Here is a 288,358-nt window from a genome sequence, read left to right on the forward strand (position 1 = left end):
CGACAGATACATCACATTTATTAGCCAGTAGGCATGTGCAACTTTGGCAAAAGATTAAAGTAATGTCAAAAAAGTAAACAGTAAACACTAAAAGCCTCATATCTTCTAAAAATGTAATTATACATCATTTGTTTCTAAATTAAATTATACAAATATTATAATTAAACCAGTTTTTCCCTTTTTTCATTTAAGAATTATGTTTACGTTCAAAAACAGCCAGATTGGTTGTAAAATTCAGAAGAAGAAAAAATAATCTGAGTCATACGTAGTGCTATACTGCCCTCTTGTGTTCAATATCAGTTAGGCCTATTGTGTATATTCCCACCGGTTAATCAACGTGTGACTCCGCTGGGACTCGGGAACTTTTAAATCGCTTACTTAAAACTGAAAGTCAAAATACAGATATCCGCACAAGACATTAATGGTGTGGAGTAGAGCAAGCATTTTAAATAAATTCCTATTAAGTAGGATTGAACTAAACAGAATGAACGTTCACTCTGTTCTGCTGGTTCCTCGCTGTTGGCGTGCACAGTTATGAATGCTTGTGCAGCCATGAGTTTTAGTTTAATTTTAAAATTAGCGCAATTTCGGGATTTGTATTATTTGAATTTATTTTTAAAAAACACAATGCTGAGTTTTATTGTAACACTGTTTAATCACGCCCACGGTTATATTTTGTATATTATATATAATTATAATGTATTTCTGTATAAAATAATACTACAATAAAAAACACATTTGTGACCGACCTGATCCAGCAAAATTAGTCACAGTGACCCAAATTTAAAAATTGAGATTTTGATATTAATGGAAAGAGGACACTGTAAGCTTTCAAATGATACCTTGGTCATACCTTGAATGGTTGTAAAGATATACAGATTTGAATTCTGGTCGTCTGCCCTTTTTTTCCAATTGAAAACCTAAGAAAATCGCTTTTAAAGTTTTTTTGCCCGTTTTTTTTTTTTTTTTTTTTTATCTTTCAAAATCCATAGCATTTTAAGGGATAAACTATTTATTTTATATAGCTTAATTTGACCAAATAGATTAACATATATAAATGCAATTTAATGAGGCTGAAACTCAACTTATTTTTAATTTTTTTGAAATAAATAATTAAAAAGTCACTTTTACAAAAATGTTCTAAAATCAGAAAGATTGAAGAGGAGTCAGAGAGAAATTCAGTTTTCATACGGATTAGCCCACATAAGCAGAGAGCAGTCTGTTTTCTTTCATTTTGAATGGTTGTGTTTAAAAGTAGACATTTCAATATATATGTCTGTGAGGATACCTTATACGCTGACTTTCGGTTCATGAGACAAGCTTCAGTTCACGTGCCGCGCGTCTCCGCGTCGTGATTAGGCCTAGCCTATTGTCTGCAATTTATTTCTTATTATTAAATCCTAGTAATTGGTTGATGAAACATTGATTTAAATTAAGATAATTATTTTAAAACGAAATTTACTTTAAAGAAAGGCTTTGTGCTTGCATGTTTAAGCTATGTGAAAGTTTTAGTGCTGCTTCCAGAGAACGGTCACGTTCGGATTGTTTTTCCTCATAAATGCGAACACGGAAAACAAAATAAAGATTTTATGTTCTGGAGAGAGTCAACCCTTCTTCATCCGGTGAGTATTACTTTTGGTTTGTGCAGTGTGGTTCACATAGGCTAATTTATTAAAATATTTAATTATCTGGGAATTGGATCTCCTCCATAATGCTGAAATTGCCCAATTTAAAAAAAATTTAGTAATAATTTAAGTTTTGTGGTGTAAGTCTACGTATTTTATAATGTTAACTTCAAATAATACTAATAGTAATTTAAAGATGTTGTAGCTAGCATTGGGTCTGGACGTGAAGGATAACTTCGGGAGTTGAAGGGACGTGTCGGTGTCGTGATTCTGTCTTCTCACACCGCGACACAGGTTCGTGGATCTGAGTGTCGCGATCATTACAGCCTTACATAGGCTATATTCTTCTTGCAGATAAATATACTCACGCAGTTTAGGTTAGAAGCCTCCAGTGAGTTCAACGTTTCAGGGGATACCCGGGAAATGCTCAGAGGTGACGAGGGGAGTTGAGAAGAGCAATGTTTATTTCAGCGAATTTAAAGCTTTGACAACTTTAATCGTTATTTAAATACCTTTACTCAATTATCTCGACTAGGAAACCCTGTGAGATTATTTTTGAATGTCTGTTCTTTGAAATTAGCAAAAAAAAAATATATATATATATATATTTTTTTTTTTTGTTATTTCATGGTTTTTCCACATAATCGGCCCATATCTTAAAATGGAAGGTTGCAACTTCCGACTCATTTCGCCAGAGCGGGTCACATTTGATTTTTATTTTTTAAACAATGTAATGTGTAACCTAAAAATAAACAGATTATTTGATAAATGGTATATTTAAATCTGCATATTGTAGCCTAATATCTGCAGGGCAGCCTAGTCTTAATAAATGTATGCTTCATTTTTCATTAGTAAATTTGATCAATAAATTCAATAATTTAGAATAATAAGACACTATAGGGCTGTTACCCTAGGTAAGGCTGATCAAATTAAATCGGTTACACAATAATGTTACGAGATTGGTTTAACAGGAGTCAATTAAAAATCGCTGTAAAGAACGATACTTTTAAACATAACCCTAAATCACCATAAGGTGTCGCCAGATGACCGTCTTAATGAACGAGTCATGGATTCAAAATGCTGAATCATTCAGTAATGAGAAAACACATTGCTTTGAGATGCGCGATGGGTCGCTGTGATCTTTGTTTAACTATTTTCTCTGCTGAAACAGAAAAAAGTCAATATTGCATCTAAAAAGTCAATATTGCATCTAAAATGTAAGTGACTTGACTTGTGTGTGTGACTATGTTTGTTGTAGTGATAAGAGTTGCACCCTTGTTAAAGTTTAAGGCCTTGTGTTTTTGGATATATATCTTTCTTTCTTTTTTTTTTTCTTTTTTTACAAAATATGCATATAACCCATATATTTTAGATTTATTATTTGCTTTAAATTAAATTAAGATTGTATTTTTGGTAATTGAACCTGAATGAATTTAAAAATGAATGTGCTATATTTCAGATCATCTATTTGTTTTTCTTAAAATTTGAACTAACTTTATTCTCAGCTGAATTATAAATATTTTATTTCTGTATGAATTAAAAACACATTTGATTTTTCTTTTTTAATCAATGTAGAATGTGTAACTGAAATATAAACAGATTAGGGCTCTGTTCGAGGACAAGTAACTAAAACCAATGCGACATGATGAATGTTTGTTTCCCAAACCATCTCAGAGTAACAGCTTACTTTTCTTTCTTACTATATTCTTTCTTACTGTAAACTGTGCTGTAGAGCTTGCATCAGTCAAAGCAGGGTTACATTTTGCATGTCGTGCACAATAAACCTAAAGGCACCAGGGTGGCGGTGCCACCGGCTTCATATATATATATATACAGTATATATATATATATATATATATATATAGAGCTGTGATCCGCGATGAAGGGCCAAAGCCAGTGGCATGGCCACCCTGGTGCTTTAAGGTAACTAAGGAACCGGGGTTGCGGTGCCACCGGCTTGGGCCCTTCATCGCTGCTCGCAGCTATATTTTTTTTTCTTTTTTCTTTTTTCTGCAAAGTAAGCGCCATTTTCGGGGCCGCAACATGCTCAAAAACTCACCAAATTTGGCACGCATGTCAGGACTGGTGAACATTTTTTGTATTTTGTGGGTTTCACGGATGGGCGAGGCAAAATGGCTCGCTAGCGCCACCTAGAAAATTGAAAAAAATTAGCCCCTCGTCCATGTTCAACCTACATGCACGAAATTTGGTGGGGATGTGTATCATTTCAAGACTCACAAAAAAGCCTCAAGAAGCCATACCCTAAACTCAACAGGAAGTCCGCCATTTTGAATTTGGCGACCGATTTGGGACGATTTACACACTCCGCACTTTAACGAACTCCTCCTAGGGATTTAGTCGGATCAACTTCAAATTTCTGCTGTACCTTCTACAGGCATTGACGATGTAAAGTTGTGCTCTCTGTGCATTTTTATCGATGGGCATGTCCGTGGCGTCGATGATTTGCCATGAAACAGGAAGTTGTAGTAACTTGGCTGTAAATGCCCAGATCTGCATGAAATTTTACACATTTGACAAGAGTCCCGCCCTGAACAAATCTACATGCCGACATTCACCCTCAGTCATAGCGCCACCTAGTGGCAACAGGAAGTGACCTTTAACGAAGCAGCCCCCGCCGCACCTTTGACCGACATGTACGAAATTTCTGTGGTACATCTACCATGTCCACATGCACAGAAAAGTCTCTTGGAGCGATGCCCTAAACTCGACAGGAAGTCAGCCATTTCTATTATTACCACAATTTTTGGATGATTTACTCATTACGTACTTTAACGAACTCCTCCTAGGGATTTAGTCGGACCGACTTCACATTTCTGCTGTGCCTTCTAAAGGCATTGACCATGTAAAGTTGTGCTCTCTGTGCATTTTTATCGATGGGCATGTCCGTGGCGTCGATGATTTGCCATGAAACAGGAAGTTGTAGTAACTTGGCTGTAAATGCCCAGATCCGCATGAAATTTGACACATTTGACATGAGTCCCACCCTGAACAAATCCACATGCCGACATTCACCCACAGTCATAGCGCCACCTGCTGGCAACATGAAGTGACCTTTAACGAAGCAGCCCCCGCCGCATGTTTGACCGGCATGTACGAAATTTCGGTGGTACATCTACCATGTCCAGACGCACAGAAAAGTCTCCTGGAGCAATGCCTTAAACCCAACAGGATATCGGCCATTTCTAATTTTACCGCCATTTTTGGATGATTTACTCATTACGTACTTTAACAAACTCCTCCTAGGGATTTAGTCAGATCGACTTCACATTTCTGCTGTGCCTTCTAAAGGCATTGATGATGTAAAGTTGTGCTCTCTGTGCATTTTCATCGATGGGCGTGTCCGTGGTGTCGATGATTTGCCATGAAACAGGAAGTTGTAGTAACTTGGCTGTAAATGCCCAGATCTGCATGAAATTTAACACATTTGACAAGAGTCCCTCCTTGAACAAATCTACATGCCGACATTCACCCTCAGTCATAGCGCCACCTGCTGGCAACAGGAAGTGACCTTTAATGAAGCAGCATAGCAAATTCACAGCCGCACCGGCTGAGCTGCAAAATATGCAACGCGGCCGCCTCACACCCCGATGCGCTACAGGTGCGAGGGCCCGCCCAACGCTGCTTGCAGCTTTAATTATAATTATTATTATTATTTTGCTACCTTTTGGGCACTTTTGGGGCCCTTAACGTGCTCGAAAACTCTTGAAACTTTGCACACGGGTCAGAACCCGCGGCCATCAGAGCCGGGCTGAAGCTGGTACCCGGGCGTGGCAGGGGGGCTCGTCAGCGCCCCCTGGAACGGGGTCCAAACACTCGGTCCATAACTCAAACACGCTTGCATGTAATAATATGAAACTCGGTACACATGTTGATCTCATCGTTTCATCTATACCTCGCGCTCTTACTTTTTACCCCAGCCCAACAGGAAGTCGGCTATTGAGGTTTGTTTGTAAAACGCTCGCAATGGTATTTGAAATACTCCTCCTAGAGCTTTGATCCACATTCGACGAAACTCGGTCAGCGTGAAGTCAAGACATTGAGGATGAAAGTTTGCGAGGGGATTTTTGATATCTCGAACGGTTTGTCCGTGGCGAGGAAACGAAATCATGGCGAGAAACGTGAAACAGGAAGTGTGTTATAACTTCAGCATACATTAACTGATCTTGATGAAACTTCAGCAGTGTGCTCGCTGTAAGAGGACGATCACATGGATGTGACTATTGTGAGTAAAAGTTATAGCGCCACCAACTGGCAGCAGGAAGTGTGTCACTTTCAAAATGCTTTGAAATCACCCTTTTATTTTTACCCGATTTGCTTCAAACTTCATCTGTATAATGTAAACATACGGCAGATGTAGACCTGTGAATGGATTCTTGATATCTTTGATACTGTTGCCGTGGCAACGCATCAAACTTTACCCTTCTTTTAGGATGCTTTTAGGATGCTTTTGAGACCCTTAGCATGCTTCAAATTGCATGAAACTCGACAGACACATAACATTTATTAGCCAGTAGACATGTGCAAAGTTGCAGAAACGGGCGTGGTGAGGGCTCAGTAGCGCCACCTTTTGACAAAAGTGGGGTGGTTAGTTTTAACTAGAGTTACAAAAATTGGTATGTATATTGTACTCCTCGAGCCGGACAACTTTCTAATTGACACTTATTAGCTAGGACCCACAGAAAGTCAGATATTTTTGTTTGAATATGGCCACTCTGAGCCTACATGTCTCTGTGTCTCTGTGTCTTTGGCTGGCTGGCTGGCTGTCTGTGTGTGTGTGTGTGTGTGTGTGTGTGTGTGTGTGCAGGGGGAGGGGGCTTAACCATTTCACTGCTGTGTGTATGACCTGCATAAAGAAAATACATTTCTCAAGCCTGGTATTTTTTAATTAAGTTTTTATTTTTATTTTTTATAAGTAAAGGCATATAACCAGTTTAATTGTAGTGAATTGACAATAGTTTTATATAATTAGTTTATTAATCAGATTAACTTGGTCAATAAACTTGGTCTGAAAATTTGGTCCATAAATCAAACACACTTGCATGTAATAATATGAAACTTGGTACACATATAGATCTCATCGTTTCATATATACTTCACACTCTTACTTTTTACCCCAGCCCAACAGGAAGTTGGCTATTTAGGGTTGTGTTTAAAACACATGCAATGGAATTTAAATTATTGCTCCTAGAGCACTGAACCAAATTCGCCGAAACTCGATCAGCGTGAAGTCAAGACATTAAGGATGAAAAAGTGCCACGGGATTTTTGATATCTCGAACGGTTTGGCCGTGGCGAGGAAACGAAATTATGGCGAGAAACATGAAACAGGATGTGTGTTATAACTTCAGCATACATTAACTGATCTTGATGAAACTTCAGCAGTGTTTTCGCTGTAAGAGACCGATCACATGGATGTGACTATTGTGAGTCAAAGTTATAGCGCCACCAACTGGCAGCAGGAAGTGTGTCACTTTCAAAATGCTTTGAAATCACTCTCTTATTTTTAACCGATTTGCTTCAAACTTAATCTGTATAATGTAAATACACGGCAGATGTAGACCTGTGAATGAATTTTTGATATCTTTGATACTGTTGCCGTGGCAAAGAAACAAACTTTAACATTCTTTTTTGATGCTTTTGGGACTCTTAGCATGCTTGAAATTGCTTGAAACTCAACAGATACATCACATTTATTAGCCAGTAGACATGTGCAACTATGGCAAAAGATTAAAGTAATGTCAAAAAAGTAAACACTAAAAGCCTCATATCTTCTAAAAATGTAATTATACATCATTTGTTTCTAAATTAAATTATACAAATATTATAACTTCCCCAATTTTTCCTTTTTTTCATTTAAGAATTATGTTTACGTTCAAAAACAGCCAGAATTGTTGTAAAATTCAGAAAAAAATAATAATCTGAGTCATACGTAGTGCTATACTGCCCTCTTGTGTTCAATATCAGGTAGGCCTATTGTGTATTCCCACCGGTTAATCAACGTGTGACTCCGCTGGGACTTGGGAGCTTTTAAATCGCTTACTTAAAACCGAAAGTCAAAATACGGATGTCCGCACAAGACATTAATGGTGTGGAGTAGAGCGAGCATTTTAAATAAATTCCTATTAAGTAGGATTGAACTACACAGAAAGAATGTTCACTCTGTTCTGCTGGTTCCTCGCTGGTGGATCATATGATTACTTTGTCATAATCTATGACAAAAATGCTATTATAAACTATATTAATAATAGATAATACACATTGCTCTTATTTTTAAAAAATACATTCATGAAAAACAAGATAACAAAAATCATAAAAAGATATAGCCATGGCTGCTATAAATGTTTGAAATGCATAGGACAGATGTTTAATGACGCAGCAACATATAATTGAAAGGCAATTAATAATCTGTCATTACGTCACTGCATTATGATATTACGGCTCTAATACGGTGCAGCACAAAGCACTTATGTGCATCCCGAGCGGAGAATGATGTGCTTGAAGCCACATGAAGTTACAGCGCATTGAGTCCGTATTGAAAAGTTCAAAGCACAAAGGAAATACATATTTATGAACAGTGTATTATACATTATCTATCTATGCAATAGTTTATTGAGCCTTTTCTTTTAAAGGTTTTAAATTTCAGTTACTGTGTGCGTGAAGAACAATTATAGTGCTCTGACTCTAGTGTTGTGATCTAACCGACAGCGTCTGACACCCGGTAGAAAGTAACACGATTAAGTTACAGCAATAAAGTCCAGCAAGAAAAAGTTTCTTCATTCGAAAATATAGACCTTTAGACCTTTATCTTAAAGACCCAGTATAATAGGATTAACATTGAATCATCTTGAAGATCGTTTCATCATTGACTGTAACCGAATGCGACGTGCTGTTTGAATGCTGAATGGAGAATGACTGACAGGCGCAGAGAGGGAAAAGTTTACGTGTTCTTGAATTTAATGACTTAAATATTAATTTCTATATCACATAATAGCTTCAGAACACTTATAATACAGTACACAAAAACTTAATGGTACTTTAGAAAGTTTTTGTGCCTTTGTGCCTTACATAGAATAGTATATGCACAATATAGAATTTGAATCAGCCTCGTCAAAGATGGCAGTGTCAGAGCCGATACCGATCCTGAGTATCTAACCGGCACACTTCTTTTCAACAGTCAAATTGAAATTGCTTGAAACTCAACAGATACATCACATTTATTAGCCAGTAGACGTGCAAAGTTTCAGAAACGGGCATGGTGCAAGGACTAAATAGCGCCACCTTTTGACAAAAGTGGGGTTGTTAGTTTTATCTACAGTTACAAAAATCGGTATATACATTTTACTCCTCAAGCCGGACAACTTTCTATACATAGTCATTAGCTCGGACCAAGAGGAAGTCCGATATTTTGGTTTGAATATGGTGAGCCTCTCTCTGAGCCTACGTCCCTGTATGGCAAGCCCGTTTAACATTTAAAAGCTAAGTTTGCCTATCCGGAATTAACATTGTAGATATCAACAACGTCTTTCTGTCTAGTCGTAATTACATTTTGGATAGTTTGTATTATCATTTAAGATATCTGTAACATAATTTTGACTAGTCGAAATGACAGAGTATGGCAAGCCGTTTTAACATTTAATCATGAAAGGGCCAAAGCCTTCGGCACCGCCACCCGGGTGCCTTTAGGTAACTAAAGGAACCGGGGTTGCGGTGCCACCGGCTTGGGCCCGCCATCGCTGCTCGCAGCTATATTTATGGATTGTCTCCGCAAGTCTGCCGGAAGTTAAGTTTGGGCCAGATTAATGCACATGCGCAGTACCGTTTGTTTATGTTGTCACTGCTGAAAGCGTCTATATCTATTTTAAATGTATTGTTAAACAGGGAGAGCTTTACCATTAATTGAGCTGTGTGCATGTATTTTAGACACTTTCTTGTTCCGTCCATTGCAAACCATGTCCATGTTATGAGCCGAGCCTTTTTATTTACTTCAACTGCTTAGTGCTCTGGTATTATCAATGGTGTGCCCCATTTCAGTTGCCATAGTTAAATACGAGCAGAATACTCACTTACATTCACTGAAAAATTGAAACGTTAGCGCTACTGATTCAAACACGAGCGCCAGTGATTGAATGTCAATGCACGGTTTGAAGCCCCGCCCCCCAGCCGAACTGGAGGTTTTGATTGGTTTTGCAACCGAGTCAGACCTGTCTGTTATTGGCTGAAGTCTTCAGACCTGTCTGTTATTGGCTGAAGCGCAGGGCTCCACTGCAGTGGTTTTGTCAAGTGTCTGTCAAATGTCAGCTTGCGCTGTTGCTCCGTCGGCACCATAGACTGTAAAAAAATAAGTCGCCACCTTTGTCAAAGTACTTTGTACTTTTTATGAAATATAAATGTAGAGAAGTTGAATACTTTATTTTTATTTTACTCAAGTAAGAGTAAAAGTACCACAATTTAATTATACTCAAGAAAGTAGAAAAAATGAAAAAATCTACTCAAGTACTGTAACGAAAGTATTTGTAATTAGTTACTTTCCACCACTGGAAAGCTGTCTATTTTCCCATCATTCTTTTATTTTTACTGGATTCCATTCACACGCGCACACACACAAAGTTTTTTTTTTTTTACGGAAAGCTCCTTGATCGAAATTGAAGCCATGCAGTGGCTCAAACGGTGGCAGAGACAGAGCCCTCAACACCAGTTCTAAATCCCACGGCGGCACGGAAGGCAGCCGTGACGGACATAATCTCCTAGCTCCCCTGAGAAAACTGATCACCAACGTGTGTTTACCGATCGACTCGCATTCGATCGGGTGGTGAAACACAGCAATAGCAGCCACATACACCTTCAGAGTGGACGGAAAACTCCCATTATCAATCCTGTGCTGAAGGAAGTATAGAATTTCCCATGGGGAGTCCACTAGTAATTCCATCATGTCCGCGAACCAGGGCTGATTTGGCCAATTCGGGGCTACGAGAATCACAGACGCTTTCTCCTCCCTGATTTTGAATAACACTGTAAGCAGAATCTTCAGCGGAGGGAACGAGTAAAGCCTGGCTCTCCGCCAGCACGAAGTCAAGGCGTCGGTCTTCCGTCCCAAGGGGGGACGAGACAGCGAAAACAACGCCTGGCAGTGCATGTTCTCGCACGAGGCGAACAGATCGCTCCCAGATCATCTGCACCGATCCCGGGTGAAGCCTCCACTCTCCCTGAGGAATTCCCTTCCTCGAAAGTATTTCTGCTCCGCGATTCAAAACACAGTGAATATGCGCTGCTCTCACGGATAGAAAGTGCCGGTCTGCCCACAGCAGGAGACTTGCTGCTCGAATAGGGGTCTGGAGCACACGCCTCCCTGGCAAATTATGTATGAGACCACCGACATGTTGTCGGTCCGAATCAGTAAATGCTGACGCTCTAACTGTGACCAGAAGGCTTTGAGGGCTAAGGATACCACCTTCAATTCCAAGCGGTTTATATGCCAATTCTGCTGCGACTCCGTCCACAAGCCTGAGGCAGTCGCACCCCTTGGACACCGCTCCCCAGCCTGAGGTTGATGTATCCGTCAAGACTGCGGTGCGATTCGCCACAGTACCTATCGGGACCCCTGAACTGAATTACGTTTTTTCAGGGTTTTTCCACGGCACCAAAGCGCGAAAGCAGCTGTGAGTGACCGTGATGCACCTGAGGCCGGATGACCACGCGCCCTGAGGGACTTGGAGCATCAACCAGATTTGAAGCAGGTGCACATGCAGCAGACCCAAATGACACACCGGGGAGGCTGCCAATCAGCCAGATAATTTAGGATGCGCATTCCGCTTTGCCTGAGGGAGGAAAGCACCGCGTCCACACACTTCGAAAAGGTGCGGGGGGCAAGAGCCAATCCAAACGGGAGTACTGAGTACTGATAAGCAGTGCCCTTGTACGCAAACCTCAGAAAGCGCCACAGCTATCTGGATATGAAAGTACGCGTCCTTTAAATCCACAGAAGCGAACCAATCCCCAGTACGAACTTGTGCCAGAATTTGTGCCGAACTTGTTCAGTTGTGATTTATGACAGCACTGAGTGCGTCCGACTCTGGCTCAATGCCAGCCAACGCGCGAGAGCACGTTTGAATTTAGCAGGAAGAAAAAGCTCTATTTGTGAAGGGATACATGCTTTTATTGAAGAACAAACAACATTCACACATATGCGATCATCGCTCAACTGAACATGAGGGACACGATGCATAAAAACACGGCGCTTGGAGACCGGTCCTCCTTCGTGCTCTCTCTTCCTCTTGACTGCTCCGTCAGGAAGACGGCTTTGACCTTCCCTCGGCGCGGGCTCCTTCTCTGGCCCTGGCTCTTTCTCCCGGGTCCCGGCCACTGTCTGCCCCAGGAAGCATGAGCATCCGGGTCTGTACGAGGCGCTGCTGATTATCTCACTGAGCTCTGGGGCTGCCGAGAAGCTGATGACCAGTGCGGACACTGTTGATCACGTGGCTCATAGCTTTAGCGCGTTTCTGGATCTCCGAGAAACGCTCCCTGAAAGCCTCCGCTGTGTTCCCTAAGAGACCGGCTGAGATGATGGGAGCATTAAAGGGACACTTCACCCATTTGCATTGCAGTCATATTTTTGAATGGTCATGGTTTATTCCCTTATCTTCCCCTGAGATGGGAGAAATAAGGATTTAAGTGTTTTTTCTTCCTGCTTATTATGACGTAAATTTTGTCATTTTGCATCATAATAAGCAGGAAGTCACATTTCATTAGAAAGTGTAGAAACTACAAACTTAGCTCCTCATTATTCAAGGGTTCACCCATTCACCCTACAGGCCTATTACAGATCAGTGGGTGGGTCTTCACTTACAGATACTGAATCAATATCAGCCATCTTGTTTGGAAGCTAAGCTAACTAGTGCTGTGGAGATAGTAAGTATGAAAATGATGGAAGAAACTAAACATGATTTTGAAGAAGAGGATTTTGAAATTCTGCTGCTCGCATCCAATGTTCGTGGCTGTCTTTACAAGATAGTATAATGAAGAGTAGCTGAGGCTGATGGAGGAACCGGAGGCGGCTGCCTGTCACGGTCGAGGAGCCCGGACTGGCTGGGTGTGGCTTGCGGAGCTGTGTAATGCGGTGCATTGTGGGAGTTGTTGTATACAAATGCGCCCCTCGGTTAATTTCTGTCTTTTCTCTGTCAAGAAGGCACCAAATTCAAAAATTATTTTACATTTCGACTACATATATGACTTACTTTCAATTAAGATTAATGTTGAAATGGGTGAAATGCTCCTTTAACTGATTACATTGTTTGATTCAATTTAGTTTTATGAATTATTTTTGTACTCTGGTCAAAAATGTCAATGCACTTTTACTTTTGTGATGTTGATGTACAAATATAACTGGCCTGATCTGTTACCACACATAGGTGGAAGACTCTCACCAAAACACTTTCTATTTTCAGACGTCAGGAGAATAACGTAATGCTTGGTATTTTAATGTTTTATGGTATAACAAAAAAAATGGCAAGAGCTTTTTTCCACATGTAAGCGGTGAGACTGACAGACTATGAAGTCTTACAGAAATGCCAGAACTGAAGTGCAGAATGCCCATGAATCTTTATATAGATTTACATTATGGCCAGTTCAGTTGTGATTGCATTGCTTTTGGATGTAAACTAAATGTTTAGCCTCGATTTTTGTTTTCTTTGTGTGTGTGTGTGTGTGTGTGTGTGTGTGTGTGTGTGTGTGTGTGTGTGTGTGTGTGTGTGTGTGTGTGTGTGTGTGTGTGTGGAATCCAGTAAAAAAGAATGATGAGAAAATAGACAGCTTTTCAAATCTGCATTGTCACTCACTGATGCTCTGCAAGTTCCTGAAAATCACATGACTGAAAGAAGAAATGAAACTGAAAGGAAAAATGAAACAAAGTGGAAAGTCTTCAAAATACTGCTATTGTTAATTTACGTAAATAGCTAGTATTATTGCCAAGAAATTAATCCTTAAATCCTATAATAAGGTCTTTGTTATGTTCTTCTAATGTAATCTCTCTTTTTTTTAAAACTAAGATCGCACCACCCTCCCCTCTGTCCTTTGGTACAGTCCTAAGAGATAAAAGAGAGAGGGGCTCCGTCCTCCTCATACCCTTCAGACATCAGAGAAACATTTCAAATTCAGGGTAAGTATCTTTTCAGATGTAGTACTGTATTATATTAATGTCTGTTTGTGATATTCTGTGTTTGGATATTCTGTAACAATCAGCGGAGAAATGGCAGTGTGTGATTTGGGAAAAGAATTAAAGTAACCCTATGTAGTTTTTCAACCTTCATAATATATTTCCAAGACTCTTGTGATGGTACATTGACTTAAAGGAGTCATAACCTGCAATTTTCACTTTTTCACTTTGCCTAACGATTATACATTGGCCGGGAAGCCGACATTCAAAAGTGAAGCGTTTGTTTACCCCAGGGTTCGTAAACCAGCCCACGTGCACGCGCACTCAAATACGAGATTTTAATTTCTCCCCCGACTTGACGTCAAGACGGGGCAGGATATACCATATATGGACACCGCAGACATATGCTGCAGGAAACCCGTGCCGCGCTCTCCCCCTCATATTTAGTTAAGAAAGATGCAGAAATGCAGTGCACACGTGAGTTGCTCTGTGGTTGACTGCCAGAATCAACATTTAAATGTGTTTTCTCTACCAAAAACGGACCAAACTACCAGGGACCAGTGGATGAAATTCATTTTTAATGACGCTGTTCCAACAACCCTATCAACTGGCTCAACGTTAGGTGTCTGCGCTAAACATTTTACACAGGAATCCTTTACAACGTTCATTTTAGGGTTGTCACCTTCAGTGAGGCAAAATAAGGGACACCCATACACGAGATAAATAAATAATTAAATGAAATAAAAAATAAAAAATGTGTCAAGGGTATCTGGATAGGCATGATATTAATGGTGCGTTCTATTATTCATCCGTCTCGGAGATCCGAATCGGATGACAGACGTTGCCTAGCAACACGCCCCCTTTCCTCGGATTTCTCCTCTCGGACGTCGGACAACCGTGAGGACACCGAGCAAGAATTCCGTTTCGGAATTCAAGATGGCTGCGCCCTGTGACTTGTAAGAATGAATTGTTTTCATTGTTTTTGAACCGCTTTGGTATTTTAAATGACGGTTATAATCACTCGTATTACTGCGTCCCCTGTAGGTATGGGAATCGGTTGTTGTGAGTGCAGTTCCTGACGTTGCTAGCGTTGCTAACAGAAGATTAACATGAAAAACATTAATAAAGTGAACATTTTCAAGTTCAAATGGCTGCGTTTTAGTGTAGTCATAATATTTTTTTTTTTTATGTAAGTGCCTGGTACTCGGCCAGTGCTACCATTATAACAGCTTTCCGGGTGGCGTCCATTTTTTTCTCCGACTCGGACGCGCAAAACGAATAGAACGCTTGAAGTGTGGGCGTGACATCAAATCCGAGGTCTGAGTCGGTTTGTTGGCTATAATAGAACGCACCATTAATAGCTGTAATAAACTACTGTTGCTAACAAATTTATTCCGGTCCAGGTTTCTATTTATTCATTGATTTTTCTTCTTCTGACGTTACTCTGGTATAACGTTAGTGCTGCATATTATGACCATAGACAGTATGATTATGTTCTAAACGCTTGGCTTTTATTTTGATAGGCCATATTTACTATTACTTCCGGGTCACGTGACCAACCTGTCCATGTTTAATTTTTTTTTTTTTTTTTTTTTTATTGAACACACTTATTTACAAAAAAAGCAATTTACAAAATCTCTCGTTGGGAGACTCATGTGCATAACATAAACAGTTACATTGAACAAAATTCAATAAACAAAATAAAAACAAATAAACCTAAAATTAAATCAATTAAGCAAAGGCATTTCAGTCCATAAGGCATGTCAAAGTTATTCACAAATAAATATATTATCCTCAGTCTTCATATAATCATAAAATAAGGTTACATGGAAGCTTTACAAATTATAATGACAAATATTTTGAGACATCTTCACATAGAGAGTAAATTTTATCACTGGAGTCTTTCAGAAGTTTCAAAGAAACAAAGTATTCCCTCAGTTCAATTTTAAACACTATTATGGATGGATTTTTATTTTGCCATTTGCATTTATGAATATGGTATTTACCCATAATTGTTATAATGTTGTAAATTCTAAAGAGTTCCTTCGGAAGGTTTTCGTTACCAAAAAGAATTTGCTCTAACTTCAATTGTAAAATTCTCTCCATTTTTATTTCTAGCCAATTCATGACATCTTGCTAGAATTTCCTTATCACTGGACAAGAGAAGAATAAATGTTCAATAGTTTCATCTTCCTGGGAGCAGAACACACATGCCTCCAACCAAATCTCTTTTTCAGCATTGCTGCTGCTGGATAATATCCATTTATAATTTTGAATTGCATTTCTTTTATTTTAGGAGGTATAGGCCATTTCATGAACTTGATGTATTTATTTGTTATTTTGTCATCATAGTGCCTTATTTTTATATTTTGGTCAAAATCATGAAATAGTCTACATTTTAATATTTTGCTAATACAATTATTGTTACAGTTTTTGCTGTTTATGGGAATTTGGTTTAGTTGCAATTTAGGCAAATTTACTTGACCTTTGGAATAATGTAAATAATTTCGTATCATATTTAATAAGGCTGTTGGTATTGCTTTACATACCTTGTTATAATCCCTTACTAAACTTTGTATATCAAATTTTGTTTTAAAATGCGTAAAACTAAGAAAGTTTCCTTGTTCATCTAATATATCAGTGATGAAGATGATCCCCTTTTCAAACCAATTTCTAAAAAAAAGTGTTTTTCTACTAATTGTTATCACTCTGTTGTTCCACAAAGTGGAACCATGTGGTGTAAAATTATGAGTAAATACCATCTTCCAGTAATAAAGAACTTGCTTATGATAATCGGACGTTTTACTGGCAATTTGGATGTCTCAAAATCGCACTTTAAAAGGAACTCTAAGCCTTCCACTTTATCAAAAATATTTTTGGGGATATGATACCATAGAGAATCAGGTTTATCTAGAAAGGCTTTAACCCAGTTAAGTCTAAAAACTCCAACCATAGATTCAAAATCAATTGTTTTTAACCCTCCTTTATTATAGTCCTTTACAAGTTGTGATTTTTTGATGTAGTGCGTTTTATTACGCCAGATGAATTGGCAAATTATAGAGTTTGCTTTTATGTTTTGTGAACTAATATAAAGAGAATAGCTTGGATAAATTAATTTAGAAACCCCTTCTGATTTTGACAATAGGTTACGTCCTAAAATGGTTAAGTCTCTTGTTAACCAATAATTTAAGTTTCTTTTTATTTCTTCAAATTTCTCTGTGATATTTTTGGATTCTCTTATTGCCAAGTTTTTAGATAGATGAATGCCCAAGTATTTCACATCATTCTTAACTGGAATCATCTCCAAGGTTTTCTCAGTGCAATTATATAAAGGTAATATTTCACATTTCTTTAGATTAAGGCAAAGACCTGATGCTCTGGAAAAAACAGAAATCACATTTAAAGCCTTCTGAAGAATTGATTTGTCCTTTAGAAATATCACTGTATCATCAGCAAATTGACTCATTTTCAATTCGGTGTCACAAACTTTTATCCCTTCAAGGTCTTTATTATTTATTACAAAATAGGCCAATAGCTGAGTACAGAGAATGAATAATTTTGGTGAAATTGGGCACCCTTGTCTTATTCCACAAGAGACATTGATTCTTGGAGTGATGTCTGATTTAAGTGAAATATAGCTGTATATTTGGTCATAAAACATTCTGATTACCTTACAAAAGTTTTTACCAAACCCAAAAAGTTTAAGCGATTCCAGTAAAAAGTCATGTTCTATAGAATCAAAAGCCTTGAAAAAATCAATAAACAATATTAGGCTATCAGTGCTAATAAGGCTCTGGTAATCTATCATGTCCAAAATCAGTCTCACATTGTTATGAATATGTCTACCTTTAATGAAAGCTGACTGAAATTCGTCTATTAGCTTGTTCAAGACATTTTTTACTCTGTTAGCATGTACCAAAGCTAGTAATTTATAATCATTACAAAGTAAAGTTATAGGTCTCCAATTATCTAATAATAATAAGTCTTTATTTGGTTTGGGTAACAAGGTTATCAAACCAGTTTTCATTGTTGGGGATAACTGACCATTTTTTATGCAATCGAGGTAAAATAAGTTTTTAATATCTGACCAAAAAGTCTTAAAAAATTCTATAGATAAACCATCAATGCCCGGTGATTTACCGTTTTTCATTTGTTTTAAAGCTGTTTCGATTTCTGTTAAGGTTACATCTCTTTCTAGTAAAAATTTGTCTTCCTCTGTTAGATTAGTTACATTTTCACTTACACTTTTCATAAAGGCATCACAATCGTCTCTCTGAATTTTTTTCTTATATAAGTTGCTTTAGAACTGACATACTTCCTCTGTTATTTTATTTGTGTCTTGAATGATATTTCCATTTTGGTTCAGTTTAGTTATACAATTTTTTGTCTGTCTCTGTTTTTCAAGGCTATAAAAATATGATGAATTTTTTTTCCCCTGCTCAATCCATTTGGCTTTTGATCTTACAAAGGCGCCTTTTGCCTTCTCTAGGTATATAACATCTAATTGGTTCTGGAACGTGTGTAACTCTTGTGTCTCTTCTACAGTTAAGTTAGGTTTTCCACATAATAAACTTATCTTTTCAACCATTTCCTTTTGTTTACGTTTACGGTTGTCAGCTATTTTCTTTCCAGTTTAAATAGCGTGTTGCTTTTTTTTTTAATTTAAACCACTCCCATTTACTTATATCTGACGAATCCATGTCATTAATCTCTTGACATATTATTCTGATTTGACTACAGAATTCTTCATTCAGCAACAAGGTATTGTCATGATTCTGTCCAGAGTTCTCTAGTTCTGAGACAGGATCATGACAGATCCATGTTTGTGTACAACACATGGTCCTTGTTCTGGGCCATGTGCTTGTGTGTCTCGTTACTGAACCCCGCCCCCTTGTTTCCTCATTGTCATGATTGTCTAGTTAGTGTCACCTGTTCCCTATTTAATCTCCTTGTGTTTGCTGTCTCGTGTCGGTTCATTGTGATCCTTATACCTCTGTGGTTTTTTGAGAGCTTGTATTATCTGTGAGTATCCTGTTTCAGAGTATTGTCTAGTTGTTATTAGTCTAGTTTATTAGGGGTTCAAGCACGAAGTGCTGAAACCCTATTGTAATTGTATTGATTTTTATTATTATTATTATTATTATTCTCCCCTAAAACGCATCGTGCAGCCCAAACCGTAAGTGCTGGAGCTCTGAAACTTTGTCAGATGGTAGTACAAAAATCGAGGAGAGGTTATCAAATTATGAGCCCGATTGGCCCATAGGTGGCGCTATAGCGACCAATTGCGCGAAACGGCTCATAACTCCTAGACCGTAAGTCGTACACTCAAGTGTCTTATATCATTGGAAAGCTGGTCACCTGACGAAAAAAACGTATATCTCCGATTTCATTTCCGGTATGGAAATTTTTCCGCCATTTTGAATTTTGTCGAAAAACTACTTTTGCGAACTAGTCCCTGGTTTTTTGCCCGATCGGAACCAAACCAGTGCAGAAATGTTCTCTGGAGTCTGAAGATCAATAATTATCAAAAAAATGTTGAAATTTCTATTTCCGGTCGCTAGGGGAAGCAAAATAAACGTTGTGGGAGGAGCCTATTTTACTAAATTGGCTATAACTCAAGAAGTAAATGAGATATCTTCACCAAACTCGGTACACATGTGTACGAGTTCAATTTGAGGTGACAGTAAAAAAATAGCGACGATTGAACACTAGGTGGCGCTATAACATGAAAAAAACATAAAAAGGGCTATGACCACATGACCGTTAGTCCGATTGACTTGAAAATTGGTATGCAGTGTCTTGGACCAAGGCCCCATGTATATCTATGAGGACATTGGCGTATGTAAAAAAACATGGCCGCCATCGGCCAATGAAGTTTGAGCACCTGTGAGACAAGGTTAACGGAGGCCCATCGGAACGAAACTCGATGGGCATGTTCGACTCATGGCCCTAGAGGTCTGTAAGAATTTTGAAAAAAATCGGCCACTAGTTGGCGCTAACGAGTTTTATGGCTCTGTTATCACGTGGTGTTGCACACACCCCCACAATATGTATATCAATTGATAGATCTCCTCATGCTGAACAACTTTGCCTCAAGAACCATTGCTGTCAATCAAATCGTTCGTTAAAAATTCACGAATATGTTAAAAACGTACTTTTGCGAACTAGTCCCTGGTTTTTTGCCCGATCGGAACCAGACCAGTCTGGGACAATTCTTTGGACTCTCTAGATCAATAATTATCAAAAAAAGTTGAACTTTGTCATTTGTTTTGCTATAACAGGGTCATTTAAAAAAGGGGGCATGACAAAATGCACCCAAAAGCCTGAAAAATCCTAAAGGAAAAGTCAGAACTTCACAAAAATTGATGAGCATATGTGTCATAACGTATTCAACAAGCATGCAAAGTTTCATGGAGATCGGACTATAGGTGGCGCTATAATTGTTAAAAATATTAAAAACAATGTATACCCTATAGTAAATTGCCATTATTAAAACTTAAAACTTAATGTCTTTTGATGCTTTTGTGCTTAAAGGCCTTCAAGGCCTAAACTGCTTGAACCCCGCTAAATGCTGCTTGCAGCTTTAATTAGGGGTTCAAGCACGAAGTGCTGAAACCCTATTGTAATTGTATTGATTTTTATTATTATTATTATTATTATTATTCTGCCGTAAAACGCATCGTGCAGACCAAACCGTAAGTGCTGCAGCTCTGAAACTTTGTCAGATGGTAGTACAAAAATCGAGGAGAGGTTATCAAATTATGAGCCCGATTGGCCCATAGGTGGCGCTATAGCGACCAATTGCGCGAAACCACTCATATCTCCTAGACCGTAAGTCGTACACTCAAGTGTCTTATATCGTTGGAAAGCTGGTCACCTGACGAAAAAAACGTATATCTCCGATTTCATTTCCGTCATGATAGATTTTCCGCCATTTTGAATTTAGTCGAAAAACTACTTTTGCAAACTAGTCCCTGGATTGTTGCCCGATCGGAACCAAACCAGTGCAGAAATGTTCTCTGGAGTCTGAAGATCAATAATTATCAAAAAAATGTTGAAATTTCTCGTTCCGGTCGCTAGGGGAAGCAAAATAAACGTTGCGGGAGGAGCCTATTTTACTAAAATGGCTATAGCTCGAGAAGTAAATGAGATATCTTCACCAAACTCGGTACACATGTGTAAGAGTTCAATTTGAGGTGACAGTAAAAAAATCGCGACGATTGAACACTAGGTGGCGCTATAAAATGAAAAAAACAGATAAACACCTGACCGTCAGTCCGATTGACTTGAAAATTGGTATGCAGTGTCTTGGTCCAAGGCCTCATGTAAGTCTATAAGGACATTGGTGTATCTCAAAAATCATGGCCGCCATCGGCCAATGAAGTTTGAGCATCTATGAAACAAGGTTAACGAAGGCCGATCGGAACGAAACTCGTTGGGAATGTTCGACTCATGGCCCTAGAGGTCTGTAAAAATTTTGAAAGAAATCGGCCACTAGTTGGCGCTAACGAGTTTTATGGCTCTGTAATCACGTGGTGTTGCGCATATCCCCACAAAATGCATATCATTTGATAGATCTCCTCATGATGAACAACTTTGCCTCAAGAACCATTGCTGTCAATCAAATCGTTCGTTAAATATTCACAAATATGTCAAAAACCTACTTTTGCAAACTAGTCCCTGGTTTTTTGCTCGATCAGAACCAGACCAGTCTAGGATAATTCTCTGGACTCTCTAGATCAATAATTATCAAAAAAAAGTTGAACTTCGTCTTTTGTTTTGCTATAACAGGGTCATTTACAAAAAGAGACATGACAAAATGCACCCAAAAGCCTATAAATCCTAAAGGAAAAGTCAGAACTTCACAAAAATTGATGAGCACATGTGTCATAGCTTATTCAACAAGCATGCAAAGTTTCATGGAGATCGGACTATAGGTGGCGCTATAATTGTTAAAAATGTTAAAAACAATATATACCCTATGGTAAATTGCCATTATTGAAACTTAAAACTTAATGTCTTTTGATGCTTTTGTGCTTAAAGGCCTTCAAGGCCTAAGCTGCTTGAACCCCGCTAAATGCTGCTTGCAGCTTTAATTATTATTATTATTCTCCCCTAAAACGCATCGTGCAGCCCAAACCGTAAGTGCTGGAGCTCTGAAACTTTGTCAGATGGTAGTACAAAAATCGAGGAGAGGTTATCAAATTATGAGCCCGATTGGCCCATAGGTGGCGCTATAGCGACCAATTGCGCGAAACGGCTCATAACTCCTAGACCGTAAGTCGTACACTCAAGTGTCTTATATCATTGGAAAGCTGGTCACCTGACGAAAAAAACGTATATCTCCGATTTCATTTCCGGTATGGAAATTTTTCCGCCATTTTGAATTTTGTCGAAAAACTACTTTTGCGAACTAGTCCCTGGTTTTTTGCCCGATCGGAACCAAACCAGTGCAGAAATGTTCTCTGGAGTCTGAAGATCAATAATTATCAAAAAAATGTTGAAATTTCTATTTCCGGTCGCTAGGGGAAGCAAAATAAACGTTGTGGGAGGAGCCTATTTTACTAAATTGGCTATAACTCAAGAAGTAAATGAGATATCTTCACCAAACTCGGTACACATGTGTACGAGTTCAATTTGAGGTGACAGTAAAAAAATAGCGACGATTGAACACTAGGTGGCGCTATAACATGAAAAAAACATAAAAAGGGCTATGACCACATGACCGTTAGTCCGATTGACTTGAAAATTGGTATGCAGTGTCTTGGACCAAGGCCCCATGTATATCTATGAGGACATTGGCGTATGTAAAAAAACATGGCCGCCATCGGCCAATGAAGTTTGAGCACCTGTGAGACAAGGTTAACGGAGGCCCATCGGAACGAAACTCGATGGGCATGTTCGACTCATGGCCCTAGAGGTCTGTAAGAATTTTTAAAAAAATCGGCCACTAGTTGGCGCTAACGAGTTTTATGGCTCTGTTATCACGTGGTGTTGCACACACCCCCACAATATGTATATCAATTGATAGATCTCCTCATGCTGAACAACTTTGCCTCAAGAACCATTGCTGTCAATCAAATCGTTCGTTAAAAATTCACGAATATGTTAAAAACGTACTTTTGCGAACTAGTCCCTGGTTTTTTGCCCGATCGGAACCAGACCAGTCTGGGACAATTCTTTGGACTCTCTAGATCAATAATTATCAAAAAAAAAGTTGAACTTTGTCATTTGTTTTGCTATAACAGGGTCATTTAAAAAAGGGGGCATGACAAAATGCACCCAAAAGCCTGAAAAATCCTAAAGGAAAAGTCAGAACTTCACAAAAATTGATGAGCATATGTGTCATAACGTATTCAACAAGCATGCAAAGTTTCATGGAGATCGGACTATAGGTGGCGCTATAATTGTTAAAAATATTAAAAACAATGTATACCCTATAGTAAATTGCCATTATTAAAACTTAAAACTTAATGTCTTTTGATGCTTTTGTGCTTAAAGGCCTTAAAGGCCTAAACTGCTTGAACCCCGCTAAATGCTGCTTGCAGCTTTAATTATTATTATTATTATTCTCCCCTAAAACGCATCGTGCAGCCCAAACCGTAAGTGCTAGAGCTCTGAAACTTTGTCAGATGGTAGTACAAAAATCGAGGAGAGGTTATCAAATTATGAGCCCGATTGGCCCATAGGTGGCGCTATAGCGACCAATTGCGTGAAACGGCTCATAACTCCTAGACCGTAAGTCGTACACTCAAGTGTCTTATATCATTGGAAAGCTGGTCACCTGACGAAAAAAACGTATATCTCCGATTTCATTTCCGGTATGGAAATTTTTCCGCCATTTTGAATTTTGTCGAAAAACTACTTTTGCGAACTAGTCCCTGGTTTTTTGCCCGATCGGAACCAAACCAGTGCAGAAATGTTCTCTGGAGTCTGAAGATCAATAATTATCAAAAAAATGTTGAAATTTCTATTTCCGGTCGCTAGGGGGAGCAAAATAAACGTTCTGGGAGGAGCCTATTTGACTAAATTGGCTATAACTCAAGAAGTAAATGAGATATCTTCACCAAACTCGGTACACATGTGTACGAGTTCAATTTGAGGTCACAGTAAAAAAATAGCGACGATTGAACACTAGGTGGCGCTATAACATGAAAAAAACATAAAAAGGGCTATGACCACATGACCGTTAGTCCGATTGACTTGAAAATTGGTATGCAGTGTCTTGGACCAAGGCCCCATGTATATCTATGAGGACATTGGCGTATGTAAAAAAACATGGCCGCCATCGGCCAATGAAGTTTGAGCATCTATTAAACAAGGTTAACGAAGGCCGATCGGAACGAAACTCATTGGGCATGTTTGACTCATGGCCCTAGAGGTCTGTAAGAATTTTGAAAGAAATCGGCCACTAGTTGGCGCTAACGAGTTTAATGGCTCTGTTATCACGTGGTGTTGCACACCCCCCCACAATATGTATATCAATTGATAGATCTCCTCATGCTGAACAACTTTGCCTCAAGAACCATTGCTGTCAATCAAATTGTTCGTTAAATATTCACGAATATGTTAAAAACGTACTTTTGCAAACTAGTCCCTGGTTTTTTGCCCGATCGGAACCAGACCAGTCTAGGATAATTCTTTGGACTCTCTAAATCAATAATTATCAAAAAAAAGTTGAACTTTGTCATTTGTTTTGCTATAACAGGGTCATTTATAAAAGGGGGCATGACAAAATGCACCCAAAAGCCTATAAATCCTAAAGGAAAAGTCAGAACTTCACAAAAATTGATGAGCACATGTGTCATAACTTATTCAACAAGCATGCAAAGTTTCATGGAGATCGGACTATAGGTGGCGCTATAACTGTTAAAGATGTTAAAAACAATGTATTCCCTATGGTAAATTGCCATTATTGAAACTTAAACCTTAATGTCTTTTGATGCTTTTGTGCTTAAAGGCCTTAACGGCCTAAACTGCTTGAACCCCGCTAAATGCTGCTTGCAGCTTTAATTTTCCTTGTGTCCTGTTTATGTTTTGCCCCCTCGTGGGTTTTTGTTTTCCCTGTTTGTAAATAAATTATTTGTTACATCCTGTTTGCGCTTGGGTTCATCTGTACCGTTACGTGACAGAATGAACCGACCATACCAGAACCCAGCAAACAGTACTCCACCGTGTCTTGATCAACAATCGGACTCTATGGTAGAATGGTGGCAGGAGACAATCGCTGATAGTAGGAGGGGCAAACTTCCGTTCCCTCCCCAGGGTGAGTGGTCCCTGAGAGAGTATGCCCGGGTCGTGGACGAGAGGAGGGTCTTCTTGCCTGATGCCCTACTAAAACGCTACCTCATCGCGGGCCTAAATGAGCCACCTTTTCTGGCTGAACGGGAGAAACTGGTTCGTCATCCATTCCAGGAGATGATTACCTGTTTGGCACAGAAGGAGTCACAGACATCGATCAGACCCTCAACACCTGGTATACCCATGATCCCGGAGGGTGACGTTCTCACTGTGGCCACGTTGGTGAACCAGACTCGTCCCAGTGCGACTTCAGAAGCATCCTCCACAGCTACAAGTCTTCAAGGTAAACGAGAGAGACGGTGGTTGTGGGAGTCGGCTTCAGAGTCATCCACAGAGACTAGAGTTCCTCCAGTGGTTCCCTCTAAATCTTTCCTACCGGTCTCAAGTCCGGTTTTGGCTTCTGCTCCGCGGCCGAGGAGAAAGAGAAGGAGAGGAACTTTCTGTTCTCCGTCCCTGTCTTCACTTGAGTCCACGAGAACTCTCGAACCTGCTGCAGAGACCACAGATCCACAATCAGCACGGGTGAGAGTGATTCCTGTGGCTGCTGCAGAGAGAATTCGGTTGTTAAGTCGTGACGTAATCACGCTCTGATAATACTGTTTCCGGGTCCAAATGCTGGGTCCAATCTGCTTACCGCTTTTGCCCGAGTTTTAACATGCCGCAGTGCTGTGTCCCATGTTGTTTAAATAGATCGGAGTTAAAAAAAACAAGTGACATTCAACTGTCATTCTACCGCTTTCCCTGTGACGAGAAAGAAAAGAGAAAATGGCTGCAGTTGATAAGGTAAGTTACAATTCTTTCCTTTATCCCTAACACCCACTGGCGCTGAAGCGAAGCCAGTCCTTTAAGAAAAGGGCTTAGTCTAACGTTATGGGTTTGTAACGTTAATTAGATATGGACGAGCGGAGCGCTTGGACCCGGAAGAGGCTAAACGACACGCGTGACGTCAGACTTAACAACCGAATTATTCCGGATCCTGAAGCAGTGGAGATGGTTTTTGAGTCTGTTGCTGCTAACGATGTCTCTGAGTCCAACATGACATCATGACTTTTGCGTAAACATATACGCCACTTTCGAGTCAGGTGGCGTGTTATCTCCACGCATTTTGTGCTATCCGCGTGTATCCGTGTGTATACGTATATTTCTACGCCATTAACGTCCGTGTCATTCCGCGTGTCTGAACACGCAGTCAAATCTCCAGTCATAAATGCCATTAACCCCAGTGACGGTTAAGTTTAGGGATGGGGTTGAGGTAAGTCATATCTTTTTTTTTTACCTAGGATGGTAAGGGAACAGTCATAAATGCCATTAACCCCAGTGACGGTTAGGTTTTGGGACGGGGTTGAGGTAAGTCATATATTTATATAACGTTAAGTCAACGGCGTTCATAAACACGCTGAAAGGCGATTATGCGTCTTGATAGCACGCCAAAAATGGAAATACGAATTGGCGTGTCATACACACGCTACTTCATGAGATCAGTCTGCTGAGTCAGTTTCAGAGAGGGCGGCAGCTGACACAGCTGCAAAAGCACTCCTCCGGGCGGTTTCAGCAACCCAGGACATGCCGTTTGCAGTTGTGGCCAAGACTTTATCCAATTACATGTCAAGTCTTGTAAAGATTCTGGAGATTCCTGTCAGACCCGTTTCATCCTCAAGTCCTGCATCCACAGCGGAGGAGAGTGCGGGTTTCAAGTCGGTTGCAGAGAGAGCGGTTTCCATGGCTGCTACAGAGAACTCTGTTTCTGAGTCAATGATGGAGTGTGCGGGTTCCGAATCATCTGTTTCAGAGGATTTCGAATCTGTAGATGAGACTCTGGGTCCTGTTCCAGTCTCACCGACCGCCGCAGTGCCTCTTGTTCCTGATTACTTACCACCAGTCACACCTCTTGTCTTCATTCCATTGCCGGCTGCAGCAGTCCCCTCTGTCGCCCAGCCTATGTGTGTTTCCCCGTTCTCCCCTGTTAAGGTTCAACCCCGGACTGTGTCGACCAGTTCCCCACCCAAACCCACCCGGGTTCCTCATCGGAGGTATAAATCCCGTAAACCCAAGACCAACGTCCCACCCACCCACCCACCCTGTACAATCCCCTGTGAACCTCATTGTGCCTCCGCCTTCCCTTCCTTGTTTATTGTTCCTAATTTTTCACCCTGATCCTGTCATTCGGTTTTCATGTATGCCTTTGTTATTTTTGGCTATGTTGTGTTGGTTCATGTCTATGTCTCAGTCTGTCTCAAGTTTGGTGTACTCTTGAAGCGTCTGGTAGCCGCTTTTTAAGGGAGGGGTTCTGTCATGATTCTGTCCAGTTCTCTAGTTCTGAGACAGGATCATGACAGATCCATGTTTGTGTACAACACATGGTCCTTCTTCTGGGCCATGTGCTTGTGTGTCTCGTTACTGAAACCCACCCCCTTGTTTCCTCATTGTCATGATTGTCTAGTTAGTGTCAACTGTTCCCTATTTAATCTCCTTGTGTTTCCTGTCTCGTGTCGGTTCATTGTGATCCTTATACCTCTGTGGTTTTTTGAGAGCTTGTATTATCTGTGAGTATCCTGTTTCAGAGTATTGTCTAGTTGTTATTAGTCTAGTTTATTTTCCTTGTGTCCTGTTTATGTTTTGCCCCCTCGTGGGTTTTTGTTTTCCCTGTTTGTAAATAAATTATTTGTTACATCCTGTTTGCGCTTGGGTTCATCTGTACCGTTACTTGACAGGTATTGTTAAATTTCCAAATGTTGTTTGATTTTTGTTTTTGTTTGACTATTGAGAGTGACAACCTAATAAGACAATGGTCTGTGAGAGGAGATGATTGAATATCACATTTTGGTCCAAGAATAGTAATATTTGGAGACACAAGCCAATAATCTAACCTTGAGCATAGGTTAGCATCTGCTGGGCTGATCCATGTAAATTGCATTGTTTTAGGGTGTGTCATTCTCCAGTAATCTACCAAGTTATTGGATAAACAAAATTTGTTCAACAAATCATTATAATCTGGTTGTATCCCCTTGGGAGGTTTCCTATCAAGCCAGGAGTTAGGTGCTATGTTAAAATCACCTCCTATTATTATGCTATCCGTGCCATAATTTGCACTCCATTCCCTGATAGCTTGAGTTAACTTTAACATCATATTCCTATTGAGAGATCTGTTATTGTACCCATAAACATTAATCAAAATCATTTTAAAATCAAATACTTCCACCACAACCATTAGCCAGTGACCTGCTTCATCACTTTTATAATCAATAATTTTCCCTATAAACCTAAAAAATAAAATCATCACTCCTGCAGAATGAGAAGTTCCATACAAAATATTGTCTCCCCATTGTTGCTTCCAGAATTTTTCATCGTCCTTGTTAGAATGTGTCTCTTGTAACAAAATAAGGTTGGCTTTGACTTCCTTACAAAATAAAAAAGGCCTTACGCTTAATGTTATTCTTTAAACCTCGAACATTTAAAGAACTAAAAACAATAGACATACGAATGAAACAAAATACACGCTCTTAAGTGCGCTTTCAACAAAATAGAATTTAAGGCAGGAATGAACAATGCGTCACAGAATTAAACTTTGACATTAACAGTAACAGTCCCCTTAATCATCAAACTTTCTGAATCAAGGTGATGACACTACATATCCTGTGAAAGGTACCTCCACTCTTTTTCCGTCTATAATAGCGTACCCTTCCTTCAAGTAAGCTTTCTTCCCATTGCGTCTGGCCTCCTGTACCATCGGATACAGCTTTGCCTGGGCTTCACGATCTTCTTTTGACCAGTCCTGTCTGAATTGTATGTGCAGCTCCTGGCAGACTCTGGCTTCTCTCGACCTCCTCCAGATCTCGTCCCTCGTCGTCCGCATGCCAAACTGCATGATGATCGGTCGCGGTCTCATGTTGAAGGCGGGATCATCTTTCTTTCCCAAACGATGGACAGTATCAACATTATCTCGTATTTTTTCCACCGACATCGGAATCACTCTTGTGAGAAAACCGACCACCCTTTCCCTTGTATCCTCGTTGTCCTTCTCCGGTAACCCAATCAATTTGAGATTCCATCGTCTTCCGTATCGCTCGATTTCCCGGCATCTTTCCTTCAGCTCCTTATTCTCTTTTGTCAGCCTGTCCGCTTGCACTTTGAGTTGAATTATCTCATTTTTATTTTCTGTCACCTCTTTTTCATTATTTTGGATGCGCTGATCAAAGTTTTCAAACTTTCTTTCGAACGCATCCAGTCTTTCCTCAAATCTTTGTGACAGATTGTGAATTGCATCGTATATGCTTTCCATGCTTACTTCTTTTGATTCATCTCTCCTCTTCAGTTTCTTTGGATTTGGACTCTTTAACGGAGTGTGGTCGCTCTGAGGTTTTGCCATCTGCACCTCTTCTTCAACAAACTCGTCAAAACATGCCTCACGTATCCCTTCCATACTGTAGTCATGTTCATTGAGGTTAGCTTGGTCCTGGGTATTAGCCATTTTTCCCCGAGTGTATTATTTAGTGCTTCTTTTCAGAAAAGTGTCTCACAATATTCACTTAAGAATGATGTTTACCTCATAATGACTTAAGGGGTGACTGTTGATCTAAATTAACTGCTCTGGATGTCAAAATCACTTTTTCTGTCAGACCCCGCAACTTGTACAACTGCTCACTCCGCCATCTTGCTCCTCCCCCGCCCTGTCCATGTTTTAATGTAGCTCTTCAAACGGGAAAATGGAAAAAGGAATTTCAAAAAAACAAAATCGGACGGTTATTTGATTTTGTTTTTTTGTTTTTTCGTTTTTGGATTCAGAACCAAAAACGGGAAAACGTCTCCTTTTTTATGGTTTCTTTGTTTTTGGTTTGAAATGAAAAACGAAAAAAGGGTGGTTTCTCATTATTTTGTTTTTTGTTTCAAACGAAAAAACAAACTATCAAAACCCCGTGTACCACGGCTCATTTATTCTTTTTTTCTTTTTTCCAAAAAAATTGAAAAATGAGAATTCGACTTGATTTTTATATTTTTATGTTCAGGGATAGAAAATGGAAAAATGGCTTGAATATTCGATTTCCACATGTGGGCGCGCATGAAACGCCCCTTTCTGCTGATTGGTCAACCAAATATCAATGCTTTCCGTTCTTCCACAAGAAGAACCTCCGCTGCACGGATTCGTAAAGTATTTATTACAAATAAACTCTCTCTAATCTAGGGTGACCAACTGTCCTGTTTTCCCAGGACATGTCCTGTTTTCATATAACAAAAATTTTCTATCCATACAGAGGAGGCATAACCTACTTTAAATGTATTGAAATTAATAAGGTATCTTTGAGTAAACTTCGAGTATCATTTGAGTTGGCCCATGTGTTTGCTGGGCCGAGTGTCCTGGTTTTTTGGTAATCAAAATATGGTCACCCTACTCTAATCCAACAACCGGACTAACACAAATCGCGCTGGGCAGGGCTTAGAAATGGTTTTCTTCTCTATAGTCATGGATTCGACAATACACACTAGAGAAATATTAGCTGATATAAAATATTATGTATATTATCTCGCATCTGCACCCACATGACCCATTAGCCTAAAAGCTGGGTAACCCACTGGACAGCACGCAGACCAGTATCCATTTAAGGACTCGAGTCCAATTTTGAATGACCTCGGACTTGTCACGCACTCGGATGAATTTGTACTCGGACTTGGCACGGAGTCGGACATTTTAGACTCGGAAAAATGTCCGAGTCCAGTCGAGTCCGGGCACTGGAGGACACATTATTCAAAAACGAAAAGAAACTACTTGTGTTGTGTCCGCGTTGAGCATTGTAGCCAATCACAGACATGTATATTAAGCGCATGAACGCAGTGAGCAAATCAGAGGCATTTTAGAGTCAACATGCAGAGAATTCGCTTAAAATGTATGTTCAGAATCAGCACAAGCTTTATCCTTTTGCAAATCCCCTCAAACAAAGTCTAGACGCGATATAAATGAGATATTCATTGATCAGTGCGGATAACTTCAGTGTTTATGACGAGAGTTTTAGGGAGAGTGCAGAACCCGGTAAGTGATGCCTTTAAAGGGAGCGCAATTGACATTCTAAATAATAATTTTGTTTTTCGTGCTTCTAGAGCACCAGTGGTTACGTTCACAATGTAAATCAAAAACAGTCATAAATGCATTTAAATGTGGGAGTGAATCCGCAAAAGTCTAGTCCTGTGAGTCATGAAATTGCGGTTATTGACAGTAAAGGCCAATTTATACTTCTGCGTCGAGGGTACGCCGTAATGTACATTTATAATGTACGTAATGTACCGTTTGAGCATTTATACTTCTGCGTTCAGGTCTTGGTTGCTCTGCAGTACTGCTCCGAAACGCTAGTTGGTGGCGGAGGGTTTTAATGTTCCACTGTGTTTAGATTCCTCACGGCTAGGTTACTACAAGCAATAGCGACTGAAAGACAGCTGATAATGTTGGAGTTGGAGCTTATTGAGGTGAAAAAACAGTTCACTTTAGTGAAATTACTAAAACTGAAAGGCAGAAATGAGAGAAGGCGTCGGAGGAGATATGGTACGTGTGGAAATCATAGATAGTGGTGGAAATGCGTGAGAAGGTACGTGCGGAAATGCATAGGAGGAAATGCGATGCTACCAAGCCGACCAATCACCGATCTTGCGGTCCGCGTCGTCGCGACGTGTAGTTACATTTTTGAAGAGGTGCGCGTCAGGCGACGGCGAAGGGTACGCGGTATGGGACGCGTCTGTGCGTATGCTACGCCGTACCTACTGCGCGCACCCTATGCAGAAGTATAAATTGGCCTTAACCATAGCAACATGAGAACGTGATAAACATAGCAACATTTTGGCCACTAATAACTGTATGATTTTTGTTACATTTACACTTTAGTCATAAGTTTACATAGACCTTTCAGAATCTCCAAAATGTATTTTTTTTTATTAATCCACAAGTTTCCTACGCCCCATGAGGCCTTGCGTCAAAAGTGGGTGCGACTTCCGGTTCGAAGTAAACAAAGCGCGATTTGACATGCTTGACACTCGTTCATTCAACAGCTGACAGTCATTCAAGTTATAGCGATCCAAACTAGCTAACGATGTGGGAACACAACCTCAACGAAATTCAAAAGGGTGAAATAACAGTACCTTTACCCTCCGCAGTAGTTGGTTGGGAGTATTATAATATTATTAATAATCAACACTCATCAAGGCATGGTGACAGACAGTTGTGTGAGCTGTCAAACAATTAAAATAAAAAACACACACTTAGTCATTGTGCTTTTGGAGTTTATTCAAAATTATAAATGAATGTGCTACTTGAATACATTAACTGGCATATTTGGTATTCTGTCACCTCAGGCTTTGATCCTGAGTTTAGGTGTAACATCAGTAGCGAACAGCCAAACACATGCTGATAGAGTTTATAGAATATTAAGAATTTAAACAAATGTACACAGAAAGATTCGTCGTCTTTTGGGAGGTGATGGAAACTACAGTCGTTGGCAGGATCAGAGACGGGCTCTGGCAGGATCACTCTGATTTCGTTTTCGGCTTATGTTCAAAACAATCACGTTTAAGCCACTGAATTAGTTTAGTCCAGTTATACATACAACCGCGAACAGCACATGTTGCCCCTGAGCTCAGTAACGACATCTCTCATAAAGATTTGCGTCTTTAAATAGTAAAATAATTCTCCGAAAAACAGCTAGCCTCTTGGCTAACTAACACACAAAATACCATTGGAATGCTATCTGCCACGTCACCGGAAGTTTCACCCACTTTATTTTTTACAGGAGCGCCCCTCGGAAACTTGTGGATAGGAAGGATCATAAAAACATTGTTTCTATTCAGTACTGCACTGAAAAGGCTTTTTCACATAACAGATGATTAATGGCCTAGTCCACAAGACAAAATACAAGACAAATTACTTGATTTTAATATTGTGTGGTCATTACCTGAATGATCCACAACTGTTTTTTTTTTTTTGTTTTTTTTTTTTTGTAATGGTTGTTCATAAGGAAAAATCCTCCAGCTCCTGCACATTCTTTGCTTTTCCAGCATCTTCTGCATATTTGACTCCTTACTAATGTTAGCAGTGACGGTGAGATCCATCTTTTCGCACTGGTGACAAGTGAGGGACTCATACACAAACATCACAAACCCTGCAAATATTTAGTGATGTTCAAGAAGGAAGCATCCGTTAAGGATGGAACTGGATGTAAATTGGTGTAAATTGTTAAAAAAAATAATTGATTAATTTAGTCCTGCCCTTCAATGGCTAAAAAAGATATTAGCATGTAAAACAAAATAATAAAAATGTAAACATCACCATCATCTTGCTCAAAAATATACCCCTGGCTCTTAATGCATCATGTTGCATTCTTGAGCATTACCTTGCAAATACCTTTTTCTCTTTCCTCCTCAATATATTTTTCACTGTGTGAGAACATGTGGAGTGAGAGCAGAATGGCTTGTGGAACATAGCAACAGTAACTAAGAGGGACAGGTCTTTGTAAAAAGTACTCGGCCGGACTCGACTCGGATGTTAAGGACTCGGACTCAAGTCCGACTCGGCCCTCTTTGGACTCGGACTTGGACTCGGACTCGATTGTTAAGGACTTGGACTCGACTCGGACTCGACTAAGGTGGACTCGGACCCAACTCTACTGCATGCACATGGAGTTTTAGACATGGGAATATGATAGATATGAAAATATATGAAGAGTTCAGATGCAAAAGCCTCTAAATGCCATTTGAAATTTTCTTCTAAAATGACCATTTTTATCAAGCTTGCATATTTAAGTTCAGTAATTTCACTTAAATGACAATTAATAGGTAATCTTCATTGCCATTTAAGTGAAATTACTGAACTTAAATATACAAGCTTGATAAAAATGATCATTTTAGAAAAAAAATTCAAATGGCACTTAGAGGCTTTTGCATCTGAACTCTTCATATAAATTGCATTATTTAGTGTCAATGTCACAGCGCATCTATTTAGGTTGTTATTCTATTCGGGTTTTTTTTTTGTTTGTTTGTTTGTTTTTCATAGCTTATAGCTTTCATAGCTTATTATGTTTACCTTTGCAAGGGCAATTATTCTAATATTTTTTAAATATAGGCTATTTGTCATCTTTTATAAAAAAAATGACAAATTTAATTAGAATAATAAGACAATAAACTGTTACCAATCAAATTAAATTAGTATCTTTTTTTTACAGTCTATGGTATCAACCAAGAAGCTGCATCTGAATTCTGAATGGCATGTAGACCTATTAGCCTAGTAAGCCTACTATTAACTGTTTAATGCTGCTCAGAGGATTAACACAGTAATTACAATTATATAGTATTATGATATTAACTTTTAAAATATAACATTTTGAATAGCCTTTTAAATATGAAATTAATGACAAAAGGAAACAATACTTTATGAGAGTAACACCCCCAGTAGGAGGCAGCACGTAACTTTCTCTAGTCAGTCAGTGAGTCATTCATTCAACCGATTCGTTCAAAACGCTGATTCATTCATGAACCACTTGGCTATATTTGGGACATTGAATCATTGAATCAAGAAAACCCTTTCTAGTCCCTGCTCTCAGCGCGATTTGTGTTAAAGTATCAGTCCAGCAGTGGAGGACTGTTATTCTGTGGAAACTGTTAAAAACTGTAAGAGCTGAAAGTGTTGATATTTGGTTGACCAATCAGTGGAAAGGGGCGTTTCATGCTCGCCCACAGGTGGAAATCGAATATTCAATCCATTTTTCCATTTTCTATCCCTGAACATAAAAATATAAAAATCAAGCCAAATTCTCATTTTTTATTTTTTATTTTTGGAAAAAAAGAAAAAAGAATAAAGGAGCCGTTTTCTAATTTTTCTACTTTCAATATCAATCTAAAAACGAATAAACGCAACCCATAGGACGTCGTGGAAGACGGAGTCCTTCTTGAAGTAGCTGAGATACCGAACACAGAGTCAGTGCTAGGATTCCTTTTCGACGAAGCCTTTTCTCGTCGAGAAAGCGACATCCACTCGACTTTGGGCGGGAAAGGGCCCACCAGCGGCCAGCTGGCGGCGGTGGGCCTCATCCCTGCTGAGGAAAGATCATTGGAAGATCAGCACACCTGTCGTTCCGTGACTGCGGCTTCTGTAGATTCCTTGTAGGGTAGAGCGAGTCAATGAAAATGTGCGTGATACAAACGGCTGCATTCTCCACAGGAAGACTGTTCAAGAAGTCGTGGTGCAGTGTTCGTGTTTAACATTAACGGTGTACGTCCTTATGAGAAAAGTGAGTTTTATTTATCCTTTACTTGTTTAGAATTGATTGGATATGTGAATATCTAGAAATACTTGGTATTTGGGTCATAAATCCACTCGGGAGAAATGACGAGTTATGCAGTGCAGTTGGCAAAGAATGGACGTCACTGTATGCTTATGTTTATGTTGTTTAACTGAGTTAAGTGTTATGCTTGTATTATTCAGGCTATATCATTATATTTACATTATTTGTTCTGTACAGATTAGTAAAGGAATGGTGACTCACGAGTTATTAGTCACCTGGTTGAGCTGGTGTATTGTGCTATAATGTTAAGCTGATAGACTTAATAATGCTCGTTTATACAGTACATGTAACCTTTATTACTGTTTTGTTTATTTTCAACTACACTAATACACTCAAGCCCAAAATGTTAACCTACCATGTCCATTAATATCAGCTGAGAGGCAACTACTACATTCAAATCTGCACCTGTAATTGATGTCTAATGTATGTCTGTGCTGCTGAAGAAAGTTGAGTTAAACGTTTAATCTGATCCATGCCTCCTGTCCTGCGTTTTGACCAACGCTCCAGGGCGAGAACTATAGCCTCCTAAGCACCTGTGGTCCTTTCTCTCAATTATTGGTCCTTCGAGCCGGATCTCAGTGCTTACCTTGGTTAAGGATGGCTACTTCTAAAGAAATGAGTGAAGCCCTTTCAGTATCTGTGCGGCCAAAACGGCATGTCAGACTGCCAACCTATTTGTCAGACTACCAAGTGAACATAACAGGCCACAAAGAACTGACTTCCTCTTATACAGAAGATACTGCAGCACAGACTACATTTAGACTCGGAAAGGAGTATGATGCAGAGAATGATGAAACTGCTAGAATGATGTACTCAGCGGGACCTGCATCGGCCAGATCTGGAAGTCGGTATGAAGCAAGAGATGAGTGGGGATCATTTTATACTGAATTAGAGGACATTCAAGCTCAGTTTAGCCAAGACACGAAGCTCATTCAAAGTTTACGCGATCGAGTGCGCCAGCATGTATTGACCAAATGCCGTGGGACTTTGGAGGAAACCTCAAGTGCAGATACTCACCTATTACTGGAAGACAGCCGAGCCCTTTTTCCTGTAACAAGGCAGCCACTTTCACACCCTGCTCCCTTATCATCACCAGCTTCCTTCTTTGCTTCATCGCAAGTCTCTCCACTCCGATCCCAAGTATCATCGGCGTTCTTGGTTGAATCACATTCAGTTACCCGCTTAACACCACAGAGACCTATACTGACAGTGGAAGGTCCTCAAGAGGATGAGTCATCATGGCCTGAACCGCCACCTCCGGTATGTGATGATGTTCCTTACATAGCTAGAAAAGAGCGTGTATTTCCAGTCACTTATGCTACTTCTGTTAGTTATTCAAACCCAGTGAAACTAGCCCCCGAGAGAGCAGTAGCACAGCCCTACCATGGACGGTATGCTCCAGTCAGTGGAAACTCATTCCATAATCATTCATTCAGGCCTCACAGAGAGGATAACAGGTCAAGCCTCATGCCACACAATACACAGGGTCAGGGCAGTTCATCGTATTATTCCCTCAACTGCCCTCCAACCCATGCTCCATATTTAACGCCTTATTCTGCACCCTGGATGGTCGTTCCTTCGCCACCTCAGCAACAATCTGTGTATGCACCACAATCAGTGAAACAGACTGAACCATGGATTACACACCCAGAAATTCCATACAATCAGCCACAACCCTCACCTTATGAGATTGTTCCCTCATCGCCTCAAGCACAAGAGAAAGTCTATCTCGGCCCTAAGCCACGTATTACCATGTTGATTCATCGAGACCCTGCAGAATTTGCCAGGCTGAAGATGTCATTGGAGAACCTACTGCCATCAGGTGCTACCGAGCTCTTCAAATACCAAATATTGGTTGACCATCTTAAATTAGAGAAAGCCTCCCTTATCGTTGACTCTTACCTGAACTCTACCACTCCATACTCGGACACAATGACAGCCCTAAATGAGAGATTTGGTCAGCCGCATCAGTTAGCACTCAAAAGAATAGCACAGGTCATGGATGCTCCTGACATCAAACGAGGAGATCATGAGGCATTTCAAAGGTTCGCACTGCAGATCAGAGCCCTTGTTGGGATGCTGGAAACCCTTGACGCAGAGGGAGAAGTGGAATTAAAATGTGGCTCCCACGTCGCCAGACTGATGGGTAAACTACCTTCAGAGTTGTGTGCAGACTTCTGCAGACACCTATATTATCAGTCTGATTCAGTGTATACATTACCTGAATTCTCCAAGTGGCTCCAGTATGAAGCATGGTGTCAGGGCCATACCGAACCACCCAACAAACGTAATCATGAGAGCCGGGCAAAGCCAGCCCGCTTCACCAGACCTGCCACTATTCTCCATGGTGCCAAAGCTGCCTCACAGAGGAAGGGACCAACATCAGGACCTAAAGAGTTCACCTCAGGCAAGAAAATAGTTAAAGTGCAACCATATTGTCCATACTGTGAAAGCTCTGAACATTTCTTAAGTCAGTATGCTACTTTCCAGACTTTCTCTCCTGAGCAGATCCATAAGTGGATAATTGATAACAAGAGGTGCATAAAATGTGGTCGGTCTCATGCTGTTACAGACTGCACTCTCAAGAAACCTTGCAGCATTTGCCAGAACAAACACCTACAGATACTGCATGGAGTAAATTCTAAGGCAAGTAAAGAGGGCATACAGTATGCATGTTGAGCTCCGCAGTTGGCACTGCTTATCTAAATCGACCTACGGACTGCAGCCGGGTATTGCTGAAGGTGGTAAAGGTTCGTCTGCAGTATCGTGAACAAGCTCTGGAGACTTATGCTGTACTCGACGATGGTTCGGAGAGGACCATACTCCTCTGCGAGGCAGCAAATAAGCTTGGCCTGCGTGGAATTCCTGAGGAACTGGCATTGAGAACAAAAAGGCAAGTAACCCAAGTACTTCAAGGAGCATCTGTTTCTTTTAGTGTTTCCCCTGCCTCACAGCCAAACCGGAATTACCACATTAGTGGAGCATTCACCCCTCAGAATCTGGGACTGGCTGATCATTCTTACCAACTGACCGTATTGCAAAAAAGATATAAGCACCTCAGAGGTTTGCCACTTGAGCCCTTTGATCAAGTTCACCCTCTTCTTCTCATTGGAGCTGACCAGCCTCATTTGATCACTCCAACAGAACCAGTGATTTATGGACCACCAGGAGGACCGGTCGCTTTACAGACCAGGTTAGGGTGGACACTGCAGGGCCCAGCTAGGGGTCTACCACAGTATCCTAGATCTCAGAACTTTTACCTGACCTCAGTAAACTCTGAAACAGCTGAACTTCTGAGAAATGTGGAGAAGCTGTGGCAGGTGGACACGCTACCATTCAAATCAGAGAAACAGATAACTAGATCCCGAGAGGATAGAGAGGCACTCTCACTTCTGGAAAGTAAGACGATTCGTATTGAGCATAACAAGATTCAGCACTATGCGACCCCTTTGCTACGGAGGATAAATACTACCCCTTTCCATGCAACCAAAGATGCTGCCATGCCAAGCCTCCGAGGTACAGAGAAACGACTTGTGAAAGATGAGGACAAAGCTTCAGCATACATTACAGAAATGAGCAAGCTTCAACTGGCAGGCTCAGTACGTAAGCTGACTGAGGAGGAGGCTGCACAGAGTGAGGAATCGTGGTTCATTCCCCATCATTTGGTACAACATAATGGTAAGAACCGCTTAGTATTCAATTGTTCTTACCAATTCCAGGGTCGCAACCTCAACGAATCTCTCCTTCCTTGGCCTACCCTTGGCCCATCACTCCTGGGGGTCTTGCTTCGTTTTCGAGAGCATGCCATTGCAATAAGCGGGGACATAAAGCAATGTTACACCAGGTCTGCCTTCTGCCTGAGGACAAGTTCCTTCTTCGTTTTGTGTGGCGAAACCTCTGCCGTGATATGCCTCCTGTGGTCTATGAGTGGCAGGTTCTGCCGTTTGGGACCACATGTTCACCACAATTGGAGCACAAAGCGTTCCTGAGGAAGTACTCAGAACAGTTTTAATTGAAGTGGAGGCTATTTTGAATTCCAAACCTTTGGGGTATGTGTCAGCTAACATCGCAGATGTTGACCCAATAACACCAAATCATCTTTTGATGGGGCGGCCCAGTAGTTCATTGCCACAAGTTGTCTACCAGGATTCTGAACGCCTAAGTCGTAGACGGTGGAGACAAAGTCAGATACTGGTGGATCATTTCTGGGCCAAGTTCATAAGCTACTACTTACCAGGTCTTCAGCTGAGGCAAAAATGGCAAAGGACTACTGAGGACCTTACGGAGGGGTGTGTTGTAATGATGGTTGACACCCAATTACCAAGGGCTCTATGGTTAGTAGGCAAAGTGGTAAAGGTGTTTCCAGGCGCTGATGGACATGTGAGAGCAGCTGAGGTAAAAGTCAAGGACAAAAGCTTCACCAGACCTGTGGTAAAGTTAATTCAGCTGCCTGAATTGCCTGCGGAGGATTAACATTCAATTGGAGCACATTTGCATCGCAAATGTGGGGGCGGCTGTTATAAAGGTAGCGCCAAGGCGCCATCTAGTGGCCATTAGCGGATGGGCTGGAAGTGATTGCGCATGAGAAATGCGCGTGATAGAAACGGCTGCATTCTCCACAGGAAGACTGTTCAAGAAGTCACGGTGCAGTGTTCGTGTTTAACATTAATAACGGTGTACGTTCTTATGAGAAAAGTGAGTTTTATTTATCCTTTACTTGTTTAGAATTGATTGGATATGTGAATATCTAGAAATACTCAGGTATTTGTGTCATAAATCCACTCGGGAGAAATGACGAGTTATGCAGTGCAGTTGGCAAAGAATGGACGTAACTGTATGCTTATGTTTATGTTGTTTAACTGAGTTAAGTGTTATGCTTATATTATTCAGGCTATATCATTATATTTACATTATTTGTTCTGTACAGATTAGTTAAGGAATGGTGACTCACGAGTTATTAGTCACCTGGTTGAGCTGGTGTATTGTGCTATAATGTTAAGCTGATAGACTTAATAATGCTTGTTTATACAGTATATATTGCAGAGTAGCACCTCTAGCAACGTTTGAGAATTTACAGTTCTGTAGGCGGATGAATATGGACAGTGATTCCGGTAAGAGAATCAGGCACAGGAGAAGTATATCTTCATCAAACTTCTCTTTAATGATATTCGTCAGGCAGTAAGTGACATCCATATACACTCTCAGGATGGTAAGGAGAGTTATATGATGCAATCATGTTATGTTGTGGTCTGTAGAATATATAAATAAAGGAATACAGTATGAATACAATATGTACACAAATTACCTCACAAGTTATCAATAACTGACTAAATAGTCATCACAAATGAATGCTCAACTGTCAGATAACAAATTAAACATATAATGAGATAAACTACAAATAAACAGCATGATGCAGTATGTAATAATAACGTGACCATGGAATTAGCGCCTCTCCGCGATCGTCATTTGCATATCGCGATCGTCATTTGCTAAACATCCAACATTCACATGAACAGATATAAAGTGTTGACTAAATAATATTAACATATTTACTCACATTTGTTGCATGAACGCACAACATTGAACAATATCAGGGAAAACAGCGATATCAGGCTGGAACTGGCTTTTGCATCAGCCTGCAGGAAGTTGCAACTATGAAAAGAGTCCGTCAGACCACTGCTTGTTTTCCGTTCTGAGACGGACTTTCTGACACAGCCGCCCCCAATGATCAGTCAGGATAATTGTATTCCTTAAGAAAGGCCGTTTGGAGGGTCTGTATCATTATCCTTCATTGGAGGAAGTGGAATCAGCTTCATGACAGGGCGCATGTAGATCTTGCCTTTGACTTGAACTTTGGCTGTTCGAATTCTCCCGTCAGCCCCTGCGCAGGTTTCGGTCACGATACCTACAGGCCATAGCGCTCGTGGGAGTTGATTGTCAATTACGAGTACCACCTGTCCCACTGCCATCTTCTCTTTGCCATCTGATCTCCATTTCTGTCTACCCTGTAGTTCTGGTAAGTAGCAGCGAATGAAAGCAGTCCAGAACTGGTCGGCCAATACCTGACTGTGTCTCCACCTGCGTTTCCCCAAGAGTTCGTCGGAGTCATAAAGAACTTGTGGTAATGAAGCATCATGACGTCCCATGAGTAGTAGGTTAGGAGTCACAGGATCAAGGTCTGCAATGTCCGATGAAACATAGCCAAGGGGCTTGGAATTGAGGATGCCCTCAACTTCCACTAGCAATGTTTGCAGAACAGATTCAGGCACGGATTGTTCACGTAGAATGACTCGTAAGGCAGTCTTAATTGATTTCACCTCTCGCTCCCATGTCCCGCCAAAATGAGGGGCACTTGGTGGGTTATAGCGAAACTGGATCTGCTGTTTAGCTAGTTGTTCCTGCAGCTCAGGAGCCATTCGACGAAAGGCATCCTTTAACTCGTAATCACCTCCTGTAAAATTAGTGCCATTGTCACATAGAATCCCGAAAGGCTTTCCTCTAAGAGCTATAAAGCGTCGTAAAGAAAAGAGGAAGGCGTCAGTATCTAGGTGCTCGAGGAGATCGAGATGTAAACATCTGGTTGTCAAACACTTGTATAGAATTCCCCATCTCTTTTCCTGGCGCCGACCTATCTTTACCTGAAAGGGCCCGAAACAGTCTACGCCAGTGGAGTAAAATGGTGGCTTAAACAGACGCAGCCGTGGAAGGGTGGAAGGTCGGCCATCTGTGGGTTCTGCAGCTTAGCACGCCAAAACTGGCAATCCTGGCAAGAATACTGGTGTTTGCGCACAGCTTCACGGCCTCTAAGCACCCAGTATCTACGACGTAGCTCTGCTAGCACTCGCTCTGCACCTGGATGATGTAGTTGCTGATCTAGGTTTTGGATGAGTAGCTTTGTGACCTGATGATGAGGATCTAGGACGATCGGGTGAATGATATCAGAAGGCAGGGATTCAACCCGACGAAGTCGTCCACCCACTCTGATAAGACCAGTATTTTCGTCATATTCTGGGGCGAGAGAACTCAAGCGGCTGTCTGTCGGGATAGGCTTTCCAGCTTTCAAAGCTCTGAATTCCTCCGGGAATGAATCAACCTGTGACTGTGCTAATAGGAGCTTTTCTGCCTGTGTATACATTGAGGCTTCAAAGACGTTGTTGTTGGCCGCCCCATTACAGGACTCGACAGTAGCTTGGACTAGCTCGCTCCAGGTTCTGAATTGACTGAGGTCTGAAGGCACTGGACTGGGAATGACAGTGACTGCTCCGACAAAGGATGCCTTTTTCATCTCGCTCAGATCAGGTACGGACTCTGTACTGGGTGTCAATGGCCACATATCCTGTGGTTCAGTCAGAAAAGATGGCCCAGATCTCCATTGGTGAGGACCTGCTATTTGGTCTAAGGTAAGACCCCTAGTGATAAGGTCAGCTGGGTTCCGAGCAGAGTCCACATACCTCCATTGGGTGACATCTGTTAAAGTCTGAATCTCTGCTACCCTCGACCCCACAAAGACCTTGTATCGGCAGGATTCCGACTTTAACCAATGCAGCACCGTAGTTGAATCAGCCCAATATATGACTTTGTGTATGGGAATGGTCAGTTCAGCCTGTATCACTTTCGCCATCTGAGCTCCAGAGAGTGCAGCGCACAACTCTAAGCGGGGCATAGATAGACACTTACGAGGAGCCACTCTGGATCGAGCTAGGACGAAGGTAACATGGACCCTTTTACTGTCATCTGTGACACGAAGGTAGGCCACAGAACCATATACCCTCTCCGAAGCGTCACAAAAGACATGGAGCTCCCGAACAGTGGAAGGAGTATCAGCACCACCAGGCACATAAGTTAGAGGGAATTGCAGTCTGGTGATACTAGAAAGCTCTGCAACCCATTTGGACCATATCTCTCGCAGGTGTATGGGTTCGATAGGGTCATCCCAGCTCAGGTTATGTTTACAAAGATCCTGGATAAGAATTTTAGCCCTCGTGGTAAATGGCACTATGAAACCCAAGGGGTCGAATTGGCTTGCCAAAGTCTTGTACAGATTCCTCATAGTGGGCTGAACAGGCTCTACAATGCGGTTCTTATACCCGAGGGTGTCATCGAGGCAATTCCATTGTAGGCCGAGAGTAGGTTCTTGCATGTCAGTGCTAGTCTGAGACAACCAGCACTCACTACTAGCTGATCTGGCTTCCGATGGGAGGTGTTTGAGAACTGATGGTATATTACACGCCCATTGTCTGATCTCGAAGCCTCCCTTTAGCAAAGATTGACGCAACCCATCTATAATGGCCCTAGCCTCACCTTGGTCGGGGGTACTGTGAAGACAGTTGTCAACGTAAAATGAGTTGTCCACAATATCAGCTAAGCCAGCCATTGCATCTTGGTGTTCCTGGGCATGAAGCTGAAGGGCATAAATGGCGCAACATGGACTGCAGGTCGTACCAAAGGGCAATACCTGCCACTCATAGATGCCTGGGTCAGCTTCCCTATCCATGTTCCTCCAGATGAATCGCAGCACCGACTTGTCACAAGGTAACAAACGTACTTGGTGGAACATGCCTTTTATGTCCCCACTCACTGCCACTGCATGTTGTCTGAATCTCAGTATGACGCCCAGCAAAGATGGCCCCAGTGTTGGGCCCGGAAGGAGTTGTTCATTCAAGCTTTGACCATGGTATTGGTAGGAACAGTTGAAGACTATTCGGTCCTTCCCATTATGATGCACCATGTGGTGCGGAATGAACCACGACTCCGTGGACTGGTCTGCCTCCTCTGGTGTTATCTTGGCAATGTAGCCTTCAGATTCAAGCTTTTGAATTTCCGAACAGTAGGTTTGAGCTTGTTCAGGATTCTTGGCCAGTTTTCTCTCAATGTTTCTGAGACTGGGAAGCACAGCCTCTTTGCCTGCATAGAGCAAGGTGATAGGAGTACGCCTCAGTAACGGGGTAGCATATCGCAGGACATTATTCACTTCTACTCTGACCGTAGCAGACTGTAGGAGTTTGTAGGATTGTTGGTCTTGCTTTGATCTTGTGATCAGCTTTTCGTTGTACGGCAAGGTATCAATCTGCCACAAGCGCTCTACATGTTGATGCAACTCGTCACGTGCTGGGGCTGTCATTAGATGCAGGCATTGTTGCTGGCCTTTAGGGGGCTGAATCGGACACATTGGGCCTTGCAGTACCCAACCAAGCTTTGTACATATTGCAACAGGGCCCCCTTCTGCTCCTCTACGCACTGGTTGAATAGGAGTCAGGAGGTGTGGCATATCAGACCCTATGAGGAGTAAGGGTTTCACTTTGTCTACAGACTGCAATGGTAGACCTTTCAGATGGTGATATGCTTTCTGAAGCGCTGCCACTGGGTAATTATGTTCAGCAAGGCTCAAAGCAGAGGCAGTAAAGGCATCACGAATGACATACCTTTCTGTGGGTTTAGTGATGGGAGAAACTTCTAAGGTAACTGTGGACCCTTCAAGTTTGGTATGACCTTGTTGGATTGTCTGGAGAGAGAGAACCTCTGAAGTTCCATTCAACCCAAGCTGCTGAATTACTGGAGGAAGAACAATTGTTCTTTCTGAGCCGTCATCTAGAACAGCATGGGCTTCTATTGTTCGGTCACCACTGTGCAAGAGGACCTTAACAACTTTAAGCATAACCTTCTGTGAGCGGTTAGGTCTGTCGAGATAGATTTGAGTGGATGGCAAACTCACCATTAACACTGCTTTTGAAGTATCTCTGATAGAGTCATGTAGGACAGTCAGGTGCAGTTCTTTGCAGATTTTACAGGGACGCTTGAGATTACAGGAGTCCACTGGATGATTCCGACCACATTTCCAACAACGCTTACCCTCTGTGATCCAGGTAATGATCTGGGTGGTGGTCAACCTCTTGAAGTTATCACAAGAGTTTAGAAAGTGATCTTGGCTGTCGCAGTGAGGACAGTAGGGCTTTAACTTGGAAACAGCTTTTGTCCGAGCAAGCTCAGGGGGCTTAGCAGTTCTCTCGGATGTCAAAAGTACAGGTGTTGGACGCTCTCGATGATATGAAGTGCCTTTACTCTTTACAGGTGACTTTGTGTCAAACTGAAACATAGCAGCAGCCTGACTCGAGATGCGCTTTGCTTGAGACTTTGTTTTTAACCAAGCCGCTAAGTCGGGGAGAGTGTAGGTCCTATCCGTACCAGTTTGAAGGATACCATGGCTTAAACAGTATTCTACAAAGCCATCTCGGTAAGCGGGTGGCATCTTTCCCAGAAGACGATCCACGTGAGAACCACACATTAACTCATATCCGTGCTGCCCCTCCAGCGTCCTCAGCATGCCCACCAGGGATTGCACAGATAAGGCGAATGAATCAAAGGCATTGGTATCACCCATTCTGAGGGGTGGAGTACTCATAATAGCACCTAATTCTGATTGAACAAGCTGCCTAGGCTGGCCATACTTCTCCTGCAAAGCTTGTAAGGCTGCGGTATATGGCTGTGGGTGGTGCATATATGCCTTAGCCAATTGCTGAGCACTAGCAAACTTCAGGTGGCTCAGTAACACTTGGTATTTGTACTGCTCAGTGATGTGAGTATGGTGACTTAATAGATTGTCTAAGGCCAGTTTTAACAAAGCAAAGTCACTTTCTGTACAGCTCTCAAACACTGGTAGTGTGGGCCGAGGAATGCCGTAGGCTGCTGCCATCAGAAGCTCTGTTCCGGGTTGAGGTACATAACCAGTTTGGGGAACAAGTGGATGTGGATAAGATTGAGGGCAGATGGGTGCAGTAGATGAGACTGTCACTCGCCGCTGAGGGGCTTGAAAAGGCTGATTCTGGCTGATAGGTGGGGCTACACGGCTTGGCAAAGGAGTGTGCACGTTTGGAGTTAACGCAGTGGTTGCAACAGGAGGCACTGGCTGTGATATCGAAACACTGACCGTGTGGGGGGTCACAAATTGGCTTGCTGCTGATTTCATGGGGTTGAATTGAGGTAGTGGCATTGATACTGAGCTGAACTGCCTCGGAACAGGTGATATGTCCTCCCCAGATGTGATATGTGGTCCCCCTTGGACTTGAGTGACTACACATGAAGACAATTGCGCTGTGAGAGCTGGAACTTGAGCAGGTATAGTCGATTGTAGTGACAAAATAAGGTAGCCTGGGTGTTGACTGAACTGTGTGTGTGTCCCTTAATGTGCTCTGTACCTCTGTAACCGTCTGTGTGGCTTGCATCATGGAAGAGGAGTGGCAGGAAGATTGTTGAAATACAGGTGAGTGGGCTGGGCTGGCATGATGAAACTGTGATGGTAGCCCAGTTGTGTCTGGTGATGCTTGATGCTCTGGATTAGTCAAACTTGTGTCTTGGCTGAGCAGAGAACTCACCAGCTTGGCCACTTCTAGATCAGCTTCCGCCTTCTTCAGCTTGCGCCGTCGTTCTAACTGGTTAGATAAGGCCTCCTTTGCCATGAGAGCCTCTTCTTGAACACGTTGTGCCTCTTTGGCTTGGGTTTGTAATCTCTGGAACTCTATTTCCGCCAGTGTGTCCTCCTCCATTTGCTGAAGTAGGTCATCATACTGCCGCTGTTTTATTCTCTCCTCCACTATAGCTGCCTGACTACTTGTGAGTGCAGATGTAGCTTGAACACCAGACACAGTGGAATGACTACTGGATCTGGAACGGGAGCTGGCTTTACTATGGGACGTTTTCCTCGACTGGCTCTTACGTTGGCTGTGACAGCGAGAAGAAGCGGTTGGAGGAGGGTCCCCAGAAGGCATGTAGCCAACCTCATAGACACCCAGATGGGAAGGCAGTTTACTCTGTCTCTTAGGTCTCTCCACTGTCTCTGATGCATCGCTAGCTGCTGTGTCCATACTGTTTACTGTTGCCACATCCGGCTCGAAGGACCAATTATTGCAGAGTAGCACCTCTAGCAACGTTTGAGAATTTACAGTTCTGTAGGCGGACGAATATGGACAGTGATTCCGGTAAGAGAATCAGGCACAGGAGAAGTATATCTTCATCAAACTTCTCTTTAATGATATTCGTCAGGCAGTAAGTGACATCCATATACACTCTCAGGATGGTAAGGAGAGTTATATGATGCAATCATGTTATGTTGTGGTCTGTTAGAATATATAAATAAAGGAATACAGTATGAATACAATATGTACACAAATTACCTCACAAGTTATCAATAACTGACTAAATAGTCATCACAAATGAATGCTCAACTGTCAGATAACAAATTAAACATATAATGAGATAAACTACAAATAAACAGCATGACGCAGTATGTAATAATAACGTGACCATGGAATTAGCGCCTCTCCGCGATCGTCATTTGCATATCGCGATCGTCATTTGCTAAACATCCAACATTCACATGAACAGATATAAAGTGTTGACTAAATAATATTAACATATTTACTCACATTTGTTGCATGAACGCACAACATTGAACAATATCAGGGAAAACAGCGATATCAGGCTGGAACTGGCTTTTGCATCAGCCTGCAGGAAGTTGCAACTATGAAAAGAGTCCGTCAGACCACTGCTTGTTTTCCGTTCCGAGACGGACTTTCTGACAGTATATGTAACCTTTATTACTGTTTTGTTTATTTTCAACTACACTAATACACTCAAGCCCAAAATGTTAACCTACCATGTCCATTAATATCAGCTGAGAGGCAACTACTACATTCAAATCTGCACCTGTAATTGATGTCTAATGTATGTCTGTGCTGCTGAAGAAAGTTGAGTAAAACGTTCAATCTGATCCATGCCTCCTGTCGTGCATTTTGACCAACGCTCCAGGGCGAGAACTATAGCCTCCTAAGCACCTGTGGTCCTTTCTCTCAATTAGGGAGTTCCCATATACGTCAGTATGACGTAATGTCGAAGTGACCGCCTTGAAAGGGAACCACTGATCGCGTGAGCAAAGTGCACACGTTTCTCTAAAATCACCCAGCAGGCCATCATCACAAACAGAAAATGCCTATTCTTAAAGTTTTGTGCTGTTTTATGAAGGTAAGAAGCCATATCATGGCTTCGATTTTAGTTAATTGGCAATATATAACGCTAGAGACCTTCATGTTAGTTTATAAATTTTACATTTCATATGCTCGGTAAAAGGCGGATTCGAACTAGGTCCGTGCGTATCAAAAGCTATTTCACGAACTACACGCTCTACGATCTACGCCACCGTAACTGTTCCATGACGGGGCATGTTTGTCCGTTTCGAAGGTCCATGTGTTGTTCACTTTTTAAAAATGGGGCGGGGCTTATTTTTATGGGGGGCAATAAACCTGTCAGTTTGATGGGTTGTGCCGCATATCCTCTCTCTCCTGATTATTATTGAATTGATGATAATTGTCGAACATTTCCCAACAGGGGGGTTGCGTTACGCTAGGCAAGTGCTCAGCTGCTGGCGTGTTGATCAGAAATGAGGCAGTATAAACCCTCTGGTGCACAGGGAAGAAAACAGAAAGCAACAAGATAAAAAGAAAGCCCAGTGAGGTAAGTCTTTTCATCTCAGCCATTAAGGTTTCAAACAAAATAAATGTACTTATTATTTATTTAAATTTAAGATAATTCATTTTAGGGCTTGGCTAATGTACCCAAATTGCATGCACTGTTATTTATAGTTTCCACTTGTTCACCGCAATATATATTACAAAAATACAAAAAATAAATTAGTATAAGTAAAATAATTGGTTTGTTGATGGACATGCACTTGTGAAGGCTGATGGTGATGAATAACAATTGCAACTTCTCAAAATGTACCTCACTGACTGAGTAGTGTGAAACACGTTGTTTTTTTCCCGACGCTCTCTACATGGTAGGCCAGTCACAACAGACTGAGCTGTCTGGCCAATCAGAGCAGAGTAGCTCGTGGAAAGGAGGGATTTAGAGAGATTGATTCATTTGTAGACACACACTGTAACTAAAAGATGTTTGATTTTTTAGTAATGAATATAATGTCAAAATGATTTATGGCCCCCTTGATTAATGGTTTTGACAGTTGTCTGCAGCCGCGGCGCTACCACCCATTTTAGGTCCGGGCCCGCCCATTTTGAGCCAGGCGGGTAACTCCTATTACCGTCTGCAGAGACCTCGCAGGCGTACGGATTTTCATTCTCAGTTCATCCAATAAGCAGCCAGAGGAAAACTTTGAGTGAAAGCTTCTAAACCAATCAGCAGCTTCTACCTCACGTGTGGACTCCTAAGCCTGCCCACAGGCTGCATCGTCACCAGCAAGTGATCCAATGAAATGAATGACGTTGGCGCGCAAGATTTTCAATGAGACAGAAACAGTCGGTAGCTATTAGCTAAAATGAAGCGTAATATGGAAAAGCAAAGCAGCTTGTTTTCATTTAAATTTAGCAATAAAAAAATAAAAACGCTCCGAGGAGCAGGAGGAGGAAACTCCTGCCATTTTTAGTAACGCGGTTACTTCAATGAAGAGTTACCATCCTCTCTGCATCAAGTCCTCCCGTAACAAACTTATAATTTTTTGCTCATGTGAATGTGACACTGTGACAGATCGGATGTGTTTGTGACCATGTAAACAGGAAAAAAAAACGCATGCATTCGGCTATTTCGAGATCGGTTTCAGGCCTCATTCATATGTGGAAATAAATTGGAAATGAATCAGATGTCAATGCATTTAGACCACTTCTCCGCGGTTTAATGACGAGAGCCGACACGCATCTGCAAATGGATTGCCCGACAAAACGCCGTAGAGAAAACGTGAATGTTTGTGGACAAACGTTGACGCATATCAACATATCAAAAAGGTTGGCTTGCTCGTCCTAAAATTTCGGACCCACTGCTCCTCGTTAAAGCCTATATTTAAACACAATATGCTTCCACCAGTCCTGAGATTTCTCTCGCACACAATAACTCAGTCCCTCCAGGATTTCGCGGGCCTTTTTTGTGATTGTTGCGGCCTAAAATGCCTGATGTTGCGGACGCTTTTTTAAAAAGTTGCGATAAAAGTTGCGATGTTCTTTTGCATGTTTTTATAGGTTAAAACGACAAAGATAGATAGATTTTTACTTAAAATGCCCATATTATGCTTTTTGGCTTTTCCCCTTTCCTTTATTGTGTTGTTATATTTTTTTGTGCATGTTATAGGTTTACTAAGAGAGAAAAGTCTAAAGTCCACCCCAAAGGGACTTATTATGTCCCACAGAAAACACTGTTCATCATCTGCATCTGCTCTATTGTAGTCCAGAATTGACTTAAGAGACAAAGTCACACACTTTGTAACACACGAACAAACTAACTAACCATTAGTAACCATAAAAGGCAAAACAAACGATTTAAAGTGTTAAGGCAAAAATTCAATAAACAGACATCACTTCGTAAGAGACACTCTGAGTCAAATTAATAAAAGAAAAGAGAAGTTTATTCTTGCAAGAATAGGCCCAGTCGCTAACACAGATTGGTACACTGTGAAGAGAGTGACGCCCAGAACACAGGCCGGGGTGAAGACTAAATAGCCCTCCCCAAGGTTATTTACTGCAAGCCGAGCCTTCTCTGTAAATTTCCACAAAGCCATAGGATTCGTGATGTCAGGTTAGATTTACTAACCCCCTCCCAATCTAAGATGACCCCTGACCCGGCCGGTCCTCTGGTGCCTAGCTCCAGGGAGAACAAATCACTTCCCCCATCCCATAAGACATTCCTCTGTGGTTACATATAGAAAGTGAACATAATAAGGAAATAATGAGACATAAGATCCAATAATCATATCAATATATGTGAGATTAAAATTTCCACAACAAAAGACACACCAAAACCTAACAAACTAAGCTTCTTTTTTTAAAAAAAAACAAGATCTGCACCTGCAAAAAAGTCAATGTGCAGAACCTCACGGCTCACAAACATTAAGCAGCATTTATGTTGAAAGATGCCAATACTAATAAAGTGCAAAATACAGTTTTAGGAATAGCCACTAAAGTTAAATGGTGGAAAAACCAAATGTTTGATAATGTATTTTAATATAGCTAATATAATATAATATAGCCGCATATCCAATAAAGCTCTTCTCATTTGCTTAATTTTTTTTTGTCAGACAATAGAACGAGTCGGCTAGCTATTTTTTATGTGTAAAATTTTCTGAATTGAGTGAGTTCGGGAACTGGGTGAACTAATGCACTGTGATAGTGAGTAGCCTATTACAAGTGATAAACACAAGAAAAGAAAGGAAAATAAATGGTCAAACTCAAATCTTTAAATATAAAACAAAAGAGAAGCAGATAAGTGATAAGTCCGTGGAAACAACACTGCTCATTCGCGTCTGTCAGCTGCCGTGCTGCTCCTCTACTGCAGCCGTTCACTGAACATGGACGCAGAGAGAGGAGTGACGGCAGGGAGAAAGCAAACCTCGCGCTCGCAGGATTGTGCTGGCAACATTTGGTTACTGAGGTTTGTCCAAAAAGCCACTAGATTTATCTCTAGTTGCTTTTTTTTATATCACTAAATATAGCGACAACTAAGTTGGCAACATTGGCGTTTTCTGTTATTTTTGTAGGTAGCCTAAATGTGAGACGTTGGCAGTCCACATCTGCTGCGTCTTCTGAACAAAAGTGAGTTTGCTGACGTATGACGACGCTTTGCAGGAGACCGCGCTGCGATGATTTGTCAAAGTTGCAGAAAAGTTGCGGTGATTTTTCAAAATTGGAAGGCGAACTGAATTCACGTGGATTTGTTGAAGTTGCGTTAATTGTTGCGATCGCGACATCGCGAAATCCTGGAGGGACTGATAACTGAAGCGCATGCGGCCATGCGCAGGCAGCAATGATAGCACTTTTCGTCGTCCTCCTCCTCAAAATCATGGTAATGTTTGGAGAACTTCGCATAAATTGCAGATTTAGCATCAAGCATGTTTCACGTTCGTCCATCTGTAAAAAAGAGAATTTAACCCTTTAAGCTAGGGTGACCAAACGTCCTGTTTTCCCAGGACATGTCCTGTTTTCACGTCTTGTCGTGGCTGTTTTTTATAAAGTGATGAAAATGTCCTGGTTTTAATTATTTTTCATTGGGCCATTTAAAAAGAAAAACATGAAAAAGAGGAAGAAGAAACCTAGATATATAAACAACTTTTGTTAGTTAGGTTTTTGTTAAGTTTGTGAGAGCTATTTTGGTTCAATTTGGAGGTAGGCTATTTTTTATTTTTATTTATTTATTTATTTATTTCTAATACAGAAGAGACATTATTTCTATCATTATTTTTGAAACCTGTCATAATAAAACATGTTGAGTAGAGTATAACCTCTGAGAAGCCTATCTGAATTTGGTCTTTGGTTATAGATAGTATTTTGTAATGTAACCATTTATATCCGGAGGCATTCCCTATTAAATTATTGAAATTAAGGCATCTTTGAGTAAACTTCGAGTATCATTTGAGTATCTCATTGCCGGGCCGATTGTCCTGGTTTTTGATAATCAAAATATGGTCACCCTTTAAGCAAGCGCGATGTTTTTAGATATGGCTATATGGCAAGTGTAAACACATGACTCGGATAAAGTTGAAAGAACGTGTAAACGGACGGTAAAAAAAAAAAAATCGGATAAATGTAACAAATTAGAATTGGGCATCAAGACCTGCAGAATAATCGAGGCCTTTTTTTCGAATAATAACAATTTAACTTTTTTATTTAATCTAATTATAGGCTATCATTTTTACCACTCTCCACGCCTCCCATGGCATGCTCTGGCTCCCCACTTTGGTTAGATATGTTGTTCATTTAATTATTTCATGTTGATACAGTTCTTCTATCATTCTGAATAAATAAAAAAAAACAGTTAAATAATTTTGTATCGTTTTCCTGCTGTTTTTGTTTAGCAGCTGTGTCAGATTCAGTGCTGCTGTTATTTCATGTCGATAAAGTTCTTCTGTCATTCTAACTTTATAAGAAACAGTTAAATAATTTTGGACAGTTCCCTGCCCGTCGTGCTGGGTAAATAACTGGAGAGAGAAACAGAGACCCTCCAAAGATATAATTCCGTTTCAGTCTTTTTGTGTATTAAACATTCAAAAGAGATAAATCAAGTTATAGGCTTACTGAGTCGCTGTCCACAGTGCCGCAGAAAAGCGCTGAAACGGATATGAAGGGGATTTTTTTTTTTTTTTTTTGCCTTACGGACGGGCCCATCCAGTTTTCTGAAGGCCCACCTACAATCAAAATCCTGGCGCCGCTAGTGGTTGTCTATGACAGGATATGAGCATGGGGAAGGGTTTATGACAGGATATGAGCATGGGGGATGGTTTCATGACCTTTTGGCCCTGCTTGGTCCGGAGTGTACTGTTCACTTGAAGAAGTAAATGAAAAGGAGTGAGCGTACATCGGTTGTACACGTTATTGCAGTGCAATGTGGGATTGAATTAGTGCACTAAATAACATCCACTAAGGTTTCGGACACCAAATGGCTGTCTCCTCAAAAAATGCCCTATTTGAGGGTAAAAAATAATCGTATTTTTAACGTTAAAAGACTAAAAATTCTGCAGTGCAAAACTGTTAATTGGTTAACAGAAAGTTTCCGTACTATATACGGTAAATAACTGTGATATATTTTTTACTGTAAAATACCGCTAAATTTACAATTTTTGAAAGTGAAAAAGAACACCTTGTATAATTTACAGTGAAAAAAACGTACAGTAAATTGACATTCCCACAATTCCCTGCGTCACACTTCTCATTTGATGTATTTTTGTTGAAATAACTATGGTTCCCTTTCGAAGGGAACTCAACAATACGTCGAATGACGCAATGGGGAACGCCTCAGGCGTGACAGGTGTCTGAAATCAAATATCAACTCACAGTAATCAGGTTGACCGGCGACAGCCCGTGCATCATCAGCTTGAATGATGAGCGCGTCAATCTGGATGTATAAGAAGGGCGCCTTGAAACCATGACAACATCTTTTCGTCTTCAGGGACTGTTTGTCTGTGTGATAGTATCAACGATTAAGCGCGCTGAGACGTGGAGAAACACTTTGCGCGAGTGTGCCGACTTGTGTCTAGATATTTGACACCGGAGGATTCACACGATCTGTGCGTGTTCTGCCTGAGAGAAGAGCATTCGCGGGAAGCTCTCGAGGGAGTTTTTTCCGCGAACTGAGAGTTTTCCTTTCAGAACTCTCTGCTCTCGTCTGACCCACTTCTCGAGGGAAGTGGGCGCGGCATCTGAACCCCGCGGTTCCGGTTCCCGCTCGGGCTGAGGCTCAGTGGCGGTTGAGCTCGTGGAGCTTTCAGATGGAGCTGGCAGATTATCGGGAGAGGGGCGTTAACCTCGCGGATGATCTACCAGCTGACGAGGGTGAGTTACAGATTAACGCTGAACATCTAAGAAGAGAGGAAATGAGCGCTCTCTCTCTTTGGTGAATCTGTAACTGTTCTCTTCGGGCAGGGCAGGAGTTGGCTGTAATATGTAATATATATATATATATATAGAAAAGGATGTCAGTTTCGTTGAGACCGAACCATTTCAGCCCTCCTGCCCAGTGTACGCTGAGCTGGTTGACATTATGGGGCGCGCCACAGACAGATTGCAGTTCTGCCCTACAAAGCAAAAAGGCAGTAACTGCAGTTTTGGTAAAGCATTAATTAATACAATTTTCATGACATTCAAGGCATCCTTTGTTATGTGACAAAACATCTTATCTTAAATGCGTGTCGTTTTAGTGAAAAATGGTAGTCGTTTGTACAGTAACTGCAAAAAGCCCTAGCAAAAGTCATTTTTCTCAGTTCTGCACTCTGCGTAGTTACTGCCTTTTTGCTTTGTAGGGCAGAGTTGCAGTGGAGGCGCGTCTGGGAGGAACCCGCTCATGGTATTTTGGATGGCTGGTTCCTCCCCACCCATAAGCCACCAGCCCGGATGAGCCTTCCATTCCTTTCTAGAAAGAAGCCGTCGGTGGCCACGGAGAGACATCTGTGGGAGCTCCCACATACTGTGGTTGCCGGGTTACAGGCCTCACCAGGCCTTCCTGGTTATGAGGTTCCACTGATTGTGGTCGCCAGGTTACAGGCCTCACCAGGCCTTCCTGGTTATGAGCTCCCACATGCTGTGGTCGCTGGGTTACAGGCTTCACCAGGCCTTCCTGGTTATGAGCTCCCACATACTGTGGTCGCCAGGTTACAGGCCTCACCAGGCCTTCCTGGTTATGAGCTCCCACATACTGTGGTCGCCAGGTTGAAGGCCTCACCAGGCCTTCCTGGTTATGAGCTCCCACATGCTGTGGTCGCTGGGTTACAGGCTTCACCAGGCCTTCCTGGTTATGAGCTCCCACATGCTGTGGTCGCTGGGTTACAGGCTTCACCAGGCCTTCCTGGTTATGAGCTCCCACATACTGTGGTCACCAGGAGACGAGCTCTCACATACTGTGGTCGCCAGGTTAAAGGCTTCACCAGGCCTTCCTGGTTATGAGCTCCCACACATTGTGGTCGCCAGGTTGCAGGCCTCACCAGGCCTTCCTGGTTATGAGCTCCCACTTTCTGTGGTCGCCAGGTTACAGGCCTCACCAGGCCTTCCTGGTTATGAGCTCCCACACATTGTGGTCGCTAGGTTACAGGCTTCACCAGGCCTTCCTGGTTATGAGCTCCCACATGCTGTGGTCGCTGGGTTACAGGCTTCACCAGGCCTTCCTGGTTATGAGCTCCCACATACTGTGGTCACCAGGAGACGAGCTCTCACATACTGTGGTCGCCAGGTTAAAGGCTTCACCAGGCCTTCCTGGTTATGAGCTCCCACACATTGTGGTCGCCAGGTTGCAGGCCTCACCAGGCCTTCCTGGTTATGAGCTCCCACTTTCTGTGGTCGCCAGGTTACAGGCCTCACCAGGCCTTCCTGGTTATGAGCTCCCACACATTGTGGTCGCTAGGTTACAGGCCTCACCAGGCCTTCCTGGTTATGAGCTCCCACTTTCTGTGGTCGCCAGGTTACAGGCCTCACCAGGCCTTCCTGGTTATGAGCTCCCACACATTGTGGTCGCTAGGTTACAGGCCTCAAAGGGGCCTTCCTGGTTATGAGTTCCTGGTTATGAGTTCCCACATACTGTGGTAGTCAGTTTACAGGCCTCACCAGCCTTCCTGAATGTGGGCTCCCACATGCTGCGGTAGCCAGACTACAGCCTCACCACCTTTCCTGAGCACTTTGCTCCCACTCTGTGGTCACCAGGCTTCAGGCTTCATTGGCCTTCCTGGTTATGAGTTTTCACATGTCAGGTTGCAGGCTTCACCAGGCCTTCCTGAATGTGAAACCCCCACTTTTCGTAGTCGCTAAGTTGTAGTGGTGAGTCTTCACATGTCAGGCTGCAGGCCTCAGCGGCCTCCTGAATATGAGCTCCCCATGCATTGGGACTATCGGGTGTAGGCCTTGTCAGGCCTTCCTGATTATGGGTTCCCACTTGTTGTGGCTGCCAGGTTACAGGCCTCAAGTTCGGCCTTCCTGAATTCAGAGTGAAGTACACGAACCCATACTTCACCTATGATTGTGGTAAATCACATGACGGGATATCTTGTGTACTTTTTAAAATCCATTTCGTATGGTAAGGGTCACGCGCGGCATGCTTCGGTCCCTTCTTATGTGGGTCAGACCCCGGTCTTCCCTTGGGTCCCACTTTAAGAGGCGTCCTGTCACTTAAGTAGGCTACAGGGACGCCCTTCTCTGGCTAACTTTTGGAAGAAGTAGCCTCCACTTGGTGGAGTAAGCTCCCACAGGTTGTGGTCACCAGGCTGGGTCTCACTGACCTTCCTGAGTATGAGCTCCCACCCAATGTGGTCGCCAGGTTACAGGCCTTAACAGGCCTTCTTGGTCATGAGCTCCCACATATTGTGGTTGCTGGGTTACAGGCCTCACCAGGCCTTCCTGAATTCAGAGTGAAGTACACAAACCCATACTTCACCTATTATTGTGGTAAGTCACCCGACGAGATGTCTTGTGCACTTTTTAAAATCCATTCCTTATGGTGAGGGTCACGCGCGGTATGCTTCTGTCCCTTCTTATGTGGCTCAGACCCCGGTCTTTCCTCGGGTCCCACTTTAAGAGTTCTTAAGAGCTAACTTCTGGAAGTAGCTCCCACTTGGTGTGGTTTTTCAGGTACACCAGGCTGGGTCTCCCTGACCTTCCTGAGTACGAGCTGCCACCGGATGTGGTCGCCAGGTTACAGGCCTTACCAGGCCTTCCTGGTCACGAGCTCCCACACCATGTGGTCGCCAGGTTACAGGCCTCACTAGGCCTTCCTGGTTATGAGCTCCCACATACTGTGGTCGCCAGGTTACAGGCCTTACCAGGCCTTCCTGGCCATGAGCTCCCACACACTGTGGTCGCCAGGTTACAGGCCTCAACAGGCCTTCCTGAGTTCAGAGTGAAGTACACAAACCCATACTTCACCTATTATTGTGGTAAGTCACCCGACGAGATGTCTTGTGCACTTTTTAAAATCCATTTCATTATTGTGGTAAATCACATGATGGGATGTCTTGTGTACTTTCTAAAAATCCATTTCGTATGGTAAGGGTCACGCGCGGTATGCTTCGGTCCCTTCTTATGTGGCTCAGACCCCGGTGTTCCCTTGGGTCCCACTTTAAGAGGTGTCCTGTCACTTAAGTAGGCTACAGGGACACCCTTCTCTGGCTAACTTCTGGAAGAAGTAGCTTCCACTTGGTGGAGTAAGCTCCCACAGGTTGTGGTCACCAGGCTGGGTCTCACTGACCTTCCTGAGTACGAGCTCCCACCCAATGTGGTCGCCAGGTTACAGGCCTTAACAGGCCTTCCTGGTCATGAGCTCCCACACACTGTGGTCGGCAGGTTACAGGCCTTAACAGGCCTTCCTGGTTATGAGCTTCCACATATTGTGGTTGCTGGGTTACAGGCCTCACCAGGCCTTCCTGAATTCAGAGTGAAGTACACAAACCCATACTTCACCTATTATTGTGGTAAGTCACCCGACGAGTTGTCTTGTGCACTTTTTTAAAATCCATTTCTTATGGTGAGGGTCACGCGCGGTATGCTTCGGTCCCTTCTTATGTGGCTCAGACCCCGGTCTTTCCTCGGGTCCCACTTTAAGAGTTCTTAAGAGCTAACTTCTGGAAGTAGCTCCCACTTGGTGTGGTTTTTCAGGTACACCAGGCTGGGTCTGACTGACCTTCCTGAGTACGAGCTCCCACCTGATGTGGTCGCCAGGTTACAGGCCTTACCAGGCCTTCCTGGTCACGAGCTCCCACACTGTGGTCGCCAGGTTACAGGCCTCACTAGACCTTCCTGGTTATGAGCTCCCACATACTGTGGTTGCCAGGTTGCGAGCTCCCACATACTGTGGTCGTCAGGTTTCAGGCCTTACCAGGCCTTCCTGGCCATGAGCTCCCACACACTGTGGTCGACAGGTTACAGGCCTCAACAGGCCTTCCTGAATTCAGAGTGAAGTACACAAACCTATACTTCACCTATTATTGTGATAAGTCACCCGACAAGATGTCTTGTGCACTTTTTAAAATCCATTTCTTATGGTGGGGGTCACGCGCGGTATGCTTCGGTCCCTTCTTATGTGGTTCAGACTCCGGTTCTTCACTTTGGGTCCCACTCTAGATGTGTCTTTGTCGCAAGACATTATGACGGGCACTTCCCTTGTTCGAGCTATCTCCCACAACTGGTGGTTTTAGGTCTCATTAGACCTTTTTCGAAGGTAGCCCCACATTGTGGGTCTGTCAGGTTCTAGCCTCTGGCTTTCCTGAAGGATGAGCTTCCACATGCTGTGGTCGTTGGGTTTCAGGCCGCACAATGTACGGCCTTCCTGACATGAGCCCTCATGTATCGGAGCTCCCCACACATAGGGTCATCAGGTCTTAAGTCTCTTTGACCTTCCTGATTTTGATCCCTCTCTTACTTCCTCAGTGCTCAAAAGCGAGCACTGGGTGGAAACTCGTGGATTGAGTGTACGATTCCTGTTGTTTTGAGGTTGAGTCACACTCTCCGGAGGATCCCGTCTCTGTGATCCGAAACTCGATGGTTTCTGCCAGCTTTGCGGGCCTTCAGTTTTTGGATGCCTTTTCTAGGCAATTTCCAGAGGCTCTGTCTTGGACAGACAGGCTATGGCCAGACTGTGTGTCTTAGTACAGATCACCAGGCCAGCCTGGGGGCATTTCAGGAGGAGTGTTCTCCTGAATAGTGACTGGCTGGGGGTCCCTTTGGCCCCCTAGCCACACTCCCTAGAAGGGACCCCTTCTATTTTGAAGTTGTGGTCCTAAAGCCTTTGAGCTGGCCCTGATTTACCCACGTTATTACGTTCTGGTTCTTCTTGGTTCATTAGCTTTGGCTATGACTGGTAGGGAGTGCTGTCACTGACAGCCCGATGTAACATAGGGTGAGTGGTTTCAGTGTTCCTTGGAATTACTGGTTCTGACAGTTGTCACTGCCTTTTCGGCATGCACTCCCCTCGGCATGGCGGAGTGGGTATTTCGTTCCCCATTGCGTCATTCGACGTATTGTTGAGTTCCCTTCGAAAGGAAACGTCTCAGGTTACGACTGTAACCTATGTTCCCTGAGAACAGGGAACGAGACAATACGTCTCGTTGCCATGCCTCGGGGCCTGCCTGCAACAGTCCCTTCAGACGATAGGATGTTGTCATGGTTTCAAGGCGCCCTTCTTATACATCCAGATTGACGCGCTCATCATTCAAGCTGATGATGCACGGGCTGTCGCCGGTCAACCTGATTACTGTGAGTTGATATTTGATTTCAGACACCTGTCACGCCTGAGGCGTTCCCCATTGCGTCATTCGACGTATTGTCTCGTTCCCTGTTCTCAGGGAACATAGGTTACAGTCGTAACCTGAGACGTTCCTCATAATTTTCTTGTTTTTCTTTTCTAATCAGTTATGTACATTAGGGTTTTATGTTATATTTAATGTTGTTCAATTAATGTTTATTGCATTTTTTTATTTCAGGGCAGTGAAAGACAGAGAAGTGACTTTGTACGGGGATGGGAGAAACCCACCCAAATCAGTGTTGGTTAAACATTATATACATATGTTTCTTGCCACTATTGGGTCAAACAGGTCTGATCCTTCAGTACTACAATTAGGCCTAGCCTTAAAAAAAATTGGGTAATTAGTTTTTTTTTTTATCTTCATGTAAACCACAATGATTTCCCTCATGTGTTAAAGTCCCTGTAAAGTCAAAATTAAGTATGTGTTCTGAGTCTGTCACCACAGAAAAATGTGATATTAGCCACCCAGCCAAATTTGAATGATAAAAAAAGCCGGCAAGAACATAAAATAAGCTATCAAAATCTTGAAAAAATTAGCAGTTATCTCTGTTCTCAAACGCTTGAGGTGTGTCCGCTGGCTGTGCTGAAATCACCCCCACTCGCAGGAAAGCTGTCGACGGTGATAGGTGAAACTGCTCTCGGAATGGGAGGATGAACGCTGAGGCGGAAGATAGTCGTTTCGGCCCCGTTCACCAGCAGCATCAGATTATTAGTGAATGCCAGTTGTCTCTGAGGAAAGTGTATAAAAAAGTTTATAAGAACGTTTATTTTAGGAAATTTAAATAAAGACACCGACCTGTTTTGTACATGATCGCATCCAGGTAGTAGCCTATGCATTTCCTTGTCAAAGTCATAACAAGCTAGTGTAACGGAGGCCAGCTAGTAGTTGCTGTGCGAGTAAACCTCACTCCCCGATCTCAAGGGGGTTCGAGTTCGAGGCCCGCTCGGAGCGGGTCGAGTGGGACCCTGGTGTGAGGGGTTACATTGGTGCCGTGACCCGGATGAGAGTGAGGTTTAGGGGGGTGAGTGTAACGGAGGCCAGCTAGTAGTTGCTGTGCGAGTAAACCTCACTTCCCGACCTCAATAGGCGCTCTAGCGGCAGACGCTAGGGGCTGCAGTCTTTAGCCTCCTTGTTAGCGCGCCCAACTCTCACGCCGGAGACCCGGGTTTGAGGCCCGCTCGGAGCGGGGCGAGTAGGACCCGGGTGTGAGGGGTTACATTGGTGTCGTGACCCGGATGAGAGTGAGGTTTAGGGGGGTGAGTGTAACGGAGGCCAGCTAGTAGTTGCTGTGCGAGTAAACCTCACTCCCCGATCTCAATAGGCGCTCTAGCGACAGACGCTAGAGGCTGCAGTCTTTAGCCTCCTTGCTAGAGTGCCCGACTCTCACGCCGGAGACCCGGGTTCGAGGCCCGCTCGGAGCGGGTCGAGTGGGACCCGGGTGTGAGGGGTTAAGGGGTTACATTGGTGCCGTGACCCGGATGAGAGTGAGGTTTAGGGGGGTGAGTGTAACGGAGGCCAGCTAGTAGTTGCTGTGCGAGTAAACCTCACTTCCCGACCTCAATAGGCGCTCTAGCGACAGACGCTAGGGGCTGCAGTCTTTAGCCTCCCTGTAGTAACTAATAGTACTGACAGTAACTCGCGATTGAGCGGCGAATGCAAATGTACTATTGTTAGGGGAGAGATGATCCCCTGTCTATGGATCAGCCAACGTGCGTCATCAAGTTGGGGCGTGTCCACGAGCTCTTGGGCTCCAGTACGTCATCGAGCCCTGTTTTAGCCCCACCCAAAAAATCTGTAAAATAGCAAGGGTGAAAAACTGTTTAACGGTATTTAACTCCGTATTTCAGTACTTCACAGTTCACAGTCTTTGTAATATGTTTTAGCAATACATTTGTAACGTTTATAATGTGTTTAGATTTTTTTTGTTGAATTACCTTTACAGGGACTTTAATATTTTTCCTTGTTATAATGTATGATTTGCAAAAATAAAAACTGCTGCATCTGTGTTGATGAGAGAATCAAAGCATATGCACGTTATGCACCCGCTACATTATGGCCAAGCATGCGCAACGCACAACGCGCCACTGACATTAGACCGGGTTTTTTCTGGTCAGTGGTACAATTGTTTTCTAGAACTGCAAAATAGCACCAGGGAATGTTTGCGCCGAAACACGCCTCCTTTTTGTGCCGATCCATCCAGGGAGCCCAAGTTCATTTCCTAGTTTACCGACGTGCGTCTTTGGAGGAAAAAAGTCCTTTTTGTGCATTTGCAAAATAGGAATGAGACATGCGTTAGTGTATAAAGTCATTTGTGCCGGACCATGCAAGATAGAGCCCCTAGTGTTAAATGACACTCATAACTTATACAGAGCGTTTCAGACAGAATATCAAAATTAACGCAGAAAATACTAATTTGCTTTACAGTATGTGCAAAAACTGTACCAACAAATATATGTGAACCTCAAGAAACCCAATAAAGTAATATTAAAGCATATTATGGCCCCTTTAATAATGATCAATGTATGTAGTTCATTCAGTGATGTTTATAAAGTGTTGTTTTTTATTTGATTACTTCATTCAGTTTCTGTAATATTTCTAAAGCACTGTTTATTTCATTTGTATCTTTATTCTATTGTATTAATTTGACCTTTTTCTTTTGATTTGCCTATGTTTTCTAATTAAAAAAAAAAATAATAATAATAATTTATGATCTATTTTGACCATGCTGGCCATCCCATATTCCCATTTATCATGTGTGTATACTTCTTATTAATATATGGTGAGCAGGACAAGGGTAGTGAGAGAGCGGCACGAGACCGGTGGAGTGATTACTGATGAGCGACATCTGCACGACGCACCAGTCTTTCGATCTCCACTTTAGCCGCTCCTCCTTTTATGCTTCCACTCATCTGTGAGAGATACGAGACCGGTGCGTCGCACAGGTGTCGCTCATCAGTAATCATGCCACCAGCCTCATGCCGCTCTCTCACGGCCCTCAGCCTCGTCCTGCTTGCCACACATGTGCTGCTTGCTCTCAGTTAGGATTATTTGGTGATTTGTCTGTAAGGACTGAAAATTGAGGACTGATTTGTCTGTAAGGACTTGTCATCCATTACTCACCCTCAAGTTGTTCCAAACCTGTTTGAGTTCCTTTATTTTGTTAAACACAAAAGAAGGTATTTTAAAATGTAACTCGTTTTCTTCTTATTTACAGGGAAGATCATGAAGAGACTCCTGGAAAATTTGGGTTTGGCGGAGTGTTATGGCAAGAAACTCACTCTACACACAGTGCTGCAGATCAACAAGAACAGTGTGACAGATGTGCCTGTCCAGTGCCTTTCAGATCTGCCATGGCTGTTCTTGAAGAGATTGATGTTGCTACAAAGGACAGCGATGAGTGTTAAGTGTTCCTCATCAGATGAGGCAGAAGATTCAGAGTGGGTTGATGATCAGGCTGGTGCTGATTCAGACTATCCTCAGTTAGTAAACCCTTTAGACATTTTGACTGCTGTGTTTCTTTGTTCTGACAGTTTTCTTCAGCAGGAAATGATCATGAAAATGTCCATGTGTCAGTTTGCGATTCCTCTGCTGCTTCCAAACAGTGATAACAATCAAAGCACGCTTTTGCTTTGGGCAATGAGAGATATTGTGAAAAAATACAGACCACACTCCATGTCAGATCCAACTGGATTTGTTGAAGAAAGGGTGGTTCTCTCAGACCTACCGTTAGTGTCTTTTGTGAGACTTGGCAGGGGCAACATTTCCAAATCAGAAATTCTGAATAAAGTGCTCAGCAATTCACAGCAGTACACCAATACCTTTGTGCACTTCAACATGGCTTGTGGAAACATCAAGAAAGAAATATCAAATGGATTGGTTGAGATGGCCTGGTATCTTCCTTGTGGAAATGAAAACATTGATGTCTTTCCTGAGCCAATAGCGATTGCAAACTTAAGAGGTGACATCCAGAACTTTGAAACACAGTTCTCTTTTCTTTGTGAGGCTTCAACTGCTGTGTTTGTGTTCTTTGAATCACAGTTTTTAGATACACAGTTAATTTCAGTGCCCAGTCAGAAACCTACGCCTCAGCTATTTTTTGTGGGGGACTCCAACAACAACAGCATAAAAGCTACTGTCAACAAGCTCAATCTAAAGAAAAGTAATTTCATCTTTAAAGCCAGCCAAAATGATGCAGACTTTGTTCACAAAATTCAGAGCAAATTGCAAGACACAATTAATAACAATAATCACAAAACCTCAGTTGTTCGTTTAGCTGAGATTGCACAAAAACTAGGAATCTTGGTGGACGAGGATGGTAAAGAATGTCAGCGTGCAAAAAAAAGTGCAGATAAAATCACATCAAAAATAGAGGATATAGTGCAGTTCAAGAAGGAGGAACTGCCCTTGCAAGGAGAGATCTTGATGAAACTGGCCAAGTTAGAGAAGGAGGAATGCCGACTGAAGAACATTGATGATAAGAAGATTGATGACTACAAAAATGAACTTCAGATGCAGAAAAAGAAACTCAGAGAAGAGCAATGCAGGAAAGACATATCTGTCACTATGAGCTGCTTCATCAGTGCAATATCAACACCAGAAAGGGCCTACTTCTTAAAATGGTTGAGAATCGCTCTAGAGAATCGATCCCATGAAGTACTGCCTCAACTCAGAGAACAGTACAAACAGAAATGTAAAGATGTTTGTGGAAACAAGGCAGAAATTGCTGAGCTTGATAAAAAGATTTCACACAGTTCTTTAGGAGTGGAGCATTTCATTCGAGAGATGAGCCAGCTTTACGAGGCTGCAGTCTCGCTTCCAGAAGATTCACCTTCCCGAAAACAGCTGGAGCACTTACCTAGACTCTGTGCTGAACTACTATTGGATGGATTTTCACTTGAACTAGTGGATGGAGATTCTTCAAATATCCCTGAAAAATGGCTTTCTGGTGTGTTTTCTGAATTAAACACACTGGTGGAGTCCAAAAACAGGATTAAGGTTGTCACAGTTTTGGGCGTCCAGAGTTCAGGAAAGTCAACGCTGCTGAACACCATGTTTGGAGTTCAGTTTGCAGTAAGCAGTGGAAGGTGCACCAGGGGAGCCTTTATGCAGCTCATTAAAGTAGCAGATGATCGCCAAGCAGTACTCAAATGTGATTATATAGTGATAATTGACACCGAAGGACTGAAATCCCCTGAGCTCGCACAACTGGACAACAGCCATGAACATGACAATGAGCTGGCAACTCTTGTTGTTGGACTGAGTGATGTAACAATTGTCAACATTGCAATGGAGAATTCAACAGAGATGAAAGACATTTTACAGATCATTGTTCATGCCTTTCTCAGGATGAAGGAGATAGGAAAGAAACACACGTGTTTGTTTGTACACCAGAATGTTGCTGATGTCTCAGCTCATGATTCAAACATGAGAGACCGTAAATTTCTGTTGGAACAGCTGGATGAAATGACACAAGCTGCAGCCAAAATGGAGAACAAACTAGAATTCAGCAAATTTACAGATGTAATGAACTATGACACTGAGACGGGTGACCACTACATCCCTGGATTGTGGCATGGAAACCCCCCAATGGCACCAGTGAGTATTGGCTATAGTGAGTCTGTGTATAATCTAAAAAAGCAAATAATGGAAATCTTCAGACGTTACGAGTCCTACAACATCAATGAATTTCTTAAATGGACCAAAGACTTGTGGACTGCTGTGAAATTTGAAAACTTCATCTTCAGTTTCAGGAATAGTCTGGTGGCAGATGCATACATGAAACTGTGCACAGAGTACAACGGATGGGACTGGACACTGAGAAAGCAAATGCACACATGGGCTTTAGAAGCTGAAACCAAGATCTTAAACCATGGAAAATTTGAAAACTCTGAGAAGTGCACCATTGAAGTTGTTCATTGTCACTTACTCCAAGAAGCAGAAATTGAGCTTTCGAAAGGACAAGATGAAATGAATGACAAGATCAAATCATACTATCAACAAAGAGAAGGTCATGTTGAACTAGTGGAAAAATATCGACAAGACTTTATAAACTCTGCCACATCTTTGAAAGTGGAACTTTCAAATTCTGTCACAAGCAAACTGGATGCCGCTGTTTCACGTCGAAATGGAATGATCAAAGTGGAAGTAATCAAAAAGACATACATGGACACAATGGAGAAGAAAGTGCTAAACTTGCTGAAAGACTGTCGTAAGAATGATTCAGACATGTCAGATGATAAGCTGGATGAAGCATTTGAAAAAATGTGGAACGAGACTGTTAGGACACTGGCAGGCACAGGGCTCAAACAACAAGATATCAAGACAAAAGTTCTTCTTCATTTGAGGATGAGTCTTAAATCTAGAGGAAGTTCAATGGCTCAAAGCTTAGACAAAGTGAAAGATTTAAACAGTCATGGCCATGGAGACTTTGTTGTCAAAAATGACGGGTTATTGAGCACCATATTGAAATTTTTCTCTGCTCAGAAGATCAAGAGGGTTCAAGAGATGTCAGACAACCTTATCAGGGATTGTCATGAATTTGTTAAAGAAAAGAGGGAATGTAATGATGATTATGATGACACATACATCAGGAGAATTCTTAACATGATTGATGAGAATCTTAAGGATAATGAAGATCTTAAGCTAAAGGAAGATTTTGAGCTGTCCCTTAAACTGCACATATGTGGCTTTGCAAGTAGAGAATTTCAAGAGATTCACAATCAGTTCATCGAGGAAAACAACCCACAAACAACCTTGGAGAACTTTAAACAAACATACCGCTCTGACTTCATTGACCTTTACCGTGAACAAGACCAGTGTCAGAGGAAAGCTGATGACTTCATGAGTAACTGCCTAAAACCTGCCTTGGAAAGATATATTTCAGAGAACTTGGGCATGAAAATGGCAGACAAGATGGTGACTGGTGAAAACTCAGCAATTTTCGGATCAAGGACAACATTTCAGATTTCAATCTTGAAAAATCTTCTTGATGAATTTAAATTTGAAACATATTTGAATTTCATCTCATCATATAAAAAGTTTGTTAAAGCCTTTATTTTGGATAAAATCAAAAAGCACTTTTCAGTAGAGAACAGAATGTTCACATTGGAGGAGAATATCATCAATGAAGTCATCAGTGAAATTAAACAGGCCATTGAAGAGGCAGGTCAAGACCCAAAGATAAATGGCATCAAGGGATTTATTGAGAACTTTTGTAAAAAACTTGAAAAAAAGTTTGTTTTTCCCAAGGACGCAGTGGACAAAATCAGCACACTGAACAATGCAAATCTAAAAAGATTTGCTGAATGCCTTCAATGTTCTGTAATGGACATGGATAAATCACTGAAAGCGAGTTTCCAAGCAAGAGATTTTCAAAGCAAAATAGATAGTCCTCCAACCAAACCACAGGATGTGCTTTTCAAACGAGTGCATGGCTGTGGGAAACAGTGTCCATTCTGTAAAGCACCATGTGAGGCTGGAGGAGACAAACACACTAAACACTTTGTCTCAATCCACAGACCAGAAGGTCTCGGCCGCTACAGATTTGATGATTCTGAAAAACTAGTGACCGACATCTGCTCTTCTTTAGTGCACAGCAATTTAAGCTTTAATTGCGAAGACACCAAGGATCAGTGGCATCCATATAAAGAATACGGCAAAATCTATCCAGACTGGCAAATCGATCCAGACCCCAGCATAGAGGCCTCAGCATACTGGAAATACGTGATGGCAGAATTCAATGAGCAGTTTGCAGAGAAGTACAATGCAAAGCCTGCAGAAATACCCTGGGTAAAAATCACAAAGGCAGATGCAGAGAAATGCCTAAACATCAGTTAACTACCTCTCTGACCTCTGTTTAAATCAATTTGGTATGATGTTAAGAAAACTCAAAACTCACACCTTAAAATCCAAGTATCCATGACTATTAACTATGACAACAAATGAAGAAAAAAACACCCTGCTGGTTTCAATATTAATCATCGCATATCCTAAATAATGCATGAGTGCCATTATACAAAAAGTTGCTTGCACTTGCTCTTGCCTTGTAATAAGACAACATGAAAAATAATTAAACTTTATTTTTTTTTCAATAAAATAAAGATGTAAACCTTTAGTACTAATTCAAATGTTATAGTATACTCTTAGTGACAAATTATTATTTTACATGCATTAATTATTTTGTTTTGTTGACATTCATGACATCTTAGATTTTCTTTTAAATGTTTGAAAGAAAAATTTTGAGCTTCAAATCTTACTCTTGGATTTTTATTCATGTACTATACGTATAACTGAGCTTATTTCTGAGCTATGTTTGTGATTGTGTATATTATATTGGGTTGTGATTGTGAATTTGATTTTGGTTTGTGATTGTGAATTTGATTTTGGTTTGTGACTGTGAATCTGATTTTGATAAGAGTGGTTGCTCTATGACATAAAGGCATGTCTGTATCAGTGAGGTTACAACACTGCTGACATCTGGATCAGTTTAATTAACATTTGAAGCATTTGCTAATCACATGAAATCAATGTAACCTGAATAAATATTGCTGGCATCAGAGTTGTTTTGTAACTTTTATTGTTAATAATATACTGTCTATCTTGCATCTACAGTTGAACAAAGTCACCACCATTAAACAATCTAAAGATATTGATTTAATATATTAAAAAGCATGGACATATCAAACTTCTATACACATTTATGTCTTTTATTAGGCCATCTACTGGATTCACAGGGAATTTTAAGGTCTTGCATGTATCCTCCAACACCTCCTTCCTATTGGTAGTTCTTTTAAAATAGATGTGGGATAGAGTTGCCTAAAATCCAAATTTGTGTTTCACTGTCTGACAGTTTCTGGGTCTGGGGCTCTCAGCCAGATCCGTCTTGCAGTGCCTGGGTCAGAACTGGGCCTTTTCAATAAATAAGAGTCATTTTACAGGGTGTGGGCAACATTGAGTCCGTTGTCATGTGTTGCGCCAGTTTTGGGCCAGGGGCCCAGCCAGAATTGGGCCAGAATTGAAGCAAGGATGAGGCCCAGAGGTGGGCCGGACAAATTTTGCTATCTTAGAGACGCATTTAATATAATATTAGACTTTTCATGACGGTTATTTTAGTGGTGTGTCTAGCGATCCACAGACTCTTTGAATGTCTTTCAGAACTTTTCAAGCAGTGGCACGGGCCAGATATTATTGCTGGGGGGTCAGTTTTGGCCCACGGGCCGCCTGTTGCCGACCCCTGATTTATACCAACTGACACTGGCATTTTTATGCTCCCTGCATCCTCTGTTCCTTGTGAAAGGATATTTTCCAAGGCTGGAGAGGATTTGTTCAAAAAGAGGAATCGTCTAAACCCCAACACAATTGAAACATTTTTTGTTCTCAATAAAAATATATTGTAAACCTTTCTCCCACCCCAAACTGCAATGTTACAGTTTGCTCCTCTATAGTCCCATAAGTACAACACTGCACTCAAACTAGTAACAGAAAACAATTTATGAATAATTAATGAACTTTGTGTGTGACAGTTGTCTCTGCACAAGTAATGAACCAATAATGAGCAGTGAATTAAGTGGAAGGTCTTATGCTCTCAGTCTCCCTCTGCTGGACAGGCCATTGTGTAACACGTTCATTGTTGCTTCCAACACTATCTCACGACCAATTCGTACGAATTCGACGCATGATTAAAAAGTGTCTAATTCGTACTAATTCGTACGACCTCACTCGCACTAATTCGTACGATTTGTCTAAACCCACGTGATGGTTAGGTTTAGGGGCGGGGTAAGGGGTAGGTCATTCGTATGAATTCATACGAATTGGCCAATTCGTAAAATATGTACGATTTAGCAAAATCGTATTAATTCGTACGAGTGAGGTCGTATGGTTGCAACCGTTACGAATTAGCCACTTTTTAATCCTTCGTCGAATTCGTACGACTTGGTCGTGAGATCAGGTTGTTGCTTGGCATGTTGTGTGTCCTGTGCTGAGAATTCTTAAGGTAAATTATGGTAATTTCTTTCTTAATTTGTAATGTTACTTTTCCAAAATGACACAAACTCAATGATAAATTCATCCGACAGTTGGAACTTGCAGGGCGTAGCCTTCAAAATAAGACATTAATTTCTCCCTTTGGGTATGGACTAATTTCTCCCATCATGGTTTGCTTGCCTTGTTGGTTTACTTACTGCAATCTGATCTTCCCTGTATTGATTGACCGCTTTACATGCGTTTCTCAGGTGTGTTATTCTCACATGTCAACAATAAAGTCCCAATGTGTATTTTTATCCTCATCCAGTGTGTGTTTGATTCTTATAATCACTTACTAACTAATTGTATGAAGCTCAGATTTTTATTGGGATCTTTTTCATCTATTTTCATGGATCTAGAAATTAATTTCTGTGCATTTATTACAAGTCAGTGTCACAATGAAATCAAGCTGGACCATTTTTATTTTCTTATGGAATGTTGTAGTGCTCATTATAAATGACTTATTTGTGCACATTATATTATTATTATTATTAATAAAATATGTCCTTGTAATCTTCAATAAAAAACAATGTCCCCTTCCACTCAATGGCATCTCTTCTCTGATGACTGTGTATTTTGGCACATGGGCTGGACAATGAATGAGGTTGTTTAATAGCCAGACAAATTTCAAGCCCTCCTAGTATACAGTAATAAAGTACTGTATTTAATTAGGAATATTCGTTTCAATTTAATTCATAGTTAATGTTAAAATGCTTTATACAAATAGTGAGTTCATTGTCACTGTAATTAACATAATTATTATTGTTAATTAGCTCATATGTAAAGAGTTATGTTTTTTATGTTTGTAAGGGCGTGGCCAATAACAGGCAGGACAGGTTGTAAACAAAAAAGAAGATTTATTTCTTCTAAATAATAATTACACACAGGGGCAGATCCAATGAAAGTAATTTCCAAAATAAAGTCCATAAAAATCATAGACCTAAGATGGAAGTCAACTGAAACAAACAAAAATTAAACTGGCCTCAAAATAAATAAATCTCCCCTGGTAAACAAAATAAAAACAACTAAGGTCAGCAAACCATGATGTTAACATGGCTGGGCAAAAATCTGACTATCATTCACACATTCCCTCTCCTAAATATACCACTTAACCTCTACCAAGAAAAAAAAGAAAAGGTAAGTATCAAAAATAAATCTTTCCCCAATTAACAACAAATATTTAAAGGGTTAGTTCACCCAAAAATGAAAATTCTGTCAGTATTTACTCACCCTCGTGTTGTTCCAACCCTGTAAGACCTTCGTTCATCTTCGGAACACAAATTAAGATATTTAGGATATTAAAATCGCTCCTGCATACAGTCCATAGGCTTCTTGAGGGACTGGCTCTTGCTGTCCTCGAAAAGTAATTGAAGACATCGTTAAAATAGTCCAAGTGACTACAGGGGCTCAATCTTAAGTTTATCAAACGACGAGCACACTTTTGTGCGCAAAAAAACAACAAAAATAACGACTTTATTTCAACTATTCACTTCCTTCTCCATAAGCCTATAGTCCGTTAACGTAGTGTGATTGCGTAGAGCTACGTCACACGTAGGCTCACTATTGGCCGATGCTGGTCATGTGTGTGTGATGCGTGTGACGTACAATAACAGAAGCTTACGCTATTAAAGGGTTAGTTCACCCAAAAATGAAAATTAAGTCATTAATTACTCACCCCCATGCTGTACCAACCCCGTAAGACCTTCGTTCGTCTTCGGAACACAAATGAAGATATTTTTGATTAAATTTGAGAGCTGTATAACTACCACATTGGCTCCTAAAGGACTGCCTCTTGACGGCCCAGAAAGTCAATGAAGAAAATGTTAAAATATCCCAAGTGACTACCGTGGCTCAACTATATGTTTATCAAGCGACGCGAATACTTTTTGTGCGAAAAAACAAACAAAAATAACGAGTTTATTCGACTATTTCTTTTCTTCCTTGTAGGCCAGAACGAGACTTCCTTAGATTTCCACGACGCATGCGCGAGAATTGCGATCTGAAGTGGTGTAAGCTGGTGTGAGCAGATCGCAAATCTCGCACATGCGTCGTGGAAATCTAAGGAAGTCTCGTTCTGGCCTACAAGGAAGAAAAGAAATAGTCGAATAAACTCGTTATTTTTGTTTGTTTTTTCGCACAAAAAGTATTCGCGTCGCTTGATAAACATATAGATGAGCCACGGTAGTCACTTGGGATATTTAAACATTTCCTTCATTGACTTTCTGGGCCGTCAAGAGGCAGTCCCTTAGGAGCCAATGTGGTAGTTATACAGCTCTCAAATTTAATCAAAAATATCTTTATTTGTGTTCCGAAGACGAACGAAGGTCTTACGGGGTTGGTACAGCATGGGGGTGAGTAATTAATGACTTAATTTTCATTTTTGGGTGAACTAACCCTTTAAACTAGTTAGCTGACTCGCGCAGAGGGAGAAATAAACGAATAGTTGAAATAAAGTCGTTATTTTTGTTGTTTTTTGCGCACAAAAGTGTTCTCGTCGTTTGATAAACTTAAGATTGAGCCCCTGTAGTCACTTGGACTATTTTAACGATGTCTTTTATGACTTTTCGGGGACGGCAAGAGCCAGTCCCTCAAGAAGCCTATGGACTGTATGCAGGAGCGATCTTAATATCTTAAATATCTTAATTTGTGTTCCGAAGATGAACGAAGGTCTTACGGGGTTGGAACAACATGAGGGTGAGTAAATACTGACAGAATTTTCATTTTTGGGTGAACTAACCCTTTAACTAAAAATATACACTATCATAACAAACATAATTTAATCAACTGCTTGAAGCGCAATACAAAACTACTTCAAACAAACAAAATAGAAATTAAACTGGATGAAATAATAAAAAGGAATCCCCCTCCTTATCGGATCAAGATGGTACAGTCCAATTTCCTCTGGAACAGCTCAAAAGTGGAGGCTGAAGCCCCACCTCTTCCTTTTGGTCTTCACATGAAATGCGGCCGCTCACTCCATGGACCAGAGGAATCCAGGGGTGCTTCTCAATATCCCTCCTCGTCTCCTCGCTCCTCCGTCCTCCCTCCTATGACCCGGAAACCGATCGAGCTCAGCCATCTTGAAGGACATCTCAATTCTCTAATTGCACCGTGAGGAGTCGAGGATCGAGGAGATAGGAGGCTTCCTGAGGAGTCATTAGCGAGGATACACAGGTGCATCCTACGCGGAACTGTTATATTGACTAAATTGACTACATCGGTCACAATCATTTTAATTTATACTTTACCTTTGCAGTTTATATAAACCACACATCTCAGATATTTCAACAGTATAGCCTATCTTTATTATTATTTATTATGAATTTATTAAATAACCAAACTTCAACATCATAAGGGCAGATCCTTTTAGCGCTGCTGATGACACTGTTGAGTGACGCTCGAGTGATCAAGTACTCCAATGTATATAAAAAAGCTTTTATTCGATTCCTCTGTCCTCCTTTCCTTTCCTCGCTTCCTTCCCTCGCGTCCTACAGGGGGTGGAGCTGAGACGCAAGGAAAGGAAACGAGGATGCACAAATAAAAAATGAGAAGCACCCCAGGACTCAGGTAAAATCAAACAGTAAAGAGAGAATGCAAGTAGTGTGCACCCTTCCATACGTTCAAACTTTAATAAACTGTTTAACTCATAACCTTGTCCTGTGTTTATTAATAATACTAAGGGATTTTAAATCAAGTAACAAACCATAATAAATTATAAATTATACTTCAGAATAAACAATATAAATCATGATAGAATTAATGTGAGGTGAGCAACGCACCCGTCACACTCTCCCCCACCTCCGGTTCCTCGCCCACATGGCGGGAAAGAAAGTCAGCAGTCAGGTTCTCCCTTCCTGGCCGGTGGAGAATGGTAAATCGATAGGGCTGCAGAGACAAGTACCAACAGGTAATCCTGGCATTAGTGTCCTTCATGTTGTTCAACCATTGGAGTGCTCGGTGGTCAGTCTCTAAAGTGAAGTGCCTGCCCAAGAGATAATATCTTAAAGAGTCCAAGGCCCATTTCACTGCCAAGCATTCCTTCTCAATAGTGGAGTAACGCATTTCCCTAGGAAACAGTTTTCGGCTAATATAAGCCACAGGATGATAGTTTCCCACTTCTCCTTGAAGTAGCACTGCTCCTAGTCCAACTCCTGATGCATCCATCTGTAAAACAAAAGGTTGATCAAACCTAGGACTGTGCAACACTGGACTTTCCTGTAAAGCTCCTTAAATATCCTGGAATGCTCTCTGGGCCTGCTCAGACCACCGAATCTGGTTTGGGCCATTCTTCTTTATCAGGTCTGTTAGGGCAGCAGCTCTAGAAGAAAAATTGGGCACAAATCGGCGATACCACCCAACTAATCCGAGGAAAGACCTCACCTGTTTCTTGGTCTTAGGTAGAGTAAAAGACTTAATAGCTTGCACCTTCCCCACTTGTGGCCAGATGACCCCATTCCCCACGACATACCCAAGGTATTCAATCTCTTTCTTTGCCAGGGCACATTTATCAGGATTGATGGTCAGTCCTGCTTCTTGGATGCGTCTTAAAACCATCTGCAAGTGCTTCAGATGCTCCTCCCACGTTTCACTGAAAATCACGATGTCATCAAGATAGGCTGACATGAAATCAGACAAGCCATGCAAAACCTGGTCCATCAGTCTTTGGAAAGTGGGAGGAGCCCCATGCAGGCCAAAAGGCATAGTCTTAAAATGATGTAGGCCCCAAGGAGTCCGGAAAGCAATCAATTCCTTGGAGCTGGAACTTAAAGGCACTTGCCAGTAACCTTTACATAGATCCACAGTGCTCAAATATTTTGCATTTCCCAGGCGCTCAATCAATTCCTCAATACGAGGCATTGGGTATGAGTCAAATTTTGAAACTGAATTCAAATATCAAAAGTCAATGCAAAATCTTGTAGTTCCATCTTTTTTTGGTACTAAGACCACAGGACTGCACCATTCACTTTTGGAAGGTTCAATCACCCCCAAAGAAATCATCAAGTCCAATTCCTTTTTAAGAGCTGGCAGTAATCTTTCAGGTATACGATAACTCAGTCTCTTTGGAACTGCATCTTCTTTCAAAACGATGTCATGCTCTACCAGCTTTGTTTGACCTGGCTTCGCCTGGAACAATTCAGGATTACACAGAGACTGAAGTTGCTGTTGCTGGAACTCAGGGAGATGATCCACCTTGAGCCCTGCAGAATTCAGACCAGGAAAATACTGCTCTTCCACCTCTTCCTCATCTTCCACAGATCGAATCAGCAGACATTCCTTCCGTGGGGACCATTCTTTCAACAGGTTTACATGCAGAATTCTCTTGGAATGGGCTTGTCCTGGGGTTGATATCTCATAAGTTGTAGGTCCCAGTTTCTGAAGAATTTCAAAAGGCCCTTGCCACTTGGCTAACAACTTACTGGACACCGTGGGCAACATCACCAGCACTTGCTGACCTGGAACAAATGAACGAGTTCTTGCAGACTTATCATACCAGGATTTTTGTTTCTGCTGAGCCTCCGCCATGTGCTCTTGAGCCAAATTTGTCATTCTTTGCAATTTTTCATGCATTGCTACCACAAAGGATGCAACATCTTGTTCTTCCCCCTCTTCCTTCACACCGGCCCAGTTCTCTTTCAACAGTGATAGTGGTCCTCTCACATTATGGCCGTATAACAACTCAAAGGGTGAAAAACCTGTTGAGGCCTGGGGTACTTCACGATATGCAAAGAGCAAATAGGGCTCCATTGATTCCAATTGGAACCAGTCTCATTGATGAATTTACGGAGCACATTTTTGAGGGTTTGGTTAAATCTCTCTACTAACCCGTCAGTTTGAGGATGGAACGGTGTAGTTTTCAAACCTTTTATGCTCAATAACTGGTAGACTTGCTTTAAGAGATTTGAGGTGAAATTGGTCCCACAATCAGTCAGTATCTCTCTAGGAAATCCTACCCGAGAAAACAACTCAATCAAGCAGGTAGCTACTTGCTTAGCTCCAATAGTCCCTAAAGGAAAATCCTCTGGATACTTAGTAGCATAATCACTCACCACTAGCATAAACCTGTGCCCTGCTCTACTTTTTTCTACTGGACCAACTATGTCCATTGCAAGCCGTTCAAATGGGACTCCCATAACTGGAAGAGGCTGAAGGGGCGCTTTAGAGGGGAGTCTATTTGAGGTCAACTGACACTCTGGACAGGTTTTACAGAATTTTACAACATCAGCTCTTAGGCCAGGCCAATAAAAATGTCTCTTAATTCGAGCCAGCGTTTTCTGCCTGCCAAGATGACCTGCCCAGGGAATGGAATGACCCAAAGACAGGACTATATTCTGAACTGCCTTGGGTACCACCATCTGGAAGCCATCGCCCTGTTGTCTATACAGCACCTTCTCTTGCAGAACGAACCTCTCTACTACTCGATCCTCTACAGCGTTCCCACCTTCTTCCTGACTTGTCAAAATAGCTCGTTGATACAGTGGAGACAAAACAGGATCAGTTTGTTGCAATTCCGCCATATTACTGGGAATCTTATACCCAATAAATTCATCCAGCTTACCACCCTGTTCCTGACCCTCCGCGTCTCTATATCTATACTTCTCTTGCCTCCTCTGCCGTCTAGATTTCCTTACTTTAACTGGTCCAGCTTCCAGCTCAGCATCAAAGAATGGAAAACTTTTCAAGGTCTCAGACTCATCCATAGACTGCATGGCCTGAGCTCGGGTCATCACCATACTACAAGCAGAGTTAAAAGGCAAGAGGTTAAACAGCAGAGGAAAATCTTGTCCTAAAATCACAGGATATGGCAATTTCTCTACTACCGCTACTTTCAACAAATAGGGTTGCTCTTGTACCACTACCTGCACTTCCAATGTAGGGTAGATCTGTTCCTCACCATGTACACATCTAATGACAACCTTACCATTATTCGCATTGGCCTGCTTTGGAACCAACTGACTTTCCACTAATGTCTGCATACTACCAGTGTCTATCAATGCCTTCACCTTTTTTCCATTCACTTCTACAGGAACAGTCAGGTTTTGAGGTAAAGTCAACTTTTCTGTTGGCACAGAACATATTTGAGAACTCTTCACCAATAACTTAGGACACATCGGCTTTTTATGCCCTTCCTGTCCACAATAATAACAAATGGGCACCTGACTGGACTGAGGTGGAGGCCTAGAGAACTGAGCATCAGAACCTTTAGACTTCTTACTGCCGGAATTAAATTTACCTTCGCCTCGACCAAATGTTGGCAAACTCTTATTGTCCCTATTTCCCCTTTGAGCTGCACCCCAAACTTGGGAACGAGAGCGAGCAGCTACAAAAACATCAGCCAAGGAAGCAGCTTCAACAGCTGAACTAGGGTTGTGCTCTCTTACCCATACCTGCAATTCTGGTGAAAGCATTCTCGAATACTGCTCTAAAATAATCACCTCCGCTACAGCCTCTACAGTCTTCCCTTTGGGTTGCACCCATTTTTCATAGAGTTCTTTAAGTCGTACATAAAGTTCTTTTGGCGTTTCATCAGGCTCAATCTCTAGTGAGCGGAATCTTTGACGGTAAGTTTCAGGATTAATGGCATACTTGCTTAATATGGCAGATTTGATTTGGTCATAGTCTAACGTCTCCTCAATGTCCATATGGACATAGGCACTTCTAGCCTTACCAGTCAATAAGGGAACTAATTGCAGGGCCCACTCACTTCTTCACCACTTACAGGCCAAAGCAATTCATTCAAAAGTGGTGAGAAAATGTTCAATGTCATCTGCATCATTTAATTTCTGCAACTTTGGTTCAATCATACCAGGCACAGGATTTCGAGCATGGGCCACTGAAGCATTTGACACATTCCCCCGCATCTCAGACGGAAGATCAGGGTTAGTGCGAGCATCCACTTCCTCCCTGAGAAGGTTAAACTGATGCTGCAACATTTTCCAGCGTTGTTCCTGCCGAGCTGCCTCCTGCTCCATTTGAGTCTCCTGTCGTTGTTGAAACTCCATATTTTTACGAAACATCACTGCCAGGTCCTGCAGAGTCAGCTGTCTTGATTCATCATTCATCTGAGGAACTCCTCCAGCTCCCTCTGGCTCCTCCAACTCCTCCACGGGAACTGCTTCATCTCTTTGTTTGAACTGTGCCACTTTCTTTGGAGCCATTTTGCCACTACTTGCACTGTCCTTTACTGGCCAATCCCACCGCTGCCACCATTTGTAAGGGCGTGGCCAAGAACAGGCAGGACAGGTTGTAAACAAGAAAGAAGATTTATTTCTTCTAAATAATAATTACACACAGGGGCAGATCCAATGAAAGTAATTTCCAAAATAAAGTCCATCATAGACCTAAGATGGAAGTCAACTGAAACAAACAAAAATTAAACTGGCCTCAAAATAAATAAATCTCCCCTGGTAAACAAAAATAAAAACAACTAAGGTCAGCAAACCATGATGTTAATATGGCTGGGCAAAAATCTGACTACCATTCACACATTCCCTCTCCTAAATATACCCCTTAACCTCTACCAAGAAAAAAAGAAAAGGTAAGAATCAAAAATAAATCTTTCCCCAATTAACAACAAATATTTAACTAAAAATATACACTATCATAACAAACATAATTTAATCAACTGCTTGAAGCGCAATACAAAACTACTTCAAACAAACAAAATAGAAATTAAACTGGATGAAATAATAAAAAGGAATCCCCCTCCTTATCGGATCAAGATGGTACAGTCCAATTTCCTCTGGAACAGCTCAAAAGTGGAGGCTGAAGCCCCACCTCTTCCTTTTGGTCTTCACATGGAATGCGGCCGCTCACTCAATGGACCAGAGGAATCCAGGACTCAGGTAAAATCAAACAGTAAAGAGAGAATGTAAGTAGTGTGCACCCTTCCATACGTTCAAACTTTAATAAACTGTTTAACTCATAACCTTGTCCTGTGTTTATTAATAATACTAAGGGATTTTAAATCAAGTAACAAACCATAATAAATTATAAATTATACTTCAGAATAAACAATATAAATCATGATAGAATTAATGTGAGGTGAGCAACGCACCCGTCACAATGTTTTAACAACTTATTAACTGTATAGTTCTTAATTTAGGTCACGGAAAATGGCAAAAAGAAAACAATTAAGTGCTTTAAACCAACCTTCATTAGAAATTAATTGCATTAGTGTGCAATGGAGTGTTAATATAAACTGAATAAGTGCTCCTTTATGTGTGTGTATGTATATATATTATATATATATATATATATATATATATATATATATATATATATATATATATACGTGTGTGTGTGTGTGTGTGTGTGTGTGTGTTAATCAACAATTCCTTTACTACGAGCCATGACAATGAATGAAGAACTCACTATTTATATATATGGCCTATCAATTCATTAACAATGTAGAGACTACAATTTATAAACTATGAATTATTAACTTTACAAATAGTTTGTTGACGATTTGTAACTTTATTACTGTACAATTACCAAAACCATTTTATTTCACAATTTGTTCAAACCAGGGATCTTCACTGTAATCATTATGAATATATCATAATATTTATGTCCCTTTGTCCATAATCTGGATCATCATGTCTGATGCAATACCTTAAAGGGAAATCCAGCACGTTTCTGCAGCATTCAGTGTACTATCATTTCTTTACTAGCATTATGTGGATAAAAATGAGACACTTGATCCACCAAAGTTCAGCCGAACCCACTCACGGACACACTGAACAGGGTCTCTCTGTTCAACCCATTTTCACAGAAGGGGACATTCAAATCAATAGATTAAATTTCTTGACAATTATAAAGAACTGCCGTGAGACGGGGTTGCTCTGTTTTACAGGCTTCTCCTCTCATATTCACCTTCAAGAAAAGCTGATATGTGATCATGATACAAATATGTGAATGTGTCGCATTCCATGTCACCATTTGACTTTTCTTGTTTAAAAAAGAACAACATGTACCTCTGGGTTATGCAATAGAAAGGGGGCTGGCCACTAAGAATATATATATATAGCATACATTCTTAAAAAAGATTATTCACTCAGAACTCAGATCTTATTCTGGATAGGAATCTTTACATACAGAGACAACAGCTAGATATTTTCTGTATTCTATTTTTCTTCTTAACCATTTTGCATGAATACAGAAAAATTAATTATCTGCACCCTATAGCAATTAAAAAAATATGTGAAATAGTATTTTATCAGTTCCATGCATACGTTTGAGATAGCCTCCTTCAACTCAAAGAAGAGCGAGAACCGTGAGAAGAGTAAGGAGAAACAGGGGAAATGGAGAGCTCGCACATCCAGGGAAATGGACAATCTCGCACATCCAGACCTCAGCTGGTAAAACGGGAGAGCATTGACAAACGACCAAATTGTAAGTATATAATAAGTTTTAATAGAATACAACAATTTGCATTATGCCGTTTACTTCTAGTTTGATACGATACATGTATTATTTCTTCTCAAAGAAAAAAAAATAATTTATTAGTATTTTATATTGTTGCAAAATATGACAGATACAGAAAATTCTTCCCTTCTCATTTTCACGATCATCATGTACTGATACTGTGTTCTTCACTATATGTGATGATAAAAATGTGACTAAGCATAAATTTATCAAAAATATCTCTTATAACATATAACTATTCTATTGTTCCAGTTTTTTCATGATTCTGGTGGTCCAGAGCAGTGTCATATATATATCAGAGCAGTGATATATCTCAAGATGTCCATGATAAGGTGAGATATTTAGTGTTTAATGATACAGACCACTGGAATCACATGTTCCCATGAATGTTTGTGTTAAACTGTTTTTTTCCTTAGAAAACTACAACTCAGTAAAGAATAAGAGAACGTGACAGCATTGATGTCATAGCTACTCACAGAACTTCCTGGAAAGTTTATAATCTTACTTGCTGATAAACAAGTGTTGCAGTGATTCTAAAATACTTGCAATGCCTTCAAAGTGGCAAAGCCACACAAAATGATTTGTGGATTCCAGCCTTCCCGGCTCCGTACAAGGGAATTCACTGGACAGTTTTTACAGACATTCAGATCCTGCTTTTACAAACTACAGGATTTAGAAACATGTTTCATGAGAAGCCCGTAAATCAGCTGTCTAAAGCTGGGAGGATGATGTTAAAGACGGTAAGACCGCATTGAAACTGTGAAGTCAACTCATCTCCAAACACACACCACTGAAACACAGAAGACTGTGCTGTGAAGATCCTCTGCTGAGCTCTTTTGGACTTTGTGCTGTGAGAATACATGTGATGATTTGTATCTTCTGTTCATGTTGTTTTTCATCATCACATGAACTAGTTTTGGTTCATTTCATTTTCTGAAATAGTTTTGAAGTCTGCTTAAAAATGTATATAAATGTACTTTTAATTTTGTGATAACATTTAAAACTGATTTTGTGATGTTGATTCACAAATATAACTGGTCTGATCTGTTACCACACATAGGTGGAAGACTCTCCACAAACTCCCATTCGAAATGTAAACATAACGGTAACACTTTACAATAATGCCTGAATCATGAGGCAATGAAGAGTTATCCTTAAAGGGGTGGTAAAATGGCATTTTCACAAGATGTAAAATAAATCTCTGATGTCCCCAGTGTGTGTGTGTGTGCGTGCGTGCGTGCGTGCGTGCGTGCGTGCGTGAGTGTGTGTGTGTGTGTGTGTGTGTGTGTGTGTGTGTGTGTGTGTGTGTGTGTGTGTGTGTGTGTGTGTGTGTGTGTGTGTGTGTGTGAGAGAAAAGTTTTAGCACAAAATACCCCACAGATATTTTTATGTAGCATGTTAAAGTTGTCACTTTTTGAGGGTTTGCTTTAAATGCAAATGAGTTGCTGCAGCGGGCGGGGTTTCAAGAACTCGTGTGTGTTAGCAGCTGGCTGCGATTTCCTCATGCACGCACACACACTAAAATGACAGAAACTCTTCTCCCTTTAATGTTAAAACGGAGTCAGTCAAAGATGGACACACTCAAGAAGTGACAACAGGTAGAATCCAACAGGACGACTCTGAGTTGATGAATTTATGTTGTTGATGTGGAGTTATCTTTCTTTTGCATATGACAAGATGGATGTTAAAGTTTGAGCTGACTCACAAAATGTTCTCTTATGCATCAACTTTTCCTCTTCCCAACATGGACTGCGTGTTGCGTGATGTCTCTTACTCTGGAGGAATGTCTTGTAGTCCCTATATACCAGCCATCTGTTGTAATCCTTTTCTTTAAAAGCAAATATCTTCCCTTGCTTTGTGTGTAGCTTTGATAATGTGTTTATGCTCAAACAGCAACATTACACACTAACTAAAGTTAGAAAAGTGAAATCATACTTTACCACCCCTTTTACTATGACATGAGTCATTATGATTCATGCATGAATAACAACTACATGTTTGTACTACTACATGTTTGTAGTTACAGCCTTAACTACATGTTTGTACATGTCTGATAGTTAATGCATTAATTAACATTTAGGGGTAAACTAAATCAATCAGGCTCAGAAGGAATAATTAATTTTAAAATTAATGTAAACAATTTATTGTCAACATCTGCAGCTTCGTCATAAACATTACTGAATGGCACAGGATTAGTTTGACATTATTTTCACTGATCCTCTATATCAAACATAGAAAATACTAAATCCACTAATAATTTTTTTCCTAAAAGGTCTTAATCTGTTTTGTGATATTCTCTTTCCCATCAAACTCAACCTACTGTGACTTACAACAGTTCCCGAGGAATCGGTTCTCCCTACCAAAAAACAGGAAACATGAACTAAGGTCAGACGACCATTTGCTGCATCCAGATTCCAGACACACAACATAGCTCAGTACTGGTTAAGTAGTGGGATGCGTAATTGATTGTAAGTTTATGTTAAATCATGAGCTGAATTCGGTAAGAATAGTTAACAGTGAAATGATTATGATATAAAGTCATGACACAGTAATCCATTAACAAGCCATTACTGGTTGCCAACACAATGCAAGAGTTCAGAAGCTTTAAGTCATTTGAAGCAAATAAACAATTCTGGTACAGCTGGATGCAAGACTTAGAAACCCCCAAACCTGTTACGTTAAAGAGTTCAGTCCGTATGTTTCAGGCCCAATTCATATGTGTCAATAAATCTAATGTGAATCATGTACATGTATTTGCACCTGCCATGCAATGTTAAGTGGATAGATCGGACATTCCCGTCAATGCGAGGCGTACGTCATTAAAAAATTAGTCTTTTTAAAACATCTCGGTGTACAGATATATCTATAACAAATTAATCAACTCTAGTTGAAACCAGAGTACTAATTTAGTTCGTTTGTGTTAAATAAAAAGGCGAACTTTGTGCTTTTGAAATCATTATTTGCTCGCTGTTGCTGCTGTCAGTTAATTGTCAAGCAGTTTCCCTAAATGAAGCTGGCTAGCATTGTTTTACAGTAGTCTCTCCCGATAGAACCCCTTTCATTTCTCTTCTTTCTCCAAATCTTCCAAAGAAACTACAGCGTATCGCTAAAATGTAAAATAATACTAAACTGCACTGTCTCTCTTTCGCTATTTCTGGAATGTTTAGTCGCGCCTCTGTGAAGTTTTGAAGGCGTTGCCCCTGGCAAACAATAGCCATGATGGTCTCCTACCATCATGGCCGACCGGCTCAGATCTCACCCAAATCGGCACGTGACTCCTCACTCTCAATAAGATCCTCCAGCTGGACTGCCCATGATGTCCACCTACTCCCTTTCTCTCCCATGATGAACTATATTGCCCATAATCCATTCCCATACTCTAGGGTTACATTTATCCTAGCTGTCGATCATTAGCTTGTCTAAATTAGCCTTTTTAAGCTGTGCTCTCCATTGCTTTCTCTACATACTGCTGCATTTCTGAGCACATGTTGTAGTTCCCTGTTCCAGTGTTCATGTTCTTGGTCTGTTTTCTTGAATTTTGCCATGTTTTGGATTATATTTGACCATTTACCTGTTTTTGACTACTCTAATGAATTGTCCAAAATAAAGGCTTGCCACTTGGGCAGCATATCAAGTCTTGGAGCAGTGACTCATAACAGAAGACTACGCCAAGTAGATCCAGCAGCCCATCTAGATATATCATGGGCCGAGTTTACTACTTGGCAATTTAAAAGTCAAAATAGGAATACATCTAGCCGTTTTGTGAGTTTTCATATGAGTATGAAATCACACTGACAGACAGGCTACTCTTCATCAGCTTCATCGTTCATGGTTTACTCCTGTCCAAACCTGAACCAGCCATCATGGCTGTGATGGTGGACTTGTTGTTGCCTCTCCTGTCATGGCCATGGAGGCTCTGTAACTTAACAAACAGCAATAACTTTTGCATAGGCCCCTGGTGTCACAGGAATCTTATAATGTGCGAAAACGTACTACAATTTAAAAGAAAACCATGTAAAATATGGTATAACCAACCCACCAATATGATGCCATTATCAAACCAATGTGTTTATAATGTGTTCTTATTGTTCCATAAAACCTATGAGGTAAAAAGTAATGTTTGGAAATCAAGGACAATGATAAAAGGCCTGGCAAATACATTTTTATTTACTGGTATTTATCAACATTCAAATATATATATTTCCAAGGCTTGAGAGAATATGGGAGGCAATACAATTTCAAATTGAATTAGCATAACAATCTGACTAAGCCACTTAACTTGTATTATATGTATTATTTAATGTTTCAATTATGTAAATTCAACTGTTTTCTTTATGAAATGTATTTTGTTTTTTCCATATAAAGTCCAACCATATTTGATAAATCTCTTTTTAAGAATTGGGTGCAGACCCGCAGCAATCCAAAACATTTTTAACATCTCTATTTAGTGATTATGTTCATTAAAAAAAAAAAAATCTTCAAAACCTTCCGATATGTATGCTTACTTTCTGCTTCCTTACAGAATGAAATATATTAGGCTAGATGCATATAGTGTGTACAGTATATAAGAGTTGGATGTGAATTTAGATTGCAGGCTCAACACCAGGGGGCGTTACACTCATACATACTGCACATACAGTACATTGGTGAAGCTCAACAGGAAAGGCAGTGTGTGTGTTGGCAGTTGTTGTGGCCACAGAGCCATTATTCCAAAAAAAAATAAAAAATAAAAAAATAATAATAATAATGTAGTGGGGGGTTTTCTTCTCATATGTCAAAAACAAACTATTTGAGATTATTAAGGCCCTATTTTGTATAACATAGTCCAAATGTTTTTCTATTTTACTGTTGTACTTTTTTAATGGACTTACAATTAATTTTGTGTCCATTGTGTGAAACAAACTAAAAGTAAATCCAAGTCATACAAAGAGACCAAGTCAATTTACAAGTGGTTTATTTTCAAACAGTTCTCAAGTCATTCAAATGTGACCAAGTCAAGTCACATGAACTTTCGATCCTTCTCACTGGAAATTATTTTTATTGTGGGACTTTGCTTAATCCGTGCCTGGGAAACCAGCCCTCCTGGTTCATTTAAGGTCAAGGCATTTCAGGACATTCGTTTAGAGACAAGAACAAATCAAACACAGACTTGTTTCAGGTAATATTTGTAGGTTCTGCAAAAGGCCTTTGAAAGTAGATGGTTCTTTGGGCCACACTCCTGTTCCTGCTGAACTGAGCCAGTATTTTACTACAACTGATATCAGCTCAGAAGGCACCGGAGCTCAGGTCCTGATGAGACACACAACTCTACACAGATTATCATTTGATATTTTTAAAACCATACAGGTGCATGAAAAGACCACCAAGTTAGAAAGCCAACTCATCTTACCTTTTCAGGATAATGATTTCTTGATCACAGTGATTTATTTTAGTTGCATTGTTACACTTTAAATCATGTTCATTTGCATCCTTAGTTAAAGCTGAAGTACGATGTTGAAGAACACTTATCCAAACATTTAGCAAGAACTTCAAGTCAACAATTTGTAGGTTGATTCCCTCAAAAACTGTAAATACTGCAGCAAAACATTGCGTTGTTTGTTTGAGGCTCCTGACCCACCCAGACAACAGCAACAGCTCAACCAATGGGGTTAGTGGGGCGGGGCTATATGTTTTACATTAGTACACAGCAGTGTTTGGGATACCTGTTTGAAAACACTATTATTTTTGCAGCTCTGTTTGGTGACACTATTATAGTGGCACATAAATTACACACTTCACCTTTAAGATAATGACCATCTGCTTTGAATGAGACATTTGCATTCACAATGAAAGCTTCAGCCAACAGTCTTATGGGAGCCGTGTTCTGTTTCAATATTGGCACATTTTAAGCAAGATTTATCATTACCCATGTGTGTTTGATCATAACACATCTATCATCTTCAGCTTAGATATGTTTGTTATTCATTATGTCTGTCTGATGCTAATATATTATACGTTAACATTTAGAAATATGGCCTGAGAAAATTCTGTCAGCAGTTTACACAATATTGTGTTGTAAAATATTCTTTCAATAGTAAGAAAGAAACTTCTTAGGCCTATAAGTCATACTAAAGTGGGTTTAAAAATAAATCTCAAGTCCAGCTAATCGCATTATAAATTGAAACCATAACACATATTAATTTAATTGCAATGCAGTTATGTGTCCAAAAACTACATTCAGTTCAGACTTAAAGGTACAATATGTTTTTTTTCCATTTTAAAAATAGCAAAAATAACTGTATCTATGTTATATATTTCTATTAGATGTGTATTTACATTATCCCAACAGTTTCTACCAACTTTCAAGTCCAGAGAAATTTTAAGTTTTAAGTTTAATTCGAAGACACAGGACGTTTCTTTATTTCCGTTTCATCGCCCGTCTATGGCGTCATATAACCTTTGACTCCTCTATTTTCTCTAACTTTCTGCAGAAACCGGCGAAACCAAACCTTGTAAAACCTTGAAACTTGACAGCCCAGAAAGTCAATGAAGAAAATGTTTAAATATTCCATGTGACTACAGTGGCTCAACTATAAGTTTATCAAGCGACGAGAATACTTTTTGTGCGGAAAAAAACACACAAAAATAACGACTTTATTCGACTTTTCCTTTTCTTCCTTGTAGGCCTGAGACGAGAGTTCAAGAGATTTCCACGACGAATGCGCAAGAAGTTCAGTTCTCATGCATCCGTCGTGGAAATCTCTTGAACTCTCGTCTCAGGTCTACAAGGAAGAAAAGGAAAAGTCGTCCCCTTGGAATTATAAGGTTCTATCTGACATTTTTGTCAAAATTGAGTTATTCACATATTCTTATTCTGTGACAATTTATTTACATTATGTGATGTGTTTTGTACATTTAGGGTCCCTGTTATTTTTATGTTTGAAAGAAACTTGTTCCCCATACACATTTTCCTATATGGAATGTAAAAACTTTGAAGCTCAATATCTCAAAACTGTTCAGAACGCAGATAGAACCTTATAATTCCAAGGGGACGAAGTCGAATAAAGTCGTTATTTTTGTTTGTTTTTTTTTCGCACAAAAAGTATTCTCGTCGCTTGATAAACTTATACTTGAGCCACTGTAGTCACATGGAATATTTAAACATTTTCTTCATTGACTTTCTGGGCCATCAAGTTTCGATCCCTTCGGCAGCCTATGTACTGTAGCAGTGATCCATCTCTCAAATTTAATCAAAAATATCTTTATTTGTGTTCCGAAGACGAACGAAGGTCTTACGGGGTTGGTACAGCATGGGGGTGAGTAATTAATGACTTAATTGTCATTTTTGGGTGAACTAACCCTTTAAAGTATGCTAAAGTGCACTTCTTTTTTACCAGGTTTATATATTACCAGTATGTTAGCACATATACATAGCATAGTTTTAGCATAGTCATAGTCTCATAGGCCAAAAGAAAAAAAAAAAACGTCACTTTCTTAGTTTCTTTTCAGGTGAAGAACTTAGCCACTGTGAACAACAAAACCAAGCGTGCACGTTCACCAATCAGCTAAGCTCTGCACCCGCTCAGAATGACATCACAAATGCAGGTGTTTTGCTTTTTGAGTATAAACCCCCTAAGGAAGTTTCCCTCTTAAACCCCAATAGCAGGAGCACTTTTTTCAAATTTCCTCCATTTTTGTCCATTTCCTCATGAACTGCTGGTAAGGCCATGACAGTGTGGTAATCCCTGGCAATGTGATTTTTCACTACAGTCACAAATCCGCATGCCAGGAACCCACACAGCCACAACAAACCGGTAACCCCCACCATCCCACCCCGAATCCTGCTTCTCCCATGCTTGGCTTAACTCTAGGTATTTCCCTAATTATCCACACTACACCCAGATAAGAAACTTGATGCAATTTTCTCGCTATAAAGCAACAAAAGATAAGGCTTTTGAAATTAACAGTCGACATCACTTATTGCATAGCCTACTGCTGTAAGATTAATTCATGGGTGAGGTGAGAAAGAGATGTAATCTGACACTCATTACATTGCGGCAAAGATTCTTATCTGCAGTAGCTCTTGCAAAAATGTACTTTAAAAGGATGGTGGTAACACCCTCGTGACATGGTATAAATAGATGTATTTACGTGGTATTCTGAGGTACTCCAAAGACAACATGACATCATGACTTTTGCGTAAACATATACGCCACTTTCGAGTCAGGTGGCGTGTCATTTCTACGCATTTTGAGCTATCCGCGTACATGCGTGTATGTCTACGCCATTAACGTCCGCGTCATTCCGCGTGTCTGTACACGCAGTCAAATCTCCAGTCATAAATGCCATTAACCCCAGTGACGGTTAAGTTTAGGGATGAGGTTGAGGTAAGTCATATCTTTTTTTTACCTAGGATGGTAAGGGAACAGTCATAAATGCCATTAACCCCAGTGACGGTTAGGTTTAGGGACGGGGTTGAGGTAAGTCATATATTTATATAACGTTAAGTCAACGGCGTTCATAAACACGCTGAAAGGCGATTATGCGTCTTGATAGCACGGCAAAAATGGAAATACGAATTGGCGTGTCATACACACGCTACTTCATGAGATCAGTCTGTTCAAAGAATATCACCATGGGACATGTCCGAAAAAACATAGCTAATTTGTGGTGTAGCATTTTGAATCACAGACATGAGGGCTGATCAGCTTTCACAGTTTAGTGTTTAACCCCTAATTTGTGTATTGCCAAGTATAGCAAACATGATTACATCATTTTAAGAAATCATTACTCTCATGTGAAATTTTTAAATGCCACTGAAAGAACTATTTTCTATAAAGTCCTTCGTTTGGCTTTTCTGATATTTCGCACATCTCTAAATTAAGTTTGTTGCTTTACACTATGTGGGGGGGTTGGTGCCACAGAACACAAGAGTGAATCAAACAGACTGCATCTAATTCTTTCAAAATAAAGTGCAGTCCAAAAGCCTCACAAACTCCAAAGAAGGACTGTAATCCTGCAGTCTGAATGTTCCTTGCTCGTCTGAAATATTCAGCGATCCCTGCCAGGAGGATAGTCGTGGAGTCTAGGACAGTTGTTAGGCTGCAAAACAAAAGACTATAAGTTAGAACTGAATGTTCAATAATCAAACATAGATATTCAAAACATTGTAGAAAAAAAATACTAATGAATCAACATATTAATTCCTAAAATGTTTAGCTAAAATAGTTTCCCCATGTGTTGATTCCCTTAAGAAATGTAACATTTTAGAAAAGTGCACTGTAAAAGAGAAAGAAACAAGCAGCTTTTCCACAAGCTGAGGTAAATACTAATGTGTTGTAGAAGGTGCACATATTGCATAAAAATATAAGACGTAACATCAAACCCTATTGTGTATCTGATAAGAAGAAAAACACAGAAAGAGTTATTTTAATGGACAAAAAACACACCAAATGTCAAGTGTCATGTAGGAATGAATTTTAGGAATGTCAATTTACAGATTTTTTCTTAAAGGAGAACTCCGGCACAAAATGTACCTTTGGTCTAATAAAACATCGGTACCTCGTCAATCGTTCTCTGAGATTTGTTTTCATAATAATCGAATGTAAAGAGTTTTATCTCTAAAAACTGTTTAGCGTATAACGCTAGTAATGGGGGCATATAATAAGTAAAGAGAAATCACTAGTTTATACCACTAACAAGGCTCAAAATAGCCCCACACTAACATAGTAACATAATGAGGCTCCCTACATACAAAACGAAGCATTGAGAACTTTGTAAGTGTATAGACCGTTTAATAAGAAGATACTTTATAAAGACAGTTCACTTCGTGTATACAGACAGGAGCCATCTTAAAAAATAGTCTCGATAAGTCGATCCCTGAATGTCGTTCATACAGTTCAGATCACTCAGCACAACGTTCGTGGTTTGACTTGTCGTGACTGTTTTCCAAGATGGCTCCTGTCTGACACACGAAGTGAACTACCTTTATAAAGTATCTTCTTATTAAACTGTCTGTACACTTACAAAGTTCTCAATGCTTCATTTTGCATGTAGGGACACTCATTATGTTACTGTGTTAGTAATTTCTTTGTGTTAGTAATTTCTTTCACTAGAAACTAGTGATTTCTTTTTACTTATTCTATGCCCCATATACTAGTGTTATACGCTAAACAGTTTTTAGAGATAAAACTCTTTACATTTGATTATCATGAAAACATATCTCAGAAAACGATTGACTAGGTACCAATGTTTTATTAGACCAAAGGTTCATTTTGTGCCAGAGTTCTCCTTTAAGATTTCTTCTTATTTTTCACAATAAAAACCCTTTAGATTACACGTTGTTAAGTACAGTAAAATTACAGTACTGTCAAATGACATGAAATGCCTTATTAGATCTATTACAGTTTTTTTTTACTGTAATAACCATACTGTTTTATAAACAAAACTAACTCAAGGGATAAGTACCCTAAATCGGAAACATTTTTATCTTCAACCCCATTGCATATTCTTACAATTTTCATATAGCTGTATTAGAGCTGGGGAAAATGTTTATTGCTAAAAAGTGATATATCTCCAAAATTTTGTATAGTATTTATCATATAATAGATCATAAACTATTTTAGTTTGACCTCTTGAGGTGGACAACCAACATTTTCAAAAAAGTTCAACTTTCTGAAACATCTTTTCTCTACTTCTCGTTGCATGTAAGCTCTTTTATTCTTATATGAAAGAAATGGGGTTAGTAGTGTGGGGTTAGTTCCTCTGTGTTGCTGTGAGTACAGTCCAGATTGTCTTTTTGAGGACATGACCTGTGGGCTTTACTAGATAAGAATCTGTAATACTGTAATAATGTCATTATTGTGTCTGGACAGACCCTGATTACAGAGGCTAATCAAACGCTGCTTCCGTTCCACTTCGTGCAGCGTAATGTGGGTGTGGAGGGGCATGAGCGAAGAACGGCCTTCTGTCTTCAGCCAAATTGGGGGGATATTACATTACATGATGTATTGTGCATGCAGTTGTATCCTGCTCTCGCTATCATTATTACTGATTATAGCTTTCTGTATAGTATGTAGATATATTTAGAGGTGACTTCAGGCATATTTATGGGTATTAGATTTCATTCTAGATTAGACATTTATCATGAGGCATGCTCGCAAGTGATTTGATTTGATTTATTAGACAGTACAAAAAATAAATGCATACAGGATGCCATCACCGTGACATTATACATTTATCAGAACTGTCGAGGATAACACAAGAAAGTTACAAACTTATTTCCAGTTTGGTCCTCGTTGTTGTCTGATAAAGATGACCAGGTAAGCTACAGATGACTAAAAAGTACACTGTACACAAACACATCCAAATACATTAAAATAAACACAAATACATACACTAAAAAGAATAGATATTCCAAAATCGACATAAATCTAAATCTAATTAGCATTTAGCAACCATTCACCACATGCTCGATTAAAACAGCTCATTAATGTGACAATGCTACGGTGTTTGTGGGTGGTTGCCAGGGCGTTGCTATGCAGTTACTAAGATGTTGACGCAAGTCAAAAAAGGGTAATAAATCCATCCTTCAATGAGTTTTCCTCACCTGTATACATTTGTCTAAGTAAAAACGTTGAGTCATAGCAAGCAACAGTTGTTTGAGCACCAGTCCAGCTGTGTTGAATTTGTTTTAAAACCGGTTACTTTCTACCTCATATTTTCTTTAGCTGTGCAATGTGATGCAAGGAAATTGCTTGAGTGTGAGATGAGTTATGAGCAATTGCAATACAGACAATTTTTACGGTTGTCAGTCATGAAATTATGAAATTCATGCCTGCCAATGTATTTTTTTATTTATTTTATATTTTGCTTTTATCACAAGTTTCAACAGAAAGTTAAGGATCCTGGGGGAAAATGTTATTGCTCAAATGTTACTCAAGAGACATACAAGAGTTCACAGCAATGGTATCTCAATAATATCTAAACTTGTTTTGTTAAAATAAAATAAAAAACAGAACATACTACAAGATTATAGATATTAAAAGATTCATTGAATTTCGAACTCTCGAAATCTTGCAGACTTTAGTATTTTATAATGTTTGAGCACAGTTTGAGACATTGATGAAATTGTTTTGTGATGGGGTGAACAAAATTATGCTACTTATGACAATAGTTCAACCATTGCTTCAGGAGACTTGCAATATTGTGTCATATGAACTACTTTTCTGATTTTTTTTTTATGTGGTCAATTGTGAACCATTATGTCAAAGTGCAACTCCGGCGCAAAATGAACCTTTGGTCTAATAAAACATCGGTACCTAGTCAATCGTTCTCTGAGATTTGTTTTCATAATAATCGAATGTAAAGAGTTTTATCTCTAACAACTGTTTAGCTTATAATGCTAGTAATGGGGCATTTATTAAGTAAAGGGAAATCGCTAGTTTATACCACTAACAAGGCTCAAAATAGCCCCACACTAACACAGTAACATAATGAGGGTCCATACATGCAAAACGAAGCATTGAGAACTTATACGCGTATACAGGCGGCGCCATCTTTGGAAAACAGTCTCGAAAAGTCAAACCACGAGAGCAGTTCATACAGTTCAGAAGTTCGCTCAACTTCATACAGTTCAGCTCACTCAGCACGTCGCTTGTGGTTCGACTAGTCGAGACTGTTTTCCTAAGATGGCGCTGTAGGGACATTTATTACCCTTTTTTGCATGTATGGACCCTCATGTTACTGTGTTAGTGTGGGGCTATTTTGAGACTTGTTGGTGGTATTTCTTTTTACTTAGTCAATTCCCCCATTGCATTATACGCTAAACAGTTTTTAGAGATAAAACTCTTTACATTCAATTATCATGAAAACATGGTTGACTAGGTACCAATGTTTTATTAGACCAAAGGTTCATTTTGCGCCGGAGTTCTCCTTTAACATTCTTCAAAAATTCTCCTTTTGTGTTCTACGAAAAAATATAAACAATTACAGAATTTATTTCTATTTCTGACCTATCTTTTGTAACTTATTTGACTTTGAAGAGAAATCACTTGACACTGAGGCTCCATCCATGGTTTGATGTGTAGTTGTTCATACATGCTTTTGGATAAGAGAGAGGGAAGCTGGGCCCCAAATCATGCCTCTCATGACCTCCACATGTGATCCTCACTGCTGTTTTTCTGCCTTCAGCGGCACTCACTACCCTCACTGGAGGTTTTTCTGATCATCTGTCCTGGGAATTAATGACTGCTAATGAACAAGGGGGGCTGAGGCCAAACCAAAGTGGTAGAAAATGATCTGAGAAATTACAGTTCCCATCTCTCGGTCCCTCCATTAACAGCATGAACGTGCAGCCGTGCACTCTCTGAACAGAGAAACACTGATCCACCCCCATCAAGACCACTAACAGCCCAGACCCCCCACTCAACCCCAGCCTAACCTTATCATGTGAGAGGGCTGAGATTACAGCACTTGGCCCCTCGTTCAAAGCAGAAAAACAGCATTGCCTTCCAGGCCACGAGTCAAGGGTGTGAGTTCAAATTAGAGAGCACTCTTGACATTTAGGGTGGCACAGTATATCTTCACCTTATTTTCACTAACACACTTTTTAAGACACAGACTGCATTTTACTCTACAGACCGGATTACTCATTAGACGTCTTAAATCAGTTTGACTTAGGTAATGGTTTAATGTCCTTTAAGAGGGATGTAAAGAATCTTTACCATCACTGCTGTACGTTTTAAGTGTTGGTGGTTGAATGCCGTCTTAATGGGTGCGATTGGCCCGGGCCTCGTCACCATCTGAACTCGTATTACTAAAGTGAGAAAATAAATGTTGTCCTTAAGCTGAGATTCATTAAAATGTGTTAACACTTTGAAATAAGATGACGTAGTTACACGTTACATTACTATAGTAAAAAAATAAATAAATACACCTCATTTTACAGTGTCCTTGTTACGTTACATCTACTTACCATATTAACAGTAAATTTGCAGTAGTATAGTACAGTAGTACAGTATAGTAGTAGTACAGTAGTATTTGCCTAATATTACTCAGTACTTAAAGTATAATAACATGCTAACAATAACACCTTAAAATAAAGTCAAACCAAAAACAGTAAATTATGCATAATTACAAGTAACTAACCCTAAACCAAACCCTAACCGCAACTCTATTGTAACCACATGTACTTAATTAATATTACTCAGAGCTTATTTGAGTAAGTACAATGTAGGCCTAACTACATCACCTTAAAATAAAGTGTAAGCAAACATTGTGATTTTGAGGTGTTGGTTGAGTGTAAAAAAAAGGAGTGTGCTTAATTGTCTTGAATGTGCACTTGTAGTGTACTTCACATTTTAAAAGCATCTTTTAAAAAAAGTACCAACAGATAATATAATACTATATTGAAGACCAATGAAGTTTTCTAAAAGACATTTCTTTTCACACACTTCTAAAAAGTGTACTTTGTAATAATGTCAAATTTTACTTTGTAAAAATGTACACAAATTCATGAATCGATATGATAATCATTTGTACAGTAGATCCAACACTGGAATGTTCAATAATTACCTATATTGCAATAAATGTATGAATGTATATATATACATATATATTGATTATATAAAAATATATCAAAATTTCAGACAACATTACTGGAAACATGAAGAAGATGCCATAAAATCCCATTTAAAAAATTAGAATTTCATTCAGGTTGTTCTTTCGTAGCTTAAAAGACATTTCTAATCAACTTTGTCTCAGATGTTTCTCCTTAAAATTCCTTATGTGAACAGGGAATTGAGTTCATATTTGACTGCAAACTTTTGGTATTTTGAGCACACTTTGAAAGACAGTCAAAATCCCATAGGAATTCTTCAGGAGATTATACCACGTTTTTTTTTTCCTCAGGAGAAAAATTTGAGAAGCATGAAAAAGTCTCAGTTTGCTCTCTAAATAAACATTTCCTCTGGGATACGTATAACTAAGTTCTAGATTCTTAAATAAAAAGAAAGCATCTGCATACATCGTAACAACAGGAACCCTTACCTTTTTACTCCTTCTTGAAGCTTCACTGGGATCAAAACAGAATGAACCACATAACATGAGTCGAGTGGATTGTACGATCCGAAGGAGACTCCCCACTGTTTCCCCTGACTGGCTTCAACATCATCTCTTCATACCCCTCATTAAAGCTTCCCCCACTCCGGTTTCACCCAGACGGTCCATGCATCCAGCAGTCTGTGTGTGTGTGTGTGTGTGTGCTGGAGGAAACTGGCAGTAATCCTGTAAAAGTTCCTCAACTCTGAGCCTTACTGTAATCAAATGCGGCCGTTAGATGAGGGGCTCATAAAGGAGAACATGAGCTTTACTCATCGCTGCCTTTCCTGCCAGTCCCACCCTTTTGTCTGCTGGATGCCAAGCATTTCTTCCCTCTGCTACTCTGTGTTTCCCTTTCCAAGGTTAGAGTTAGAGATTTAAACAAACCCCTAACCGTAAGTATTAAATGTTGCTATGCAACTCATCCTGCACCATTTGTGAAATGGATATGAATGATACACCATGAGACTTGTTGAGGAGAGGTGTACAATTAAGAAATCCGATGGACTTACCTTGAAGAAAGGACCGAAACCATACCTGGAGACATGAATATCGTAGAGATTTAAAGGGATACTCCACTTTTTTTTTTGGAAATAGGCTCATTTTACCACTCCCCCAGAGTTAAACAGTTGGGTTTTACCGTTTTCGAATCCATTCAGCCGATTTTCTGATATTTATAAGAATATCAGTAACCAGACAGTTTCTGGTCTCATTGACTTCCATAGTATATTTTTTTCCTACTATGGAAGTCAATGAGACCAGAAACTGTCTGTTTTCTGATATTCTTATAAATATCAGAAAATCGTCTGAATGGGTTTGAAAACGGTAAAACTCAACTGTTTAACTCTGGGGGTGGGAGTGGTAAAATGAGCCCATTTCCCAAAAAAAAAGTGGAGTATCCCTTTAAGGTGAGCCCTTTTGACTTGGACCAGTAAGCAAACATTAATCAACACACTAGACACCACTCAGAACCTCTTAGCAACACCCTGGGAACCATCCAAAACACCTTAGCACCTTGGTGGTAAGTTTTGTACTGACTAACCACAGAATTTCTTTTATTGAAGTTCACTTCCATAACATCAGTGCTCCGGAGTGTGACGAAAAACTAGCTTAATGCAGGAGCATGAAGCCTAATCATGTGTGTAATGCGTAACCTGAGCACTTTTGCCTTCACCGTCTCCTCTTATCCCTGCTTTTTTTTATGTAGTCATCCTGTGGATCTTAATCCTGTGCACAAAGTGTAATAAGACCTTTAGACACACAGTCTAAAGTCTCTTGTACTGTATTAGGAGAATACTCCTACAGTGGATTCATTACCACGTTGTGCCTCAGAGCACAGTTCATCACCTGAATACAGTTCAGTGGATCACAATAGAGTCAGTGTATATTTTTTCTCCCCAAGAAATATTACAAAACTTGCTTTCACTTCGCCTCCATGATCATAGGGTGTTGATGACGGTTGCCAGAGTGTTGCTAGGGTTTTTAGGGTCACTGTTGATTTTTACTAGCCAAGTCAAAAGACTCCACAGCCAAGTATCTGGTCTTCAGATGTGGATTTTTTTTCACCCATTTTATCATCATAAAAGTCAAACAGGTTAGAAAAGTAATAACGCACCACTCCTCAACAGGGTGTAAAATCATTCATGTATGTATAATTATCATATTTGTATATGGATCAAAGTATCATTCATTTACAGTATGTGACAGGATGAGTTATGCAACAAAAATTAGCCTTAAATATCACGCAAATCCATGTGGATCAATAAAAAAAATAAGAATGCACAAGAAAATGAAAGTCTTTATCAACCCGGAAGTCACCTCCCTCTTTCATTTTTGAAACTTAGACATCAGCCTTCTTGGTTTTCCTAAATCTATTTGTTATAAACAATATAACAAGAAAAAAAATATGAAAAGAATGCCTGTTGTCTAATTGTTTTATATTTGTAAATCGTGGATAGGGTCACTAGCGACCCAAGGTATGTAAAAGTGTAAGTATATTTTTTATGGAACAATAATTGATTCTCTAATGACTTCAATGTTAAAGGGTTAGTTCACCCAAAAATGAAAATTAAGTCATTAATTACTCACCCCCATGCTGTACCAACCCCGTAAGACCTTCGTTCGTCTTCGGAACACAAATGAAGATATTTTTGATTAAATTTGAGAGCTGTATAACTACCACATTGGCTCCTAAGGGACTGCCTCTTGACGGCCCAGAAAGTCAATGAAGAAAATGTTTAAATATCCCAAGTGACTACCGTGGCTCAACTATATGTTTATCAAGCGACGCGAATACTTTTTGTGCGAAAAAACAATAAAAAATAACGAGTTTATTCGACTATTTCTTTTCTTCCTTGTAGGCCAGAACGAGACTTCCTTATAGATTTCCACGACGCATGCGCGAGATTTGCGATCTGCGTACAACAGCTTACACTACTTCAGATCGCAATTCTCGCGCATGCGTCGTGGAAATCTATAAGGAAGTCTCGTTCTGGCCTACAAGGAAGAAAAGAAATAGTCGAATAAACTCGTTATTTTTTATTGTTTTTTCGCACAAAAAGTATTCGCGTCGCTTGATAAACATATAGTTGAGCCACGGTAGTCACTTGGGATATTTAAACATTTTCTTCATTGACTTTCTGGGCCGTCAAGAGGCAGTCCCTTAGGAGCCAATGTGGTAGTTATACAGCTCTCAAATTTAATCAAAAATATCTTCATTTGTGTTCCGAAGACGAACGAAGGTCTTACGGGGTTGGTACAGCATGGGGGTGAGTAATTAATGACTTAATTTTCATTTTTGGGTGAACTAACCCTTTAAATGTATGTCTGATGATGAAGTGATGTTTCACTCATAATCACTGCAGGCATAAAGCAAAGGATTACACCAGATAATTTACAGCAGAGCAAGTACTGTGCGCAAATGTTAGTGTCACAGTCACTTGATGGTGAGGAAGCTGCCTGTTAGCGATCAAAATATTGATTTTGAATGTGTTGAAAATGATAGTTTTGAGAATATGTTTGAGATCATGAATATGAGTCAGATGCTGAATGTACTTGGGGAAAGGAGCTCTGACGAGGACAGCGATGATAAGGCCTATGTGACTCATTTAGGTAACTAAACACTGGTACTTTCCATTCCAAAACAAATCAAATAAAAAATATCAAGATTTACTTAAATAGAAATCCACAATGAATAAGGAAAACCTTGACCTAATGACTTAATCAGACCAGTGAATGGAGAATGGGGCGCCTGACGCCTCTGTGTCGTCCTCTAAATTGGGCTTTATGAGTTTGCATTGTGCTGTTGTGCATTAATCTTACCCCACAACAATTCAAAGAGCGATTTGTTGCTGTGTCCTATGTGACACAATGCGTCTTATTCACCACCCGCTCTCTGTGTGGGAAGTTCTGGCCAGCTCTCTCTCCCTTTCTAACTGTCCTGAGCGAGTACCAGGCAAATAGTTCCTTTCATTCTTTATAACAGTTGCATCAAACATTCATTGTTATTGCAGTTACATTGGTGAACAAGATGTTTATCACACACAGATTTGATCTCCATTGTTTAGTAAACGAGTAAACTCCAATGTCAGTGATTACAAAGAAAGTCAGATTACAGTTGTTTATTTGCCACTGGAATAAATCTTGTTCTAATAATCCGATATACGTAATTCTGATCTCCAAAGCACAATGAAAATGAAAATGACTTCAAACGTCTGGTATTCCTGTCCTGCCGCTGCCACAGACGGAGGGCAGACCAGTGGGCGTCTTCCAGAAAGAGCTGCACCCAATGCCAGACCATGTAAGGCTAGCCAACGTGCCCAAAAATAAATATCAAAGATCACTGGGAGAGGGTGGGAGAAATGGATGTAGAAGGAGAGAAAGAAACAGAGCCTCACAGATGTTTCAGGAACGTCCATATGCTGGCTTCATGTGAAGGCTCACAGAGCATTTCTGTCTGTCTGCATGTAGCAAAACCCCAGTCTAGTTAATGGGATTGCCCCACACTACCAGCATTTTGCTCTTCCGCTTTGATAGGCCATGTGGGACGCCTGCTTTAATGTAGTTAGTCTGACCTTCCTGCAATTTCAACACTTGGCACATTCAAATAATAAAGTCCAGATGTCTGATGCAGGAGCCACCAACCCTTCAAGCCGATCCTCCCTATACCCTGCAAATTACACAAGGCCCCGCCTCCCCCTTCTTGTCAAAGCGCGTCAATCAAATCTTACAACATCGATGAGATAATTAAGCGGAACTATCATTCTGGTCACGAAAAGAGAGATTGAGAGAAAAACACCACGTGAGTGAATTGACCTATGGCTAAGCCACGCCCTCAAATGCGATGAGCCAATCAGTGCGCATCTAACCCAATACATTCGGTCATTCTCTGCTTCCACGTCCATTGAAATGCGTTAGTCAGTTTTCATTTGTTTTTTTTCTTGTCATTTTAACTTTAAAATGGTCAAACGGTGTGCATGGGGTACATGCAACTCCGACAGGTTTACGAGAGGCTGGGCGACGGTGTGTATTTTTTACTCTTTCCCAAGCCACATCTCAACCGAGATTAAGTTATGCGATAGACCACAACACAAACTAAACGTGGATAAATCAAACAAGGATGTCTACACCTGTTCTAAGTTAAGTCAAGAACGTATTTGAACGTTATAACGTTAGGCTAACGTTAGCTTAACATTAGAAAATGTTAACGTTAGCTTCTAGCTGCGTTGTACATCATGTCACTTAGCTTCATTAACGTATCTGTAAATAACTGAGATAACAAATGTTAACAATGTTGTGCGGAATGATTCATCTAAAGCCTAGTTCACACTACGTGATTTTAAGCCCGATTTAAGCCCGATTTGCAAATCGTTGAGTCGCCGACAAGTCAGGGTGTTATCGCGTGCAAATCGCGGGCGATTAGCGGACGATTAACGCTCGCCAATCCGATAGTGTGAAAGAGCCAACAACGCATCAAAGACAGCTCGCAGACAGCTCGCAGACAGGTCACCGAGCTCAGAAAAATATCTAGCATGCTAGATATCTCGAGCAGTCGCGCGACTCAATCTCAGTGATGTCATGAGTACAGCCAATCATAGCAACGCATGGGTTGAGGACACCAGGTAAATCTTACTTTTTCTTTTTTGCATTTTTTTTTTTCTCAGAGCAGATCGTCGAGCAAACAGTGTGCAGCACTAGTTTCTGTCTGACGTCCATATTCGCGTGTTGTGTTCTTCTCTGCAGTTTCGCGTCATTTCTGGTTCGTTTTATTGCGTGGTTTTTCGTGACAAAACATGGTTTCTAGACCAGATAGAATCGTGTTGTTGTCAACTCGTTATTTGTTTGATTATTTTCAGGATTTAGACCGTACTATAGTACTGAAACAGCTCTCATTGAGTCACAAATGATATGCTCTTATCATCCGATCGTGGTTGTATCTCTATGTAGTGCGTTGTTAACTCGTGTAGTGAGTTACCTCCTGTTGTGGATCAATCACGCTGTGTTGTGTGGTGTGAACAGCTAAACAACTTGAACACTCATGATTTCACTGAGAGCAAGTCATGTAGTGTAAACTGCACAGTTCAGCCCGACATTTTAAAATCATGTAGTGTGCACTAGGCTTAAATAGCACCAAACGGTGATGGCAACGATATGCGGTTTATCACGTTTACACTGTGACCTGTACATTTTTGCCTTGAGCTGAAGCTTTTCATCGACCTTCTCAACAATAAAATTATTAATAAAACCCTCCAATGGTGACTTTGAGATGATATATAATCTTTCTGTCTCCAAAAATCACCAATTGCCTCCTGTGAATTGTCTCCTACTGTGACAGCTGCCATAGCACCTGTCCCCGAATGTTGACTGTTTGACCAAGTGAGTGGAGGGGGCGTGGCTTAGCCATAGGTCAATTGAATAATTTCAATGATTCACAATATATTATTTCAATTAATTAGACATGCTTTTTGATGATAAATGCTATTAGTGTTTTATGTCTTCATTTTATTACCAGAAAAAAACACAACACAATTTTTTTTTGCATAGATTTTTTTAATGTTGTATAATTTCAATGATTCACAATATATTATTTCAATTAATTAGACATGCTTTTTGATTCCTAAAAAATGTACATCACTTATCCCCGCTCTGCAACACTAGCAGTTCCCTCATATCCAAGCGATAAGGATTTAGATAAAAGCTGTTGAAGTCAGATTAATGTGATAGGCAATATTAGACAATATCTAATATATGTTGATGAGTAAGTTATATTTAGCAATATAAACAACAAGAAATGATAGTAAATAGAGATTCAAAGCAGAAAGCTACACAGAGCATACAGATGCAAACCAGCAGCAAGGCAGACAGGAGCAATCGATCGCCCCATTAGCCCCAATTATTTTTTGTATTTGTACTCCTTACTGGAAGATTTTGGACTTTTTGTTCAATTGTTTTTGTTTTTTTATTTGTATTATTGATTATAATTACTATTATTTTTTTTTTATGGTTTCACCTTGGCTTAGATTTACTTAGCCCACTGATGGGAATGTTATCTATATTATGCTACAATATGTGTATTTAAGCCTAAGGTTGGCTGGACAATTTGAATTTGTGGAAGCCTTTTGTTAATGTTATAACTATGTCTATAAAAAAAAATGAAAAAAGACCCACACGGAGCACAGGGTGAGCAGCGCCCCCTGCAGGCCTCACTAACACCTCTTCTCTTTTTTTTATTTTTTTTATTTTTTTATTAGATGTGCATGCATATGCTGTCCTTTCATCACTTCACTTCCTCAATTATTTTTTGATGAAGCCGTCCTCAGTCTTTTGTACATCATCTACATCCTGGTCACACAACACAATTCAGAATTGAAAAATAACTTCTTTGCACTGCAAACGTGTTTTCCTTTTTCTCTGTGTTACGTTACCTCTTCTCGACTGATGCACGGGATTCTACTTTTCATACCAGCTGTGCTTCTCCAGCTGGTCTAGCGTCAGTCGCTTGGCTGGATCACGCATCAAACACCGGAAAATCAGGTCTCGGTATTCTGTGGAGTTTTCAGAGAGGGCGCGGGTTAGTCTTACAGTATCACCAATGTTGAAATATGTGAAATAATGTTTATTATGTGAAATTAATGTTTAACGTTAACTTTTAGAATTTCTCTCCGAGACGGTAGGTAATGAAATGTGGAGGATTTTATCTTTGACAAGATGATTGACAGGCCGTTAAAGATGCAATTGTATGACGTGAAAGTATCCCAAATCTACTTTTCTGCTACACACTCAAAAGTATCTACTTTTTCTTCACCAAAAGAGTACATACTTTTAGTGCGTAGTATAAGTAGGCAAATTGAGACAGCATTAGTGTCGGCCCAGATCTGGTACACATGGATCATATGGTCCAGACGTGGGCCGACCCTGTGTTGTGTGTGTGAGATCGTGCAGAGGTGTCTCTTGTGATTACCTGGGGATAAGTCCAGACTCGTGTCAAGATAGTCATCCGGTATGTCGTTCGCGGTTTTAAAGGGCAGACGACTGTGCATGATCTCGAACAGCACAAGACCTACAGCCCAGACGTATGCTGGCTCGGCGTAGAACACGGTGTCCATCAAGACTTCAGGTGGGGTGTACCGCTCTGCTCCTAAAAGAGAGAATTTTTAGTGTCAATGTCACTGCACTCAATTTTCAAACTCTGCTTTGCTAACACAAACTGCTAACACACCTTGATATTCACTGCTGTTAAAGCCCTCACTAGTAATTAGACGACCAGATCCAAAGTCAATCAATTTTAGCGTCAGACTGTCGTCGGTCACCATCAGGATGTTCCCCAAGTGCATATCACCATGAAAAACTCCACGGTCAACGCAGTGTTTTATAGCCTGGACTAACTGACGAATCATCCAGCGTGCTTTTGCTTCGGTGATGTCGTCTGTATCGGTGATGTATTGCCACAAGTTCTGGCATGGATCAGGCTTCTCCATGATGAGATTGAAGCTATCCTCGTCCTCAATCCAGTGGTGTAATTCGATGATGTTGGGGCATGAGGGAGCTTGTCCCAAACGCAGCATCAGTGCCACTTCTGCAAGCACAGGTTTGGAATGATCGGGCTAGAGAGAAAAACAAACAGTTAGTTGGCCCTGAATTTTTTTTGAAGGATCAAGTTACACAGTAGAGAATGCCACTGTCGCAAAACTCAACTCATTGTATTTTTATGTAATTGTAAATTGTATTTATTCTCTTGACATACTGCTTCATGTTAACAACAGGAATTGACAATACTTGTCACTTAACCAAATCTCATTTAGGTTAGTAAACTTACAGTGTCAATAAAATGGTCATGTCCATTCTTAGGTATATGCTTGATGGCAACCTGTGAATGGCAAAAACAAACTGTTAATTTTTTCAAGCCTATTAAAGTGCCTGGTCTGCACAACTACAATCTGTTTGTTCTAAATTAAGACAGATGACACACATCAGAAGCAAAATGTTAGTTGAATTCAATAAGAGTACCCTACCTTGATTCTCTTATTAAATATGTCTGTTCCTTCATAAATCTGACCATAAACTCCTGATCCTATAATTTCTTCCACTTGAAAAGTAGAAATCCTAGTTCCTGAAAAACACACAGGACAAAGAACATAGACATAAATATATATTTATATATGAGGCAGTTTCCTTTGATTGTCTGATATTAACTCTAAATAAGACTCATTTGAAGAATCTTAAAATACTTCTATCTTTTGATATGTAGCAAATCAGCTACAATACGTTTCTTTATGTGATGTCACAGTATCAGAAGTATAGCCTAAATACTTCTAAGTAGGAAAGAACAGGGCAGAAATTTCAAGAAGCGAAGATTATAATGCCTCACCGTATTGCAGTCCGACAGGCGATTCGATCTCGGATGAAATCAGGGAAAACTTCCGCTCGGAGTTGGTCAGATCCGACACTGGTGCAAAAGGCTGAACACTGTCCGGCTCATGGCCGAGGAAGAGCAGCTGTGCAGCCTTGCCTAATCTCCGAAAGAAGGCACGGAGAGCTCTCTTCTTCCTTCCTTTCTTAGGTTTTTCTAAAATGAAGAAAAATTAATAGAAAATGATGGTAACACTTTACAATAAGGTTCATTAGGTAACATTACATTAACAATGAGCAATACATTTTTTTACTGTATTTATTATATCTTTGTTAATGTTAGTTCATCAAAATCGAGCTGTTCATTGTTGGTTCACAGTGCATTAACTACTGTTTTACAAATACAACCTTTGATTTTAATAACATTAGTAAATGTTGAAATTAATGAAAGAAAGATTAATAAATGCTATAGAAGTTATTGCTAATTCTTAGTTGTTAACTAATGTATTTAACTAATGTGAACTAATGAACTTTATTAAAAAGTGTTACCAAAATTGGTAACATCTCTGTGAATGATGATTAGAGCGGCAAGTACTAATCAATGCAATTAAAGATGAAAATAGTACAACAAACATCATTTTTAGATTTTTAACTCAAGCGATGTCAAATCAGAATTATAAATGAAAGTAATAATAAAAAGAATAGATCAGAGAAAATAACAGATGGCAGAAATAACATGAACAAAGTAATAATGACTCACCGTCATCCAGATCAGAAGTGGAGGGAAGTGAAGCAGGCGACATCACAGAATCAGCAGATTCTGCGTCTGGTGTTTGCTCGATCCACGAGCAACCTGACTCACACAGGGACTCCAGATCTTCAGAAACCAGCTCAGGATCTGAGTCTGGCGTTTGCTCCAGATCTTCTTCATACACCTGCCCTGGCAAACACTCCAGCTCAGGATATGCGTCTAGCCTTGGCTTGTTTCTCACAGGAATTGAAACATGCATCAGCTCGGGATCCGATAGATCTGGCTGTGGTTGAATACACACCACTCTGTTTGGGTCGTGGTGAATGAAAGTTGACTTTAAAGATGTCCATACTGTCCTAAAGAAAGCACAGACTTTTTTCCCCTTCCTACGCTTTGTTCGGCTTCCTAAAATAAAGAAAAATGATTATAAAACCAAATGACACCAGATGAAAAACAAACATATTCCACAAACGAACATAAACATGGCCTGTATCTAATGAATTCATTAAAGAAAAATTAAATTGCACTTTTGCAAGTTCATATTCCTGGACTTTGCCAAAAGTCAAACACAAAGCAATGAGCTCACGGAGGACCAGTGCAAGATTGAAAATTACAAGAACACTATAAAGATTAGTCACATACTTCTACACTTTAAAGATGAACTGAACTGAAAAAGATGAAAAAGTCTGGGATAATGCTTTGCAATGTAGTAATGAAAAAGAAAGTTTCATAAAACTATTTTAAGCTAGACACATTAGACTGCAGTGTCACTTAACTTATCATACAATGCACACCAAATAAAAATAGCACCTTCTGTAAATTAAGTTTTGATGTTTTTAAATTAAAATAATACTGATATTATTTATTAAAAATACAGTATAATTTATTGAAAATTATACTGATACATCTTTATCTTTGTATAAATTAAATTATAAAATTTCCATCTCACCTGTTGGGCTGTTCTCCATGGTGTCAGCAAGACAACGCGATGTTGACAGTATCAAAATCAATCACCCGCACCAGAATCACTCAGCTCCTCTCAACTTCACGGCAGTCAATTAACAACACAAATGTCACGGCAGTCAATTAACAACACAAATGTGTGATGATGATGCTGTTAAAGGTGTGTGTTAGTCGAATGCGAAGTCTAAATCGGTATGTATCTAAAGTCAGTAGTTAATATCGCTCTCGGTCAACTGTCTGTCACTGTACGAGTGTTTGAGTGTTGTGCTGCTCTTTGACGTCACAGGGTCAGCAAGCAAGGAATTCTGTCTTGTTTTGTTTCAAAATATTAAAAACATTCGATCAGAAAATGAGTACAGCACCATCCATTCTAGATTAGGCTATTTCACTTAATAGTGTTCGATTAATATATATGTATATTTTTAGTTTTATTCATTCATGTTTTATAAAATATTTCACTGAGGAACTGATTCGTTGAGCAATGGATTTTACTAGTTTAGCCTACCACACACACATTGAGGCGTCTTTATGAATCCGCGCTCGAAAGAGTTAAGATTCAAAGAGTCAACTTTTATGTTTATTTATTTAAATAAGTTTGAGAAGCAAACCCCATTTTAGGAAACCTTAATTTGCTTCATAACTGAAACTTTTAATTATTCTTGTTCATTTATCATTAGGCTATAAAGGCCGACCTCGTGAAAAAAAAATGTAAAAAAAATTAAAAATATATCAGGATTACCATGTCCTTAAATGTCATTAAATGAATATTTGCATATTTTTTTTAATTTATGCACAGGGGTTACATTCAGTATTTGCTTGCATATATTAATATTCACTTGTGTGTGCTTATATGTGTATCATTAACACATTAGTATGCAAGTAAATCTAGTGTTTGATCATCTCTTAATATTTATTTTAATGCAAAACCTAAAAATAAGTAAGGCCTAAGCAGTAATGCCCTGATACTCCTTTGGGCAACTAAACTAGTAGATGCATGTATATTTATTAAAGAGCCATACAGGCATCTAGTGGGTAAACAATGGGATTACAAATGAAAATTATTGTTTTTCCAGTGACAAATGACTAATTTGCTTATTTGCATTGGAATTTAAACCACTTTTCTCCATTTTAACCTTAAATACTTAACTATTTGTAATATAATTATTATTTAAGTGGTCAGTAATGGACCATTATTATTGCACAATAACTGCGGCTTTACCAAGCTCAACGGCTCTGGCCAAGCTGTCAAATACACTAAACGCTACTGGCTATTTTTAAAAGGGGAAGAGCTGTTTAATATGTCCCACGCTGTCTTCCTGTTTCAGTGGAAATTATGTCAACACAATGAATAATGCTGCATGTTTCAAGGCACTTCAGTGGCCCTTTAAATCAGATTGTGAAAGTAGTCGGAATAAACATTGGATTTAACACATTATTTAAGATCTACACCACACCTTTCAGTCGAATGGAGTTCAGTGGGATTGCTTGAAGTGTTTGCGTGTTTTTTTAGTCAGACTGAACTGTAAATCCAATTAAAAACTGATTATTAGGTTGCATTTAAAAGTTGCCAGTGACAGGCCAAATGTGAGAAGCTGAAATTTACGGTTACAAACCTCTTCTCAAGAAATGTTCACAGTTGCCAGCATTAAGAAACAAAAATAAAGATGTATCCTTTAAAAACAAGACTTAATCTCATAATAAATTAATACATATAAGATTAATGTATTAGAAAAAGTTTTTTTTAACTATTTTAGATGGATTATAGGATAAAAAAAACTTTAACTATTAACAAGTTTTATTGTAGTAGCCTTATCATTATTTTCCATTGAAATTAAATCCAAGTAAAAATAGACAAAATATCCTTTGGAGAAAGAAATATATACAGGCCCATTTGTTTTAAATCTGTAAGATTTTTAATGTTTTTTAAAAAGTCTCTTCTGCTCACCAAGGCTGCATTTATTTGATAAAAAATAAATAAAAAACAGTAATATTGTGAAATATTATGACAATTTAAAATGATTGTTTTCTATTTTAATATATTTTAAATTGTAATTTATCCTCTGATGAAAGCTGAATTTCCAGCATAACTCAGTCTTCAGTGTCACATGATCCTGAAGTCCTTCTAATATGCTGATTTTATGCAAAAAACATTCATTATCATTTTTAATGTTGAAAACAGTTTTGTACAATTTTCTTTCAGAATCCTTTGATCAATAGAAAAAGTAAACAAAAACAGAGTTTATTTAAAATATAATCTTTTCTAACATTATAAATGTTACTATAAATGTTACAACTGTAATATTTGATCAATTGAACTCATCCTTGATGAATAAAACTATTGATTTATTTTATTCCCCCCAAAAAAATAAAATAAAAATTGTTACTGAGCTCAAACTTTTAAAGGGTAGTGTTTAATGTTACAAAAGCGTTCTATCTCAGATAAAAGCCCGTTAAAATGAATATTTTTTTTTTATATATTTTTTTTTTACGATGAGTATGAGCCTACATTGTGCGCGCGTATCACGAACCTGAGCGCGTGCGCGTGGGCGGAGAGAGTTTGACAGTCAAAACCTGAAGCTCGACACGCTCTCAAATGTCACTGAGAAACAAGCCATGGCTTAACGATATACATTTATTAGGCTACTTGTTGGCTACGCTTATTTTCTCAGAAAAAAACACTGACGGTAAGTTTTTTTTAATTCCAATATTTGAATGTTTTCTTTAATCCAGTAGCCTAACGATCTGACATTCACATTTCATGGGTGAGCTCTCACACTCACAGCAGTTTGATGATCATTGTAAAGAGAAACACTGTTCATTATACGTTTAACAATGACTTGAGCACATTGAAGCCAAATTGTTTACTAAAATGTTAAACGGGATTTCTTTGCTGCGTAAGAGTGTCTTTTCGTATTTTTCATTTATTAACACCATTCGTTAAAAATGTAATGAGTAAACTGGGCTGCACTTTGTTCTGTGGGAAAGTGGTTTGGTTTTGCAGTAGGGAGGGAGAGAGCCACTTCCTCAAACGCTCTTTAACATTTGCGCACGAAGCCTCGGTGGCTTTGCATGTTATGCATGCATGTTAAAGATTTTAAAGAAATGAATGCTGCATCACAGGCTGACGTTAGTAGTTGTATGGTAGACTGGACATTACAAAGTTGTGGCTTCAATAGTGCTGCTAGACCACTACCTGTTTTAATGGTCGATGGATGCCAATATCTAGGGGAACTGATGGTTAATGCCAGTGCGATACAATGAGCACTAAAATAGAAAAATATGTAAAGGATCATGTTCACTTATACAGTTATCACAAAATAAAGCCTGAATCATCCTGAAGGGGTTCATTTTTTTATTGACTTTTTGTCTTGACTTACGGCTGCTTATCAAATTCTGAACCCTATAAAAATATTGATTTGCAGTAAAATTATTTTACAATGTAAGATTAAGATTGACATGCAGCTGCATTTGAGGAACAATGTTTATTTATACATTTTTACATCATTATACAAAAATATCTGATCGCAGAAAGCTGTTGACCAATCAGAATCAGCAGTTCATGTTATAGCAACTAGCTATGAAGTGGTCCAGGTATGATGTCACTTTGTAGGTCAAGTCAGTTCGCATCACACTGGTTCCCTTGACAAATACCCAACTGGATTTTCCCATAGGCTTTTGGATTAGCACAAAAAAAAAAAAAAACTCTGTAAAAAATAAATAAATAAATATGATAGGCTAATTGCACGTTTTGTCCATCAAGATCATTTTCACAGATGAACACAACTTTTATGAATTTTGAAGCCTGAAAGCAGTCGAAAGAAGTAAAACGTGAACGTTTATTGAACTTGTTAACCACAGACCTAATTTCAGCCATTTAAACAAAATCCCCCTTCTATTCTTTGGCCTACAAAGTGATGTCATATTGTACAACTCTATTCTGACGCATACTCATGTGAAATGGCTTCTTGAACAAGATCAAATGCCGAGTGGGACTTGATTTTGTCCATCAAGCATTGATTGGATAGTTTGGATGGTTGTGGTTTGCTATTGGTTGATCTCATGCAAGTGACAGGTTATTGTCCCGCTCTTGTGCCAGTAAACAAGTCATCAGAGAAGAGATGGAAATGAGGACATGAGAATCAAAAATAAATAAAATAAAGATGTGCAAATCTTGGTATATAATAAGCTGTAATATTCCATTAAAAAAATTAAGAATGTTCATGTTTGATTTCATGGTGACTTTAATAATTGGCTTGTCTTTCACTAGTCGTGATAATAGCCAATGAGACGGATACAAAATTCCTGAAATTACCTTTTATTTTGCACAATATTCAGTAAAAAATTGAGTTTTCAAAATATTCGAAAACAACATGCACTACTGTAAAAAAATTGATCTCATGACATTTCAGTTCAGTTGCTGTATTCATGTAAAAAAAAAAACTGATGTAAAATTTGCATGTTTTCACTTTTTTCAGTGGAACGAGAAGGACAGGCATGATTGCCAATGGATGCAGATAATCTCAATAAGCCTAAGCATAGATGTATTATACATAGATGCAAGATAGTGCTGTATTACATGTTTGGAAAAAGAAATTTAGTTGCTTGATCCCGTTAAACAAATTTACTAAGGTTTGATTAATTTAATTACAATACAAACATCACAGAGACTAAACAGAAGCCACGGAAAATGTCAGTTGGTATCCAAACGCTGTTTACGCTATTGTTTACATCGCTATCATCTTTGCTAGTTACTGTTCTCCGTTTAATTTTAAGCCAAGTGCTCTGTTTTATAGGTGTCCTGTGTTTACAGAGGCGATCTGAGCGGGTCATGTGACCGGTTTATGTCATGACTCATGTGTCATTTGCGTTCCCCTCTCTCCACGCCAAATGCAAACAGGCTTTCCGCTTCTGTGCTCGAATCCACGCCTCTCCCGACTGATAAAGACTTATTGTTTCACCCCAGGCCGAGTGTGAGGCTGTAATGATGATGTGAGAGTTTTAAAATATTAGGTTATTGAGGACATTGCAGGATTTGAGGAGATTTCAGCCCTGCTGATTCTACCATCCTGTGATTTGGCTTGCAAATATCCTTATTTCTGGCAAAGCCTTTGTTCCGTGTGTGAAGAACGCGATTAGACCCTCGAGAGTCGAGACTAAAGAGGACGTCCAGTTTTTGAAGTGGCCGTCCTGGAAAGTTTCCATTTATGTGTCAGTCTAACCAGCTGTGTGGTGAGAGATTTATAGATTGGCTTTTTTAAGTCTTCCCATACATATAATGCACCGGCTTGTCCACCAGTCATTCCGTAACAGTTATGCAATCAGTGGGTCATGGGAGTTGGAATTAAGGGTCGGGAAATCTAAATTGGGAAAGTCTCGGACCTTGCTGTCTGTGTTTCTGAAATATTGTTGGTTTAACTTAAAAAAATAAGTAAACTGGTTGCCTTAAAATTTTAAGTTCATTAAAATGGAAAAATTTAGTTAATACAATGAAGGAGATTCATTTAATCACTAGAAACTCAAAATATTATGTTATCTGAACTACATAATTTATTTAAGTTGATTTGAAAAAAGAAAAAATGTGATCACAAATCATTAAAATATTTTTTTACAGTGTATAACAATAAACCTTTTGGGAACAGTTAGGTCTATATCAACTGTTAAGTCTCTTATTGAGATTTGAGTCATCATGTTTATATAACCAAAATCATTTTGGTTTTGTGTTGTGTAAAGTAACATTGCTTGAGCTATTCTGATCTTTTAACAAGTCCACGCTCATTATGAAACCGCTTGTTTATGACCTTACAGCACCCATAACATCTTGTGACACATTCACTTGGGTATAACGCTTTATACAACAAGCTGTGAGGACATTTACGCAATACTAGGAAAGCTGAGTTTTATATTTTCTGGAAACTGTTGGTACACTGCAAAAAAATATTGTTGGTTTAACTTAAAAAAATGAAGTAACCTGGTTGCCTTAAAATTTTAAGTTCATTGAACTGGAAAGATTGACTTAATGCAATGAAGGAGATTGATTTAAGCTTCAGAAACTCAGAATATTATGTTATCTGAACTACGTAAATTATTTAAGTTGATTTGACAAAAGAAAAATTGTTGTGATTACAAATCATGAAAATATTTTTTTACAGAAAATATTATCTGAGGTGTTCTTTATGTTTGCTAGGGTTTTATATGGTCTGAGTAAAAAAAAAAATCATGATATTTCAGGTATTTGCTCTTTTCCTGTATGTCGGTTGCACCAAATGACTTATAGGGACTTTCACTTTTAAAAAAAGTTTTGCTGATAATTTACTCACCCCCATGTCATCCAAGATGTCCATGTCTTTCTTTCTTCAGTCGAAAAGAAATTAAGGTTTTTGATGAAAACATTCCAGGATTTTATCCATACAATGGACTTCAATGGGAACCAAACAGTTCAAGGTCCAAATGAGAGTTTCAGTGCAGCTTCAAAGGGCTTTAAACGACACCAGACGATGAATAAGAGTCTTATCTAGCGAAACGATCGCTCATTTAAAAAATAAATAAAAAAGTTTAAGTTTTATAAGCTCAAATGTTCGCCTTGCTCTGTTCTGTGATGAGCGTTCGTGACTCTCCTGTTCGAACTCGTTCTTTAAAATGAACAAATCTTTTTTCGTGTCATGACTCGAAGGGTCCTAGATAAGACAATTATTCATCGTCTGGTGTCAATTATTCATCAATCTGGTGAGTAAATTATCAGCAAAAGTTTTTTTTAAGTGAATTACTTTGTGAACTTTAGTGAACTTTAATTTGTTCAAAATAATTTTTATCTAAATATTTTTTTTGTAAATATTTTTTTGTCTTTATTATTAGGACAGTTGGAACACCATGGAATTTCAAAATGAACAAATAATGTCTCTATGTAGCCTAATATTTTGAAGAGAAAGCAGAAAAAAAATGAATACTCTAGTCTAATGGCTACCAAAATAAAATGAAGTTGGTCATAAAAGCTGGTTACTTTTTATAATGTACAAAGTATAATGAAGTGCAGTATTTACAACTCTGTGCCCTGTGTGTCTGACACAGATATGAGCAAATCAGCAAATCCGTGAAAACAATAGCGCCTTAAGCAATATCCTCGTTGTCTTACCGGCCAAGCCTGGAGAATCAGGACTCTTACGTACTTGGCTTGGTTTGTTTGCTTGTTTTGTGGGCAGGGACGTTGAGGAACAGGCCGTCTTAGAAAGGATTTCATGATTGCAAATCCGTCTTGTTTGATATTAGAGGCTATACTGCGAGGAGCCAGTCAGTAAAGAACTTACAGTGTTGGTTTGTGGCCGTTAGTGTGGCTGAGGTATGTACAACTCGTTTATCATTTTTTACCTAAATTTGCCAAATATGGAGTCTTGAGTTCTATGGATGTCAATGAAGGAGCTTTCAACATCAAATAATGTCTGTATCAAAACCTGTAATGGTTCTCTGCATTGCTTTAACAAGCATGGGAACACAGAAACAGGTTTGTTTATAATGCTGCCATCAGTGTATTAACAGGAAATAGGCTGTGCACATCAACTGCTGGATTTGAATATTTTGCAGAGTGTTTTTCATAACATTCAGTGGCGTGGGGGCATATGAACTGTCATTTCTGGAACGAATGAGCCTCACAACGGTGCATTATGAACTTATGTGTTGTTTTGTGTGTATAAATAGCTTTAATTTCTCACTTATTCCATTTCTCTTTCCATTTTTGTTTACTAGCACGGGTTTCCTTTGCCTGTGCACAATCTGAATGTCTTTCACTTTCAGTATCAGTCACTGACAGACCCCTGACACCTACTCATGTTCTATTTATTCCTCTTGTAGACACCAGGAGTCATTTTCGGCTGGATATGCGGTGACTCTGACCTCTGATCAACAGCAGAGTGGTTTACAAGGTAAGAAGAACGCTTTACTGTCCAGAAAAAAAATTGCTTTTAGCGGTACAACAGATTTTAACTGGTGCGGTGTCATTAAAGCGACTACTTTGCACTTTATCCATCCCTAAAAGGGCCACATTAGCACGTCTAGAGAATTAATATGTACCCTGAAAGTATTACTGAGAGCCATTTTGTGCTGCCCACCTGTTGTACATCGAAGAAAGCATTTTCCTGATTGTGAAAAAGGTTTGAAGTCTCAACATAAAATTGGCCAGATTGGTGAATACAGTCAAGCATATGGATATATCTATCTATCTATCTATCTATCTATCTATCTATCTATCTATCTATCTATCTATCTATCTATCTATCTATCTATCTATCTATCTATCTATCTATCTATCTATCTATCTATCTATCTATCTCTATTTCTGTTTTTCTGTCTATCTATCTATCTATCTATCTATCTATCTATCTATCTATCTATCTATCTATCTATCTATCTATCTATCTATCTATCTATCTATCTATCTATCTATCTATCTATCTATCTATCTATCTATCTATCTATCTATCTATCTATCTATCTATCTGTCTGTCTGTCTGTCTGTCTGTCTGTCTGTCTGTCTGTCTGTCTGTCTGTCTATCTCTATTTCTGTTTTTCTGTCTGTCTGTCTATCTGTCTATTTCAGTTTTTCTCCGTCGCTTTGGTGCATTTCTCACATCACTATTTACATTTTCACAACAGTTAATGCAGTTCTCAAAACAATTAGTATAAACTGCAAAACTTAGTTGATAACCTGCAAAAGTGTGTCACTTGCTCAAAATGGATCACTCATTCCTCAAAAGGAAGTATTCATGTCATTGAAAGTGTCAGTGTCGTCAAGATGAAAAGTCCTAACACCAGTGTTTATGAACAAGATAGTCAAATGGCTTTGTCATGTTTTCATTATGACAGTTTACTCTGTAAGTGTTTGCCAATGCAAAAAAAGTCAGATCTTGGTGACACTATACCTGAAAATGCTCAAGACAGTCCTATAAACTATTTGAACAGCCATTTGAAAACTACAGTAAAGTTTCACATTACTGTATTTAGTGAGGTACGGTAATTGAGTACAAGACACTGAATATGTATGTTTCACATTTTTACGGCATGGTCTTTGCAATTCTAATTGGTTCAGAGCATTGTGCAAAAGAAAAAATACACCCTTATTTACAACAAACATAAACTCCCTTTGGGTAGATCGGTGCACAACTGTAAACAATATCACAGTACATATTGGAACTGAACATACAACATACATGTACTGTAAATCATTCATGCACATCCCTTCTCATCAGTCAAAGCTGAGGTTCACCTGCGAGACATTGTTCAATTTGGGATAAAAAAAAGTTGTTTTTTTTTTTTTTAAAGATTAAAAAAAATGTAAAATTTGCTTGCGGGATTTTGAGAACTAGTTTAACATTTTTGTATGTGATGACTCAAGCAATGAAATGAGGACCATTAGTTTTATATGGAATGACAATTCAGCATTCATAAGTATAGTTAATTTTGACTGATATGACATCAGCAAATGATAATGTTATAAAACAGCAGTGAGTTGTATGAAAGCAATTGATGCATGTCCAAAAGCATTTGCAATTTGTTGAAAGGAATGAGAAACTGATACTATGATGTGCACAAATGACAAAATGTTGTGGAGGTTGAACTAACTGTTGTGCAAATGTAAATAGTGATGTGAGAAAAGCACCAAAGCGACTGAGAAAAACTGTAATCTATCTGTCTGTCTGTCTGTCTGTCTGTCTGTCTGTCTATCTATCTATCTATCTATCTGTATGTCTGCTTGGCTGTCTGTCTGTCTATCTATCCATCTATCTATCTGTATGTCTATTTGTATGTCTATCTGTCTGTCTGTCTGTCTGTCTGTCTGTCTGTCTATCTATGTTTTTGTAACATTCGTCATGGCAAACCCTTTTATTTTCCCTGATGCCATTGGCAGCTTCATTTGTATAGAGCGCTGCTGTATAAAGAGGAAAAGTGTTTAATTTTGCATGCGTTTTCCCTCCATTGTTTCCTCCTTTCCTGCGAATAAGCAGAACTGCAACTTCTCTATATTTTGTGAGATTGAATACCACATATGCTGCATCATAAAGGTACGGTCAGACTGAAACGTTTAAATTGTGTCAGGAGGAAACATGATTCTCGGATTTCTAATGAGCTGCTTTGGAGTTGCATCTCTTGCATCAGCAGCTTTGAACTTTACCAAGAACAGGAACATCACATGACTTCATTTCCTGTTTGATAATGTGCACGGCACTCACAACTAAAGCTACCTTTACATATTCTTATTTTAATAGTGCATTATTGTTATATTGATTTTCTCTTTCTTGGGGCCTTGAGACAGTTTTTTTTTTTTTTTTTTGTAATTTTTTTTTGCATTTTGTGTATTTATTGTAAATAACAGATGACTTCAACAACAGACGAGACCGGAGGTGGAACACCTCAGAAAACTGGGGGCAAAGACCACAAAAAGGTGTGTGTGTGCAATGCTTAAGCTAAGTTTTATCTGTACTTATCAGTGGTGAATTGATCAATTGTCATCATTTTTTGCTTAACCCAACATATTTTTCTGTAGCACAATGGAGGGTTTGTGCATGTGAGCTCTTTTGGGATTTAGTAGGATTTGGTTTTTGTATATCCCAATCTGATTTGATCATACTTGTGGTCTGAAATGTTGTTTTGCTACTGACTGTTATATAACCATGACCACACTATAGCCATGTGCCATGCTATGTGTACACTACCATGGAAAGGAGGCTCATGATATAAGGGATATTAGGATATTAGCAATGTGGATGTTTGCCCACAAAATGGCTTGCTGCGTTTAAGGGCCGGTTGACAATTCCAGGATAGAAATAGCTGGAACAAATGAGGACAAAAATAATTAGACTGCGGGAATACGTAGAATAAAAACGCACAGAACGTGACACATTGTAATACTTATACATCTTACAGAAAGTGTTTAGGAAAATGTCCAGGGGTCCAGTGTTACAGTTTCCCCATACTGTATTTTTTTTTTTACAATACTGTATTATATTTATTTGCTCACATTGTGACATTCTACCAGTAATACCAAGTAAATGTCTTCTTGTAATTGCCCTCTAAACGTGATGCCACAACTTCCTTGTCTGTGACTTCCTCCCATGTGTGTTGTTACTGTACTACTGATAAGAGTGGCCTTTATCTCTGCAATGATGATTACTTTTCCTGTTTCTTCATGCATTTTCTCCAGCCCACAGCTGAAGCTTTGAGAGGAGCCATCCAGCTCGGCATTGGGTACACAGTCGGCAATCTGACCTCCAAACCAGACAGAGATGTTCTCATGCAAGACTTTTACGTTGTTGAGAGTGTCTTTCTCCCAAGGTACAGTATTAATGTACCGGGCTTCACACTTGACAGAATTAATGTGTGGTTGCCATTTACTCACTATTTAAACACTGAGATACAATGGCCCTGTCCCAATATCAACGGTTCTGTTGTATTTTGATATAAGCTGAATTCCTGGTCAATTCAATTGGTCAATGTCTAAAAATGCTGTATCACTAGGTTTTGAAATAGTGCGACACAGTTTTGTTTTAATAACGAATATTTGAATATTGTATCTTTTGTCTTTTAGTGAAGGCAGCAATCTGACCCCAGCTCATCATTACCCTGACTTTCGCTTTAAGAATTATGCTCCTTTGGCTTTCCGTTACTTCAGGGAGCTCTTTGGGATTAAACCAGACGATTATCTGGTAAGACTAAAATAAATATTTACAGTCAAGAATCCTGAAATTCTCGAGAATTTCAAGGAAACCGTACCATTTGAACCATATATATATATATATATATATATATATATATATATTACTGCTGAAATTTCAAAAGATCATATTCGCAACAACAATAATGTCCGGTCTATATGTAGAAAATCATTCAATTCATGTGTCATTACTGTAAATGGATGAGAGGCTCATGTAGACGTCACATACATTGGATTTTCCTAGTGAAAACGTCACGATTCCTTCACATAATAAATAGTCTACAGGCTTTCATAGACATCTAAGACTTTTAAGTTTTTTTTTTTTTAAGTTTTGTTACAAGCTGTTCACATATTGGCAATAAAAAAAACAATTAATACATGAAAATCCTTACATGTATATTACAAGTTTAGCATCCTGTAAATTATGTCATTGCAAAGTATTTTTTACAATTAGAATATTTATTCATATATTGATATTTACTTCAGTTTTAGTTTTAGTACTTCAATTTAAACTTATTTTATTTCAGTTATTTGTCAAGGCAGCATCTACTTTTTGCTTAATTTGATGTTTTTCAAAGTTTTAAGTAAGTTTTTTGATATTTATGTTTTATTTTATTTTAGCTTCATTTAATTTTTTTAGTAGTTTCAGTTTTAGTGAACATTATACAGAAATTAGCACGTGTGTTTTTGGAATCTGCATTATTAATGCGTGTTTTCATGTGCAGTACTCCATTTGTAAAGAACCTCTGATCGAGCTGTCGAACCCTGGAGCGAGTAGCTCGTGGTTTTACTTAACCAGTGATGATGAGTTCATTATAAAGACTGTGCAGAACAAAGAAGCTGAATTTCTGCAGAAGCTGCTTCCAGGTTATTACATGGTGAGTCACACAACCTGCCACAAGACTGACAATAATACAGGCAGAAACTGCACTATACACTGCTGTCTTTTTAGTGAATCTCTTTTCTTCTAAAATGCACATTCGAAATTACCTCACATTCAAAATTAATATTTAAATATAAAATGAGTAATGCAGACTCAAGATAATCATTGCATTGCTGTTTCATGGCCCTGTTTACTGTAGAAATACAAGACTAGACTGCATATTAAAAACACATTAAACAGTCAGTTAACAGTCAACCCCCACTATCTTCTGGCAATTTTACAGTATCTATACCATATTTGTCTCTCCTAAACACGTATCTGTCCTTCTCTATTGCAGAATCTGAACCAGAACCCAAGGACCCTCTTACCGAAGTTTTACGGGCTGTACTGCATTCAGTGTGGCGGTGTTAATATCAGATTGGTGGTGATGAACAACATTCTGCCTCGCTCTTTGAAAATGCACTACAAATACGACTTGAAGGGCTCCACTTACAAACGCAGAGCGTCACGGAAGGAGCGGGCCAAATCCTCCCCGACGTTTAAAGATCTGGACTTCCAGGAGATGCACGATGGTCTTTACTTCGATGCAGACACGTACAGCGCCTTGATGAAGACTCTTCAGAGAGATTGTCGGGTGAGTCATATTGTTGAACACTTTAAAAGCCAGTTGCGCTCCCACCATGGCGTATTCGCTACGCTATTTACATGTGCATTACTGTAAATAGGCACAAAATAGGCACAAATGCATTTGCTATTTAAACGTGACGCAGTATGTGAAAATGATAACTGCGTCAGGCTGACACTTGCAATGTTTTGCATTGCGTCAGCTGTATAATAGGGCCCTATATTTTGGCATTATAAGTAACTTGTTGTTGTGATATCCATTCATTTTCTTCCTCAGGTGCTGGAAAGCTTTAAAATCATGGACTACAGTTTGCTGCTGGGAATCCATGTTCTGGACAGGAAGATGAGAGAGAGAGGAGGCCGAGGGGACAGTAAGCGTCAGGGTGGGCAGAAGGTCCTGTACTCCACAGCCCGCGAGTCCATTCAAGGAGACGGTAAAGCTGCCGAACCTCTCGCTGACGCCGATGACGACACGTGAGTGGAATCGCTCCGTTTTCAGAGTAAACAGAAATAAAAGATGCCGTAAGCGGTTTATGTTGTTTGGCAAACTTTCACCACACACCCTTTCTCCAAAAATATATCCTTCAAAGACATGTCAGCCTACTGTTCAAAAGTTTGGGGTCAGTACTTTTCGTTTAAACAAGAAATTAACACTTTCATTTAGCAAGGATGCATTAAATTGATGATAAATGCTGTTGTTGTTTTTTTGTTTTTTACTTTATATTCATCAAAGAATACTGAAAAGCATACAGCAGTTTCCACAAAAATATTAGGCAGTAATGGCTGCTGAAAATTTAGCCATCACAGGTATAAATCACAGGTATCACATTTTAACATATATTAAAAAGAAAACTGCTACTTTAAATTGTAACAATATTTCACAATGTTACTGTTTTTACTGTATTTTTGATCAAATAAATGCAGCCTTGGTTTTAAGTTGTTTGGCAAACTTTCACCACACGTCTGTTGTTCTCCAAAAATGGCATTCAAAAGTTTAGGGTCAGTACTTAAAAAAAGAAAGAAAGAAAGAAAGAAAGAAAGAAAGAAAGAAAGAAAGAAAGAAAGAAAGAAAGAAAGAAAGAAAGAAAGAAAGAAAGAAATCAACACTTTCATTCAGCAAGGATGCATTAAATTGATAATAAATGCTTTTGTGTGTTTTTTTTGTCTTACTTTATATTCATCAAAGAAAAATTCATATATATTCAGTTGCAAAAAATGCAGCACAAAAATATTAAGCTGTAATGGCAGTAAATTTGCCATCAAATAGACAAATGACATTTTAAAATATATTAAAAAAAGAAAACAGTTATTTTAAATTGTAACAGAATTTCACGATTGGTTTCACTTTATTTTGATTGTCCCTTTAAAGGGTTACTGTAGTTCACCCAAAAATGAAAATTCTGTCAGTAATTACTCAAGACATTACAAAATATTTCTAATAAAATCTGAGAGCTGTCTCACTCCTTCATAGACTGCTCGGTAATTTCATCTGCCGGCCCAGAAAAGTTAGTAAAGACATAGTTAAAATAGTCCAAGTGACTACAGTGACTCAACCTTAAGTTTGTCAAGCGACGAGAATAAATTAGCGGAAATAGGGAGTCTAACATAGTCAGGCTAACTCACAGGCCCACACAGACGAAAAGAAACAGTTAGTGTCAGTTGAGTTGCAAAGTGACAAATGTTTAAAACCATCAAAATAAAGTGTTACCAACAATATTACTGATTAACCGTATTTTTTGATCAAATGAATGCAGACTTAGTGATATTTATGTTGTACCATGGTCATTTGCTTTGATGTTTGAAAATTGGTGTTTCCAGCACGTTATTTGACCGGAAGGGTAAAATTGACGGTTATTTTAGTTACAGCTCGTAGATCCGTCCACTTTTAATAGTGTGTTAGATTACATTTAATTGAATTAATGACTTATAGAATTTAATTGAATTAATTGTCGAGAGGGAGAGAGAGCGAGAGAAAGATTATTACCTGCATCTCTCTCAATATATTAACCATGAAGAAGTTAGTTTAATTCAAAACCGGCAGTATAACCCCCTAGTGTTACATGTGTGTCTTGTGTTTCCCCTGTTATTTGTGTTTTGGTTTATCCCTGTCACAGTTTTCCCGCTCCTCATTAGTGTTCAGTTCTTTCACCTGTTTTTTTTAGTCAATTTACCCTTATCTGTGCTCTGTATATTTAAACCCTGTGTTCTCCCTCACTCCTTGTCCGTTGTATTTTATGTAAAGTGTGTGTACCCTCTGCTCGTTTGCCTGCCTGTATCAGTTTGAGTTTAGTTAATGTTTGTATTGGAGCCTTTTTGACTCAGTCTCTCCTTCAACCTGCACCACATCCTTACAGTTTTTCTCAATCGATTTGGTACATTTCTCCAAACTCAGGTAACTGCTCTCAAAACAGTTAGCACAGCAAACTAAACACACTCTTATGTTGGCGAAACAGCTAAGTATTCGCTGCACAATGAAACACAGCATTTTATTCTAGTAATGCATTTATTAAAAATCAATATTAACATCAAAACTAAAAGTGTGTTCTCTGTTGATTTGATAACAAATTCAGCTGAAGATACACAAAGAAATAAATGGAAATACATGTTTTTCATTAAGTTCTTTAATGATGAGTCCATGTGTATTACAATGAGTTGTCACCCCACAAAATAAATAAATAAATAAAATAAATTATGCAAAGAAATACATAGGTTTAAAAAATGCATTCATTGAATCAATTTATTTATCATGCCTCTCAATTACATCTGGCCAGAGAATTTCATCAACATCACAGCAAATGTTTTTTTTTTCCTGCGAGTCATGCATCGCAGGAAAAAATGCCTTGAATGCATTAGCCATCCTAGACACGTTTGTGCCCCAATATCTCCACAGGCCTCTTCCATCACTTGAAGAAGACTTAGTTGTATATTCTTGTTGGTAAGATTTCCTCAATTTGATTCACACCACACCATTTGCTCCTAATCACCCTGCGGAAAGAGGATTTCATTGAGGAGATTTTAAAAATGTAGGAGCCTTGCTGTGTTGAATGGTCAAAAGAGAGCATTGTGTGCCATAACACCAGTTGTAGAAATTGTGGCACAGAGAGTGATGTTGCCTCCTCGTTGTCCAGGGACATTGACTGTAGCATGATGGCCGATCACATTTCTCCCTCTTCTCCTCTTCCTACATCCTCAGCTCTTCTTTTTCTTTCTCAAACATCCTCAGCTCTTCTTTCTCCTACATCCTCAGCTCTTCTTTCTCCGACATCCTCAGCTCTTCTTTCTCCTACATCCTCAGCTCCTTCTCCATCTCCTCTTCCTCTTCTTTTCCCTCTACCTTGTCCTCCACCTCTCGCTCTTACACCTCTTCCTTTTCCACTGCTCATTCCCTTCTTTTTATTGTATTTTCTCCTCATTCATGTTTGTTCTTCTTCTCTTCCCCTTTTGTAGTTGTTATAATTAAGACAGCTGTGTGAACAATTGGGAAATTGGCTTTTTCTGTGTTGAGGGGATTATTAACTCGTCAGATATCAATTCGGGGTTAATTGAGGACATAAGGTGTGCAACTGACTATTTTACAATTCATAGAGTTTTGTTTGTTGAGTTTTGAAAATGGTACAAAAATGTTTGTGATCTTTGTGAAGACCAATGAAAAAGTTGCAAAAGTTTTTCCTGATATATTAAAGATTCGGTTGGGTGTATGAACTGCTGTGATAACATTAGGGAATTTTGTGCACAGTGTTTTGAGAAAATTATGCTTTTGATTTGTAATTTGTATGAAATGAAGGAGAATTTACTATCTGTTTAGGACCATTACGAAGTGTACAGATCACTGTGTTAAATGTTTTGAGAGCAGTGACCTGAGTTTGGAGAAATGTACCAAATCGATTGAGAAAAACTGTAAAGGGTTCATGAACTGGCTTTTTTAATTTTATTATATTGTCGTCTGAGGTAAACTTATGACGTTCGCTTGGTTTTTGCTTTCAAAGACATCAAAATGAATAAGTAAGAAGCTATTTTCTACCCTAGTTTTGAGCCTAGCTGAAAAACGCTCGGTTTTTATGGGCATCTCGCACTGAAGACTTGGAAGTAAACGCCCACTGCTGTGAGTGGATAACAGTTTTGCATATTATAATGAGTTTTAACTCACCTGTCGATGCACTTGGGGGAAATTGTTTTGAAAACGTCCAATATTGTAAAATGGGAACCGGAATGATTCGACCATACATGTTCGACCCAGAGCACCGTTCTTTACTCTTAATCGGTCTGCAAATCCAGTCTTGTTTACAAAACAATCCTCAGTGAAATGAAGCGAACAGACGGACAATGTTTTTTCCCCTCATCAGCTGGAACGTCATTAAAAATAAAGTTTATCCATGCAGTCCTATTGGAATCTAGAAGAAGCTTATGCAGCGACTGTCTTCTACAAACAGGCACTGCACAATATTCTGTATTGCTCAGTAGCTCGATATGGTTTGTCATCACGAGGTAGGCCTGTGCTATTTAGCTATGCGTGTAATGCGCCAATCGGTGGGCGGGACTAAATCGGCCGTGTTAATGTAGGCGTTGATCTTCTTCTGCGGGGGTGGTGTTTTATCCTCTTTGACATCATAGTTCCCCACTTTGAGAAACGAGTCGTTTACTGAGGCTGGTGTCAATAAAAGCTTTTATTGGACTAACAAGGATGTTTTCAGTTCTGAAACTTACAGGATATATATGATGATGATTATATAATATGATGACCTCTTAGATGTCAAAAGCTCTCAAAAAGATGTCAAAAGATGTCAAAGGAAAATTTGATTTCTCAGTTCATCACCCGTTTAACACCTAGTTACTGAGAAATATAATAAAGCGATTCAGTTGCAAAGCTATTTTATTACCAAAAGTCGTGGGGCAGCATTGAAAAGTCTCTATGCTCCTGAATGTTTCTGTGTGTGTATCTCTAATGTCTAATCGTACGTGTGTGTGTATGATTCAATGAAAACAGCTCATTAATTTAGAACAGTGATTAAACTGACTGGAACTACCTGCGCATTAAAGCTTTTATTGCACACCTTCCAGCCAATCAGAATAGAGTATTCAGAAAGACCATGGTATAAATATAAATTTTATACTTATAATTTAAATAACCATGTGTTTTTTTTTTCTAGAATGGGTGGCATCCCTGCTAAACACAAAGAAGAGAAGTTGCTGATCTTTTTAGGGATTATTGATATCCTGCAGTCCTACAGGTATGAGTCTCCTTTATTTTACCGTTCCTGTGTTTCTTTTCTTTGTTTAGTTCCGGTTCCCTTTGTTCCCATTGTTCGTTTGTTTACATGGTTACCTGTTCTTCATTTAGTTTCCTTTGATTGTATCTAGCATTTATACTGCCTCCCTGCATCCAAAATCAAATACTTCCCTATATAGTATGCAAAAAGAGAAGTTTGTGCGAATACATAGTATTGGAAAAAACAGTAGGTGAAAAGTCCCTGGATGACCCACCACTTCCCGTGAGATTCTGAAGTGTGTCTTCAATGGACACTTTACTAATCAGGTCATGTGACATTATCAACATGGCAAATGTAGTACATCCGGATTAGATTCATACTACACACATTCATGCTTATATAGTGTGTACTTTTTTAACAGTCGCGATGTAAATTCACAGTTTTTGACAGTATGCGATTTCGTCTGTCACATCGGATCGCCTGTGTTTCAGTTTCTCTTGGTCGGTTCTTGTCTGAGGTTATGTTTGTGTGTAATGTGTGATTCTTTGTGATCTCCTGAGTTGAAAATGTTGAATACTGAATATTTCTATCTTATATACATAGATTTATAAAGAAGGTTGAACACTCATGGAAGGCTCTTGTGCATGATGGTGTATGTATTTTTCCATTTTTTTAAACTGAAATGTTATTTTCTTATATACTACTATTTGAACATCATTATGATTTATGGCTCTTTCCAACTTTCTATGCTAGGACACAGTATCTGTCCATAGACCTAATTTCTACGCTGACAGATTCCTGAAATTCATGGGGGGCACAGTATTTAAAAAGATTCACCGTAAGTTTAATGCTTCTTTATTTTTGACAATGGAATTTTGATTAAATGAATTTGATCATTTTTTAAATCCTGATCCACATCTCACATTTCTTTCTTCTTTACTTTTAGCTCTTCGTGGTGCGTCCTCGAGAAGGAAGAAGAACTCTATCCAGTATCGCTCACAGGAAGTTCTGTCGACTGTTAAAGAAGAGAGTCAAGAAGAGAGGAGGGTGCAAAGCCTTGAAAAACTCGAAAACATCGACGATACAGGTGATTCTTGTACAATCCGACTTAGAAGAGTACTTCCCCATTACACGCATTTACAAATTATATTATATTATATTATATTATATTATATTATATTATATTATATTATATTATATTATATTATATTATATTATATTATATTATATTATATTATATTATATTATAATAAATTATATTATATTATAATAAATTGTATTATATTATATTATATTATATTATATTGTATTATATTATATTATAATATATTATATTGCAACTGTTATGTCCAAAAACATAACATCTTTTCACAATGAAGTCTATTCTATTCTTCTGAAGTATATAATTCCCAAAAAAGTACTCTTTTTTAAAAGTATAATAAAATGTACTTCTATTTTTACAAGGGATGCCAGACATTCAACATAAATAATTTCTTCTAATTCTTCTTCTAATCTTTTAATTTCTTCTAATTTCTTTATGACAGATAAACACTCCCCTCAGAAACCTGATGTTATTCCAAGCTCCACAAGACTCGATCCAGCCATTTCAGCGGCCACTTTGACTTCTGCTTCCTCTTTAGATGATGTGAAAACTGAACTGCAAACAGAAAACAGGTGTTTATTTAACACACACACACACACACACATGCTCACACCTACTCATCACACAAAACTTTCTGCATTTTTAAATTTTCAAAAAAAAACTAATTTTGTATGATTTATAGGTTGTTTTCCTCACATGTTTTTTTGGTCCTCATAACGTAGTGAATACCAGGACCACACACACACACACACACACACACACACACACACTAATATAGACATATTAGTTTAATTAAAAGGTCTTTGTGAACTTCTATATTTCTTTACAGCACTTAAATACAATGCAATTGGCACCAAAGCTGACTTTTCACTGTTTTTTTCTTCTTTTTTTGTAGAACGTCCATCTCGACACTTGTTCTGGAGGACAGCGTTCCTCCTCTTCCGAGCACACCTGAGTCTGGTCTGGACGTCTACCTGGTCAGTTAAATCACACATATCCCCTTTCTCATATGACTTATGTTGTAGTTCCCCTGGAACTCAAACTCTTTTGTGTCATTCGCTCCAGATCATTGATTGTGGCTTATATTATTTTCTTTTTAAGTGATGCGTAAGGCTTTCTGAATGGGACCAGATCATCGAAACATTGCTGTCTCACCTGTCACTCCACAACTTTGCACAATGGATATCTCTAGCTGCTAATTCACATGGACTGAGAAAAACCTTACGTTTGAAACAACGGCAGAGTGATTGCCACACTATAGTACTGCAGTGCCTTACACTGTGCACTTTGTACCCACTCGAAAACACAAGTTTGTTGCATAATAATAGTTACACTCGAATTAGACGCATGTTAAAGGCGTGGCACCTGAGTGTGTCATACAAAGAAATGTGTAATTTATTTTATAATAATCATGGTATAATTATATTGTGCAGCACTCCTGACTTTTATTGTGTGAGTAATGATTTCATTCATTTATTTGATCATGACAGTACAATGACTTGTACCAAAAATTTTGACGTACAATCGGCACAATTATAATGGTCTATGTTACTTTGTGTAAAGATTTAAATGGGTTTAAAAGTTTAAAAACTTTTTATAAAAATGTATTTAAATATATTTTGATTAGAGTAATATATTAATTAAATGTGCTTTTATGTGTAATATTTTTAGTTGCTATTAAATGCTGCATCTTCAGTTGAACTTTTCTATTTTTTCTGCCTCGTATGAATTTGTCTGTCTATAAAATATGCCTGAAGAGCTGCAAGGTATATTAATGCACCAATAATTCTTATTTCAAGTTATTCTAATTAATGTAATTAAAAATAGCAGTTATAAAATATGGAGTATCAAGCCTGAAAAAATTAAAACTAAATTAAATTTTTGTACTTTCCCTTTATATATATAAGTATAATTATATATATAATGAATATATAATAATTTATTTATGCGTTCATTTATTTTTATATTTCCCACATGTATTTATTTTTTCTCCAGGTTTGGTCCTCCATAATAACGTTCTTTCTCTTCATCTGTTGTCGAAGCAAAATACAGTAGTGCAAAAGACACTATTCACTGATTGCAATAGACAAATACAATCCACTAGAGGGTGTTTTGGTGTTGTTTATCCCAGTAGGATATTCTCTTTGATCAAATAGATTTATTATGTATAGTATGCACTGTTTTTGTTACATCAAAATGTATATTGCATGGGATAAAGGATGCCTATTTCTAATCTCAAATAAAAATATATTTGTTTTATTGAATTTTGTTTGGTTTGAAGCAAAGCAGTCCATGTGAAAAGAAATTATAAAAGGTTTATAGGATTAATAAACATTGAAATATAAAGATAGGAAGATTAATCTAAGAGCAAAATACTGCTAAGGCAACATATTTGAGCAAGATTAGTGATTTTAAGTACACACTTATTCAAAATAACCCCTTTTTCAAATCACTTTTCTTAACAACTCAAATAGCAACAACCTAGAAGAACCGAAAATCGTGCTCGTGTTTCAAAATATGATTATTGCACGGAATATTATTTTACAAATATTTAGCCTATTAAATGCAATGATAGGCTATCTTTTCGACATTTTGTATATTCTGACAAATATGATAATACAATATAAGGTACAAGTTTAACCACTACATGTCAGAAAGAGCAAACTCTTGCAGTCTGGGTCAGATATGCACAGGAATGAAGCGGCGTGGTCACGTGGTTTGGGAGCGCTCTGCTGGACTCACCTGCGCGCTCACGGACACGCCCATACCTGGACGATCCAGGAAATCTGGGATTGTACACAGAATCGAGGTGTTCTATCTTTCTCTGGAAGTGTCCAGTCACATATAGATCACCCTGAACCCCGCACGTTTCTGGCAGGAGTTTACGGATCTTCAGTGTCGACGTTTCTAAAGGTAACGTTACGTTCTTCACACTGGAGCAGTTTTGTTCTTTCTGTCGCATTCCCCTATTCACTGGTTTCGGTTGTCTATTGTTTAGGGGAGGAGGCTGATAAAAACCTAAGTAATGTCACAGGAACCTACAACAGCTGCTGTTAGATTATGTACACATTAATGTGAACTTTAGTACGGACTTGTGTACTTATATCTTCTCGTTGAGTGCAGTGATGTCGTGTTTTTGGCAGTGTGTTTCAGGCCTAGAGTAACGTAGTAGCCTGTCCTGTCATGAAAAAACAGTGTTCTCTGCTTTGTCCAGCGTGTTTCTCACGGAAGTGTTTCCTCTCACGCGTGCTTTTGAGTTTTGTGTCATAACGAGTGTTTAGACGTCTAACTAAACTTATTTTACTTAGGAAAAAAATATTTTTTGTAAACAAATGGAAAACTTTTCTAAAAACAATAATAATTGTTAAATAAAGTTATATATTATTTTCCTTAAAAAAGGTTAACAAAACTGCTTCAAATCATTTGAACTCATCTGCTTAATCTAATAAAGTAGAAAAAAACGAAATAAATACTGGAAATGTTACCATAAAGGACAACCATGACTGTGTCAAAGTCAATAAATCTCTTTAACTATCAGATATTGTTATCGCCATGTTATTATTCCAGTTAATGTCCTCCTCAAAACAATGTGTAAATATGGAAGATTGTTTCTGCCACAGAATATAAAACAAAAAAGGTCATTGTGACTTTTTATCAAACAATTTGACTTTTCTTGTGATTGCAAGTTTATATCTCAGAGTTTTGTGGAGAAAAAAGTCAGGCTTTCTCAGAATTACAAGATTAAAACTTTTAATTCAGATTACTAATTAAAAAATTCTGAGAAAGTCAAAATTGTGAGATAAAAAAAAATTGTGATTTCCAAGTTTTGCGAGCTTATATTTCTCAAATCAGACAATTCTAAGAAAAAATCTGAATTTCTAGAAAAAAAGTAATTAAGGAGCTTTTATAAACATGCCTTAAAAAACACATGGTGTCCATCTTGAGACAAAACAATGACAGTGATAAGATATGCCAGTGCAAGTTGCTATCAGTTAAAACATCTTAAACATGCATTTTAGTCTGTGGCTATCCTGAGCCTGGTCTGTGAAACCGGGGGCTACTCCTACTCTCATTCCTCATGTCCAGGTGTGAAATGTAATTGACTCACAGTGTTGTACTGTGACTCAGAGTTTCTCTCATGTGGACAGCAGTGGTTCTTGAAATCAGTGATCTCCTGATAAGAATACTTTCTGGTTGTGGAAATAAACCCAGAATAACAGAACTCTTTAACCTGACATAATCCTTAAAATCCTGAATTCATCATAACATTTATTTATTTTAAAGCCTATTTAAAATGAACTGCTTTAAATCATGGGATAATTATTACAGGCTTATGTTTAACTCTGTGAAGGTAGGTGTGATTGAAATGTGACTTTTAATTTGATGATTGAATGTACATCTGGCAGTATATGTGCATTGGCAATGCATAATGTTGACTGTGATTCTGCATTAGCCGAGCACATGGGGAAAGATGAAAGAAAGCTTAGCTTACATTGCCACGTGCCGCTTATGTAAAGGCATTAAAAGAATCAGACAATCTGAGAAATACACGAGAACACAACATCATTTTTCTGTTTGAAACGATGTTGTTTGTTCACATTTAATATAAGCTTGGCAGAATCAGTAAACTGAAAATATGAAACTGAAATCACGTTTATGTCTGGTTTCGTAATGCTTTTAAATTCTTGATCCACTTGAACTGAATTGAAGGATTTTCATTTTGAAACATTATGCTGTGGAATTCATGTTAGTGCCCTGGTGCTATTGAATGTGCCTCAAGCATATTTCAAAATCCATTTAGGTTGGACTGAGTTTGGGAGCTTGAGCAGCTTTTACATTGTGTCAGACTGAAGGACAAAGTTCATGCAGGGTTTAGAACTACACTATCAGCAGGATATGTCTACTGTAGTATTTCTTATTGCTACATACTACTACTGTGGTATGTGTAGCAGAAAAAACAGTAAAAGCAGTTATATGTGTAATTGTAGTAATGAAGTCATCCATTTAAATGGTTTGCAAATATTTGATTTTAAAATGTGCACGTATTCACTCTTAATCATATGTCAGTATGTTGAAAATGCTAAATGTTTCTTGCTGCATTTCAGTTATCATGTAAAGCATGGGCTTGTACAAATTTTATGCCCTTCCCTCACTATCTTCCCTCACTATTTTCCCTCACTATCTTCGTTCACTTGGATGTACAGCATTAGTTGCGTTTCCACCACAGGAACTTTCCCCAGGAACTTGGGACTTTGTGTGTTTCCACCAAAGGTCTAAATGAAGTTCCGGTTAATTATTTCCGAAGGGGGTAATTCATCAGCCGGAAACTGAAGCTTCCCTTTGGAGCCGCTGTTGTAGCTGACTATCACCTTCTGTTAGCATTCCATTGACTCCCATTCATTTTGGCGTCACTTTGACAACGAATAACTTTACATCTGAGTCGTCCAAACAAAGACTCTATTTGTCCATTTATTGAAACTTGACGGCCTCGAAAAGTTATTAAATACATCGTTAAAATACTCCAAGTGACTAGAGTGGCTCAATCTTAAGTTTATCAAATGATGAGAACACTTTTTATGCGAAAAAAATAAATAAAAAAATAACGACTTTATTTCAACTATTCACTTCCTTCTCTATGAGCCTCTAGTCAGTTAACGTAGAGTGATAGCGTAGAGCTAAGTCACACGTAGGCTCACTATTGGCCGACGCTGGTCATGTGTGTGATGCGTGTGACGTATAATAACAGAAGCTTACATTATTAAACTAGTAACCTGACTCGAGGCAGAGAGAGAAGTAAATGAATAGTTGAAATTAAGTCATTATTTTTGTTGTTTTTTGCGAACAAAAAGTATTCTCGTCGCTTGATAAAGTTAAGATCGAGCCACTGTAGTCACTTGGACTATTTTAACGATGTCTTTAATAACTTTTCGAGGCCGGCAAGTTTCAATCCCTCAAGAAGCCTATGCACTAGTATGGAGGAGTCATCCAGCTCTCAGATTTAATCAAAAATATATTGTGTTCCGAAGATGAACGAAAGACTTACGGGGTTGGAACAACATGAGGATGAGGACAAATACTGACAGAATTTTCATTTTTGGGTGAGCTATCCCTTTAAGAAACACGACAATGTATAAAAGGCTCCATTACTTTGTATCTTACGTCATGGCCCCATAGAAGTGTTTTTTGTAAAATTAGGCTAACGATTGCATCATAACCACACAACTCTCTCCCACAGTAGAGAAATTACCGTATAGACTGGAGGAGAAGCTCACAGGCAATCTTTTACTGTCTATGAGGCAATCGGAGGGACATGGAGGCACAAAGTCAAGGGAGAAGCCCATAGAGAGTCCATAAAAGCAATGGGACAAAGTATTTCAACAACGGATTTGTTTCAGATTTCTCTTGACACAGCTACTAGAAGAATTTTCTGACAGGTTGCTCACATCACATCTACATCGTCAAGCTCAGTTTGAGCCATCAGGAAGTGAGTGCTTCTAATGGGCGTCACTTTTCTCCATTGAAGTCTATGGGGTCGCTCTGTCCATTTCTATTACTGTCTATGTTATCCCCCCTCAGAAAGTCCCTGCTCAAGAGGTAGTAGTTGTTCAAAGTTCATGAACTTTCAGGGGTGGGACTTGGGCGCTGGTCTTGCTGATTGGTTGAGTTCTTCCATGCAGCATTTCATCTGTTGCGGTGCATGCAGTTAACAGTGTTTTGCAATTTGAATCAACAATGGCATTTAAAACAATATAGCCGTTTGACCGACGTTGAGGTTCAGGCTTTATTAAGCTTAAATTCAGAGGATAAAATCCAGCGGGAACTCTAAAATAGTGTCACACCCCTGACTATTTGCTTAATCTTCGCGGTATTTTTGACCGCAGTGTAAACTCAGACAGCAACAAGTCTGGTGGGAAAAAAAGTTTCTGGGACAAATTGTTCTGGCTAATTTTGGTGGAAACGCAGCTATTGCTTTTGTTTTGCGAGTGCCCGCTACTGGCAGAAACCTTGCTGATTTATTATTTGCAGTTTGTTTTGCGAATATAGGTATAGCTATAGGTATAGGCTTGGACTGTTAGAGAAAATAAAAATTACACAACGAAAATGATAATACATTAAACTATAACGGTGTAAAAAACAGTTTAAGTATTAAGTGGTTAAATGTCAAAATAACTCCAATATCCTACTCTGGAGTTGTGTGGGGTGGGGTTAAATAAGCTCATGAATCTGCCTGAAATGAACAAATTAGAACTGTACTGAATTGTTTGAGTGTGGAAGCTTGTTTCCATCACAGAAGAGTTTATATATAAATTTTGAGGAAAAATGCTAAATTCTCTAAATTGCAAAATATAATAAAAATTTGAAAGCCGATTTCAATGAGCAAGTTTTTGAAAACGACAACATTACCGTCTCCATGTAAATTACAAAAACGTGAATTCGTGAAATTGGTGAAATCATGTCACGCACATGCGTGTCACATGTTCAGTCTATAGGCACACAGTGTTTCTTTACAAAGTGACATCGCCATCTACTGGCCTGGCATGAATAATACAACGCTTTTTGTCATTTTCGTGGATCCGTGTGAACAGGGATCACTTTGACATTAAGACGTCATCTGTTCGTGGAAAATGCAAAGGAAAACTTTTCCGTGTTTAGAACATCATTGTCATGTAAACGTACCCTAAAAGTGGAGTTAAACGCAACACCCCCATCCCTTCACATTTGTGTCTCCCATATCTAACACGCCCATACAAAATGTTTAAAATGTGCAGGGCTTGAGGTCCTCCAGGACAAGTTTGAAAACCCTTTATGTAAATGATACCATATTTTCATATTTCATAAAAAAATAAAATAAAAACTACTTTGCATCACTGGATATTACTGTTGGTCGCTGAACATTTCTTTGGGAAAAACAGCTGTCAAATATTAAATGTTCTGCAATTTAAAATCTTACTATGTACTCTTTTATTTTCTAAACTGCATCGTGTTGGAAATCGCACTTGTCTTCAGTGAACAGTAAGCCCGCCGCATTTGATTTTATTGGTCATCCCAATAATTTTGACATTGACAAGTGCTAGAGCGCTAAGGCAGACCAGCCTAAAAATGCTAACCTCAAACAGAGCGGTGCGTAATGGAGTGCAGAGGAACAGCTTCAAGATGATCAAATATTTTGCCATTTCTATTCTAATATGTCTTGTCCCCCTCAGTGGGTTACGACTAGGGTTTGGTATCGAGAATCGAGTATCGATTGGAACCGAGACTAACTTTTCGTTTTTCCCGGAATCGTTCAAAAGTAAACATTTCGATTCCTAGTTTCGATATTCACAGTCCGCCGAGCGGAAGAAGAAACCGCTGAACAACACCAACGAAGAAGCGTCTACCGGAAGTGTTGGCATAACCACGCGAGTCGAACATGAGTACCTTATGTCGGCGATCCAACGTGTGGCTTCACTTTTCTAAAAATAACGAAATCTCGGCAAAATGCAAAATTTGTGTCAAAAGGAGTATTTTTACAGAAGGAGTATTTCCTTCAGAAAGGATTATTTCCTTCCGAAAGACCATTGGTTAGCAAGGTTAGCTAAACTTTTTTGACCCTGCCTCTTAAAAGAATCGGAATCGAGAATCGTTAGGAACCGGAATCGAAACAAGGAATCGGAATCGTTCAAATTCAAACGATACCCAACCCTAGTTACGACCCTGGTTAAATGGTTCTCTTAAACTGTTGTAGTGTTGTAGAAGTAGTTGCAGTTGTATAGTTTAGCTGTTATGGTGTGTAATGTGAATATAATGGGAGTGGTTGTTCTGTGACTGTGTGGAGACATGTCTCTGTGAGTGAGGTTCAGCAACAGGTTTCAGCATGTAATGGTGAATTTAGTTATTCAGCCGTCAGCTTTTTTTGATATTGAAAGGTGCTTAGACTCATGTTATCACTTATTGGTTTTTTTACATATAGGCTTCAGTAAATAGAGGAAAATGAGTTTCCGAAGACATTAGTAGGCTATGATAAGAAAAACTACTAAATTAAAAAGTGCAAAAAATAATTGCACTTGAAAGAACAAGCAAACTTATTTAATAGAATTAGACTTCTAGAATGTATTGAATAAGTTCGCACAAGGCTACAGAAAACTGGACGAGTTTTGAATCTTATACATTTTATAACAATTGAAATAAAAAATAAAACCTATTGTAAACTAAACAAATCCATGGTTCATTGTTGGCAAAATGATCATGATAGTGATCATGAATTTGGCAGTGTAGGGGTTATTTCCTCCGTTGTGGCAGAACGTATGTTTGTAACCAAACCTAAAAATAGACATTTCATTATCGGGGCTTTTGGTGATTTGAAAGAGCTGGAGTGTGGAGGGGATTTTAGAGCCCCGGCACTTTGGCAGCGCAATCTCCTCCTACCCATAATCCACCGTTAAAAAACACTTGGATGATAATGCCATCGCACACTGGGTGGAGGAGAAGCCCGGTTACTCCATTCCTCCATGTGATCTGTTTATGAATGGACAAATCTTGAACATATGTATACGTGCGTGTGTTTGTGGATGGGTGATAATGGGTGGAGCTAAACCAGCAGCGCCTGAGGGATTACAGAGCAACGGGCCAGTGTCCATCCATGATCTGTCACGGCTTAGTACCACAATTATCCCCCCATACAGTGTTTTCATTAGACTAATGTTTGAGATCTCCAGAATTATGTAATAGTGACGCTCTGCCAGCCTGCCCAACGTGGTTGTCGTATTCTCTCTCTTTTCCCCTCTCTTATCCTACGAGGAGAACGAAATGGGCATCCATGAGATTCCACAGACCAAGAGAGACTCCGTAATACAGATAGTGTGCGCAACGATGGGTCTGTTAGACAGAATGACTCTTTACAGGTTTTAATGAGATTATACGCAGCTTTGTCAGTGATGTAGTGACGCTATCGTTGGTAAACCAAGTGGTTAGATGTTGCTTAGAGCCTCTCCAGATCAAAGGAACTGAGAAGAAACGGAGAAAATGAAGTACAAGAAATTTATCACCATCATGCAAGCGGCCATCGGGGTCGCACCTCTCAACAAGCGGGAACTGATGCCACCCGGCCGAAGGTTGTGGAGACCCTCGGGGTGAGTTATGTGGAAGATACTATAGGAAGAAGAAAGTTTGATGGCAGGCGTAGCTGGTAAATTGGTGTTAATGATCAGATGTGTTTGAGTTGTGGCTCGTTCTATACCATCTTAGCTGCTCTGTGTGCCAATTCTCAGCAAATGATGACTCTGAATAGCCTAGTGTTTGTGTTGTTCAGAGTAGTAACTGAGTAAATCCGTTTTGCTCAACTTTGAGTAATTGGGTGGTGCTTATTAAACCCCTACCCAAAGTATTAAACTTAACACGTATCTCTCCTCGCACCATTTATGCTATGGATGTGAGTGATACTGTAAGTTTACCGATAATTGCAGGGTAACGAAATTGCCAAATGAAGTTTAACTGATCGAGAAGAGGTGTGATGACTGAACTTGAAAGTCACGGTTCAATACATCGTGATACATGATCATATTATAATTGATGCACCGATACCACTTTTTCCATTGCGTCCCATACGATACTTTTTTTTTTTAGTACTTTCATATACTAAGTACAGATACCTGTATTTTCATTGCATTTTTAATTTGTAAAAACATTGGGCAGATAAACCAAAAGACTATGAATCAAATTAGTTGGCTTAGCAGAATATATTTTTTCCCAGTTATTTTCATGCCTAATTATGCCTGTTAAAATGTATTGTAGGACATACTGTTACTTTTGATGTTCATATATAATCTTTAATTTATTAGCACAGTGAATATTTAGAGCTGTTCCTGCAGGGCTCAACCAGTCTCTGTCTTTTGTTGTTATATTAAAGGTAAAATATGCAGGATTTTTCCGGTAAAATATCCCAAAACCACTAGGACAATGTTATATATTTTGTTTAGATGATTACTTACAATATCCCAAATGTTTTCAACTATTTGTAAATCGTGAGAAAATTGCGTGTGAGCACGGGTGAGGAGACGCCAGTTGATGGCATCACATCCGCGTTTCGCCTGATTTCCGCCATGATTGACCTCGTACGGCAAAAGTAACCGTGGCGACAGACGTTGACAACTGGGTCGGTTATGCCTGTTATGCCTAGCAGGTGCAAAACAAATGTTTTGTTCAAACATTTTGGACCATAGCAAGCAGACTTTGAGACAAAAAGATGACTAAAACGAAGATCAACATCTTTCGAGATGCCGAGAGCTCCACGTCCGCAACTAACTTCGACTTAGAGACGCAAGTGTTGCAGGTTACTTTAATAAACAGATGAGCAAATGTTGAGCTTGGTGAGCAAACTAATCAATGCTATTTAGTTCAACATGATGAAAAGTTAGAATATGATCTGCATGTATTCTCTAATGTTAATCTAGCTTAGTCTCATACAGCCAACAAACAACCTAACTAACAACATTTAAGTGTGATAGTGTAACTGTTAGAGCAAGTGAAGCAGCGCTGCGTTACCTCAAGTTTAATTCATTTAATAAACTGACTAGTGTGAGTAATTCAGCGTGTAGTTCGGTAGAATGAAATGTCCTTATTCCTTTATATCCATGGGACTCTCGTTGCATGTGGCGCTGATATACGTCTAGCAATCGTGCCCTGCTTCATACCACAGTCACGATAAAAACATCACTGTATTCACTCATCCATAAAAGATCCATCAGCTTGACATCAAGATCCATAATTCCGCTTAATGCGGAATATACATCAATATACACCTTTGTTATTGTAAGAGTTTAGCGACCCTGGTGGCGAAAAAATCTTGCATATTGTACCTTTAACATTGAGGACAAAATACAGCAGCAAGTTTATTAGGCTGCTGTCACTTTAAGAGCTGCATGTGTTCATTGTACTGTTACACAGGGACTTGTTTTCAACTGTTTAGATTCACTTAAGACATAACCAACTATGTTTCACAAGGATGCTTGCCTATACGAGCATTTAAACACAATTTTTGTGTGAATTTGTCAGTTCAAGCACAAGACATGAAAGAGAAGATTTAATAGGCGTGCAGTCCGGCGCAAGCTTCGGATGTTTGCGCACAGAAAACCTTTTGAAAATGTTGGGATTACTGTACCACTTTCCTGTATTAATGTAGGAAACCACTTGTTTTACATAAATCACATAACTGGTCCATTTTTTTACTTGCACATATGATTGAGTTTCAATTCAAATGACTCATGTGCTAATTAAACGATTAGCAATCAAGATATCTCTCTCTGTCTCCCTCCCTCTCTCTTTATTATCAGTTAAAGTTAGTAATATTCTACCGATTTTAATTTTCTTTGCTGTGACCGCATAACAAAGTTCTATTCATTCGATAGATTTACTTCATAGGCATCCTTCTCTCTAGTATATCCGTTCTGCTCTCTGTTTGCGCTGTTGGTGTTTCTTTTTCTTAAGCCCTGTACTGTACACATACTGCCTTGTAGGCCTATCGGAGCATTTTAATGAGTATGAGTACACAAGCGTATAGTATCGGCCCACAAAACATGCAAAACACTCACTTAAATACTAAAACCAGTCATTTTACTTGGATTTTGGTTTAACTTGGGACTATGTTTTTTTTTTTTTTGGTGCTCTGACAGATGTAAGCTCAAGACTATTAAGGGTTGTGATAAATCAATGAAAAGCTGTCAAGCCAAATCAAACATCAGTGGCAGGTTTTGTTAGGCAATGTAATTCAGAAATCTAGCTATCTTTTAAACATTTAAGAAGCTTTATAACCCAGTCCCTTGATCCTAAGGACTCATTACTGCAACAATAGTTAGTCTATTACTCCAGGCTACTTTGCTGGCAAAGATCTCATATAATTATAATTAAATATCTTGCCAAGGAGATCAAGTGTACTCCATTCAGAGCAGGTGCTTACTCTTGCAATACCTTTGACATGTTTTGTTTATTTTAACACAGCCTCTTTATGTACTCATAGCACTTTTGTTAAGCAAGGCTGTGTATTTTTTGTCAGGCTAAGCTAAAACTAAAAAAAAAACTGCATGGTCAGGTATAATTTCAGGGTTAGACATTTTATTTACATGCACACCATTTAGTGAACTTCTTTTAGCTATTAACAGATCAATCAAATCAGCGTTCAAATAAGTACTTTACTGTGCATATACAGATTTTTTTTCTGCTGCATTATTGTGGTTATGTGACTAGGACTCATTTTCAGTTTTATTTAAAATTCTGCTCATTTTGCTAATTTTACAATAAATATGTGTTGTTGACATTCAGAGTGTGTGTGATCAGTGTCATTAACCAAAAGAAATGTCTTGTTACAGTGACCAGTCGAACCAAATAGAGTTATTCCGATCAAGCCGCTCCAACAGGAAAAGGATTTCCTTGACCTACGACGCTCAATATTTGTGTCTGCGACGCCTATCTGCTCCGAGCCGCCCAGCCCTTTTACAGGTATTGCACTTTACAAATGTTCCGTCATGTAAACATTGCAATTAGGGCTGTCATTAACGATTATTTTGGTAACTGCATAATAGGTCAATTAGTTTAATCGTTAACCGGATCATATTTTTTTGTGGTAAAAAAACAGATCTACCTTAAAGGGACACTTCAGGATTTAGCATTAAGCTTTGTATTAGTACCCTCGTATCCCCCTGAGATGAGAGAATGTATTTTTTGCGTCAGCGGAGGATTTTTTGGCCAGAGGCTAAAGACTACAGTCAGTAGTAGGGGCTGTCCCGCATGTTTTCAAACCGCCCATAGAGGGTGGGATCTCACTCACTGAATGTACACATAGTGTCAGCCATCTTTTTTTTGGAAGCTAAGCTAGCAGGCTCTTGTTCTGTGGAGAAAGCTGAGTAGTAGCGGTTATCATCCTCTTTTTTCCAGGGCCCATTTCCGGCCGTCGATGTGCGGGATTCAGCTTTTGCTTTCTGCAGTCGACATTCATTGTTTACATGCACACCTTTTGTTTCAATCTAACTGAATTCATTCCGATTGGTGAATCTGAAGTGTTTACATGAATGCTAAACAAGTGATCATTTGATGTGCGTTTTCACATTGCTAAGAAAAAAAAAAGTTTGTGACTACATCTTGTAACTCCACTGGCTCTGTCATTAAAGGTGCGTTCACGTGCTATGGTAATTATGGTAAATACCAAAAGCCGACGTAGAAAATGCACATGAACACCCCCTCATGTGGTATTTTCAACTGGGCAACTCGTAGAATATTTTGATGCACGATTTGCCAAGATGAGATAACCTTTGACCTTTTCAAAATGGTGGATAGCAATGGTGGAGAGTCGTGAATGGAAAAAAATATACAGCATATTATTTACCGTTTGAGTTTTGATAAATAATTTTCTTACTGTAGCAGATGACTTAAGCTATCTAAAATAGCTTTAGCAAAATAACAGGTCTGGATTTTTTTTTACCACATTATGACAACAAAAGCAATGCAACACACTGGAAAATAGCAGTTCACAAGTGGAAAATATCATATTTTCCATAGCATGTGAACGGACCATAAGTCCTCATATCGTGAATGAAGTGCTGCACTGAGTTTGGACTATCTCTGCTTATTCTAATGACGGACAAAACATGTATGTCTGAAATTTGCTGATCAAAAAACTGAAGCTGCTTCATTAGTGAAGAAAAGACTATCGCAACTTCAGTTTCACGCTGAATTTAATGTATTTTATATTCATTCAGGAAGTTGCACCAAACACAAATCTGCCATTAAATGTCTAATTTGACATTTATAATTTGTTGTGCTTGACAAGATTACTCAAGCACATCCTCGCTGTCACAAAATGTACAGAAACGAGGTTTCATTTTTTCCAATGTTTGTAGAAAAGTTATATTATTGACTTTTGAATGCTAATTATAGGAGCCCAGCTTGTTTTACAAATATTAAATGTATACATTTTGATTTCACGTATTTCTTTTAAATGCATGTGTGATTACCATATTTATGTAAAAATTGTGAAAGTCTTTTCTTCTCTATTGTGAGGTATATCGGAGTTAAACGGCTTGTCGGACAGGTGTGGTGACTGCCCTCCTCTCTGTTAGGACCTCAAGCGATCCCATTAGCTCAAATTACCTTTATTAGGTACTCTCTTTAGCGCCTGATTACAAGTCCTACAAAACCATGTTATCATAAATGCTGTTTGAACCACGTTATAATGAGGAAGGATTAGTAAGCTTATGTACTAGCTTACCCGATTTCGAAGGAGGACCTGATTTGTCATGACAGTGAGGAAAAAAAGTGGGGACTTGATTTTGTCCGTGGGGATATGATTGGATGGTTGTTGTTTGCTATTGGATCTCATACATGAGACCATGATGTAACAGGCTATGTGCCGTTATTGTGCCAGAGAAGAGATGCTGCAAGATGCTGGGAAGTTATTTTGATTAAAGATTATGTGGGCACATGAATTAAAAAAAAATGTGCACAGATAAATCATTTATAATAAATATTGATATTGTATAAAATAAGAATTGTACGTTTTTATTTCATGGTGATTTTAAAGTTGAAAAATCACCTTGAAATGTTAAAGATTTTTTAAATTGCAGCATTGCATTGAATGCAGTACTTTGTATGGTAATAATTTGGTACATTTTTGTCTAGTGGTCACCCTTTTTAATGTGAAGATGTTACATAACAGTCACAGCCTTTGATAGCGATTCTGTAGGAAAAATAGAAACCTCAGGTTCTCCCACTTGGCTCCAGTTATTTTTACATTATGTGCTTGAGTGTTTAATACTTTAGGAAAGCCGTAATCTTTCTTAATAAGTTGTGCGTTGGCTCTTTTTAATCCATTTCAGAGACTTGGAAAATTAGAAAAACACTTTTTGTTCATGGAAGTTTGTCGTTAATGCACAGTCCACGGAAGAATAACTATAACTCTTTACTAAGCAAATTAAGCTATAATCTTTACCGCCACGTGAACGCGCTTTCCGTAAATTACGATTCGGGCAAGAATCGCCGGAAGGCTTTGGTAATGATTACCTTACTTACACTACATCTCAATCTAAAACTAATCCCGTCCGAGTAGGATTTTGGGAAGTTTGGAATTCCAAACGTTTTAGCCATTTGGTTTGATAATCTCAAACCAAATAGTACTGTGCGGAACTGACTTTTTGAATCCGTACATTACGTGTCTGGAAGCGGTTGCTAAGCAATGCCAGCAGGAGCACGGCCTAATTGTTATTCATAAGCAAAGATAAGGGATTTTGGAACCGTCCATTGCACCTCGTATGGCACGCAATGAAAGAAATACAGCATTTCTCGTTGCTTAATTCATCAAAACGCTTGTAAGGACGGCAGGATAAAGATGAAGGTAATGTAGAGTGAAGAAATAAAAAATAATCGCATATTCTTAGAGGTTAAAATACGCTGCAACCCCCCCGTGCCCCCCCGTGATTTATTGGTACGGTCCGGATTTACAGTACAATAGTTTGAATGTTTTAGGCGCCCGTGTTGTCGCTATTTAGAGGTTGCCGTGTTATTAGTTTTATTCACAGCCCATACTTTAAACTTATTCTTTTAAGTAAACAGGGTTTAGCATCAGTGTTTACGAGATGCCCGTTGTTATGGAGAGGCGGCTCTTTCTGGGCAGAAAGGTTATGGATTATTATCATGTGAGTAACGTTACTATAAACTTCTTCAGCTCGCTTATTTTAATTTCACTGAGCGAACGTTTTAATTTAAACTCAGTCTTTCGCTGAGTTGCTCGCGTTACTGTACCCACCTGCTTCCTTTAGCTATTAGCGATGACCATAATGTAACACGAGCAAATGTATCAATCATCAGTTTGTGGCGAGTACAGTAGAGTATTTAAGTCTATGAATCAGAATTATGACGGCACATGACACTTAACGAATAAAATATATTATCAAATAAATAAAATAGACAAATCATTTATTTACCGTTAAATGATTTAAAGTACTACCACCGTTTTATTAGTTCAATATTAATCAAGTCAAGGACTAGTTAAATGAATATTTTATATTTTATGCTTACAGGCTTCTGATGTAAGCACAGTGTTTGTGTTATATGAATTATTTAATGTTGTATATACTTATCATTCATTATTTTATTTAAATATGTAGAAAAAAAATGAATTGAGGCATTTTTAAATTGTCACCAGCAGAGGGACCACCACACCAGTTTTACTTTAGCATCATAATCTCGCAATCTGCAACAGTTCATAATATGGAATTATATTAGGCTAGTTGTTAATTGTTTTGTTAATATGGGTCTGAAATAAATTTAATGTCATTTTCTTGTTAGTTAGTCTTACTTTTTACACCAAACTGAAAAGAAAATTACCCAAAAAAGCTTAAAACAATTTCCTTCCATATTTACACTTGCTGTACCCACACCTGGGTTGGATTTCTGCTATTTATATAACGCTCATCACGTGTCTGCTGTATCGTCTGAAATGTGACTTTTTATATTTCAGTGGAAACTTGGACTGAAAGCTGTCATTCACTGATTTCAGCTCTTTTGAAGGGGCACAGACAGACAGCTAAAGCTGCTTATCTATAATGCAGAGGGACTTCTGTCTGCACAGCAGAACAGCATATTCACTTCAGTATGCTTTCTGATGACTCACAATTGTTATACTCGCTTGATTGAACTGAAAATGCTTTAAATTCTATTGAAAATTTTGTCTTTGGTCCTCCTGTCTTGTTTTTTTTTTCTTGCTGCACAGTAAAGTCCTGGTGGTGTGATTCTGTCATCGTCGTTACACTACTCTGTTGAGGTGGTTTACCAGTGTGTAATATTATTTATTTATTTTGCGCCAGACAGTATCACAGCTCAGAGGTAATTTTTTTAGTGTCATGAACTATGGTCATGACTCATAAGACTAAGTAATGTTCCTCCAAATTGTTGACTTGATCACATGTTTTTGAGGGGAGTTGTGAATATCTTCTTGTCATCCTTCTGCACGTCAGATTTTTTTGTTTTTTGAAGGTTGTCCCGTGGCTCGTCCTGCAAAACAGTCACACTCGTTTTGTTGCGTGATCAGTTTTGGAAGATATTCGGTTCTGGGCAGGTTCACAGTTTGTTATTTAGATGTAATCATTTCTTTTCCTTGTTCTGCTGACCTTTTCTAAAAATCTGCTGAAATGTTCATTGGTCACAAAAACATGAGCTGGTTTTTGATTGGAAATTGCTGTGCTTTCATTTTAAGTTCACACTGGCTGACTTTGGTATTCTGTGGCTTGGAGAAAACTTGTAAGTGTCAAAGCAGTAGATGGATACTTGTGCTTGTCTACATTTTTTTTAAATATATATACGTATATATATATACACTCACCTAAAGGATTATGAGGAAATACTGTGTTTGACCCCCTTTCACCTTCAGAACTGCCTTAATTCTACATTGCATTGATTCAACAAGGTGCTGAAAGCATTCTTTAGAAATGTTAATGTCCCCATATTGATAGGAGAGCATCTTGGAGTTGATGGAGATTTGTGGCATGCACATCCAGGGCACAAAGCTCCCGTTCCACCACATCCCAACGATCCTCTTTTGCAAAAACTCTATTTTTGTGAGGAAAAACTACAAATTCATGAAATTAAGTTCAAAATCAAGCAAAAGCCTTTAGATGAGAAGGTCTTTAAGAACAATAGAAACATGAATTGCAAGTGTTCTCCAAACTTTTTAGCTGGCTCTTGATAAAGGCAGCTGATAGTGAGCTGATGAGTATGAGATCTAGGTCTTGTCCAGTTTATATTTGAAAGACATTGATGGAGAGTTTCTGATCTCATTAATGAACAGCATAGGAAACCAAACTGAGTCAGATGCTTAGGTTATCTCAGTTAGTCTGATGTGGTGTTGGGCTGAGCGCTCGTGGACCCACTGCTGTACAACACATCGCTACAAGCTCAGTTACAGTGAGAAATCAGTTCTTTCACATTTTTCTTCAGTAATCTGTTCTGGTTAGCAAAAAAAGAAAGAATTGAGGGCAGCTCATATGCCACATGTTAATCCTTTCTTGGAGAAGATTTGAGGCTGAGTTGGAAAGCCATTATAGGTCAAAGAACATTTATGACATGTAGTACCGTGCAATTTACGTATGGTGTTCAGTTACGGTTACGGCTTTGCTCTTAGAAAATAACACTGCTTAGGTGCTCCAAACCCCATTATCCTTCCAAATTGTAATTAAAGTAATGGAATCGCTGCTAATCTACCAGTCCCGGTTGTCCTCCACATTCTTGCAGAAAAAAATCCCAACCCATAATCATGGTCGTGACGAAGGTGCTTCTTTCTTTTTGTGAGCCAGGCAAAGCTTTTAATGTCAACCCAGATAGAGCTGTATCGTCATTTGATGAATTTAAATGCAATTTTAATTTAATACCTTAGCAGTAGACAGCTTCTCAGCTGTCTCGCTTTGTTTGGTTCGTGGCTGCCGTTGGTCGCTGTGGACAGTGGGATTTGCAGTGAATGTAGGCCAGCAGGCATCAGTCTTACGTCAAAGGCGGACAGATGCAGTGTGCTGCTGAGGGGTGATTCGCTTTGGCCCAGAGACATTGTGTTCACGGGACAGGCGACAACATGAAGACAGTCCTGTCGCTGCACAGGAAATGGGCTCACACCATCAAGGCCATCCGCATCCTCCAGGGCATCGTAAGAACTCTTTCAGTTCTCTCGCCTGCGTAAATTCATCTGTCTTAGACAGCTCGGCTGGAATGCAACCTTTTAATTTGGTTGGTTTGTTTGTGTTTGTTTATCTGGCTAGGACCAGTCAGGGTTGACTTTTAGATTTAAAAAATGTAATGGCATAGTTTTATTTAGTAGCACTTGGTATAAGTGTACTTAAGAGTAACAATGTGTTGTTGCTTTTGTAGGGAAGAATATGGTGAAACACAACTTTTTACTATAGTGGTTGATTTTTGCAACTGAAAATTGTTAATTGTTGGTATTATTATGGTAACTGCATTAAATTTTTTTCTGGGTAGATGTATAAATGTAACAGGTGTTTCTTATTCAGAGAACTATAACAATCAGTGGTTTACTGTTATGATAGTGGTTAAACACTTAAGCAACTGTTTAAAAAATGCTTTCGCTTATTCAGTGTGATATTGCTACGTTCATATTGATGGTATACAGTTTGTCCCGGTAACTTTTTGCCATGGCTGATTTTGTCCCCACCACTTTGTGAAATATTTCATTGCAAAATGTATTCTGTGAAATAATCTTTCATTTTTTAACAGGATTTTTTATTTTGTTTATGTGCACACAGCTTGCACACTCCACTTTGTTATCCATGCTTCACTATTATTTCTAGTTATATCACATGAAGAAATGCAAACAAAACATGGCCCTTTAAACATGTCACACTTCCATTAATTCACTGACGTACAGATGCAATTTTGATTTGATTTTAATAAAGACAAAAAAAGAAAGGAACGCTTTAAAAAACAACTAAAAGCTTACTTAAAACCATGCATAAAAAGTAGAGCAGTATCTAACCCAAAATCTCTTGCTTTCAAACTAAAAACATTACCACTAAACCTTGACATTTAATCGACTGACCTAAAAATGCTAAAGATCATTTGAGCCCTTGAATTGGTCAGCAATGAGAATATCAATGAGACGAGTTGTTGTTTAATTGAATATTAGCAAGCAATATCAAAATTGGTGAAGATGAATTATTTGTGCAAATCCTCTAAATATTAATGAGCTAAATGTTTGTGATTTCCGCCATTTAGATGAATGAGGTGCAAACATGTATTATGAAGACGTCATTGGCTTTGAAGTGTTCAACTTTTGCATTTAGTTTGATTTAACTCGTGCAATAATGTCATTTTAGAGTATAGCATGAAAAAACTAGAAGTTGAAATCATTTCTACGTTAAATGATGCTAAAATGCATCAGATGTGGATTGTGAGTTGAGAGTTATTTAGGGCAATACTGGGATTCATATTTGCTGAGGAGATTAAAGAGCAACAATCATAATCACCCAGTGTGCACACGGCTGGATGAAGAGGTAACTAGAGGTGCTTCACTGCGAGGACGTCACGTGGCGCTCAGACTGAAGCTGAAAGCCAGGCTTCCTTTCATATAATCTAGGCTTATTATTTTAAAGGGGTCATTCCATACATCTGTAAATAATTTATTTCCCAGCAGTCTGCATGTAGCCCAATGATAGTCAGTTTTTCTTGATGATTTTTTTTCCTTGCAGATCTCTCAATTTCTGTTGAGTTCAGAGTGACCCTCTCAGTTCTTTGAGTCTTCAGATTACCTCATGTAGTTGTGCTGGAGGAGAAGTGCTCATATAGTTTTTCACTGTGGCAGCACCACTCTGCAGATTTTGCTAAGCCCTGATACCTGCTGTAACTTGACCCTGCCCATCACTGTCCTACACATAAGCCTGTCCATTCTGTTTCAGAACCCAGTCATGGAGGAGACGGTGTGGGAGCAGTACACTGTGACCCTACAGCGGGTGAGTACCTCACCCCACAGGACGTTTGTCTGGAGAGCAACAAAGTTCTGATTGTTCCTGAATGCTAACTTTTAGCCTTTTTGTTTCTCTCTGAAAAGCTTTACATTCGTCTGCATTTATACGAGCTTTTTGTTGCTTAAATGTTGGGTTGGGAATCAAACATCAATTCCAATTCTGGATTTGAATACGTAAGGTCAGGAATCGGCTACAAGTCATAAAACTTTATTTATTTATTCCTCTTATAGATTCGGACAAATACACCCAAAGTTATGTCAGAATATCCTCATAAACAGTCGGTTTTCTCTTAATGAAGCATGAACGGTTGTGGAAAAACGGAAAGTGTGTAACAGTATATTGTATATTGTGTGTAATATTAGATCTATATTATTATATTAGATCTGTGCATTTGTCTTATAATCCTCTAATCCAATCCCTAATATAAGCAGCCTAATAATCCTCCTGCCATCTGTATTATTTACGTTATCAAACAACAAGATCACTGATCTTGACTGAAATTTATATTATAATACTGTATAGTATAAAATATTAATATTATATACTATGTAACTATAGTTGGGCTTGTATTAGTATTATACTTATAGTAAGTAATTTTGTTAAGAGTTCTTCAGCCTGAAGATTTTTGTTTGTGGTATTCAGCTGCAACAACATGTTTTTTTTCTGACTGTAATCGAAAATAGAAATCGATAAGAATCAGAATCGATAAGCAGAATTGGAATTGAAATCAATAAAATTCAAACAATTTCCAACCCTACTTTAATGTCAAGTGTGTAGTTTCTGCACCTCTAGCATTAGATCTATTGTGTAACAGAAGAGTGCAGTGACATACATCCATTGCTGCAGAAAACGCATTGCATCATCATCCTAGCGAACTGAATCGCACATATACTTGTTTTAATATAACTGTTGTATATAAATGTAATTCCGGGGTATCTTGTTGAATAGTTATTGCTGCCTGTCCATCTGCATGAATTCGAAGTGTTTAATATAGTAAATAAATGAAGGCCTTCTAAGAATGGAAGAAATTAAAGATGGACACTTTGTCTTGATATAGGACTCCAAGATGGGCTTTGGCATTGCTGTGTCTGGAGGGCGGGACAACCCAAACGAAGAAACTGGAGAAACGGCAATTATCGTATCTGATGTACTGCAAGGGGGTCCTGCTGATGGCTTGCTATTGTAAGCTATTAAACAATATTTAATGCATCACAACCTTTGATAAGATTTGTAGTCCCATAAGGGCTTTTCACACGGTGCTTAACTCCGGGTTATCATCATAAGTCCTGTTTTAACCCTCTGTAAAGGAACGTTTCACACTTGTAATTTAGAAGCAGAGTTTGCACGTCTTTTAACCTGGGGTTATTATTGCTGTGCCAAACATGCGAAGCCGTGTTAGAATGGTACGATTAGATGCTTATCTTCTGACAGCCGATCACGTGCCTCACATTCACATGCTTTGGACAGTCACAGAAACACGGCACATTGTATAAACATTTTAACGTCGTTTCAGAGTTTGAGCGGAAAAAATGGTGACAGAAAACGCATCAATTGTAAATGAATAGACGGTTTCATTCTTACCTTTTATAGTCCAAAAGTCCATTCAGGATAAACTTGATTGTTCGTTCAGCAATATATAATCGAATCGCAGCGCTAGAGCCTTTATGGAAGCATATCGCATGCAGCATTCGTCCAATCAATGACACCGACACCGAAAATATGAAAATTAGGACGTAAAGCCAGGGTTTGGAACAACAGTATGAAACAGCAGTTTATGAATACCCGGGATTAATTGTTAACTCCGGGTCAATTATGAGCAGTGTGAAAACTGAAGCTAACTCAGGATTCCATTTATTTACCCAGGGATAAAAATGACCCAGGGTTAACTAGTTCATGTGTGAAAAGCCCTCAAGTGTTAATTAAAGTGGGAAAGCATTTTTGTAATAATACCAATACAAATTCTCTAACAGTTTTGACAGTGAAAACGAATATGCTAATGAGCACACTACATTTATTTGAAACGTTAAATATATAAATAATATATTTATGTAAATATAATGTATACATTAATTGACATCATATTATTTTAAATATTTAAACTTTTAACTATATTTTTAACTATTTCTCAATGTTCAAAAAATGCTTTACAAAGTTTTCAGTGTTCTTATAATAAATAGACTCAAAAATACAAATAATTATTATTATTATAGTATTTTAGATTTTTTTTTTTGTCTACAAACAATTATTCAAATGTTTAATTCATGGTTCAATTGTTAAAATGGACATAATGTATAGATTAAATGACATCGTATTATAGATTTTTTTAATATTTAAACTTTTAACTATATTTTTAACTATTTCTCAATGTTCAAAAAATGCTTTACAAAGTTTTCAGTGTTCTTATAATAAATAGACTCAAAAATACAAATAATTATTATTATTATAGTATTTTAGATTTTTTTTTTTGTCTACAAACAATTATTCAAATGTTTAATTCATGGTTCAATTGTTAAAATGGACATAATGTATAGATTAAATGACATCGTATTATAGATTTTTTTAATATTTAAACTTTTAACTATATTTTTAACTATTTCTCAATGTTCAAAAAATGCTTTACAAAGTTTTCAGTGTTCTTATAATAAATAGACTCAAAAATACAAATAATTATTATTATAGTATTTTAGATTTTTTTGTCTACAAACAATTATTCAAATGTTTAATTCATGATTCAAATGTTAAAATGGACATAAATGTCAGCACCAAAGTGCTAAACTGTTGGATTTGAACAGTCAATCACTTTCTGAAGTGTAAGAGCATTGACTAATAGTATTTCATGATGATGTACAGTGAAAATGACCGAGTGATGCAGGTGAACGCTGTGGTTATGGACGGTGCCCCACACACCTTTGCCGTGCAGACTCTCCGCAAATGTGGCAAAGTAGCCAAAATCGTGAGTGAAACACAAATTATTTGTCATTTTGATTGCAATAAAGACCAAGCACTTTTTTTGTACAGTATACAGTTAAAACAAAGGTTTAATGAATAACTAATTTTTGTTCCTATCCTTCATCAGACGGTAAAGAGAGCTCGAAAAATTCCCATCAACCAGATTAAACGTGCCCCATCCCCAGATGACCGAGTTTTCAGCGGCGACTACAATGATGACTACGAGTACGACCAGGACCGGCGCAGCGTCTACAGTGGGCGCAGTTACCCTGACCGGGATGCCAGCCTGGAGCGAGAGCGTGAGCGGGACTATGAACGCAGTCGTGGCAGGAGCATGGAGAGAGGCGTGAGCCCCGAGAGACCGTACAGACGGGACGGCAGCCGCGGCCGAATACTGGACCGTGAGCGCAGCCCCGATCTCCGTCACCGGAGTGACCGCAACTTGGATCGGAGCCCGGACCGACATCACCGGAGCGATCGCACGCTGGACCGCAACTACAGTCCAGACCGGCGCTATCGCAGCGAACACACGCTGGACCGAGAGCACAGTCCAGACAGACGGTACCGCAGCGACCGCACGCTGGACCGATCTCACAGTCCCGATACACACAGGCCGGAACCTGCTCGCGGATACAGCAGAGAGAATCTAGCCAGTGACCAGGAGCGCAGGAGGTACGAGCACCGGCAGGACGAGCCCATGAAGAGGAGTAACAGTCGAGACCAGCTGGATGTCTTGCCCGCACCTCAACGACACGAACCCTTGGAGAAGCCGCTCAGTGTTACTCTTCTGAAGAACCGGCCAAATGATGGTAGATACGCATCGGATTCATTTATATGTTTGTTTTCCAATTTCAACCTGCGGCTCACCCTCTTAACAATCTGTTTGTCCAGAATATGGCCTCCGTCTTGGCAGTCAGTTGTTCATCAAAGAGATGACGAGCACAGGCCTGGCATCCAGAGAAGGAAAACTACAAGAAGGGGACATTATTCTGAAAGTAAGTCTCTGGAACATCCACTCAGAATGCCTTGTGCTTCCAGTGTGGGTATCTGCAGGTCGGAGTAATACGTTAATTAGTATTTGGTTGCAAATTGGGTCTGTTCGGTAGGGTTAGAGGTTAGTTATTTATGTTCTTCGGCTCACCCTATCCTTGTCTCATGTGTTTTCCTGTAGCAAGCACTTCTAATTCTCTTCAGAAAATGTAAAAGAGAGAAAATGATGCATTACCAACTAAAAGTTTAGAATAATTAAGATTTATTTTTTTAAGTCTCTTATGCTCACCAAGGTTGCATTTATTTGATTATTCTGCTCTGCTGCTTCATATTTTGTTGGAAACAGGTTTATTTTCCTGTGAAATGATTGTACTATATTTGACTTTGACAATATTTTTTAGAGGATTTTATGGTACTAATTTATATTTATGCTGTCCATCTATTCACTTTTTAAACATGGACCTGAAAATTAAATTTCCAACTTTAATGGTCATAAATCTTGAATGCTTTAAAGCACAAGTTTGGTGTGAAAAAAAAAAAAGTGAAAAAGTGAACTTAAAAAAGTATATATTATGCACAAACATACAATTTTATATTTTTATATGAAATATATATTTTCAAAAACCTATTTTACTCTAAAACTGTGAGAAAATCAAAGCTATAAATATGAACAAGTTGTTTCCTAAATTTGACGTTGATATCTCAAAAAAACGTTTTTTTTTTGGCCGCTGTACCAAAACATTTCGACTAAATGAAATTCAAGTGCTAAAGTTTTGTATGAAGTAAAATATTCCAACAAAATAAAACGTAAAATATTTAGGTGAAAAATGACTGAACAGCATCAGATGGTTAATGTATTGTTTGAATAATATAAATTAAAATCTATTGAAATAGAAATGTATTGCAACATTAATTTCTTTACTGTTGCTTTTAATCCGTTTAATGTCTTCTTGCTGAATAAAAGTACTTTAACATTCAGCAAGTGCTTAATTTGTTATTCATTAACACTGGTTTTGGTGTGTCAGATTAACGGTACGGTCACGGAGAATCTGTCTCTGAGCGACGCAGGAAAGCTGATCGAGAAGTCTCGTGGGAAGCTGCAGCTGATGGTGCAGAGGGATCGCAGTCAGGTGCTCATCCGAGTCCCACCCATGGCAGACAGCGACTCGGAGATGGATGGTGAGCGCCTCGACAGACCCGAACAGAACAACATTAGCAGATAATCAGTCAGCATTTCTGATTTAAGTAAAGCCCTCTAAAAATGGCTTGATGAGCAGATTTTTCTTTGCCATTGATGTATTTCCTGTTGAAATCAAAGGGTCAGTTGCCTTTACTTCAATGCCGTGAATGATGATGTGTTAAGTGTTGTTGCTGTTGGTGTGAAGTTGTATTAGGGGGAGATACAGAGCTTTTGATTGGACAAAAATCTGTGTCACAATACTTAAGATCCTTGCATCAGTTTAATTGATTTAATCCAAATAATTCATATAAATTTTTTGTTTGCATATATATAATTACCTTGTGTTGTGTCTGATGTCATGAGGCATGGCAATGCCTTGCTGTAATCTCTAAGAGGCCTCTAAATTTTTTGGAGAGAAAAGCTTTTGACTGCATAAACACTGCATAAACACTACATAAAAGCTTTTGACTACATAAAAAAAGGATTACATAAACACTACCCATAATCCAAAGCTTATGAAAAATGTCATTTGATCAACTATAGTGAGACCCATGTTCGTCCCATGTTTTGGATGTTGTTTGTTTATGTTCTTCTGAAAATCCTCCATATTGTTTTTTTTTATCAAATAATGTAAGATGTAAGAATGAAGCAAAGCAAATCTGTTTTTTATTATTAACCTATTTTCTTTTGCACAGGGTTATGGATTTGAACCCTTATCCCTAAATATAAGTGGGATGTGTATAACCCATCATGCAAACACGAATGATGCCTGAAGCTTATTGCAGTGATAATGACATCTTCTGTGTGTTGCAGATATCTCCGAAATTGAGTCGTACCGCTCATATTCTCCTCAGGAAGATCGGCGGAGCCATCACTCAGACCTCTCGTCACACTCCTCGAATGAGAGGCTACAAGACAAAAACAGGTAATACAATACCATACTCTAATCTTTGCAAACGATACTTGGTCAACTGAATTGTTAGAGTAAACAATAACACTTAACAACAAGGTTATACAACCTTTATTAATCATAGTTAAAGTCAATTTCAAATTGTACTTATACATTATTAAAATTACTTGTATTTCTTTATGTTATTAATTAGACCTGAACTAATATGACTACTAACAATGAACAGTTAACAAAGATTAATAAATACTGTAACAGATATATTGCTTGTTTTTTAAAGTTAGTTAATGCATTCACTAACAGTGTGACCTTAAAGGTATACAATGTAACAAAGCTTTGTTTAAGCTGTGGTTCAAGTTTAGCTGCTCCATGTCAACCTTTCTCACTCGTTTAAATGGCTAATTTAGAATTTAACTTGATCAGAATCGTAGAAAAAAAAACTAAATACACATTTTTATTTAAAAAATAACTTAATTTGTCAGCATTATAGACAATTTTCCAAAAGAACTGACAATCACATTCAATAGAAATGTTGCTAATAGCGGTACAGAAGGAGTAACTGGTTTTCTGTCTTCTGTTGGCAGAGATGATCCTCCTAACAGACTGGCTAAAATGGGAGCGATGCCGACTCCATTTAGAGCAGCACCGGTGGATCTTCCACCTCCACCTATAGAGAAAGATGAACCTCGCAGTGAGTCCCCAGGTACCACAGTTCCCCCAGACTGCAATCATTCAGTAGAAAAGCAATTTTCTGGTTATTTTTACCATGTAGAATCAGGATCAGGGGTCCCGCTCCTGGAGGGCCACTGTCCTGCAGAGTTCAGCTCTAATACTAGTCCAAGTAAAATAATCTCATAGCTTATTCTTTTTGATTAACATTAATGACAGACGGCCTCAGGTATATTGGGCTGCTGTCACTTTAGCCTACTGATACACATACACTTTCTTTCTCAACTGTTTACATTTAAGACATAAATAACTGTTTATGAAGCTACTTGCAGAGATGGTAAATTTGACACATAAGTGTGTGTATTTGACCATGCAAGTCCATTTAGGCGGCAAAAATAACTGTACTCACATGCTCAGTGGCTTCATATGCGTGCGTCTCTCAGACAGAACCCATCAGGAACTATCTCTCAGATGGCACATGCATATACTGAAAGCCGCAGTGGTTAAAAGCGCATCTAAACTATTGGCTTTTGTGACCACAGCATAGTCTAAACATCAGTATATGTTACCTCAAACCCCAGTTAAACACACCTAAACAGCTAATCAAGGTATTACTAAGCATACTAGAAACTTCCAGACAGGTGTGTTGAGGCAAGTTAGAGCTGAACTACGCAGAACAATGGCCTCCAGGGGCCTTTGGACTACAATAAACCGATGATGAGAGCATGTTTTTTTATTTTCTTTAATTTTTATACAGCTCCTGTGGTAAATGCTGCTCCAAAAAGTGTCCCAGTAAAAGCCAAACCTCTGCCAAAAGTTCCCTTGCGGCCCAGTCTGGAGGACCAGGAAATATACGGGTTTGTACTAGATTCATTCTTGGCTTTTGAATCCAGATTTTAAGATTATCCCTAAAAGCTATTCATTTAATCCTGTCTATAGTGAAAACATATTTGATAAAGGAATTTGTTTTGCATGTAGTTTACTAATCAACACCTCAAGAAAAATTGAACCAATAGCCATTTAAATTTCTTTTTTTTTTCACTCCTGACATAAAGATCCCCAATGATTGCCACTTACAGATATTTTTAGGCAAACTTGTGATTCTAATGAAAAATATCCCACAGCCCCAACACCGTGATGGTGCGCTTTCTGAAGGGCGATAGTGTTGGCCTGCGTCTTGCTGGAGGAAATGATGTGGGCATATTTGTTGCGGGTGTCCAGGAGGACAGCCCTGCTGAGGTGGAGGGACTCCGCACTGGAGACCAGATCGTGAAGGTGCGAAACCACTGGCCCGACGTTATAAGATTACATGTCTTCATCCTTTACACATTTTGTCCTTATTATCGACTGATCGTTTGTGTTTTTCCTCTCCCTGCAGGTGAATAATATGGATTTCAGAGGAATGGTCCGGGAAGATGCAGTTCTGTATTTACTGGAGATTCCCAAAGGAGAGGATGTGACCATCTTGTCTCAAAGCAAACCTGAAGGTAGTTCAAAACACCCCACTGAAGTCATAGTTTTTATTTATATATATATATATATATATATATATATGTTTATATATATATATATATATATGTGTGTATATATATGTTATATATATATATATATATATATATATATATATAAAGTACAGCAGCACAACAGTTTTCAGAATTTATGATATTAATGTTCTTGATCATCAAATCATATCAGAATGATTTCTGAAGGATCATGTGACACTTAATACTGGAGTAATAATGCTGATAAATTCAGCTTTGATCACAGGAATAAATGTGAATTAAATGTGCTGTGAATTATTCTCGTTTTATTTTAGTCTATAAAGACATCCTGGCGTCTGGACGAGGGGATAACTTCTTCATCAGGACTCATTTTGAGTACGAAAAAGAGCTTCCTCAGAGCTTGACCTTCTCCAGAGGGGAGATATTTAAAGTGGTGGACACCCTATACGACGGAAAGCTGGGTAACTGGCTCGCCATCCGCACGGACAAAGACAATCAGCTCCTGGAGAAAGGCATCATACCCAGCAAGAGCAGGTGAGACCATGTGAATGTGGATCACACTGCTGGAGTCTTCACTATTTTGCTTCATTTATTGTATTTCTTTAGTATTTAGTAGAAGGACAACTTTTCTTGATTTTTCTTTGACCCCTGAAATGACATTTTCTATTTCCTGACATCACCTAGTCACATAGTCACGTGTTTGTGTGATCATTTTGTTTATCAGAGCGGAGCAGATGGCAAATGTTCAGAATGCTCAGAAAGGCGCTGGCAATGACCGGGGAGATTTCTGGAGGCTAAGAGGTCAAAGGGCAGCCAAGAAAAAAGACCTTCGCAAGAGCAGAGAAGATCTCAGTGCTACACCAGTCACTACACGCTTCCCAGCCTATGAGAGAGTGGTGCTGCGCGAAGGTACGCCTGTCACGCTTTACTTCACATGATATGCATTTAAAAAAACAAAAAACTTCATTTGAAATAAAATCAAGTCTTTTAAAATTTCAAATTAAAAAAAGATATATTTTTTTATTATTTCTGTTTACAGGAGGATTTAATTAAAATGCTGTTAGTTTATGCATACTTTTAAATAATTTAGTACTTTTTTAATGTATTAAAATGCAAAGATTTTTGGGAAAACCACATTTAATAGTGATTATATAAAGGCTTTAAGTTAATTAAGTAAAAAGTGAATGCATTAATTATTCCACTTTATGAGGCACTTTATGGTATAATACATTATAATATGTGTCTCTTCATTTTTACTCCTTTAAAAAGTATAATGCATTATAACACGACAAACAACCAATTTCAGACTCAAAGAATATTATAATGCATTTAAACTTTGGTTACAATTATTTATGAAAAGATATAATGCATTATAACATGTAATGCAGTATACATAAAGGCTTTAAATGGTGTTTCCAGATGTTTAATACTATAGTGCTGGTTAGATAAAGCACTCAACTTGTTTTGTTTCTTTATACATATAAAGTAATAAATGAAAAAAAAAGAAAACATTAGGGGTGTGATGATACATTTAGCTCACGAGACAATAGACGATATTGGGTTCACAAGAACGAGAAGATATTTTAACATTATTTTTAAGAAATACTGGAAAACTAGTCTTTTATTCGGTTGAAAGTCACATTCAGTGCATTTTGAAATGTTTTAAGTAACCTAGGGCTATCACTAACTATTATTTTGGTAATCGAGTAATTGGTTCATTATGTTGACAAATAATCGAGTAATCTGATATTTGCCAGAAACTCAACTCTGTTAACTTGACCTTCAAAAGATCTAGTTTATGCGTGTTAGTGTTTATGTGCTAAGACTTTTTTCCTGGTCTCTCCACCACCAGCTGGGTTCAGACGACCCGTCGTGATATTCGGCCCCATTTCAGACGCAGCCAATGAAAAACTTGCCAATGATCTTCCAGATGAGTTTATCGTAGCAAGTAAGCCATTCACAACTTTAAAAAAGATCTCTGCGAATATAGTGGTGTTGTGCGGATGAGACTTTTCATCTGTGCATGTTTTTCTTGTGACAGAGACCGAACCTAAAGACGCGGGTTCCGACAAGCCGTCTGGTGTGGTGAGACTCAACACTATTCGTCAGATCATCGAGCAGGTACACTCCGCACAGTCACCCCTCAGAATCTCTGTGTGTAAAAATTAGAGCCAGACCGATATATCGGCAGACCGATATTATCGGCCGATATTAGGCATTTTCCAAATTATCGGCATCGGCAGTTATAATGGCCGATAAATGAATATTTCAAAAATAAAATAAAAACGGACGAAACACGCTTGAACCATGTCATGAGTGTCGGAGTTGTATAGTTTGTCCACCAGAGGGCACTCTACACCGCCCCTGTTGGCAACACTCGTTGAGTTGGGCACGATACATACAGTACATTGCTTGAATAACAATTAAAAGAACGTCCCCATCAGTTCTCTTAACTCAAATAAGCATGACAAAATTTGTGACTATCATGTGCAGTTTAAAAAAATAAAATAAATAAATAAATAAAATATCGGCCGATATATCGGAATATCGGATTTTTAAAATGTTTGTATTTTTTAAAACAAAAATATTTGTATCGATATCGGCCTTCAAAATCCTTTATCGGTCGGGCTCTAGTAAAAATTCATTAATATCTAAGAAATAATCTTGTTTTTTCTTGTTGATAGGATCTACACGCTTTGCTTGACGTCACTCCAAAGGCTGTAGACACCCTAAATTACACCCAGTGGTATCCCATCGTCATTTTCCTCAACCCAGATAGCAAGCAGGGGGTGAAGACCATGAGAAACCGCCTGGTTCCCGGCTCCAACCGCAGCTCACGCAAGCTTTACGAACAAGCAGTTAAACTGCGGAAAACCTGCTCACACCTGTTCACTGGTAAGTCTGATGAGCCATTCCTCAGGAAATGTCAAAATATACTTATAATATACACTCTTTTAGATTATTGATGTCTACATTTTGATATTTTATCCAGCTACCATTGATCTGAACTCTTCCCATGATGCCTGGTTTGGAAGTCTCAAGGAAGCCATACGAGAACAACAAGAAAAAGCCGTCTGGGTCTGTGAAAGCAAGGTAGGCATTTATGCCTTACATAAAACAATATTCATGGTTACAATAAATGTTGTGCTTCTTGAAGATTTCCTTATTTAATTAATCACATATGTTAAAAAGGACCTATTATGCTCTTTTACAATTCTCTTTTTTGGGGTTTTCAAGCTTGAACGTTCAAAAACACATTATTTTTCACATGTTTGACATTGCAGCACCTCTCTTCTTGTGCTGTAACAAAACATCGATATGGATAGATCGATACATTGATCAAATTTCTAACAAAATGATGTATCGATGCAACTCAAAAAAATCAATAAAAATCGTTCTCAAGATTAAAGAATAGCAGAGTTCACACCACAGCTATAACGATAACGGCACAGAAAAATATTTGTGGGCTTTGTGCTTTTTTAACTGCTCAAACATCAACATTACACACTAAAGAAACATGAAGATGTAAAAAAAAAAAGGCATAATAAGACTTTTTTATTATTAAAATGTGACGACAAATGATCAGACCAGTTAGAGCTGAATTGTGTGTGGGATTTCAGCTTGATGGACCTGAGGAGGACTTGGATCTGCAGGACGATCGCATGTCATACCTGTCGGCCATGAGCGCTGACTACCTGAGCATGGACAGCCGCTTGACCAGCGATTACGAGGACACTGCGGACGAGGGCGGCGCATACACAGATAATGAACTGGACGAGTCTACCGACGAGCCACAGCCCATGTCAGCGATCAGCCGCTCGTCTGAGCCTGTCAGCGAGGAGGTTAGTGTTGGGTCTGTGATTCCAGCCGTACCCATCTAGCACTACCTGGAAACATCGAGTCATTTGATTATCAAAATCTGTAAATGCCACTCATCCTGGTTTCATTATCGCTATCATCATCACTGATGAGCATCAGTGATGAGAAAATTGGGTTCATGGATACAGATTTGTGCACACTGCTCCCCACTGGACACGTGTGAAACTGCATATTCAACACACATTCATGTTGAACATCAGTCTGGCACGTCATCTTTCACTGACATTGAATATTTGTGCCATTTAAACAGTTTGATTTAATGATTCTAGAAGTCAAGTGACGTTTTCTTTGTGTGAATGTATAACAAAAAATGGTAACACTTTATTTCGATAGTCCACTTTAGACATTCTACTAACTATAAGTAACTTTTCAACTACATGTCAACTAACTGTCATTAGAGTATTAGTAGACTGTCAGCTTAATATCTGCTAACACTTTATTTTGTTGGTCCCCCAACAGACATTCAACTGACTATAAGTAACTTGGCGACTACAAGTAAACCTATTCTCCTAACCCAAAGCCTAACACCTAACCATAACCTAACAGTCTACTGATAGTCTACTAAAATATACTAAAACTCTAATGAGAGTTAGTTGACATGTAGTTGAAGTTACCTATAATTAGTAGAACGTCTAAAGTGACTATCGAAATAAAGTGTAACCCAAAAAATGTCCCTTTAATTTACCTAGCAATAATTTTTAAATAATGAAGCATTAATATTATAAAGTTTTCTTGTTTTTTTACCATTTGAACTAACCTTCAATTTCATAAAAAAACGTCATTATTATAAGGGGCCTTTCTGTGATATAATTCTCTGTTTTATGTTACTCTGTTTCAGATGCTTATAATAGTTTGACAACTGTTCACTGTTATAATAATATTACTTAACACTATCGTTCAGAGGTTTTTGGTCAGTAAGCTTTTATTTATATATATATATATATATATATATATATATATATATATATATATATGCTTACTGACCAAAAACTTCTGAACGATAGCATATATATATATATATATATATATATATACGCATACGCACACACACACACACACATGCATAAAAATATTACTAAAAAAAATGTACCATGGTTTCCACAAAACTATGAGGCTGCACAACTGTTTTAACATTGATAATAATCAGAAATGTTTTTAGCTTCAAAGAGAAGACTTCTTTCAAAAAATATTGATGTGTATCTAGTAGTAGTATTGATGGTAATACAAGAAATATGCCGACATTCGTCTTAAAACTTTTTCCAAGTATTATGTTCTTTTGATGAGACTTCTTTTTGGTTGGACTTTGAGTCTGTAACACGTTCAGCAATAGACATGCTTTCAGTGTGGTTTGTGTGGTATTACAGTAATTTTCTGTATTTTGAATGTTTTTGAATGAACGAATAATCCAGTTCTCCCTCTTCACCCACTCAGAGGTCCGTGCCTGTTCCCCACGAGCGTTCAAAGAAGCCCGCGAGCAGAGAGGTGCAGCGGGACCCCAGTCCGCCTCCATCGTTTGTTCCAGAACCCCCTAAGGTCAGATGTCCTGTCATTTCCTTTATACCTCATTTCCCTCCCGGAAGTATTCTTGAGCCCTGTTATGGACAGCACCTCTGTTAAAAACGTACATGTTTTCCTGCAGGTCAGGTCAGCTTCCCGTCCTGCCGACTCCAGGAGTTTCGACTCCCGTTCCAGCAGCACGATCAGCAGTGATGTTCCCGTCAGCACCAAACCCCTTCCACCTCCAGTAGCCCAGAAGCCCAGCTTCAACGTGAAGACGGGCCCAGCTGACGACACGGCCTCTGAAGACCCCGCCGATGACCCCGCCAGCCGCACCTTCCGGGGAAAGGTGAAGGCTTTCGAGCAAATGGACAACCTGGCCCGGGCCAAAAGGATGCAGGAGCTCCAGGAGGCCGAACAAGCACGGGTTTGTGATCTCATTCACACAAACTACACAAGCTGCTGTAGATCTGATAGAGAGAACCTCACAAAACTACTACAGGCGTCATATTTCACACCAAAATCAAAAGAAAGATTTATTTTGCATAAAGAAAATGAAGCATTTATTTATTCATTCATTGTTGTCATGACAATTAAGCATATTTCCCCATTTCAATTTATTAAAATCAAATTTAAATGGGGGAACTGTACTTGTGGCAATGACAACTGGAAAATGTAATTTGGTGCACACGTGTGTGTGTGTGTGTGTGTGTGTATAGATAGATAGATAGATAGATAGATAGATAGATAGATAGATAGATAGATAGATAGATAGATAGATAGATAGATAGATAGATAGATAGATAGATAGATAGATAGATAGATAGATAGATAGATAGATAGATAGATAGATAGATAGATAGATAGATAGATAGATATTGATATAGGTACAGATATACTGTAGATGGAAAGCAGATAGATAGATGGAGATATAAATAGATAGATATATACATATAGATATATATAGATAGAGATAAATATAGATAGAGATAAATATAGATGGAAAGCAGATAGATAGATGGATAGATAGATAGATACATACATACATAGAGATATAGATAGACATAAATATATAGAGAGATAGATAGAGATGGAGAGATATAGATATCTACACATAGATAATATAGATGGAAATAGATAGATAGATAGATGGATAGATAGATAGATAGATAGATAGATAGATAGATAGATAGATAGATAGATAGATAGATAGATAGATAGATAGATAGATAGATAGTATAGGATTTTTTTCTTTCATTTTTAGGGTGAACTTTGACCTAAACATTTTAATTTTTTACAAAGGTTGGACAAAAAACTGTTATTTTAAATGTATCTGGTATTTCTCTTTTTGGTTAATAGCTGGAAATATCTCAGAAACATCCAGATATTTATGCAGTTCCCCACAAACCCAAACCAAATCAAAACAGGCCACAACCAATTGGGTAAGTTTGTTTTTCCCCACGCTCTCTATCTTTCCTTTTTTTCTCTCCTATCCCTATTTCAGCACATATAAAGTGTCTTTAATGGTACTTCCCATCAGTGATGGTTCTATTCCCTTCAGCTCCAGCTCAAACTCAGAGTCCCAGAGTCACTCCAAACCCCAGTATTCAGAGAGCCGCTCTCACCACCGCGCCGAGGATGAGGACGAGGAAGAGTATCGCCGCCAGCTGGCTGACCAGACCCGCAGAGGCTATTACAATCCCAAGAAATACAACGACACTGAACTCTGAACTCCCTGTGATGTGGGATCTGTGCATGTCATCAGAGGAGTGTGTGTAAGTGAGAGGGAGTCACCTCTCTTGGTGATGTTGTTCACCACATGCAGTATAAACGATTTATAGAACAGCATCTTTTTTATACCTGCAATGTTTTATATGAATTTTCAGTGTATATTTCATGTCGTCTTGTAGCGATTTATTTTCCAGGATATTTTGTGCATCTTTAGTTTTATTTTCCCACACTGTTTCTAATGAAAGCTACTAGATGGAGTTAACGTTACACTTTCCTTAACACCACTCAAATTTGCCATAAACCGAAATGAAATGTTATTTTCCCAAAGCATTTGCTGGAGTGCCTTAATGTCACTGATCAAACATGTATTAACTGAAGTTTAGAAAATGATTTTATGCTTGCTGCATATATTACTATGCTATAATTATGATTTATATAATAAGATCATGTGTAATGTTCACACTATTGTTATGCATCTATGATCAGTGCTTTGGGTTTAACCACTAATAAAACACAGAATGGTGGAATTTTTAAATATTAAAGACAAATAAATAAACCTGACTTTTAATATTTCTGCTTTGCTCTTTTGCCTCGTTATTATTATTATTATTATTATTAATAACTTTAGCCATATCTTAAAGCAAGGGATTGACAGATTCTGATGATATAGGACATACAGTAGTCTTAGTGTCTGAAATTTTGTCACAAGAATAACTATTAAATTGGTCTAACAAAAAACACATTTTTTAAATAATAATTTATCATTAATTGTGCCATTGTATTAATGCAAGTTTAATCCTTGCAAATTTACAATACCATCCAAAAGTTTCTTTTTATAAAGAAATTAATTATTTTATTCAGCCAGGATGCATTAAATTTATCAAACAGTAAAGGTTAATATTGTTTTAAATGCTGTTGTAATGTAAAATATGAAGCAGCACAACTGTTTTTAACATTGATAATAATCATCATAATAGAGTGATTTCAGAAGGATCATGTGAAAATTCATCTTTTATCACAGGAATAACTTGCATTTTAAAATACATTCACAAAGAAAACCGTTAGCTCTTTTGAATGATAATTTATTGTATTTTTGATCAAATAAATGTAGCTTCTGGTGAGCAGAAGAGACCTCTTTCAAAAAAATCTTACCGAATGTGCTAGAAAACATTCTATAGAAAATGTGACAAATATTGTATACTTTTACTTTTAGTTTATTGATGACAACAGTACAGCTCAGTAAATCAGGTGTGTGTGTCCCTGTGCTCGATGGCATTGATCTCTGATAGTGTGGGTCGGGCCGCTCGGTTCTCTTTGGTACGTTGAACAGTGGAGTGATCACGTAGAGATTAAGGCAGGTCAGATGCTGCTGGAACGCTGTGGTTTATGCACTAGTGGAAGAATAAATACATACATCCAGTAAAATCAATCTGTAAACAGTTATATTAATATCCCAATAAATAATAAGTCTGGGTCAGCGTGTGTAAAGGTGATGAGCTTCAGATGTAGACGGGTTGTTCCTGGGCCGTGAGCAGGCGGTACATGGCGGCAGGCATAGTCTTCATGTGGATCTGAGGAACACAGATTCACATGATTATAGTACTCGCCTTCACTGGATAACCATTTATGTGACATGCTTTGAATTTTTAATCATATAATGCAAGTCAATAAGCTGTAATCGATACCACTGTAATATACTTAATGTAACCACACAGTCGAGTCTTCAGACTTTCAGCATGGTTTTACTGCGACATCTAGTGCGTGTGTGTGTGTGTCTGTCTCACACATTATAGCAACATTTGGGAAACCTTGCAAAGTATGTGATAACCATTTTAAGCTATAAAAGCAATTGTTTAATTAATAGGCACCAGAATACAGGAAAAGGAATCAGACTACCGTGCTCGACGGAGGACTCCTTACCTCTCCCACGGCGTTGGACAGGATGTGGACGATCTTCTCGTGAGGTGTGGCCACGACGCTCTGAGCGTTGATCTCGATGATGCGATGGCCCACGCGGACCCCTCCTCTCTCTGCGATCCCCCCTCGCATGAGGCTGCAAATCTGACAACCAAACATCACTCTGTAAGCAGCTGCAAACTGGTAAAACACAGTAAAACTGACCAATGTTTTGATGTTAATACCCACAATGCCATTCTGTACACTGAAACCCAACTGATAGCGGAGGTCTGGTCTGCGGATGAGCACCATGGTCACAGGGGGACACCTGACGATGTTCATCTTTATCCTGGACTGAGCCTTCAGCCCCTGAACACAGAACAAGTAAACCACACTAATCAAAATACAGTAAATGTGATCATACCTTAATTCTTATAAAGATACTATTTGTGAATCCCAGAATCCACACTGACCTGAATGAAAAAAATCTACCCAAGAAAATCTATCAAAGATAGCAGAATATAAGTACATTTAAAGTCTCCCTGTAGTGCAGTGAATATTTGTATCCCTTAAAACTCATCTTTGATCACCAAAATGACATATTTAAATGTTTTTTCCTCAAAAATATTCATCATGCCTTAAAATAGGTTGAATGTAACTCTACACCCTTTCCTTATTTAGTATATGTGGTTCTGTGAATATGCAAATTTGCCCCACCTCCACTCACTGGATTCACTGGTTGACGTCAGAAACACCAGCGATTTAAAAAAACAAAAAACATGTTTTTGAGACTGTCTTGGTTCGCTGCAGTTGTGAGGAGAAAATGCTCAGCAATGCTGTTGACTTATGAAGTTACACAAGGTTTGTTTTAAAGCATATTAAAAACACCACATAGACATATAAACAACATTAAAAATAAAAATAAAACACAAGGGGACTTTAAGTTTAACTTCCTTAAAAAAAAATTGTCTGTTTCTATTCTGTTATTATAAAGCAGTTAGTTCCAATCCTTGATTCTGATTGGTCAATAGCTGTGCTTTATTCATGATAAAACACTCCTATGACGGCTTCACCCAACGGTTCTATTTATCACGGTGCGACAGTGCAGTTCCTATGTTGTATTTATTTGAGCTTTCATATTACACATTGGAACTTTGTTGCTGTTCATGGTCAGGGACTATTTTCTTTCTAGCGGAAGGAGGCTTTTAGTGATTTTACTTCATGAAAGTTGCACTAATACATTTTTTTTTACTTTAATATTTTTATTGTGTGGTAACCGTTTTATAAAAGCAATAAAGTACTTGAGGTGCTGTATCATGAATAAGTAATGGGCTTCGCGTCGTGCCTAACAACGCCTTTCAGCCGTTACTTATTCACGATACGGCACAGCCTCTCGTACCTTATAGCTTACATATTACCCAACATTTCTATGTTATGTATTTTTATGATTATTACAGATTTGAGCTATTAGCTTAGCAACATGCTAACATGAAACTGCTATGGGATCAGGAAGCTAAAATGTTTGTTGTCGGATCCGAAATACAGAAAACACAAGAGAAAAACGAGACCTACTTTAATGATGCTCTGACATGTGGAGAGCGGCAGTCCGACCAGACTGGTGCCGTTGACGGTCATGATCTGATCTCCGATGTTGAGTCTCCCGGACTTGGCTGCGGATCCGCTGTGCATCAGGCTGGCGATGATGACCGTGGGGAGGATGGAGCCCCAGCCCGACTCCACGATCACCACACCCAGCATCTCACCCTTCTGCTTCTCGATGTACACCTGACACACAGCCACAATTCATCATTTCAGGATTACAGTTCAGATCAGAAGTCATTTTATTTTATAGTTTAGTTCTGTTAAGTGTGCATGGCAAAATTCATTTTGAAATAATACTCTGTAACAGGTCCTCAAACCTACTGTAACAGGGTTGCAACTATTTTGTTTGGCTTAGCAACGATAAATAACCATTGGTGTAAATATAACCATTGGTTTTGAAATAATTGTCCATTGGAAAAACCAAGATGGAAAAAAATTAATATATTGCTTAAATACTGTCACTTCATGGCCACTGGTCAACTTACATCTCTGCAGTTTTCAGACTTGGAGAAGTGAATGAGGTCGTCGTTGTACATGTCCTGAGTGTTGAGCAGGTCGCTGTACTCTCTCTGGCTCAGGTCTCCTGGATCAATGCCATTGGCTCTCAAAAACTCCTGATACGCAACGCTGAAGGCCTGGCCGATGGACTGAGCGATCAGCTGAGCCTGACGCAGAGAAAGCGATACAAGAAACATCAACAGATTTGCAGCCTTCCATGGAGGACGTGGTGTAACAGTTGAAACACTCACATCTTCTGATTCAAACACATGGCAGATCATCTTGTACTGGCGCTGGTCATCTCGTGCTGGGTTTGTGTGTTGCGTTTCTGTCCTGTCCAGGTTCTCCTGTGCGCTCTGAGAGCGAATCATCTTCCCACGAGCCATCAGCACAACCATGTTCCCGATGTCAGCTATGTAGGAGATGGTCCTCAGCGGATGGTCCATCATGGTGTCCTGCCAAGACAACGATGCTACAGGTCAGTCTGTGTTTCTTAACATTTGATCACAACTAATGATGTTTATTCCTGTAACTACTGATGCATTTGTGTCCACAACAAATAAAAAGTGCCATGTCACACCACATGTGACATGGCACTTTTACAACCTGAACTAACCTAACATGAAAAGGTCCAAATATCTGATATTTTAAGAGACTTAGTTCATATTTTTCCATTCCAATGCACTACCTTTCCATTGTTTCTCTATGTAAACGCACTAGATGGACATGTATAACCATTGCGCTTAGGTCTAGCATCTTTTTCAGTGTCTTGCGCACGACATTGTGTTCAAAGCAAAAACGCATTCGTGTGAACGAGCCCTTATTGATGTTGACAGGTCCTCTCTGTGATGTCACTTCCTGTTTTATGTTTGTTTCTGCATGTTGCACCACATGGCATTGAATTTGATTTTCAGTCATTTAATGAGACTTTTTCTTTTGTTTTTAGAAATGTCTTAGAAATTTAATTGAAAAAAAATATGAATTTTCAAAATTGAAAAAAAAAATGTCTTGAAAAAATCATGACTAACAAAAATTACATATATTTTAAATAGTATTTAAAGTATTTAGTATTTATTTATATTTAATTTTATTTTATTTATTTAATTCTTATTTTTTAATTTATATTTGATTTTTATTTATTTTTTAATTTTCTCTTCATTATGATACCAAGACAATCATATCACCCATATTTTTTTACATAATCCTCCAATAAAAATACCTAAATAAATTTTTGTAGAGAAATTAAAATCATGTTCATTTTTAGAAGAGATTAATTTAAATCATTACATGCATGTATTGCATTTTCAAAGTATTTTTGATTAAATTGACAGGATTTAACAACTTGAAATTTTCACTTTGTAAAAACAAACTTTATACATCGCTCAGATGATCTAATTTCACATTTAAACAACAACAATGTACTAAAAACTTCAAGGTTTTTCCCTCTGCATTTTTTGACTGAGCACGTACTACGCCTGACGTCACCGTTTTCTCAAATTCGCGTTTTTTTTTTTTTTTTTGCAGTTTACATGGAGACAGCAATTTTATCTTTTTGAAATATGTGCAGTTTGAAAACCCTTTTAAAAATGTTGCATTTTCAGGGCCCCAAAATGACACTGTTGTGTAAATGAATGGCCAAAAATGTTGTCCATTTCAAGTTATAAAACATGGACGCGTGTAAACAGTTCTTGGCCAGAATAAGCAACAATGAGGACCAGACTGTACGCCAATCGTCACAAGTCTGTCAAGCACACAATATGCAAACCTGTTTAAAATTCAAAGTGAAACCAGCTTGAAAGTGATTCAGAGTGTGTTCTGCACCTGTGTGAAAGCGCTGAGCACTTTGATCCTCTGCGTTGATATAAAGAGGTCCACTTCTGTGCTGGACGGCGGCCCACTCTCAGTGTCCTGCTGAAACCGTAAACCAAGAAAAAACGTTATTAGTCACTTCCTGGAATAGCAAATACACCACTCTGTAGTTCAGCATCACAGATGCTGTTAGATTTCAATTCCTTGGTTCTTGTATTCATATAAAAGCCTGTCAAACAACACATTTTGATACAAGACAAAGGAAATACATGATACTACAGGTACCAATCTTACTAAAGAGCTGCACGTCTACAGGAAGAAACACCGTACCTTATTTCTGATTTTGGCCTGTTTCTGGGCTGTCTGCTCGGCAAGGGACAAATGAAAACAGAGAACGGTCAAATAAAGCCTAAAAACATAAAAGGGCATGGTGGGCAGCTCAGACGCAATACCATTGGTTTGGAAATGACAGATACGCCCAAATGCGTGGGATCTTATGGTACTGTGATAGGGTGAAGGTTTTTGGGTAACACTATCAAAATTTCAGCTCTGATCAGAATGACATTAGCAGGCCCTGAGACAAAAACTGACTCTCAGAATCAAGTACCTGTCACTCACATTTGTTTGTTAAGAGGCTATATATTCAGAGATGCTTGTGACATGTTTTCAACCCATAACCTCACATAACCTTAGATGAATCAGTATATTAGAGATTGAGTGAAGTATTGGTGTGTGCGGGTGTGTGTTCTCACCCGGACGCGGCTCATGGCCTCCTGGGCTTGCTGCATGCGCGCGCTCTTCGTGGGCGCTCTCTCTGACAGCAGCTGGGTGGAGCCCAGGTAGTTTGCGGCAAAAATGATGCCGTCAATCAAATCCTCAGGGTCACATGGGCCAGGAACTGTGGAAACAGGCAGACCATAGGGATAGCAGAATCTGATGCTATGGATTATTTTAGGATTCGCATCATGTTTTACTTTTGTGTTTAATTATCATTGGAACCTCAGTTCTGGTATACCGTAATGAAAATCATCCTGTCCAGTCAGTTTATTTATTTTCATTTATTTTTAATTTAAAAAATACTTTACAATTATATATTCTTTTTGCATAGTGGTAATGAAAAATTAGCTTAATTGTCATGAAAATGCAAAAACAAAACTTAAATGTAAGAATGTATTTATCAGATATTTTAGTATTATTGAGATACCATTATAGTTATCAATAATTTGAATTACCTTAAATTTTTCTGTTTTTATTTTAGTTTGGATAAAAGTTTTAATAATTGTATTGTTTTTTAGTAGCTTTTAATAGTTGTTATTTTTATAAATGTGTCTTATTGGTCAGAATTATTGGCACCCCTGGTAAATATTATCTATGATGGCTGTAAAATATAATATCTGCATATTAATTGTTTTTCTCCAAAACACATTGGCCACAATTATTAGCAAAAATATTTCTGAAGTATATTCCCAATCATTTTGACATTTTAGCACACCAGGGTGACTAGGAACATGAAGTTGTCTAGCTATGACTTCTTGTTGACTGTAAATATGAGGAAACACAAAGGCCAAATTCCCTTAATCATCCATCACAATGAGTAAAACCAAAGAATATAGTTCTGATGTGCAGCAAAATATTGTTGAGCTTCACAAAATAGAGAGTGGCTGTAAGAAAATAGCTAAAGCATTGAAAATCCCCATTTCCATCATCAGGGAATTAAGAAGTTCCAGTCAACTAAAGATGTTATGAATCTGTCAGTCTATATCATCCTAACACACATTGAGGAGGAGAGTTTGAGTGGCCAAAGACTCTACAAACATCACAGATTAGTTGAGTCTTGGGGTCAGATATACCCCTACATCTCTACATGTTGTTCGGGATGGTTTCGAGAAAAATCCTCCTCGCTCATCCAACAACAAACTCAAGCATGTTCAGTAGTTCAGTAGCTTTTTGGCAGCAATAACGCCAGATTTTTTTGTGCAAACAGGGATTAAAAGTACTCCATGTCCTACATTTACTGCTGGATCTTTAATGGTGTGGGCCTATTTTTTGCTGGAGGTCCTGGACTTCTAGTTCAGATGCATGGTATCATGGATTCCAGAGGTGTAAAGTAGCCTATGTCAAAAAGTAAAAGTCCTGCCATATTTTTATTCCACCAAAGAACAGCTGATTTCACTAATTATTTCTATCTCCTGGCTGAAAAAAAACTGTGCTAATCAGCAAATCCAAGTGATTGGAACAAAATCCTGAGGAGGACTTTTATTTTCTGAACCTGGACTTTACACCTCTGATAGATTCTAGCAAATACTAACAGATAAAAAAAAAACCCTGACGGTTTCTGCTAGAAATCTTATAATGGACCATGGCTGGATCATCCATCAGGGCAATGATCCAAAACAAACATCAAAATCAGCACAAACAAATGTGTCACTGAGCACAAAATGAAGCTTCTGCCGTGACTAACCCTATAGGAAGTGAGTGGGCTGAACTGAAAATGAGAAGTGCCAACATGGATCTGGCAATCTGAAGGATCTGGAGAGATTCTGTATGGAGGAATGGTCTCTGATCTCTTGTCAGGTGTTCTCCAAACTCATCAGGCTTATAGGAGAAAACTCAGAGCTGTTTACTTCGCAAAAGGAGGTTGCAAAAAGTGTTGAATAAAAGGGTGCCAATAATTGTGGCCAACGTGTTTTTAATTTTTTTCGGACACATTCTTGATTGGTACAATCTTACAAGATAATGCAGGATAATAAATTCCTTATGAGTCTCATTTGACACGTATCATAAGAGTCTGGTTTCCTTAAACGTACCATCAACATATGTAGGGAAAGAGGCCAAATTTCTCCTAGGCTGCAAACCAAAAACACAGTATTGTTACAATTACAGTAAAAGCGTAAGGAATAAGTATAAGAATAAATCATAAATGTATCAGCTGCAAGTCAAATAGAACAATTCACCTCTTGACATGACACACAGGGACTGATGTCAAGATCCTGGTCCTGATGATGGACTCCAGAGGATTCTGCTCCCAAAGGAAGCTCAGCATCTTGAACTGGACCCTGAAAAAAAAAAAAAACACTGCTATTAAATATCAGAAGTGGAATTATCACCATTTAACATCTCTGTGTAAATATATTATTTTTGTGTAAATATATTATTCCAGGCATTCATACTCTGTCAGAGCAGAGTAGACCAATCACAACAGACTGGGCCATCTGACCAATCAGAGCAGAGTAGACCAATCACAACAGACTGGGTCATCTGACCAATCAGAGCAGAGTATACCAATCACAACAGACTGGGCCATCTGACCAATCAGAGCAGAGTAGACCAATCACAACCGACTGGGCCATATGACCAATGAGAAGAGTAGACCAATCACAACAGACTGGGCCATCAGACCAATCAGAGCAGAGTAGACCAATCACAACAGACTGAGCCATCCGACCAATCAGAGCAGAGTAAACCAATCACAACAGACTGGGCCATCTGACCAATCAGAGCAGAGTAGACCAATCACAACAGACTGGGTCACCGGACCAATTAGAGCAGAGTAGACCAATCACAACAGACTGGATTATCTGACCAATCAGAGCAGAGTAGACCAATCACAACAGACTGGATCATCAGACCAAGCAGAGCAGAGTAGACCAATCACAACAGACTGGGTCATCAGACCAATCAGAGCAGAGTAGACCAATCACAACAGACTGGGTCATCTGACCAATCAGAGCAGAGTATACCAATCACAACAGACTGGGCCATCTGACCAATTAGAGCAGAGTAGACCAATCATAACAGACTGGGTCATCAGACCAAATAGAGCAGAGTAGACCAATCACAACAGACTGGGCCATCTGACCAATCAGAGAAGAGTAGACCAATCACAACAGACTGGGCCATCTGACCAATCAGAGCAGAGTAGACCAATCACAACAGACTGGGCCATCTGACCAATCAGAGCAGAGTACACCAATCACAACAGACTGGGCCATCTGACCAATCAGAGCAGAGTAGACCAATCACAACAGACTGGGCCATCTGACCAATCAGAGCAGAGTAGACCAATCACAACAGACTGGGCCATCTGACCAATCAGAGCAGAGTAGACCAATCACAACAGACTGAGCCATCCGACCAATCAGAGCAGAGTAAACCAATCACAACAGACTGGGCCATCTGACCAATCAGAGCAGAGTAGACCAATCACAACAGACTGGGTCACCAGACCAATTAGAGCAGAGTAGACCAATCACAACAGACTGGATTATCTGACCAATCAGAGCAGAGTAGACCAATCACAACAGACTGGATCATCAGACCAAGCAGAGCAGAGTAGACCAATCACAACAGACTGGGTCATCAGACCAATCAGAGCAGAGTAGACCAATCACAACAGACTGGGTCATCTGACCAATCAGAGCAGAGTATACCAATCACAACAGACTGGGCCATCTGACCAATTAGAGCAGAGTAGACCAATCATAACAGACTGGGTCATCAGACCAAATAGAGCAGAGTAGACCAATCACAACAGACTGGGCCATCTGACCAATCAGAGAAGAGTAGACCAATCACAACAGACTGGGCCATCTGACCAATCAGAGCAGAGTAGACCAATCACAACAGACTGGGCCATCTGACCAATCAGAGAAGAGTACACCAATCACAACAGACTGGGCCATCTGACCAATCAGAGCAGAGTAGACCAATCACAACAGACTGGGCCATCTGACCAATCAGAGAAGAGTAGACCAATCACAACAGACTGGGCCATCTGACCAATCAGAGCAGAGTAGACCAATCACAACAGACTGGGCCATCTGACCAATCAGAGCAGAGTAGACCAATCACAACAGACTGGGCCATCTGACCAATCAGAGCAGAGTAGACCAATCACAACAGTCTGGGCCATCTGACCAATCAGAGCAGAGTAGACCAATTACAACAGACTGGGCCATCTGACCAATCAGAGCAGAGTAGGCTTGTGGAAAGGAGGGTTTTAAAGGACCAAATCCTTGACCGAACTGTTTCAGACACTGAGAAAAGAGGTGATGCTGCAATCTATAGTATGAGAAATTAAAGTGTTTTTTGACCTTGGATGCATGCAAACCTATTATAGGAGAAAGCCTTTAAAATAGCATAAAAGGGATACATTCAAAGAAAGTGTGAATTAAGCAGGAAAACTCACTCACCGTATACAGTGGAGAAGACTGCGATAGCTGACATGGTGACTGTGGATATGAATGAATCTGAGGATGGTTCTCCTCAACAGGGCTCACGTCCTGCCTCATCACCCACACAGGCTCTGTGATCTTGTCAGGCGTGTAGGGTGAACGTACAGTCTTGGTCTTCACCTCCTCGATAGCTTCCTTAATATCCTTGATGGCCAAAGAGACAGCATCTCCTGCAGCTCTGCAAGACTCTGTTATTTCATCTTGGGCCGAAGTGAATGACTTATCAGGTCTTTCCACTACTTCAACCTGCAGATCAGGTGAAAGCTGAGTATTTTCCAATGTTTCCTCTTGGGGGTGAACGTCCAATGATAGGCTTGATATCTTTCTGACCTGGGCTCTGCTTCTCCCTGAGCTTTCAGCTTCATCTCCTGACTGTTCATCATAGTGGTGCAGCCTGGAGCCCACTGAACTGAGCCGACCCATGTTTTCCTGTGGGTCGCACTGGTCATCAGACTCGTCCATGGTCATGCTCTGGTTCCTCTCGTACATCGGAGGCCCCTCAAGGGCAGGATTAGGATCTGTTAGGTTGCATTGGGATGATTCTGTCTGATATTCTGGGGAAGTCTCTTCAGGGTGGGAATCTGGACTAAGTTGAGGGTAAGAATCAGTGAAGCCTTCAGGACTAGAGTCTGAACGATCATCTTGGTGGTCCACAACATGGGACATGGGACTATCAAACCCTTTATTTTTGTTTGTACGAGTGTAATTGGTGTTAAAATGAGTAGGGTATGACTTGGAATCAGAGTTGTAGTTTCGAAGAGTCTCGGGGAAGGTTCGTGGAGACTGAAAAAAAGGTTTGTTCATCATTTTGTGAGGAGATGTGACGAACGGTGGAACATCTACTCTTAGCGGACTGGTTCTTTTACTTTCAGGGCGACATTTTGAAGTAATCTTAGATCGAACATAGTCTTGTTCATGAGTTTCCCTGGAATAGTCCTCTTCCTCTTTGTTCTCTTTCACCAATTCCTCTTCGCCAAACTTTGATTCTTCACATTGAACTTTCTCCTCCAACTGTTCCATTGAAGGCTCTGGCTGTTCTGGATCTGTATCACGATCAATCTGTGTATCAGATGAATGGGAGAGATCTGGACTGTTTCCATCCACTCTATCAGTAATTGGTTCATCCTGAGGGGATGGAGTCAGCAGTTCTTGAGAGGAATCTTCTGGAGATAATGCCTCTGAAGCTTGTTTTTTTGGAGGAGTTTTGAGCACCTGTTGTTCTTCTTTGTGCTGTTGCCTGTATCTGTGCTGATGGAGTCTCTCTCCACCCCGACGATGTCTTGACGCCCCCAGCTTGGGCTGTTGGCCAGCTCTAACTTCTGTGTCTCCGCTCTCACTCCGCCTGCGCTGTGCATGACCAGGAACATGCCGCCTACGGTGGCGTGGTGGAGCTTGGCTAGGTCCAGGTGGGTGCTGGTTGGTTTGTTGGTGGTGATGATGGTGGTGGCCTTGGATTTCTGCATCGGGATTGTGCAGCTGGCATGGCCTCCATCTGGGGCGACCTCCCTCTAGAGGAGTCCCATTGGGCTGCTTGCTGCGATGAGGGGGAGGACCTCTGGGACCTGCCTCCTCTGGCTCCTCCCTATGGCTCATGGCTCACACCACTCACTGCTCATTGTCTAGATGCTGATGCCTGAATGAAATACAGAAAGCATAGGTAGTAGAGGAGGAGTATATTCTACAACATGTGTGAAAACATATTGGAAGCAGATAAAAAAAAAACATTAGCAGTATCATGTCCTAAACATACCACGAATGCCCGGATTTGGATTGTCTATCCCCAATTAAATCTAACCCTAATTTAATTTCTTAAACAACCATGTTCATCATGGCTATATTCCAGGATGACAATGTCAAGATTCATCAGGCTCAAATTGTAAAAGAATGGTTATGAGGAAGCATGAAGAATCATTTTCACACGTGAATTGGCACCTCTGAGTACAGACCTTAAATTCATGGAAAGTCTTTGGGATGTGTTGGAGGAGACTTTACAGAGTGCTAGACTCTTGCATTGATAATACAAGATCTTAAACAAAAATTGATGCACCTCTTGATGGAATAAATGTTGTGATGTTATAGTCAAGTATCTACTACAGTACATCCCAAAGCAAAATCCAAACAGCAACTTTTTTAGTGTAAATTATAAATTCACTTAAAGTCTAATCAAGCAATGTGTCTGTATAATGAGAGAGTAACACACTGCATGTTCTTGTTCCTGTTCAGAGACATGCTTTATCATGGCAGTATCACTGTCACAGATGGCCTCACCGTGGGCAGCCGTCATGCTCCATACTCTACCGGTCCTGGAGTTCAGTAAAATTCATCTGTCAAACCTCCCATAAAAACCCAAAGCCAGGGGATTTACCTCACTATTTAAACAGAGATCTTCACCTTCACTATGCATGCAGCCTCTTTGTATTGTTTACAGCTGAGAGAATGCAAGCATATTAGGGTCACTCTGCAGTTCCGGTGGCAGGTGGTGTCACTAACTTTGAGTTGGCAAAAAAAAAAAAAAAAACAACAACTAAAATTTGCTAGCGGTATTTTTTTTAGGTTTAACGTGGGTACAGTGAAGCACAGGATGTTTAATGAATGATGAGTCATTAAAGAAAAGTGAAATGTAAATCCCACTGCAGATGTAAATTTTTTGTAAATAACAAACAAAAAAAATAGAATTTCATCAAAGACTATAATGCCAATGTTTTATGTTTTTATATGAGAGACCTTTTGTTGCATATAAATGTTATAGTGCAAAACTGTACAAATAAATATATCGTATAAAACCAATAACTGAACAACTATATTTAATCCTGATAACCATATTAATAAAACAGGTGGTAAAACTTAAAATTACATGATGAAGTTAATCAAAACCTATTCGGCCTTATGACCATGGCTTATAAATAAACATGAAAACAATGCTATAAATATGCATTTTAAATATGCAAAATAAACTATTTAACTTTTTTAAATAAAACACCATGTGCATTAAGAGATAAATAAACTCACTTTTTAAATAAAATATCATCAAAGTTGATGCATCAAGCGATTGCGTCTGTAGCCTAAATGTCACTCTAAATTACAAGCCTGGTAAATTACATATTATTTCCAGCGTTTTATATTCTAAAAAGTGCATGCACCTGTATGGGTGGATGGCAACACATTTTCACCATAAATTATAACGTTGTTCATACTTTTTATCAATAACAATAAACAATAGACTAGCTATACTGTTCTGTAAAATTGATTATATTTTTCACTGTATAGCCTATTGGGCAAAAGCCGTTTTTATTGTTAGCTCACCATTAAAACTAACAATTTGCTTCTTATTCATCTTAATATCAGAAGCGCCTTTAAAACCAAACGCCACCGCATAAAACCGCAATGATTTTATTGTCTCTTAATACCAATGTTTGGCTATAGCAGTCAGTCACTTCCAGGTGATACCGCTAACCATATGGACATTTAGTCGCTCCTAACATAATAATATAATTTTTTTCTTTAGTTAAACACACAGTAAAACACCAAAATAAGATTTTAAGGTGTCATTTAAAAACTTTCCGCCAGTAATAAAATTTAAAAGCGTGTTGTTTGATAATGTAGCGGGCCTGCGCTGAGGCGAACGCATCTTCCCTCCCCAGTGAATTCATCCAGCAGGTGCAGCTCCTGTACGAGCTAGTATAGTCTAGTGTCCTCAGTAAAACACGACAAACAGACAGCAGTTTACAGTCTCCTCCGTTACACCTACCTGTTATGAGCACAAGCGATGAAGAAGAGCTGTTCGGCTCGCCTTCATCTTCGTCGGTTGTTCTTATATTATCAGCAGCAGCACACGGGGATTATGCGAGCGGATCTCAGACCCCTCCTTCAGCACACGGTGACATCAGAGCGGATTACACACCAGTAAACACCCTCCCTGCCCCCAAACCATCCCGCAACAACCCGCACCATCTGTCTGTGCTTTTGACTCACTCACACTTCCTCTGCAGATACACAGATTGTTATTAATGTGTTCAGATGCTACTTTCTCATATAAGAACTCAGGACTACAAGCGGATGTTCACACTGTCCTTCAAGCACAGTGATAAACTCCCTTTAAAGGAATGGTTCAGCCAAAAATTAATATTAGCTGATGATTTACTCACTCTGAAGCGAGTCGGTGTATACGTATGACATTTATTCTTTCAGACAAATACAAGCAGAGAAAAATGTCCTGGTTCTTCCAATTTTAAGAGTTAATGAGTATATTTTTAAGTCCATCAAAGCACATCCATCCATGATTAAAGTGCTCCACCCAGCTCTAGGGGGTTAATAAAGGCCTTCTGAAGTGAAGCATTAGTGTAAGAAAAAATCCATAGGCCTATTTAAAACTTTCTCGACTAAAATAACTAGCTTCCGGAACACAGCCGTATGCGTATATGTTGACTTAGCCTTTACACTCGACGATGTTTGACAGGAATAGCTTTAAACTTTGACGCCTCTCGCAGTTCAAACAGGGCTGGTCACTAAAGTTTTGGAAGAGCGAGGACATTTTTTAATATAACTCCGATAGTATTCATCTGAAAGAAGATTGTCATACAGTATATAGGCCGGCCTACACCTGATGGCTTCAGGGTGAGTAAATCATGGGATAATTTTTTGCTAAACTATCCCTTTAATCGACGCGTCAAACAGCGTTTGGGACAATTTACACAAGCTAAAAACGGAAAAGTGTTTCCTTTGCGCTTTTCTCTTAATATAGATGAAGTTGTCAAAACGATCCCATTCCCATGGATCCATGAAAACTGTTTAAAACGCTGCATTCTGCTGCCAGGCCAGTAGTTGGTGCATTGTAAAAAAAAATATTATTGGTTTAACTTAAAAAATTAAGTAGCCAACCTGGTTGCCTTAAAACTTTACTTTACATTGAACTGGAAAAAGTGAGTTAATACAATGAAGGAGATTGATTTAATCATCAGAAATGTAATAATAAGTTATCTGAACTAAATAAATTATTTAAGTTGATTTCACAAAAGAAAAAAAATGTTGTGATAACAAATCTTGAAAATATTTTTTACAGTGTGATGCCACGTTGTAAACTGAAGAAACACGACTGGACATGTTATGCGAATGCGCACATGACTGTTTTCACTGTTTTCAAAAGTTTGCGATTTCAGGCCCCCATAATGCTGTTGCCATGTAAATAAACCGCGAAAATGCATTACAAAAAATGGTGTTGTGTAACTGTGTTTTGTTGTTGTGTTTTATTACAGTAGCACTAGGTAGCTCCGCCCACAGTGAAATCTCATTGGTCCAAACTGTGAATGCGCAAATCGCACAATTATTTATAAATTGAGAAAGAATAAAATCTCACCTGTTTATGAAAAATATTTGAATTTGTAATTAATTAATTATAATTTTTATAATTATTTATGATATCACTTTGTGTAATGATTTAAATTAAACTAAACTAAGGCAGTCTCTTTTTTTCTATAAAACAGTATATATTTTTAATTATTGTAACCGTACATTTCATGCTGCCATTCATGTGCCATTCTGGGAAATCCTATGAATAATTGCTCGCGTCAGAAAGCAGCCGGCCATCGAGACCCTCTGGGAACATACACATCCTCAAATCAATAAATGTTTGATACAGTTCACGGATTCACTCATTCGCTTCATTACTGTAGCTGCACAGCAAATATTTATTTTGTTTATGAAATTAAATATGCTGCCGCAGTAGCAAACAATACTTGAAGTAAACAGTACTGTCTTGTTTTGTTTAGTATTTTATATTAAATAAATAGCTTGACATTTTTCTTCAAATTGAGTTGCTTTATACCATTCTCAGATGTTGATTCTGGCTTACATGTGCAGCACAGATGAGTTTGGTTTTATCATTTACTGTTGTTACGTTATTTGATGACCTTGACCTCTCAGTGCAAAAGCAGTTGTCTTTTCTCAGGCACAGGTCTTGTCACGCAAACCATGTTTGCTGAAGTATTAATTCCTTTATCAACAATGTGTTTGCAGAGGGAGGAACACAAAGCCGAACCTAATTTGAAACAAATGTCAATTCTGAAATCAGTGATGGCGTATTCAGTTAATTCCCAGGACTGCCTATAGGAACTTCTTCATGTGGTCAAGAATCCCAACCATCCCGCTGAGTCCAGATAACCGATATGCAGCGTCCCCCGGCTCCATCAAATTCTGCAGGCATTACATATTTCTATCATGTTTCCAATCTGTGTTCACGGACCACATTGTGTGACTTTAGCCTCTAATTATTTGTAGTTTGACCCGTAACACCCAATGATGACTTCACCCTCTAATTGTAAAAGAGTGTGTGGAATGAGGAACATTGTTCCAAATTCAGTTCTTACTGATCTTAAAAACATAAACATTCTTACAAAATTAAATTGCACATAATTTAAAAACAGAACATAATAACACTGATTAAGTGTAAAATGTCATTTTTTAAAAAGTTTTTTTAATGTTCAGACATAACTCAATACAGTAGTTATTTATATTTCAATAAAAAAAAGAAATTTCAATATTTCAGTGATAACACAACAACCCAAAAACTGTTAAATAAACCCCATACACTCTAAAAAATGTAATTAAAAAAGGTTGAAGGTTGGGTTAAAATTTTAAATTACATTTTTAACCCAACATTTCGGTTTGTCCATATATGACCCAAATTAGTGTTGAAACAACCCAACATTTTTTAGAGTGTATATTGTAAAATGTTGTGCTTCATCACATGAAAGCTTTTCAAATAGAATCTTTCCCTTAATCTATTCCCTGCTTTCATAATGCACCTTTATTTATTTCAGGTTTATTTAACAGGGACAATGCACACTAATGATATGATTAAATGTACAGTGTATAAATGAAACACACCCTTATGATTATTCCAAACTCCAAATTCCAAACTCAGTGATGGTTTTCTGCGTTATTTATCAGTTTTATGAAAAAAATTGTGTTTAATAGCCAAATTCCTAGTCAAGAACTATATCCACCAATCAGGGAAGGCTAAGAATAGAAAAAGGATGAAAAAAATTCTATGGACCACTGATCTATATACATTATCATACAGATCAGAGCTATCGACCCTTTTCCAGGCTTTTCGGAAGCAGAAGTCGTCAATGTTGGGTAATCTTCTATAGCGGTGAATGGCAAAACAAATATACTTTTTTTTATTCCTATTTGCTCCAATAGCAAAAGAAAAAAAATACATAGCATTTCCACATCATTGCAAAAGAGGGGAAATCGACAGACTGATAACGGCAGTCGGAGGAGAGAAAGATGTTAGATGTGCCATCAATCCCTCAGTATTAAAAACACAGCATTTGTTTATAATTTACTGCCAAGGAAATATAACACAAAATATAGATTTATAAATGTGTGTGTGTATATATATATATATATATATATATAAAGGAAAATATGAAAAATATGAAAAACGGATCTTTATAGTCTGTAAAAAGTGTCCATTGGAAATAAAGGCAAGAAAAGTGACTTATATTAAAAGATATATTATATTAAGATATATTAAAATACGCTTTTTCATTTGGTGTCAAGTGGACAGAATATATAATAATGTCTCATGAGATCTCAGAACGGAAGTTGTGATAGTCTTTTCTTCCCTACTGTTCCGTACTTATATCCGAGTGAAACGGTTGTGGTTTGCTATTGGTGAATCTCATGTGAGTGACAGGTTGCTCCGCCCTCTCATCAGGGAACACATCATCGGAGAAGAGATGTTGCCGAAAGAGGAAGTTATTTTGATTAAAGATTATGAGGCACATGAATTATAAAAAGTAATGATGTGCATGGATAAACCATTTATAATAAATACTTCAATATTCCATAAACATTTTGATTTCATGGTGACAAAGTACAATGCAGATGTGCTCCTGTCATCAACAAATGTTTCATAACTAACACAGTTGTTACTGGATTCTTGGCTGAATAACAGGAGAAGCAGGAGATATTCTGTTGCTCCAGATGGCACAGTGCCATAGTGGAAAGACTTTACAAGCGACTGTCTGATTTCAAGATGTCACACATTCAGGAAAGAAAACAAAGGTCTGCTCCATATGGATCTGATCTAATATGAAGGTGTGTTTGCGGTCAGCAGTTCTGAGGTAAGGGAACCTCTGAGTCTGGACCCCATTACTGAACCCCTCTTCCTTCTTCCCTCCCTTTCTCTTCTCAGCAGCAGCCAGACAGAAGGATCACATCTGAGCGCCAGACAGTTAAACACTGAATGAGAGAGAGAAGTCCAGATCTCTTCTGCTGAAACGGGTCTTATTTCATCTTTGCAGGACAAACCGTTGGAGAGAAGATGCTTTCTCTCTACGTGCTGAGCTTGATTGGTGAGGACTTGGTTTGATTGTTTGTTATGTCCATCATTGTTCATGCATAAGTGTGTGTTTGTGCTCTTTTCTCTCAGTGACAGCTAGAGCAGAGCTTTTGCCAGGCTCTTGTAGCTTTCGGGACAGCATATGTGACTATATGTCCGACCCAGACTTCCTCAGCTGGACCCTCGACCCGTCCGGTGAGTTTTAGCCGATGAACATTTTTTATTTCTGAATTGATGTTCACTTTGGTCATTTTAGGGCATAAATTAAAAAAAAAACAACCTTTACTATAGAAAAAGACTAAATACAGTGAAGCAGTTATTTAAAATTTTAAAAAACTTTTATGAAAATGTCATGTAAAATTGTCGTATAGCCTACAACCCCACAAAGAACTGTTATGTTACTTATAATATTTATTAATAATTCATGATATCTGTAAAAATACCTTTTACCTTTAACATTTGTTTTTGAAAAAGTTTATTCAGGAGCCTCTAAAGGGACATGCTGATGAAAAATTATATGAGATGATAGGGAAAATGATATGTCAATGCTTTTTCATTCTCTTGCAAAACAATTCGCTTTCCCTAAAGAAACTGTGCATTTGCTCGCAAAATTATGTGTGCTTTCTGAGCGAATGCTGAGTAATCTGAATCTGAGTAATATATCTATATATATATCATGTGTAATATGAAGGACTAAAAATGACAAAAGTAAAAATAAATAAATAAATAAAAGTAGAAATAAATAAATAAATGTAGAAATGTGGAAATACAAAAATAAATAAATGTAGAAATGTGGAAATACATATAAATGTATAAATAAATAAATACATATATAAATGCACGAATAAATAAATAAATAAATACATGTAAAAATACAGAAATAGCCATTTATTTTACAAAAAAATTTATTTATTTTCATAATATTTATTGGATTTATTTATTTATTTCTACTTTTATTTGTTTATTTATTTTTCCTTTTGTCATTATTAGTGTAAGCTATATATATATATATATATATATATATATATATATATATATATATAATCCAACACAAAAGAAGAATTTATTAAAACATTTTTTTTATCAGTTTGGAAGATTTGCAAATTGAAAATGTGAATATGAAAAAAGTGTATGAGTCACTATAAACTGGTGTTGTGTGGAAAAGAGCTGTCAGACATTCTTCACAAATTCTCCTTTTCTCTTGTCCAAGACACACACACACACACACACACACATACATACAACATTTTATTTTTTGGGGTGAACTAACCCTTTACGACCACTTTTAGGCTTGTGAAAAGCAGTGTTCCACATGCCGGTAGTTTATTCCAAATAGAGTATGACATTGTTTTGAATGTTAAAAAGATGTGAAATGCATTGAAAGCCGAGAAAAAGTGAAGAAATAGTGTTGGGTGAGCCACATCTGGCTGCAGTGGCCTCAATGTTTACGGCATCTGGAGACAGTGAAATAGCACATTGATAGGTGAATTGTTGTGTTTAAACGTGGCATGAATCACATTTCCACAAGCCCACTGGATCATTTGCTTTTGATTTAAGCAGAGGAAATTAAGAAGAAATGTAAGGCTTAAATACAAATGTGGAGTCTAGAAGCCCATGCCGACACATGTATTTTTTAACAGATGGATGTATTTTAACATTCCAGTCATGAAACAATAATTAAAGTTTTTTTTTGCTTTCTCAGCTGTACTCACAAACTCTTGGCATGAATGTTGTTTTCATTCGGCTTCACTCAGGACACTTCATCACAGTTGAAGAGCGCGTCCAGGGGGACCAGGGAAAGGCGGTTCTTTTGGGTCCAGATGTGGATCAGCAGGACTGGAGCTGTTTCAGGATGGTGTATCAGGTCACAGCCGGCGCTTCCCTGCAGGTGCAGAAGCGCACAGATGGAGAGAGTTTCGATCAGGTGCTATGGACGACACAAAGCCCGTCTGACAGCTGGCTCATCGCCAGCATTGACCTCCAGAACTCTACAGAAACATTTAAGGTGAGAGCTGTTAATACCCAGCAAACAGAACTGTTCTCTGCTCACGTTCTGGCAACATAATAGTAACATTAATAGAATATCCTTCAAAGTTATCTGGTCTTTAAAGGGATACTCCATTTTTTTTGGAAATAGGCTCATTTTACCACTCCCCTAGAGTTAAACAGTTGAGTTTTACCGTTTTCGAATCAATTCAGCCGAATTTCTGATATTTAGAAGAATATCAGTAACCAGACAGTTTCTGGTCTCACTCAATTCCATAGTAGGAAAAAAATATACTATGGAAGTCAATGAGACCAGAAACGGTCTGTTTACTGATATTCTTCTAAATATCAGAAAATCGGCTGAATACATCTGAAAACGGTAAAACTCAACTCTTTGGGGGAGTGGTAAAATGAGCCTATTTCCAAAATAAGTGGAGTATCCCTTTAATTATGTTTTCAAAATGATAGAACAAAGATTTATACATCGTTCATGGAACATTTTTTTTTCTGAAATATTTAAGTTGGATGTTCATCTAACATTTTGTAAATGTTTCTAATGGTTTTTCAAGTCAAGTCATGTCAAGTCCCATTTATTTATATAGCGCTTTTTACAATACAGATTGTATCAAAGCAGCTTCAGTGATAACATGAAAATAATACAATGCAATCAATAATATTGTTGAATGTTAAATGCCCCCAACTAAGCAAGCCAAAAGCCAAGGCAACAGTGGCAAGGAACCAAAACTCCATCAGGTGATTGAATGGAGAACAAAAACCTCGGGAGAACCTGCAGACTCAGTCGGAGGCCAGTTCTCCTCTGGCCAATGAAGGAACAGTGATTACAAAACAAATCGGATCGAAACATTAAGAGAATTTGTCCATTTCCATCTGTTTGTAAGTCGAAGTAATCACGTCGGTACTTTGGAGACGAGATGTTGAGGATCAGTGCCGATGGCTGTCGTGTCGACGAGGGCGGCACTTAAGGATGAGTCGGGATGGGTCCAGGCGCAGGTCCACCAGAGGGTCCCTTGGGATAAACAGAGAAACTGATATTAGCGTAGACGCCATCCTTCTTTTGATGTACCAAGTACATCAGGATTTACGGGACGTGTTCCCGATTCCGGCTGATCTAAACTATGCAGCCTAATTTGAATTTAGGAAGTCTATAATGTGTAATGTGTATGCTAGGCCAAAGAGACGAGTTTTTAGTCTAGATTTGAACTGACAGATTGTGCCTGCTTCCCGGACAATGTTAGGAAGATTGTTCCAGAGTTTGGTGCTAAATAGGAAAGGGATCTACCACCAGCAGTCGATTTTGATATTCTAGGTATTATCAACTGGCTGGAGTTTTGAGATCGCAATAGACGTGAAGCACTATAATGCGTTAAGAGCTCGCTCAAGTACTGTGGAGCTAAACCCTTTAGTGCTTTATAAGTAATCAGCAATATTTAAAAATGTATACAATGTTTAATTGGCAGCCAATGCAGGGTTGACAGAACCGGGCTAATATGGTCATACTTCCTGGTTCTGGTAAGAACTTGAGCTGCCAGGTTTTGAACCTGAAGTTTGTTTATTAAGCTTGCAGGGCAACCACCCAGTAGAGCATTACAATTATCTAGCCTTGATGTCACTAATTTTCAATGTTTATAGAGAACATTCAAAAGTAACTTTCCCATTATGCTTGCAAAAATTATCAAATTGAACGTTTCCTGAAAGGTAGGGTAGGCGATTTCAGAAAGGCTAGCAATAGCAAGCTAGCTTTGAAAGCATGAGATCAAAACGTCCCCAAAGCCACACCTCCTTCAAAATACATGAACACACAAGAAGTTGGCGTTTGAAACGCCTCTGTGTCTGGTGTTTGTCTACAACTCTGCACAGCCTGACTGAACGCGCTGATGACTGTGGAAGCATTCAAATGCATATTTTATCAGGCAGGGATAGGACATCCTTTCAGTTGCGAATGCAATGATTGGGTGAACATTTTTTGTTCATGAGACTTCCACAGAAGATACTGTATATGTATCTATTTAATATTTAGGACACTTCTATCATTGATTACTATCAGGATGTAAAGAGAGTTTTAACCAGTATAACAAAATGTGTTTATAAAAGAAATTGCCTACCCTACGTTTAATGTTCACTTTTTAAAAAAAAAACTGAATGTTTTGAGTGTTCATTCAGAAATAACGTTTTTAATATGAACATAAGCGAAACATGCTAAGTACATATTTTTATGAACTGGCCTAGATTTGCTGATGTATGTATTATTGTCATGTGAGAATAATGACACGTTCGTCCACATTCGTAGATTGTCCTTGAAGGCAAACTAGGAGAAGAAGAAGGCAGCAGCGTGTCCATCTATGAGATAAAAATCTCTGACAAATACTGTATAGGTTAGTGCTCTTTTGACTTAAAAAACAGCATGTTAGAATCAGCCCAGCAACCTTTCACTGTGTTTATTTGTAACATTAACTACCAAAATCAAGGCCAACCACATGAAAATAACTACTAATCACGGGAAAAAAGATGCTGTTCTTTCTTAACAATGTTTTGATGGCTATTCTAGGGACTAACATGTGTGCACATTCCTGAGGAAAATGAAAATCTTTTAAATGAACCCAGATTTCTGTTCCTCAGTTCTTATAGTTCGCATTGTACTTTAATAGTATTGCCCTAAGGCTTGCAGAGAGGGCTTCAAAACTAGTTATTAACATTTTAATGCAAAATAATCACTTCTTTCTCTGGTCATGTGACCCCAAAGAGTGTGACTTTGAAGAAGCTCACCTGTGTGGATACACAAACCAGCGGAAGAGACATATGAACTGGCATGTGGGACGATCAGAGGATGGAACAGGTCAGTCTGCTTTACTATGTATGTATGACATGAAAAAAAAATGTAGCATTTAAATCTTATTCAATGTGTGTGTGTATATATATATATACTGTATAAACATTATATTGTATTATCTTATATGACATGGAAAATGTTTTATAATTTTTTGTAATCTTTTTTTATATAAATTATGTGTACACTCTAAAAAATGCTGGGTTGTTTTAACCCAATTTTGGGTCAAATATGGACAAACCTGAAATGTTGGGTTAAAAATGTAATGTAAAAATTTAACCCAACGGCTGGGTTAGTCCATATTTGACCCAAAGTTGGGTTAAAACAACCCAGCATCTTTTAGAGTGTATTGTTATTATACAATTATTATACATGATTTGTATAATAATATATGCATATAATGAAAACAAATATATACAGTAATTCTTGGCAACACCAAAAAATGTATGCAATTTTATCTGTATTTAATTTTATTCCCTTTTCTATGATACAATTAATTACAAAAAAAATTATAAGTTATATAATTTTACACAAATTATATTCAAAAATGTTTTCATTTTAAAAAGTTTATCCAAAGTTATATAATCCTATATATGTTTTGAAAAATATAAAAATCAATTATTTTTATATTTTAATCATGTACAATAGAAATTTGTATGAAAGCTTTTCAGCATATAATTTCTAACCTGTATAATTTAAAACAAATATAATTCCAAAAACATACAATTTTATAGGTATTTAATGTAGCCTAATACTTATTCTGTGACATTTATGCTATATGAAATTTATACAATTTTAAAAATCTTATACAGAAAAGTAATGTGGTTAGATTATTATTATTTTTTTGAAAATGTTTTATTGTATAATAAGCTAAAATAATCTTTAAAAATTTTATCTTATGATCTTAACAAAAAATGTATACAAAATATATCTTAATGGATAACGTTGAATCGTATAATCTTGTACAGTTTGACAGCATTAATACACACTTCAGCCAGTCATACATGATGAAACACACTTCCCAACTAAAATATGGAGGTTGCTCATACCAAGGTTCTGTCAGTCATGCCCTTTCATCATGCCCATCTACACAGGTCAGTACATGTATGTGGACTCTACCGACACTAAAAGCTTCCAGGAGGTGGCCGAGCTGGTGTCTCCCATGACCACGGTGCCCATGTCGGGCTGCTTGAGCTTCCAGTACCAGCGGGATCACACTGGGGACCATCTGTTCTCCGTCTTCAGCAGGGATCAGGCTGGACAATATCAGGAGCTGTGGAGAGCCGATCTACCTGAGAACAACCACGTGGACTGGAGTCCAGAAGCCAGGGTCTGGATACCTGTACAAGTGGACCTGAAAGCTCCATATCCTATTGAGGTAAGGACAGACCAACACAAATAAACCACATCATGCCGGTCTATTATTGTGGGAATATCTATTTCAGATACAACCACCACCAAGGCACATACAAATAAAACTGACTGACTGTTATACACCAGGCAAACAGTCTCTTCCTGTAAAACTTCTGGGCCAGAAGAAGCTCCCAAATTACTGCTTGCTGTTTAGTCAAAAACCTACGAAATAAAAGTGTGTGTGTTGTTTTATTAACACTGTTCCTGAAAGAAGGGCCCGGAATCTTTCAGGATTCCGGGGAAAGATTCTGGAATAAGTCTTTTAAAGAAAATACCCAGCTAACAAATGTGGAAGAATGCTTTGCTAATGTTCCCATTAAAGGAGTAGGCTAGTTCACTTTACAATTGAAGTTAAACTCCCCCTGAGGTGAAAATCAATATCTATGTGGTGTTTTAAGATGCTTTAAGACAAAACATGTGACAATTCATAAGTCGACATCATTGCTGAGTATTTTCTCTTTAAAACTATGGTGAATCAGAATGACTGGCCTCACTGTAAAAAAATATTGTTGGTTTAGCTTAAAAAATGAAGTAACCTGGCTGCCTTAAAAAAATAAGTTCATTGAAATGGAAAAATTGAGTTCAGAAACTTCAGAAACTTAAAATATTATGTTATCAGAACTACATAAATTATTTAAGTTGATTTGACAAAAGAAATAATGTTGTGATTACAAATCAGGAAAATATTTTTTTTACAGCGGTTTGCAATCAGTTTGCAATCGCTGGTGTTTCTGACATCACAAACCAATCAGATCAACGTGAGATTGTCATTAACAGTGAACTAGCAGGACAGTCTCGAGAGAGGGCAGGTTATCCTGCAACATTTTTTAGGAATATTTTAACTATAGTAGATTTAGCAATATAGGGGATGTATGATATTACGATATGTTATGATGAACTATGCCTTTCTCCACTGACGTTTTGAGGAGTTCAATGCGTTTCTGATAGAAGGAAGACTAAGATGGTGAACGGGAATGTGTGTAACATTAGCAACACATTATTAACTGTTTGATAACATAGTCAAGCAAAAGGCTAATCATATTAATAATTACAGTTATGTGTCCGACGTTGTAAAGAGCGATACCAAGCAGTGTTTACCTCAGTGAGTTGGCCGAGTGGGTCTCTGAGCCAATATAGCCTAGTTATGGATTCATGGAAATTAGGCAATTAGGGGCGTCAAGTTCCATTCAAGCTATTGAAAGGCATGAAGACCTTTTTTTCAGAGGAAAAAACTTTTAATTATGTAATTTTGTTAATCAAAGATAAGTTTTAAGGTATACAATTATTGACTACAGGGGGACTTTATTGTTTTTTTCCAGTGTTTTAAGACATGAAATTAAATGTAATTAGACTTTATATTTAATTTTAAATCATTTAAATAATTTTAAATGTTCAGTTTAGCATGATTTAATTGTTGAACATAATAACATGTACATTTGACAGCCGCATGTATATGTGTGTGTGTATCTTACCAGTTGGTGTTTGAGGGTGCGTTCAACAGTCCTCATGGAGGAGACGTGCTTCTCGATGACATTTCCTTCTCTCCAGAGTTCTGTAATGCAGGCACAGGTATGCTTGAACACCTCGAAGATTAATTCAGTACCCCAATACCTATGCCCAATACCCCTTTCCTATATGACCACTTAAAAACATCTGTTTTCACAGAGCCAACATTTGATCCATCTATTGCAAACTGTGACTTTGAGTCAGGATATTGTCAGTATGTCCAGACACTGATGGGTAGTCCACTGTGGAGGAGAGTGTCTGTCAAACCCAACATCTACAGCGCTGGAGACCATACGACAGGAGCAGGTATGGCTTATAATCTACACTACCACTATATACCATGTATATATATATATATATATATATATATATATATATATATATATATATATGAAGAGTTCAGATGCAAAAGCCTCTAAATGCCATTTGAAATTTTCTTCTTTAATGATAATTTTTATCAAACTTGTATATTTAAGTTCAGTAATTTCACTTAAATGGCAATGATAATTACCTATTAATTGTTATTTAAGTGAAATTACTGTACTTAAATATACAAGTTTGATAAAAAATCATTATTAAAGAAGAAAATTTTAAATGGCATTTAGAGGCTTTTGCATCTGAACTCTTCATATATATATATATATATATATATAAAACGATAGTGTATATACAATACATTAATGATTAAGACATTGTAAAGCATGAAAAGGGCTAAAAATAGTTGTACTTTCTGAACAGGATCCTTTTTGTTGGCAAACTCTCGCTCCAGTTTACAGTCTGGACACATCAGCCGTTTGCTTGGCCCGCCAATGCCAGGGAATCAGAAATACTGCCTGAAGTTCTTCTACTCCCTGCGAGGTCTTAGTGGAACAGATCAAGTCCTCTCCGTGTATCTGGATTACAGAGACGGTACTAAACAAGAGCAAATATGGAGCCAGAGTGAGAAGATAAGAAATGTTTGGATTGCAGTTGAACTGACCATTCAAAGTCAGAAGAATGCTCAGGTAAGGCACATATAGTTCACCTCTCTTGCTATTGCTCATTTACTTGCTATATGTATTTTAAAAACACACCAGCATATAAACGCTAGCTGCAAAGCTAACAGTTATGGAGTACAAACTGTGCGCTAAAGTCAGACAAAATTATTTTTCCACCATGGCGTCATGATACACTATTATTGGTTGATGGATTTCTCTTGTGATAAAGAAGTGCACATGATTGTCTTGTATGTGCACTTGTAGTGTGCTTCAAATCTTAAAAGTATATTTTTAAAAACCATACTTGATTTCAATGAACATTTCACCGGTTCTTTAAGAGACATGCTGATTCTCAGACAGACTTTTGGCACACTGCTTTAGCATCTGCTAGCAAGACATGGGTTTATTCCTCACATAACTTTTATTTCAACAAGATCCAGATTTAGAGAAATAAACCTTTATAACATCTGGAAAAATAAGACGGTCTGAGGATTATTCATTGACTCATACCATCAGTTTTGCCTAATACTTTTGAAATAATAAATATTTAAATGTAGATGTACACTGTGTTTATTTTTTTGGATTTGTTATTTTGTTGTTAATCCTAATTATGTTGTTTTTCCACATCTGGGTGATGAAGTTGGTTTTCATCAGCACATGCAAAAATGTTTGGAGTTGTGGTTCTGTTGGTCTCGATGACATTAAAGTCACCCTTGGGGATTGCTCATTGTTAGGTAAAAAAAAGCTTCATTCATTTACAAAACTCTGTGCATGGGAGTTGTTGAATCATCATTGTGAATCTTACAGTTGATTCCTTTATATTTTTTTTTTACAGCATCTACTCTGTCAGTCCCGTCTCACTGTGACTTTGAGACTGGTCTCTGTGGATACACTCAGGATAAGGAAGGAGACTCAGGCGACTGGATGCTGGCCAGAGGACCCACACCAACATCTTACACTGGGCCGAGAGGAGACCACACCACTGGAGGGGGTGAGCTTCAAACCGTCCCTGAAAACACTTTAAACACAATGTGTAAAGTTGTCTAAATCATCCTTTGAGGTGGGACGACTTTCTTGGCAGATGCTGATCATGCTCCATGTAGACATTACTTTGCAGATAGTTACAGTATGACATAGATTCTCACATGTGAAAGCTATCAGGCAGACCAGCTTTACCTACCATGGCAAGAGTTTAAATGTTGGATATACATGGTTTAAGTCTTGCGGCTAAGTACAATTTAGTTATTTTATAAAGAGTACTTATTTTAGAATTAATATACTCAATGGCCCAGTTTCACAGACAAGGCTTAGATCAAGCCAGGATAGACCTTAATTCAATTTGGACATTTAAGTAGCTTTTATTAATGTGCCTTAGAAGAAAAACATTACTGGTGTGCATCTTGAGACAAACCAATGGCACTGACATATTTAAGATATACAGCGATGTGAATAAGTTTGGACACCCATGCTAAATTTGCCTAAAAAGAGGAATAAAAAATCATCTTTTGAATATTGATCTTAATGCCTTAATTAGAAAAATGAGGAAAACTCCAACCTTTAATGACACAAATTTTCTTTGTGAATGAATAATGTATCATAAATAAATAAACGTTTTTCCTTAAAATTTCTTCTAAAAATTTCTTTTAAAAATTCTTAAAATTTCCCTTAAAAGCCAGTTATTTCATGGATCCAGGATAATATGCATCCTGATAAAGTTCCCTTGGCCTTTGGAATTAAAATATCCCCACATCATCACACACCATTCACCATGCCTATAGGGATTGGCATGGTTTTACTTCAGTTAGCCTAATAGCTGGTTTGATTTGCATTGAAAGATGATATTATGGAAAGTACACCATGCCAATCTAGGTGTGGTGGAAGGTGTGTGATGATGGGTCTATTTTAATTCCAAAGGCCAAGGGAACTTTATCAGGATGCATATTTGTAATGTCTTTATCAGGAGTCTTAATTGTAATGTAATGTTTCCGAACACTTAATTACATGTTATTTGCAATTAAATGAAAATGTATTATAGTTCAAATTTATTTTAAATGCATTTAGTTGAACTTTAGGGTGACTTAAGTCAACTGTATAATTTCCTAATTTAATTGTCTTGAAACATGATTAAAGTGTACTGCTTTTCTGGTAAACAAAATTGACTTTAATACAATTTCTAATAAAACATTTATGCCATGGATTATTTAAACGTATTTGTAATTACACATTTGCAATTTAGTGCATTTAAATATGTATTTACTAAATGTAATATTGATTAACACACTCATTACAAAGTGCACTTTTTAAGAAACGGTCATGAAAGTGTACTCTGGAGACAGTGGATTTCCAAATTTGGTGCCCTAGATTTCACGCGCAATGCACAAATACAACGCTGGCTCACTCGTACCCAACACTCTCAGAAAAAAACGTACGATAGCTGTCACTTTTCAAAAGGTACACTTTTGTACCTAAAGGGTGCATATTGGTACCTTCATATTTGTACAATTATGATACCAATATGCTCCCTTTAGGTGCAAAAGTGTACCTTTTTGAAAAGGTACCGCCCCAGTGACAGCTTTCGTACCTTTTTTTCTGACAGTGAAGGTAAATCGTCAACACTATCATCCCTTAGGGGTTTACAGTCAAAGACCCAGAACCAGATATGAAGAATGAAGACCCGGAGTCAGAATTATAAAAAATTAAAGAAAAGTTTTACTGAATATAGTTTGCAGTTTCATTAGCAGAAGTCAGCTTCAAGACTCACACAGAAGTTCGTAGGCCATCTCCTTACAGTTACAAAGATCACAGCAGTTATACCATTTCCAAGGTCTATGCTACGTCATTGCTAACACGTTGAATGATTCTCATTGGCTAAGATATAGATAAACAAAGTAATTTTCCACACATATACAGATAGACGAAGCATATCTCCAGACACTCAGAGGCACATCATGACCTTCCAGGTCGCAGATTTGAGTTGCTGGGAGCCAGTATCTCCAGAACAACAACTGAGTCAATCTCCAATAATGGCAGTGGTTCATTAACCTCCAACCAAGAAGACTAACACTAAACTTTAGTCTAACTGGAGTAAGTTGGTGCCTTAAACTTTTGGCTTCAATGACCCCTTTATGTTTTAACACTCAAACACAAACAAGATCCCTATTTCCCTATTATTTTCACTGTTACGGCATTCACATAGGACTAGCAAATAAGAGCTCTCATCAAGGCTGAAGAGAGTCTGAGCTGCTTATTATCAGTGAAGGATACCCAAACATAATGATAAAACATTCACTCGTTTGGGAGAAAAACAGATAACATTTGCTCCCAAGAAAGGAAATATACTAGAAAGAATACATTTTAATACAACAATTGAAGTTCAATATAGACCATTTCACAAGATGTAAACAACACCGGTCCAGAAGCACTTCCTGTTTCAGTTTTTTAACACTACATAAAAGCTGGGATAAAATACAACCAACAGAACATATAAAACTGAATCAAAAAGTTAAACAAACATCTTTAATATGTTTTCTTTACATGTGAAATAAAGTTACAGTTACAAACTAAAACAGGAAGTGCTTCTGGACCAGTGTTGTTTACATCTTGTGAAATGGTCTATAGCAATGCTCAATATAGCTTGAACATCTGTACAGAGAAGGATCATTTGTGTTGGACATATGTGTCCATGAAGCCTTTAGGATCCATAAACCTTTCTCCTGATACCAGAGAAAGAGATGAATGGCCTTGTGCAGTACAATTATTTTCTGTGGTAATTAAATTTTATTGTACCTGAGACTGAGACTGGCGTTTCTCTGTCTTTAGGTCATTATTTGCACATCGAGGCGTCCATGATGCTGCCCGGACACAAAGCGCGCCTCTTCTCCAGCTCTCTGCGCGGCTCTAGAGAACCACAGTGCTTGCAGTTCTACTACCATATGTATGGCTCAGGGATTGGCCAGCTGAGTGTTTACCTCCAGACTGGACAAGGAAATGAGGACAAATTATTGTGGACGAGCCACGGAGAACAGGGCATCTCCTGGCTCAGAGCATCCATAAACTACCAATATGACCAACAACACCTGGTTAGTTGCATTAAACTGCATTCACGAGTTCAGACTTACATGAGTAAAGGTTATGTGTATTTGGCGTGCTGTCTGAGGGGGGGGGGGATCCCCCCCCCCCCCCATAATTTATTAATTTTACCAAGAAGCCCAACAATAATGTGTTGTGACTTGTGACCTTAGTTCATCCAAAAATGAAAATTCTGTCATTAATTACTCACCCTCATGTTGTTCCAAACCCGTAAGATGTTCATTCATCTTCAGAACACAAATGAAGATGTTTTTATTGAAATCTTAGTGCTTTCCGTCCCTCAATTGAATGCTACACAACTACCACTTTGACATTTCGAAAAGTTCATAAAGAGATTGTAAAACTGATCCATATGAATAGATTGGTTTAGTCTGGGGACTTGATCTTTTAATTTTGTTTTTTATTCGCATATAAAAATTGATCAGCTAACAAAAGCAGAATCTCAACCGAACCTACTTGACGGATGAGAACAAATCTCATTGGTTCTTGCTGAAGCTCAAGCATGTTGCGTAACATGAGAATGAACCTCATTGGTTCTCAGACGTAAAGTGAACATGCTTGAGCTTCGTTTACCTCCACTGATGTGTTGATCAACGATTATATTTGAATAAAAGCCTAAATTTAATCTGTTCATCATATAAAGCGATCGTGTCTCTTCAGAAAATTTTGACTCAACTCAATTCATAAGTATTAATTTTATGATCTCCTGGTGAACTTGTTGAACCGTCAAAGTGTCAGTTGCGTTAGCAGCACTAAGATTTCATCATCAACAACAACAACAAAAAATAAATCATGTTTGTGTTTTCCAAAGTCTTATGGGTTTGGACATTTTTTATATTTTATGTCAACATTTAATCGATGTAATTCATTAATATATTATGTCTATTTGTCTGCATATTTAGATTGTGTTTGAAGCCACCAGGGGTGCATCAGTAAGGAGTGATATTGCAATCGATGATGTTATTTTTGAAAAGGGAATATGCAGAGGTATTTATAATAAGTTGATCATCAGATAAAAAGTTATTAATGTTACCATGAACATCTTTTCATACTTTTCATACTTTTATCCACACAGAATATGCTGATAACCATATCCCCCAACTGAGCCTCTCTGGAAATAATAATGATATTCATTCAATGACTTAATAAAGAGAGAAAGAAAAGAATGATGAAGAGAGAAAACATAAACCGTGTGGAGTGCAAAGTTCTGTGAGGATGAACGGGAGGGAGACGGCTGCATTATGACCATATCTGATCACCTGCAAACTTTTCTTGTGTATTTGACTTATGAACCATTCCTGCTATGCAATTCCTCATGTCTGTATATTAAAACTTTAGATACATTGTTAAAGATTGAAACCATAGTCACCTTAAAGGAAGCCCTTTACAGATGTCTTATTTGCTTGTTTTAATTTGTACTTCAGGACAGCAGCATTCGAAACTGGTGATTTTTATTTTATTTTTTATTTGTCATTTAAAACTGAAAATTGAAGAGATTCCTATTTGAATATGTGAATAAATGTTAGTCATTCACGTAAAGGTGTAATATGGACTGTTCATATCTGATTATCATATTCTTTTGGCCAACTGACTGTACAGTTTCTTGCCTGTTGCACATCTACCGAAATACAAATAAAAATAAAGTGACATCAAAAATGATTGAGTTATTTTATAATGAGAGAATGAGAGTGCAAAGTGATGTGAGAGACATGAAACTAGCACAACTAATAAGTTGCCTGAGAAAACAGTCGAATATACACATATTCTTTGAGAGCAATGATAAGGCGAGTATGTTAGTAGCCTATGCTAACAGGGAACGTTCCCAGAACATTCACTAACGTTCTTTAAAAGTTGTGTAAATGTTAGGACAAAACGTTATTAAAATAATGTTTTCGGAACGTTCATATAACATTATTAACGTTCTTGTAACGTTGAGAGAAAACGTTCTTAGAACAACGTTCTTGGAACGTCTTTATCACGTTATTTGTATTTGATGAACGTTCTCATTACGTTGATAAAAAACGTTCTTAGAACAACGTTATCGGAACGTCTTTATCAGGTTATTTGTGTTTGATAAACGTTCTCATAACGTTCCAGCAACATTATGCTAACCTTAGGATAACGTTCTAACAACATTATGCTAACGTTCACACCGTTGACACCGTTCCAGCAACGTTAAGCAAACTGGACATTTCCACGTTTTTAGAACATTTTAAATTAACGTTCCCACAACCAAAATGGAACGTTAGAAAAACGTTCTCAGAACCTAACTTTGTTAGCTGGGATGTAGTATTTACGCGCAAAATACTGCACATTTTGGCAAAAAGTCATATAAATAAATAAAACTCAGGTCCTGTGCACAATATACACTACTACAAGCTGTATAACTGGTAAAAAAAAATTGTTTGTTGGCATGCTAAATGTAGTTTGTCGCAGGGTAAATCTTTAATGTGCCATCTAGTGCTTGTAAGCTGCAGCACAACTCACCAATAATAACGCATGGCGCGTGCCACCCCTCCCCACCACACACCACGTGACTACTGTCGGCCAATCACACGGCTACTTACTCACAACACACAGGCGCGAATCGAAAGTGATGTGAGGCTGCTTGGTGCTTGCCATCAACCGTCAGTGGGATTTACGGCTAGAGAAATGGAGCTGCCGCAGAAGAGAAAACGAATAAGTCATGCATTAACCAACTCACAGCCTTCCAACCGCGACGCGACACCGTCCACCAGCACAAATGTCCCAGCAGAAGCTGGAGGAGGGTTTGTGGAGGGCTCCATTGTCCGCATCTCCATGCACAACTTCCTGTAAGTGTCCTGTGAGTGTTGACAGATTAATGTTAAGTCTGGATCATGCTTGTAATCACGCCCTTCTCTGTTCTCAGCACATACGATCACTCAGAAGTGTTTCCCGGTCCCAAACTCAACATGATTGTGGGAGCCAACGGCACGGGGAAGTCCAGCATCGTGTGTGCCATCTGCCTGGGCCTGGCCGGGAAAACAGCCGTGCTGGGCCGAGGGGACAAGGCGAGTCTCCCGAGAGCTAACTAGTGTTACCCCACAGCTCCTGTTTAGGCTTCAGACATGTATTCAGAGTCTGTATTCAGAGTCAGACTTCCAATCATTTCACAATAAACTCTACAACTTTCCATACACTGTAGCGCTACCTGAAGGTTTGAAAGCTCACAAAATGATTCCCAAATAGACACATGTTTATGTAGTTTGGCACACACACACACACACACACACACACACACACACATACATACTTTGCAAAGTGTACAAGGCTTCACGTAGTGAAGGCTTTACATAGTTAAAACTTACGTAGATGCAATTCCTGTGGGGTTTTCTCCTATACATACTGCAATGTGGCCTCCTTGAGGAATTTAATGTTTTAGATTTAATTTTACTCCAATAATGTACATTTTAAGGGATTGGTGGTTTAAAGTTGTCATGAAATCAAAATGGACCTTATGTATTTTAACGCACTTTACTAGTCTTTTTATGAACAATTCATCCATGCAAGTTAATAATACACAGAACAAAAATAGTTTGTCATGGTAATCTTAAGTCAAAATCAGAAAATTTGCTTCCGATCTCTGGAATAGCATTCCTTCTCTGATGGGTCGAGTAATGTATCCTTAACCACTTCCCTCAACTGTCAGTCTGCTGTGAGCGAGGGATGGAGAGGAGGAGCGTTAAAGTGAAACCCTGCCATCTATTCAATATTCCCTTTTCCTTGGAAATATGTGAAGTCGGTCGGTTGCAATTTCTGGTTCACTAGAACTTTAATTAGCATTTAAAAAAAATGTATGATACTGAAAATGTTTTCTTTTGTGCATTCATTTTTTCAGAACTGCATTTAGAAACACCTTATCAGATACAATGGTTATTATCGCTAACTAAAACTAATACCATACATAAATATTTCCATAACCTGAAATAAAATATAAAAGACTTATACACGTCATATAGTTTATATTCATTCATTAATTTTCATTATGCTCAGAAAATATCAAAAACTGAAATAAAAATGAAATTTTCATTTCATATGAATTTTAAAAAATGAATTCAAAATGAATAAAAATTATAATAGTACATACTAAAATTGCACTCACATACTTGTCAGTAAATACTGAATTAACTAGATATTTTTGTGTTCTAGGTTGGTCTGTATGTGAAGCGAGGGTGTAATAAAGGTTCAGTTGAAATTGAATTGTAAGTATATGTTCAATTTCCATTTCCAAAAGTCCTTGGAGAGACATAGATTTGATCAGTTCATCTTTATGTCCAGATTCCGAGCGAGTGGAAACTTGATAATCACCAGAGAGATCCAGGTGGAAAACAACCAGTCGTCCTGGATGCTCAATAAAAAGCACTCCAGTCAGAAGGCTGTGGAGGAGGCCGTGAAAGAGCTGCACATTCAGGTCGGCAACTTGTGTCAGTTTCTGCCACAGGTGAGTGCTCTTATTATAATGAGCTTTTAATGTGCTTTTATTGCACTATATATACACTCACCTAAAGGATTATTAGGAACACCTATTCAATTTCTCATTAATGCAATTATCTAATCAATCAATCACATGGCAGTTGCTTCAGTGCATTTAGGGGTGTGGTCCTGGTCAAGACAATCTCCTGAACTCCAAACTGAATGTCAAATTGGGGAAGAAAGGTGATTTAAGAAATTTTGAGTGTGGCATGGGTGTTGGTGCCAGATGGGCCGGTCTGAGTATTTCACATTCTGCTCAGTTACTGGGATTTTCTCGCACAACCATTTCTAGGGTTTACAAAGAATGGTGTGAAAAGGGAAAAATATCCAGTATGCGGCAGTCCTGTTGGCGAAAATGCCTTGTTGATGCTAGAGGTCAGAGGAGAATGGGCTGACTGAATCAAGCTGATAGAAGAGCAAATTTGACTAAAATAACCACTCGTTACAACCGAGGTATGCAGCCAAGCATTTGTAAAGCCACAACATGCACAACCTTGAGGCGGATGGGCTACAACAGCAGAAAACCCCACCGGGTACCACTCATCTCCACTACAAATAGGGAAAAGAGGCTACAATTTGCAAGAGCTCACCAAAATTGGACAGTTGAAGACTGGAAAAATGTTGACTGGTCTGATGAGTCTCTAAGAATCAAAGAGTGTCATAACTCTCATATTTAACGGCTCTGGTAGTGTTGAAACTGGCAGTTATGGTAAGGGGCGGGACATTTCCCAAACACAATCGAAGTGGCTGACCAATCACAACACACTGATCCAGTCGACCAATCAGAGGACATTATTCTTTTCAGAAGGAGGGGTTTCATAGAGACAGGAACTAAACAGAGCATTACTGACAGACCGGGGAGAGAGGAGTTGCAACAATCTTGAATGTGGGGAAAATAATCAGTAATATCTGTAATTAATCCTCTGCCTCTTTGATCTGGTGTCACAGGAGAAGGTCGGTGAGTTTGCTAAGATGAGTAAGATTGAGCTTCTAGAAGCCACTGAGAAGTCTGTCGGCCCACCAGAGATGCATGAGTTTCACTGCGAGCTCAAGACGTTTCGCAGCAAAGAGAGGGACCTGGAGGTGAACGCCTTTCTTCTTTGAAATCCAGTATATGTGTTTTTAGTCCAGATTAGGCCTTTAATTTTACTCCATGCTGTTTGTGGTGCTTGATCAGAATGTCTGTAAGGAGAAAGCCAACTTCCTAGAGAAGGCCAGGCAGAGGAATGAGAGGAACAAGCTGGATGTGGAACGTTACTACATGAAGAAGAGACACTTGGACAGGATCCAGATGCTGGAGAAGAAGAAACCCTGGGTGGTGAGTGAGATCTTACTAGGCTAAACTCTCCCAAAACCAGAGTGCAAGGTTTCTTTGATACTGATCATAAGCCATGATTGTGTACTGTATTCTTTCTGTTTCATTTTGTTGCATTAGTGCTAAAAAGCTTTCCTGGGAGAAATGATTCCTCTTTATAAAGGTGGTCCTCACTCATGGTGTCTGACTGCTTGGTTGGATCACACTATGCACTAGGGGTGTAACGGTACATGTATTCGTATTGAACCGTTTCGGTTCGAGGCTTCCGGTTCGGTACGCATACAAACCGAACGATTGCTTGGACCATTTTTCTTGCCGGCAAAATTCGTGCTGACGCGGCCAACACAACGTTGCGCAACATCCAAATGGCAAGGGTAATGAAAGCAGAACGAAACTGCGCTCCTCGTTATGTGCTTCACGGATCGTTTATCAGTTCGGACCAGCAACATCTGTGCAGCGCGAGCTGATCTCGATCAAGCAACACTGTTACACAGCGCTAAGAGATCCGGTAAAGAAAACATTTGAATTCGCCAGTGAGGTAATAACATTGCTGCGAGATCTAGTGAGATGCATTCACATTTCTCCGTTATTAACCGTAGGTCTCTATTAGATCAAACAGCGCTGTCATGGAAACCAGGAGAAACATTGTGCCGTGAATGAACTAGTACTTTACGTCCACAGACCAGCAACATTCACCATGGATTTAATATAGTAGCACTAACTGTAACCAGTTTGGCTGGAATGGTGAAATGCTTTCAAGTACTTCACACATCTTTTTCCAGCACTTCAAAATTCAAATATTATATAAATAAATATATATTTAAATGTTATTTTTAATGTGATGACCAAAACATTATTTGTTCATCCTTCAAAGATGACCCCTATTTATAAACCTGAAAGTTTCAAGATCTAGGAAAACTCACACTTATTTAAAAATATTTTTTCTTTAAACAAATAGGAAATTTCTCTGGCATTTCTTTCTTTTTGCTGTATCGAAAACGTACCGAACCGTGACTTTAAAACCGAGGTACGTACCGAACCGTGATTTTTGTGTACCGTTACACCCCTACTATGCACTGAATACTAGTCACTTTATAGTACTAACTCCCTCTTATTAATTTTAAACGCTTTTGGTTATCAAATAAATTAATCATTGATGATAAATACCTGGGACATCTCAGCATGTTTATAGTTGCTATGCTTCCACATAAAGTTGTGAATTTAAAGTCGGCATGAAATAGAAGTTTTGATAGTCTTTTCTTCCCTATTGCCAAATATATCAGTGTGATACGGCTTCGTGAACAAGATCAAATGTAGGACGGGACTTGATTTTGTCTGTGGGGAATTGATTGAATGGTTGTGGTTTGCTATTGGTGGATCTCATATGACAGGCTATTGTCCCGCCCATGTGCCTTTAAACAACACCAATAGATGGCAATAAAAAGTCCTATTGCTCAGAGAAACCTGAACAAAGACTTGCAAAGTTTTAAGTGATAATATGAAGAGTTCAGATGCAAAAGCCTCTAAATGCCATTTGAAATTTTCTTCTAAAATGACCATTTTTATCAAGCTTGTATATTTAAGTTCAGTAATTTCACTTAAATAACAATTAATAGGTAATCTTCATTGCCATTTAAGTGAAATTACTGAACTTAAATATACAAGCTTGATAAAAACGGTCATTTTAGAAGAAAATTTCAAATGGCACTTAGAGGCTTTTGCTTCTGAACTCTTCATATGTCCTTTTGATAAAACCAACTGTGCACTCTGAAGTATTTCTAGACTATTCTCTGTTTCCAATTTTTAGGAGTATGAAACGGCACGTAAAGAGATGGAGGGGGTGAAGAAGGAGAGAGAGGAAATGAAAAGGAAGCTGAAGTCGCTGAAAGAAGCTCAGGAGCCACTGGTCAGAAAGATCCGGTCGGTGGAGAGTCAGCTGCAGCCCATCGAGCAGCAGATGAGGGAGAAGGTCAGACCACAGACCACTAACCCTTTTACCAACCATCATCTCCTTCTATATATACAGTTAATGCCACTGTTTTTTTGTTTTGTTTTCAGACCACCAGTATCAGAGAGGTGTCACAGAAATGCAAACAGAAACATGATCAGCTTGAACTGAGGAGTAAAGAGGTTTGTTCTGAAAGAGAAGTCGCTTATGAAACATTTTAATAGAGTGTTTTATAATGGTGGTTCTCAGCATGGTCACCACAACCCACATTGTTAGGTCTTCGAACCAAGTATTCATTTCTCAAAAATGGTTAACACTGATGAAAAAACAGTATAAGGTAAGGTTATTAAATAGCTGTCCTTTACTAGTTTTTGTTAATACAACAAAGTTAGTAAGCTTGTATGAGCCACCACAGAAACAACAAATACTATGGTAAATACACAATACTAACATGACATTAACTTTTTTGCTAGTGGTTTTCTAAAGTTACTAGCCACTTAGCATTTTTTACTGGCCACAATTTTGACATGGATGCTATGGGGGAAAACTGCCAAATAGATTTTTTTTCAAAATCTCTAAGGTATTTTAGGCTGCTGTCACTTTAAGACCTGACGCACAGATCCATTATACTGTTACACTTCATTTTCTTTTACGTTTACTTATAACATAACTGACCGTGTTCATGTGAATACTCACCCAGACTGCCATTTTGACATAATTTAGTGTGTATTTGAATGTCTAAGTGCAATAAGCAACTAAAAAGAACTCAATTTAGTACTGAGAGGCTTTATGTGGTGCACTTTGAGTATGAGCACATAATCTGTGGGAGTGAGTGAGTGATGAGAGGCGGGTTTGTGTGTCGGTTCGCTGTCGGAGAGATGAGAAAGTGAGTAAAATGAGTATTGGAAGCATTTCTGATATTTCAGTATCAAAAAAAAAAATCTATATTTTTGGCAACACTCCATTGCACTTAGTTGATTATTTCAGATGCCTTTTTAAAATACTACAATTGAAAAATGTATTGGCTATATTATATCAAATTCAACCTGCCAATGTGGCTTGTAGGAATGACTGTTGCACACCACTCCTGAAATCCACCTGCATTTAGCAGGTTTGCGGATGTTGATGTCAAGCCCTGCTAACATGAACTGTTGATGAAACGCTAATCATGATGAATAGAATAAATGTGCAAATCCTTTCCAGCAAATCAAGGCAATGCATTTTACTCAGGCACTCTTTACTTAAACTGAGTCTGACTGAAGAGTCAACAGCTTTCATGTCTTTCAAAATAAAAGTCCCGCATTACTAAAACATTCGAAATTACATTTGTTATTGTTTCTATGACTGCACACTCCAAGACCCACTTTTGGGCTCAGAGCCGCTGGTCGAGAAACACTGCTTTATTAAACCAATAAAGACTGTATTAAAACAAAGTCTCCTCTGTCAACCGCTAGGTGGATGACATCAGACAGGACCTGAGTCTGAAGCAGACGGAGGAGGTCGACAGGCAGAAACGGATCGGACACACACAGCTCATGATCCGAGACCTGCAGAAGGAGCTGCAGAACATGAATAGCATGGAGGACGTCACGCCCCAGATCGAGGCTGTGAACGCAGAGCTGAGGACCATCCAGGAAGAAAAAGCCAAACTGGAGGGCGAGAGTTTGGACCTGCGCAGAGATAAAGACGAAGCTTATGGAGAATTTATACGTAATGTTTAATAGAAAAAAACCCACTTAAATCTGTTATATCTTTACCTTTTGTGGAGGAACCACTCAATGTAGCATATCAATTCCATCAGTTCATACTTAAGTCTTGTACTCATTTTTAGTGTATTGGTTGTTGTTTTGAAGGTTTGCAGAATCGTCTGAGGAGTCTGGAGGACCTGATGAGGGTGAAAGAGGATAAGCTGCGCAGCCGTTTTCGTGACACGTACACCGCCCTCATGTGGCTGAGGAATAACCGTGACCGTTTTAAAGGCAATGTCCACGAGCCCATGATGCTGGTGGTGAGAGCACATGGCCTACTCTCTTGCTGTTTTCTGGACATGGCTGTTCAAGCAGATTAGTTTGATGTCCTTTCAATTTGTTTTGTCAGATAAATGTCCATGATACTCGGCACGCAAAATACATTGAGAGTCACATCCCTCTAAACGACTTAAGAGCCTTCGTCTTTCAGAGACAGCAGGACATGGAGAAGTTCATGGAAGAGGTGAGATGTAGTATGTAGAATGAAGCTGACACAATGCGTATCATTTTTAATAAAAAAATTAGGGGTGTGCGATATGACATTTATTTCACGGTAATGATATGTATCATGATATCGTTTTTTTTTTAGGTTATCTGTCATCTATCATAATTCTTGACACCATTTTCTATATGACAAAAAACGAATACTAGAATAATTAAAAAACTAAACAAGCTCAAGCTTACTGAAGGCGAGTAAACAGTGATGAAGAAAGTGCAAAAACTTAAAGCACTAGAAATACTACATAAAATATATAATCAAATGTATAAAAGTGCAATGTGTAGTCTTTACTGTGTAAAGTAAAACTATATTTATTCTTATTGAAGTGATTCAGTCAAGAGCAGTGAGAGATTTTCTCTCTTTTGTTTTTGTTAGAGTAACATTATTAAATACTGCTGGTAAATTTGGATGCTGTCACTTTAAGACCAAGAAGTCCCAAATCTCTGCCGATTGACAAATTTCTACGAATTAATCATGTCAGTCGGTAGGGAAAAATGGTGATTGCTCACCATGAACAATTTTCTGTTCATTTTATATGAAGTTTGAAACCCTGTTACCAAAGTTTACCAGGTCTTACAGTTTAAAGCCTTAATTTATATAAGATTTTTTAATGTGATATGAATTGACACAATTGATGTTATTTTCTAGCAATAAACATAAAATAATATAATGCTATAAAATGATAGCTTAAGAAACATCTAGAATAGATGTAAGTGCAGTAAAATCAGTAAGATGTGTCATGTTTAATCTCAGGTGCGAGACACCCAGAAGCTCCGAGTCAACAGTGTCATCGCTCCAGCAGAGTCCTGCTCTAACAAACCACCGTCACGATCCCTCGAGACTCTAAAGTAACACCTTTTTCTTCACCTGCACCACTAATACATATTATTCAGTTCATTGTTAGCATATGTATTTTATTTTTTGGCAGGCATTATGGCTTCTTCTCGTACTTGCGTGAGCTGTTTGATGCTCCTGAGGAAGTCATGAGTTACTTGTGCCATCAGTACAAAGTCAACGATGTACCTGTAGGAACAGAGAAGACCAAGACCATGATCGAGAAGGTGCGTCCTCCTTTATTCTGCTGGAATGCTGCTGCCTAAAACCCTTATACACATTACGAATTTGGCAAAAGATTCAAGCCTAGGGCCCTATGGTTTTCATGTTGTTGAAGATGTGAATAGAATCGCAGAATTTACTGTTAAATTTCAGCCAATGTTGGATAAATATATCAAAAGTAGGGCTGTACACTTATTATTGACTAGTGTCTAAATATTAAAGGTCAACTCTCAGTATGTTGTCTACTGCAGAATAAGAAGAGTTTAAAAAAAAGTAAAACCGATAGCACAGAATTTCAGAATTGTTTTGTTAAAATTATTAAATTGTTAAATTTTTAATTGATTTGACATAGATTTTGATTATTAAATGAAAATTAATTAAACAATTAAAATGGAAAATATGGAATTTAGGAAAAATAAAACTAGTTTCATTTGGTCCTACAAGCTTTTCCTAGTATTTCACTGTGGCAAGAACCACCATCAGTGAGTATTAAACATATTTTACTGGACTGCAAGATATTTAACGTAAATAGACAACGGTTTTATTCAGAAATGTGTTTGTATTTAAAAATCTATGTAACACCTGAAGGCATTTTAGAATTTGTATTAATCTTGTATGAACCTGAAATGCCTTGTATAGTTTTTTGTTAATTGTATGAATGACGTTCATGAAAATAGCCTTGTTGCTGACCATAAATAAACATTCTTTTGCAGGTGATCAAAGAGGTTCAGTTGAGGATGATCTACACGGCGGAGGAGAAGTACACCGTGAAGAAGTCCTTGTACTCTAATAACGTGGTCTCCAGTAACTCGGCACTGCGGCCCTCACAGTTCCTCACCACAGCCGTGGATGCAGACGAGAGACGCCACCTGGAGGAGCAGATGAGGGTGAGAGCGGGAATAGTCCAAGATGCGCATATATTCTAAAAATGTGCATAATTTAGGTGGATAAATTTTTAGATCAGTTAAAAAGACATGATTATGATAGAAACACATTCACTGATTCAATCCGTCGATGTGCAGCTTCAACAGTGGATTTGATTTGATAATGAATAACCAGCGGACCGATCGCATCAAAGCAACTTTTTTGGTTGGGTTGCTCTGAAATGCCTGAGGCAAAGTCTGTCATCAGAATGATTTGGTTTAATTCTCTCCCAGAAGCATCTCACATGATTGTGTTCATCCGAACGCAAGAGAACATGACATGCGTTTATTTTGTTCATATTTTTCTATGCGCTCTTTCTTCCCTGATTGCAGCAACTTCCATTTTTATGACAGATATTTTGCACCATTTTCCCAGGAAGTGATGATGTTGTTTTTGTTTAGAAATGAAGTTTACAACTTTGATGGGGGAAACCGCTCTTGTCACCACTAATTTAAATGCTGCAGCAGATTGGAATCTATATTGATTTAGTTGGGGAAATGTTGGTTTTCATTAAGTCATTAAGAAATAGCTTTAGGGGGCTGAGAAATGTTGTACGTCTCGTTGACAGGCAGCAGAGCGGCAGGTGCAGAGAGTTGATGAACGGATGGCAGCCATTCGTGAGCAACAGGCTCGACTAGAGCGGCGTGATAATGAGCTGCGTGCTCAGAAGAAGAAACTGTCTGAGCTGAAAGGCAAGAAGAGACAACTGGAGCAGAAAATCAGTACAAAACAGGACAGGTACCCTCTGCCAGAAACCACCCGTGGGGTTCATTCTTTCGTATCATTACTGGTGTTTGCTAAGGCAAGCGTCTCATTGCTACTGCTCAAACTTTGGGTGACGGGTTTGTTCAAATCAAACTTTCTCATCCCACACTCTGTAACCGACATGAACGATTCCTGTTTTACTTTAGTCTCTTTCTCTCTGTGTAGTTTGAGGCAGATGGAGCAAAGTGAGTTCAACTTGCAGGCAATTGAACAGGAAACGAATGCCAAGATCGCTGCTGTGAACAACAAGAAAGTGGCCATAATGGAGGAGTATTTGAGTCACATGCAGGTGTGTTTGTGCTCTCTGCATGTTGGTTTCTACTCTCGGATGTTCTTTCTCTCATGACTGTGTGTGTGTGTGTGTGTGTAGATGAAGGCCAGGTTGAGTATGGAGAAGGTGTACTTGGCTCTCCAGAGCGCAGGTCTCTCCGCTGAGAAAACCAAACTGGAGACGGACTGCAGGGACAGTTCCTCTGAACTCAAGCGAGCAGAGGTCAGACCCGTCTAACAACCAAATGTGATGTTGAACAATTACATAAATGACCCTTTATAAACCCATTTCAGTTCTTATTCAAATATATTATCGCATTAATATATTTGTGTTGATATAAAAGATAAGTTATTATATTTATTAAATATTTTGTAATATTTGATGCTGACTCGATATTTCAATTAATACAAATACAAAGAATGCGTTTTTCCATTCCACTGCGCTACTACTTCATTGTTTTTTAGGCCATAATGGACGTGTTTGACCGCTGCGCTCACGTCTTTTGTGCTCAGGTTAAAAGAACTTCAAAAAAACGTCTAAAAGTTTAATAAAATATGTTGGGTAAATGGCCTCTAATTATTCAGGTAGAGAATTTGAATTATTGTATATTTTTAGTATATTTAAGGTATCGGCTGATATTTGTTCATTTTTCATGTAATCGTTATCGGTCCGATAAGAAAATTTGGCAGATATATTTAAGCCGATAAATAATGGATTATTTCCTTCCGCTGAGACACAACAGAGGCGCTGTTCGCTGTGATGGTTTTGAATTGCTTGAAATATGATTGGAATCACCAAAAAAGGAAAATACAATAAAGTTGGTCATACAGGCTACATAAAATTATGTGAACATCATTATTGTGCGCTAAGACTTTTGATTTTGGAATCAGGCTCTCAAAAGATGTATCAAAATTTGGAGGTAAATTTATCAGCCAATATATCGGTTGTCTGTAGTGTTGTCAAAAAACTCGGTACTTCGGTACCAAGTCGGTACTAAAAAAAAAAATGTTACGGTACCAGCTTTTCTAGGTACCGAATACCTAATCCAGTTCTAGACGCGCTGTCTGAAAGGTGCACAGTTGCGTCCTCTTCATAACACTGATATATCGCTCTCTCTCTGAATCCACTTGTTGAAACGAAAGGAGGAAAGAGCCACATATGGAAATATTTTGGATTAGGCTAATGTCACGTTGCCATAAGAGGCCGATTACATGCAAATTCGCAATTTCAAATATAGGCGCGAGGCAAGCGCGCTCATAATAAAAACTCGTTGCATAGCAACGACAGACGCCGCGTGAGAGGAAGCGCTTTGGAAAGAATAAGCACGCGCAAAAATATCATAAAAAAACACGCGCGATATGTGAACGGCCTCTAAAGTGCTTTCGGGGTAGTTTTACGAGTACACGAGCACAGTAGTATCCAACCGACACCAGAGTACTGGTATTAGTATCGACGCATCCCTATTTATGTCATTTAATGTCAGTGCCAGTTCTAGGCGTATTCTTGCCTTTATAACTCAGCAGGTTTAAAAAGCCTTTTAAAAATTAAATATGAATGCAGTTTTAGATTAAATAAAAGTACAGTCAAGTCAAATAAAACATGTTTTATCTCCTGTATAGTTTGGTAATGCTACAATAAGATACCATTCATCAACATTACTTAGTTCATATCAACACATTGAGTGAACAATATATTTTTACAACATATATATGTTTGCAAATGTTATTTAATACAAACACTTGGTTGTTCATGTTTGTTCACTTTATTCATTGTGCATTAAATAAATGTTAATGGATTAAAACTTTACAAACAACTTTAATGTGTTAAAATGTGTTAGTGCATACTATTGTTTATTTTAGGTCATTTTATCTAATCTTTTTCTAAAGTGTTGATAATGCAAATGTACAGTTTCCATACTTGTAACCGTGATAAACACTTAAATATATGTAAATTTAAACTAAGCTTTGGTACCGAGAACCGTGAATTTTTACTGGTATTGGTACCGAATACTGAAATTTTGGTACCGTGACAACACTAGTTGTCTGTATAGATTTCTAAATAAAGAATTATCGTATCGGCCAAAATTTTCATATAGGTACATTCCTAGGATATTTTAATTTCTTTAATGAAAACTTCCTGTCCCACTGATGAATGGTGTCCAGTAAGACCCAAGAACATGCGTCTATATTGGCACAGGTGGCATATACCAAGCTGGACCAGGTAAAGAACAATCTGCTGAACACATGCAAGACCCTGATGAGGAGGGCCAGCGAGATCTGTAACATGATCCCTGGAGAGACGGCGGTCCCAGAGGAACTACATGAAGTGAGTTCTGTCTACCTCAGACATCTGTCCTCCATTCTGTGTTTAACTCATTATTTTACAACAGTATGTGTGTGTGGTTTCCTTCCAGGCCTTCAGCCAGTTGCCTGATACACTGGATGAGATTGATGCCATGTTGAATGAAGAGAAGACCAGAGCGGAGTGCTTCACCGGCCTCAGTGATGCTGTGAGAACAACTGATCACACTTAACCTCTGCCTTTAAAAATGTTACTAGCCAGTCCTAACTTCAACTCACATTGGGAGTCTTGAAAAGAGTAACCGTTCTGAACACGAACTTGACATATATGATGCTCTAAAGCAGGGGTTCTCAAACATTTTGGTGCCAGGGACCCCTTTCAGGGGAAAAAAAAATTCCAAGGACCCCCCTCATATTTATAACAGTTATTGAGCACAAAGTTAATGTGTGAGCGGCAAATGAAATATTTTTGCACAAAATGAATGGTCTCCACCCAGGGTACTATGCAGGAATTTCTAAATAGCCTACTGAGGTAACGAAAGTGATCTTGCTAGGAATCACTTAGTTAGGATCCCTCACTTAGGAATTTTTGATGTTCTTGATCTACACATGTGCATTTTAAGGTGTTTTAAGGCCCCACAATTGGATAACTATAGATTTAGTAGAAGCATGTCAGTCAGTGGCATACATTTTTTTTTTTTTTTTTGTCAAGATGTCACGAAACACAATCACATATTCCAATCAGGAATGGCTTTAAAAGAAAAATGTTTCAATAATTAGGCCTATTCTGCACACAAATAAAGCCCATAAGCCTATAAATACAATGATAATGGCATTATGTTTAATAGGTGCGTGCGTTGTTAATTTGAGCTACTGTAATTAGCTAAAAAAAAAAACCATACAGTATATGTTAAATATATGAATCCATAATGTTAATCTCATGGGCACAGTATGTTTCTCTTGACCTGCTTTTTCCTTTGTTAAAGTTGAGCTTGATTAATACTTTGCAAACTGATTGTTTCAGTCGTTTTTTAAAACTTTTATCTAAAACAGCTGTTTAGTTTATGTTAATTTAGGCCTACATCTTATCTCGCACTTTATGACCGTTGACTGAAACGTCGTGCGGGGAACTTTGAGTTCACTCCGACTCAAACATTTTGACATTGACGAGCTATCGTTGTTAGTCTGCTGAAGCACCTCAGACGAGAAGGTCAGTATCATCGCGATGTGCAACCTTGCAACCTCAGTTGTGGGTACGGCCCTGTCACTATGCACTTTTATTTTGATAATGATCAGACTTCTAATGTCAAATCTACAGTAGCAGTGCTGACTATTGTGCGCGCACGCGAGACGCCGGCGCGCAATTACATGGGAATTTTTCCTCAGCAGTGGAAACAGGAATACTCTTATTTATGGTCATAGATAAGCCAAGAGTGCATCATCCGAAACGGTAAAGTGTCCATTTTTTTATTTGTGTATAGGCTACATTATAAATGACTACAAAATGTCATGCCTTTTAAAAATACAGAAAAGAACCGGATGCGGGTTCATGCCGTCTCTCTGTCTCCTTTCTGGCGCACGTCCCGCAAAATCAACAGCAGCGAAAAGTCTACTTGACGCAAAGACATAGATCATCTATCTATAGAAAACTTTAAGTGTCTACTTTGTATTGTTTTATGTTAAATGCTTTATATAAGTTACTTAGGAATAAACAGCATGTTTTCAGATGATAAAGAAAACATGACTCATAGCATGGAAAAAAACGTTAGGTTGTAAATTATTTCGCGGACCCCCTGGCTTTAGCTCGCGGACCACCAGGGGTCCGCGGACCCCACTTTGAGAACCACTGCTCTAAAGAGCTCCAAGTTTATCTTGAGTAATATTTTCCTCAATATTTGACCATTTTGGGATCATCAATATCTTCTGATAACCATGTCCATCTTGCAAATGAACAGAATATCAATTCCAAATTGTTCTTGCAGCCAAATGGAAGTAACAAATATTATTAATTTTCTCCATTGGGAAATAGATTTTTAATGATAACTTATTAACCAAGGAAGATCTACTGTGAGTTATGAGGTTGTTAATCGATGTAATTTACTTCTGTTAAAGCCGTCTGCCAACATTACTTTAAAATAATGGTTTAACAGCTAAATTTGTGCTGAAAAACTACATTACCCATGATGCTGCACTGCATATGATGTAATCTAGTCTCCATAAGCCCTCAAAATACTTAAAATATATGTGTTTTTCATATAATCAACATTTTTAAATTAGTTTAATATTTCTTCATTGTTTTTAATCTGATTATGCTGTTCGCAAGGCGTCATGGGATTGTAGTTCTTTCCTTCACTAAATCTGTACACAATCTTGTATTTTTGTCAGATATTCAAATGTTTTTTTGCTTCAAATCAAAGTTTGTAATGTTGTGATTCTCCTTCTAGCTGATTGGCTTGGCTTATAATGCTTTAACAAAGACTTTACAGAACCAGCTGTGCTGCTTTTTTGGGGGGCTGGTGTGTTGAAAGCGGGACTTTTATTTTTTAAAGTGCCGAGAACCCAATGCCTGATCTCCCATTCTCCATCTTCATTAGTTTACTGTCTTTTTTTTTTTTTGACAGATCTGTCTAATAAATTATTAGACATTACTGTTAAACAGAAAGACAAATATTTCTTTGTATACAGTTTGTTCAATTATAATTAATTAGCATATGGAAGAGTGTAGTAGTCTTCCATAGTGAACCACTTCCTAGCTGGAGTTAGCAGTATAAATACTTCCATGCAGTCGATTCTAATGAAGATGAAGAGTAGAAGGGCTGTTGTTCATTCCTGCCCTGTTTGATGCGCTGCTGGTCTCGACTCTCAGGTGGTGGAGGAATATAACCGTCGCGAGCAGGAGATTCAGAAAATGGAGAAGGAGCTGGACGAGAAGACCAACGCTCTGACCACTTACCGACGCAACATCGCTGAGGTGCGTCCCACCTCACACAAACCACCTCATCATGCACACAGATGAAGAGTAACCAAACACATTGATGTGTTTCCCAGGCGAAGGAGCGCTGGCTGAATCCCCTGAAGCTGCTGGTGGATCAGATCAACGAGCGCTTCAGTGATTTCTTCCGCTCGATGCAGTGCGCTGGAGAGGTGGACCTGCACTCGGAGAACGAGGTGAGGAGGACTCACTTCTCTCTTCAACAGTATCACCATCATTGGCTCTGAAGCCCTCACACACTTTCATTACGCCACTTTCATACACATCTCTCATCATACACAACAGCTGATCAATACTTGGTCAATACATGTGAGACTTCTGTTTCTGCCCAGCTGACAGTGTAGGGTGTTATTTTGGTGGCTGTATTTTGCAGTAATTGAGATTGTAAAGGTCAGTTCACACTTCTCTGAGACACCTCGTTGGGTCTGTCACATCAGTGTTACCCCTGTGGGCCGCTGGTGGTGTTGGTGGATGTCTGTTTGTCGGGTCGTATGTAGTTTCTGTGACACTAGTGGCAGTTTGTACGAGTTTGTACGATATATCAATGTCATTTTTATAATTGACATAGGATAGGACAATACCATTTATACACAGTAGTTTGAAATTGAGAGCACATCTGAAAAATAGCAGAGGATACAGTGTGAGCTGCTGTATTATGAAGTGCATTAATATAAAACATGTCTCAAAGGCACAATATGTAAGATTTTTGGATTGAAATATCCCAAAAACCACTAGATCAGTATTATATATTTTTTGACCTGTGTACATTATCCTATGTTTTACTCTCAAATGATGATTGTTTTGTCCAAGTAAAACAGCATGGCATTACCCAACCTGTGGCTCTTTTATAATAAACGCATCTACTGTATCTGCACCAGTGCATTTTTTTTTGACATGATTCGCCACACATTTGAGGCTGTTTACGCTGGACATGTCAGAATACACGGTTATAAACTTGTACATCAGAACGGGTGCGTGATGATGCTGGATTGAAGAGTCCATTGTAGCACGTAGCATTTCTAGGCCTCATTCACTTTGATGTGTTCATGACCTGTTTAAATAAAGTCAATTTTGGCTTGCACTCCTGGAACCGAAGCTGAACGTCTTCTCCCATGTAACGCATCAGTCAGTGTTGGGAAAGTTCACTTTCTACATGATTCAAAGTTCAGTTCACACATTTTAAAATGAAATAGTTAAGATTATAGTTCATACTTCAAAAAAATGAACTAGTTCATAGTTCTTTTTTTCCATATGTTGCAAGCTTTTTTTTAAAAAAACAAATTTATTGCCACAGCCCATATACAACCTCAGACAACAATTATTTTATCAACGGGCAGTTTGCACATAAATGTAAGATTTTTCCCATCCTCACCAACCTCATCATAAAACCCGTTTAAGTGATCACACGACGCCTCCTCGCTCGCTGCTTTGTCGACGGCGGCCGTGTTGCGACACTGGTGGCTGGTGTTGCCAGATTGGGTGTTTTTTTCGCTACATATTAAGGCCTGTTTGCGTGTGTTTTAGCCGGGTTTTCGCCTGGAAGGCTCTTTAGAAATCTGGCACCCTATTGTACGAAGTTAAACTGAGAGAGTGTGCGTTCACAGACACCAGAATGAGCACGTTCACAGTAACGTCCATCAGGCAGTAATACAGTACGTTCAGTTCACCTTCGCCCAAAATATGAACGTGTCGCGTTCATGAACTATTGTTCATTGAATGCATTCAGGCACAACACTGGCATCAGTCATGGCCCCACAGTTAGCACCCTCTGGCTCCGCCTGCTACTGAAGCCACGCCCCCCAAACTCTTGTTATAGGTTGAGCTGGAAAGTGATTGGCAGATCTGAGAGGACTCATCTCAAGGCTTAATGTTTACACTTCTGTGGGAGATAAACCCATGAACGCCTTGCTAATATACGTTGTTGAGAGAATGTATTTTAACATGAACATGTCACTTTTAAGGGTATGTGGTTGCAAAGTTTCCTTTCTTTGATCATTTTGAAAGCCACTTTCTCAACTTGTACTGCAAACGCATCGCAGCTTTAAGCAACATAACACGAGGTGTCAGACTCTAGCAAACGTAGCACTGTGAATGTGTGTTTCAGGAGGAGTATGACAAGTACGGCATCCGCATCCAGGTGAAGTTTCGCAGTAATGCGCAGATGCACGAGCTCACGCCTCACCATCAGAGCGGAGGAGAGCGCAGTGTGTCCACCATGCTGTACCTCATGGCCCTGCAGGAGCTCAACCGATGCCCCTTCAGAGTGGTGGACGAGATCAACCAGGTGAAGTCCCCACACACACAGCTCGTGCTCCACAGAAACATGTCTGCTATGTGACAGAACAAGCGCACAGTCAGCTCTAGAATTGTGGATATTTCTATGGCATCGCTCTCAAAGTGGATTTACTTATTGTAGAGTTAATGAAAGTTATAATGGTGAGCATTGTAATGTTTGAAGTAGATGTTATTGCTAATGTCAATAGATCAAACGAGCCGTTCATTCATTAATCTGTAAGATCTTTCCTTCATGCTGTGGTAAAACCAACCAGCAGACAACTAACGCAGAGTTGAAAAGGTTTGTTGCCACATAAGATCTATTGGTGTATAACTGAAATAAAATCTTCATTTATTAAACCTTTTCAGCTGATTGCCAAAGCAACATTTCTATTTAAAGTTGATGTACTAAAATAACTAAAAAGTATATATAAAAAATCTAATTCAAACTATTAGTAAAAACTATAGTGGGATCTCAATAATACTAAAATAACACTGTGTCAGTCTAGTATTGTTAAAGAGCCCCTATCATAGCATTTGAAATGTTCCTATTTTTGTTTTGGGAGTTCCCAAAAACAGTTTAACGTGCATGCAAGGATAAAAAACACTTTATTTGTCTTATAATAAGCATTTATTTTTAACTGATTTGCTCAACGACTCCCAAATGATTCGTTCGACGATTCATTTTCCCAAACACCTCCTTTGAGTGACGCGAATCTGCTGATGATTGTCATTAAAATGATGAGAACACAAGGTTCGGGCTATACTGTTGTGGTATCATTGCAAGTATGAACTCTAACCACGGATTCTTCACATGCTCGTCCTTGGGCAATGGATACAAGTGGCTGAACTGTCTTTGCAATGTAGAACACAGCGTCTTCTCGACATGACGCTATTCAGCTGAAGTTTTTGAATGTGTTCTAGACGTCACTTCAAGTTTGCACTCCCGTCTGCGCGCGCAGTTGTTGGGAGCGGCCAATGAGCTAATGTTTTGTATCTACGTCACGACGTAACAGCTAATGACTCGTTTCAAAAACAATTCGTTTCATAGACTCAGAGTCGACTCTCACTTTTGAAAGACAATAACTTTATATACGGTGCACTTTCAGATATAAATCTTTGCAGGATGTTTTCATTCCCTTAGAGCTATAGTCCACACTACATGAACAGTCATTTTCAAAAATCCATGATAGGTGCTCTTTAAGTAATTTATAATGGACATCCAGCCAGTTGTTATTGCAGAATAAACCCAGACAGGCTGATCTTGTGTCAGTCGGCTGGATGTACACCATACATTATCCTGCATATTATATGGATACTTGCCACATAAGTAAATAATTAGTCAAAAAATAGCTATTTAAATGCAAAGTTTCCACGGAGAAAGCAGTTCAAACTAGGCGGACATTTAAGAGATACGGTATAGTCATACCACTTATTACATAAATAATGGGGATATTGATCTGAGATGAAACGGATCATAACACATAGATACTATTTTAAATCAATTGCAGTGTGCAAAACAATAGTAACAAAATGGCAGCAGCTGCGTTTGTATGAAGCGAGAGAGCGAGGCCGCGATACCGGATGACATGTTAAATAACTACACAAATTTTGGATCTGACTGAGTTTGAATATTTTATTAGCTCACCAAACATAAAACTTCCACAATTAAATAAACCCGTTCCCAGCACGCTTATTGCGTTGCTGAATTCAGTGACCCGGGTGAGCCTGTGTTCTGTTTTCAGTGGTTATGAGGGGAATAACATACCACCAATCAGAGTCAAGTATTCCACAGAGCCGTCTATAATGTTTATATCTAATTAATGACATAAATGTTTCTTTAGTCTTTTCAGTTTTGCTTTTATCTTTGTTTCATGTCAGCTTCATTGATGCTAATCCGTATGAAGTCAATTACCTTAGTAGAAGAACATCTAGTATAGCTGTGGTATTATGTTTTTCTGTTCCTCGGGTAGAGTGTGTGTGACTCTTGTGTGTGTTTGCAGGGAATGGACCCTGTCAACGAGAGGCGGGTGTTTGACATTGTCGTGAGAAGCGCTTGCGGTGTGAACACATCTCAGTATTTCTTCATCACTCCTAAGGTGGGTTTCCTGAATAAGGTTGTGTGTGACGTGTTCACTGATGTGCGTGTGTAACTGTGTGTGTGTGTGTGTGTAGCTGTTGCAGAACCTGCAGTACGCGGAGCAGATGACCATCCTCTGTGTTCACAACGGACCCCACATGCTGCAGCCAAACAAGTGGAGAGAGAAAGCCTTCATCAGACGTGCCAGACGCAGACACGTTTCCTGAAGCTCCCCAATGTTGAGTTTAACTTCCTGTTCGGTTACATGTTCATATGCTGTCGAGTTCTTAAATATGTGTGTCAATGTTCTGAGTCCTGATGACAGGATTTTCTGTTCAAATGCTCTTTCCTTAAACCAGCAATGTCTAGTTTATTCTTACTAATCACTGCTATTATTATTATTATAGCTCGGTTTTAGTCATTTGAATTTGACAAAAAGTCAAGGCTGGTCATTAGGGATGGGCAACGATTAATCGCATCCAAAATAGAAGTTTGTGTTTACGTAATATAAGTGTGTGTGGTGTGTATAATTATTTTGTATATATAAATACACACACATGCATGTATATATTTAAGAAATATTTGCATGTATATACATTATATATATTTATACATAATTAATATTATGTATAAATATTTGATATATTAAGAACACATTTTTCTTAAATATATACATGCATGTGTTAGTATTTATATATACAAAATAATTATACGCACCACACACACATATATTACATAAACACAAACTTTTATTTTGGATGCGATTAATTGCGATTAATGGTTGCCCATCCCTACTGGTCATAATTATTGAGCTGGAACTTTCACAGATACCAAACATGAAGCGTCCCTGCAGATTTTAATGGTGAGGGAGTGATAAGATCTAGTTTATGTTTTACAATAGAAATGTTACATTTTGGCTTTGTGAATTTACAGTCATTTACCTGTTTTATGTAATTCATAATTGCACAATAGTGTATATATTAAAGCATTTGTTTCATTTTCGGCATATGAATCATATTGAATGTTCTATTAAAAAATGTTAGCATTTGCAAACGGTTCGAATCGATTAAAAATCTTATTCTTGTACTGTTCTTTATTTGAGAAAGTCCATTTAAATCCTTTAATTCCCAAAAGACAGTGTTACCGTACTAAATCCAATCATAAAGACTTGCAGAGTGCAGGAGTGGGCCGTTTTCACTGTATGTCACTCCGCTTGTTTGACTGCTGGTTTCCACTGCATTTTTGCAGTTTGCTGTCTTTGGCGAGACATTGAATCGTTCACTCAACTCATTTGTTCAAAAACACTGATCTATTAAGGAACTGATCTATTAGGTGCTTCCCATTATCTCTCCTCCGTCCTCCATCCTATGACCCGGAAACCGATCGAGCTCAGCCATCTTGTAGGACATCTCAATTCTCTAATTGCACCGTGAGGAGTCGAGGATCGAGGACTGAGGAGGCTTCCTGAGGAGTCATAAGCGAGGATACACAGGTGCATCCTATACTAAACTGTTTTATTGACTAAACGTGATGCACGTATCAATTCTCCTCCCCCTTCATATCAGTCACAATCAATTTAATGTATACTTTGCAGGTTATATAAACCACACATCTCACATATTTCAACAGTGTAGCCTATCTTTATTAATATTCATTATGAATTTATTAAATGACCAAACTTCAACAACATAAGGGTTCACATTGTTTGTAACAAACTAAATATCTTCGAATCAATCAATCTGGTCATATTAGAGTCATTTTCTGTGTGCATCTTCTTTTTTTAGAACAAAAACTTGAACATTATAACATTACAACTTTAATTGTAAGGTTTTTCTTTTATATATTGCACATTTGTTTATTCATAACAAAACAAACCTAGGAATCAATAAATGAATTCATGTTAGAGTCATTTCCTGTGTGCATCGGACGAGTCCCCGGACACGCCCCCGTCCCACGAACCCACTATTTGTCCAATAAACCACTATATTTTTTAACGTTTTTCCGCAGTTCATTCAATATACTGCAATTGGACGCGGTCCCACCGGCAATCTATTGAATAGGGATTCGGGTAGTGTTCTGTTTTTGATAGACATTTTAATTAAAGTTCCTGTCGTGAAATTTTTTTTTTACCGCACTCAGGAGCCCCCCCCCCCGGGGTCCATAGCACCAAGCGCCGTCCCAAAATTCCACTGTCCGCGAACTCACTATATGTCCAATAACTCACTCTTTTTAAATATACTAACCCCAGCCTTCATGCAATAAGCTGCAATTGGACAGAATCCCACCGGCAATCTATTGAATGATGATTCAGACAGTTTATTTGATGTGGACATTTTAATTAAAGTTTCTGTCATTATGAAAACCATTTATCTGCACTCAGCTGGGCCCCCTGAGTCCGTGGCACCAACCGCCATCCCATAATTCCACTGTCCACAAACCCACTATTTGTCCAATAACCCACTATTTTTGAAAAGTACGAACCCCAGCCTTCATGCAATAAGCTGCAATTGGACAGAATCCTGCCTGCAATCTATTCAATGGGGATTTGGGTAGTGTATTTTTGGACATTTTTATTTAAAGTTTCTTTCATGATTAAAAAACTATTTTACTGCACTAAGCTGGGGCCCCTGAGTCCGTGGCACCAAGCGCTATCCCATAATTCCACCGTCCGCTAACCCACTATTTTTATAATTGCATAAATGCTACGTGGGATGTCCATATCTCAGCTCAGGAAGGGTCTAGAGACTCAATTTTTCACTCAGGTCTAAGTCTCATGGCCCTCTATCAGAATCCAGAGTTTCAAGAAGATCAGAGAAACTTATTTTCTTGCACCGAAAATGTCAACAGGGGTACCCCTGTCGTTTTTTTTTTTATTGGGGGGGTCGAAATTTTGAGTTTCTCTGAACTTCTTGAAACTCTGGATTCTGATAGAGGGCCATGAGACTTAGACCTGAGTGCAAAAATGGAGTCTCTAGACCCTTCCAGAGCTGAGATATTGAGATCCCACATAGAATTTATGCCATTATAAAAATAGCGGGTTCGCGGACGGTGGAAAATGTTAATACACCTTCGAAATTGTTGCTTGCTTCTGTGTTTGGAGTGAAGTGCTGCCATGCTTCTCTTCAATGTAGAGTTTTTTATATTATTACTACATGCAGAGATTTACTGGCATTTGATTGGATGACAAACGTCCAATCTCATGGACTGCAGGCTTTAAACTAGGTGAAATGCTCCAGAAGTTAAAAAAAAAGGGGCTGACATGTGATGTCCATTGTAATGGACACAGGCCCCAGGGTCTGAATGGGATAAGGCGACATGTAGCGATAGCAGAAACAGTGATCAGCAATGCTACTATTGGCTGTTCAGCATGGCCAAAGACCACGCCCATTTTTTCTCCCAAACAGAGCAAGAGCTTTTAATGGAAGGTTATGCTGAATTTCAATCTTTAATTAAAATGCCAGGGAACACCTCAAAGTGTGCAAAAGCCAGGAGAGAGTGCTGGCAAAAGTAGAAGACAAATTAAATGCGTTTGTGGTGGCCATGTTAGATGTTTTAATAACTTATTATTATTATTATTTTATTTTCATAATTTCATTATTACTTTGTTCATTGTAACGTCAGAGTCACCACACTATAATAATGGACATGGTAAAAGTGAAGTACAAAAAAATTCTACTTAATGGTAATTTTACTAGGCCTTAAAGGATTAGTTCACTTTTGAAAAAACTTTTGCTAATAATTTACTCACCCCCGTGTCATCCAAGATGTCCATGTCTTTCTTTCCTCAGTCGAAAAGAAATTTAGGTTTTTGATGAAAACATTCCAGGATTTTTCTCCATATAATGGACTTCAATGGGAACCGGATGGTTCAAGGTCCAAAAGACAGTTAAAAACTGTTTCAGATGCAGCTTCAAATGTCTTTAAACGATATCAGACGATGAATAAGGGTCTTATCATGCGTTATCAAATTTTTAACTTATCAAAGTTAAAAATGTAACTTTTCTAAGGACAAATGCTAGCTTTGCTCTATTCTGTGAGGCGCGTTTTCAACGTCACGTATTACGTTCAAAAGGTCACGGGCGATGTAGCCGAAAGTACAGAGTCAGTGTTTACAAGTTGAACGCATAGGTTGAACGTGCAAACTAACTCAAACGCCGTTTACAAAAAAGGAATTAAAAGGTAAAACAACGATGTCGGACGATTTTGATTCTGTACTTCCGGCTACGTCGCCCGTGACCTTTTGAACGTAATTACGTATTACGTGACGTTACAAACGTGCCTCAGAGAATATAGCAAGGCTAGCATTTGTCCTTAGAAAAGTTACATTTTGGAATATGTTTTGAAATAACCGATCGTTTCGCATGATAAGACCCTTATTCATTGTCTGGTGTCGTTTAAAGACATTTGAAGCTGCATCTGAAACTTTTATTAACACTATCTTTTGGACCTTGAACCATCCGGTTCCCATTGAAGTCCATTATATGGAGAAAAATCCTGGAATGTTTTCATCAAAAACCTAAATTTATTTTCGACTGAGGAAAGAAAGACATGGACATCTTGGATGACATGGGGGTGAGTAAATTATCAGCAAAAGTTTTTTCAAAAGTGAACTAATCCTTTAATAGGCCTACTAGTCTACTTTAAAAAGGCACCGTTAAATAAATGATTGTCAGTTTATAAAAGCAACCAGGAAAAATGCTGCTCCTGCACAACCCGGTATCACGACAAGACGAGAAATAATCACGTTGGTCCACTTTGGAAAACGTGTAGATGTCAGGGTTTAACCCTTTAACCCCCAAACGTGAAACTTGCACGTTTGCGTTAACACGTTCCAGTGGACCTATTCTACAGGCAATCGCCGCCCTCTGCCATAACGATCTATTGGTTTTCATTAAACCGAGAAAAATTGAGTTTTATTGACGATCACTGAGAAATTTTCTATTGTTATATACAGTATTTTCACAATACAAAATAAGAAAGTTATTTATATCTTTTGCTGTAGTATGTCAGTAAGAAAATCATTTTACATTTATAAACATTCCTTTTGCTATTAATTGTTAATCCTGTGACATATTTGTATACAGTACACTAGGAATCTGACAGCAGCGTCTGATCCACACAGAGATCTGATCTCAACATCATTAAGGTTTTATATGATTACATGAAGAAACAGAAAACAACTGAAGTACTCTGGCAAAATATCCAAGATGCTTGAAGAAACCTCCCTACAAAACTATATGCAAGTAATACAGAGGACAAAAACTGTTTTAAAAACAAATGATGGTTATACCAAATATTTATTTCATTTATTTAATATAAGTTAATTGATAAATAAAATCGGTTTATGACATAATTTTACATCATAAAGCATTCTCACTGTACAGTAAGTGTAAGAGCACAAGGACCGAAAATGTTTCACTGTATTGTAGCTTTGTATGTTTTTTTTTTCTTCGTGTAATCACAGACAGACTCAAAGAATATATATGAGAGAGAGGGAGATATACATATACATTTAATAGATATACATATACATTTAATATGATATACATATATACATATTTAATTAGATATACATATACATTTAAGGCAAGGCAAGGCAAGTTTATTTATATAGCACATTTCATACACAATGGCAATTCAAAGTGCTTTACATAGAAGAAATTAAAATAATCAAAATAAATCAGAATAATTAAAACAGTTTAGAATAAAAAATAAGAAATAATGAAAAATAAAAATTATGATAAAAATAAAATACAGTAAATTAAAACTATTTAGAATAAAATTAAGTGCAGTAACTTAATCATAGTTCCAAAAAAAATACACGAACAGTGGCACAGTGCTCATTCAGTAAATGCACAGCTAAACAGATGTGTTTTGAGTCTTGATTTGAATGTGACTACTGTAGGAGCACACCTGATCTCTTCTGGAAGCTGGTTCCAGCTGCGGCTGGCATAATAGCTAAAAGCAGACTCTCCATGCTTAGAGTGAACCCTTGGTATTTCTAGCTGATGTGATCCTAATGATCTGAGTGATCTGTTGGGTTTATATTCAGTGAGCATATCTGCAATATATTGAGGTCCTAACCCATTAAATGATTTATATACCAGTAATAATACTTTAAAATCAATCCTAAATGTAACTGGCAGCCAGTGTAAAGACCCGAGGACTGGTGTGATGTGTTCATATTTTCTGGTCCTGCTCAGAATCCTGGCAGCAGCGTTCTGTATGAGCTGCAACTGTCTTATGGTCTTTTTAGGAAGGCCAGTGAGGAGGCCATTACAGTAATCCACCCTGCTGGTGATGAAAGCATGCACAAGTTTCTCTAAGTCTTGACTGGAAACAAAGCATCTAATTCTTGAAATATTTTTCAGATGATAGTATGCTGATTTAGTTATTGCTTTGACATGACTATTGAAACTGAGGTCTGACCAAGATTCCTGACTTGATTTTTAGTTGTTAGACCCCTAGCGTCAAGGTATGCATTCACCTTAAGAACTTCATCTTTGTTTCCAAACGCAATAACTTCAGTTTTGTCTTTGTTTAACTGCAGAAAGTTTTGACACATCCAACCGTTTACTTCATCAATGCATTGGCACAGGGAGTTAATGGGGCTGTAGTCGTTAGGCGATAGGGCTAAGTAGAGCTGTGTGTCGTCTGCGTAGCTGTGGTAAGCTATTTGGTTCTTTTTCATTATTTGGCTCATTGGGAGCATATACAGGTTGAATAGGAGTGGCGCAAGAATCGAGCCCTGAGGGACTCCGCAAGTCATGGATGTCCACTCAGACTTATGTTCTCCCATACTCACAAAATAACCTCTCCCTTCTAAGTATGACCTGAACCATTTTAGGACTATCCCAGAAAGCCCCACCCAGTTTTCCAGCCTGTCAAGAAGTATGTTGTGGGGTACCACTGTCGTTTTTTTTTTCGGGCCGAATTTTTGAGTTTCGATATCTCAGCTCTGGAAGGGGCTAGAGCCTCCATTTTTGCACTCAGGTCTAAGTCTCATGTCCCTCTATCAGAATTTGGGAAGATTGGAGAAACTTAATTTTTCGCCCAAAAAAAAAACGTAAGGGGTACCACTGTCGTTTTTTTTTCGGGCCGAATTTTTGAGTTTCGATATCTCAGCTCTGGAAGGGGCTAGAGCCTCCATTTTTGCACTCAGGTACAAGTCCCATGGCCCTCTATCAGAATCCAGAGTTTTGGGAAGATTGGAGAAACTTAATTTTTCGCCCAAAAAAAAAAACGTAAGGGGTACCACTGTCGTTTTTTTTCGGGCCGAATTTTTGAGTTTCGATATCTCAGCTCTGGAAGGGGCTAAAGCCTCCATTTTTGCACTCAGGTCTAAGTCTCATGTCCCTCTATCAGAATTTGGGAAGATTGGAGAAACTTAATTTTTCGCCCAAAAAAAAAACGTAAGGGGTACCACTGTCGTTTTTTTTTCGGGCCGAATTTTTGAGTTTCGATATCTCAGCTCTGGAAGGGGCTAGAGCCTCCATTTTTGCACTCAGGTACAAGTCTCATGGCCCTCTATCAGAATTTGGGAAGATTGGAGAAACTTAATTTTTCGCCCAAAAAAAAAAACGTAAGGGGTACCACTGTCGTTTTTTTTTTCGGGCCGAATTTTTGAGTTTCGATATCTCAGCTCTGGAAGGGGCTAGAGCCTCCATATTTGCACTCAGGTCTAAGTCTCATGGCCCTCTATCAGAATTTGGGAAGATTGGAGAAACTTAATTTTTCGCCCCCCCAAAAAAAACGTAAGGGGTACCACTGTCGTTTTTTTTTCGGGCCGAATTTTTGAGTTTCGATATCTCAGCTCTGGAAGGGGCTAGAGCCTCCATTTTTGCACTCAGGTCTAAGTCTCATGTCCCTCTATCAGAATTTGGGAAGATTGGAGAAACTTAATTTTTCGCCCAAAAAAAAAAACGTAAGGGGTACCACTGTCGTTTTTTTTTCGGGCCGAATTTTTGAGTTTCGATATCTCAGCTCTGGAAGGGGCTAGAGCCTCCATTTTTGCACTCAGGTACAAGTCTCGTGGCCCTCTATCAGAATTTGGGAAGATTGGAGAAACTTAATTTTTCGCCCAAAAAAAAAACTTAAGGGGTACCACTGTCGTTTTTTTTTTCGGGCCGAATTTTTGAGTTTCGATATCTCAGCTCTGGAAGGGGCTAGAGCCTCCATTTTTGCACTCAGGTCTAAGTCTCATGGCCCTCTATCAGAATTTGGTAAGATTGGAGAAACTTAATTTTTCGCCCAAAAAAAAAACGTAAGGGGTACCACTGTCGTTTTTTTTTTCGGGCCGAATTTTTGAGTTTCGATATCTCAGCTCTGGAAGGGGCTAGAGCCTCCATTTTTGCACTCAGGTCTAAGTCTCATGGCCCTCTACCAGAATTTGGGAATATTGGAGAAACTTAATTTTCCGCCCAAAAAAAAAAAACGTAAGGGGTACCACTGTCGTTTTTTTTTTCGGGCCGAATTTTTGAGTTTCGATATCTCAGCTCTGGAAGGGGCTAGAGCCTCCATTTTTGCACTCAGGTCTAAGTCTCATGGCCCTCTATCAGAATTTGGGAAGATTGGAGAAACTTAATTTTTCGCCCCCCAAAAAAAAACGTAAGGGGTACCACTGTCGTTTTTTTTTCGGGCCGAATTTTTGAGTTTCGATATCTCAGCTCTGGAAGGGGCTAGAGCCTCCATTTTTGCACTCAGGTCTAAGTCTCATGGCCCTCTATCAGAATTTGGGAAGATTGGAGAAACTTAATTTTTCGCCCAAAAAAAAAACGTAAGGGGGTACCACTGTCGTTTTTTTTTTCGGGCCGAATTTTTGAGTTTCGATATCTCAGCTCTGGAAGGGGCTAGAGCCTCCATTTTTGCACTCAGGTCTAAGTCTCATGTCCCTCTATCAGAATTTGGGAAGATTGGAGAAACTTAATTTTTCGCCCAAAAAAAAAACGTAAGGGGTACCACTGTCGTTTTTTTTTCGGGCCGAATTTTTGAGTTTCGATATCTCAGCTCTGGAAGGGGCTAGAGCCTCCATTTTTGCACTCAGGTCTAAGTCTCATGTCCCTCTATCAGAATTTGGGAAGATTGGAGAAACTTAATTTTTCGCCCAAAAAAAAAACGTAAGGGGTACCACTGTCGTTTTTTTTTCGGGCCGAATTTTTGAGTTTCGATATCTCAGCTCTGGAAGGGGCTAGAGCCTCAATTTTTGCACTCAGGTACAAGTCTCATGGCCCTCTATCAGAATTTGGGAAGATTGGAGAAACTTAATTTTTCACCCCCCCAAAAAAAACGTAAGGGGTACCACTGTCGTTTTTTTTTTCGGGCCGAATTTTTGAGTTTCGATATCTCAGCTCTGGAAGGGGCTAGAGCCTCCATTTTTGCACTCAGGTCTAAGTCTCATGTCCCTCTATCAGAATTTGGGAAGATTGGAGAAACTTAATTTTTCGCCCAAAAAAAAAACGTAAGGGGTACCACTGTCGTTTTTTTTTTCGGGCCGAATTTTTGAGTTTCGATATCTCAGCTCTGGAAGGGGCTAGAGCCTCCATTTTTGCACTCAGGTACAAGTCTCATGTCCCTCTATCAGAATTTGGGAAGATTGGAGAAACTTAATTTTTCGCCCAAAAAAAAAACGTAAGGGGTACCACTGTCGTTTTTTTTTCGGGCCGAATTTTTGAGTTTCGATATCTCAGCTCTGGAAGGGGCTAGAGCCTCCATTTTTGCACTCAGGTACAAGTCCCATGGCCCTCTATCAAAATCCAGAGTTTTGGGAAGATTGGAGAAACTTAATTTTTCGCCCAAAAAAAAAAACGTAAGGGGTACCACTGTCGTTTTTTTTCGGGCCGAATTTTTGAGTTTCGATATCTCAGCTCTGGAAGGGGCTAGAGCCTCCATTTTTGCACTCAGGTCTAAGTCTCATGTCCCTCTATCAGAATTTGGGAAGATTGGAGAAACTTAATTTTTCGCCCAAAAAAAAAACGTAAGGGGTACCACTGTCGTTTTTTTTTTCGGGCCGAATTTTTGAGTTTCGATATCTCAGCTCTGGAAGGGGCTAGAGCCTCCATTTTTGCACTCAGGTACAAGTCTCATGGCCCTCTATCAGAATTTGGGAAGATTGGAGAAACTTAATTTTTCGCCCCCCCAAAAAAAACGTAAGGGGTACCACTGTCGTTTTTTTTTCGGGCCGAATTTTTGAGTTTCGATATCTCAGCTCTGGAAGGGGCTAGAGCCTCCATTGTTGCACTCAGGTACAAGTCTCGTGGCCCTCTATCAGAATTTGGGAAGATTGGAGAAACTTAATTTTTCGCCCCCCCAAAAAAAACGTAAGGGGTACCACTGTCGTTTTTTTTTCGGGCCGAATTTTTGAGTTTCGATATCTCAGCTCTGGAAGGGGCTAGAGCCTCCATTGTTGCACTCAGGTACAAGTCTCGTGGCCCTCTATCAGAATTTGGGAAGATTGGAGAAACTTAATTTTTCGCCCAAAAAAAAAAACGTAAGGGGTACAACTGTCGTTTTTTTTCGGGCCGAATTTTTGAGTTTCGATATCTCAGCTCTGGAAGGGGCTAGAGCCTCCATTTTTGCACTCAGGTCTAAGTCTCATGTCCCTCTATCAGAATTTGGGAAGATTGGAGAAACTTAATTTTTCGCCCAAAAAAAAAACGTAAGGGGTACCACTGTCGTTTTTTTTTTCGGGCCGAATTTTTGAGTTTCGATATCTCAGCTCTGGAAGGGGCTAGAGCCTCCATTTTTGCACTCAGGTACAAGTCTCATGGCCCTCTATCAGAATTTGGGAAGATTGGAGAAACTTAATTTTTCGCCCCCCCAAAAAAAACGTAAGGGGTACCACTGTCGTTTTTTTTTCGGGCCGAATTTTTGAGTTTCGATATCTCAGCTCTGGAAGGGGCTAGAGCCTCCATTGTTGCACTCAGGTACAAGTCTCGTGGCCCTCTATCAGAATTTGGGAAGATTGGAGAAACTTAATTTTTCGCCCAAAAAAAAAACTTAAGGGGTACCACTGTCGTTTTTTTTTTCGGGCCGAATTTTTGAGTTTCGATATCTCAGCTCTGGAAGGGGCTAGAGCCTCCATTTTTGCACTCAGGTCTAAGTCTCATGGCCCTCTATCAGAATTTGGGAAGATTGGAGAAACTTAATTTTTCGCCCAAAAAAAAAACGTAAGGGGTACCACTGTCGTTTTTTTTTTCGGGCCGAATTTTTGAGTTTCGATATCTCAGCTCTGGAAGGGGCTAGAGCCTCCATTTTTGCACTCAGGTCTAAGTCTCATGGCCCTCTACCAGAATTTGGGAATATTGGAGAAACTTAATTTTCCGCCCAAAAAAAAAAAACGTAAGGGGTACCACTGTCGTTTTTTTTTTCGGGCCGAATTTTTGAGTTTCGATATCTCAGCTCTGGAAGGGGCTAGAGCCTCCATTTTTGCACTCAGGTCTAAGTCTCATGGCCCTCTATCAGAATTTGGGAAGATTGGAGAAACTTAATTTTTCGCCCAAAAAAAAAACGTAAGGGGTACCACTGTCGTTTTTTTTTTTCGGGCCGAATTTTTGAGTTTCGATATCTCAGCTCTGGAAGGGGCTAGAGCCTCCATTTTTGCACTCAGGTCTAAGTCTCATGGCCCTCTACCAGAATTCTGGAAGATTGGAGAAACTTAATTTTTCGCCCCAAAAAAAAAAACGTAAGGGGTACCACTGTCGTTTTTTTTTCGGGCCGAATTTTTGAGTTTCGATATCTCAGCTCTGGAAGGGGCTAGAGCCTCCATTTTTGCACTCAGGTCTAAGTCTCATGGCCCTCTATCAGAATTTGGGAAGATTGGAGAAACTTAATTTTTCGCCCCCCCAAAAAAAACGTAAGGGGTACCACTGTCGTTTTTTTTTCGGGCCGAATTTTTGAGTTTCGATATCTCAGCTCTGGAAGGGGCTAGAGCCTCCATTTTTGCACTCAGGTCTAAGTCTCATGGCCCTCTATCAGAATTTGGGAAGATTGGAGAAACTTAATTTTTCGCCCAAAAAAAAAACGTAAGGGGTACCACTGTCGTTTTTTTTTTCGGACCGTATTTTTGAGTTTCGATATCTCAGCTCTGGAAGGGGCTAGAGCCTCCATTTTTGCACTCAGGTCTAAGTCTCATGTCCCTCTATCAGAATTTGGGAAGATTGGAGAAACTTAATTTTTCGCCCAAAAAAAAAACGTAAGGGGTACCACTGTCGTTTTTTTTTCGGGCCGAATTTTTGAGTTTCGATATCTCAGCTCTGGAAGGGGCTAGAGCCTCCATTTTTGCACTCAGGTCTAAGTCTCATGGCCCTCTATCAGAATTTGGGAAGATTGGAGAAACTTAATTTTCCGCCCAAAAAAAAAAAACGTAAGGGGTACCACTGTCGTTTTTTTTTTCGGGCCGAATTTTTGAGTTTCGATATCTCAGCTCTGGAAGGGGCTAGAGCCTCCATTTTTGCACTCAGGTCTAAGTCTCATGGCCCTCTATCAGAATTTAGGAAGATTGGAGAAACTTAATTTTTCGCCCCCCCAAAAAAAACGTAAGGGGTACCACTGTCGTTTTTTTTTTCGGGCCGAATTTTTGAGTTTCGATATCTCAGCTCTGGAAGGGGCTAGAGCCTCCATTTTTGCACTCAGGTCTAAGTCTCATGGCCCTCTATCAGAATTTGGGAAGATTGGAGAAACTTAATTTTTCGCCCAAAAAAAAAACGTAAGGGGTACCACTGTCGTTTTTTTTTTCGGGCCGAATTTTTGAGTTTCGATATCTCAGCTCTGGAAGGGGCTAGAGCCTCCATTTTTGCACTCAGGTCTAAGTCTCATGTCCCTCTATCAGAATTTGGGAAGATTGGAGAAACTTAATTTTTCGCCCAAAAAAAAAACGTAAGGGGTACCACTGTCGTTTTTTTTTTCGGGCCGAATTTTTGAGTTTCGATATCTCAGCTCTGGAAGGGGCTAGAGCCTCCATTTTTGCACTCAGGTCTAAGTCTCATGTCCCTCTATCAGAATTTGGGAAGATTGGAGAAACTTAATTTTTCGCCCAAAAAAAAAAACTTAAGGGGTACCACTGTCGTTTTTTTTTTCGGGCCGAATTTTTGAGTTTCGATATATCAGCTCTGGAAGGGGCTAGAGCCTCCATTTTGCGCTCAGGTACAAGTCTCATGGCCCTCTATCAGAATCCAGAGTTTTGGGAAGATTGGAGAAACTTAATTTTTCGCCCCCCCAAAAAAAACGTAAGGGGTACCACTGTCGTTTTTTTTTCGGGCCGAATTTTTGAGTTTCGATATCTCAGCTCTGGAAGGGGCTAGAGCCTCCATTTTTGCACTCAGGTCTAAGTCTCATGGCCCTCTATCAGAATTTGGGAAGATTGGAGAAACTTAATTTTTCGCCCAAAAAAAAAACGTAAGGGGTACCACTGTCGTTTTTTTTTTCGGGCCGAATTTTTGAGTTTCGATATCTCAGCTCTGGAAGGGGCTAGAGCCTCCATTTTTGCACTCAGGTCTAAGTCTCATGGCCCTCTATCAGAATTTGGTAAGATTGGAGAAACTTAATTTTTCGCCCAAAAAAAAACGTAAGGGGTACCACTGTCGTTTTTTTTTTCGGGCCGAATTTTTGAGTTTCGATATCTCAGCTCTGGAAGGGGCTAGAGCCTCCATTTTTGCACTCAGGTCTAAGTCTCATGGCCCTCTACCAGAATTTGGGAATATTGGAGAAACTTAATTTTCCGCCCAAAAAAAAAAAACGTAAGGGGTACCACTGTCGTTTTTTTTTTCGGGCCGAATTTTTGAGTTTCGATATCTCAGCTCTGGAAGGGGCTAGAGCCTCCATTTTTGCACTCAGGTCTAAGTCTCATGGCCCTCTATCAGAATTTGGGAAGATTGGAGAAACTTAATTTTTCGCCCCCCAAAAAAAAACGTAAGGGGTACCACTGTCGTTTTTTTTTCGGGCCGAATTTTTGAGTTTCGATATCTCAGCTCTGGAAGGGGCTAGAGCCTCCATTTTTGCACTCAGGTCTAAGTCTCATGGCCCTCTATCAGAATTTGGGAAGATTGGAGAAACTTAATTTTTCGCCCAAAAAAAAAACGTAAGGGGTACCACTGTCGTTTTTTTTTTCGGGCCGAATTTTTGAGTTTCGATATCTCAGCTCTGGAAGGGGCTAGAGCCTCCATTTTTGCACTCAGGTCTAAGTCTCATGTCCCTCTATCAGAATTTGGGAAGATTGGAGAAACTTAATTTTTCGCCCAAAAAAAAAACGTAAGGGGTACCACTGTCGTTTTTTTTTCGGGCCGAATTTTTGAGTTTCGATATCTCAGCTCTGGAAGGGGCTAGAGCCTCCATTTTTGCACTCAGGTCTAAGTCTCATGTCCCTCTATCAGAATTTGGGAAGATTGGAGAAACTTAATTTTTCGCCCAAAAAAAAAACGTAAGGGGTACCACTGTCGTTTTTTTTTCGGGCCGAATTTTTGAGTTTCGATATCTCAGCTCTGGAAGGGGCTAGAGCCTCCATTTTTGCACTCAGGTACAAGTCCCATGGCCCTCTATCAGAATCCAGAGTTTTGGGAAGATTGGAGAAACTTAATTTTTCGCCCAAAAAAAAAAACGTAAGGGGTACCACTGTCGTTTTTTTTCGGGCCGAATTTTTGAGTTTCGATATCTCAGCTCTGGAAGGGGCTAGAGCCTCCATTTTTGCACTCAGGTCTAAGTCTCATGTCCCTCTATCAGAATTCGGGAAGATTGGAGAAACTTAATTTTTCGCCCAAAAAAAAAACGTAAGGGGTACCACTGTCGTTTTTTTTTCGGGCCGAATTTTTGAGTTTCGATATCTCAGCTCTGGAAGGGGCTAGAGCCTCCATTTTTGCACTCAGGTACAAGTCTCATGGCCCTCTATCAGAATTTGGGAAGATTGGAGAAACTTAATTTTTCGCCCAAAAAAAAAACGTAAGGGGTACCACTGTCGTTTTTTTTTTCGGGCCGAATTTTTGAGTTTCGATATCTCAGCTCTGGAAGGGGCTAGAGCCTCCATATTTGCACTCAGGTCTAAGTCTCATGGCCCTCTATCAGAATTTGGGAAGATTGGAGAAACTTAATTTTTCGCCCCCCCAAAAAAAACGTAAGGGGTACCACTGTCGTTTTTTTTTCGGGCCGAATTTTTGAGTTTCGATATCTCAGCTCTGGAAGGGGCTAGAGCCTCCATTTTTGCACTCAGGTCTAAGTCTCATGTCCCTGTATCAGAATTTGGGAAGATTGGAGAAACTTAATTTTTCGCCCAAAAAAAAAAACGTAAGGGGTACCACTGTCGTTTTTTTTTCGGGCCGAATTTTTGAGTTTCGATATCTCAGCTCTGGAAGGGGCTAGAGCCTCCATTTTTGCACTCAGGTACAAGTCTCGTGGCCCTCTATCAGAATTTGGGAAGATTGGAGAAACTTAATTTTTCGCCCAAAAAAAAAACTTAAGGGGTACCACTGTCGTTTTTTTTTTCGGGCCGAATTTTTGAGTTTCGATATCTCAGCTCTGGAAGGGGCTAGAGCCTCCATTTTTGCACTCAGGTCTAAGTCTCATGGCCCTCTATCAGAATTTGGTAAGATTGGAGAAACTTAATTTTTCGCCCAAAAAAAAAACGTAAGGGGTACCACTGTCGTTTTTTTTTTCGGGCCGAATTTTTGAGTTTCGATATCTCAGCTCTGGAAGGGGCTAGAGCCTCCATTTTTGCACTCAGGTCTAAGTCTCATGGCCCTCTACCAGAATTTGGGAAGATTGGAGAAACTTAATTTTCCGCCCAAAAAAAAAAACGTAAGGGGTACCACTGTCGTTTTTTTTTTCGGGCCGAATTTTTGAGTTTCGATATCTCAGCTCTGGAAGGGGCTAGAGCCTCCATTTTTGCACTCAGGTCTAAGTCTCATGGCCCTCTATCAGAATTTGGGAAGATTGGAGAAACTTAATTTTTCGCCCAAAAAAAAAAACGTAAGGGGTACCACTGTCGTTTTTTTTTTCGGGCCGAATTTTTGAGTTTCGATATCTCAGCTCTGGAAGGGGCTAGAGCCTCCATTTTTGCACTCAGGTCTAAGTCTCATGGCCCTCTATCAGAATTTGGGAAGATTGGAGAAACTTAATTTTTCGCCCAAAAAAAAAACGTAAGGGGTACCACTGTCGTTTTTTTTTTTTCGGGCCGAATTTTTGAGTTTCGATATCTCAGCTCTGGAAGGGGCTAGAGCCTCCATTTTTGCACTCAGGTCTAAGTCTCATGGCCCTCTACCAGAATTCTGGAAGATTGGAGAAACTTAATTTTTCGCCCCAAAAAAAAAACGTAAGGGGTACCACTGTCGTTTTTTTTTCGGGCCGAATTTTTGAGTTTCGATATCTCAGCTCTGGAAGGGGCTAGAGCCTCCATTTTTGCACTCAGGTCTAAGTCTCATGGCCCTCTATCAGAATTTGGGAAGATTGGAGAAACTTAATTTTTCGCCCCCCCAAAAAAAACGTAAGGGGTACCACTGTCGTTTTTTTTTCGGGCCGAATTTTTGAGTTTCGATATCTCAGCTCTGGAAGGGGCTAGAGCCTCCATTTTTGCACTCAGGTCTAAGTCTCATGGCCCTCTATCAGAATTTGGGAAGATTGGAGAAACTTAATTTTTCGCCCAAAAAAAAAACGTAAGGGGTACCACTGTCGTTTTTTTTTTCGGGCCGAATTTTTGAGTTTCGATATCTCAGCTCTGGAAGGGGCTAGAGCCTCCATTTTTGCACTCAGGTCTAAGTCTCATGTCCCTCTATCAGAATTTGGGAAGATTGGAGAAACTTAATTTTTCGCCCAAAAAAAAAACGTAAGGGGTACCACTGTCGTTTTTTTTTCGGGCCGAATTTTTGAGTTTCGATATCTCAGCTCTGGAAGGGGCTAGAGCCTCCATTTTTGCACTCAGGTCTAAGTCTCATGGCCCTCTATCAGAATTTGGGAAGATTGGAGAAACTTAATTTTTCGCCCCAAAAAAAAAACTTAAGGGGTACCACTGTCGTTTTTTTTTTCGGGCCGAATTTTTGAGTTTCGATATCTCAGCTCTGGAAGGGGCTAGAGCCTCCATTTTTGCACTCAGGTCTAAATTTCATGGCCCTCTATCAGAATTTGGTAAGATTGGAGAAACTTAATTTTTCGCCCCCAAAAAAAACGTAAGGGGTACCACTGTCGTTTTTTTTTTCGGGCCGAATTTTTGAGTTTCGATATCTCAGCTCTGGAAGGGGCTAGAGCCTCCATTTTTGCACTCAGGTCTAAGTCTCATGTCCCTCTATCAGAATTTGGGAAGATTGGAGAAACTTAATTTTTCGCCCAAAAAAAAAAACGTAAGGGGTACCACTGTCGTTTTTTTTTCGGGCCGAATTTTTGAGTTTCGATATCTCAGCTCTGGAAGGGGCTAGAGCCTCCATTTTTGCACTCAGGTACAAGTCTCGTGGCCCTCTATCAGAATTTGGGAAGATTGGAGAAACTTAATTTTTCGCCCAAAAAAAAAACTTAAGGGGTACCACTGTCGTTTTTTTTTTCGGGCCGAATTTTTGAGTTTCGATATCTCAGCTCTGGAAGGGGCTAGAGCCTCCATTTTTGCACTCAGGTCTAAGTCTCATGGCCCTCTATCAGAATTTGGTAAGATTGGAGAAACTTAATTTTTCGCCCAAAAAAAAAACGTAAGGGGTACCACTGTCGTTTTTTTTTTCGGGCCGAATTTTTGAGTTTCGATATCTCAGCTCTGGAAGGGGCTAGAGCCTCCATTTTTGCACTCAGGTCTAAGTCTCATGGCCCTCTACCAGAATTTGGGAATATTGGAGAAACTTAATTTTCCGCCCAAAAAAAAAAAACGTAAGGGGTACCACTGTCGTTTTTTTTTTCGGGCCGAATTTTTGAGTTTCGATATCTCAGCTCTGGAAGGGGCTAGAGCCTCCATTTTTGCACTCAGGTCTAAGTCTCATGTCCCTCTATCAGAATTTGGGAAGATTGGAGAAACTTAATTTTTCGCCCAAAAAAAAAAAACGTAAGGGGTACCACTGTCGTTTTTTTTTCGGGCCGAATTTTTGAGTTTCGATATCTCAGCTCTGGAAGGGGCTAGAGCCTCCATTTTTGCACTCAGGTACAAGTCTCGTGGCCCTCTATCAGAATTTGGGAAGATTGGAGAAACTTAATTTTTCGCCCAAAAAAAAAACTTAAGGGGTACCACTGTCGTTTTTTTTTTCGGGCCGAATTTTTGAGTTTCGATATCTCAGCTCTGGAAGGGGCTAGAGCCTCCATTTTTGCACTCAGGTCTAAGTCTCATGGCCCTCTATCAGAATTTGGTAAGATTGGAGAAACTTAATTTTTCGCCCAAAAAAAAAACGTAAGGGGTACCACTGTCGTTTTTTTTTTCGGGCCGAATTTTTGAGTTTCGATATCTCAGCTCTGGAAGGGGCTAGAGCCTCCATTTTTGCACTCAGGTCTAAGTCTCATGGCCCTCTACCAGAATTTGGGAATATTGGAGAAACTTAATTTTCCGCCCAAAAAAAAAAAACGTAAGGGGTACCACTGTCGTTTTTTTTTTCGGGCCGAATTTTTGAGTTTCGATATCTCAGCTCTGGAAGGGGCTAGAGCCTCCATTTTTGCACTCAGGTCTAAGTCTCATGGCCCTCTATCAGAATTTGGGAAGATTGGAGAAACTTAATTTTTCGCCCCCCAAAAAAAAACGTAAGGGGTACCACTGTCGTTTTTTTTTCGGGCCGAATTTTTGAGTTTCGATATCTCAGCTCTGGAAGGGGCTAGAGCCTCCATATTTGCACTCAGGTCTAAGTCTCATGGCCCTCTATCAGAATTTGGGAAGATTGGAGAAACTTAATTTTTCGCCCAAAAAAAAAAACGTAAGGGGTACCACTGTCGTTTTTTTTTTCGGGCCGAATTTTTGAGTTTCGATATCTCAGCTCTGGAAGGGGCTAGAGCCTCCATTTTTGCACTCAGGTCTAAGTCTCATGTCCCTCTATCAGAATTTGGGAAGATTGGAGAAACTTAATTTTTCGCCCAAAAAAAAAACGTAAGGGGTACCACTGTCGTTTTTTTTTCGGGCCGAATTTTTGAGTTTCGATATCTCAGCTCTGGAAGGGGCTAGAGCCTCCATTTTTGCACTCAGGTCTAAGTCTCATGTCCCTCTATCAGAATTTGGGAAGATTGGAGAAACTTAATTTTTCGCCCAAAAAAAAAACGTAAGGGGTACCACTGTCGTTTTTTTTTCGGGCCGAATTTTTGAGTTTCGATATCTCAGCTCTGGAAGGGGCTAGAGCCTCCATTTTTGCACTCAGGTACAAGTCCCATGGCCCTCTATCAGAATCCAGAGTTTTGGGAAGATTGGAGAAACTTAATTTTTCGCCCAAAAAAAAAAACGTAAGGGGTACCACTGTCGTTTTTTTTCGGGCCGAATTTTTGAGTTTCGATATCTCAGCTCTGGAAGGGGCTAGAGCCTCCATTTTTGCACTCAGGTCTAAGTCTCATGTCCCTCTATCAGAATTTGGGAAGATTGGAGAAACTTAATTTTTCGCCCAAAAAAAAAACGTAAGGGGTACCACTGTCGTTTTTTTTTCGGGCCGAATTTTTGAGTTTCGATATCTCAGCTCTGGAAGGGGCTAGAGCCTCCATTTTTGCACTCAGGTACAAGTCTCATGGCCCTCTATCAGAATTTGGGAAGATTGGAGAAACTTAATTTTTCGCCCAAAAAAAAAAACGTAAGGGGTACCACTGTCGTTTTTTTTTTCGGGCCGAATTTTTGAGTTTCGATATCTCAGCTCTGGAAGGGGCTAGAGCCTCCATTTTTGCACTCAGGTACAAGTCTCATGGCCCTCTATCAGAATTTGGGAAGATTGGAGAAACTTAATTTTTCGCCCAAAAAAAAAAACGTAAGGGGTACCACTGTCGTTTTTTTTTTCGGGCCGAATTTTTGAGTTTCGATATCTCAGCTCTGGAAGGGGCTAGAGCCTCCATATTTGCACTCAGGTCTAAGTCTCATGGCCCTCTATCAGAATTTGGGAAGATTGGAGAAACTTAATTTTTCGCCCCCCCAAAAAAAACGTAAGGGGTACCACTGTCGTTTTTTTTTCGGGCCGAATTTTTGAGTTTCGATATCTCAGCTCTGGAAGGGGCTAGAGCCTCCATTTTTGCACTCAGGTCTAAGTCTCATGTCCCTCTATCAGAATTTGGGAAGATTGGAGAAACTTAATTTTTCGCCCAAAAAAAAAAAAAGTAAGGGGTACCACTGTCGTTTTTTTTTCGGGCCGAATTTTTGAGTTTCGATATCTCAGCTCTGGAAGGGGCTAGAGCCTCCATTTTTGCACTCAGGTACAAGTCTCGTGGCCCTCTATCAGAATTTGGGAAGATTGGAGAAACTTAATTTTTCGCCCAAAAAAAAAACTTAAGGGGTACCACTGTCGTTTTTTTTTTCGGGCCGAATTTTTGAGTTTCGATATCTCAGCTCTGGAAGGGGCTAGAGCCTCCATTTTTGCACTCAGGTCTAAGTCTCATGGCCCTCTATCAGAATTTGGTAAGATTGGAGAAACTTAATTTTTCGCCCAAAAAAAAAACGTAAGGGGTACCACTGTCGTTTTTTTTTTCGGGCCGAATTTTTGAGTTTCGATATCTCAGCTCTGGAAGGGGCTAGAGCCTCCATTTTTGCACTCAGGTCTAAGTCTCATGTCCCTCTATCAGAATTTGGGAAGATTGGAGAAACTTAATTTTTCGCCCAAAAAAAAAACGTAAGGGGTACCACTGTCGTTTTTTTTTCGGGCCGAATTTTTGAGTTTCGATATCTCAGCTCTGGAAGGGGCTAGAGCCTCCATTTTTGCACTCAGGTCTAAGTCTCATGTCCCTCTATCAGAATTTGGGAAGATTGGAGAAACTTAATTTTTCGCCCAAAAAAAAAACGTAAGGGGTACCACTGTCGTTTTTTTTTCGGGCCGAATTTTTGAGTTTCGATATCTCAGCTCTGGAAGGGGCTAGAGCCTCAATTTTTGCACTCAGGTACAAGTCTCATGGCCCTCTATCAGAATTTGGGAAGATTGGAGAAACTTAATTTTTCACCCCCCCAAAAAAAACGTAAGGGGTACCACTGTCGTTTTTTTTTTCGGGCCGAATTTTTGAGTTTCGATATCTCAGCTCTGGAAGGGGCTAGAGCCTCCATTTTTGCACTCAGGTCTAAGTCTCATGTCCCTCTATCAGAATTTGGGAAGATTGGAGAAACTTAATTTTTCGCCCAAAAAAAAAACGTAAGGGGTACCACTGTCGTTTTTTTTTTCGGGCCGAATTTTTGAGTTTCGATATCTCAGCTCTGGAAGGGGCTAGAGCCTCCATTTTTGCACTCAGGTACAAGTCTCATGTCCCTCTATCAGAATTTGGGAAGATTGGAGAAACTTAATTTTTCGCCCAAAAAAAAAACGTAAGGGGTACCACTGTCGTTTTTTTTTCGGGCCGAATTTTTGAGTTTCGATATCTCAGCTCTGGAAGGGGCTAGAGCCTCCATTTTTGCACTCAGGTACAAGTCCCATGGCCCTCTATCAAAATCCAGAGTTTTGGGAAGATTGGAGAAACTTAATTTTTCGCCCAAAAAAAAAAACGTAAGGGGTACCACTGTCGTTTTTTTTCGGGCCGAATTTTTGAGTTTCGATATCTCAGCTCTGGAAGGGGCTAGAGCCTCCATTTTTGCACTCAGGTCTAAGTCTCATGTCCCTCTATCAGAATTTGGGAAGATTGGAGAAACTTAATTTTTCGCCCAAAAAAAAAACGTAAGGGGTACCACTGTCGTTTTTTTTTTCGGGCCGAATTTTTGAGTTTCGATATCTCAGCTCTGGAAGGGGCTAGAGCCTCCATTTTTGCACTCAGGTACAAGTCTCATGGCCCTCTATCAGAATTTGGGAAGATTGGAGAAACTTAATTTTTCGCCCCCCCAAAAAAAACGTAAGGGGTACCACTGTCGTTTTTTTTTCGGGCCGAATTTTTGAGTTTCGATATCTCAGCTCTGGAAGGGGCTAGAGCCTCCATTGTTGCACTCAGGTACAAGTCTCGTGGCCCTCTATCAGAATTTGGGAAGATTGGAGAAACTTAATTTTTCGCCCCCCCAAAAAAAACGTAAGGGGTACCACTGTCGTTTTTTTTTCGGGCCGAATTTTTGAGTTTCGATATCTCAGCTCTGGAAGGGGCTAGAGCCTCCATTGTTGCACTCAGGTACAAGTCTCGTGGCCCTCTATCAGAATTTGGGAAGATTGGAGAAACTTAATTTTTCGCCCAAAAAAAAAAACGTAAGGGGTACAACTGTCGTTTTTTTTCGGGCCGAATTTTTGAGTTTCGATATCTCAGCTCTGGAAGGGGCTAGAGCCTCCATTTTTGCACTCAGGTCTAAGTCTCATGTCCCTCTATCAGAATTTGGGAAGATTGGAGAAACTTAATTTTTCGCCCAAAAAAAAAACGTAAGGGGTACCACTGTCGTTTTTTTTTTCGGGCCGAATTTTTGAGTTTCGATATCTCAGCTCTGGAAGGGGCTAGAGCCTCCATTTTTGCACTCAGGTACAAGTCTCATGGCCCTCTATCAGAATTTGGGAAGATTGGAGAAACTTAATTTTTCGCCCCCCCAAAAAAAACGTAAGGGGTACCACTGTCGTTTTTTTTTCGGGCCGAATTTTTGAGTTTCGATATCTCAGCTCTGGAAGGGGCTAGAGCCTCCATTGTTGCACTCAGGTACAAGTCTCGTGGCCCTCTATCAGAATTTGGGAAGATTGGAGAAACTTAATTTTTCGCCCAAAAAAAAAACTTAAGGGGTACCACTGTCGTTTTTTTTTTCGGGCCGAATTTTTGAGTTTCGATATCTCAGCTCTGGAAGGGGCTAGAGCCTCCATTTTTGCACTCAGGTCTAAGTCTCATGGCCCTCTATCAGAATTTGGTAAGATTGGAGAAACTTAATTTTTCGCCCAAAAAAAAAACGTAAGGGGTACCACTGTCGTTTTTTTTTTCGGGCCGAATTTTTGAGTTTCGATATCTCAGCTCTGGAAGGGGCTAGAGCCTCCATTTTTGCACTCAGGTCTAAGTCTCATGGCCCTCTACCAGAATTTGGGAATATTGGAGAAACTTAATTTTCCGCCCAAAAAAAAAAAACGTAAGGGGTACCACTGTCGTTTTTTTTTTCGGGCCGAATTTTTGAGTTTCGATATCTCAGCTCTGGAAGGGGCTAGAGCCTCCATTTTTGCACTCAGGTCTAAGTCTCATGGCCCTCTATCAGAATTTGGGAAGATTGGAGAAACTTAATTTTTCGCCCAAAAAAAAAACGTAAGGGGTACCACTGTCGTTTTTTTTTTTCGGGCCGAATTTTTGAGTTTCGATATCTCAGCTCTGGAAGGGGCTAGAGCCTCCATTTTTGCACTCAGGTCTAAGTCTCATGGCCCTCTACCAGAATTCTGGAAGATTGGAGAAACTTAATTTTTCGCCCCAAAAAAAAAAACGTAAGGGGTACCACTGTCGTTTTTTTTTCGGGCCGAATTTTTGAGTTTCGATATCTCAGCTCTGGAAGGGGCTAGAGCCTCCATTTTTGCACTCAGGTCTAAGTCTCATGGCCCTCTATCAGAATTTGGGAAGATTGGAGAAACTTAATTTTTCGCCCCCCCAAAAAAAACGTAAGGGGTACCACTGTCGTTTTTTTTTCGGGCCGAATTTTTGAGTTTCGATATCTCAGCTCTGGAAGGGGCTAGAGCCTCCATTTTTGCACTCAGGTCTAAGTCTCATGGCCCTCTATCAGAATTTGGGAAGATTGGAGAAACTTAATTTTTCGCCCAAAAAAAAAACGTAAGGGGTACCACTGTCGTTTTTTTTTTCGGACCGTATTTTTGAGTTTCGATATCTCAGCTCTGGAAGGGGCTAGAGCCTCCATTTTTGCACTCAGGTCTAAGTCTCATGTCCCTCTATCAGAATTTGGGAAGATTGGAGAAACTTAATTTTTCGCCCAAAAAAAAAAACGTAAGGGGTACCACTGTCGTTTTTTTTTCGGGCCGAATTTTTGAGTTTCGATATCTCAGCTCTGGAAGGGGCTAGAGCCTCCATTTTTGCACTCAGGTCTAAGTCTCATGGCCCTCTATCAGAATTTGGGAAGATTGGAGAAACTTAATTTTCCGCCCAAAAAAAAAAAACGTAAGGGGTACCACTGTCGTTTTTTTTTTCGGGCCGAATTTTTGAGTTTCGATATCTCAGCTCTGGAAGGGGCTAGAGCCTCCATTTTTGCACTCAGGTCTAAGTCTCATGGCCCTCTATCAGAATTTAGGAAGATTGGAGAAACTTAATTTTTCGCCCCCCCAAAAAAAACGTAAGGGGTACCACTGTCGTTTTTTTTTTCGGGCCGAATTTTTGAGTTTCGATATCTCAGCTCTGGAAGGGGCTAGAGCCTCCATTTTTGCACTCAGGTCTAAGTCTCATGGCCCTCTATCAGAATTTGGGAAGATTGGAGAAACTTAATTTTTCGCCCAAAAAAAAAACGTAAGGGGTACCACTGTCGTTTTTTTTTTCGGGCCGAATTTTTGAGTTTCGATATCTCAGCTCTGGAAGGGGCTAGAGCCTCCATTTTTGCACTCAGGTCTAAGTCTCATGTCCCTCTATCAGAATTTGGGAAGATTGGAGAAACTTAATTTTTCGCCCAAAAAAAAAACGTAAGGGGTACCACTGTCGTTTTTTTTTTCGGGCCGAATTTTTGAGTTTCGATATCTCAGCTCTGGAAGGGGCTAGAGCCTCCATTTTTGCACTCAGGTCTAAGTCTCATGTCCCTCTATCAGAATTTGGGAAGATTGGAGAAACTTAATTTTTCGCCCAAAAAAAAAAACTTAAGGGGTACCACTGTCGTTTTTTTTTTCGGGCCGAATTTTTGAGTTTCGATATATCAGCTCTGGAAGGGGCTAGAGCCTCCATTTTGCGCTCAGGTACAAGTCTCATGGCCCTCTATCAGAATCCAGAGTTTTGGGAAGATTGGAGAAACTTAATTTTTCGCCCCCCCAAAAAAAACGTAAGGGGTACCACTGTCGTTTTTTTTTCGGGCCGAATTTTTGAGTTTCGATATCTCAGCTCTGGAAGGGGCTAGAGCCTCCATTTTTGCACTCAGGTCTAAGTCTCATGGCCCTCTATCAGAATTTGGGAAGATTGGAGAAACTTAATTTTTCGCCCAAAAAAAAAACGTAAGGGGTACCACTGTCGTTTTTTTTTTCGGGCCGAATTTTTGAGTTTCGATATCTCAGCTCTGGAAGGGGCTAGAGCCTCCATTTTTGCACTCAGGTCTAAGTCTCATGGCCCTCTATCAGAATTTGGTAAGATTGGAGAAACTTAATTTTTCGCCCAAAAAAAAACGTAAGGGGTACCACTGTCGTTTTTTTTTTCGGGCCGAATTTTTGAGTTTCGATATCTCAGCTCTGGAAGGGGCTAGAGCCTCCATTTTTGCACTCAGGTCTAAGTCTCATGGCCCTCTACCAGAATTTGGGAATATTGGAGAAACTTAATTTTCCGCCCAAAAAAAAAAAACGTAAGGGGTACCACTGTCGTTTTTTTTTTCGGGCCGAATTTTTGAGTTTCGATATCTCAGCTCTGGAAGGGGCTAGAGCCTCCATTTTTGCACTCAGGTCTAAGTCTCATGGCCCTCTATCAGAATTTGGGAAGATTGGAGAAACTTAATTTTTCGCCCCCCAAAAAAAAACGTAAGGGGTACCACTGTCGTTTTTTTTTCGGGCCGAATTTTTGAGTTTCGATATCTCAGCTCTGGAAGGGGCTAGAGCCTCCATTTTTGCACTCAGGTCTAAGTCTCATGGCCCTCTATCAGAATTTGGGAAGATTGGAGAAACTTAATTTTTCGCCCAAAAAAAAAACGTAAGGGGTACCACTGTCGTTTTTTTTTTCGGGCCGAATTTTTGAGTTTCGATATCTCAGCTCTGGAAGGGGCTAGAGCCTCCATTTTTGCACTCAGGTCTAAGTCTCATGTCCCTCTATCAGAATTTGGGAAGATTGGAGAAACTTAATTTTTCGCCCAAAAAAAAAACGTAAGGGGTACCACTGTCGTTTTTTTTTCGGGCCGAATTTTTGAGTTTCGATATCTCAGCTCTGGAAGGGGCTAGAGCCTCCATTTTTGCACTCAGGTCTAAGTCTCATGTCCCTCTATCAGAATTTGGGAAGATTGGAGAAACTTAATTTTTCGCCCAAAAAAAAAACGTAAGGGGTACCACTGTCGTTTTTTTTTCGGGCCGAATTTTTGAGTTTCGATATCTCAGCTCTGGAAGGGGCTAGAGCCTCCATTTTTGCACTCAGGTACAAGTCCCATGGCCCTCTATCAGAATCCAGAGTTTTGGGAAGATTGGAGAAACTTAATTTTTCGCCCAAAAAAAAAAACGTAAGGGGTACCACTGTCGTTTTTTTTCGGGCCGAATTTTTGAGTTTCGATATCTCAGCTCTGGAAGGGGCTAGAGCCTCCATTTTTGCACTCAGGTCTAAGTCTCATGTCCCTCTATCAGAATTCGGGAAGATTGGAGAAACTTAATTTTTCGCCCAAAAAAAAAACGTAAGGGGTACCACTGTCGTTTTTTTTTCGGGCCGAATTTTTGAGTTTCGATATCTCAGCTCTGGAAGGGGCTAGAGCCTCCATTTTTGCACTCAGGTACAAGTCTCATGGCCCTCTATCAGAATTTGGGAAGATTGGAGAAACTTAATTTTTCGCCCAAAAAAAAAACGTAAGGGGTACCACTGTCGTTTTTTTTTTCGGGCCGAATTTTTGAGTTTCGATATCTCAGCTCTGGAAGGGGCTAGAGCCTCCATATTTGCACTCAGGTCTAAGTCTCATGGCCCTCTATCAGAATTTGGGAAGATTGGAGAAACTTAATTTTTCGCCCCCCCAAAAAAAACGTAAGGGGTACCACTGTCGTTTTTTTTTCGGGCCGAATTTTTGAGTTTCGATATCTCAGCTCTGGAAGGGGCTAGAGCCTCCATTTTTGCACTCAGGTCTAAGTCTCATGTCCCTGTATCAGAATTTGGGAAGATTGGAGAAACTTAATTTTTCGCCCAAAAAAAAAAACGTAAGGGGTACCACTGTCGTTTTTTTTTCGGGCCGAATTTTTGAGTTTCGATATCTCAGCTCTGGAAGGGGCTAGAGCCTCCATTTTTGCACTCAGGTACAAGTCTCGTGGCCCTCTATCAGAATTTGGGAAGATTGGAGAAACTTAATTTTTCGCCCAAAAAAAAAACTTAAGGGGTACCACTGTCGTTTTTTTTTTCGGGCCGAATTTTTGAGTTTCGATATCTCAGCTCTGGAAGGGGCTAGAGCCTCCATTTTTGCACTCAGGTCTAAGTCTCATGGCCCTCTATCAGAATTTGGTAAGATTGGAGAAACTTAATTTTTCGCCCAAAAAAAAAACGTAAGGGGTACCACTGTCGTTTTTTTTTTCGGGCCGAATTTTTGAGTTTCGATATCTCAGCTCTGGAAGGGGCTAGAGCCTCCATTTTTGCACTCAGGTCTAAGTCTCATGGCCCTCTACCAGAATTTGGGAAGATTGGAGAAACTTAATTTTCCGCCCAAAAAAAAAAACGTAAGGGGTACCACTGTCGTTTTTTTTTTCGGGCCGAATTTTTGAGTTTCGATATCTCAGCTCTGGAAGGGGCTAGAGCCTCCATTTTTGCACTCAGGTCTAAGTCTCATGGCCCTCTATCAGAATTTGGGAAGATTGGAGAAACTTAATTTTTCGCCCAAAAAAAAAAACGTAAGGGGTACCACTGTCGTTTTTTTTTTCGGGCCGAATTTTTGAGTTTCGATATCTCAGCTCTGGAAGGGGCTAGAGCCTCCATTTTTGCACTCAGGTCTAAGTCTCATGGCCCTCTATCAGAATTTGGGAAGATTGGAGAAACTTAATTTTTCGCCCAAAAAAAAAACGTAAGGGGTACCACTGTCGTTTTTTTTTTTTCGGGCCGAATTTTTGAGTTTCGATATCTCAGCTCTGGAAGGGGCTAGAGCCTCCATTTTTGCACTCAGGTCTAAGTCTCATGGCCCTCTACCAGAATTCTGGAAGATTGGAGAAACTTAATTTTTCGCCCCAAAAAAAAAACGTAAGGGGTACCACTGTCGTTTTTTTTTCGGGCCGAATTTTTGAGTTTCGATATCTCAGCTCTGGAAGGGGCTAGAGCCTCCATTTTTGCACTCAGGTCTAAGTCTCATGGCCCTCTATCAGAATTTGGGAAGATTGGAGAAACTTAATTTTTCGCCCCCCCAAAAAAAACGTAAGGGGTACCACTGTCGTTTTTTTTTCGGGCCGAATTTTTGAGTTTCGATATCTCAGCTCTGGAAGGGGCTAGAGCCTCCATTTTTGCACTCAGGTCTAAGTCTCATGGCCCTCTATCAGAATTTGGGAAGATTGGAGAAACTTAATTTTTCGCCCAAAAAAAAAACGTAAGGGGTACCACTGTCGTTTTTTTTTTCGGGCCGAATTTTTGAGTTTCGATATCTCAGCTCTGGAAGGGGCTAGAGCCTCCATTTTTGCACTCAGGTCTAAGTCTCATGTCCCTCTATCAGAATTTGGGAAGATTGGAGAAACTTAATTTTTCGCCCAAAAAAAAAACGTAAGGGGTACCACTGTCGTTTTTTTTTCGGGCCGAATTTTTGAGTTTCGATATCTCAGCTCTGGAAGGGGCTAGAGCCTCCATTTTTGCACTCAGGTCTAAGTCTCATGGCCCTCTATCAGAATTTGGGAAGATTGGAGAAACTTAATTTTTCGCCCCAAAAAAAAAACTTAAGGGGTACCACTGTCGTTTTTTTTTTCGGGCCGAATTTTTGAGTTTCGATATCTCAGCTCTGGAAGGGGCTAGAGCCTCCATTTTTGCACTCAGGTCTAAATTTCATGGCCCTCTATCAGAATTTGGTAAGATTGGAGAAACTTAATTTTTCGCCCCCAAAAAAAACGTAAGGGGTACCACTGTCGTTTTTTTTTTCGGGCCGAATTTTTGAGTTTCGATATCTCAGCTCTGGAAGGGGCTAGAGCCTCCATTTTTGCACTCAGGTCTAAGTCTCATGTCCCTCTATCAGAATTTGGGAAGATTGGAGAAACTTAATTTTTCGCCCAAAAAAAAAAACGTAAGGGGTACCACTGTCGTTTTTTTTTCGGGCCGAATTTTTGAGTTTCGATATCTCAGCTCTGGAAGGGGCTAGAGCCTCCATTTTTGCACTCAGGTACAAGTCTCGTGGCCCTCTATCAGAATTTGGGAAGATTGGAGAAACTTAATTTTTCGCCCAAAAAAAAAACTTAAGGGGTACCACTGTCGTTTTTTTTTTCGGGCCGAATTTTTGAGTTTCGATATCTCAGCTCTGGAAGGGGCTAGAGCCTCCATTTTTGCACTCAGGTCTAAGTCTCATGGCCCTCTATCAGAATTTGGTAAGATTGGAGAAACTTAATTTTTCGCCCAAAAAAAAAACGTAAGGGGTACCACTGTCGTTTTTTTTTTCGGGCCGAATTTTTGAGTTTCGATATCTCAGCTCTGGAAGGGGCTAGAGCCTCCATTTTTGCACTCAGGTCTAAGTCTCATGGCCCTCTACCAGAATTTGGGAATATTGGAGAAACTTAATTTTCCGCCCAAAAAAAAAAAACGTAAGGGGTACCACTGTCGTTTTTTTTTTCGGGCCGAATTTTTGAGTTTCGATATCTCAGCTCTGGAAGGGGCTAGAGCCTCCATTTTTGCACTCAGGTCTAAGTCTCATGTCCCTCTATCAGAATTTGGGAAGATTGGAGAAACTTAATTTTTCGCCCAAAAAAAAAAACGTAAGGGGTACCACTGTCGTTTTTTTTTCGGGCCGAATTTTTGAGTTTCGATATCTCAGCTCTGGAAGGGGCTAGAGCCTCCATTTTTGCACTCAGGTACAAGTCTCGTGGCCCTCTATCAGAATTTGGGAAGATTGGAGAAACTTAATTTTTCGCCCAAAAAAAAAACTTAAGGGGTACCACTGTCGTTTTTTTTTTCGGGCCGAATTTTTGAGTTTCGATATCTCAGCTCTGGAAGGGGCTAGAGCCTCCATTTTTGCACTCAGGTCTAAGTCTCATGGCCCTCTATCAGAATTTGGTAAGATTGGAGAAACTTAATTTTTCGCCCAAAAAAAAAACGTAAGGGGTACCACTGTCGTTTTTTTTTTCGGGCCGAATTTTTGAGTTTCGATATCTCAGCTCTGGAAGGGGCTAGAGCCTCCATTTTTGCACTCAGGTCTAAGTCTCATGGCCCTCTACCAGAATTTGGGAATATTGGAGAAACTTAATTTTCCGCCCAAAAAAAAAAAACGTAAGGGGTACCACTGTCGTTTTTTTTTTCGGGCCGAATTTTTGAGTTTCGATATCTCAGCTCTGGAAGGGGCTAGAGCCTCCATTTTTGCACTCAGGTCTAAGTCTCATGGCCCTCTATCAGAATTTGGGAAGATTGGAGAAACTTAATTTTTCGCCCCCCAAAAAAAAACGTAAGGGGTACCACTGTCGTTTTTTTTTCGGGCCGAATTTTTGAGTTTCGATATCTCAGCTCTGGAAGGGGCTAGAGCCTCCATATTTGCACTCAGGTCTAAGTCTCATGGCCCTCTATCAGAATTTGGGAAGATTGGAGAAACTTAATTTTTCGCCCAAAAAAAAAAACGTAAGGGGTACCACTGTCGTTTTTTTTTTCGGGCCGAATTTTTGAGTTTCGATATCTCAGCTCTGGAAGGGGCTAGAGCCTCCATTTTTGCACTCAGGTCTAAGTCTCATGTCCCTCTATCAGAATTTGGGAAGATTGGAGAAACTTAATTTTTCGCCCAAAAAAAAAACGTAAGGGGTACCACTGTCGTTTTTTTTTCGGGCCGAATTTTTGAGTTTCGATATCTCAGCTCTGGAAGGGGCTAGAGCCTCCATTTTTGCACTCAGGTCTAAGTCTCATGTCCCTCTATCAGAATTTGGGAAGATTGGAGAAACTTAATTTTTCGCCCAAAAAAAAAACGTAAGGGGTACCACTGTCGTTTTTTTTTCGGGCCGAATTTTTGAGTTTCGATATCTCAGCTCTGGAAGGGGCTAGAGCCTCCATTTTTGCACTCAGGTACAAGTCCCATGGCCCTCTATCAGAATCCAGAGTTTTGGGAAGATTGGAGAAACTTAATTTTTCGCCCAAAAAAAAAAACGTAAGGGGTACCACTGTCGTTTTTTTTCGGGCCGAATTTTTGAGTTTCGATATCTCAGCTCTGGAAGGGGCTAGAGCCTCCATTTTTGCACTCAGGTCTAAGTCTCATGTCCCTCTATCAGAATTTGGGAAGATTGGAGAAACTTAATTTTTCGCCCAAAAAAAAAACGTAAGGGGTACCACTGTCGTTTTTTTTTCGGGCCGAATTTTTGAGTTTCGATATCTCAGCTCTGGAAGGGGCTAGAGCCTCCATTTTTGCACTCAGGTACAAGTCTCATGGCCCTCTATCAGAATTTGGGAAGATTGGAGAAACTTAATTTTTCGCCCAAAAAAAAAAACGTAAGGGGTACCACTGTCGTTTTTTTTTTCGGGCCGAATTTTTGAGTTTCGATATCTCAGCTCTGGAAGGGGCTAGAGCCTCCATTTTTGCACTCAGGTACAAGTCTCATGGCCCTCTATCAGAATTTGGGAAGATTGGAGAAACTTAATTTTTCGCCCAAAAAAAAAAACGTAAGGGGTACCACTGTCGTTTTTTTTTTCGGGCCGAATTTTTGAGTTTCGATATCTCAGCTCTGGAAGGGGCTAGAGCCTCCATATTTGCACTCAGGTCTAAGTCTCATGGCCCTCTATCAGAATTTGGGAAGATTGGAGAAACTTAATTTTTCGCCCCCCCAAAAAAAACGTAAGGGGTACCACTGTCGTTTTTTTTTCGGGCCGAATTTTTGAGTTTCGATATCTCAGCTCTGGAAGGGGCTAGAGCCTCCATTTTTGCACTCAGGTCTAAGTCTCATGTCCCTCTATCAGAATTTGGGAAGATTGGAGAAACTTAATTTTTCGCCCAAAAAAAAAAAAAGTAAGGGGTACCACTGTCGTTTTTTTTTCGGGCCGAATTTTTGAGTTTCGATATCTCAGCTCTGGAAGGGGCTAGAGCCTCCATTTTTGCACTCAGGTACAAGTCTCGTGGCCCTCTATCAGAATTTGGGAAGATTGGAGAAACTTAATTTTTCGCCCAAAAAAAAAACTTAAGGGGTACCACTGTCGTTTTTTTTTTCGGGCCGAATTTTTGAGTTTCGATATCTCAGCTCTGGAAGGGGCTAGAGCCTCCATTTTTGCACTCAGGTCTAAGTCTCATGGCCCTCTATCAGAATTTGGTAAGATTGGAGAAACTTAATTTTTCGCCCAAAAAAAAAACGTAAGGGGTACCACTGTCGTTTTTTTTTTCGGGCCGAATTTTTGAGTTTCGATATCTCAGCTCTGGAAGGGGCTAGAGCCTCCATTTTTGCACTCAGGTCTAAGTCTCATGGCCCTCTACCAGAATTTGGGAATATTGGAGAAACTTAATTTTCCGCCCAAAAAAAAAAAACGTAAGGGCTACCACTGTCGTTTTTTTTTTCGGGCCGAATTTTTGAGTTTCGATATCTCAGCTCTGGAAGGGGCTAGAGCCTCCATTTTTGCACTCAGGTCTAAGTCTCATGGCCCTCTATCAGAATTTGGGAAGATTGGAGAAACTTAATTTTTCGCCCCCCAAAAAAAAACGTAAGGGGTACCACTGTCGTTTTTTTTTCGGGCCGAATTTTTGAGTTTCGATATCTCAGCTCTGGAAGGGGCTAGAGCCTCCATTTTTGCACTCAGGTCTAAGTCTCATGGCCCTCTATCAGAATTTGGGAAGATTGGAGAAACTTAATTTTTCGCCCAAAAAAAAAACGTAAGGGGTACCACTGTCGTTTTTTTTTTCGGGCCGAATTTTTGAGTTTCGATATCTCAGCTCTGGAAGGGGCTAGAGCCTCCATTTTTGCACTCAGGTCTAAGTCTCATGTCCCTCTATCAGAATTTGGGAAGATTGGAGAAACTTAATTTTTCGCCCAAAAAAAAAACGTAAGGGGTACCACTGTCGTTTTTTTTTTTCGGGCCGAATTTTTGAGTTTCGATATCTCAGCTCTGGAAGGGGCTAGAGCCTCCATTTTTGCACTCAGGTCTAAGTCTCATGGCCCTCTATCAGAATTTGGGAAGATTGGAGAAACTTAATTTTTCGCCCAAAAAAAAAAACTTAAGGGGTACCACTGTCGTTTTTTTTTTCGGGCCGAATTTTTGAGTTTCGATATCTCAGCTCTGGAAGGGGCTAGAGCCTCCATTTTTGCGCTCAGGTACAAGTCTCATGGCCCTCTATCAGAATCCAGAGTTTTGGGAAGATTGGAGAAACTTAATTTTTCGCCCAAAAAAAAAAAACGTAAGGGGTACCACTGTCGTTTTTTTTTCGGGCCGAATTTTTGAGTTTCGATATCTCAGCTCTGGAAGGGGCTAGAGCCTCCATTTTTGCACTCAGGTACAAGTCTCATGGCCCTCTATCAGAATCCAGAGTTTTGGGAAGATTGGAGAAACTTAATTTTTCGCCCAAAAAAAAAAAACGTAAGGGGTACCACTGTCGTTTTTTTTTCGGGCCGAATTTTTGAGTTTCGATATCTCAGCTCTGGAAGGGGCTAGAGCCTCCATTTTTGCACTCAGGTCTAAGTCTCATGGCCCTCTACCAGAATTTGGGAATATTGGAGAAACTTAATTTTCCGCCCAAAAAAAAAAACGTAAGGGGTACCACTGTCGTTTTTTTTTTCGGGCCGAATTTTTGAGTTTCGATATCTCAGCTCTGGAAGGGGCTAGAGCCTCCATTTTTGCACTCAGGTCTAAGTCTCATGGCCCTCTATCAGAATTTGGGAAGATTGGAGAAACTTAATTTTTCGCCCAAAAAAAAAAAACGTAAGGGGTACCACTGTCGTTTTTTTTTTCGGGCCGAATTTTTGAGTTTCGATATCTCAGCTCTGGAAGGGGCTAGAGCCTCCATTTTTGCACTCAGGTCTAAGTCTCATGTCCCTCTATCAGAATTTGGGAAGATTGGAGAAACTTAATTTTTCGCCCAAAAAAAAAACGTAAGGGGTACCACTGTCGTTTTTTTTTCGGGCCGAATTTTTGAGTTTCGATATCTCAGCTCTGGAAGGGGCTAGAGCCTCCATTTTTGCACTCAGGTCTAAGTCTCATGTCCCTCTATCAGAATTTGGGAAGATTGGAGAAACTTAATTTTTCGCCCAAAAAAAAAACGTAAGGGGTACCACTGTCGTTTTTTTTTCGGGCCGAATTTTTGAGTTTCGATATCTCAGCTCTGGAAGGGGCTAGAGCCTCCATTTTTGCACTCAGGTACAAGTCCCATGGCCCTCTATCAGAATCCAGAGTTTTGGGAAGATTGGAGAAACTTAATTTTTCGCCCAAAAAAAAAAACGTAAGGGGTACCACTGTCGTTTTTTTTCGGGCCGAATTTTTGAGTTTCGATATCTCAGCTCTGGAAGGGGCTAGAGCCTCCATTTTTGCACTCAGGTCTAAGTCTCATGTCCCTCTATCAGAATTTGGGAAGATTGGAGAAACTTAATTTTTCGCCCAAAAAAAAAACGTAAGGGGTACCACTGTCGTTTTTTTTTCGGGCCGAATTTTTGAGTTTCGATATCTCAGCTCTGGAAGGGGCTAGAGCCTCCATTTTTGCACTCAGGTACAAGTCTCATGGCCCTCTATCAGAATTTGGGAAGATTGGAGAAACTTAATTTTTCGCCCAAAAAAAAAAACGTAAGGGGTACCACTGTCGTTTTTTTTTTCGGGCCGAATTTTTGAGTTTCGATATCTCAGCTCTGGAAGGGGCTAGAGCCTCCATTTTTGCACTCAGGTACAAGTCTCATGGCCCTCTATCAGAATTTGGGAAGATTGGAGAAACTTAATTTTTCGCCCAAAAAAAAAAACGTCAGGGGTACCACTGTCGTTTTTTTTTTCGGGCCGAATTTTTGAGTTTCGATATCTCAGCTCTGGAAGGGGCTAGAGCCTCCATATTTGCACTCAGGTCTAAGTCTCATGGCCCTCTATCAGAATTTGGGAAGATTGGAGAAACTTAATTTTTCGCCCCCCCCAAAAAAAACGTAAGGGGTACCACTGTCGTTTTTTTTTCGGGCCGAATTTTTGAGTTTCGATATCTCAGCTCTGGAAGGGGCTAGAGCCTCCATTTTTGCACTCAGGTCTAAGTCTCATGTCCCTCTATCAGAATTTGGGAAGATTGGAGAAACTTAATTTTTCGCCCAAAAAAAAAAAAAGTAAGGGGTACCACTGTCGTTTTTTTTTCGGGCCGAATTTTTGAGTTTCGATATCTCAGCTCTGGAAGGGGCTAGAGCCTCCATTTTTGCACTCAGGTACAAGTCTCGTGGCCCTCTATCAGAATTTGGGAAGATTGGAGAAACTTAATTTTTCGCCCAAAAAAAAAACTTAAGGGGTACCACTGTCGTTTTTTTTTTCGGGCCGAATTTTTGAGTTTCGATATCTCAGCTCTGGAAGGGGCTAGAGCCTCCATTTTTGCACTCAGGTCTAAGTCTCATGGCCCTCTATCAGAATTTGGTAAGATTGGAGAAACTTAATTTTTCGCCCAAAAAAAAAACGTAAGGGGTACCACTGTCGTTTTTTTTTTCGGGCCGAATTTTTGAGTTTCGATATCTCAGCTCTGGAAGGGGCTAGAGCCTCCATTTTTGCACTCAGGTCTAAGTCTCATGGCCCTCTACCAGAATTTGGGAATATTGGAGAAACTTAATTTTCCGCCCAAAAAAAAAAAACGTAAGGGCTACCACTGTCGTTTTTTTTTTCGGGCCGAATTTTTGAGTTTCGATATCTCAGCTCTGGAAGGGGCTAGAGCCTCCATTTTTGCACTCAGGTCTAAGTCTCATGGCCCTCTATCAGAATTTGGGAAGATTGGAGAAACTTAATTTTTCGCCCCCCAAAAAAAAACGTAAGGGGTACCACTGTCGTTTTTTTTTCGGGCCGAATTTTTGAGTTTCGATATCTCAGCTCTGGAAGGGGCTAGAGCCTCCATTTTTGCACTCAGGTCTAAGTCTCATGGCCCTCTATCAGAATTTGGGAAGATTGGAGAAACTTAATTTTTCGCCCAAAAAAAAAACGTAAGGGGTACCACTGTCGTTTTTTTTTTCGACCGAATTTTTGAGTTTCGATATCTCAGCTCTGGAAGGGGCTAGAGCCTCCATTTTTGCACTCAGGTCTAAGTCTCATGTCCCTCTATCAGAATTTGGGAAGATTGGAGAAACTTAATTTTTCGCCCAAAAAAAAAACGTAAGGGGTACCACTGTCGTTTTTTTTTTTCGGGCCGAATTTTTGAGTTTCGATATCTCAGCTCTGGAAGGGGCTAGAGCCTCCATTTTTGCACTCAGGTCTAAGTCTCATGGCCCTCTATCAGAATTTGGAAAGATTGGAGAAACTTAATTTTTCGCCCAAAAAAAAAAACTTAAGGGGTACCACTGTCGTTTTTTTTTTCGGGCCGAATTTTTGAGTTTCGATATCTCAGCTCTGGAAGGGGCTAGAGCCTCCATTTTTGCGCTCAGGTACAAGTCTCATGGCCCTCTATCAGAATCCAGAGTTTTGGGAAGATTGGAGAAACTTAATTTTTCGCCCAAAAAAAAAAAACGTAAGGGGTACCACTGTCGTTTTTTTTTCGGGCCGAATTTTTGAGTTTCGATATCTCAGCTCTGGAAGGGGCTAGAGCCTCCATTTTTGCACTCAGGTACAAGTCTCATGGCCCTCTATCAGAATCCAGAGTTTTGGGAAGATTGGAGAAACTTAATTTTTCGCCCAAAAAAAAAAAACGTAAGGGGTACCACTGTCGTTTTTTTTTCGGGCCGAATTTTTGAGTTTCGATATCTCAGCTCTGGAAGGGGCTAGAGCCTCCATTTTTGCACTCAGGTCTAAGTCTCATGGCCCTCTACCAGAATTTGGGAATATTGGAGAAACTTAATTTTCCGCCCAAAAAAAAAAACGTAAGGGGTACCACTGTCGTTTTTTTTTTCGGGCCGAATTTTTGAGTTTCGATATCTCAGCTCTGGAAGGGGCTAGAGCCTCCATTTTTGCACTCAGGTCTAAGTCTCATGGCCCTCTATCAGAATTTGGGAAGATTGGAGAAACTTAATTTTTCGCCCAAAAAAAAAAAACGTAAGGGGTACCACTGTCGTTTTTTTTTTCGGGCCGAATTTTTGAGTTTCGATATCTCAGCTCTGGAAGGGGCTAGAGCCTCCATTTTTGCACTCAGGTCTAAGTCTCATGGCCCTCTATCAGAATTTGGGAAGATTGGAGAAACTTAATTTTTCGCCCAAAAAAAAAACGTAAGGGGTACCACTGTCGTTTTTTTTTTTCGGGCCGAATTTTTGAGTTTCGATATCTCAGCTCTGGAAGGGGCTAGAGCCTCCATTTTTGCACTCAGGTCTAAGTCTCATGGCCCTCTACCAGAATTCTGGAAGATTGGAGAAACTTAATTTTTCGCCCCAAAAAAAAAAACGTAAGGGGTACCACTGTCGTTTTTTTTTTCGGGCCGAATTTTTGAGTTTCGATATCTCAGCTCTGGAAGGGGCTAGAGCCTCCATTTTTGCACTCAGGTCTAAGTCTCATGGCCCTCTATCAGAATTTGGGAAGATTGGAGAAACTTAATTTTTCGCCCCAAAAAAAAAACGTAAGGGGTACCACTGTCGTTTTTTTTTTCGGGCCGAATTTTTGAGTTTCGATATCTCAGCTCTGGAAGGGGCTAGAGCCTCCATTTTTGCACTCAGGTCTAAGTCTCATGGCCCTCTATCAGAATTTGGGAAGATTGGAGAAACTTAATTTTTCGCCCAAAAAAAAAACGTAAGGGGTACCACTGTCGTTTTTTTTTTTCGGGCCGAATTTTTGAGTTTCGATATCTCAGCTCTGGAAGGGGCTAGAGCCTCCATTTTTGCACTCAGGTCTAAGTCTCATGGCCCTCTACCAGAATTCTGGAAGATTGGAGAAACTTAATTTTTCGCCCAAAAAAAAAACGTAAGGGGTACCACTGTCGTTTTTTTTTCGGGCCGAATTTTTGAGTTTCGATATCTCAGCTCTGGAAGGGGCTAGAGCCTCCATTTTTGCACTCAGGTCTAAGTCTCATGGCCCTCTATCAGAATTTGGGAAGATTGGAGAAACTTAATTTTCCGCCCAAAAAAAAAAAACGTAAGGGGTACCACTGTCGTTTTTTTTTTCGGGCCGAATTTTTGAGTTTCGATATCTCAGCTCTGGAAGGGGCTAGAGCCTCCATTTTTGCACTCAGGTCTAAGTCTCATGGCCCTCTATCAGAATTTGGGAAGATTGGAGAAACTTAATTTTTCGCCCCCCCAAAAAAAACGTAAGGGGTACCACTGTCGTTTTTTTTTTTCGGGCCGAATTTTTGAGTTTCGATATCTCAGCTCTGGAAGGGGCTAGAGCCTCCATTTTTGCACTCAGGTCTAAGTCTCATGTCCCTCTATCAGAATTTGGGAAGATTGGAGAAACTTAATTTTTCGCCCAAAAAAAAACGTAAGGGGTACCACTGTCGTTTTTTTTTCGGGCCGAATTTTTGAGTTTCGATATCTCAGCTCTGGAAGGGGCTAGAGCCTCCATTTTTGCACTCAGGTCTAAGTCTCATGTCCCTCTATCAGAATTTGGGAAGATTGGAGAAACTTAATTTTTCGCCCAAAAAAAAAACTTAAGGGGTACCACTCTCGTTTTTTTTTTCGGGCCGAATTTTTGAGTTTCGATATCTCAGCTCTGGAAGGGGCTAGAGCCTCCATTTTTGCGCTCAGGTACAAGTCTCATGGCCCTCTATCAGAATCCAGAGTTTTGGGAAGATTGGAGAAACTTAATTTTTCGCCCCCCCAAAAAAAACGTAAGGGGTACCACTGTCGTTTTTTTTTTCGGGCCGAATTTTTGAGTTTCGATATCTCAGCTCTGGAAGGGGCTAGAGCCTCCATTTTTGCACTCAGGTCTAAGTCTCATGGCCCTCTATCAGAATTTGGGAAGATTGGAGAAACTTAATTTTTCGCCCAAAAAAAAAACGTAAGGGGTACCACTGTCGTTTTTTTTTTCGGGCCGAATTTTTGAGTTTCGATATCTCAGCTCTGGAAGGGGCTAGAGCCTCCATTTTTGCACTCAGGTACAAGTCTCATGGCCCTCTATCAGAATCCAGAGTTTTGGGAAGATTGGAGAAACTTAATTTTTCGCCCAAAAAAAAAAAACGTAAGGGGTACCACTGTCGTTTTTTTTTCGGGCCGAATTTTTGAGTTTCGATATCTCAGCTCTGGAAGGGGCTAGAGCCTCCATTTTTGCACTCAGGTCTAAGTCTCATGGCCCTCTACCAGAATTTGGGAATATTGGAGAAACTTAATTTTCCGCCCAAAAAAAAAAACGTAAGGGGTACCACTGTCGTTTTTTTTTTCGGGCCGAATTTTTGAGTTTCGATATCTCAGCTCTGGAAGGGGCTAGAGCCTCCATTTTTGCACTCAGGTCTAAGTCTCATGTCCCTCTATCAGAATTTGGGAAGATTGGAGAAACTTAATTTTTCGCCCAAAAAAAAACGTAAGGGGTACCACTGTCGTTTTTTTTTCGGGCCGAATTTTTGAGTTTCGATATCTCAGCTCTGGAAGGGGCTAGAGCCTCCATTTTTGCACTCAGGTCTAAGTCTCATGTCCCTCTATCAGAATTTGGGAAGATTGGAGAAACTTAATTTTTCGCCCAAAAAAAAAAACTTAAGGGGTACCACTCTCGTTTTTTTTTTCGGGCCGAATTTTTGAGTTTCGATATCTCAGCTCTGGAAGGGGCTAGAGCCTCCATTTTTGCGCTCAGGTACAAGTCTCATGGCCCTCTATCAGAATCCAGAGTTTTGGGAAGATTGGAGAAACTTAATTTTTCGCCCCCCCAAAAAAAACGTAAGGGGTACCACTGTCGTTTTTTTTTTCGGGCCGAATTTTTGAGTTTCGATATCTCAGCTCTGGAAGGGGCTAGAGCCTCCATTTTTGCACTCAGGTCTAAGTCTCATGGCCCTCTATCAGAATTTGGGAAGATTGGAGAAACTTAATTTTTCGCCCAAAAAAAAAACGTAAGGGGTACCACTGTCGTTTTTTTTTTCGGGCCGAATTTTTGAGTTTCGATATCTCAGCTCTGGAAGGGGCTAGAGCCTCCATTTTTGCACTCAGGTACAAGTCTCATGGCCCTCTATCAGAATCCAGAGTTTTGGGAAGATTGGAGAAACTTAATTTTTCGCCCAAAAAAAAAAAACGTAAGGGGTACCACTGTCGTTTTTTTTTCGGGCCGAATTTTTGAGTTTCGATATCTCAGCTCTGGAAGGGGCTAGAGCCTCCATTTTTGCACTCAGGTCTAAGTCTCATGGCCCTCTACCAGAATTTGGGAATATTGGAGAAACTTAATTTTCCGCCCAAAAAAAAAAACGTAAGGGGTACCACTGTCGTTTTTTTTTTCGGGCCGAATTTTTGAGTTTCGATATCTCAGCTCTGGAAGGGGCTAGAGCCTCCATTTTTGCACTCAGGTCTAAGTCTCATGGCCCTCTATCAGAATTTGGGAAGATTGGAGAAACTTAATTTTTCGCCCAAAAAAAAAAACGTAAGGGGTACCACTGTCGTTTTTTTTTTCGGGCCGAATTTTTGAGTTTCGATATCTCAGCTCTGGAAGGGGCTAGAGCCTCCATTTTTGCACTCAGGTCTAAGTCTCATGGCCCTCTATCAGAATTTGGGAAGATTGGAGAAACTTAATTTTTCGCCCAAAAAAAAAACGTAAGGGGTACCACTGTCGTTTTTTTTTTTCGGGCCGAATTTTTGAGTTTCGATATCTCAGCTCTGGAAGGGGCTAGAGCCTCCATTTTTGCACTCAGGTCTAAGTCTCATGGCCCTCTACCAGAATTCTGGAAGATTGGAGAAACTTAATTTTTCGCCCCAAAAAAAAAACCGTAAGGGGTACCACTGTCGTTTTTTTTTCGGGCCGAATTTTTGAGTTTCGATATCTCAGCTCTGGAAGGGGCTAGAGCCTCCATTTTTGCACTCAGGTCTAAGTCTCATGGCCCTCTATCAGAATTTGGGAAGATTGGAGAAACTTAATTTTTCGCCCCCCCAAAAAAAACGTAAGGGGTACCACTGTCGTTTTTTTTTCGGGCCGAATTTTTGAGTTTCGATATCTCAGCTCTGGAAGGGGCTAGAGCCTCCATTTTTGCACTCAGGTCTAAGTCTCATGGCCCTCTATCAGAATTTGGGAAGATTGGAGAAACTTAATTTTTCGCCCCCCCAAAAAAAACGTAAGGGGTACCACTGTCGTTTTTTTTTTCGGGCCGAATTTTTGAGTTTCGATATCTCAGCTCTGGAAGGGGCTAGAGCCTCCATTTTTGCACTCAGGTCTAAGTCTCATGTCCCTCTATCAGAATTTGGGAAGATTGGAGAAACTTAATTTTTCGCCCAAAAAAAAACGTAAGGGGTACCACTGTCGTTTTTTTTTCGGGCCGAATTTTTGAGTTTCGATATCTCAGCTCTGGAAGGGGCTAGAGCCTCCATTTTTGCACTCAGGTCTAAGTCTCATGTCCCTCTATCAGAATTTGGGAAGATTGGAGAAACTTAATTTTTCGCCCAAAAAAAAAAACTTAAGGGGTACCACTCTCGTTTTTTTTTTCGGGCCGAATTTTTGAGTTTCGATATCTCAGCTCTGGAAGGGGCTAGAGCCTCCATTTTTGCGCTCAGGTACAAGTCTCATGGCCCTCTATCAGAATCCAGAGTTTTGGGAAGATTGGAGAAACTTAATTTTTCGCCCCCCCAAAAAAAACGTAAGGGGTACCACTGTCGTTTTTTTTTTCGGGCCGAATTTTTGAGTTTCGATATCTCAGCTCTGGAAGGGGCTAGAGCCTCCATTTTTGCACTCAGGTCTAAGTCTCATGGCCCTCTATCAGAATTTGGGAAGATTGGAGAAACTTAATTTTTCGCCCAAAAAAAAAACGTAAGGGGTACCACTGTCGTTTTTTTTTTTCGGGCCGAATTTTTGAGTTTCGATATCTCAGCTCTGGAAGGGGCTAGAGCCTCCATTTTTGCACTCAGGTACAAGTCTCATGGCCCTCTATCAGAATCCAGAGTTTTGGGAAGATTGGAGAAACTTAATTTTTCGCCCAAAAAAAAAAAACGTAAGGGGTACCACTGTCGTTTTTTTTTCGGGCCGAATTTTTGAGTTTCGATATCTCAGCTCTGGAAGGGGCTAGAGCCTCCATTTTTGCACTCAGGTCTAAGTCTCATGGCCCTCTACCAGAATTTGGGAATATTGGAGAAACTTAATTTTCCGCCCAAAAAAAAAAACGTAAGGGGTACCACTGTCGTTTTTTTTTTCGGGCCGAATTTTTGAGTTTCGATATCTCAGCTCTGGAAGGGGCTAGAGCCTCCATTTTTGCACTCAGGTCTAAGTCTCATGGCCCTCTATCAGAATTTGGGAAGATTGGAGAAACTTAATTTTTCGCCCAAAAAAAAAAACGTAAGGGGTACCACTGTCGTTTTTTTTTTCGGGCCGAATTTTTGAGTTTCGATATCTCAGCTCTGGAAGGGGCTAGAGCCTCCATTTTTGCACTCAGGTCTAAGTCTCATGGCCCTCTATCAGAATTTGGGAAGATTGGAGAAACTTAATTTTTCGCCCAAAAAAAAAACGTAAGGGGTACCACTGTCGTTTTTTTTTTTCGGGCCGAATTTTTGAGTTTCGATATCTCAGCTCTGGAAGGGGCTAGAGCCTCCATTTTTGCACTCAGGTCTAAGTCTCATGGCCCTCTACCAGAATTCTGGAAGATTGGAGAAACTTAATTTTTCGCCCCAAAAAAAAAAACGTAAGGGGTACCACTGTCGTTTTTTTTTCGGGCCGAATTTTTGAGTTTCGATATCTCAGCTCTGGAAGGGGCTAGAGCCTCCATTTTTGCACTCAGGTCTAAGTCTCATGGCCCTCTATCAGAATTTGGGAAGATTGGAGAAACTTAATTTTTCGCCCCCCCAAAAAAAACGTAAGGGGTACCACTGTCGTTTTTTTTTCGGGCCGAATTTTTGAGTTTCGATATCTCAGCTCTGGAAGGGGCTAGAGCCTCCATTTTTGCACTCAGGTCTAAGTCTCATGGCCCTCTATCAGAATTTGGGAAGATTGGAGAAACTTAATTTTTCGCCCAAAAAAAAAACGTAAGGGGTACCACTGTCGTTTTTTTTTTCGGGCCGAATTTTTGAGTTTCGATATCTCAGCTCTGGAAGGGGCTAGAGCCTCCATTTTTGCACTCAGGTCTAAGTCTCATGTCCCTCTATCAGAATTTGGGAAGATTGGAGAAACTTAATTTTTCGCCCAAAAAAAAAACGTAAGGGGTACCACTGTCGTTTTTTTTTCGGGCCGAATTTTTGAGTTTCGATATCTCAGCTCTGGAAGGGGCTAGAGCCTCCATTTTTGCACTCAGGTCTAAGTCTCATGGCCCTCTATCAGAATTTGGGAAGATTGGAGAAACTTAATTTTTCGCCCAAAAAAAAAAACTTAAGGGGTACCACTGTCGTTTTTTTTTTTCGGGCCGAATTTTTGAGTTTCGATATCTCAGCTCTGGAAGGGGCTAGAGCCTCCATTTTTGCACTCAGGTCTAAATTTCATGGCCCTCTATCAGAATTTGGTAAGATTGGAGAAACTTAATTTTTCGCCCCCAAAAAAAACGTAAGGGGTACCACTGTCGTTTTTTTTTTCGGGCCGAATTTTTGAGTTTCGATATCTCAGCTCTGGAAGGGGCTAGAGCCTCAATTTTTGCACTCAGGTCTAAGTCTCATGGCCCTCTACCAGAATTTGGGAATATTGGAGAAACTTAATTTTCCGCCCAAAAAAAAAAAACGTAAGGGGTACCACTGTCGTTTTTTTTTTCGGGCCGAATTTTTGAGTTTCGATATCTCAGCTCTGGAAGGGGCTAGAGCCTCCATTTTTGCACTCAGGTCTAAGTCTCATGGCCCTCTATCAGAATTTGGGAAGATTGGAGAAACTGAATTTTTCGCCCAAAAAAAAAAACGTAAGGGGTACCACTGTCAATTTTTTTTCGGGCCGAATTTTTGAGTTTCGATATCTCAGCTCTGGAAGGGGCTAGAGCCTCCATTTTTGCGCTCAGGTACAAGTCTCATGGCCCTCTATCAGAATCCAGAGTTTTGGGAAGATTGGAGAAACTTAATTTTTCGCCCAAAAAAAAAAAACGTAAGGGGTACCACTGTCGTTTTTTTTTCGGGCCGAATTTTTGAGTTTCGATATCTCAGCTCTGGAAGGGGCTAGAGCCTCCATTTTTGCACTCAGGTACAAGTCTCATGGCCCTCTATCAGAATCCAGAGTTTTGGGAAGATTGGATAAACTTAATTTTTCGCCCAAAAAAAAAAACGTAAGGGGTACCACTGTCGTTTTTTTTTCGGGCCGAATTTTTGAGTTTCGATATCTCAGCTCTGGAAGGGGCTAGAGCCTCCATTTTTGCACTCAGGTCTAAGTCTCATGGCCCTCTACCAGAATTTGGGAATATTGGAGAAACTTAATTTTCCGCCCAAAAAAAAAAACGTAAGGGGTACCACTGTCGTTTTTTTTTTCGGGCCGATTTTTTGAGTTTCGATATCTCAGCTCTGGAAGGGGCTAGAGCCTCCATTTTTGCACTCAGGTCTAAGTCTCATGGCCCTCTATCAGAATTTGGGAAGATTGGAGAAACTTAATTTTTCGCCCAAAAAAAAAACGTAAGGGGTACCACTGTCGTTTTTTTTTTCGGGCCGAATTTTTGAGTTTCGATATCTCAGCTCTGGAAGGGGCTAGAGCCTCCATTTTTGCACTCAGGTCTAAGTCTCATGGCCCTCTATCAGAATTTGGGAAGATTGGAGAAACTTAATTTTTCGCCCAAAAAAAAAACGTAAGGGGTACCACTGTCGTTTTTTTTTCGGGCCGAATTTTTGAGTTTCGATATCTCAGCTCTGGAAGGGGCTAGAGCCTCCATTTTTGCACTCAGGTACAAGTCTCATGGCCCTCTATCAGAATTTGGGAAGATTGGAGAAACTTAATTTTTCGCCCAAAAAAAAAACGTAAGGGGTACCACTGTCGTTTTTTTTTTCGGGCCGAATTTTTGAGTTTCGATATCTCAGCTCTGGAAGGGGCTAGAGCCTCCATTTTTGCACTCAGGTCTAAGTCTCATGGCCCTCTATCAGAATTTGGGAAGATTGGAGAAACTTAATTTTTCGCCCAAAAAAAAAACGTAAGGGGTACCACTGTCGTTTTTTTTTCGGGCCGAATTTTTGAGTTTCGATATCTCAGCTCTGGAAGGGGCTAGAGCCTCCATTTTTGCACTCAGGTACAAGTCTCATGGCCCTCTATCAGAATTTGGGAAGATTGGAGAAACTTAATTTTTCGCCCAAAAAAAAAAACTTAAGGGGTACCACTGTCGTTTTTTTTTTCGGGCCGAATTTTTGAGTTTCGATATCTCAGCTCTGGAAGGGGCTAGAGCCTCCATTTTTACACTCAGGTCTAAGTCTCATGGCCCTCTATCAGAATTTGGTAAGATTGGAGAAACGTAATTTTTCGCCCAAAAAAAAAAACGTAAGGGGTACCACTGTCGTTTTTTTTTTCGGGCCGAATTTTTGAGTTTCGATATCTCAGCTCTGGAAGGGGCTAGAGCCTCCATTTTTGCACTCAGGTCTAAGTCTCATGGCCCTCTACCAGAATTTGGGAATATTGGAGAAACTTAATTTTCCGCCCAAAAAAAAAAAACGTAAGGGGTACCACTGTCGGTTTTTTTTTCGGGCCGAATTTTTGAGTTTCGATATCTCAGCTCTGGAAGGGGCTAGAGCCTCCATTTTTGCACTCAGGTCTAAGTCTCATGGCCCTCTATCAGAATTTGGGAAGATTGGAGAAACTGAATTTTTCGCCCAAAAAAAAAAACGTAAGGGGTACCACTGTCGTTTTTTTTTCGGGCCGAATTTTTGAGTTTCGATATCTCAGCTCTGGAAGGGGCTAGAGCCTCCATTTTTGCGCTCAGGTACAAGTCTCATGGCCCTCTATCAGAATCCAGAGTTTTGGGAAGATTGGAGAAACTTAATTTTTCGCCCAAAAAAAAAAAACGTAAGGGGTACCACTGTCGTTTTTTTTTCGGGCCGAATTTTTGAGTTTCGATATCTCAGCTCTGGAAGGGGCTAGAGCCTCCATTTTTGCACTCAGGTACAAGTCTCATGGCCCTCTATCAGAATCCAGAGTTTTGGGAAGATTGGATAAACTTAATTTTTCGCCCAAAAAAAAAAAACGTAAGGGGTACCACTGTCGTTTTTTTTTCGGGCCGAATTTTTGAGTTTCGATATCTCAGCTCTGGAAGGGGCTAGAGCCTCCATTTTTGCACTCAGGTCTAAGTCTCATGGCCCTCTACCAGAATTTGGGAATATTGGAGAAACTTAATTTTCCGCCCAAAAAAAAAAACGTAAGGGGTACCACTGTCGTTTTTTTTTTCGGGCCGAATTTTTGGGTTTCGATATCTCAGCTCTGGAAGGGGCTAGAGCCTCCATTTTTGCACTCAGGTCTAAGTCTCATGGCCCTCTATCAGAATTTGGGAAGATTGGAGAAACTTAATTTTTCGCCCAAAAAAAAACCGTAAGGGGTACCACTGTCGTTTTTTTTTTCGGGCCGAATTTTTGAGTTTCGATATCTCAGCTCTGGAAGGGGCTAGAGCCTCCATTTTTGCACTCAGGTCTAAGTCTCATGGCCCTCTATCAGAATTTGGGAAGATTGGAGAAACTTAATTTTTCGCCCAAAAAAAAAACGTAAGGGGTACCACTGTCGTTTTTTTTTCGGGCCGAATTTTTGAGTTTCGATATCTCAGCTCTGGAAGGGGCTAGAGCCTCCATTTTTGCACTCAGGTCTAAGTCTCATGGCCCTCTATAAGAATTTGGGAAGATTGGAGAAACTTAATTTTTCGCCCAAAAAAAAAACGTAAGGGGTACCACTGTCGTTTTTTTTTTCGGGCCGAATTTTTGAGTTTCGATATCTCAGCTCTGGAAGGGGCTAGAGCCTCCATTTTTGCACTCAGGTCTAAGTCTCATGGCCCTCTATCAGAATCCAGAGTTTTGGGAAGATTGGAGAAACTTAATTTTTCGCCCCCAAAAAAAAACGTAAGGGGTACCACTGTCGTTTTTTTTTCGGGCCGAATTTTTGAGTTTCGATATCTCAGCTCTGGAAGGGGCTAGAGCCTCCATTTTTGCACTCAGGTCTAAGTCTCATGGCCCTCTATCAGAATTTGGGAAGATTGGAGAAACTTAATTTTTCGCCCCGAAAAAAAAACGTAAGGGGTACCACTGTCGTTTTTTTTTCGGGCCGAATTTTTGAGTTTCGATATCTCAGCTCTGGAAGGGGCTAGAGCCTCCATTTTTGCACTCAGGTCTAAGTCTCATGGCCCTCTATCAGAATTTGGGAAGATTGGAGAAATTTAATTTTTCGTCCAAAAAAAAAACGTAAGGGGTACCACTGTCGTTTTTTTTCGGGACGAATTTTTGAGTTTCGATATCTCAGCTCTGGAAGGGGCTAGAGCCTCCATTTTTGCACTCAGGTCTAAGTCTCATGGCCCTCTATCAGAATTTGGGAAGATTGGAGAAACTTAATTTTTCGCCCAAAAAAAAAAACGTAAGGGGTACCACTGTCGTTTTTTTTTTCGGGCCGAATTTTTGAGTTTCGATATCTCAGCTCTGGAAGGGGCTAGAGCCTCCATTTTTGCACTCAGGTACAAGTCCCATGGCCCTCTATCAGAATCCAGAGTTTTGGGAAGATTGGAGAAACTTAATTTTTCGCCCAAAAAAAAAAACGTAAGGGGTACCACTGTCGTTTTTTTTTCGGGCCGAATTTTTGAGTTTCGATATCTCAGCTCTGGAAGGGGCTAGAGCCTCCATTTTTGCACTCAGGTCTAAGTCTCATGGCCCTCTACCAGAATTTGGGAATATTGGAGAAACTTAATTTTTCGCCCAAAAAAAAAACGTAAGGGGTACCACTGTCGTTTTTTTTTTCGGGCCGAATTTTTGAGTTTCGATATCTCAGCTCTGGAAGGGGCTAGAGCCTCCATTTTTGCACTCAGGTCTAAGTCTCATGTCCCTCTATCAGAATTTGGGAAGATTGGAGAAACTTAATTTTTCGCCCAAAAAAAAAACGTAAGGGGTACCACTGTCGTTTTTTTTTCGGGCCGAATTTTTGAGTTTCGATATCTCAGCTCTGGAAGGGGCTAGAGCCTCCATTTTTGCACTCAGGTACAAGTCTCATGGCCCTCTATCAGAATTTGGGAAGATTGGAGAAACTTAATTTTTCGCCCAAAAAAAAAAAACTTAAGGGGTACCACTGTCGTTTTTTTTTTCGGGCCGAATTTTTGAGTTTCGATATCTCAGCTCTGGAAGGGGCTAGAGCCTCCATTTTTGCACTCAGGTCTAAGTCTCATGGCCCTCTATCAGAATTTGGTAAGATTGGAGAAACTTAATTTTTCGCCCAAAAAAAAAAACGTAAGGGGTACCACTGTCGTTTTTTTTTTCGGGCCGAATTTTTGAGTTTCGATATCTCAGCTCTGGAAGGGGCTAGAGCCTCCATTTTTGCACTCAGGTCTAAGTCTCATGGCCCTCTATCAGAATTTGGGAAGATTGGAGAAACTTAATTTTTCGTCCAAAAAAAAAAACGTAAGGGGTACCACTGTCGTTTTTTTTTCGGGCCGAATTTTTGAGTTTCGATATCTCAGCTCTGGAAGGGGCTAGAGCCTCCATTTTTGCACTCAGGTACAAGTCTCATGGCCCTCTATCAGAATCCAGAGTTTTGGGAAGATTGGAGAAACTTAATTTTCCGCCCAAAAAAAAAAACGTAAGGGGTACCACTGTCGTTTTTTTTTTGGGCCGAATTTTTGAGTTTCGATATCTCAGCTCTGGAAGGGGCTAGAGCCTCCATTTTTGCACTCAGGTCTAAGTCTCATGGCCCTCTATCAGAATTTGGGAAGATTGGAGAAACTTAATTTTTCGCCCAAAAAAAAAAACTTAAGGGGTACCACTGTCGTTTTTTTTTTCGGGCCGAATTTTTGAGTTTCGATATCTCAGCTCTGGAAGGGGCTAGAGCCTCCATTTTTGCACTCAGGTCTAAGTCTCATGGCCCTCTATCAGAATTTGGGAAGATTGGAGAAACTTAATTTTTCGCCCAAAAAAAAAACGTAAGGGGTACCACTGTCGTTTTTTTTTCGGGCCGAATTTTTGAGTTTCGATATCTCAGCTCTGGAAGGGGCTAGAGCCTCCATTTTTGCACTCAGGTCTAAGTCTCATGGCCCTCTACCAGAATTTGGGAATATTGGAGAAACTTAATTTTCCGCCCAAAAAAAAAAACGTAAGGGGTACCACTGTCGTTTTTTTTTTCGGGCCGAATTTTTGAGTTTCGATATCTCAGCTCTGGAAGGGGCTAGAGCCTCCATTTTTGCACTCAGGTCTAAGTCTCATGGCCCTCTATCAGAATTTGGGAAGATTGGAGAAACTTAATTTTTCGCCCAAAAAAAAAAACGTAAGGGGTACCACTGTCGTTTTTTTTTTCGGGCCGAATTTTTGAGTTTCGATATCTCAGCTCTGGAAGGGGCTAGAGCCTCCATTTTTGCACTCAGGTCTAAGTCTCATGGCCCTCTATCAGAATTTGGGAAGATTGGAGAAACTTAATTTTTCGCCCAAAAAAAAAACGTAAGGGGTACCACTGTCGTTTTTTTTTTTCGGGCCGAATTTTTGAGTTTCGATATCTCAGCTCTGGAAGGGGCTAGAGCCTCCATTTTTGCACTCAGGTCTAAGTCTCATGGCCCTCTACCAGAATTCTGGAAGATTGGAGAAACTTAATTTTTCGCCCCAAAAAAAAAACCGTAAGGGGTACCACTGTCGTTTTTTTTTCGGGCCGAATTTTTGAGTTTCGATATCTCAGCTCTGGAAGGGGCTAGAGCCTCCATTTTTGCACTCAGGTCTAAGTCTCATGGCCCTCTATCAGAATTTGGGAAGATTGGAGAAACTTAATTTTTCGCCCCCCCAAAAAAAACGTAAGGGGTACCACTGTCGTTTTTTTTTCGGGCCGAATTTTTGAGTTTCGATATCTCAGCTCTGGAAGGGGCTAGAGCCTCCATTTTTGCACTCAGGTCTAAGTCTCATGGCCCTCTATCAGAATTTGGGAAGATTGGAGAAACTTAATTTTTCGCCCCCCCAAAAAAAACGTAAGGGGTACCACTGTCGTTTTTTTTTTCGGGCCGAATTTTTGAGTTTCGATATCTCAGCTCTGGAAGGGGCTAGAGCCTCCATTTTTGCACTCAGGTCTAAGTCTCATGTCCCTCTATCAGAATTTGGGAAGATTGGAGAAACTTAATTTTTCGCCCAAAAAAAAAAACTTAAGGGGTACCACTCTCGTTTTTTTTTTCGGGCCGAATTTTTGAGTTTCGATATCTCAGCTCTGGAAGGGGCTAGAGCCTCCATTTTTGCGCTCAGGTACAAGTCTCATGGCCCTCTATCAGAATCCAGAGTTTTGGGAAGATTGGAGAAACTTAATTTTTCGCCCCCCCAAAAAAAACGTAAGGGGTACCACTGTCGTTTTTTTTTCGGGCCGAATTTTTGAGTTTCGATATCTCAGCTCTGGAAGGGGCTAGAGCCTCCATTTTTGCACTCAGGTCTAAGTCTCATGGCCCTCTATCAGAATTTGGGAAGATTGGAGAAACTTAATTTTTCGCCCAAAAAAAAAACGTAAGGGGTACCACTGTCGTTTTTTTTTTCGGGCCGAATTTTTGAGTTTCGATATCTCAGCTCTGGAAGGGGCTAGAGCCTCCATTTTTGCACTCAGGTACAAGTCTCATGGCCCTCTATCAGAATCCAGAGTTTTGGGAAGATTGGAGAAACTTAATTTTTCGCCCAAAAAAAAAAAACGTAAGGGGTACCACTGTCGTTTTTTTTTCGGGCCGAATTTTTGAGTTTCGATATCTCAGCTCTGGAAGGGGCTAGAGCCTCCATTTTTGCACTCAGGTCTAAGTCTCATGGCCCTCTACCAGAATTTGGGAATATTGGAGAAACTTAATTTTCCGCCCAAAAAAAAAAACGTAAGGGGTACCACTGTCGTTTTTTTTTTCGGGCCGAATTTTTGAGTTTCGATATCTCAGCTCTGGAAGGGGCTAGAGCCTCCATTTTTGCACTCAGGTCTAAGTCTCATGGCCCTCTATCAGAATTTGGGAAGATTGGAGAAACTTAATTTTTCGCCCAAAAAAAAAAACGTAAGGGGTACCACTGTCGTTTTTTTTTTCGGGCCGAATTTTTGAGTTTCGATATCTCAGCTCTGGAAGGGGCTAGAGCCTCCATTTTTGCACTCAGGTCTAAGTCTCATGGCCCTCTATCAGAATTTGGGAAGATTGGAGAAACTTAATTTTTCGCCCAAAAAAAAAACGTAAGGGGTACCACTGTCGTTTTTTTTTTTCGGGCCGAATTTTTGAGTTTCGATATCTCAGCTCTGGAAGGGGCTAGAGCCTCCATTTTTGCACTCAGGTCTAAGTCTCATGGCCCTCTACCAGAATTCTGGAAGATTGGAGAAACTTAATTTTTCGCCCCAAAAAAAAAAACGTAAGGGGTACCACTGTCGTTTTTTTTTCGGGCCGAATTTTTGAGTTTCGATATCTCAGCTCTGGAAGGGGCTAGAGCCTCCATTTTTGCACTCAGGTCTAAGTCTCATGGCCCTCTATCAGAATTTGGGAAGATTGGAGAAACTTAATTTTTCGCCCCCCCAAAAAAAACGTAAGGGGTACCACTGTCGTTTTTTTTTCGGGCCGAATTTTTGAGTTTCGATATCTCAGCTCTGGAAGGGGCTAGAGCCTCCATTTTTGCACTCAGGTCTAAGTCTCATGGCCCTCTATCAGAATTTGGGAAGATTGGAGAAACTTAATTTTTCGCCCAAAAAAAAAACGTAAGGGGTACCACTGTCGTTTTTTTTTTCGGGCCGAATTTTTGAGTTTCGATATCTCAGCTCTGGAAGGGGCTAGAGCCTCCATTTTTGCACTCAGGTCTAAGTCTCATGTCCCTCTATCAGAATTTGGGAAGATTGGAGAAACTTAATTTTTCGCCCAAAAAAAAAACGTAAGGGGTACCACTGTCGTTTTTTTTTCGGGCCGAATTTTTGAGTTTCGATATCTCAGCTCTGGAAGGGGCTAGAGCCTCCATTTTTGCACTCAGGTCTAAGTCTCATGGCCCTCTATCAGAATTTGGGAAGATTGGAGAAACTTAATTTTTCGCCCAAAAAAAAAAACTTAAGGGGTACCACTGTCGTTTTTTTTTTTCGGGCCGAATTTTTGAGTTTCGATATCTCAGCTCTGGAAGGGGCTAGAGCCTCCATTTTTGCACTCAGGTCTAAATTTCATGGCCCTCTATCAGAATTTGGTAAGATTGGAGAAACTTAATTTTTCGCCCCCAAAAAAAACGTAAGGGGTACCACTGTCGTTTTTTTTTTCGGGCCGAATTTTTGAGTTTCGATATCTCAGCTCTGGAAGGGGCTAGAGCCTCAATTTTTGCACTCAGGTCTAAGTCTCATGGCCCTCTACCAGAATTTGGGAATATTGGAGAAACTTAATTTTCCGCCCAAAAAAAAAAAACGTAAGGGGTACCACTGTCGTTTTTTTTTTCGGGCCGAATTTTTGAGTTTCGATATCTCAGCTCTGGAAGGGGCTAGAGCCTCCATTTTTGCACTCAGGTCTAAGTCTCATGGCCCTCTATCAGAATTTGGGAAGATTGGAGAAACTGAATTTTTCGCCCAAAAAAAAAAACGTAAGGGGTACCACTGTCAATTTTTTTTCGGGCCGAATTTTTGAGTTTCGATATCTCAGCTCTGGAAGGGGCTAGAGCCTCCATTTTTGCGCTCAGGTACAAGTCTCATGGCCCTCTATCAGAATCCAGAGTTTTGGGAAGATTGGAGAAACTTAATTTTTCGCCCAAAAAAAAAAAACGTAAGGGGTACCACTGTCGTTTTTTTTTCGGGCCGAATTTTTGAGTTTCGATATCTCAGCTCTGGAAGGGGCTAGAGCCTCCATTTTTGCACTCAGGTACAAGTCTCATGGCCCTCTATCAGAATCCAGAGTTTTGGGAAGATTGGATAAACTTAATTTTTCGCCCAAAAAAAAAAACGTAAGGGGTACCACTGTCGTTTTTTTTTCGGGCCGAATTTTTGAGTTTCGATATCTCAGCTCTGGAAGGGGCTAGAGCCTCCATTTTTGCACTCAGGTCTAAGTCTCATGGCCCTCTACCAGAATTTGGGAATATTGGAGAAACTTAATTTTCCGCCCAAAAAAAAAAACGTAAGGGGTACCACTGTCGTTTTTTTTTTCGGGCCGATTTTTTGAGTTTCGATATCTCAGCTCTGGAAGGGGCTAGAGCCTCCATTTTTGCACTCAGGTCTAAGTCTCATGGCCCTCTATCAGAATTTGGGAAGATTGGAGAAACTTAATTTTTCGCCCAAAAAAAAAACGTAAGGGGTACCACTGTCGTTTTTTTTTTCGGGCCGAATTTTTGAGTTTCGATATCTCAGCTCTGGAAGGGGCTAGAGCCTCCATTTTTGCACTCAGGTCTAAGTCTCATGGCCCTCTATCAGAATTTGGGAAGATTGGAGAAACTTAATTTTTCGCCCAAAAAAAAAACGTAAGGGGTACCACTGTCGTTTTTTTTTCGGGCCGAATTTTTGAGTTTCGATATCTCAGCTCTGGAAGGGGCTAGAGCCTCCATTTTTGCACTCAGGTACAAGTCTCATGGCCCTCTATCAGAATTTGGGAAGATTGGAGAAACTTAATTTTTCGCCCAAAAAAAAAACGTAAGGGGTACCACTGTCGTTTTTTTTTTCGGGCCGAATTTTTGAGTTTCGATATCTCAGCTCTGGAAGGGGCTAGAGCCTCCATTTTTGCACTCAGGTCTAAGTCTCATGGCCCTCTATCAGAATTTGGGAAGATTGGAGAAACTTAATTTTTCGCCCAAAAAAAAAACGTAAGGGGTACCACTGTCGTTTTTTTTTCGGGCCGAATTTTTGAGTTTCGATATCTCAGCTCTGGAAGGGGCTAGAGCCTCCATTTTTGCACTCAGGTACAAGTCTCATGGCCCTCTATCAGAATTTGGGAAGATTGGAGAAACTTAATTTTTCGCCCAAAAAAAAAAACTTAAGGGGTACCACTGTCGTTTTTTTTTTCGGGCCGAATTTTTGAGTTTCGATATCTCAGCTCTGGAAGGGGCTAGAGCCTCCATTTTTACACTCAGGTCTAAGTCTCATGGCCCTCTATCAGAATTTGGTAAGATTGGAGAAACGTAATTTTTCGCCCAAAAAAAAAAACGTAAGGGGTACCACTGTCGTTTTTTTTTTTCGGGCCGAATTTTTGAGTTTCGATATCTCAGCTCTGGAAGGGGCTAGAGCCTCCATTTTTGCACTCAGGTCTAAGTCTCATGGCCCTCTACCAGAATTTGGGAATATTGGAGAAACTTAATTTTCCGCCCAAAAAAAAAAAAACGTAAGGGGTACCACTGTCGGTTTTTTTTTCGGGCCGAATTTTTGAGTTTCGATATCTCAGCTCTGGAAGGGGCTAGAGCCTCCATTTTTGCACTCAGGTCTAAGTCTCATGGCCCTCTATCAGAATTTGGGAAGATTGGAGAAACTGAATTTTTCGCCCAAAAAAAAAAACGTAAGGGGTACCACTGTCGTTTTTTTTTCGGGCCGAATTTTTGAGTTTCGATATCTCAGCTCTGGAAGGGGCTAGAGCCTCCATTTTTGCGCTCAGGTACAAGTCTCATGGCCCTCTATCAGAATCCAGAGTTTTGGGAAGATTGGAGAAACTTAATTTTTCGCCCAAAAAAAAAAAACGTAAGGGGTACCACTGTCGTTTTTTTTTCGGGCCGAATTTTTGAGTTTCGATATCTCAGCTCTGGAAGGGGCTAGAGCCTCCATTTTTGCACTCAGGTACAAGTCTCATGGCCCTCTATCAGAATCCAGAGTTTTGGGAAGATTGGATAAACTTAATTTTTCGCCCAAAAAAAAAAAACGTAAGGGGTACCACTGTCGTTTTTTTTTCGGGCCGAATTTTTGAGTTTCGATATCTCAGCTCTGGAAGGGGCTAGAGCCTCCATTTTTGCACTCAGGTCTAAGTCTCATGGCCCTCTACCAGAATTTGGGAATATTGGAGAAACTTAATTTTCCGCCCAAAAAAAAAAACGTAAGGGGTACCACTGTCGTTTTTTTTTTCGGGCCGAATTTTTGGGTTTCGATATCTCAGCTCTGGAAGGGGCTAGAGCCTCCATTTTTGCACTCAGGTCTAAGTCTCATGGCCCTCTATCAGAATTTGGGAAGATTGGAGAAACTTAATTTTTCGCCCAAAAAAAAACCGTAAGGGGTACCACTGTCGTTTTTTTTTTCGGGCCGAATTTTTGAGTTTCGATATCTCAGCTCTGGAAGGGGCTAGAGCCTCCATTTTTGCACTCAGGTCTAAGTCTCATGGCCCTCTATCAGAATTTGGGAAGATTGGAGAAACTTAATTTTTCGCCCAAAAAAAAAACGTAAGGGGTACCACTGTCGTTTTTTTTTCGGGCCGAATTTTTGAGTTTCGATATCTCAGCTCTGGAAGGGGCTAGAGCCTCCATTTTTGCACTCAGGTCTAAGTCTCATGGCCCTCTATAAGAATTTGGGAAGATTGGAGAAACTTAATTTTTCGCCCAAAAAAAAAACGTAAGGGGTACCACTGTCGTTTTTTTTTTCGGGCCGAATTTTTGAGTTTCGATATCTCAGCTCTGGAAGGGGCTAGAGCCTCCATTTTTGCACTCAGGTCTAAGTCTCATGGCCCTCTATCAGAATCCAGAGTTTTGGGAAGATTGGAGAAACTTAATTTTTCGCCCCCAAAAAAAAACGTAAGGGGTACCACTGTCGTTTTTTTTTCGGGCCGAATTTTTGAGTTTCGATATCTCAGCTCTGGAAGGGGCTAGAGCCTCCATTTTTGCACTCAGGTCTAAGTCTCATGGCCCTCTATCAGAATTTGGGAAGATTGGAGAAACTTAATTTTTCGCCCCGAAAAAAAAACGTAAGGGGTACCACTGTCGTTTTTTTTTCGGGCCGAATTTTTGAGTTTCGATATCTCAGCTCTGGAAGGGGCTAGAGCCTCCATTTTTGCACTCAGGTCTAAGTCTCATGGCCCTCTATCAGAATTTGGGAAGATTGGAGAAATTTAATTTTTCGTCCAAAAAAAAAAACGTAAGGGGTACCACTGTCGTTTTTTTTCGGGACGAATTTTTGAGTTTCGATATCTCAGCTCTGGAAGGGGCTAGAGCCTCCATTTTTGCACTCAGGTCTAAGTCTCATGGCCCTCTATCAGAATTTGGGAAGATTGGAGAAACTTAATTTTTCGCCCAAAAAAAAAAACGTAAGGGGTACCACTGTCGTTTTTTTTTTCGGGCCGAATTTTTGAGTTTCGATATCTCAGCTCTGGAAGGGGCTAGAGCCTCCATTTTTGCACTCAGGTACAAGTCCCATGGCCCTCTATCAGAATCCAGAGTTTTGGGAAGATTGGAGAAACTTAATTTTTCGCCCAAAAAAAAAAACGTAAGGGGTACCACTGTCGTTTTTTTTTCGGGCCGAATTTTTGAGTTTCGATATCTCAGCTCTGGAAGGGGCTAGAGCCTCCATTTTTGCACTCAGGTCTAAGTCTCATGGCCCTCTACCAGAATTTGGGAATATTGGAGAAACTTAATTTTTCGCCCAAAAAAAAAACGTAAGGGGTACCACTGTCGTTTTTTTTTTCGGGCCGAATTTTTGAGTTTCGATATCTCAGCTCTGGAAGGGGCTAGAGCCTCCATTTTTGCACTCAGGTCTAAGTCTCATGTCCCTCTATCAGAATTTGGGAAGATTGGAGAAACTTAATTTTTCGCCCAAAAAAAAAACGTAAGGGGTACCACTGTCGTTTTTTTTTCGGGCCGAATTTTTGAGTTTCGATATCTCAGCTCTGGAAGGGGCTAGAGCCTCCATTTTTGCACTCAGGTACAAGTCTCATGGCCCTCTATCAGAATTTGGGAAGATTGGAGAAACTTAATTTTTCGCCCAAAAAAAAAAAACTTAAGGGGTACCACTGTCGTTTTTTTTTTCGGGCCGAATTTTTGAGTTTCGATATCTCAGCTCTGGAAGGGGCTAGAGCCTCCATTTTTGCACTCAGGTCTAAGTCTCATGGCCCTCTATCAGAATTTGGTAAGATTGGAGAAACTTAATTTTTCGCCCAAAAAAAAAAACGTAAGGGGTACCACTGTCGTTTTTTTTTTCGGGCCGAATTTTTGAGTTTCGATATCTCAGCTCTGGAAGGGGCTAGAGCCTCCATTTTTGCACTCAGGTCTAAGTCTCATGGCCCTCTATCAGAATTTGGGAAGATTGGAGAAACTTAATTTTTCGTCCAAAAAAAAAAACGTAAGGGGTACCACTGTCGTTTTTTTTTCGGGCCGAATTTTTGAGTTTCGATATCTCAGCTCTGGAAGGGGCTAGAGCCTCCATTTTTGCACTCAGGTACAAGTCTCATGGCCCTCTATCAGAATCCAGAGTTTTGGGAAGATTGGAGAAACTTAATTTTCCGCCCAAAAAAAAAAACGTAAGGGGTACCACTGTCGTTTTTTTTTTGGGCCGAATTTTTGAGTTTCGATATCTCAGCTCTGGAAGGGGCTAGAGCCTCCATTTTTGCACTCAGGTCTAAGTCTCATGGCCCTCTATCAGAATTTGGGAAGATTGGAGAAACTTAATTTTTCGCCCAAAAAAAAAAACTTAAGGGGTACCACTGTCGTTTTTTTTTTCGGGCCGAATTTTTGAGTTTCGATATCTCAGCTCTGGAAGGGGCTAGAGCCTCCATTTTTGCACTCAGGTCTAAGTCTCATGGCCCTCTATCAGAATTTGGGAAGATTGGAGAAACTTAATTTTTCGCCCAAAAAAAAAACGTAAGGGGTACCACTGTCGTTTTTTTTTCGGGCCGAATTTTTGAGTTTCGATATCTCAGCTCTGGAAGGGGCTAGAGCCTCCATTTTTGCACTCAGGTCTAAGTCTAATGGCCCTCTACCAGAATTCTGGAAGATTGGAGAAACTTAATTTTTCGCCCAAAAAAAAAAACGTAAGGGGTACCACTGTCGTTTTTTTTTTCGGGCCGAATTTTTGAGTTTCGATATCTCAGCTCTGGAAGGGGCTAGAGCCTCCATTTTTGCACTCAGGTCTAAGTCTCATGGCCCTCTATCAGAATTTGGGAAGATTGGAGAAACTTAATTTTTCGTCCAAAAAAAAAAACGTAAGGGGTACCACTGTCGTTTTTTTTTCGGGCCGAATTTTTGAGTTTCGATATCTCAGCTCTGGAAGGGGCTAGAGCCTCCATTTTTGCACTCAGGTACAAGTCTCATGGCCCTCTATCAGAATCCAGAGTTTTGGGAAGATTGGATAAACTTAATTTTTCGCCCAAAAAAAAAAACGTAAGGGGTACCACTGTCGTTTTTTTTTCGGGCCGAATTTTTGAGTTTCGATATCTCAGCTCTGGAAGGGGCTAGAGCCTCCATTTTTGCACTCAGGTCTAAGTCTCATGGCCCTCTACCAGAATTTGGGAATATTGGAGAAACTTAATTTTCCGCCCAAAAAAAAAAACGTAAGGGGTACCACTGTCGTTTTTTTTTCGGGCCGAATTTTTGAGTTTCGATATCTCAGCTCTGGAAGGGGCTAGAGCCTCCATTTTTGCACTCAGGTCTAAGTCTCATGGCCCTCTATCAGAATTTGGGAAGATTGGAGAAACTTAATTTTTCGCCCAAAAAAAAAACGTAAGGGGTACCACTGTCGTTTTTTTTTTTCGGGCCGAATTTTTGAGTTTCGATATCTCAGCTCTGGAAGGGGCTAGAGCCTCCATTTTTGCACTCAGGTCTAAGTCTCATGGCCCTCTATCAGAATTTGGGAAGATTGGAGAAACTTAATTTTTCGCCCAAAAAAAAAACGTAAGGGGTACCACTGTCGTTTTTTTTTCGGGCCGAATTTTTGAGTTTCGATATCTCAGCTCTGGAAGGGGCTAGAGCCTCCATTTTTGCACTCAGGTCTAAGTCTAATGGCCCTCTACCAGAATTCTGGAAGATTGGAGAAACTTAATTTTTCGCCCAAAAAAAAAAACGTAAGGGGTACCACTGTCGTTTTTTTTTTCGGGCCGAATTTTTGAGTTTCGATATCTCAGCTCTGGAAGGGGCTAGAGCCTCCATTTTTGCACTCAGGTCTAAGTCTCATGGCCCTCTATCAGAATTTGGGAAGATTGGAGAAACTTAATTTTTCGCCCAAAAAAAAAACGTAAGGGGTACCACTGTCGTTTTTTTTTTCGGGCCGAATTTTTGAGTTTCGATATCTCAGCTCTGGAAGGGGCTAGAGCCTCCATTTTTGCACTCAGGTCTAAGTCTCATGGCCCTCTATCAGAATTTGGGAAGATTGGAGAAACTTAATTTTTCGCCCCAAAAAAAAAACGTAAGGGGTACCACTGTCGTTTTTTTTTCGGGCCGAATTTTTGGGTTTCGATATCTCAGCTCTGGAAGGGGCTAGAGCCTCCATTTTTGCACTCAGGTCTAAGTCTCATGGCCCTCTATCAGAATCCAGAGTTTTGGTAAGATTGGAGAAACTTAATTTTTCGCCCCCAAAAAAAAACGTAAGGGGTACCACTGTCGTTTTTTTTTCGGGCCGAATTTTTGAGTTTCGATATCTCAGCTCTGGAAGGGGCTAGAGCCTCCATTTTTGCGCTCAGGTACAAGTCTCATGGCCCTCTATCAGAATCCAGAGTTTTGGGAATATTGGAGAAACTTAATTTTTCGCCCAAAAAAAAAAAACGTAAGGGGTACCACTGTCGTTTTTTTTTTCGGGCCGAATTTTTGAGTTTCGATATCTCAGCTCTGGAAGGGGCTAGAGCCTCCATTTTTGCACTCAGGTACAAGTCTCATGGCCCTCTATCAGAATCCAGAGTTTTGGGAAGATTGGAAAAACTTAATTTTTCGCCCAAAAAAAAAAACGTAAGGGGTACCACTGTCGTTTTTTTTTTCGGGCCGAATTTTTGGGTTTCGATATCTCAGCTCTGGAAGGGGCTAGAGCCTCCATTTTTGCACTCAGGTCTAAGTCTCATGGCCCTCTATCAGAATCCAGAGTTTTGGGAAGATTGGAGAAACTTAATTTTTCGCCCCCCAAAAAAAACGTAAGGGGTACCACTGTCGTTTTTTTTTCGGGCCGAATTTTTGGGTTTCGATATCTCAGCTCTGGAAGGGGCTAGAGCCTCCATTTTTGCACTCAGGTCTAAGTCTCATGGCCCTCTATCAGAATCCAGAGTTTTGGTAAGATTGGAGAAACTTAATTTTTCGCCCCCAAAAAAAAACGTAAGGGGTACCACTGTTGTTTTTTTTTCGGGCCGAATTTTTGAGTTTCGATATCTCAGCTCTGGAAGGGGCTAGAGCCTCCATTTTTGCACTCAGGTCTAAGTCTCATGGCCCTCTATCAGAATTTGGGAAGATTGGAGAAACTTAATTTTTCGCCCCGAAAAAAAAACGTAAGGGGTACCACTGTCGTTTTTTTTTCGGGCCGAATTTTTGAGTTTCGATATCTCAGCTCTGGAAGGGGCTAGAGCCTCCATTTTTGCACTCAGGTCTAAGTCTCATGGCCCTCTATCAGAATTTGGGAAGATTGGAGAAATTTAATTTTTCGTCCAAAAAAAAAAAACGTAAGGGGTACCACTGTCGTTTTTTTTCGGGCCGAATTTTTGAGTTTCGATATCTCAGCTCTGGAAGGGGCTAGAGCCTCCATTTTTGCACTCAGGTCTAAGTCTCATGGCCCTCTATCAGAATTTGGGAAGATTGGAGAAACTTAATTTTTCGCCCAAAAAAAAAAACGTAAGGGGTACCACTGTCGTTTTTTTTTTCGGGCCGAATTTTTGAGTTTCGATATCTCAGCTCTGGAAGGGGCTAGAGCCTCCATTTTTGCACTCAGGTACAAGTCCCATGGCCCTCTATCAGAATCCAGAGTTTTGGGAAGATTGGAGAAACTTAATTTTTCGCCCAAAAAAAAAAACGTAAGGGGTACCACTGTCGTTTTTTTTTCGGGCCGAATTTTTGAGTTTCGATATCTCAGCTCTGGAAGGGGCTAGAGCCTCCATTTTTGCACTCAGGTCTAAGTCTCATGGCCCTCTACCAGAATTTGGGAATATTGGAGAAACTTAATTTTCCGCCCAAAAAAAAAAACGTAAGGGGTACCACTGTCGTTTTTTTTTTTCGGGCCGAATTTTTGAGTTTCGATATCTCAGCTCTGGAAGGGGCTAGAGCCTCCATTTTTGCACTCAGGTCTAAGTCTCATGGCCCTCTATCAGAATTTGGGAAGATTGGAGAAACTTAATTTTTCGCCCAAAAAAAAAACGTAAGGGGTACCACTGTCGTTTTTTTTTTTCGGGCCGAATTTTTGAGTTTCGATATCTCAGCTCTGGAAGGGGCTAGAGCCTCCATTTTTGCACTCAGGTCTAAGTCTCATGTCCCTCTATCAGAATTTGGGAAGATTGGAGAAACTTAATTTTTCGCCCAAAAAAAAAACGTAAGGGGTACCACTGTCGTTTTTTTTTCGGGCCGAATTTTTGAGTTTCGATATCTCAGCTCTGGAAGGGGCTAGAGCCTCCATTTTTGCACTCAGGTACAAGTCTCATGGCCCTCTATCAGAATTTGGGAAGATTGGAGAAACTTAATTTTTCGCCCAAAAAAAAAAACTTAAGGGGTACCACTGTCGTTTTTTTTTTCGGGCCGAATTTTTGAGTTTCGATATCTCAGCTCTGGAAGGGGCTAGAGCCTCCATTTTTACACTCAGGTCTAAGTCTCATGGCCCTCTATCAGAATTTGGTAAGATTGGAGAAACGTAATTTTTCGCCCAAAAAAAAAAACGTAAGGGGTACCACTGTCGTTTTTTTTTTCGGGCCGAATTTTTGAGTTTCGATATCTCAGCTCTGGAAGGGGCTAGAGCCTCCATTTTTGCACTCAGGTCTAAGTCTCATGGCCCTCTACCAGAATTTGGGAATATTGGAGAAACTTAATTTTCCGCCCAAAAAAAAAAAACGTAAGGGGTACCACTGTCGTTTTTTTTTTCGGGCCGAATTTTTGAGTTTCGATATCTCAGCTCTGGAAGGGGCTAGAGCCTCCATTTTTGCACTCAGGTCTAAGTCTCATGGCCCTCTATCAGAATTTGGGAAGATTGGAGAAACTGAATTTTTCGCCCAAAAAAAAAAACGTAAGGGGTACCACTGTCGTTTTTTTTTCGGGCCGAATTTTTGAGTTTCGATATCTCAGCTCTGGAAGGGGCTAGAGCCTCCATTTTTGCGCTCAGGTACAAGTCTCATGGCCCTCTATCAGAATCCAGAGTTTTGGGAAGATTGGAGAAACTTAATTTTTCGCCCAAAAAAAAAAAACGTAAGGGGTACCACTGTCGTTTTTTTTTCGGGCCGAATTTTTGAGTTTCGATATCTCAGCTCTGGAAGGGGCTAGAGCCTCCATTTTTGCACTCAGGTACAAGTCTCATGGCCCTCTATCAGAATCCAGAGTTTTGGGAAGATTGGATAAACTTAATTTTTCGCCCAAAAAAAAAAAACGTAAGGGGTACCACTGTCGTTTTTTTTTCGGGCCGAATTTTTGAGTTTCGATATCTCAGCTCTGGAAGGGGCTAGAGCCTCCATTTTTGCACTCAGGTCTAAGTCTCATGGCCCTCTACCAGAATTTGGGAATATTGGAGAAACTTAATTTTCCGCCCAAAAAAAAAAACGTAAGGGGTACCACTGTCGTTTTTTTTTTCGGGCCGAATTTTTGGGTTTCGATATCTCAGCTCTGGAAGGGGCTAGAGCCTCCATTTTTGCACTCAGGTCTAAGTCTCATGGCCCTCTATCAGAATTTGGGAAGATTGGAGAAACTTAATTTTTCGCCCAAAAAAAAACCGTAAGGGGTACCACTGTCGTTTTTTTTTTCGGGCCGAATTTTTGAGTTTCGATATCTCAGCTCTGGAAGGGGCTAGAGCCTCCATTTTTGCACTCAGGTCTAAGTCTCATGGCCCTCTATCAGAATTTGGGAAGATTGGAGAAACTTAATTTTTCGCCCAAAAAAAAAACGTAAGGGGTACCACTGTCGTTTTTTTTTCGGGCCGAATTTTTGAGTTTCGATATCTCAGCTCTGGAAGGGGCTAGAGCCTCCATTTTTGCACTCAGGTCTAAGTCTCATGGCCCTCTATAAGAATTTGGGAAGATTGGAGAAACTTAATTTTTCGCCCAAAAAAAAAACGTAAGGGGTACCACTGTCGTTTTTTTTTTCGGGCCGAATTTTTGAGTTTCGATATCTCAGCTCTGGAAGGGGCTAGAGCCTCCATTTTTGCACTCAGGTCTAAGTCTCATGGCCCTCTATCAGAATTTGGGAAGATTGGAGAAACTTAATTTTTCGCCCCAAAAAAAAAACGTAAGGGGTACCACTGTCGTTTTTTTTTCGGGCCGAATTTTTGAGTTTCGATATCTCAGCTCTGGAAGGGGCTAGAGCCTCCATTTTTGCGCTCAGGTACAAGTCTCATGGCCCTCTATCAGAATCCAGAGTTTTGGGAAGATTGGAGAAACTTAATTTTTCGCCCAAAAAAAAAAAACGTAAGGGGTACCACTGTCGTTTTTTTTTTCGGGCCGAATTTTTGAGTTTCGATATCTCAGCTCTGGAAGGGGCTAGAGCCTCCATTTTTGCACTCAGGTACAAGTCTCATGGCCCTCTATCAGAATCCAGAGTTTTGGGAAGATTGGAAAAACTTAATTTTTCGCCCAAAAAAAAAACGTAAGGGGTACCACTGTCGGTTTTTTTTCGGGCCGAATTTTTGGGTTTCGATATCTCAGCTCTGGAAGGGGCTAGAGCCTCCATTTTTGCACTCAGGTCTAAGTCTCATGGCCCTCTATCAGAATCCAGAGTTTTGGGAAGATTGGAGAAACTTAATTTTTCGCCCCCCCAAAAAAACGTAAGGGGTACCACTGTCGTTTTTTTTTTTCGGGCCGAATTTTTGGGTTTCGATATCTCAGCTCTGGAAGGGGCTAGAGCCTCCATTTTTGCACTCAGGTCTAAGTCTCATGGCCCTCTATCAGAATCCAGAGTTTTGGGAAGATTGGAGAAACTTAATTTTTCGCCCCCAAAAAAAAACGTAAGGGGTACCACTGTCGTTTTTTTTTCGGGCCGAATTTTTGAGTTTCGATATCTCAGCTCTGGAAGGGGCTAGAGCCTCCATTTTTGCACTCAGGTCTAAGTCTCATGGCCCTCTATCAGAATTTGGGAAGATTGGAGAAACTTAATTTTTCGCCCCGAAAAAAAAACGTAAGGGGTACCACTGTCGTTTTTTTTTCGGGCCGAATTTTTGAGTTTCGATATCTCAGCTCTGGAAGGGGCTAGAGCCTCCATTTTTGCACTCAGGTCTAAGTCTCATGGCCCTCTATCAGAATTTGGGAAGATTGGAGAAATTTAATTTTTCGTCCAAAAAAAAAACGTAAGGGGTACCACTGTCGTTTTTTTTCGGGCCAAATTTTTGAGTTTCGATATCTCAGCTCTGGAAGGGGCTAGAGCCTCCATTTTTGCACTCAGGTCTAAGTCTCATGGCCCTCTATCAGAATTTGGGAAGATTGGAGAAACTTAATTTTTCGCCCAAAAAAAAAAACGTAAGGGGTACCACTGTCGTTTTTTTTTTCGGGCCGAATTTTTGAGTTTCGATATCTCAGCTCTGGAAGGGGCTAGAGCCTCCATTTTTGCACTCAGGTACAAGTCCCATGGCCCTCTATCAGAATCCAGAGTTTTGGGAAGATTGGAGAAACTTAATTTTTCGCCCAAAAAAAAAAACGTAAGGGGTACCACTGTCGTTTTTTTTTCGGGCCGAATTTTTGAGTTTCGATATCTCAGCTCTGGAAGGGGCTAGAGCCTCCATTTTTGCACTCAGGTCTAAGTCTCATGGCCCTCTACCAGAATTTGGGAATATTGGAGAAACTTAATTTTTCGCCCAAAAAAAAAACGTAAGGGGTACCACTGTCGTTTTTTTTTTCGGGCCGAATTTTTGAGTTTCGATATCTCAGCTCTGGAAGGGGCTAGAGCCTCCATTTTTGCACTCAGGTACAAGTCTCATGGCCCTCTATCAGAATTTGGGAAGATTGGAGAAACTTAATTTTTCGCCCAAAAAAAAAAAACTTAAGGGGTACCACTGTCGTTTTTTTTTTCGGGCCGAATTTTTGAGTTTCGATATCTCAGCTCTGGAAGGGGCTAGAGCCTCCATTTTTGCACTCAGGTCTAAGTCTCATGGCCCTCTATCAGAATTTGGGAAGATTGGAGAAACTTAATTTTTCGCCCCCCCAAAAAAAACGTAAGGGGTACCACTGTCGTTTTTTTTTCGGGCCGAATTTTTGAGTTTCGATATCTCAGCTCTGGAAGGGGCTAGAGCCTCCATTTTTGCACTCAGGTCTAAGTCTCATGGCCCTCTATCAGAATTTGGGAAGATTGGAGAAACTTAATTTTTCGCCCAAAAAAAAAACGTAAGGGGTACCACTGTCGTTTTTTTTTTCGGGCCGAATTTTTGAGTTTCGATATCTCAGCTCTGGAAGGGGCTAGAGCCTCCATTTTTGCACTCAGGTCTAAGTCTCATGTCCCTCTATCAGAATTTGGGAAGATTGGAGAAACTTAATTTTTCGCCCAAAAAAAAAACGTAAGGGGTACCACTGTCGTTTTTTTTTCGGGCCGAATTTTTGAGTTTCGATATCTCAGCTCTGGAAGGGGCTAGAGCCTCCATTTTTGCACTCAGGTACAAGTCTCATGGCCCTCTATCAGAATTTGGGAAGATTGGAGAAACTTAATTTTTCGCCCAAAAAAAAAAACTTAAGGGGTACCACTGTCGTTTTTTTTTTCGGGCCGAATTTTTGAGTTTCGATATCTCAGCTCTGGAAGGGGCTAGAGCCTCCATTTTTACACTCAGGTCTAAGTCTCATGGCCCTCTATCAGAATTTGGTAAGATTGGAGAAACGTAATTTTTCGCCCAAAAAAAAAAACGTAAGGGGTACCACTGTCGTTTTTTTTTTCGGGCCGAATTTTTGAGTTTCGATATCTCAGCTCTGGAAGGGGCTAGAGCCTCCATTTTTGCACTCAGGTCTAAGTCTCATGGCCCTCTACCAGAATTTGGGAATATTGGAGAAACTTAATTTTCCGCCCAAAAAAAAAAAAACGTAAGGGGTACCACTGTCGTTTTTTTTTTCAGGCCGAATTTTTGAGTTTCGATATCTCAGCTCTGGAAGGGGCTAGAGCCTCCATTTTTGCACTCAGGTCTAAGTCTCATGGCCCTCTATCAGAATTTGGGAAGATTGGAGAAACTGAATTTTTCGCCCAAAAAAAAAAACGTAAGGGGTACCACTGTCGTTTTTTTTTCGGGCCGAATTTTTGAGTTTCGATATCTCAGCTCTGGAAGGGGCTAGAGCCTCCATTTTTGCGCTCAGGTACAAGTCTCATGGCCCTCTATCAGAATCCAGAGTTTTGGGAAGATTGGAGAAACTTAATTTTTCGCCCAAAAAAAAAAAACGTAAGGGGTACCACTGTCGTTTTTTTTTCGGGCCGAATTTTTGAGTTTCGATATCTCAGCTCTGGAAGGGGCTAGAGCCTCCATTTTTGCACTCAGGTACAAGTCTCATGGCCCTCTATCAGAATCCAGAGTTTTGGGAAGATTGGATAAACTTAATTTTTCGCCCAAAAAAAAAAAACGTAAGGGGTACCACTGTCGTTTTTTTTCGGGCCGAATTTTTGAGTTTCGATATCTCAGCTCTGGAAGGGGCTAGAGCCTCCATTTTTGCACTCAGGTCTAAGTCTCATGGCCCTCTACCAGAATTTGGGAATATTGGAGAAACTTAATTTTCCGCCCAAAAAAAAAAACGTAAGGGGTACCACTGTCGGTTTTTTTTCGGGCCGAATTTTTGGGTTTCGATATCTCAGCTCTGGAAGGGGCTAGAGCCTCCATTTTTGCACTCAGGTCTAAGTCTCATGGCCCTCTATCAGAATCCAGAGTTTTGGGAAGATTGGAGAAACTTAATTTTTCGCCCCCCAAAAAAAACGTAAGGGGTACCACTGTCGTTTTTTTTTTTCGGGCCGAATTTTTGGGTTTCGATATCTCAGCTCTGGAAGGGGCTAGAGCCTCCATTTTTGCACTCAGGTCTAAGTCTCATGGCCCTCTATCAGAATCCAGAGTTTTGGGAAGATTGGAGAAACTTAATTTTTCGCCCCCAAAAAAAACGTAAGGGGTACCACTGTCGTTTTTTTTTCGGGCCGAATTTTTGAGTTTCGATATCTCAGCTCTGGAAGGGGCTAGAGCCTCCATTTTTGCACTCAGGTCTAAGTCTCATGGCCCTCTATCAGAATTTGGGAAGATTGGAGAAACTTAATTTTTCGCCCCGAAAAAAAAACGTAAGGGGTACCACTGTCGTTTTTTTTTCGGGCCGAATTTTTGAGTTTCGATATCTCAGCTCTGGAAGGGGCTAGAGCCTCCATTTTTGCACTCAGGTCTAAGTCTCATGGCCCTCTATCAGAATTTGGGAAGATTGGAGAAATTTAATTTTTCGTCCAAAAAAAAAACGTAAGGGGTACCACTGTCGTTTTTTTTCGGGCCAAATTTTTGAGTTTCGATATCTCAGCTCTGGAAGGGGCTAGAGCCTCCATTTTTGCACTCAGGTCTAAGTCTCATGGCCCTCTATCAGAATTTGGGAAGATTGGAGAAACTTAATTTTTCGCCCAAAAAAAAAAACGTAAGGGGTACCACTGTCGTTTTTTTTTTCGGGCCGAATTTTTGAGTTTCGATATCTCAGCTCTGGAAGGGGCTAGAGCCTCCATTTTTGCACTCAGGTACAAGTCCCATGGCCCTCTATCAGAATCCAGAGTTTTGGGAAGATTGGAGAAACTTAATTTTTCGCCCAAAAAAAAAAACGTAAGGGGTACCACTGTCGTTTTTTTTTCGGGCCGAATTTTTGAGTTTCGATATCTCAGCTCTGGAAGGGGCTAGAGCCTCCATTTTTGCACTCAGGTCTAAGTCTCATGGCCCTCTACCAGAATTTGGGAATATTGGAGAAACTTAATTTTTCGCCCAAAAAAAAAACGTAAGGGGTACCACTGTCGTTTTTTTTTTCGGGCCGAATTTTTGAGTTTCGATATCTCAGCTCTGGAAGGGGCTAGAGCCTCCATTTTTGCACTCAGGTCTAAGTCTCATGTCCCTCTATCAGAATTTGGGAAGATTGGAGAAACTTAATTTTTCGCCCAAAAAAAAAACAAAAGGGGTACCACTGTCGTTTTTTTTTCGGGCCGAATTTTTGAGTTTCGATATCTCAGCTCTGGAAGGGGCTAGAGCCTCCATTTTTGCACTCAGGTACAAGTCTCATGGCCCTCTATCAGAATTTGGGAAGATTGGAGAAACTTAATTTTTCGCCCCGAAAAAAAAACGTAAGGGGTACCACTGTCGTTTTTTTTTCGGGCCGAATTTTTGAGTTTCGATATCTCAGCTCTGGAAGGGGCTAGAGCCTCCATTTTTGCACTCAGGTCTAAGTCTCATGGCCCTCTATCAGAATTTGGGAAGATTGGAGAAATTTAATTTTTCGTCCAAAAAAAAAAAACGTAAGGGGTACCACTGTCGTTTTTTTTCGGGCCGAATTTTTGAGTTTCGATATCTCAGCTCTGGAAGGGGCTAGAGCCTCCATTTTTGCACTCAGGTCTAAGTCTCATGGCCCTCTATCAGAATTTGGGAAGATTGGAGAAACTTAATTTTTCGCCCAAAAAAAAAAACGTAAGGGGTACCACTGTCGTTTTTTTTTTCGGGCCGAATTTTTGAGTTTCGATATCTCAGCTCTGGAAGGGGCTAGAGCCTCCATTTTTGCACTCAGGTACAAGTCCCATGGCCCTCTATCAGAATCCAGAGTTTTGGGAATATTGGAGAAACTTAATTTTCCGCCCAAAAAAAAAAACGTAAGGGGTACCACTGTCGTTTTTTTTTTCGGGCCGAATTTTTGAGTTTCGATATCTCAGCTCTGGAAGGGGCTAGAGCCTCCATTTTTGCACTCAGGTCTAAGTCTCATGGCCCTCTATCAGAATTTGGGAAGATTGGAGAAACTTAATTTTTCGCCCAAAAAAAAAACGTAAGGGGTACCACTGTCGTTTTTTTTTCGGGCCGAATTTTTGAGTTTCGATATCTCAGCTCTGGAAGGGGCTAGAGCCTCCATTTTTGCACTCAGGTCTAAGTCTCATGGCCCTCTATAAGAATTTGGGAAGATTGGAGAAACTTAATTTTTCGCCCAAAAAAAAAACGTAAGGGGTACCACTGTCGTTTTTTTTTTCGGGCCGAATTTTTGAGTTTCGATATCTCAGCTCTGGAAGGGGCTAGAGCCTCCATTTTTGCACTCAGGTCTAAGTCTCATGGCCCTCTATCAGAATTTGGGAAGATTGGAGAAACTTAATTTTTCGCCCCAAAAAAAAAACGTAAGGGGTACCACTGTCGTTTTTTTTTCGGGCCGAATTTTTGAGTTTCGATATCTCAGCTCTGGAAGGGGCTAGAGCCTCCATTTTTGCGCTCAGGTACAAGTCTCATGGCCCTCTATCAGAATCCAGAGTTTTGGGAAGATTGGAGAAACTTAATTTTTCGCCCAAAAAAAAAAAACGTAAGGGGTACCACTGTCGTTTTTTTTTTCGGGCCGAATTTTTGAGTTTCGATATCTCAGCTCTGGAAGGGGCTAGAGCCTCCATTTTTGCACTCAGGTACAAGTCTCATGGCCCTCTATCAGAATCCAGAGTTTTGGGAAGATTGGAAAAACTTAATTTTTCGCCCAAAAAAAAAACGTAAGGGGTACCACTGTCGGTTTTTTTTCGGGCCGAATTTTTGGGTTTCGATATCTCAGCTCTGGAAGGGGCTAGAGCCTCCATTTTTGCACTCAGGTCTAAGTCTCATGGCCCTCTATCAGAATCCAGAGTTTTGGGAAGATTGGAGAAACTTAATTTTTCGCCCCCCCAAAAAAACGTAAGGGGTACCACTGTCGTTTTTTTTTTTCGGGCCGAATTTTTGGGTTTCGATATCTCAGCTCTGGAAGGGGCTAGAGCCTCCATTTTTGCACTCAGGTCTAAGTCTCATGGCCCTCTATCAGAATCCAGAGTTTTGGGAAGATTGGAGAAACTTAATTTTTCGCCCCCAAAAAAAAACGTAAGGGGTACCACTGTCGTTTTTTTTTCGGGCCGAATTTTTGAGTTTCGATATCTCAGCTCTGGAAGGGGCTAGAGCCTCCATTTTTGCACTCAGGTCTAAGTCTCATGGCCCTCTATCAGAATTTGGGAAGATTGGAGAAACTTAATTTTTCGCCCCGAAAAAAAAACGTAAGGGGTACCACTGTCGTTTTTTTTTCGGGCCGAATTTTTGAGTTTCGATATCTCAGCTCTGGAAGGGGCTAGAGCCTCCATTTTTGCACTCAGGTCTAAGTCTCATGGCCCTCTATCAGAATTTGGGAAGATTGGAGAAATTTAATTTTTCGTCCAAAAAAAAAACGTAAGGGGTACCACTGTCGTTTTTTTTCGGGCCAAATTTTTGAGTTTCGATATCTCAGCTCTGGAAGGGGCTAGAGCCTCCATTTTTGCACTCAGGTCTAAGTCTCATGGCCCTCTATCAGAATTTGGGAAGATTGGAGAAACTTAATTTTTCGCCCAAAAAAAAAAACGTAAGGGGTACCACTGTCGTTTTTTTTTTCGGGCCGAATTTTTGAGTTTCGATATCTCAGCTCTGGAAGGGGCTAGAGCCTCCATTTTTGCACTCAGGTACAAGTCCCATGGCCCTCTATCAGAATCCAGAGTTTTGGGAAGATTGGAGAAACTTAATT

At 39.6% G+C, this 288,358-nt stretch overlaps 8 protein-coding genes and 1 long non-coding RNA gene across 19 annotated transcripts; 5 read left to right on the top strand and 4 right to left on the bottom strand.

Moving 5' to 3' along the window:
- The first annotated feature begins 13,704 nt into the window (after window positions 1–13,704).
- LOC120484919 (up-regulator of cell proliferation) lies at window positions 13,705–68,724 on the top strand. Its single transcript, XM_089126359.1, has 3 exons — window positions 13,705–13,796; window positions 48,785–48,910; window positions 63,382–68,724. Exon 3 carries the CDS (start codon window positions 63,390–63,392, stop codon window positions 68,001–68,003), a length of 4,614 nt encoding a protein of 1,537 aa, XP_088982485.1. The 5' UTR covers window positions 13,705–13,796; window positions 48,785–48,910; window positions 63,382–63,389; the 3' UTR covers window positions 68,004–68,724.
- On the bottom strand, window positions 45,863–47,981 carry LOC120483252 (uncharacterized). Its single transcript, XM_039678220.2, has 2 exons — window positions 47,827–47,981; window positions 45,863–47,517 (listed from the first exon to the last, which is right to left on the bottom strand). The coding sequence occupies exon 2, from the start codon at window positions 47,263–47,265 to the stop codon at window positions 46,051–46,053; it is 1,215 nt and encodes a 404-aa protein (XP_039534154.2). The 5' UTR covers window positions 47,266–47,517; window positions 47,827–47,981; the 3' UTR covers window positions 45,863–46,050.
- A 20,571-nt stretch (window positions 68,725–89,295) lies between the features above and the next one.
- LOC120481628 (uncharacterized) lies at window positions 89,296–96,012 on the bottom strand. Its single transcript, XR_005623346.2, has 3 exons — window positions 95,640–96,012; window positions 94,316–94,407; window positions 89,296–89,693 (listed from the first exon to the last, which is right to left on the bottom strand). It is a non-coding gene; the product is annotated as an uncharacterized LOC120481628 (long non-coding RNA).
- Window positions 96,013–101,796: 5,784 nt separating this feature from the next.
- LOC120483157 (serine/threonine-protein kinase pim-1-like) lies at window positions 101,797–105,547 on the bottom strand. Its single transcript, XM_039678069.2, has 7 exons — window positions 105,298–105,547; window positions 104,557–104,754; window positions 104,201–104,298; window positions 104,005–104,055; window positions 103,408–103,792; window positions 103,150–103,326; window positions 101,797–102,733 (listed from the first exon to the last, which is right to left on the bottom strand). The coding sequence occupies exons 1-7, from the start codon at window positions 105,545–105,547 to the stop codon at window positions 102,639–102,641; spliced, it is 1,254 nt and encodes a 417-aa protein (XP_039534003.1). The 3' UTR covers window positions 101,797–102,638.
- A 3,248-nt stretch (window positions 105,548–108,795) lies between these two features.
- pip5k1ba (phosphatidylinositol-4-phosphate 5-kinase, type I, beta a) lies at window positions 108,796–128,029 on the top strand. 3 transcript variants are annotated; one of them, XM_039677092.2, is made up of 15 exons: window positions 108,796–108,935; window positions 114,094–114,164; window positions 116,612–116,680; window positions 117,440–117,570; window positions 117,824–117,941; window positions 118,675–118,827; window positions 119,170–119,466; window positions 119,734–119,930; window positions 124,604–124,684; window positions 125,267–125,315; window positions 125,417–125,501; window positions 125,610–125,750; window positions 126,208–126,337; window positions 126,661–126,742; window positions 126,867–128,029. In XM_039677092.2, the coding sequence occupies exons 3-15, from the start codon at window positions 116,612–116,614 to the stop codon at window positions 126,867–126,869; spliced, it is 1,536 nt and encodes a 511-aa protein (XP_039533026.1). In that variant the 5' UTR covers window positions 108,796–108,935; window positions 114,094–114,164; the 3' UTR covers window positions 126,870–128,029. The 3 variants fall into 3 exon arrangements, with proteins under 3 accessions (XP_039533026.1, XP_088982296.1, XP_039533027.2); XM_089126170.1 differs by lacking the exon at window positions 126,867–128,029 and having other exon boundaries at window positions 126,661–126,751; XM_039677093.2 differs by lacking the exons at window positions 108,796–108,935; window positions 126,867–128,029 and adding an exon at window positions 113,441–113,584 and having other exon boundaries at window positions 126,661–126,751.
- Window positions 128,030–128,520: 491 nt separating this feature from the next.
- On the top strand, window positions 128,521–163,134 carry tjp2a (tight junction protein 2a (zona occludens 2)). Of its 6 annotated transcripts, none has more exons than XM_039677438.2 (24): window positions 128,544–128,678; window positions 139,106–139,235; window positions 147,188–147,241; window positions 148,314–148,438; window positions 150,107–150,209; window positions 150,333–151,014; window positions 151,097–151,200; window positions 152,221–152,374; window positions 153,189–153,300; window positions 153,867–153,985; window positions 154,709–154,808; window positions 155,076–155,226; window positions 155,330–155,438; window positions 155,768–155,987; window positions 156,178–156,362; window positions 157,306–157,401; window positions 157,495–157,574; window positions 158,138–158,348; window positions 158,446–158,546; window positions 159,074–159,295; window positions 160,764–160,865; window positions 160,972–161,256; window positions 162,189–162,271; window positions 162,370–163,134. In XM_039677438.2, the coding sequence occupies exons 3-24, from the start codon at window positions 147,197–147,199 to the stop codon at window positions 162,557–162,559; spliced, it is 3,579 nt and encodes a 1,192-aa protein (XP_039533372.1). In that variant the 5' UTR covers window positions 128,544–128,678; window positions 139,106–139,235; window positions 147,188–147,196; the 3' UTR covers window positions 162,560–163,134. The 6 variants fall into 6 exon arrangements, with proteins under 6 accessions (XP_039533373.1, XP_039533372.1, XP_039533366.1 ...); XM_039677432.2 differs by lacking the exon at window positions 128,544–128,678 and adding an exon at window positions 135,753–135,874; XM_039677433.2 differs by lacking the exon at window positions 128,544–128,678 and adding an exon at window positions 135,753–135,874 and having other exon boundaries at window positions 162,391–163,134.
- A 492-nt stretch (window positions 163,135–163,626) lies between these two features.
- On the bottom strand, window positions 163,627–177,492 carry apba1b (amyloid beta precursor protein binding family A member 1b). 4 transcript variants are annotated; one of them, XM_039677851.2, is made up of 13 exons: window positions 177,348–177,492; window positions 173,558–175,232; window positions 171,320–171,421; window positions 171,173–171,212; window positions 169,118–169,263; window positions 168,696–168,728; window positions 168,378–168,464; window positions 166,808–167,011; window positions 166,544–166,723; window positions 166,029–166,241; window positions 164,706–164,825; window positions 164,481–164,621; window positions 163,627–164,131 (listed from the first exon to the last, which is right to left on the bottom strand). In XM_039677851.2, the coding sequence occupies exons 2-13, from the start codon at window positions 175,190–175,192 to the stop codon at window positions 164,060–164,062; spliced, it is 2,973 nt and encodes a 990-aa protein (XP_039533785.2). In that variant the 5' UTR covers window positions 175,193–175,232; window positions 177,348–177,492; the 3' UTR covers window positions 163,627–164,059. The 4 variants fall into 4 exon arrangements, with proteins under 4 accessions (XP_039533785.2, XP_039533784.2, XP_039533787.2 ...); XM_039677850.2 differs by having other exon boundaries at window positions 168,378–168,467; XM_039677853.2 differs by lacking the exon at window positions 168,696–168,728.
- Window positions 177,493–181,807: 4,315 nt separating this feature from the next.
- mamdc2b (MAM domain containing 2b) lies at window positions 181,808–196,012 on the top strand. Its single transcript, XM_039675930.2, has 14 exons — window positions 181,808–181,959; window positions 182,037–182,141; window positions 183,701–183,951; window positions 186,241–186,325; window positions 186,694–186,786; window positions 187,872–188,155; window positions 189,666–189,759; window positions 189,856–190,002; window positions 190,435–190,700; window positions 191,314–191,407; window positions 191,509–191,664; window positions 194,493–194,752; window positions 195,665–195,749; window positions 195,838–196,012. The coding sequence occupies exons 1-14, from the start codon at window positions 181,929–181,931 to the stop codon at window positions 195,906–195,908; spliced, it is 2,022 nt and encodes a 673-aa protein (XP_039531864.2). The 5' UTR covers window positions 181,808–181,928; the 3' UTR covers window positions 195,909–196,012.
- Window positions 196,013–197,319: 1,307 nt separating this feature from the next.
- On the top strand, window positions 197,320–218,519 carry smc5 (structural maintenance of chromosomes 5). The gene is made up of 24 exons (XM_039677239.2): window positions 197,320–197,575; window positions 197,653–197,794; window positions 198,933–198,985; window positions 199,062–199,224; window positions 200,205–200,339; window positions 200,434–200,574; window positions 202,379–202,540; window positions 202,630–202,701; window positions 203,974–204,229; window positions 204,373–204,527; window positions 204,617–204,730; window positions 205,520–205,614; window positions 205,695–205,827; window positions 206,536–206,709; window positions 207,315–207,484; window positions 207,677–207,800; window positions 207,882–208,004; window positions 209,979–210,107; window positions 210,196–210,291; window positions 212,949–213,053; window positions 213,131–213,250; window positions 215,179–215,358; window positions 217,352–217,447; window positions 217,524–218,519. Exons 1-24 carry the CDS (start codon window positions 197,415–197,417, stop codon window positions 217,653–217,655), a joined length of 3,231 nt encoding a protein of 1,076 aa, XP_039533173.1. The 5' UTR covers window positions 197,320–197,414; the 3' UTR covers window positions 217,656–218,519.
- Window positions 218,520–288,358: the final 69,839 nt, after the last annotated feature.

Source organism: Pimephales promelas, chromosome 23 (genome assembly GCF_988280905.1).
Source record: "Pimephales promelas chromosome 23, fPimPro1.hap1.1, whole genome shotgun sequence".
Taxonomy (NCBI): Eukaryota; Metazoa; Chordata; class Actinopteri; order Cypriniformes; family Leuciscidae; genus Pimephales; species Pimephales promelas.

Bases quoted from the DNA above. Each gene is read 5' to 3' on its own strand.
- LOC120483252 (XM_039678220.2), bottom strand. From the start codon at position 47,265: ATGGACACAGCAGCTAGCGATGCATCAGAGACAGTGGAGAGACCTAAG.
- LOC120484919 (XM_089126359.1), top strand. From the start codon at position 63,390: ATGAAGAGACTCCTGGAAAATTTGGGTTTGGCGGAGTGTTATGGCAAG.
- LOC120483157 (XM_039678069.2), bottom strand. From the start codon at position 105,547: ATGCATGTTTCAATTCCTGTGAGAAACAAGCCAAGGCTAGACGCATAT. The intron at 104,755-105,297 runs GTGAGTCATTAT...TCTTCATTTTAG, and splicing joins CACTTCTGATCTGGATGACG to AAAAACCTAAGAAAGGAAGG. The intron at 103,327-103,407 runs GTGTGTTAGCAG...TCTCTCTTTTAG, and splicing joins TAACAGCAGTGAATATCAAG to GAGCAGAGCGGTACACCCCA.
- pip5k1ba (XM_089126170.1), top strand. From the start codon at position 116,612: ATGACTTCAACAACAGACGAGACCGGAGGTGGAACACCTCAGAAAACT. The intron at 118,828-119,169 runs GTGAGTCACACA...TCTCTATTGCAG, and splicing joins TGCTTCCAGGTTATTACATG to AATCTGAACCAGAACCCAAG. The intron at 124,685-125,266 runs GTATGAGTCTCC...TTATATACATAG, and splicing joins GATATCCTGCAGTCCTACAG to ATTTATAAAGAAGGTTGAAC.
- tjp2a (XM_039677432.2), top strand. From the start codon at position 135,768: ATGAAGTACAAGAAATTTATCACCATCATGCAAGCGGCCATCGGGGTC. The intron at 156,363-157,305 runs GTACGCCTGTCA...CTCCACCACCAG, and splicing joins GAGAGTGGTGCTGCGCGAAG to CTGGGTTCAGACGACCCGTC. The intron at 158,349-158,445 runs GTAAGTCTGATG...TATTTTATCCAG, and splicing joins CTGCTCACACCTGTTCACTG to CTACCATTGATCTGAACTCT.
- apba1b (XM_039677850.2), bottom strand. From the start codon at position 175,192: ATGAGCCATAGGGAGGAGCCAGAGGAGGCAGGTCCCAGAGGTCCTCCC. The intron at 166,242-166,543 runs GTAAGTTGACCA...GCTGTGTGTCAG, and splicing joins AGTCTGAAAACTGCAGAGAT to GTGTACATCGAGAAGCAGAA. The intron at 164,826-166,028 runs GTAGGTCTCGTT...TTCTGTGTTCAG, and splicing joins CATGTCAGAGCATCATTAAA to GGGCTGAAGGCTCAGTCCAG.
- mamdc2b (XM_039675930.2), top strand. From the start codon at position 181,929: ATGCTTTCTCTCTACGTGCTGAGCTTGATTG. The intron at 182,142-183,700 runs GTGAGTTTTAGC...GGCTTCACTCAG, and splicing joins CTGGACCCTCGACCCGTCCG to GACACTTCATCACAGTTGAA. The intron at 191,408-191,508 runs GTAAAAAAAAGC...TTTTTTTTACAG, and splicing joins TGGGGATTGCTCATTGTTAG to CATCTACTCTGTCAGTCCCG.
- smc5 (XM_039677239.2), top strand. From the start codon at position 197,415: ATGGAGCTGCCGCAGAAGAGAAAACGAATAAGTCATGCATTAACCAAC. The intron at 200,340-200,433 runs GTGAACGCCTTT...GTGCTTGATCAG, and splicing joins GCAAAGAGAGGGACCTGGAG to AATGTCTGTAAGGAGAAAGC. The intron at 205,828-206,535 runs GTGCGTCCTCCT...ATTCTTTTGCAG, and splicing joins CCAAGACCATGATCGAGAAG to GTGATCAAAGAGGTTCAGTT.